At 53.5% G+C, this 284,883-nt stretch overlaps 3 protein-coding genes and 1 non-coding gene across 10 annotated transcripts; all 4 read right to left on the bottom strand.

Moving 5' to 3' along the window:
- Positions 1 to 78,400: 78,400 nt before the first annotated feature.
- On the bottom strand, positions 78,401 to 124,855 carry SDC3 (syndecan 3). The gene is made up of 5 exons (XM_077189799.1): positions 124,612 to 124,855; positions 89,447 to 89,564; positions 88,242 to 88,897; positions 86,464 to 86,734; positions 78,401 to 85,141 (listed from the first exon to the last, which is right to left on the bottom strand). The coding sequence occupies exons 1-5, from the start codon at positions 124,699 to 124,701 to the stop codon at positions 84,975 to 84,977; spliced, it is 1,302 nt and encodes a 433-aa protein (XP_077045914.1). The 5' UTR covers positions 124,702 to 124,855; the 3' UTR covers positions 78,401 to 84,974.
- Positions 124,856 to 130,120: 5,265 nt separating this feature from the next.
- PUM1 (pumilio RNA binding family member 1) lies at positions 130,121 to 225,640 on the bottom strand. 7 transcript variants are annotated; one of them, XM_054648096.2, is made up of 22 exons: positions 225,494 to 225,640; positions 220,644 to 221,017; positions 204,433 to 204,501; positions 194,284 to 194,392; positions 191,422 to 191,600; positions 188,852 to 189,018; positions 183,812 to 184,082; positions 176,830 to 176,923; positions 175,681 to 175,785; positions 168,600 to 168,751; positions 164,973 to 165,111; positions 163,463 to 163,606; positions 161,131 to 161,427; positions 154,364 to 154,600; positions 147,819 to 148,086; positions 145,168 to 145,297; positions 144,162 to 144,296; positions 142,702 to 142,839; positions 140,859 to 140,984; positions 139,709 to 139,830; positions 136,978 to 137,170; positions 130,121 to 131,972 (listed from the first exon to the last, which is right to left on the bottom strand). In XM_054648096.2, the coding sequence occupies exons 2-22, from the start codon at positions 221,004 to 221,006 to the stop codon at positions 131,841 to 131,843; spliced, it is 3,570 nt and encodes a 1,189-aa protein (XP_054504071.1). In that variant the 5' UTR covers positions 221,007 to 221,017; positions 225,494 to 225,640; the 3' UTR covers positions 130,121 to 131,840. The 7 variants fall into 7 exon arrangements, with proteins under 7 accessions (XP_054504071.1, XP_054504073.1, XP_054504072.1 ...); XM_054648098.2 differs by having other exon boundaries at positions 144,168 to 144,296; XM_054648097.2 differs by having other exon boundaries at positions 175,681 to 175,782.
- Positions 170,673 to 170,757, bottom strand: LOC129130207 (small nucleolar RNA SNORD103/SNORD85). Its single transcript, XR_008535523.2, has one exon. It is a non-coding gene; the product is annotated as a small nucleolar RNA SNORD103/SNORD85 (small nucleolar RNA).
- A 14,536-nt stretch (positions 225,641 to 240,176) lies between the features above and the next one.
- Positions 240,177 to 280,082, bottom strand: NKAIN1 (sodium/potassium transporting ATPase interacting 1). The gene is made up of 7 exons (XM_054648353.2): positions 279,615 to 280,082; positions 252,484 to 252,621; positions 251,898 to 251,978; positions 249,397 to 249,594; positions 248,463 to 248,523; positions 245,527 to 245,608; positions 240,177 to 241,867 (listed from the first exon to the last, which is right to left on the bottom strand). Exons 1-7 carry the CDS (start codon positions 279,666 to 279,668, stop codon positions 241,858 to 241,860), a joined length of 624 nt encoding a protein of 207 aa, XP_054504328.1. The 5' UTR covers positions 279,669 to 280,082; the 3' UTR covers positions 240,177 to 241,857.
- Positions 280,083 to 284,883: the final 4,801 nt, after the last annotated feature.

The following is a 284,883-nucleotide window of genomic DNA, read 5'->3' as shown; positions in this document are numbered from 1 at the left end:
AGGCTTTGGTCCTCTCAAATGCACCCCACAAACCCTTTTTAAGGACATTATTAATGGAATTATTTTATAGGGATTAAAAAATTTATCCTTAATGACAGATTTCTATTCTATGGAGCCAAGGAGATCTCTTGTTCTGTTTAATCTTGTAATGTCCTAAAATTACTAGATTTGTGATTTGGATTTTTTTAAATTATTGGGATTTGTCCATGGAATAAAAGAAGTTTTAGTTCTTCTGTCAAGTCTGTAATTCTGTGATTCTGTAATTCTGGGATTGTGTTATTCCATGATTCTGTAATTCTCTGATTCTACAATTCTCTAATTTTATGATTCTATAGTCTATGATTCTGTAATTCTATAATTTCATGATTCTCTGATTCTATAATTCCATGATTCTGTAATTCTGTGATTCTATAATTCCATTATTCTCTAATTCTATAGTTCCACAATTCTATTATTCTATAATTCTATGGTTCCATAATTTTGATTCTTTAATTTTATGATTCTATTATTCTATTTTTTTTTTCTCTAATTTCCTGGTTCCCTAATTCTCTTATTCTCTGAGCAGGGCCATCATCCATCAAACCACATTTTTAGGCTATCCAAGATTATCCCAAATTTCTCCAGTCTGGAAGTGCCTGGGAAGAACTGGAGGTGATCAGGACCAAACCCATCCCTGGTGCCACCTGAGAGCCCTGGGCAGGGGGACCCAGGCAGGGAAAACCCCCCAGGAAATGGGAATTCCTGGTTTGTGTCCCACAGATCCCATCCAGGGCTGCAATTCCATCGCCCCATTGATGTCCCGGCCATCAAAGGGACATTCGGGAGGAGGTGGCAGCGGGAGGGGGTGACAGTGGCAGAGCCATGGCAACGAGGAGCGTCACCCTGGCAACGCTCCCGGCTGGCCCAGGGACGGGGGAAGGGGGAAAGGCGTTTGTGGAGGGACCTGCGATCCCGGCCCCTTCCAGAGCCCCATCCCCATTGTGATCCCGATCCTCATCCCGGCCCCATCCCCATCACGATCCCGGCCCCTTCCAGAGCCCCATCCCCATTGTGATCCCAATCCTCATCCCGGCCCCATCCCCATCGCGATCCCGATCCTCATCCCGGCCCCATCCCCACCACGATCCCGATCCTCATCCCGGCCCCATCCCCATCACGATCCCGATCCTCATCCCAGCCCCATCCCCACCGCAATCCTAATCCTCATCCCGGCCCCATCCCCATCGTGATCCCGATCCTCATCCCGGCCCCATCCCCATCGCGATCCCGATCCTCATTCCAGCCCCATCCCCATCGCGATCCCGATCCTCATCCCGGCCCCATCCCCATCCCCATCCTGGCCCCTTCCCCATCCCCATCCTGGTTCCCATCCCAGAACCTTCCCAATCCCAGCCCCTTCCCCATCCTGGCCCCTTCCTGATCCCCATCCCATTCCTGATCCCCATCCCAGCCCCTTCCGAATCCCAATCCCCATCCCAATCCCCATCCCGATCCCCATCCTGATCCCTGTCCTGATCCCCATCCCCATCCCAGCTGCTTCCCCATCCCGGCTCCTTCCCGATCCCCATCCCAGCCCCTTCCCCATCCCGACCCCCATCCTAGCCCCTTCCCCATCCCAGCCCCATCCCAATCCCAGTTCCTTCCCCATCTCCATCCCCATCCCCATCCCCATCCCCATCCCCATCCTGGCTCCTTCCCGATCCCCATCTCCATCCCCATTCTCATCCTGGGCTCTTCCCCATCTCGATCCCAGCCCCTTCCCCATTCCAGCCCCTTTCCCATCCTGGTTTCTTCCCCATCCCAGCCCCATCCCGATCCTGATCCCAGCCCCTTACCGATCCCCATCCTGTTCCCCATCCTGATCCCCATCCCAGCCCCTTCCCGATCCCAGTTCCCCCCAGGGCTGGGAAGGGCAGCCGAGGGCCGTGGGTGGCACTGGGAGGTCCCCACTCCCCAGTAAAGGAATTTTCGTGTCCAGCCCATTTGGGAGCCACTCCCAGCTGAGAACCGGAATGGGAAAAGTGGGGCTGGGAAAGGATCAGAGGGAACAGCCGAGGTGCAAAGGAAATGTGGGAATTTCAGTGGGATGGGAGTCAGAGGGGGTGGGAGATGTTCCTGGGATGCATCAGAATCCCACCAGTGCCAGAGGGGCCGGCCTGGAAACCCCTGAGAGACCCCAGAGCCGGCTGGGCTGGGAGGGAATTTATGGATCATCCCATTCCAAGCTGGCCTTGGACACTTCCAGGGATTCAGGGGCAGCCACAGCTGCTCTGGATAACCCAGGCCAGGATTTGTGTTTTAATTCTTCACATTTCATAAGTCTTTTCCATTGTTTGGGTTTATTTGCTGCCTTTTTTTTCTCCTTTTATTCCCTTCTATTGGGAATATTCTGGGTTTCTCCTCAATGAGAATGTGCCCTCACAGCTCTGCTGTTTGATGATCCCAAATTCTATAATTTCATGATTCTCTGATTCTATAATTCCATTCTACATTCACATTCTACATTCCTGCAGGGAATGGATGTGGAAATGGGGGTGATGCAGAAAAGGCCCAAGTTTGGGTCCCTGGATATTCCCTGTGCCAGTGGCTGGATCCAGCAGGAAAGAAACCGAGCAGAATTTCAGTAGGGAAAAAACCAAGAATTTGAAGAATTCAAGAATTAAAAGAATTTCAATAATTAAAAGAATTAAAAGAATTAAACCAATTAAAATTAAAGATTTTTAAAAGAAAAATTAAAAATCTTAAAATAAAATTAAAATTAAAATTAAAATTAAAATTAAAATTAAAATTAAAATTAAAATTAAAATTAAAATTATTCCAAGCCCCTTTTCCATGGATTAGGGCGCAAGCACCCAGGGAGCTCCGGGCCCTTTCCCCCCAGACCTCTGAGGTTCCCGGCCCGGAATGTCCATCCCGAATCCACCATGTGCAGCCACAAGAGGGAGATCCAGGCTCTGGAAAGCACCCGGGAGGCTGCCGAGGTTTGGCCGGGAGCGGGAAGCGGGGCTGAGCATCCTCCCCGTCCCGGGACAACCGGGAGCATCCCAAGGATCCCGCGCAGCCCCCGGAGAGGCCGGAGATGGATTCGACATTCCCGGTGCGGGGCAGAGTTCGGGCCAGCCTGGGAGTGAAATCCCAGCTCAGGGGCTCCTTTGGCTGCTTTTGTTTCACTGAGATTTTGGTGTGCTCGAGGTTAATTTGGCACCAAATGGACAGAGGGCAATAATTAATAAATGGAATTTGAATGGCAGGAAAAGGAAGAAGGAAAAAGGGAAAAAAAGGAAAATGGAAAAGGGGAAAAGGAAAAGGAGGGAAGTTCTGGAAAGAGGAAAGGAAAGGAAAGGAAAGGAAAGGAAAGGAAAGGAAAGGAAAGGAAAGGAAAGGAAAGGAAAGGAAAGGAAAGGAAAGGAAAGGAAAGGAAAGGAAAGGAAAGGAAAGGAAAGGAAAGGAAAGGAAAGGAAAGGAAAGGAAAGGAAAGGAAAAAGAAAATATTCCCTTTTTCCTGCCACAATGGAAACAGAAGCAGCCTGGGTCCAACTGACTGCTCTCTCCATTACATGCAATAATTACTTAATTATCTCAGATAAAAATATCCAATTGTCCAGGGGCCTTAATGAGCCTTGGCAAGGCTGCAGGGCCCTGTGTTTGCTGGGAATTGTGAGGGATTCCAGCCTGGAGCCACTCCTGGCAAGGCCAAATCCCCTCATGGAGCAGCTCTGGTGTCACCGATCCCGGGAATGGCAGTGACACAATCAGTGGGAGTCAAGTGGTGACAGCACGAGCTCATTAAATCGATGGGCAATTAACGACACAATTATTAGAGTGATTGGAAGAGATTCCTCGGGTCCCATCCCTCCCGACTCCAGCAAATCCAGGTTTTCCACTTCCTTTGATTTTGCTCTTCCTTGCATTTTGGCCTAAGGCTGCTCCTCTGGGATTTCTACAGCGGGATTTATTTGGGATGGGTCCCTGCCCCAAAAGTCCGCTCTCAAACGCGTTTTTCCTCCTTTTCGGGGGAATGTTCCTGCCTGGAGGGTGAGGCGGTGTCCGCAGCCCCTCACCAGCAGAGGGGGAAGGAGGCGCCTGCAGGAGCGATCCCAGCCTGGAAACGCCGAGACCTTGGAAGCTCAGCCCAAAACGGCTCCCGGAGCTTTCCTTGGAGCCCCGGGGGCAGCGGGAGAGAGGGATCGGGGGATGAGGAGCCCAGGGGGGGACGCGGGTGCTGCAGGGGTGTGGGACAGGCTGGGACACGGGGCAGAGCTCCCCAAGGTCCCTGTGCTGTCACCGGTGGGAGAGCCCAAGATCCAGCCCAGAGAGCTCAGGAATTCTCAGTTCCTTGGATTTCATGGCCTGGCACATCCCAGCCTGGAGCAAAGGAGGCTCAGGGGGCCCTTGTGGCTCTGCACAGCTCCTGCCAGGAGGGCACAGCCGGGAACAGGGACAGGAGCAGAGGGAACAGCCTCAGGCTGGGCCAGGGCAGGCTCAGGGTGGGCACTGCAGGAATTTCCCCATGCAAAGGGGGCTCAGGCCTTGGCAGGGGCTGCCCAGGGAAGTTTGCAGTGCCCAGCCCTGGGGGTGTCCCAGGAATGCCTGGAGGTGGCACTCAGAGCTCTGGGCTGGGGACAAGGTGGGGATCAGCTGGGACTCGATGGCCTTGCAGCTCTTTTCCCACCTCAGCTCTGGCATCCTGAGCACCAGAATCCCAAAGGCTTTTCCCACAAGGGAATATCCATCCACTGCAAGCCCCAGCAGCAGAGGTGGCCCTACCCCAGCCCCTTCTGGCAGGGAACATTTCCTGTTCCCCCACAGCTCCAAACCCCTCACACCAACAACAGAAAAGGAGCCCTGAAAGTCCTTAAAATCCCATTTTTCCATATTGGGGGAGAATTTCTGCATGGAAAGGGGGCTCAGGCCTTGGCAGGGGCTGCCCAGGGAGGTTTGCAGTGCCCATCCCTGGAGGTGTCCCAGGAATTCCTGGAGGTGGCACTCAGAGCTCTGGGCTGGGGACAAAGTGGCATTGAGCACATCTTGGATTTGATGCTCTGGGAGCTCTTTTCCAACCTCAATAATTTGATGATTCCATGATTTCTACCTGGGTTTTCCATTAATGAAGTTCCCTAAGAACTCTCTGAACTCTGGGATCATCTTCCAGCCCATGGAGAAATTGGCACCATGGAGATGTTCAGCCTGTCCTGAGGGTGGGAAGGAGCTCAGGTGGGGCAGGAGGCACATCCATGCCAAGCATGGGACATTTCCCATCTCAAGGATGGGATTTTCCCCATCCCAAGGAGAAGATTTTTCCTGCTGTATCAACACCCACCTTGGGTCAGACGTTTAATTTCCACTGAAGCTGGAGCTGAACGTTCCTCTCCTCAGATAAAGAACGATTCCCCAAAAGATTCAGAGCAATTTTCATACCCAGCTGCTCTAAACATCCAAACACAGTGAGATTTCCTGGTTTGTTGTTGTTCTAGGGTTTTTTTAAATGGAGAAAAAGAAGTGATTTCTGCCTCAATGGACTGGATTTCCTCAGTGGTAAAATTCCCCCTCCTTTCCCCAGTCACCTTTTGATGGAGAATCGCTCTGCAATAAATAAATATTCCCTATCAGCTTTCCTTGCTGATAATTGAATATCCATCAGGTGATCTGCCCCTCCAGCCCTCCTTGGGAACACTGGAGGCTCAAACTGAAGGATTATTGTCACCTCTGGTGGGTGTTCAGCCACAGCCAGAGGAGAATTGTTGCTTTATCTGCAGAGATTATCGGAGCCATGCAGATAATGCTCAGAGCAAGGGACAGATTCACCCCGGCCCTGCAATCAAGGTCCTCCCAGGCTCTGGAATACACACAAGGAGCTGGATAATGGATTTTTCCTCCTCCTCCCACCGCAGCTCTGTCCGTGGCAGCCTCGGGAATTGCAGCCGAGCTCTGCTTGTCCCCTGCTGGGTTTATTTTTGTTGGGGCTGCTGCAATTTTCCAAATTGGGCACCTGTTGCTCAGACAGCTCAGAAAGGATGGGAAGCTGGGCCTGGGCTGGCTGGGGGGGATAATTTTCCTTCCCTTCATTGAAATTCACCCCCTCTGCCTTTCTGCTTTCAAAATATTCAGGAGGTGGAAGGGGAAATTGCTCCTGAGGCATCGGCTGCTGCTCAGGGGTTCCTGCAGTAGGGAACTCCCTCTCCTGGCTCTGGGAGTGCCACACATCCCAAAAAGGTTAAAATTCAACGGATGCAGAGCCTGGAAAAGCACCGGGCACTGCTGTGGATTCACCTGGCAGAGCAGAGCTCCAACAATCTCCTGTCAGCTCTGCCTTGCTGAACCAAAAAAAAAAAAATCTGTTAAAATTGACGTTTAATTCAATTGTGCCCAAACTGGAGCTTTGTGCTGTCACCTCCCCGGTGGAGGAGGAAATGTCACAGCCCTGGCCCTTCCCACGGGGTGGGAACAACAGCAGTGCAAAAATCAGAGCATTTTGGAGCAAGACTTTCCTGAAAATCCTGGCAGATCCAGGCTGGATCAGTGCTGGCCATCCTGGAGGGTTCCTTACCTGGCCAGGTGTGGCCAGGGCAGAGCAAGGAGGGATCTCAGTGAGCCTCAAATAAATTTACCTGGACTGAGGATCAAAAAGTTTTCACCTGTCCTGGGTCAGAAATTCAGCTCCTGGGTGTCCATAAATCCATGGAGCACCCACTACGCCCATGGCTGGCATCACTTTGGAGGGTTTAAGTAATAAATCTGGGGAAAAAAAGAGCAAAACTCCACCTGAGTGAGGAAATCAGGCTGCTGAGCCCTGCTGGGATGACTCAGACACCTGAGCAATTGCAACAGGGAAATGCTGAGCCCAGGGAGATCCCCAGCCATGGAAAATGAAATTAAATCCCTGAGGGCTCCCCAAACATCAATCCCAGCAGGATTTCTGCATCACACCCAGCCCAAACAGCCACAAATCTGTTGTGAACAGGACCCAGCCATGCAGAGGGGAAAATCAAGTGGAGGGGAATTGGTAAAAAAAGGGTAAAAATCAGAATGAGAACAGAGAGAGAGGGACAATGTCACAAAAATATCCTGACGTTTTTAGGAGGATGATTGCAACTCTTCTGCTACTTCTGGGAGTGGCCTCCTCGCTCACAAGGGTTTGGTCACCTCTCAAAGGTGTCACTGTCACACCCCGGGATGCCCAGCAGGGCCCAAATTGCTGCTGTTAATTGGGAGGATTTGATGATGCTCACTGGGAGCTCAGGGATGGTCACAGGGTCCTCAGCAGGAACAGCCTCGAGTAGTGCTTTTGTCCCAGGCTGAAGAACGTGGGGGAAAAGTGGGATAAAAGAACCTCAAACTGGGCAAAAGCTGCAGCTTCAACTTGGCAGAAAGGGATTTTTAAGGGAATTGATGATTTCATGGAATCCCAGACTGGTTTGAGTTGGAATGGACCTTAAACCCCATCCCACCCCTGCCATGGCAGGGCCACCTCCCACTGTGCCAGGGGCTGCCAGCCCCAATGTCCAGCCTGGCCTTGGGCACTGCCAGGGCTCCAGGGGCAGCCACAGCTGCTCTGGCAATTCCAGCCCAGCCCCTGCCCACCCTGCCAGGGAACAATTCCCAATTGCCAAGATCCCATCCAGCCCTGCCCTCTGCCACTGGCAGCCATTCCCTGCCTCCTGGCCCTCCATCCTTGGCCCCAGTCCTTCTGCACCCATCCCACAGCCCTGTCCATCCTTTCCACGAGGCAGCAGCAGGATGGGAGGAAGGAAGCAGAGACATCCCAGGATTCACCCACATTCCCAAAACTTCTGCAGCACAGGCAGAGCTAAACCCCAAATCCCAACAGGTTTCTTCAATACCGTCCAATATTTTTATTCTTCCTCTGAATTCTGCCCTTCACTCCAAGCAGTCCAGGAGGGCATTGAGGATCCATTGGCACATTCCCAGTGTCCCTCCTGCATCCATGGGGACAAGCCCAGCCCTGTGGGGGTTCCCATTGCAACAGATGAGCAATGCCATGGCTGACTCTCACAATTAAAGGCAAATATCCTGGATCTCTGTCAGGAGCAGTTTTATAGATTTATAGTTGTGTTTTACCCCCCTGTGCTGTTCTCAGGGGTGCCCTGGGTTTGGGACATTTGGGAGGGTCACTCGTTACCATGGCAACAGCTGCCCCCACTCCAGGTGTCAGGCAGGGATCTCCACCCTGGGCAGGGAAGGAGGAGTCCATGGACAGAACTTTGGGGGGCAAAGGGTTAAAAGGTGAAACCTCCATGGTGTGGGTGAGCACATGGTGGGAACATCCTCTGCTCCTGGTGCTGTGATGTTTTCTCTATTCAGCCTTCAGTTGTATTTTTGATAAGGCTTTAATAAACCTTTCCAATTATTTTAGAAGTGAGGATCATTTCTCACCGTGGGGACTGGCTCACAGTCACCAAACAGGAGATGCCCAGGGCACAGGGCACAGAGAGCTGGAAGTTTCCTGCAGGTTCTCACAGCATGAGAACCTCCTGCAGTGCACCAGGCAGGGCTTTTGAGCCCAGAATTTTAGCTCAGACACCTTCCCCTGGCCCAGACTGCCTGGTCCCTTCCCTGCTCACAATCTCCTCCTTGTGCTTTATCAGGCCTGGCTTTGCCTGGTCTCCTCCACACCCCGTCCCTCCGAGCTCTTGGGGCTTTGCCTGTGCTGGCCTGGCTGGGGAGAAGCTCCAGGCCCCAGGTGTGGATCTGGCATGCAGCATGGACAGAACTTTGGGGGGCCAAAGGGTTAAAAGGTGAAACCTCCATGGTGGGAACATCCTCTGCTCCTGGTGCTGTGATGTTTTCTCTATTCAGCCTTCTGTTGTATTTCTGATAAGGTTTTAATAAACCTATTAAATTCTTGGAAGTGAGCATGGTTTTTCTCACACCACCAGCACGGGGATAAATCCAGCAGGATGTGAATTCCTGCTGCCTCCTGCCCTGCCCTGCCCAGGCAGAATCCACAGGAGCACTGGGGTTATCAGGGAAGTCTGGGATGGATGGAGAGGTCCTGGAGCTGATAAGGGAGAGCAGGAAGATGCATATTCATGGCAGCCTGCTGGGAAGGCCATTTGGAGGAATAAAATCCATTTGGGAGTGAGGAGAGCAGCTGGCTGACAGCACAGGATCCTGTCAGGAATGGCTGGGGAGGGGTCGGAGCCACAGCTCTACCTGAACTCTGGGATTGGGATTGGGACTGGGATTGGGATTGGGATTGGGATTGGGATTGGGATTGGGATTGAGATTGGGATTGAAGGGCTGGGGATTTGGATTGAGATTGGGATTGAAGGGCAGTGGTGTAGGAGCCACAGCTCTCCCTGAGCTCTGGGATTGGGATCAGGATCAGGATTGAGATTGAGATTGGGATTGGGATTGAAGGGCTGGGGATTTGGATTGGGATTTGGATTGGAGGGCAGCAGTGTAGGAGCCACAGCTCTCCCTGAGCTCTGGGATTGGGGATTGGGATCAAGATTGAAGGGCTGGGGAGGTGTCAGAGCCACAGCTCTCCCTGAGCCCTGGATTGGGATTGAGATTAGGATCAGGATTGGGATTGGAATTGAAGGGCTGGGAATTTGGATTGGGATTGAAGGCCAGTGGTGTCAGAGCCACAGCTCTCCCTGAGCTCTGGGATTGGGGTTGGGATCAGGACTGGGATTCGGTGGCTGAGGAGGTGTTGGGACCCAGAGTGGAACATCTCCCCTCTGTGCTACTCCAGCTCTTCAGGGATGTTTAATAATTATAGATCATAATTATGGGAGTGTTATAATTACGGAACTGTTGGAATTTCAGTTTTTCCAGGCTCTACCCCCCATGTCCCATCCCCTCCATGGACAGCAGCCCCTGCCCCGCTCCCAGCATTGCCATGGGATGGGTTTGTGCCACTTCTAAGGGCTCTGGAAGCATTTGGCACCTCCGGAGACGCAGGTGCTGATACTGAGAGATAAAGAGAGATAAAGAGCCATGGTGGGATTGGTGTTGGGGTGGGAGCAGCGTTCCCGGCAGGCAGGGATGGAATTCCAGCCCCTCCTCCAGGTTCAAAGGAGCTTTTGTGCTCTGAGAAGAGGCTCCATGTGCTGCCCATGGAGGTGGAACATCTGCAGAGGCTCCTGCAGCTCCGTGCTGCCAAAGCCCTGGATCTGAACCGTGTTGGGAGCTCTGTTATCATTATTTATCCATCTGCTGGAGAAGCAGAGCTGATCTCGTGGAAATGGCTTTAAAATGTGGTTTATTTCTGAGGAGGCCATAAATAAACCCCATTATGGGAGGTGCAGGAAGAGGGCTGAGATAAGCCTGGCACAGAGCTGGGTTTTCTGGGGAGTTTTGCAGAGATCAATTCCACTCCAATTTCCCTAAAAAAACCCAGAAATTGTGGCCTGGGGGGAGATTTGGCTCTGGGCCTGCAACTTTTCATATCCAAGGACTCCAGAGGCTCCTCAGCATGGAACAGCTGGAATTGTGAGGCTGCAGATGTGCTCCTGGCAGCGCTGGGGGCACTGGGTGTGCTCAGGGACCTGTGGGGTTCAGGAGAGGGTGGCAGCTCCCAGAGTGTCACCAGGACATCCTGAATCCCTGTAAACCCAGGGCACTGGGATATTCCTCATGGGTTTGCTGGTTGGTGGCTCCCAAAAAGTGCAAAATGCCTGGAGATTCGGTGGGATGAGGGCTCAGAGCACGGATCCCTCCATGTGGGGGATTTCTCTGCCTCCCTGGAGGTCTGGAGAAGCTGGGATGGGGAAAGACCTTTGAGGGATGAGGGCTGGGAATTTCCAAGGAGAGGAGAGGCTTTGCTGAGCTGGGCCCAGTGCACTAAGCCCTGCATGGCCACAGGGGAGGGGTGGGAATGAGCTGAGGACATGGAAAATTCCCCCAGGATTTTCCTGGAGGAAAGGCAGGAGCAGAGTGGGGCTTCCAGAGGCTGCAGGAGATTCCTGCTCCCAGCTGGGATTGATGGGGAGCAGGGAGGAGGAATTTCTTCAGGAATTTCTTCTTGGGTCAGACAGGGCTTGGATTTCCAACCCATCCCTATTCCCAAGCAAAGCATTGGATATGCATATGGATATGGATATGGATCCCCATCTCAAATCACCTCTTCATTCCCACTCTCTCCCATAGGTGCTCAGCACTGATATTTTCACTAAATCCCTCTTCTCAGATTTTTTTAATATCTATGTAATGATTATATATAATACACATTACATTATGCATATTAAATATTATATTATAGTTACAAACATATAAATATTAATAAATATATTCAGATATAAAATTATTATCTATAATATATAATGTATTTTATATATTAGATGTTTTTATATTGCATATTATATATATATATATATATATAAAGATTCATGATATTCCCATAATCCCAAAATCCTACTGCTGAGGAAAGGGGTGTAAATCCAGAGGAGGCAGAGCTTGGGAACAGGTAACAATTCCCCAGATTGCCAGTGGGAGCTGTGCTGGAATTGGTGCCCACAGCCTCATCCCAGGTGGGGGCTGTGCTATTTTTGGCCTGATTTTATTCCTTTGGATTCTAACCCAGTTCCCAGCTGTGGATAACAGCCCCGATCCCAATGGCCCCGGGCTCCGCTGCTTCCAGCAGCAAATGGAAGGGGATGAAGAAGAACGAGGCGTGAGGAGCCGGGATTTGTTTTAATGGGATTCTATAAATAGCTCAGCTGGCTGCAAACATCAGTGATTATTCCCAAAAAAACCCTCAGCTCCCCCTTCCCTGGGGTTATCCGTGGCTGGATCCTGCTGGCATTCCTGGGGACACCAATGGACAATGGGCTGGACATGAGCCAGCAGTGTGCCCTGGTGGCCAAGAAGGCCAAAGGCTCCTGGATCAGGAATGGTGTGGGCAGCAGGAGCAGGGAGCTCATTCTGCCCTGCACTGGGCACTGCTGAGGGCAAACCCTGAGTGCTGTGTCCAGAGCTGGGCCCTCAGTTTGGGAAGGACCTTGGGACACTGAGCACATCCAGAGGAAGCAATGAGGCTGGAGAGGGGCTGGGAACACAAACCCTGTGAGTGAGGAACCCCTGAGGGAGCTGGGGGTGCTCAGCCTGCAGAAAAGGAGACTCAGGGGTGCCCTCATTGCTCTCTGCAGCTCCTGAAAGGTGCCTGTGCTCAGCTGGGGCTGGGCTCTTTCTCCAGAACTGACAGAACCAGAGCACACAGCCTGGAGCTGCACCAAGGGAAATACAGGGTGGATATCAGGAAAAGGATTTTACAGAAAGGTGATAAAGTTCTGGAATGTTCTGCCTGGGGAGGTGGTGGAGTCCCCATCCCTGGGGGTGTTTAACAAAGCCTGGATGTGGCACTGGGTGCCAGGGTTGAGTTGAGGGGTTGGGGCTGGGTTGGACTCGATGAGCTTGAAGGTCTCTTCCAACCCAGTGATTCTGGGAATTCTGTGTGATTGCTGGTGGCTACTCCTGTGCTGTTTGAGGATTTGGGTGACAAATTGTGTGAGAACACTTTGGGACACGGAGGAATTCAGGGCTTTGGGTGGTTCCCTGAGGCTTTGGTGGTTCAGGGGCTTTGGTGGTTTCCCAAGGATTCCTGGGCTTTTCTATTTAGATCCATAATTCCATCTTTCCTGGGCTTTTCCATTTAGCTTCAGAATTCCATCTTTGGGATAAGGTTGTGCTGTTTCTAGAGCAGGTCAGAGCATCATTCCCATTTTTCCAGGCTGGTTCTCCCAGCAGGAAGGTAGGATGGGATTGGATTGGTTGCTGGATTTGGGATGAGCCCCTCTGGAAGGCAGGAGTGGCTCTCACCTGGAGATAAATCCCAGGAAACCCTGCCCTGACCCGGTGACTCCCACCAGGAACTCATTAGGATTTAATTAACTCTGATGAGGAAAATCTTCATTCCTTGCTGAAAGTCCCAGAGCAGGAGATCCAATATTCCCGATGTTGCCTCTGGAATGTGTTTTTCTTCTCCTTGACATTTCTCTCCCTGCTCCTGGAGTATTAAATGACTGATTAAACTCCCTTTGAAATGATTAATAACATCCCGACCCCAATTCCATCCCAGGATTGGAATGATGGGATCAGCGCCAATGTTCTCCCCTCTTCCTTTCTTCTCCTTCAAAGCGAGAGGCCAAAAATAAAGAATAAAGGGGGGAAAAAAGAAAAAAGAGAAAGAGAAAAGCAGGATACTTTTGGATTTAAACTCCATGGAAGTTGCTGTGTTCAGGACTGAAATCTCCTCTCCTGCTCTCAACCGTGGAAATGCTCCTGACATCCCAACTCCAGCGGATTTAGGCTGGAAGTTTTCACTCCCCTGGAATGTTAATGGCTCTGGGGCACAGCATTCTCTTGGGATCCATAAATCCTGGCTGGAATTAGGAAGTTCTGGGTGGATTTCAGGGTTTCCTTGTCCTGGAGCAGCCCAGGGAGTAGGATGGGAATGATGGGACAACTTTGGGAATGGTGCTGCTCCCTGTGCCCAGGGAAGGGGAATCATCTCCCCGTTCCCTCCACAGGCTGAGCCTTGGTGTTTCCTGCAAAGAGAAAAAAGTCTGTAAAAAACCTGCAGGATTTCTGTTTTTAATGGGATTTTTCTTGGGGTTTTTTGGTTGGTTTGAGGATTTTTTGTTGTTTTTGTTTTTTGGTGTGGGATTTCTGGGGTTTTTGTTGTGGTTTGTTTGGTTTCTTTGTTTGGGTCATTTCTGTTGAAGGAGGGATGGAGACACAAACTGGACACCCTGGAGATTGAAATACTGGGCAGAACTTCGATCTTATAATAGAAATAAAAAATAATAAACATCTAATCCTAAACACAAAATACCATCTCAAATTACTTCAATCCCAACCTTAACAAAAAAAAAATAAAAAAAAACACAAAAAAACAAAACCAAAAAACTAAAAATCTAACCAACCAACCACCCAAACAAAAAACAAAAACAAACCAAAAAAAAAACCAAAAAAAAAAACCAAAAAAACCAAAAAGAAACACCCACCAGAAAAAGACCCCAAAGACCGCAAAACCGACATGGAGTCAGCTCTGCAGGGGTAAGAGGATATTTCCAAGGAGGCTCAGATGGATTCCCAGCAAAGCTGCAGGGGTGAGAGGATGTTCCCAGGGAAGCAGGAGCTGCAGTGGAGGAAGGTGAGTCCTGACCATGCTCTGACCTTTCTCCAGACCTCTCCAGAGTTATCCCAGAGTTCCTGTGGAGTCTCCCACTGAGTCAAGGAGTTAAGTTAGAAATGTCATTAGCAAAGATTAGAGCTTAACAAGGAAACTAATTGATACCAGGTGGAGAGAACTGAGACGAGGTTGGGAGTGATAGGTGATACATTCTCCTAGGGTGAGGTTGTGATGCTGTATCCCCATTCCTGTGCTCTGTTCATGCTGGATATCATGTTCTGTGCCTTTCAGACTGGCTCTGCAGAGTGAATGTTTTGTTTTGGTTTTGCTCTCAGCCTCTCCCCCGCGGCTGGCGGGACACACAGACAGGGCAGTGCATGGTGCTGCTTTTGCTTTTTGCTTTGCTTTTCCCTTTGCTCTTGCTTCTGCTTTGCTCCTGCTTTGCTCTTGCTTTTTGCTCCTGCTCATTAGTTAGTTTAGCTGAGCAGTCCAAATTTTCCCTGGACTGTTTCTCCTTTCCCTTTTTTGGACCAACTGGAACCTGCTCCGGGCTGGGACCTGGGGAACACCGAGAGTTTGCACCTTGTGGCTGCAGCAGCTGCCCCAGCACAGGAGGGACTGAGAACAGAGCGAGCACCCCCAGGAGAGACTTTCTGAATTTGTCATCTTTGTCAGAGCGGTGACAGAGTGGTGTCACCTGGTATTGTTCATTTTGTGTGCTGGGGGGTGCTTTGCCTGTTAAATAAATATTGTATTTGTGGGGTGCCCAGATGAAGGAAGGAATGATGAATCTGACTTCATGTTCTCAGAAGGCTAATTTATTATTTTATGATACTATATTATATTAAAGAATACTATGCTAAACCATACTAAAGAATACAGAAAGGAAACTTACAGAAGGCTAAAAAGATAATAATGAAAACTCGTGACTCTGTCCTGAGCCTCGACACAGCTTGGCCCCAACTGGCCAATGAGTCAAAACAATTCACATGAAACCAACGAAACAATCACCTGTGGGTAAACAATCTCCAAACGCATTCCAAAGCAGCAAAACACAGGAGCAGCAAATCCGGTACTTTTTGTTTTCCTTTTCTCTGAGGCTTCTCAGCTTCCCAGGAGCAAAATCCTGGGGGAAGGGATTTTTCCAGAAAATATGACTGTGACAAATAAACAGGTTTTTCCACTTCTCTCTGAGGAAATTCTTCCTGAACCAGCTGGGGGGAGGGGCCGTGTGGGTTTGCCTTCTGGAGGGGCCCCTTTTGGAGGTTTTCTCCCAAATTTGCCCTAAACCAGGACATACATTGTAAGGGTGCAGGAGCCATAAAGACCACTGGGTTCTGAGAATGAGAGGAGGTTTGGGCTGTGACCAGCAGGCCAAGGAGCCCTGCCAGGTTGACATGGGTGAAGAGTTCACCATGAGGAAGAGTCTTACTTCCTCCCCAGAAGCCCACTGACCCAATTAATGTCACTGTTGAGTCAGGAATGGGAACAAAGACTCCGAGACTTCAGAAGGCAAGAAGAGAGTGTTTAACAGAAAATTGTGCATCTTTTATAACAAGACTTGCTGAGCTAAGACCTGATTGGTCTGAAAGAAAACACCCTTCACACCATTGGTGAACTAAGAATAACCCATTCTGAAAAACAACTTCTATAAACAACAGGCACAGAAAGAGAGATAATAATTGTTTTAATTCTTTTCTCCAAGTTTCCCAGGCTTGGCCTGTGAGAAATTGCTTCTGTTCTTTCTTCAACTGAACTGAGAATATCCAGAGATTAAAGAGGACAATTGCCAGCCAATGGACATTCAGCTAATTATAATAAGAGGTGAGAGCTAATGTTTATGTAAGAGGTGTTGTAGAGACCATCTTGGAAGCCATCTGAACATGTAAAACCTTTTTGGATAAATGTTGTGGTGTGAAGCAATATCCTGTTTCACCTTTCCCAGTCCCTCAGGTGTGCCAACCTCTCCCTTCCCCTCCCCCTTGTCCCCTTGCTAGGTGCTGTCCGTCAATCTTAACATTCCAGCAAGGCCCTCGTCTGCTTGGCGAAGTTCAAAAGATGCTTCTCAGCCCTGGGGTCATTGGCCAGTCTGGGTTTCATTGTCCCCTGAGACTCCCCCCCTGCCACCTGGTTGGTGGCACACCTACCCCTTCCCCTCCCCCTTTCCCCGGGCTTAAAAAGACACGGGACCACGCGGTCCTGGATTCTGTTGGAGCTGCTACAAGATTCAGAGATCTGTGATCCTGGAATGAAACTGGATTAACCCTCCGGCAGAATCTGTCTCCTTTTCCTCTTCACCTCACCTAAAGCCTTTCCATTAGAGGTAAAAACTGAATTCCTGCTTGCCTGGACTTGTTCCAAGTGCCAGCTGCAGCATCCAGCCAGCCAGGGGTGTCTCTGAGGTGAAACACCACAGCTGCCGCCTCTGGTCAAGCAGCAAGGGCCAGAAGAGCCCAGGCACGTTCCACCCGGTAATACTGGGATCATATTCCAATAGATAAATAGCAGGAGTTGGTGATTTTTTTACATGTCTTTGGGAGGTCACTCTCCATGTGCCCAGTGCTGTACATTTATTACAGCACTCTTTTCAACTTTAAGTAGTTAATTGAAGAGTCATCTGTCCGTGCTTCACCACGTCCCTGGCCTTTGGAAGGAGCATCCCGAGTTCCTGTGGCTCTGGGGGCTGAGCTGCTCTTCCTCCTGGAATCCTTCAACAACGCTCTGCCCTTCCAGAGGATTTTCTTTTCCTTGGAAAACTGGGAGCAAACCCTTCAGTCAGGCCCTGCCTTTCCACAGGATTTGCTTTTTTCCTTGGAAAACTGAGCACAAACCCTTCAATGGGGCTCTACATTTCCCCAGGATTTGGTTTCTTTGGAAAACTGGGAGCAAACCTTTCAATCAGGCTCTGCCTTTCCATAGGATCTGGTTTCTTTGGAAAATCATGAGCAAATCCTTCAATGGGGCTCTGCCCTTCTACAGGATTTGGGGTTTTCCTTTGAAAACTGGGAGCAAACCTTTAAATGAGGCTGTGGCCTTCCACAGGTTTTGATTTCTTTGGAAAATCAGGAACAAACCCTTCAATGGGACTCTGAGTTTCCATAGGATTTGGGTTTTTTCCTTGGTAAACTGGGACCAAACCTTTAAATGAGGCTGTGACCTCCCACAGGATTTGGGTTTTTCCATGTAAAACTGGGAGCAAAGGTTTGTGAAGGTGGGGATGCATTTCCAGCCCCTCTGGTCACGTGGAGGAACTTTTCCCTTCCCTCTTCCCCATCCCATGGATGCCCCTGCAAAGCCAAGGATGGATTAATGGCAGCAATAATTCACCCTGAAGCCTCAGGGGGAGCCCTGAGTTGATGTTTTAACTCCTCTTTCCAACAGAAAACCCTCTGGAGATCACTCTCAGTGAGTTCCTGGGAATTAGGGTGGCTCTGCCCTTCCAAGGGATCCATTCCCTATTGGAAAATATGGAGTTGCTTCATTTTTTTATTCCAATAAAAACTTTCCTTGCTGATTTCAGTGACATTTTCCAGAGAAGCTGAAAACTCTGAGTTCTCATTAAAAAAGAAAAACCAAAAAACTGCAGGAAACTTTTTTTTTTAGAATTCCTTCAATATAAACTTCTGTAGGATTGGGGAATAAAAAGTTGAATATTCAGGTGTATATTCCCCAAATTTAAATATATAAATATGGAGAGCTCCACATTTTCCCAGGATTTTTAACATTAAAAATGACATTTTCTATCTGAGCCAGGCCCGACAGTGACAGCTCTGAGGAAATTTAATCTCATCCCAGCTCCAGCTCTGCGCAGCGCTTTCCTGGCAGATTTTCCATCCCCTGTTCCCAAAACCTTTGGAAACTGAGTTTTTCCAATCAATCAGCAGCTGTGCCACTGGTACTGTGTGAAAGGCTCTGATAATTCCTCTCTGGATATTCCTGGGTGCAGGAAAATCCCAAATTTCTTGTGCTGTCCCCAGAGCTGATGGGCAGTGCCTCATTCCTTTGTGTTCATCCTTGGATCCATCCCCCACTGTCTCCCTGCTTTCCCAGTAAATTCCTTCATGGAAAATCCACCCTTTAACAGGGAATAGCAAAGCCACAGGAACTCCTGGTGCTGGTTTTAACCCCCCACCCCAGTAAAGCCAGGCCTGGCAGCAGTGACAAATTGGCTCATTAGGGGATGTTAATTCCCTGTCATTTATTTTCAGGAGTGATGGAAATTCAGGATTCCCTTTACCCTGGGGCTGGTGGAGACCCCGCTCCCAGGGCAGGGAGAGGTCACCAGGCCCCAGGAGGATGGAACTCAGCCTCAGGAAAAGGAGGAATGAGGAGAAAATTAATTACTGCACTCAGGAGCCTCTGGAAGAGCAGCAATTCCAGCTCCCTCTGCCAGGGGAGCTCAGCATTCCATCGTTCCCAGCAGGAATTCCTGTCTGTGGGGCCATTCCTGGAGCATCCACCCTCATCTCAAACTCTCTGGGTGGAAAACCAGCCTCAGTTTCCTCCAGGGAAGCTGCTCCAGGTGATTTTTTTTCTTTGGCACAGAACTGTTTTCTCCTGGATTCATCTGGGAGTCCTCCCAGGAATCCTCCAGAGCCTTTTCCTCTCTGGTTTAGGCCCTTGACATCCAAGGAGCAGCCCCAGACTCCTCCAGGGAAGGTGCCTGGGATGATTTTGCTCTTTCCATGGAACCTGCATCTCCCATGATTTATGTGAGACCCTCCTGGAGTCTTTTCCCATCTCCTGGAAGGAGCTGAGATCCCAAATTGCAGCCTGGGACTCCTCCAGGGGAGGGATTTGCCAGCTCACAATAGAAACAGCACAGGGCAAGGGAGGGCTCCAGGCTCTGCACCCCCAGGAATTGTTTTCCATTCAGGCTGGGATTTGGGATGGCACCCAGAGCACCAGGCTGGAAATCAGAGCTGGGATCTGTTCCTGAGCTCAGGCTGGCATTTCCTCCATCCAGCAGCACCTGGAATGTCCCTGACCCTCGGGATGAAGGAAATATTTGGGCCTTGTCCCCTGCCTGTGCTGGCTGTGCACTTCTCCCAGCTCACACAGCACATTTCCCACTCCATAAATTTGTGGAGTAAATAAATTATTCATGAAGGGAATTATTTTTTTTTCCCCTTAAATCCATTAGAAACGCTGTGATTCTATTTGAATCCTTGATGAGCTGGGTACGGCTCAAAACACTTTTAGTGGTTCCTGGATTCCCAAATCAGCCTGGAGAGGCTGCTCAGGGCCACTGGGAAAGGGATGGAACCACAGGGAATGTTCCTGGGGCATTCCTGTCCCACTGGGCTGAGAGAAAGGGTTTTAATCTGATATTTTCACACCTGGATTTATAAATCCAGGCCTGGAGATCCCAAATGAGTGGGGCTGGTCCTGAGCTGCTCAGCAAATCCCATTTTTTAGGGGTCGGGAAAGGGAATTTTTGTTTCCATGTTGGAAATCCCATTGTGGCAGCCCAGTAGTGATGGGTTTGGGATTGAATCCCAGGGCTCCTGGGATCACAGGATGGTCTGGCCCTTCCTCCTCCCCCCAGCAGAAAGGGGATCCCATCCCCAAGGAGAAGGGCACATACCAGGGAAGATTTCAGGATTTGGGAAGATGCTCCCTGGAGCTTTCCTGTGTTTCCAGGAATGGCTGTGCCTGGAAATCCCTGCCCACTTCCCTGTGAGCTCAAGGATGAGCTTTGGGCTTCCTCTGCCATCTCCCAGGCTGGGAACTGGGACTGAAGCCCAGCCCAGCCCAGCCCAGCTGCCCTGCGGGATGGGCGGCACCTCCCGACCCATTCCAGGCGCTGCTTTTCCACCCAGCACCTCGTGCTGGGAAACGCTGATTTTATGGAATAGGAGCCAGCTGCTTTTTCCAGCAGAGAAAAGGAACAAGGACCCCGTGCTGGGGACAGGGAACACCTGGAGAAAGCGCTGGGGACAGGGAACACCTGGAGAAAGCGCTGGCTTGGCCTCTCTGAGCCGGCCTTTGCTCAGGTGTCCCCAGAGCTGCAGCAGCTGAGCAGGGACCTGTGCCAGGCCCCCCTAACCTTAAACCTCCCATCCCTTAACCCTTAAATCATCCCCCTGGACTGCAGCCCCTCCTCTCCATGTGGGAATGAGGCCCATGGGAAGATCCCGATGAAATAAAGGAGGAAGGGAAGGAATGGCAAATGTAAACTCGGACTGCTTGGATCTCTTAATGAAAAATAAATCATTTATTTGATTTAACAGTGAACAAAGCTGGAGGCACTGGAGGTGTTGCCTCCTCCTGATCCAACCTGGAGCTCCTGCAGCACCAAACTCAGGCTGGATTCTCCTTGGGGAGGGATTCTGTGACCTCAGCACATTTCTCCTTCTCCTGGAAAGAGCCTGGGATGCCCTTGGATGTGATTTCCATATTTGATGAAGGGGTTGATTGCAGCCCCAGGGAATGGGGCCAAACAGCCTGAAATAACCTCAGATGTGGAAAAATTGGATCCAAATGCTGGATTTGGAATTATCCCTTTGGTGCCCCTGCAACCCCAACCCTAGAGTCCAAGAGAGAGGGGCACACTGTCATTATCCAGAAGTCTCCAAGAAAAAAGACTCATCCAAAGGGATTTTCACCCAGGAAAGAAGAAAAATTATTATTTTACCTTTTTATTCCCCTCCCAAAACATTCTCTTAACATTTGCTGTCCTAAACTAAATCCCATTCTATTTAAGACTGAGACTTCAGGTTTTAGGCTGGACCTGGCCAGGAACAAAATAAAATTTCCACTCTGCCACAGCAACATTTTTAGGAAGTTTATTTTCCTTGGGGAATTTTTACATCTGGACTGTTTGGGTTTGGATTTGAGCTGAAAAAGGAGCTTAAAATGTCAGATTTACCAATGGAAGATAAAATCTGTGACTCAGCCAGTGCCAATAAATGATTCTGATCCCAGGCTGGGGGGGGAAGCGGTGAAGATCAAACCCAGAGCAGGACAGGACAGGATAGGACAGATCTTCTCTTCCCTTGGGACCAATTTTAGGTTTTGGAGATTTTCAAGTAGAAAACCAGAAGGATTTTAGGTAATTTGTACAATTAAACCCCAAAAGATCAAAACCAAAACCCCACTTTGTGCTGGGCATTGAACAGAAGTGCTGCAGGATGAACTTTGGGCATGGCTGGGATGGGAAAGACCAGGACTGGGATGGAAAAGTTAAAAGGATTGGGATGGAAAAGCCTCCAAGGTTGGGATGGAAAAGCCATCGTGGCTGGGATGTCACCAGGGCTGGGATGGAAATGTTAACATGGTTGGGATGGAAAAGTCACCAGAACTGGGATGGAAATGCCACCAGGGTTGGGATGGAAGAGGCCACCAGGGTTGGGATGGAAAAGACCACCAGGGTTGAGATGTCACCAGGTCTGGGATGGAAAAGCCAACACGGCTGGAATGCCACCAGGACTGGGATAGAAAAGCCATCAGGGCTGGAATGTCACCAGGTCTGGGATGGAAAAGTTAAAAGGGTTGGGATGGAAGAGGCCACCAGGGTTGGGATGGAAAAGACCACCAGGGTTGAGATGTCACCAGGTCTGGGATGGAAAAGCCAACATGGCTGGAATGTCACCAGGTCTGGGATAGAAAAGCCATCAGGGCTGGAATGTCACCATGGCTGGGATGGAAAAGTCACAAGGGTTTGGATGTTATCAGCTCTGAGATGGAAAAGCCACCATGGCTGGAATGTCACCAGGGTCAAACCCGTCCACATTTCCCCCAAAGATCTCCAAGTCCTTTATAAATTCCATTACCCTCAATTATCCCCTTGCCTCAGTTATCTCTGGGTTTGATGTGAGGAGCAGGAGCTCAGCTGACAGAAGAATCCTGTCCTGAATTCCAGCCTGTCCTTGGGAAGGAGGCTCGGGACAATCGCTGCTCCCCGCCGGAGGAGCATGGGGAAGAGGCCAAGGGGGCACAGCTGCTGCTGAATTTCAATTCCTAATTCTCCCTCATTAAAAAGAAAGAGGAAAATTAATCTTTATGGGCTCCTCTGTCCCAGAGGGGATCTCTGTGCCCTGTTCCCACTGGTATCAGCCGCAAATATTCCATGATCCACAGTTGTGTCCTTCAAAACTGGACACTGAGCTTGGAAAGCTGATTTCCACAGCAGGAAAATGGAATGGAGATGAAAAAAGACTGAAGGGGACCCTTGGGCTGTGGGACCGCCCAGTCCCACGCAGACAGGCAGCCCTTGGAGGGGATTTATCCCAAATATCTCATGGAAGCCTGGATTTCCAGCCCCTGTCAAGCCCAGGACAAAGAGACAAGTGCCACCTCTGTGGGGGGACAGGATGAGCCTGTTCCCTAATTTTTCAGCTGTTGGAGATTCAGCCCCAGCAGGGAGGCTGCAGGACTGGGATACAGGACTGGGGTTCACTGCTTTGAGGGTTTGAGGACCCCTCACAGGGATCCCGCAGCTCTCTCAGGGTTTGTCCTTTCTCCCAGCACTGCAGCTCTGCTCCCACAACAGCTCATGCACTGTGGGACTCCTCCTCTGCCAGGAATGCAGCATTGGCAGCTGGAATTCTGCTCCCAAGGCCTGTGTCCGAGGTTGCAGGATGTGACTGGGGCTGTGTTCTGTCCCAGATATCTGAACCCTGTATCCCATCTTTCCCCTCTTTCCCATGTCCTGCTTTAACTGGGAATGAACATCAAGTGTGTCTGGCACAGCTGGAGCTCCATTATCCTCTGGTGCCTTATTCCCAAAATCCAGAACCTCAGAAGTGGCTGGAATCTGCTCTGGAAAACACAGAGCAGAGCCTGCCCCTGGTGCCATCTCCACCTCCCCAAAATTCCCTAAATCCCAGCATTAATGGTGCTGCTCACAGAATGGGACTTTTTGGATGAAACCTTTTGCAGTGTCCTCAGTTGCAAGGTGTGGCTGGGGCTGTGTGTCCTGTCCCCATGTGTCAGAGCTGGGCAGTTCTCTGCTGTTCTTGGGGCAGTTTTCTTGATCTCTGCCCCAGCCAATCCTCCCTGCAGGAGATCTCTGCTGTCCATGGCCACTGAGTGTCCCTGCAGGGCTGATCCAATTCCAGCATCCCATGGGGAGATGCTGCATTGCCCAGGGCAGGAGCCAAGCATTCCTACCTGGATCCAATGGGAGCCTGGCACAGCCCAGCAGCCTTTGCCCAGGGCATTGCCAGAGGAGCAGCTTCTGCTGCCCTGCATGGCCAGAGGGAGCCCAGGCCCATCTGCAGCAGCCCTGGAGCTGCAGAGGAAAACTCCCCCCTTGTGCAGGATCCCTGCTCCAGCAGAGCCACAGCTGGCACTGCAGGAGGGCTGAGCCCCCATGGGATGGGGCTGTGCCACCCCCTGACCCACAGCGGGCCAGGGCTGCTCTCACTCTGCCAGGGTTGGTTTGTATTACTGCATTTGTATTTTATTTTTATTTTTTTCCCAGTACAGAACTGTTATTCCTGCTCCCATATCTTTGCCTGAGAGCTTTTTAATTTCAAATTTATAATAACTCAGAGGGAGGGTGTTCACATTTTCCATTTCAGGGGAGGCTCCTGCCTTGCTCAGCACACACCTGGCTGTTCAAACCAGGACAGCCTGGCAGAGCTTTCCCTGCTCAGGAGCTGAGCTCTCTGCTGGCTGCACCCCAGCCCTGCTCCTGCTCCAGCCCAAGGGGGTCTCAGCTCTCCCCAGATTTTCTGGATCTTCCCTGGTCCAAGAAAACTCTCACCCCCTCACACCTGGCCCCCTCCTCCCCATCCCTGTAGGAATTACCCTGCAGAAAATCACCTTGCTCTTTTTTTTTTTTTTTTTTTTGGCATCACTTTTTGGCCTGGCCCCTGGATTTTCTTTGCTCTTCTGTTGTTTTCTGTCACCTTCCACCTTCTCGGGGAGCTAAAAATAACCCATTTCTTCCTCATTAGCAGCCAGCAGCTCTGCCTGCATTGTTCTTGGAGATCTCCCTGTGTTTCTGGGCTGCTTCCATAAACTTCTGTGTCGGAGTTGAGCACTGCTCGTTCTCGGCCCTAATTGGGAGGCAGCGAGAAGCCACAGCTCTGCCAAAAGGTTTTATTAAGGAATAAAAGCAGCCAGCCAGGCATCCACAGAGCCAATAAAACACCCTGGTGTCCCCAGGCCAGCAGCACATGGAGTCTCACCTCAGCTGTGTTTGATCTGGGAAAGAAATCAACCCTGACCTGCCGCAGGCCATGAAATTAATGGGGCACGAGGTGCCCCGTGCAGATTTGCCCTCTCTGCAAGGCAGGAGCTGAGGGAAAAACATCAAAATTGGCACTTAAACCACCAGAAGAGCAGTGGGACACAGCCCAGGATGAGACACAGCCCACAGAGCAGCCCTGGCACCGGCACAGCCTGTTCAGCACAGCCACCAGTGCCAGGGCTGGGGCACTGCCAGCTTGGATGTCCCCTCTGTCTGGGCTGGGGCACTCACAGTTTGATATCCCCTGTGTCCAGGGCTGGACCACTGCCATTTCTGCTGTCCCCTCTGTCTGGGGTGGGACACTCACAGTTTGATGTCCCCTGTGTCTGGGCTGGGGCACTGCCATCTCTGCTGTCCCCTCTGTCTGGGGTGGGACACTCACAGTTTGATGTCCCCTGTGTCCAGGGCTGGAGCACGGCCACCTTTGATGTCCCCTCTGCCTGGGGCTAGGGCACTGCCACCTTTGATGTCCCCTCTGCCTGGGGTGGGACACTCACAGTTTGATGTCCCTTCTGGCTCAGGGCTGGGGCACTGCCACCTTTGATGTCCCCTCTGCCTGGGGTGGGACACTCACAGTTTGATGTCCCTTCTGGCTCAGGACTGGAGCACTGCCATCTCTGATGTCCCCTCTGCCTGGGGTGGGACACTCACAGTTTGATGTCCCTTCTGGCTCAGGACTGGAGCACTGCCACCTTTGATGCCCCCTCTATTCCAGGGCTGGGGTAACTGGGCCCTGCTGGCAGCAGGACAGCCCCAGGTCACAGCCACAGAGCTCCAGGGGCACTGGGACACTGCTCTGAGGCACAGGGGGGGATTTTGGGGTGTTGAGGCCTCCATGATCCCTGGGGGTCCCTCCCAGCCCAGGATCTTCTGTGATTCCCTGATTTTAAAAGGGTTTGAGCCCATGTGGCTCCTGCAGTGGAGCTGAGATGGGAGTTTGGAGTCCGTGTGGTGGAAAATGCCCCGGTCAGGACCTTCCTGGGTGTTCCCAGATCCAGGCTAATCCCAGCTCAGCTCCCAGGGGTTGGGCACCAGCCCTGCCCGGTGCCAGAACCAGAGGCAGAACCCAAACCTACCTGCAGTGGCTGAGCCTCACTCACTGGGGAGGTTGTTGATTATCTCCAGCCTTATGTGCACCCTAAATCACAGTTTTTGCTAATTCCTGCCTCTGCTGGATTCTCCAGGTATTTTTCTGCTGGATAAAAGCAGCTCCCAGTGTCTGCTCTGTTCCCTGCTGGTAATTACAGAGCACAAGGAGCTGCTGCTGCACCTTTCCCTCCACAAACCCCACAATTTTCCTGGGAAATTTGTTCTGCCAGGGCTCTTTTCCTTTTCCCAGCTCCCAGACTCTCCTGGCAGCTCATCCCTGCCTCATCGAGCAGCTTTTCCATGCTCTGAGTGCCACGGGGGGACAGTGGCAGCTCCAAAGCCCAAGGCAGTGATGGTTCCCACCTTGGGATGCTCCTTTTTCCTCCTCTGATGTGCCCATGGCTTCGCTGACCTGGAGCAGGGAACAGACAAAAAACAAATATCCCAGCTTGAAGGGTTTGGCCAGGTTCTGGCTTTGTTGTTCTCTGTCTTGGTTTGAACAGCCAGGTGTCTGCTGAGGAAGGCAGGAGCCTCCCCTGAAATGGAAAATGTAAAACCTCTCCTTCCAAATTATTATAATTTTGAAATTAAAAAGCTCTCAGGCAAAGATATGGGAATAGGAATAACAATTCTGTACTAGGAAATTAAAAATGCAAATGCAAGAGTACAAACCAAGCCTGTCAGAGTGAGAGCAGCCCTGGCACGCTGTGGGTCAGGGGGTGGCACAGCCCCATCCCATGGGGGCTCAGCCCTCCTGCAGTGCCAGCTGTGCTTCTGCTGGAGCAGGGATCCTGCACAAGGGGGGAGTTTTCCTCTGCAGCTCCAGGGCTGCTGCAGATGGGCCTGGGCTCCCTCTGGCCATGCAGGGCAGCAGAAGCTGCTCCTCTGGCAATGCCCTGGGCAAAGGCTGCTGGGCTGTGCCAGGCTCACATTGGATCCAGGTAGGAATGCTTGGCTCCTGCCCTGGGCAATGCAGCATCTCCCCATGGGATGCTGGAATTGGATCAGCCCTGCAGGGACACTCAGTGGCCATGGACAGCAGAGATCTCCTGCAGGGAGGATTGGCTGGGGCAGAGATCAAGAAAACTGCCCCAAGAACAGCAGAGAACTGCCCAGCTCTGACACGGGGACAGGACACACAGCCCCAGACACATCCTGTAACCCAGGATATTTTCCTTGTTGAAATAAAATGGAGATGAAATCCAGCTGGGATGAGCAGTAGCCACGTGCAGCTCTGCCAGCCATCTCCAGGACCATCTCCTCATCCCTGCAAGGAAAATAACCAGAAATGGGGATTTCTCCTGTGGCACCTCCTCCAGAGCAGGATTTAGGGGATGTGAATGATTCCAGCAGGATTTAGGGGATGTGAATGATGCCAGCAGCAGTCAGGTTCAAGGCAGACCAAGGGTGGCAGCTCTTCCTTCCCCATGGAGCTCCTGGCTGTGGGAATTCCTGCAGGGAAGTGGGAAATGCATGGAAGGAAACCCCTCAAGGGGAAAGAACTGCACGGAAACCCCATGGAGCTGCAAACCCCAAAGTTTGTTTGTCCTGTTCTCCCCCACCTCACGGTCCCCTTGTCCTGTCTGGGACACGGGATTGGGAGGTGCTGAAGAAGCCACCCACCCTCTCCTGCTCCACCTTCCCTTCCAGCCCAGATCCAGCTCCTTCCCTGGTTCCTCTGGGGCTCCTCGGGGTGGGGGGATAAACCTAAATGTCCCTTTGAGGGGTGTCAGATGAGCCAGGACTTCTCCAATCCATGTGAGATTTGCTGTGTCTGGAAGTGCAGCCAGCTCTGGTGACATTTGATCCCAGCTGGGTGACACCTCCCTGTCCCTGAGGGTGGCAGGGCACCCGCACACCCTGCTCCCAGCTCCAGGGTTCTGTCACTGCCTGGGGTGGAATTTAATTGTTCCAACACCGGCGGTTCCCAGGGAGCTGATGGGAGCTGCCAGCTGAGGAATGATCTGGGATATCGGTCTGGGCATCTCTGTGGGTGACAACGAGCAGCGGCAGCGCTGCCAGCTCGGCTGTGTCCCGCTGTCACAAACCACTCCTCACAGGCTCATCTGAGCACTGACACCTCCTGAGGCTTTCATCTCCTCTTTTCCTCAGGATTTCCGAGCTCTTTGCCTGCCTCGTTCCCCCGGGGAAATGCGGCAGCTCGGTCTGAGCCGTGCAGGGACGGACAGAGCGGGTGCCACCCCCAGATGTGTCCTGCCTGCTGGGGACATTGCCATGGCCCTCCGAGCGACTGCAGTGGGAGAAACCTTCAATCTCCTGTGAACATTTTACAAGTTTAGTAAAGGACAATAGTGTTTAAAATGGGACCAGACTCCCGGTGCTAAAGTGATTTCAGCATTTATTATAATAAAAGAAAGGCCCAAAGCAGGGCCTGGGCCGAGCAGGAGCGTTCCCGTCAGGGATGGAGCAGCGCCGGCGCTGGGGCTGCTCAGCAGCGATGGCCCCAATGCTCCAGGGCAGCAGCACAGCTTCCCTGGGTCAGATGCCCCTTTTTATCCTGTTCTTTGTCCCTTTAGATTGGTTTCTGTTGGGATCCTCCATTTGCATGATGGTTTTAGGCCTGGATTGGCTCATTACAGTTCTGTCCAGGCTGGCTCATGCTGCACTTTACTGAGGTGTGTTATGGTACATGTAGAACCGGATTTCCTATAACTGCCCTTTTAACCCCTTTTACCATAACCAAACTAACAGTACATGTTGAAAACAGGACCAGACTCCCGGTGCTAAAGTGCTTTCAGCATTTATTATAATAAAAGAAGGGCCCAAAGCAAGGGCCCGGGCTGAGCAGGAGCATTCCCGTCGAGGATGGAGCAGCGCCGGCACTGGGGCTGCTCAGCAGCGATGGCCCCGATGCTCCAGGGCAGCAGCACAGCTTCCCTGGCTCAGATGCCCCTTTTTATCCTGTTCTTTGTCCCTCTGGATTGGTTTCTGTTTGGATCTTTCAATTGCATGAGGCTTTAGGCCTTGGTTGGCCAATTACAGTTCTGTCCGTTTCGGTGGGGGGCAGGTGCACTTTACTGAGGTGTAATTTCTCATAACTGCCCTTATAACCCTTTTTACAATGTAACAACCAAACTAACAGTACATGTTAAAAACAAGAGCAGACTCCTGACACTAAAGTGATTTCAGCATTTATTATAATAAAAGAAAGGCCCAAAGCAGGGCCCAGGCCCAGCAGGAGCGTTCCCGTCGAGGATGGAGCAGCGCCGGCGCTGGGGCTGCTCAGCAGCGATGGCCCCGATGTTCCAGGGCAGCAGCACAGCTTCCCTGGGTCAGATGCCCCTTTTTATCCTGTATAGAATTTGTAGGCAATCCCCACAAGGGGAAGAGAGAATGATGCATCTTACTCCATCTTATCAGAAGGCTAAATAATTACTTTATTATACTATATTATTCTATACTATATTACACTATATTACATTACATCTAAACTGAATCTGCTGAGCACTCAACCCTGCACACAATGCACAACACAGCATCCCGTGACTGCCATCTGACAGTCCTGCTACACACACACACACACCTGGCCCTGACAGGCCAAGGGAACAAAACACCATCACTCTGGGTAAGCAATTTCCATATTGCATTCTACTTTTGCACAAACACAGGCACAGCAAATGAGATAAGAATATTCTTGGGAAGAATTGTGCCTTGCTTATCTCTGTGAAGAGAATGTGGCAACAATCCTGGATTTTTGTCCCTTTGGATTGGTTTCTGTTTGGATCCTTCATTTGCATGAAGGTTTAAGGCCTGGATTGGCCATTCCAGTTCTGTCCAGGCTGGCTCTGGTGCACTTTACTGAGGTGTGTGATGGTACCTTGAGTACCAGATTTCTTATAACTGCCCTTTTAACCCCTTTTACAATATGATGACCAAACTAACAGTACATGCCTAACGATCTATCAACTATTTTACAACAGCTTCTTACCTATTTTTAACAATAGGAGACAAGGACCATAGAGCAAAGATTTACATGTGCATCTTGGCACTCAGCCAGGAGCCCCCCTGCTATTTTGGAAACCCTTTATTTACCATTTCTATTGCATCAGCCTGTTCCATATTCATAAACAATTATGCATAGTAAACTTTTCCCCAAATTAGTTTACACGTTCCAAGAATTGTTTAGCCTGGCTCCTCCTCGGTTCCACCTTTTTAGAGCATGCAAGTTCCTTGGGTGTGGTTTTAGTCCTTTTTTATCCCCTCCAGTTTTTGGGCCTTGGTTCTCCCTGCCTTCAGCCGGTGAGTGCTGATGGTTGGCAGCTCTGTCCAGGTGTGCTCATCCTGTGTGCATTGGGTGTGATCCCATCCCAGCAGGCATTTTAACACAGCACACTGATATCAGCTATTGCTCTGAGCTTAATGAACAACAGAAACAAAATCTGTATCTTTAGAACAAAGTTATTTAACACCACACAGATAAAATCCATTTTAACATTTGCAAAAAGCCAATATTATAATGTGTATTGGTAACAGCAATGACCGCAGAGTCACCCTGTCCCCGCCTGCAGCCCCGGCGCGGTGGGAAGGGCTGAGGGAAAGGGAATCCATCGGAAATCCGTGGGAATCCCGGGAATATCAGGACCGGGACGTGTCCTTCCTTCCCGCAGTCACGGAAATAAGCGAGCAGGAAGCTGACGTTAATGAGCAGCTAATTCCCTCAGCATAATTACAATCTTTATGCCTCATTTGCATGATTTTGCATAAGTGAAGATAATCAGCTGCCGGAAAGGCGAGGGGAGGGCTGGGGGAGGAATGGTGCCAGGGACAGCTTGGGGACAGCCACCAGGAAAAGGTCCCTTCCCTTCTCCCTGATCCTAAATCCCCTGTGCCTGTCTGCTCCTAAATCCTCTGTACCTGTGTGATCCCAAACCCTCTGTACCTGTGTGATCCCAAACCCTCTGTATCTGATCCTAAATCCCCTGTACCTGTGTGATCCCAAACCCTCTGTATCTGATCCCAAACCCTCTGTACCTGTGTGATCCCAAACCCTCTGTATCCATCTGATCCTAAACCCCCTGAACCTGTCTGATCCTAAACCCTCTCAATCCATCTGATCCTAAAGCCCTGCACCTGTGTGATCCCAAACCCTCTGTATCTGATCCTAAACCCCCTGTACCTGTGTCACCCTAAGCCCTCTGTACCTGTGTGATCCCAAACCTTCTGTACCTGATCCCAAACCCCCTATGCCTGTGTGATCCCAAACCCCCTGAACCTGTAGGGTCTCCAGGCAGTTCCCAGCACTCACTCAGGGTTCCCTAGAAAATGCAAATTCCATTTCAAAACCCAACTCCTCGAGGAAGGAAACTTTGGAGAAGACAACGCCCGCTTGCTGCCAACCCCAATCCTGGATCTGCTCCTGAAGGATTTTTAATTAATGAAATTAAAGATGGGCAAAGTTTTGAGCTCATTCCTGGCTCAAGCTGAAATCCCAGGGATTTCTCTGGAGCTGAAATCCCAAGGATTTCTCCTTGGCTCTGCTCCTTCCATCCTGGAAGGGATGAGGAGGGTGAAGTTTCTCCAGGAAGTTTTATGGACAGTGATTGTCAGGCTGCCTTAAACCAGATAAATTGTTTATTCCTGCAGAAATCAGTCAAATTGGGATAAATTTCTGGCATTCCAAGTGAGTTTGCAGGGTTTGGGTTCTCCTGAGAGTCCTCCACGTTTCCCAGGAGCCAAGGAAGGACAGGGCTGGAATGTGTTGCTATTCCAGCCTCCACTGGTGCCATTTTTACAATTTTTATTTGAGTTTTTCTATTTTCCCCCCTCCTTTCAGGCCTCTTTTCCCAGCCAGCTGCTGGGAGCTGCTCTTGCCCTGGATCCAGGCCTCCCCCTCGGGGTTCATGGGGTGTGGGGTGATCCGTGGGGCTCTCTGTGGGTAACCTGCAAAGCTCAGAGTTTCCTCAGACCCCTCTTCCATCTAATCCCATGTTTCCTTTCCAGCCCAGGTGTTGTCACTCAGCCACACCACTGAGCCCTACCAGAACCCCGGATTTTGGGGTTGGACCAAGTTTTTGTTGTGGTTTTACATGGGAGATATTTAAGGAAGTAAAGTTTCCTCAGAGCCCCTTTTCCTCTAATCCCATATTTCCTTTAAATATGGAACCCCAAGGATTCCATAAATAACAGTTCCATAAATAACAGTTTTACAGAGGCTTTTTCCCTGCCTGAGGCTGGATTTCAAAGCCCTGCTGGCAGGAGGGGCCCCAGGGCCAGGTCTGAGCCCAGGGAGGGTTTTTGGGGCTGGGGGGGGACAGAGCTCCTCTGGTTTAGGTGCCAAACCCTGGTTTGTCCCTGGTTTGTCCTGGTTTGTCCCTGGTTTGTCCCTGGTCTGTCCTGGTTTGTCCCTGGTCTGTCCCTGGTTTGTCCCTGGTTTGTCCTGGTTTGTCCTGGTTTGTCCCTGGTTTGTCCCTGGTCTGTCCTGGTTTGTCCTGGTTTGTCCTGGTTTGTCCCTGGTTTGTCCCTGGTTCGTCCTGGTTTGTCCCTGGTTTGTCCCTGGTCTGTCCTGGTTTGTCCCTGGTCTGTCCTGGTTTGTCCTGGTTTGTCCCTGGTTTGTCCCTGGTTTGTCCTGGTCTGTCCTGGTTTGTCCTGGTCTGTCCTGGTTTGTCCCTGGTTTGTCCCTGGTTCATCCTGGTCTGTCCTGGTTTGTCCCTGGTTTGTCCCTGGTTTGTCCCTGGTTTGTCCTGGTTTGTCCCTGGTCTGTCCTGGTTTGTCCCTGGTCTGTCCCTGGTTTGTCCTGGTTTGTCCCTGGTTTGTCCTGGTTTGTCCTGGTTTGTCCCTGGTTTGTCCCTGGTCTGTCCTGGTTTGTCCCTGGTCTGTCCCTGGTTTGTCCTGGTTTGTCTCTGGTTTGTCCTGGTTTGTCCTGGTCTGTCCTGGTTTGTCCCTGGTTTGTCCCTGGTCTGTCCTGGTTTGTCCTGGTTTGTCCTGGTTTGTCCCTGGTTTGTCCCTGGTCTGTCCCTGGTTTGTCCTGGTTTGTCCCTGGTTTGTCCCTGCTCTGTCCTGGTTTGTCCCTGGTTTGTCCCTGGTCTGTCCCTGGTCTGTCCCTGGTTTGTCCTGGTTTGTCCCTGGTTTGTCCCTGGTTTGTCCTGGTCTGTCCCTGGTTTGTCCTGGTTTGTCCCTGGTCTGTCCCTGGTTTGTCCCTGGTTTGTCCCTGGTTTGTCCCTGGTTTGTCCCTGGTCTGTCCCTGGTTTGTCCTGGTTTGTCCCTGGTTTGTCCCTGGTTCATCCTGGTTTGTCCTGGTTTGTCCTGGTTTGTCCCTGGTCTGTCCTGGTTTGTCCCTGGTCTGTCCCTGGTTTGTCCCTGGTTTGTCCTGGTTTGTCCCTGGTTTGTCCCTGGTTTGTCCCTGGTTTGTCCCTGGTCTGTCCCTGGTTTGTCCTGGTTTGTCCCTGGTCTGTCCTGGTTTGTCCCTGGTCTGTCCCTGGTTTGTCCTGGTTTGTCCCTGGTTTGTCCTGGTTTGTCCTGGTTTGTCCTGGTCTGTCCTGGTTTGTCCCTGGTTTGTCCTGGTTTGTCCTGGTTTGTCCCTGGTTTGTCCCTGGTTTGTCCTGGTTTGTCCCTGGTTTGTCCCTGGTCTGTCCTGGTTTGTCTCTGGTTTGTCCCTGGTTCATCCTGGTCTGTCCCTGGTTTGTCCCTGGTTTGTCCCTGGTTTGTCCTGGTTTGTCCCTGGTTTGTCCCTGGTTTGTCCCTGGTTTGTCCCTGGTTTGTCCCTGGTTTGTCCTGGTTTGTCCCTGGTTTGTCCCTGGTTTGTCCTGGTTTGTCCTGGTTTGTCCCTGGTCTGTCCTGGTTTGTCCCTGGTCTGTCCCTGGTTTGTCCCTGGTTTGTCCTGGTTTGTCCCTGGTCTGTCCTGGTTTGTCCCTGGTCTGTCCATGGTTTGTCCTGGTTTGTCCCTGGTCTGTCCAGGTTTGTCCCTGGTCTGTCCCTGGTTTGTCCTGGTTTGTCCCTGGTTTGTCCTGGTCTGTCCTGGTTTGTCCTGGTCTGTCCTGGTTTGTCCCTGGTTTGTCCTGGTTTGTCCTGGTTTGTCCCTGGTTTGTCCCTGGTTTGTCCCTGGTTTGTCCCTGGTCTGTCCTGGTTTGTCCCTGGTCTGTCCTGGTTTGTCCCTGGTTTGTCCCTGGTTTGTCCTGGTTTGTCCCTGGTTTGTCCCTGGTTTGTCCCTGGTCTGTCCTGGTTTGTCCCTGGTTTGTCCCTGGTTTGTCCCTGGTTCGTCCTGGTTTGTCCCTGGTCTGTCCTGGTTTGTCCTGGTTTGTCCTGGTTTGTCCCTGGTTTGTCCCTGGTTTGTCCTGGTTTGTCCCTGGTTCGTCCTGGTTTGTCCCTGGTCTGTCCTGGTTTGTCCCTGGTTTGTCCCTGGTTTGTCCCTGGTTCGTCCTGGTTTGTCCCTGGTTTGTCCCTGGTTTGTCCCTGGTCTGTCCTGGTTTGTCCCTGGTTTGTCCCGGGTTTGTCCCTGCTCTGTCCTGGTTTGTCCTGGTCTGTCCTGGTTTGTCCCGGGTTTGTCCTGGTTTGTCCCTGGTTTGTCCCTGGTTTGTCCCTGGTCTGTCCTGGTTTGTCCCTGGTTTGTCCTGGTCTGTCCCTGGTCTGTCCCTGGTTTGTCCCTGGTTTGTCCCTGGTCTGTCCTGGTTTGTCCCTGGTTTGTCCTGGTTTGTCCCTGGTTTGTCCCTGGTTTGTCCCTGCTCTGTCCTGGTTTGTCCCTGGTCTGTCCTGGTTTGTCCCTGGTTTGTCCTGGTTTGTCCTGGTTGTCCTTGATCCTGCTCAGACCCCACAGAGCAGCTCAGGAGGGGATTTGGTTTTGGTGTAACAAAGCTGAGCTTTGTCAAAGCCAGCAGAGCAGGGACAATTCCCACCCCTCCACGTGTGACATTTGTCCATCCCTGCTCCTCACCTCTGGCACCTCAATTCCCTCCTCAGGGAAAGGCTCGGAATCCCTGGACAGGATTCCAGCCCATTCCCAGCCCCTCATCCCTGATTCCCAAAAGGAGAGGAGAATCCAGGGCTCAGCAGCTGGATCCTCTCCCTGCAGGCACTTAAAATCCACCTGGGGGTGGCACTTGGGGACATTCAGGGGTGGCCTTGGCAGTGCTGGGAATGGTTGGATCCACGATCTCAGAGGCTTTTCCAACACTGAATTCTCTGATTTGCTCAAGGACTAAATCCCAGCAGGAGCTGGGTCCCTGCCACCCCTGGGAACCTCTGGGGAGGACACAGGATTTTCCAATCCTTCTCCAGGGTCCCCTGGGGGCCTGCAGGCTGCTGTAGGATGAGCAGCACTCACACTGATCCTGGTGCTCTCCCATCCCAGCTCCAGGCACATCCCATGGATTTGGAGCTCCTGAGGCCATAGGGGCAAGGAAGGGAGGGTGGAGATCCAGGGAAAGCTGCAGAGTCTTTCCAGGTGGGATTCCCCGGCATCTGCCACGGCTTCTGCCCGCTGTGGGGGCAGCACAGCCCAGGCCCTGCTGGTGCTCCCAGCCCAGGGCAGGGGAACCCAGGAACCCCCTCCAAGGGCACCCCTGAGGTGCAGATCAGACTTAAATCCCAAAATCCCAATTCCAGGTTTCTTCCCCAGCTCACAGACTCTCCTGGAATTCCTGAGCACAGCCCTCAATCTGTCCCTGAGTTTCCTCAGAGCCCCTTTTCCATCCAATCCATATTTCCTTTAAATATGAAACCCTGAGGATTCCATAAATGTTACAGAGGGTCCTGATCCCAGAGCAGCCTGGAGTCTCCCTCGTTCCCCAGCCCCTCCCATCTCCAGCCCCAAACACGAGCAGCAGCAGGAACCCCTCATGAGCAGCCAGTTCAAGCTGAATTTCCCTGAATTTCCCTGCGCTCACCAAGGTGTGATTGTGGAGCTGAACCAGGCCCAGCAGCCTGGCCAGGACCCAAATCCAACAGGACACACAGACAAGGCTCCTTTTTATTTGTTTTATCCCATCCCCCTTCCCCATTTTGGCCTTGTTAAAATCAGGGTTTGCCTCTTCCCCCCGGATCATTCCTGAATCCAAACCTCAGATAAAACCAGGGAATGTCACTGCCCAGGGCCAGGATAGGGCCCCCTCCCTCACTCCCATGGGGCTGCTCCATCATTGGGGCCGTGTTCTGTCCATCCCTGCAAGATTAAAGAGTCCCTTAGACCTCAGTGTTTTCCCCTGGAGTGGTTTTTAGGTGGAATAATCAAGTTATCCCTTGATCTTCCTGGGATGAGCTAAAAGCAGGGAGCACAGGAGGCAGCTCTGCTGCTCCTGACAGCCTTGGATGGGCTCCCACTGCCCCCTTGGATGTTTAGCCACCTTTGCAAAATGCCAGCACCAAATTCAAGGACTTTCTGCCAGCCCCTGACCCAGGCAAAGTCAGTTCCTAACTGCGCACCCCATAATTCCCATCTAATATTGGATATTTAATATCCAGCCCCATTTTCCATGGGGCTCCTGCTCACCTCTCCCATCCCAGACTCACTCCCCTCTTGTGCTCCCACAAATAATTTTGCATTTCCCAGGCCTGGTCCTCATTTGTTTTCTCCTCAAGAAGTGACCTTGAGTTTATTTTGATTCCAATTCCACCTCGTTTGAATTAATCTGAATTATTTAGGGCATCAGCTTGCTCTGACTGCAGCATCTTCCCCGTTGTTGATTGCTCTGCCAATCCTGGTGTTATCAGCAGTGATTTTCCTGCAGATCATTGCTGAAAATGTTGGATAATTTGGCCTGGAAAAGGCCTTGGCACAATCCCCAGGTGCCATCCCCGCTGAGTGATGCCCCCCCAGTTCTTTGAGAGATCAGCTCACCCCCCTAGCTCATTTCGCAGGATTTTGGCATAAAATTCACCATAAATCCATCAGAATGTTGAGCAACAGGATACCCAGGGCTCAGCAGGAATCAATTCCTCTCGTTACCAGACCTAATTCCAGGAAAACAAAGGAAAAGGAGGGAGAGCAGAAATTATTGATGGGTTTTAATCCCAACCTCGGTGTCCTCCTGTGGGTCCTTCACCAGCCACTGCTGAGGGAGCAGAGCAGAGGGGAGAGAGCAGCAAAATCTGAGTTATTGACACCTCTCCCCTGGGCTCTGTCACAGCTCTGGAACTGCCTTAGGCTGAAAATTTACCTGGCTGTGTGTCCTGTCCCCATGTGTCAGAGCTGGGGCAGTTCTCTGCTGTTCTTGGGGCAGTTTTCTTGATCTCTGCCCCAGCCAATCCTCCCTGCAGGAGATCTCTGCTGTCCATGGCCACTGAGTGTCCCTGCAGGGCTGATCCAATTCCAGCATCCCATGGGGAGATGCTGCATTGCCCAGGGCAGGAGCCAAGCATTCCTACCTGGATCCAATGTGAGCCTGGCACAGCCCAGCAGCCTTTGCCCAGGGCATTGCCAGAGGAGCAGCTTCTGCTGCCCTGCATGGCCAGAGGGAGCCCAGGCCCATCTGCAGCAGCCCTGGAGCTGCAGAGGAAAACTCCCCCCTTGTGCAGGATCCCTGCTCCAGCAGAAGCACAGCTGGCACTGCAGGAGGGCTGAGCCCCCATGGGATGGGGCTGTGCCACCCCCTGACCCACAGCGTGCCAGGGCTGCTCTCACTCTGCCAGGGCTGGTTTGTATTACTGCATTTGGATTTTTAATTTTCCCTGTTACAGAACTGTTATTCCTGCTCCCATATCTTTGCCTGAGAGCCCCTTAATTTCAGAATTACAATAATTCAGAGGGAGGGGGTTTGCATTTTCCGTTTCAGGGGATACTCCTGCCTTCCTCAGCAGACATCTCTTTTCAAACCAAGACAGGAACTCATTCCCTGTCCTGCAGCTCTTCCAGGAACCCACGAGGATGAAAAATCAGCACGGCTGGGCCAGAGCTCAGCAGAGCCAAAGCCTGGAGGGCTCCTGGGTGAAAATCAGCTTGAAAACTTTCCTCACTCAGAAGAGTTCCTGCAAGGAGCTGGGGATGGCTGAAATTACTGAATTCCAAGGGAAAAAAAAAATGAAAGGGAGACTTGAAGTGGGCTGGAAATGGCGCTGCAGCCCCAGCCAGGGGAGAACAAAGAGCCCTTTCAGGCCATTTGCAGAGTTGGCCTCTTTGTGTCCCTGTGTTTCCAGTAGGATGCCCTGGAGATTAAAGGCAAGGATGGCCTCCCTGGGAGGCAGGAATGGGATGCAATTGTCCCAAAAAGAAGAGTTGTGGCAGCAGGAAAAGCAGGGATGAGGGAACACCACCCACAAAAAAGCTGGGGATGTTTTATGGGGCCTGGCTTGCAAAAGAGCAGCGTGGGGGGTGACTGCTCAAAACCAGCAGGATTTCTGAGGGAAAAAAGGGAAAATCCATGGGGAGAACTCCACTGGCAGGATCCCCCCTCTGCCAGGGGCTGTGAGATGAGCACAGGATGGTTTCCTGCCACGAACAATTCCTAAATCCAGCAGGAAAAGTGCATGATTCCCAAAGCCTGGGGGTGGCCATGGCCACACTCCTGGGGAGGTTTTCTGATAGATCCAAAGTGGAAATCAGCAGGAGAAGTTGGAATTATTCCCCTTCCTGACACCTTTCACTTCTGGGGAAGGGTGAGGGGCTCCCAGCTCCCAGTTCCAGGCTCTTTATCTCTGCTCCAGCTCCAGGGCCAGGATACAGGAGGAGGAGAGCTCTGAGAGCTCCTCACCGAAACTTTTCTCCTTCCAAAACCATTCTGAGATTTATTTCAAGTACAAGGGAATGCAAGGATAGGAGAAGAGGTTTGGATTAGATGGGATCTTGGGAATTGGGAATTGTTCCCTGGCAGGGTGGGCAGGGGCTGGGCTGGAATTGCCAGAGCAGCTGGGGCTGCCCCTGGAGCCCTGGCAGTGCCCAAGGCCAGGCTGGACATTGGGGCTGGCAGCCCCTGGCACAGTGGGAGGTGGCCCTGGGCTGCAATGAGCTGGCATTGAAGATCCCTTCCCACCCAAACCACTCTGGCATTCCCATTCCTCAATCCAGGATGGAAACCAGCACCAAAACCCATTGCAGCAAATGGAGAAAGGCAAGGAAAGAATGATTTCCTGCATGGTTCCAGGTGCCCCCAGTGCCATTTGCCACAGGGGTTTGTAGCCTGGCAAGGCCTGGTTGGAGAGGTTTGGGCTCTGCCAGGGTGCCCAGAGCAGCTGTGGCTGCCCCTGGAGCCCTGGCAGTGCCCCAGGCCAGGCTGGACATTGGGGCTGGCAGCACCTGGCACAGTGGGAGGTGGCCCTGCCATGGCAGGGGTGGCAATGGGTGGGATTTAAGGTCCATTCCCACCCAAACCATTCCAGGATTCTGTTTATTCCATGGAAATAATACCTTTGAAGCCAAACACATCTCTTTTCAAAGGCACAAATTTTCATTGTTCTCCAAATTGTTTTCCATCTCCAGTTTAATGGAGTAAATGGGCTGCAAGGAACGGGCTCCTCTGGAGCTCCAATATGATTTATTGGGAAGGGCTTTTTGACAGCTGGGCTGCAGGAGCATCGTGGAGCTGCCAGAAGCATTAAAATGGAGGTGGAAAAAAAGGTGGATGAACTGAGGGGGTTAAGCAGGATCTGGAGAGGGAAAAGCAGGAATAAAACAGGAAAAAGCCTGGGCTGGAGGGATCTGGGAATGGTTCCAGCAGGACAGGCTGTGTATGGAGCTGGGCTCTGTCCCCACTGATGCTCTAGGACTGGGGTTTTACCTAAAGGGGCTCCAGGAGAGCTGGAGAGGGATTTGGGATAGGGAATGGCTCCCACTGCCAGAGGGCAGGGCTGGATGGGGTATTGGGAAGCTCCCAGCTTCTCTGGGAACCTGTGCCAGTGTTTTACACCCAAATCATAAAAAATCTTCCTTGCACCCAATTCAAACCAAACCAAACCTCCTTTGGTTTCAAGCCATCCCCCTTCCTGTACCACCACAGGTTCTCCTTGATCCTGGAAGAACAGGACAGAGCCCTGGGATCCTGGGAATGAGGATGATTTTCTCCCATGTTCTCTGCAGCTCCAGATCCTCATTAAGCTCCATTTTCTTGGCTAATTGAGTTCCAGCTTAACGGACAGGACGCTTCTGGACTCCAAGTGCTGCATCCCAACACATTAATGTTTTCTGCTTGGATAAATAACTGCTCCAAATGTGTTCCCATTCTCCTGCAGGAATGGCAGGAGGGCCAGGAGAGCATTCCAACCTCCTTTAATTCAATAAACAAACAGATAATGAGATTTTCTGGAAGACATCCCACAGAATGGAGCAGAGATTCCACTCTGTGCCTAAACTCCAAAAAATACCCAGAAAAAGGAGCTTTTTAGGAGTCCTGGGATGGTGGAGCAGGACCCCAGCAGGAGCTCCTTTGGGATGATGAAACAGGGTCCTCATGGATGATGGAACAGGGACCCCTGGGATGATGAAGCAGGATCCCCATGGATGGTGGAGCAGGAACCTCTGGGACAGAGCAGGAACCTCTGGAATCATGGAGCAGGGACCCCTGGAATGATGGAGCAGGATCCTCATGGATGATGGAACAGGAACCCCTTTGGGATGATGGAGCAGGATCCCCATGGATGATGGAACAGGATCCCCATGGGTGATGGAACAGGACCTCTGGAATGATGGAGCAGGATCCCCATGGATGATGGAACAGGATCCCCATGGGTGATGGAACAGGACCTCTGGAATGATGGAGCAGGATCCCCATGGATGATGGAGCAGGACCTCTGGAATGATGGAACAGGAACCTCTGGAATGATGGAGCAGGGACCCCTGGAATGCTGGAGCAGGATCCCCATGGGTGATGGAACAGGACCTCTGGAATGATGGAACAGGAACCTCTGGAATGATGGAGCAGGGACCCCTGGAATGCTGGAGCAGGATCCCCATGGGTGATGGAACAGGAACCTCTGGAACGATGGAACAAGAACCTCTGCTACGATGGAGCAGGATCCCCATGGGTGATGGAGCAGGATCCCCATGGATGATGGAACAGGATCCCCATGGATGATGGAGCAGGATCCCCATGGATGATGGAACAGGATCCCCATGGATGATGGAACAGGATCCTCATGGATGATGGAACAGGATCCCCATGGATGATGGAGCAGGATCCCCATGGATGATGGAACAGGATCCCCATGGATGATGGAACAGGATCCCCATGGGTGATGGAGCAGGATCCCCATGGATGATGGAACAGGATCCCCATGGATGACGGAGCAGGATCTCCATGGATGATGGAGCAGGACCCAGCTTTAAGGTCCCTTCCAACCCAAACCATTCCAGGATTCTCTGACTCTGAACTTCCATCCCCAGCAGGTGGGGGATGTATTGAAGCAGCAGTGGCGCCTCCCTGGTCGAGCCCTCGAGGTCTTTCCCCAGCACCTTTTGGGATTGGTTTGGAACTCTTAGAAATTTCCAGCCCTGCACCGCCCCAGGCCAAAGAGTTCCAGCAGAAAAGCACCAGGAACAGTCTCCTGTTGTTTGTTTGAACTTTGTTCTTGTGCAGGGAATGGCCTGGGAACAACAGCCCCTTGTTCAGCTCCCAGCCCCAGCCCCTTTCAGTGCCCACTCTGCAGAAAAAAGGGTCACAAAGTCCCCTGCCAACATCCCAACGTCCCCTTCCCGGGGCAAACCCCACCCAGGACAAGGAATTATTGCCAAGGAGAGGGAGAGGAGGTGGAATCCCAACGTCCCAGCCCTGCAGCTCTCCCAGAGCCCCCACAGCTGACGAGATTTCCTTTTGCCCTGAGCTCCCAGCTTCTCTCCAGCCGGGTTGGTCCCCTCAGGGATGGAAGAGCAGGAGAAGGTCAAGTGCAGGGTGGTGGTGCCCAAGCCCATCCCTGGCTGCTCCAGGCAGCTCAAAGGCTCTTAAAGCTTTAACAAAGTTCAGGAATTCCTCTGCCAAGCTTCTACCCCAAAAATTCCCCACCCAGAAGCATAAAAGGGTTAATTAGACATCCATGGCCCTGAGGAAACAGATAGGGGGGAGTTTGGAACGCACTGGAGCAAGGGGCTTTGTCCAAAGAGGATTTTTCCAGCCCCAACAGTCACTCAGAAAAAAAATCCGTGTCCTGCCAGGAAATGTTCCAAATGAGCAGAGAACTGGAGATTTGTGGGATCACTGCCCCAAGTGCTGCTCCCCACAGGGATGAACCAGGCTGGAAAACCACAGAGGATTTTTGCTGTGGCCCAGCACAAATTTGGGCTGAAAATGTGGAGGCAGAATTGTTCCCGTGGCTGTCCCTGCATGTGAGCCCAGCCTGCAGGAAAAGCCAACCCTGCAACACATCCAGGATTACTCTGGGATATTGGGAGCACATCCCCTTCCCCTTCCCAACCTCTCCTTCCTCATATCCCCTTCCCAATCTCTCCTCCTTCCTCACATCCCTTTCTGCTTCCCAACATCCCTTTCCCCACATCCCATTTCTCTTCCTCACATCCCATTCCCCTCATCCCATTCCATATTTCCTCTTCCCCTTCCCCACCTCCCATTTCCCACATCCTCTTCCCTTGTCTTGGTTTGGAAAGCCAGGTGCCTGCTAAGGAAGGCAGGAGCCTCCCCTGAAATGGAAAATGCAAACCCCCTCCCTCTGAATTCCTATAAATTTTAAATTAAGGGGCTCTCAGGCAAAAATATGGGAGCAGGAAATAACAGTTCTTTATTAGGGAAAAAAATAAAAGGATAAAATAAAGAATGCAGTGAACTAAAGCAACAGTGGCAGAGTCAGAACCCAGCCTGACACCCTGTGGGTCAGGCTGGTGGCAGCAGAACCATTGGAATTGTGGCTCAGCCCTCCTGCAGTGCCAGGGCTGGTTCTGCTGGAGCAGGGATCCTGGAGAAAGGTGCAGTCTCTGCCTCTGCAGATCCAGGGCAAGAGGCAGCTGCTGTTCCTCTGGGCAATGCAGTGCAGAAGCCGTGCTGGTGTTCCAGAATCTCCAGATTCTATCCGGGTAGGAATGTTTGGCTCCTCCCTCTGGGCTCCCATCTGCCAATGGGATGCTGTAGTTCTTATCAGCCATGCAGGGACATTCCATAGCTGTTAGCAGCAGGTGTGTCCCTGGAGGGAGAAGTGGGTGTGGAAGAGATAAGGAAAAGTGCCCATGAACAGGAGACAGCTGCCATGCAGATGGTGAATAGATACAGTAGGATACATCTTTGCCTTGCAATCTGGGACATCCCTACATCCCTTTCCCCACATCCCCTCCCACACTTCCAGGACCTGCCTGTGCCTCTCTCCCACCAGGAAGGAGAGGCCAATGTGGGTTTTTGGGCCGGAACCAGAGGATGGCAGTTGCAATGGAGAGAGCCAGGGAGACTGATTCAGTGATCAGAATCTGATTTTATTATGGGATACAAACACTTAGGTACTATTTTAGGGAGACTGGTAATGTGTACTGCAGTGATTAGGTTAAAATCACACACACAAACTTATGCATATAACAACATCCCTTGCTTGCAGAGTTTAATGGGATTTGCTTTTTCTGGTAAACCTGTTTGATTGAATCTTCTTGCAATCCAGGTCTAATTTTCAAAGTTCCATTTGCTTTTGCCAAGGCATCCTGTTATCAAATCTCTTCTGTCAGCCAGGTCCAAAGTCCATCATCTCTCTTTTGTCCCCCAACATTCCAACAGATGTCTGGAAATAGACCCTAAAATCTGTCATCAACGGGCACCTGGAAGAGAATTTAGCCTGGCAGGAGAGCTGCTGGATTTATTCATCCCAAAGCTGCCTCCAGACAAGGAAAGGTTCATTTTGCTGCCTCTTCCTGACCAGATTCCCAAATTCCTCACTGTGCCCTCTGCCCCCATCCCAGGCCATGCAGAATCCATGGATTTGAGCATCCAAAATTCCTCTCAGGGTGATCTGAAGCTCTCCCGGTGTTTCTTGGACTGGAGAAACCCTTGGAGATCCCAGAGATCTCAGTGAAGCCCCATTAAACAGAGCAAACTCCCCTCTCCTGCTTTTCCTGGCTGGTCTGGCTGAGCCAGAGGTTGGACAAAGGCTGGCAGGGGTTGTTTTGCTCCCTGAGGGAATGGCACAGTGGGAAATTGCCTTTGGGCAGGATTGCCCTGTGTTTATGGGGTGAAAGCAGAGCTGTTCCTGCAAGGACACCTGGGCTGTCCCTGCAAACCCAAGGTGCTGAGCTGGGATTGTATCTGAGCATGGCAGGGAGCAACATCCTGCACTTAAACCGAGAATTCCAGGTGCTTTCCCCAAATCTGTTCCCAAAACAACCTCAAAACCAGCCTCTGTGTAAATATTTCCATATGTAAGGATTTTTTTCTTTCATGTCAAGATCTCTTTTGGCTGCCCTGGATCCCTGGCAGTGCCCAAGGCCAGGCTGGGCCTTGGGGCTGGGAGCAGCTGGCACAGTGGGAGGTGCCCCTGCCATGGCAGAGGGGAATGGGATGAGATTTAAGGTTTCTCCCAACCCAAACCATTCCCTGTGGGCACAGGCCCAGGATCAAAGGTGTCCAAGAGCCCCAGGGAAGTGCAGCTCCAAGGAATGGAATATTTCAGCTCCAAGCCAGCCAGGTTTGTAACCAGAGCTGGTCAAGGAAAGAGCTGAGGGTTGCCTAAACCAAATCCTAAAGATCTGGGCTCTTTAAGGTCAGGCTCAGCAGCCTCAGCCACACAAGGGCTGCTCATCCCAACATCTGCAGTGAGCCCCGGGTTCCCCAGAGGTTCATCCCCACCTCCCACCCCAAAACCACCCACAGAGGAAGCCCTTCCCTCTGAGTCCTGTGTGGATGCCCAGCGTTCCCTAAATCCCAGCTGGGTCCTGCCTCACAACCCCACAGCCTAGCTGCTCAAAATAATCCCAGGGAGATCCAAACCTCCACAGAAATAGGATTTAAAGGATGAGCATCCCTTTGGGGACAGCTCGAGCCAGTGGCCAGGGTGAGGGACAGGGACTCAGCTCAGGAGGGCAGGGCCACAAAGAGGAGACAGATCCAGATGGACTGGAGTGTTTGACAATTAGGATGAAGATATTTGGGAATAAATTCCCTCCCAGGAGGATTAGGATGAAGATATTTGGGAATTAATTCTCCCCTGCGAGGAGTAGGATGAAGATATTTGGGAATAAATTATCCCTGTGAGGAGTAGGATGAAGATATTTGGGATAAATTCCCCCCTGTGAGGATTAGAATTAATATGTTTGTGATAAATTCCCTCCCTTGAGGATTAGGATGAAGATATTTGGGATGAATTCCTCCCCGTCAGGATTAGGATGAAGATACTTGGAATAAATTCCTTCCTGTGAGCATTAGATGAAGTTATTTGGGAATAAATTCCCCTGTGTGAGGATAAAGATGAAGATATTTGGGATAAATTCCCCCTGTCAGGATTAGGATGAAGATATTTGGGACTCATCATTTTCGGGCAGCCTGGAGCCCTTCAGAGACTGAAATTCCAGAAATTCCAGCAGCTCCTCACGGCAGCTCCTGGCAGATTTTGGGGTGAAACAGGTGGTTTCAAACATGTAATAACAGATTTTGCTGCCAACAGGTGAATTTTCCCAGGCCTGGGAATGCAGGGAGCGATGCTCCGGCTGCACGTGGGAGATGAAGCGAGCTGGGAAACCAGGCAGGTTGTTAGGCATTAATTAGCATTAATTACCCCTCCAGTAGCAATCAGCCCAAGGGCCACCCCTGCTTTTCTCTGCCTCTAATTCCATAATTGGAGGGGAGGGAAGAGGGAAGGGAAAAATGGGAGCTGAAGGAGAAATGGCTCTGCTGATCTGCCGAGTGCTAATTGCGGGTTTGTTTGGGATAAATTCCCCCCAGTAAGGATTAGAATGACGATGTTTGGGAATAAATTCCCTCCCTTGAGGATTAGAATGAAGATGTTTGGGAATAAATTCCCCCCAGTAAGGATTAGAATGAAGATGTTTGGGGTAAATTCCCCCTGTGAGGATTAGAATGAAGATATTTGGGAATAAATTCCCCCCAGTAAGCATTAGGATGAAGATGTTTAGGACAAATTCCCTCCCACGACAATTAGGATGAAGATACTTGGAATAAATTCCCTCCTGTGAGGATTAGGATGAAGATATTTGGGAATAAATTCCCCCCAGTAAGCATTAGGATGAAGATGTTTAGGATTAATTCCCTCCCTTGAGGATTAGAATGATGATGTTTGGGGTAAATTCTACCTGTGAGTATTAGGATGAAGATATCTGGGATAAATTCTCCATGTGAGGATTAGGATGAAGTTATTTGGGATGAATTCCCCCTGTGAGCATGGGCAGGGGCTGGGCTGGAATTGCCAGAGCAGCTGTGGCTGCCCCTGGAGCCCTGGCAGTGCCCAAGGCCAGGCTGGACATTGGGGCTGGCAGCACCTGGCACAGTGGGAGGTGGCACTGGATGGGATTTAATGTCTTTCCCAACCCAAACCATTCCCTGTGGGCACAGGCCCAGGATCTGAGTGGAAAGGGCAGGACAAGGAGCCAGGAGAGAGAAGGAAAAACAGGACAAACTCTTCATGGGGAGGTTTGGGTTCCCAGCCCCTCTGAGGCTCCTTCTCTACCCCATCCCTCCCCTCTCCTCCAACTGTTCCTGAGGGGGACAAAACCAGGAAAACGGGAAGTCAGGGAAGGGCAGCAGCCAGGATTTTCTCTGCAACTTGTTGCAGTTTGGACACACACCCTAAATTCCCTGAATCCCCTGAATCCATTTAAATATTTACAATCTGTCCTTTCTCCCTTCTCCTGCCTCATTTTCTCTCCTGGAATGCCCCTGCTGCCATCCAAGCAGCCTAAAAGAGAATTGGGAATTCAGAGTTTTCCCTGAGCCATCCCAGCAGCCCAAAGGGAATGGGGAATTAGGATTTTCCCTGAACCATCCCAGCAGGGATCGAAATGTTGGTGGAGCAGTTAAGCAGGAAGGGAAAGGAAGATTTTCAGCTGAGGGGTGGGGCTGGGGTTTCCTTCCAGACGAGAGAGAGCAGGACAGGACCCTTTGGAGCATTTCTCCATCCCTGTCCCTTCTCCCTGCCACATTCCCTGCCAGTGTGGATGCTCCAGATGTGCCTGGGAACAAATGAGAGCAGAATGAGGCTGGAGAGGGCAAATATCCCCTGGATTTACCCCAAAAAATGCCCCCAGGGGGGGCATTCCCAGAGCAGGGATCTGCCCCAAACACCCCTTAGAAAGCAGCATGGGAGGAGCTGGAGGAGTTGGGGTCCCACATCACCTTGTCCTGGGAATCCCAGATTTTCCTTCCCTCCCTGCTGAAGGAATCCCTTCCCCACAGGGCCCAGAGCCCAAACCTGGCCGGGTGCTCCTCCCAAAACTCATCCAGGAGGATCTGGGAGGAATTCCCATCACCAGGATAACTGGAAAAGGGATCTCTACCCTTTCACAGTGATCCCATGGATCCTCTCAGATCCACCTTGGCTTGTGACAGTCCCCTCACCTCAGATGGGGGAACTGAGGCACAAAGAATCAGGGCCATTAAGGCTGGAAAATCCCTCAGAAATTGCCACACCTACATTTTCTTGAATCCTAAACACAGGGAATCAGCCACAGCCTCTCCAGCCTGTCCTTCCTGGAGAGCAATTCCAAGGGGGAAAATGGACAATCCATTAAGTACTAAAATAAAATGTAAAAATTATTAAAATAAATTTTAAAATCATTAAAATAAGCTGAACACCCCCTCCCCAAATTTACAACCACGGCAGAGCTGCCCCAGATGTTTTCTGAGCACGGGTGACCTTTTCCATGGAGACAGAGATGTTTATTCAGCCCAAACATGATGTGCCCGAGCCCAGGGGTCTTGGAAGGCCTTCTCCAATTTTCCTGGATTTATGGAGAGCCCAGGAAGAGCTCGGGGCTCTCAGCCCAGCCTCCCTTCCCTTCCAGAGGGAATTCCTGGTGCTGGATCTGCAGCAGCGCCAGGAGCCCTGCCCAGGGTCTGGAGCAGCAGAGCTCGCTCAGCTGAAAGGTCAGGGGATGGAAATGGAACCACGGCCTGGAAAAAGGAGAATTCCCAGGACTGAGCTGTGCTTTACTCTGGGGAAATCCTTCCAACAGCCCCATCCAGGGCAGGGGCTGCAGGGGTGTTCACAGCCCAGTCCTTCCATGACCTCCTGATTGTCACCTGCCCTTGGATCTGGTGGCTCAGGAAGGGCTGGGATGTGGGAAATGAATCTGTAGAAAATGATTTTCGGAATTTTGGAAAGAAAATGAATTGTAGAAAATGGATTTTCTACAAATTAATTTCCCACACTGGGGGATTTCCATATCTCCATCCATCCATCCATCCATCATCCATCATCCATCCATCCATCCATCCATCCATCCATCCATCCATCCATGCATCATCCATCCATCCATCCATCCATCATCCATCATCCATGCATCCATCCATCCATCCATCCATCCATCATCCATCCATCCATCATCCATCCATCCATCCATCCATCCATCCATCCATCCATCATCCATCCATCCATCCATCCATCCATCATCCATCCATCATCCATCCATCATCCATCCATCATCCATCATCCATCCATCCATCCATCCATCCATCATCCATGCATCCATCCATCCATCCATCCATCCATCCATCCATCCATCATCCATCCACCCATCCATCATCCATCCATCCATCCATCCATCCATCATCCATGCATCCATCCATCCATCCATCCATCCATCCATCCATCATCCATCCATCCATCCATCATCCATCCATCCATCATCCATCCATCATCCATCCATCCATCATCCATCCATCCATCCCCATCCATCCATCCATCCATCCATCATCCATCCCTCCATCCATCCATCATCCATCCATCCATCATCCATCATCCATCCATCCATCATCCATCCATCATCCATCCATCATCCATCCATCATCCATCCATCCATCCATCCATCCATCCATCCATCCATCCATCATCCATCCATCCATCCATCCATCATCCATCATCCATCATCCATCATCCATCCATCCATCCATCATCCATCCCTCCATCCATCCATCCATCCATCATCCATCCATCCATCATCCATCATCCATCCATCCATCATCCATCCATCATCCATTCATCCATCCATCCATCCATCCATCCATCCATCATCCATCCATCCATCCATCCATCCATCCATCCATCCATCCATCATCCATCCATCACCCATCATCCATCCATCCATCCATCCATCCATCCATCCATCCATCCATCATCCATCCATCCATCCATCCATCCATCCATCCATCCATCCATCCATCCCTGTGGATCCCTTCCATCTCAGGATATTCCATGATTTTACAACTGGATTTTTAATCCATTTCCCACCTCCTATCCACGATCCCAATGGCTCTGCTGACCCAACTTTTGGTGTGCTCTGTGCAGGGAAGGAGTTGGACTCGATGATCCCTGTGGATCCTGTCCATCTCAGAATATTCCATGATTTTACAACTGGAATTTTGAGCCATTCCCCACCTCCCATCTCCTCTGCCATGCTCCCATCCATGATCCTGATGGCTCTGCTGCTTGGCTGACCCAGACTTTAGGGTGTTCTGTGCAAGGAAGGAGTTGGAATCAATGATCCCTGTGGATCCCTCCCACAGAATTCCCAGAATCACTGGGTTGGAAGAACCTTCAAGACCACTGAGTCCAACCCAGCCCCAACCCCTCAACTCAACCCTGGCACCCAGTGCCACATCCAGGCTTTGTTAAACACCCCCAGGGATGGGGACTCCACCACCTCCCCGGGCAGAACATTCCAGAACTTTATCACCTTTCTGTAAAATCCTTTTCCTGATATCCACCCTGCATTTCCCTTGGGGCAGCTCGAGGCTGTGTGCTCTGGTTCTGTCAGTGCCTGGAGAAAGAGCCCAGCCCCAGCTGAGCACAGGCACCTTTCAGGAGCTGCAGAGAGCGATGGGGGCACCCCTGAGTCTCCTTTTCTCCAGGCTGAGCACCCCCAGCTCCCTCAGGGGTTCCTCACTCACAGGGTTTGTGTTCCCAGCCCCTCTCCAGCCTTGTTGCCTCCTCTGGATGTGCTCAGTGTCCCAAGGTCCTTCCCAAACTGAGGGCCCAGCTCTGGACACAGTATCCCACCTTGGAATATTCCATGATTTTACAACTGGATTTTTAAGCCATTTCCCACCTCCCATCTCCTCTGCTACGCTCCCATCCACAACCCTGATGGATCCAACTGGGAGCCAATTAGGCCATCAGGGAAAAGCACACCTGGATTTTGTGGGAATAAAAAGCAGGAGAGCTGGGATCGAGCTCCTCCAGGAAATTCAACAAATGGAGCTTTGTGAAGATGTCTCCTCGTTCTTTTTTTCCCTTCCACTTCCTTTTTTTTCCTCTCTCTTTTGGCTTCTTGCCATGCAAAGAAAATAAAAATCTGGGGCAAGGGGTGATGAGGAAACTGAATTTGTGATGAGGAAACTGAATTTAGGTCAATGAGGGGGAAAAAAACCCACCAGGCAAATGAAAAAGGAATGGATTTCCTTGGGATTTGAAGCGTTCCTTTAAACTCCTGGAAAATGAAATGGAGAAAAGCCCTGATGGGAAAGGTCACGGTGCAGCTGAAAGTGAACAGCGGGGTTTTCCTGCCTGAGTTTAACGGGGAGGGGAGGATGGTTCAGGGCTGAATCCATGATTTTCACAGCTCCAGGAAGGGCAGAACGGCCATCCCAGTGCGTTCCAGTACACCCCATAACATCCCAGTACACCCCAGTGCATCCCAGTACATCCCAGTGCTTCCCACTGCATCTCAGTGCATCCCAGTTCATCCCAGTACACCCCAATGCATCCCAGAACATCCCAATACATCCCAGTGTATCCTAGTGCATGCCAGTACATCCCAATACATCCCAGTACTTCCCAGTGTATCCCAGTACATCCCAGTACATCCAGGTGCATCCCAGCATATCCCAGCACATCCCAATATATCCCAGTACATCCCAGTGCTTCCCAGTGCATCCTAATACCTCCCAGTGTATCCCAGTGCATCCCAGTGCTTCCCACTGCATCTCAGTGCATCCCAGGCCATCCCAGTGCATGCCAATACATCCCAATACATCCCAGTACATCCCAGTGTATCCCAATATATCCCAGTGCATCCCAGTACATCCCAATACACACCAATGCATCCCAGCACATTCCAGTTAATTCCAGTGCATCCCAGAACATCCCAATACATCCCAGTGTATCCCACTGCATGCCAGTACATCCCAATACATCCCAGTACCTCCCAGTGTATCCCAGTACATCCCAGTACATCCAGGTGCATCCCAGCATATCCCAGCACATCCCAGTGCATCACAGTACATCTCAGTGCATCTCAGTACATCCCAATACATTCCAGTACATCCCAGTGCATCCCAGTGCATCCCAGTACATCCCAGTACATTCCATAACATACCAATACATCCCAGTGCTTCCCAGTGCATCCTAATACCTCCCAGTATATCCCAGTGCATCCCAGTGCTTCCCACTGCATCTCAGTGCATCCCAGGCCATCCCAGTGCATGCCAATACATCCCAATACATCCCAGTACATCCCAGTGTATCCCAATATATCCCAGTGCATCCCAGTACATCCCAATACACACCAATGCATCCCAGCACATTCCAGTTAATTCCAGTGCATCCCAGAACATCCCAATACATCCCAGTGTATCCCACTGCATGCCAGTACATCCCAATACATCCCAGTACCTCCCAGTGTATCCCAGTACATCCCAGTACATCCAGGTGCATCCCAGCATATCCCAGCACATCCCAGTGCATCACAGTACATCTCAGTGCATCCCAGTACATCCCAGAACATCCCAATGCATCCCAGTGTATCCCAGTGCATCCCAGAACATCCCAATACATCCCAGTGCATGCCAGTATATCCCAGTGCACCCCAGTACATCCCATTACATCCCAGTGCATCCCAGAACATTCCAGTACATCCCAGTGCATCCCAGTACATCCCAGTGTATGGCAGTGTATCCCAGTACATCCCTGGAGTGCAGGAGTGGGGCAGGAGCCCTCTGTGCTGCTGGGGAGGAGGATTTTCCATGTGCTCCATCCATCCAGGAGGATCCAGGAGAGGAAGAGCTGGTTCTCCTGGGCCTCCAGGGTGTCCCCCAGAGCAGCAGGAATGTCCCTAAACATGTCCCAGCTGGTTTCCAAAACATCTGGGGGGTGCTGGAACAACCTCAGAGCTTCAGGCGGGAAAGCAGAGGGAAGGTTATGGAATGAGAGCCAAACAAATCCCAAAATGTGTCTGGAAAGAGGAAAAGCAGACACAGGGACAGCACAGCCAGAGCCAGGGCAGGGCAGGGAGGGGAGGAAGAGTCACAGAGGGAATCCTGGAAGATTTTCCATTCAAGGGCTCGGGGAGGGAGGCAATTCTTGCGTCTGCCTCATCTCCTGCCGCGATTAATTCAGGAATGGCAAATTCCCACTCTGGTTCATCAGCCACCGCTCTTCCTTTCACGGCTGCTTTCCCTCAGCTCATCCATATTGAAATCCCTGGATCCGGAGCTCCGGGAGAGCTCCCTCCTGAAAAAGCCACGCTCGGCAGAGCCCAGCGCTGCCACGGCGACAAAGGACAATCGTCTGACACTGGGACAAAAATCCATGGCTGGCTTCACATCCAGGCAGCCAGAATTCCCCACTTTCCTACGGTGTTTTGAACAGTTTTCCAATAAGATGTTGAGGGATAACGTTGGATATTTGAATGCCAAAATCACTGATGGACCAATTCACGCTCCAGCGAGTATTGGAGCATCACATCCTGCTCAGACAGGCATGGAACGGGATTTGTGCAATTCCCAGGAGCTGAGGGAGGTCCTGGTGCCTGGCACAGAGCGGCTCCTTCCTCTGGAGCCGCCAGACTCCGCGGATTCCCCCAAAAAAAACCCCGGCAAACAAACAAAGGCACGCGTGGGGAGCGCGGCCCGGGCCCGGCGGTGCCGAATGCCGGGAATCCGGCCGGGATGTCGGCAGGTGGTGCTCTCCACCTGGGAGCCGCGCTTGGGAAGCTGCTGATGCCTCAGGTTCAGCTTTTCTGTTTTTCAGATTCTGTTCTGCTTTGGTGTGTGGGTCTGGGTTCACATTATGGGATGCTGAGCTCTGTGCACAGAGCAGGGAGACAAAACAATTCCTGCTCCAGCTGGGCACCAAGGACAAATGATCCAAATCTCAGCCCAGGAGCACAAACAGCGTGGGCTGGAGAGAGAAAAACAAGCAGGGTGGGACTGCAGGGGCTAAAGCTGGAATGGGACAATGAACTCCAATGTGCAAATGGAGCAGAACTGATCCCAGGGAGAGACCCCGTGCCCGGCCGTGCATTTTGGGACCATTTTGGTTCATCTTGGGTGCAGCCCTGGCTGGGCTCTGGTGCTGCCCAAGGTGGATCCATGGAGGAGATCCTTTCCATAAATCCCTGCTTTATTCTTTAGCTCAGTCTGGGCTCTGCTGTAGCTCAGCCTTCCCAAGGCATCACTGCCAGATGGAATTCAGGACTGCCCCAGGCTCAGGGTCTGTCTGAGCTCGGCTGCTCCATCCCTGCTGCCACTTCCCAGCCTGGATGGGAATCCCAGAATGGCTGAGGTGGGAAAAACCTTCCAAGATCATCAAGTCCCAGCTCAGAGCCCAGAGCACTGAGTGCCACATCCAGGAATTCCTTGGATACCTCCAGGGATGGGCACTGCACACCTCCCTGGGCAGCCCCTGCCAATCCCTGACCACCCTGTCCATGGATAAATTTTCCCCCAATATGCAAAAATGGGATTTTAAGGACTTTCATTCTGTTGTTGGTGTGAGGGGTTTGGAGCTGTGGGGGAACAGGAAATGTTCCCTGCCAGAAGGGGCTGGGGTAGGGCCACCTCTGCTGCTGGGGCTTGCATTGGATGGATATTCCCTTGTGGGAAATGCCTTTGGGATTCTGGTGCTCAGGATGCCAGAGCTGAGGTGGGAAAAGAGCTGCAAGGCCATCGAGTCCCAGCTGATCCCCACCTTGTCCCCAGCCCAGAGCTCTGAGTGCCACCTCCAGGCATTCCTGGGACACCCCCAGGGCTGGGCACTGCAAACCTCCCTGGGCAGCCCCTGCCAAGGCCTGAGCCCCCTTTGCATGGGGAAATTCCTGCAGTGCCCACCCTGAGCCTGCCCTGGCCCAGCCTGAAGCCATCTCTTTTATCCTGTCGCTGGGTTTCTGGGAGAAGCCGACCCCAAATCCCATCTCGAGCTGGTGGGGTGGATCCAGAGCTGTTCTGGAAGCAGGAGAATGAGCAGGATGTGGGTTCAGGTTCTTCCCTGTCCTCCCAGCCAGTCCCATCTGCTCCCCATCATCCCTCAGCTCCATCCTGGAGGCATTGACACTCTCTAGATCCCAAAAATGTGAGATCCTCAAGGGATGCAGCTCCATGAGGAGTGGGATGCTCCCAGATGGGCATTAGGAGCACCCAGGGGATGGGAAAAACCAAAACTCCACTCCCAGACTAACTGATCTGTAGCTCGTGGAGAGCAAACAGGGAGCCTGGGGTGGCCAAAGCTGAGACATTTCCATGGAAATATCCCGAAAATTCTCTCTCCAAGCATGCAGGAGTCAGTGCTGGTGTCCTCAGCTGGTTTAAGTGGCTCCACTACAGCCCCAAACTGAATTTGGGGTTTCTGAGACGAATCCTCAGCCAGGGCAGCTGGGAGCCTTCCCAACCCTGGTGTTCCTGGCACACGTTCCCACCCTCCTGGCCAGCTGCCATCTCTCCTTCCCAGGCCTTTCCAGCCTTTCCCAGGGACATTTCTGCTGTCACAGCCTGGGAGAGCAGAGGATCCCACATCAGCCCCAAAACGCTCCTGGAGCCGGGCTGGGGCCATGAGGAGCAGGGCAGGAGGGTTTGGGGGAAGAGCTGATACTGCCAATATTGATAGGATATTGCTGATATTGCCAATATTGATAGGTATTGCTGATACTGCCAATATTGATACGTATTGTTGATACTGCCAATATTGATGGGATATTGCTGATATTGCCAATATTGATGGGATATTGCTGATACTGCCAATATTGATGGGTATTGCTGATATTGCCAATATTGATAGGTATTGCTGATACTGCCAATATTGATGGGATATTGCTGATACTGCCAGTATTGATGGGATATTGCTGATATTGCCAATATTGATAGGATATTGCTGATACTGCCAGTATTGATAGGATATTGCTGATACTGCCAGTATTGATAGGATATTGCTGATATTGCCAATATTGATAGGTATTGCTGATATTGCCAGTATTGATGGGATATTGCTGATATTGCCAATATTGATGGGATATTGCTGATACTGCCAATATTGATGGGATATTGCTGATATTGCCAATATTGATGGGATATTGCTGATACTGTCAGTATTGATAGGATATTGCCAATATTGCCAATATTCATAGGATATTGCTGATATTGCCAATATTCATAGGTATTGCCGATATTCCAATATTGATAATTCTTTAGGAAAGCCTTTACCACAAAGGCAGGGGGTGAGGGGATGAGGCTGGCAGGGACAGGGACAGGGACAGGGACAGGGAAAGGGACAGGGATGAGGCTGAAAGGGACAAGGACATGGCTGGAAGGGACAGGGACAGGGCTGGCAGGGACAGGGACAGGGCTGGCAGGGACAGGGACACGGCTGAGGCTGGCAGGCTCCTGGCCCATCCCACCTCTGGAATATTCCCAGCTCCTGATGAATTTTTCACCAGGCCTGAAATATTCATGGCTGGAGTTGACCTTTTTTGTTGCTGATCCATCACCATGGCTGCCTGGGATCTGGGATCCTTCCAGGGATGTTTCCTGAGCTTTGGGAAAGGCACAGATGCCACCAAAGCCACTCCCAGCACAACAAGGACAGCCCTGGAGGTTGGTGTCCCCCATCATCTGTGGGAGCTCATTGCAGGATTTGGGAAGTGCTGCCATTGCTCTGGGTCACAGCTCTCAGAGCTCTCCCTCTGCCCAAACCGTTTTGGATTCTTTTCAGTTCCAAGGATTTCAGCATTCCCAGGCTCTGGCAGGTGTGGAACAGGACATGCAGAGGGTGGAGAGGCCCTGGAAGAGATTCCCAGAGCAGCTGTGGCTGCCCCTGGAGCCCTGGCAGTGCCCTGGAGCCAGTGCTGGACATTGGGGCTGGCAGCACCTGGCACAGTGGGAGGTGGCCCTGCCATGGCAGGGGTGGGGTGGGATGGGATTTAAGGTCCATCCTCACCCAAAGCATTCCATGGTTCTGTGATCATGGATCTGTAGTCAAGGATCCAGAGAGGGAAGCAGAATCCCCCATCCCACAGAGGATGGCAGAGAGGAGTCCCAGCAGGGGAAGAGGTGGTGCAGATACCTCCAGTCAAGTCCCAGCATGATTTTTCAGGAATATTTGTCCCAAAATCAGCCAATGGCCTGGCCAGGGAATTTTTTGTGTCCAAGGTCAGTGCTGGGAATTGTCACCCTGAAACACCCAGGGAAGAGGGAATTTTAACACCAAGCACTGAGGACCTGCTGGGGTATCAGGAGAAATGGCCCCTTCATCCCAAAAACCCCAGGGATGAGGTTAAAGGGCTTTGATTCCTGGGAATGGCCCCTTCCATTCTGTGCTGTGCCCTACTGCAAGTAGATAAAACCTGCCCCAAGCTACCCTTTTAGGCCAGGCTTAAGTGTCCAGACAGGGAGGATGCTCTGATCCCCACTTCTGGTGTCCTCAAATTTCCATCAGAGGGGTTTTGGGAAGAATGGAATCCCTGCTCTCCTGACTGAGGAACATTCCCAGTGCACAGGGATCGGGAGCTGGGCAGGGTTCAGTGCCAAAATCAAAAGTTCAAAGCCAAAATCAGGGATGGGAGAGGAGCAGAGGCTCCCCTGGGGCCTGGAAAGTTTTGGAAGCAAAGCCGGTGCTGCCCCAGCTCCAGGAGGGGAAGGGGCCTCTCACCTCAGGACTGAGGTTTCCACCCAGGACTGGTCCTGGAGGAGCTCAGCTCAGCCCAGCTCTGCCCTCCCAGAGCTGCTCTGGGCTCTCCCACATCTGCTGTGCCTGGCAGAGCCACCATTCCCCTCATTCCGAGCCACCCCACACATCCCGAGCTCCCACCCAGCCCAGAGCTCAGCGAGACCCGACCCCAGCGGGTCTCCTTCCTCACACGGGCACCGTGTTTGCTCTTTGCTGGTTGCAGCACTGTTTGTTTGCTGTTTGCAGCACTGTTTGCTCTTTGCTGTTTGCAGCACTGTTTGTTTGCTGTTTGCAGCACTGTTTGCAGCACTGTTTGCAGCACTGTTTGCTGTTTGCAGCACTGTTTGCTGTTTGCAGCACTGTTTGCAGCACTGTTTGCTGGCTCTCAGCTTCCTTTCCCTGCCTCCGTCGAGGTTGGGATTGAAGGTACTCGAGACAATGTTTCACATTCAAACTCAGGTGTTTATTGTTTCTTATCTGTGTTACAGTCCCACAGCAGTGAGTTCTGCAGTTCCTCCCTAACACGGCACAAAATGCCCAACAATCCTTCACTAGGAGGCCTTTTGAGGCTAAACTGTCCAATTAAGAAACGACACCTAAATTATTTTCACTTTTAACCCAATAACCAACCACCCGTGCACCACAATGTGGACTTCTTATGGAATTACACAAAACCACCCAAACCCATGGAGGAGAAGGAGGAGAAGAAGTAGAAGGAGAAGGTAAAGAAGGAGAAGACTATGGTGAAGAAGCAGGAGGAGAAGAAGATGAAGAAGATGAAGAAGACAAAGAAAATGAAGAAGAAGAAGAAGACGAAGAAGAAGAAGAAGAAGAAGAAGAAGAAGAAGAAGAAGAAGAAGAAGAAGAAGAAGAAGAAGAAGAAGAAGAAGAAGAAGAAGAAGAAAAAGAAGAAGAAGAAGAAGAAGCCTCCACCCCAAAACCTCCATCTTGTTTTATATCTATTACTACATTCTAAAACCCCAAACTCTGAGTTTCCCCCCTGTGATCTCACACACTTCTATTCAAACTCCACACCCACAATCCCAGTTCTGTCATTCCATTCTGGAAGCTTCTCCATGGCCTCAGGTCAGTGCAGTGTTCTCTGGGGGTCAGTGCCTGGCAGCACAGAAAGTCTGGAATTCTCAGCACCCAGAACTCCAACCCCAGGGCAGCTGCAATTCCCAAAAGCCGCCACAGTCACCTGGCAGGAGCTGCTCCTTGGAGCAGGATGGCCGGGCCATGGCTCCCAGCGGGACAATCCTCGGCTGCTCTGCCACAATTCCAGCACTCCCTGAGCTGACTCAGAGCTCATTCCCAAAATCCCAAAAGCTCCTTTCCACTTCCCCCTTCTGATCATTTCCCCCCTTTTCTCTTTTCCAGCCCATTTCTTCTCCTCCCATTTTTTTGCCTGTCCCTTCCCCTCCTTGGCCCTTACTCCCTCGGGAAGGAGCTGAGGATGGAAATCCCAGTTTTCCTACAGGGAAATCCCTGTTGTTTTCCCAAAGGGAAATCCCACTTTTCCTAAAGGGAAATGCCTGTTGTTTTCCCAAAGGGAAATCCTTGATTTCCTAAAGGGAAATGCCTGTGTTTTCCCAAAGGAAAACCCTTGTTATCCCAAAATGAAATCCCTGTTTTCCTAAAGTGAAATCCCCGGTTTCCCAAAAGGAAATCCCTGTTTTCCTAAAGGGGAATCCCTATTTTCCCAAGTGAAATCCCTGTTTTCTGAAAGGGAAATCCCTGGGTTTTTTTCCAAAGGGAAATCACAGTTTTCCAAAAGGGAAATCCCTAGTTTCCCAAAAGGAAATCCCTTTTTTCCCAAAAGGAAATCCATAGTTTCTCAAAGGGAAATCCCTGTTTTCCTTAAGGGGAATCCCTGGTTTCCCAAAGGGAAATCCCTGTTTTCTGAAAGGGGAATCCCAGTTTTTTGAACGGGAAATCCCTGTTCTCCCTTTGCTCCGGGGCTGTTTTACCGCCACTCCTGTGCCTGGAATTCTGGGGAAATGGGAAGTTCCATCTCCCTGGCACGACCATCCATCACTCCTGTGACTCCTCTGGGCCAGCAGAAGGTGCTCCATGGGCAGAACGAGGCAGGGAATGAATAATCCAACAGAAAACGTGGAATTCTGCCCACCCCCAGCGCTGAAGGAGGCAGGGAGGGAGAATCAGCCAGCATTCCTGGGAAATCTCTGCTGAATCCTGGAAAAGTTCTGGCCAATCCAACCAGCAGGAAGCCCAGAGGGCTTCAAAAATACACAAAAATAAAACAAGGAATATTCCTTGGGGTTCTCTTCATTCATAAAGTACTGCACACAAACCATCAAATGACAATACCATAATAATATTTAGATAGCAAAATAAAAATTATAGTTTACAAGTATATTAAATATTAATTTTATTATCATAGTAAAATCGTTAATAATACTTAATATTTGTAATAATTATTAAATTAATATTATGATTATTAGTATTACTAATTATAGTAACTAACAATAATATCCTAATCTATTTCAAAACCTCACCGGTAAATATTGTTCTAATTATTTTATTAATAATTATTATTGCTAAATATAATAATTATTAAAGAAATATTATAATAATAGCGATTTCTATCTTGGGAGCTGCACTTTGGGATCTGAATTTTGAGATTTGCATTTTGGGATCTGCACTTTGGGCCTCAGGAACTGTGTGAAGGTGATGGATGCATTCCCTAAAACTCATATCCCTGAGGTATTGAGGGGTTTGAGGAGGCTCTGAAATCCTTCAGAGATGGAAAAGTTCCCTTAAATTCAAATCCCTGAGGGCTGAGGAGGTTCTGGAGCCCTTCATAGGCAGAAATATTCCTTAAATTCTCACCCCTCAGGTATTGAAGGGTTGAGGTGACTCTGGAACCCTCAAGAGATGGAAATATTCCCTAAAATTCACATCCCTGAGGTAACGGAAGGGCTGACGTGGCTCTGGAATCTGTTAGAGGTGGAAATATTCCCTTAAATTCCCACCTAAGGGGTTTGGGGTGGGTCTGGAACCCTCCAGAGGCGCTTCCCCGTCCCAAAACACAGCTCAGAAATCTCTTGGAGGATCCAGCTCCTCCTTCAGCCAGAGGGGCTGGGATAAACCCGGCTTTGTTGGGCCGAGGGGAGGGATGAGCCCTACCCAGAGCTGCTGCTGGAATTTAGATCATCCAGAAATTAAAAGGGACAGAAAATGACCCCTGATCCCCGTTTAACAACACCTGAACCAACCCAGAGACCCCCGGAACCATCCCACGGCAACCAGGGCCGGGAATCGGTGCCAGTCAAGAAGATGAATTCCAAGGAAACAACTTCTCCTGGATTTCTTTGCCTGCTCTGAAGGAGAGTGTGTGAAAGGCAGAGCACAATCAGTCTGGATTAGCGAGACACGAGTGATTAAACCCGGCCCAAGAACAAAGGCGGCTGATGAGGAGTGAGATTGGATTTAGGTCACACTCGAAGGCCGGGAATAAACCCCACCCTCAGCCCAATTAGGCGGGTCCTGATTGAGGAAGGGAAAGGGAAAAAACATCTTGGGATGAGTTTGGGAGGATTTCCAGGCAAGCTTTAACCATTCCTTGCCCAAAACTCCACAAAGGCTTTTCCAGGGGTTGGAATGAGGGATGTGGGATGAGCAGAGTGGATCAAAAGTGGTTTTTCCCGTTAAAACCTGGAGCAGGTGAGGCTGTGGTTGTATCCTGCCAGAATATTCTTCAGAGGTGGAAATATTCCCTTAAATTCTATTCCTGAGGAACTGGGGGTGTTGAGGTGGCTCTGGAGCCCAACAGAGGTGGAAATATTCCCTAAAATTCCCAGCCTTGAGGTATTGGAAGGGTTTGAGGTTTTATTCCAATGCAGCCCAGCTCCCCTTTGGAAAGCTCATCCTAAACCCCAAGGTGGGGCTTTCCCTCGGAATTCTGGGCAGCCTGGCTGGGTCTGGGAAGAGTCAGGACCCCGGTTTTCTCCAGAAAACAGATGGATTTTTCCAGGTTTGGATATTCCAGAGAGCCCCAAAAGTGCTTCCCTCTCCAAAGGACATCAGGCAGGAAGGATGGGAGTCAGGAAATCCTGGAGCTGCTCTGAGCACCAGAGCCTGAGGGATTCTCCCTGGCCATGTATTTCCTTTCATCTTTCCCATAAATCTGTCTCCAATGCCCTTTTCTGTTCCTTTCCTCTCCGCAGGCTCCAATCCCTCAAATTCCAGCGCCAAATGACCACGGAACATCCTGTGCCATCCCTGGCTCAGCTGCCCAGGAAAAGGATCCCAGTCCTGGCACATTTTGGGTTGGGTGACATTTGGGAACTGTTGGGAGTGGAAAACCTCCAGTTCTTCCCATAAATCTCCCAGAATTAACCCAAAGCTGATAGGGAGGGAAGGGAGGGAAGGGAGGGAAGGGAGGGAAGGGAGGGAAGGGAGGGAAGGGAGGGAAGGGAGGGAAGGGAGGGAAGGGAGGGAAGGGAGGGAAGGGAGGGAAGGGAGGGAGGGAAGGAAGGAAGGAAGGAAGGAAGGAAGGAAGGAAGGAAGGAAGGAAGGAAGGAAGGAAGGAAGGAAGGAAGGAAGGAAGGAAGGAAGGAAGGAAGGAAGGAAGGAAGGAAGGAAGGAAGGAAGGAAGGAAGGAAGGAAGGAAGGAAGGAAGGAAGGAAGGAAGGAAGGAAGGAAGGAAGGAAGGAAGGAAGGAAGGAAGGAAGGAAGGAAGGAAGGAAGGAAGGAAGGAAGGAAGGAAGGAAGGACGGACCTGGTTCTGGGATAACATTCCCATCCAGATCTCCTTCCTGAGCTTGCTCTGAGGTCAGAGGGTTTTTTTTTTTTTTGCTTTTTTCTCCCTGGCTATGACTTGGCAGCTCCCAAAATTGAATTTGAAACATCCTGAAAGTAACTGAGAAAATGTCAGTGAGAGAAAACTGAAAATCCAACTTCTCATCCTTGCTCTGAGGAAATCCTGGGGATGAACTGCAGAAATATCAGGGTGAGGATGGAAAATCCTCAATCTCACTGAGGGAAAACTGCAGGGATGGTTTGGGGCTGTCCTCTGGTAAAAATAGAGCAGGAAATCAACATCCTAAATAAAAGATGAGAGCAGGCAGGGAACAGCCAGGTGAGCTGGGGGAGGAGCTTATCCCAGGGGTCATTCCAGCACAATTCCTTTCTCACTGAGGGACATCTGAAACCTGGGATTGTCCACGTCCATGCTGTGCCAGCCCTCAGGACACACTGAGGAAAGGAAATCATCCCCAGAGCTCCCACCAGGATGAATTCACACCAAAGAGGACACGGGAAAGCAGCAGGAGGTGTTTGAGCTCCGGGGCAGTGACAAACCAGTGCTGACAGCCCGGCTGGCGCTGCCGTCACGCTCCTGAGCACACATCCCACGGGATTTCCCTCTGGATAGAGCCTGCTACCGGCTTTGCAGGAGGTTTGGATCTGAGAGGGATCAGGGCAGCTCCCAGTGCCTGGAGGAGGCTGCTCTGAGGGAAGATCATCCTCATCTTCCTCACCCCTGGAACACTCTGGACCTGCACCAAGCACTTTCTCAATCCTGAATTACAGCCCAGTGAATTCCAGAGGGGAATTCCAGCTTTCAGAGCCAGAAGATTTGGGACAGGTGTGTGACTGGCTTGGAGGAGCTTCATGGAAACCTTCCCTTCACGGGAATCTTCCCTCTATGGAAACCTTCCCTTCATGGAAACCTTCCCTTCATGGAAACCTTCCCTTCACGGGAATCTTCCCTCTATGGAAACCTTCCCTTCATGGAAACCTTCCCTTCATGGAAATCTCCCCTTCATGGAAACCTTCCCTTCATGGAAACCTTCCCTTCATGGAAACCTCCCCTTCATGGAAACCTTCCCTTCATGGAAACCTTCCCTTCATGGAAATCTTCCCTTCAAGGAAACCTTCCCTTCATGGAAATCTTCCCTTCAGGGAAATCTTCTCTTCACAGGAATCTTCCCTCTATGGAAAGGTTATCTTCATGGAAACCTTCCCTTCATGGAAACCTTCCCTTCAGGGTAATCTCCCCTTCATGGAAACCTTCCCTTCATGGAAACCTCCCCTTCATGGAAACCTTCCCTTCATGGAAACCTCCCCTTCATGGAAACCTTCCCTTCATGGAAACCTTCCCTTCATGGAAACTTTCCCTTCATGGAAATCTTCCCTTCATGGAAACCTTTCCTTCATGGAAACCTTCCCTTCATGGAAACCTTCCCTTCATGGAAACCTTCACTTCACGGGAATCTTCCCTCTATGGAAAGGTTCTCTTCATGGAAACCTTTCCTTCATGGAAACCTTCCCTTCACAGGAATCCTCCTTCTATGGAAATCTTCCCTTCATGGAACTCTTCCTTACATGGATATCTTTCTTTCACAGAATTCTTCTCTTCACAGGAATCTTTCTTTCATGGAAATCTTCAATTCATGGAAATCTTCCTTGTATGGAAATATTCCCTTCACAGAGTTCTCTTCACAGGGATCTTCCTTTCATGGAACTCTTCCCTTCCCAGGGATCTTCCCCTCACAGAATCCCTCCCCACCAAGGAGCCTGAGCTGATCATTCAGTGCTGAACATCCCTGGGCAGCCCTTTCAGTGCTTACAGGTTCACTGTGGGATGAACTGGCCACATTCCCCTGGTCCCTTCCCACCTCCCCTGAAATCCCACTGGGAAAAAGCCTGGAGGGTGCTGGGCAGCACAGGGGAATGACTGGAATAAAAGGGAGGCAGGAGGCAGGCACTGGAGCTGGGGTGTTTGGGGATGGAGGAGCACAGGCAAACCCCCAGGGGCTGCTGCAGCAGCGGTTGTAGGGAAAATGAGACACACATGGGAATTTGTTCAGGGAGAAATCCTTCCCTGGGAGGGCTGGAGCCCCTCTGGAGCCAGGCTGGGAGAGCTGGGGGTGCTGCCCTGGAGAGGAGAAGGCTCCAGGGAGAGCTCAGAGCCCTTGCAGGGCCTGCAGGGGCTCCAGGAGAGCTGCAGAGGGACTGGGGCCAAGGATGGAGGGCCAGGAGGCAGGGAATGGCTGCCAGTGGCAGAGGGCAGGGCTGGATGGGATCTTGGCAATTGGGAATTGTTCCCTGGCAGGGTGGGCAGGGGCTGGGCTGGAATTGCCAGAGCAGCTGTGGCTGCCCCTGGAGCCCTGGCAGTGCCCAAGGCCAGGCTGGACATTGGGGCTGGCAGCACCTGGCACAGTGGGAGGTGTCTCTACCCATGGAATGGAATGGGATTTAAGGTCCTTTCCAACCCAAACCATTCCAAGATTTAAAGTAAGTGGTGAGTACAACACAAGCATTTCACGATTTCCAAAATTCATCTACTCTTTTCTGAGGGAATCAGCAATCAGATGGAAGAGGCAGTTCCTTCCTTCAGAATTCCACATCACAGACAGGAGCTCCTGGCTCCACACAATTCCCACCCCAGGGACCTGTTTAGGAGCTGGGGATGCTGCTGGGAGCTGCCAGAGAGCTCAGCCCTGGCTGGGCTGCAGGGACACTCCCAGGGGAATTCCTGCCTGGATCAGCCCCGCTCTGCTCCCTGGCACAGAGCAGGGCCCGGAGTGTGCCCGAGCTGGGGACACTGGGGTGGCACAGGGTGAGCCCCAGCAGGGGTGGGAGTGTTCCAGGTCATGGAGTCAGGGATGGTTTGGGTGGGAAGGGACCTTAAAGCCCACCCAGTGCCACCCCTGCCATGGCAGGGCCACCTCCCACTGTGCCAGGTGCTGCCAGCCCCAATGTCCAGCCTGGCCTTGGGATCCCTGCGACACTTCCAGGGATCCAGAGGCAGCCACAGCTGCCCTTGGAATTCCAGCCCAGCCCCTCCCCACCCTCCCAGGGAACAATTCCTTCCCAATATCCCATCTAGATCCTATCTATACCTCCTCTCTCTTAGTTTGGATCCATTTCCCTTCTCCTGTCACTCTCCTGAAGACCCTTCAGAGCAGCCAGAATTCCAGAGGTCACAGCCACGCTGACCCCACAGCTCAGCCAATCGTGCCACCAGCAGTGAGAGCATTTTATTGGGAACCCCAAACCTCTATTGGGAACCCAAACCTTTATTGGGAACCCAAACCTTTATTGGGAACTCCAGACCTTTGTCAGGAACTCCAAACCTTTATCGGGAACCCCAAACCTTTATTGGGAACCCCAAACCTTTATTGGGAACTCCAAAACTTTGTTGGGAACCAAAAGAGTTTTCCCCATGGGAAAATATCAGGATTGTGCAAAGATGAACTGGGCCAGCTTTTAAATGGATTTCTTTTCAGAGCAGAGAGAAATAAATGTTGTTATTGATGGTTCTGCCCCAAAACAGGACACAAAATTCCTGATGTGCTTAAAGCAGGAGGGGAAATGTTGGGATGAGGAGGAATATCCTGTCAGGTGGTATTTGGGACAAGGTTTGGAATATTTGGTGAATCCCTGAGGGAGAAGGATTTTTTTTACTTGCACCTTCCAGCAGCACCCACTGGGAGGAAAAACAGGAGCAGCCCCCAGGTCCCACCTCTGGAAAATGCTTTGGATTCAGGAGGTCCTTCCACAGGGACAAATATCTCAATGTTATAACAGCCAAGGAACGCTGAGGAGCTACGGCAGTGAAAATAAAATAAAATAAAATAAAATAAAATAAAATAAAATAAAATAAAATAAAATAAAATAAAATAAAATAAAATAAAATAAAATAAAATAAAATAAAACCAGGGAAAAAAAAAGGCAAATAAAATAAACCAGGGGCAAATAAAATAAACTAGGGGCAAAAAGAAAAAATCTTACCAGAAGGAAAAGTACAGAGAAAAATGCTTTGAACTCCTCTGGATGGATAAATCCTTCCATGGGGAGAAATATCCCCATGTAACACAAGCCAAGGAATGCTGAGGAGCTGGGGCAGAGTGGGAAACAAATAAATTCATCCAGGGGCAAAAAAAGAAAAATCTGCCCCAACAGGAAAAGCACAGAGAAAAATGCTTTGCTGCCTGCAAATCCAAGCAGCCTCTGGGAGAAAGCAGCTGAATTTATCTTTATTTTGGAGATAAAGACAAGGCTAAAATTCCTGTTGAACATGATCCAAAAAGGCAGATAATGCCCAGATTGCATCTCCAAAGTTTTATAGCCTTAAGCTGGAGGAGAAAGAGAAGGGGGAGCTCCTGGGGAGGGAGATTTGGGTTCCAGGGAGGAAGATTTGGGTTCAAGAGATGCAGATTTGGGTTCCAGGGAGGCAGATTTGGGTTCAAGAGATGCAGATTTGGGTTCCAGGGAGGCAGGTTTGGGTTCAAGAGATGCAGATTTGGGTTCAAGAGATGCAGATTTGGGTTCAAGTGAGGCAGATTTGGGTTCTGGGAGGGGATATTATTTGGGGTCCATGGAGGGATATTTGTGTTCCAGAGAAGCAGATTTAAGTTCAAGGAGATTTGGGTTCCAGAAATGGAAATTTGGGTTCTGGGAAGGAAGATTTGGGTTCCAGGGAGGGAGATTTGGGTGCAAGAGATGCAGATTTGGGTTCAAGGGAGGCAGATTTGGGTTCTGGGAGGGGATATTTGGGATCCATGGAGGGATATTTGTGTTCCAGGGAAGCAGATTTAGGTTCAAGGGAGGAGATTTGGGTTCCAGAAATGGGGATTTGGGTTCTGGGAAGGGAGATTTGGGTTCCAGGGAGGGAGATTTGGGTGCAAGGAAGGGAGGTTTAGGTTCCAGGGAGGGAGATTTGGGTTCAAGGGATGGAGATCTGGGTTCAATGGAGGCAGATTTGGGTTCTGAGGAGGCAGATTTGGGTTCCAGGGCAGCCCAGAGCCGCATGGAGCCGACTCCAATCTCGGGGATTTTTAATGTGCAGATTGACCAGGGCTCAGTGAGGAGTTTAAGGAATCAGCTTCTGGGAAAAGAAAGTCTGGAGTAATTGAAACTGGCTGCAAGCAAAGGCAGCAGAAGGTCAGGGGTTGAACGTGGGCAAAAAGAGATGGGGAGGGGCTGGAAAGGGGCTGGGTTTGTGCAGGGCCAGAGGATTTCCTGATGATATTTCCTGGTTTTATTCCCTGTTTGTATTCCCTATTTTATTCCTTATTTGGTGTTTATTCCCTGTTTTTATTGCCTGCATTTCAACCTGCTGCCTCCCCCTGAACCACAGCGGGTGTGTGGGGGATGCTCAGCCCACTCCAATCTGAGATTGCTGGGTTTTCCCCTCCTCCCAAGATCCATGAGATGCTCTGGGCTGTGAGAGGGGAGGGATCCTGTCCCACACAGGCAGCGAGGTGGTGGATGATTCACAGAGATGGATTCTGATGGATTCTCCTGGAAGAAAATCCAAATCTCAGCTTCATCCCCTCTGCCCGGCCCAGAGGAGCAGTTAAGGGAACACTTAACCTGCACTGATCTGGGGGATTCCACACTCAGCCCCATTTAAACACCTTTTTAAATGCTGTTTAATGGTGTTGGCTTTGGTGTTTCTCAGAGCCTGGCATGACAGAAACCATTTGGGAAAATTATTTTGGGGGGTTTCCTCCTGCTTTTTGTGGAGCTGGAGTGTGAGGTTGCCCAGCACGATGCTCTCTGGTGACCTGCTGGTGACAGAGGAGGGAACAGAAGCAGTTAGGAGTGAGATTGAATCACCCAGAACTGAGCAGCCAGGAGTGATCCCAGCTCCAGGCCCAGCTGTGCATCCAAGCCCACATCTGGAAGAGCTCTGCACCTCTTCTGAGGAACCAGAAGTGGCCATGGGACACCTTGGCCACAGAAAGGCAGATTTAATCCAGACTTGACATTAAACCAGCCTCAGCTCAGCCTGTGCAGAAGCCAAATAACAACCCAGTGATTGGGATCATCCTTCGAGCTCAGAGCAGCACCAGGTTCCCAGTGCAAGGACATTCAGAGGTGCCAAATCCTTCAGCTCAGCGTCCTCAGACCCTCCCCAGGCCAAACCTGGAGCTGTTTCACCTCCCAGAGCTCCCCGTTAATTCCCAGCAGCTCTGGGATCCTCCAGGTTTGGTTTTACAAACTGAACCCATCTCAGGCTGAAAATTTACCTGGGGGTGTGTGTGTGTTCTACCTCCATCTGTCAGAGCTGGGCAGTTCTCTGCTGTTCTTGGGGCAGTTTTCTTGATCTCTGCCCCAGCCAATCCTCCCTGCAGGAGATCTCTGCTGTCCATGGCCACTGAGTGTCCCTGCAGGGCTGATCCAATTCCAGCATCCCATGGGGAGATGCTGCATTGCCCAGGGCAGGAGCCAAGCATTCCTACCTGGATCCAATGGGAGCCTGGCACAGCCCAGCAGCCTTTGCCCAGGGCATTGCCAGAGGAGCAGCTTCTGCTGCCCTGCATGGCCAGAGGGAGCCCAGGCCCATCTGCAGCAGCCCTGGAGCTGCAGAGGAAAACTCCCCCCTTGTGCAGGATCCCTGCTCCAGCAGAAGCACAGCTGGCACTGCAGGAGGGCTGAGCCCCCATGGGATGGGGCTGTGCCACCCCCTGACCCACAGCGTGCCAGGGCTGCTCTCACTCTGCCAGGCTTGGTTTGTATTACTGCATTTCGATTTTATTTTTATTTTCTTCCCCAATAAAGAACTGTTATTCCTGCTCCCACATCTTTGCCTGAGAGCTTTTTAATTTCAAAATTATAATAATTCAGAGGGAGGGGGTTTGCATTTTCCATTTCAGGGGAGGCTCCTGCCTTGCTCAGCAGACACCTGGCTGTTCAAACCAGGACAGAACCCCAGAAGGTAAGGGCTGACCCCTTGGAATTTTGACCTCACCAAAGCTGAGCCGCTTTCCCTGAGCTCTTACCACAGCTTTTAACCCAGGATACATCAATCCAAGGAGAAAACCCTTGGAAAAATGAGAGCTGATGGAAACAGAGGGTTCACCAGGCAGATTTGGGTGTTACAAAGAGGGGCAGCACCTCCACCCACCCCATAAAATCCCCGTTTCTATGGATTTCTTTGTGCTCAGCCACTGGCACTTGGGAGCCACCTCTGAGCGTTAAAATCCCAATTTGTTCCAGGCCCAGCAGCCACGGGAATGCCTCATCCTCTTCTGCAACACCCCAGGATGCTCTGAGAATGAGCCAGGAGCTGTTCCCAATTCCAGGAGCGCCAGTTCCCAGCTGAGCCCTCCAGGAGCAGTGCTGGGAGCTGCTGGAATCACATCCCAGGATCTGCACGGGGAAGGATGACTGGGAAGCTGGGATGTTTCCTGTGGATGTGAGAGGCTGCTCAGAGAGAGAGAGAAAGTGAGATAAGTTTTCCCAGAATCGGCCTGGGAAGCTTTAGGGAACTGGAGATAAACAGTGCTAGACAATTATTTAAAACAACCTGCAGGTGGAGTTTTCCTAATATCTGCTTTGCTGTTTTTCTCATAAGGTTGTTTAAAAAGGGGTGTCTTGGTAATCAGCTAATCATGTGAGATGTATTGATTAAATGACCAATCAGGTCCTGTAGCAAACCTGTAGCAAACTAAGATATAAAAGAAGAGAGGATGAGATAAACGAGGCTTTTGCCACTTTGCCTTCTGATCTGACTCTGTGCCACCTCTGTCTCAATGGTGACAGTTTTTCATCCCCTGGGTGCTGCTGAAGCCGTCAGGTGGCATCTCCAGGCTCTGGCTGGCAGAGGGTTGGCAAACCAAGTTCACTCCCTTTTCCAGGATCTCTCTTTGGTTTTCAGAGGTGTGACCCTAAACTTAAACCAAGCAGTTGATTGATTCATTCCTTGAGAAGGGCTTGTGTCTACATATTTTAATATTCTTTAATGAAGTTAATGTTATAAATAGGTCATGAAATAAAACATATGGAAAAGCAAATTCCATCTATTGATTTTTGTCTTATTTCTTATCCTTGTCCTTTAAAAATTGAAATCATATTTTGTAAATTCACTGAGTGTTGTAAAACTCAAAAGAGAAGGCACTATGTATTTACAGAATCAATATCTTAACATTTCCCATGTCTTTGTTTGATAGAAATGATCACACTAACAGAGGTGTGTCTTGGTTTGAACAGCCAGGTGTCTGCTGAGGAGGGCAGGAGCCTCCCCTGAAATGCAAAATGCAAACCCCCTCCCTCTGAATTATTGTAAATTTGAAATTAAGGGGCTCTCAGGCAAAGATATGGGAGCAGGAATAACAGTTCTGTAACAGGGAAAATTAAAAATCCAAATGCAAGAGTACAAACCAGCCCTGGCAGAGTGAGAGCAGCCCTGGCACGCTGTGGGTCAGGGGGTGGCACAGCCCCATCCCATGGGGGCTCAGCCCTCCTGCAGTGCCAGCTGTGCTTCTGCTGGAGCAGGGATCCTGCACAAGGGGGGAGTTTTCCTCTGCAGCTCCAGGGCTGCTGCAGATGGGCCTGGGCTCCCTCTGGCCATGCAGGGCAGCAGAAGCTGCTCCTCTGGCAATGCCCTGGGCAAAGGCTGCTGGGCTGTGCCAGGCTCACATTGGATCCAGGTAGGAATGCTTGGCTCCTGCCCTGGGCAATGCAGCATCTCCCCATGGGATGCTGGAATTGGATCAGCCCTGCAGGGACACTCAGTGGCCATGGACAGCAGAGATCTCCTGCAGGGAGGATTGGCTGGGGCAGAGATCAAGAAAACTGCCCCAAGAACAGCAGAGAACTGCCCAGCTCTGACACATGGGGACAGGACACACACACACACACACACACACACACCCCCCCAGGTAAATCTCTCAGCCTAAAACAATGTAGAAATGTCCCCATCAGCACTGGGCTGCCTCAGTCTGTTCATTTGTGCAGCCACTGGAGGAGTCTGGCTCAGGCCTCGGGTGGTTTGCAGAACTCCAGTGGGTCCCACTTGCTGCTTCCCAAGTCAATGATGCTTTGAAGAACCAAATTCACCTCCAGCAAAGCTTTAGCCTTTCTGTGGCTCTGCTCCAACTCGTGTTGGCTTGCAAGGATTTGATAAAACTGTTACAGTGGCATGTCATGGTCTGGTAACAGCTGAGATGTGGGGGTTACAAATTAATTTAGGTGAGGAATTAATTGAGTTTGCGTTGAATGGGGGCTCTCAGTGCTGTCCCTGCCACCATCCCACTGCCCGGGCTGGATGAGTCCCTTCCTGCCCCATCGCCGAGGCTCAGCTCCAGCTGGGAGCGCCGGCATCAAAGGCAGAGCAGCGCCGGCTGCACTTGAAAGGCGAAATCGCTGGGAAAACCCCAACCCCCCTTGCCGGGAGCAGCCCCGACCCCATCCAGCCGCAGCTCTGGCACTTCAGACGGAGCCACGCCGCCCTTGGCTGCTGCCCTTCCATGCGGGGCCCTCCCGAGGCTCTCCCGGCCCCACAGAGCTCCCTTTGTGCCGGGAATGCAATGGGAGCAGCCCGGAGCCGGCGGGAGCCTCTCCGGGATCCCTTAAACCCCCGGGGCTCAGCCCCGCTCCCAGGGGGCTCCATGGGCGGGGAGGTGCCAGAGGAGCTGGGAATGTCGGGTTTGGGATCCCCGTCCCCCGCACGTTTTGCCCCGCAGCATTTCCCTGCTGCTGCTTTCCCGGCCCTCTCCCGGACACCCCAAACTCCTGGGAAAACCCCATTTCCTGCGCTTCCCTGATCCATCTGCATTCCAGAGGGAGCTGTGAGCCTCAGCCCCTGCACCCTTGGCCTGCCCAGTGCCCGAAGCTCCCTGGTGTGGGATCCTCATGGGGTGGTTTGGGTTGGAAGGACCCTAAAGCCCCATTGCCTCCCACTATCCCAGGCTGCTCCAAGCCCCATCCCAGCTGCCTTGGACAATTCCAGAGGCATCCACAGCTTCTCTGGGCACCCCGTGCCAGGGCCTCAGCACCTGCTGTGCCCCTGATCCTTTTTATATCATCCCACATCATTAGCTGCATGGATAAGGAATGTGGTAGGGTTGGATTTGGGGTTGATTCCCTGTTTTTCCCTTGTTTTGCAGAGAAGTCAGGATGAGGCACGGCTGCATCTCCTCACCATCCTCCCTCACAAGCTGCTGGCAGAGTCCCTGCCGTGAGTTACATCCACATGGGGGGGTTTGGGATGGGAAATTCCACCTGGGATGTGGCTCCAAGATGTGTGGATCAGGAAGTGACTGAGGAATGGCCCCTTTGGGATCACAGGAACAGACTCCAAAGCTAATCCCTCTCCAAGGCTTGACATGAAAAGCGGCACTTTGGGGGCCTGGTGTTCAAAGCTGGTTTTTCCCCAGGATCCTGGCCAGGAATGAGAGGAATTCCATGTGGGTGGCAGGGATGTGGTGGGAATGGGAGCCAAATGTCTGGGAAGAGGCATCTCCCTCTGAGCATCCTTATTCCAAAGGGTTCCAGAGTCACTTGGTACTGGGGGATGAATCCAGGCAGAACCAGGAGCCACCCCTGCCTTCCCAGTGGGATAAACCCAGGATTTACCCTGGAGCCAGGAGTGCTTTGTGCCCTCCAGTGAGATAAATCCAGGTTTTACCCAAAGGCCAGGAGCCATCCCTGACAGCTCAAAGGGATAAATCCAGGATTTACCCCACAGCCAGCAGCCATCCCTGCCTTTCCTGTGGGATAAATCCAGGCTTTTCCCAGGAGCCATCCCTGCCATCCCGATGGGATAAATCCAGGCTTTACCCTGCAGCCAGGAGCCATCCCCACCATCCCAATGGGATAAATCCAGGATTTACCCGGCAGCCAGGAGCCATCCCTGCCATTCCTGTGGGATAAATCCAGGCTTTTCCCAGGAGCCATCCCTCCCATTCCTGTGGGATAAATCCAGGATTTGCCCTGCAGCCAGGAGCCATCCCTGCCATCCCAGTGGGATAAATCCAGGATTTACCCCACAGCCAGGAGCCATCCCTCCCTTTCCTGTGGGATAAATCCAGGCTCCCCAGCAGATCCAGGAGCTGCTATCCCAGTGGCACTCCTAGAGCTGTTCCTGCAGGTCATTTCTGAAGAGAAATCAGGATCAGGCAGGGATCACTGGGTCCTTCTTCTTTTCCAAGCATCTCTTGTTTGGGAAAAACAGGGAAGATTTGATTCCATAGCAGCACCCCGAGCATCCCCTGCCAAAGGCAGGAAATCCCAGCCACGTGGAAAAGGCTCAAAAGCTTTTTGTTTTGTTGCTGGTGGGAGTCTTGTTCCCCCCAAGAGAAAAAAAAATCAAGGAAGAGCCTCCTTTTATTTTCCAGAACTGCCCCAGATGTTGTGGTTTGGGAATTATTTATTTTTTTTCTTGTGGAAGTGCCTGGTTTGTGTCATGGTTGTTGGAACCTGCTCAGCTCACCCGGAGTGAGGCTCCAAAAATGTTCAAAGGGATCTGGAGAGCAGAGGGGGAAGGGAAGGGAAGGGAAGGGAAGGGAAGGGAAGGGAAGGGAAGGGAAGGGAAGGGAAGGGAAGGGAAGGGAAGGGAAGGGAAGGGAAGGGAAGGGAAGGGAAGGGAAGGGAAGGGAAGGGAAGGGAAGGGAAGGGAAGGGAAGGGAAGGGAAGGGAAGGGAAGGGAAGGGAAGGGAAGGGAAGGGAAGGGAAGGGAAGGGGCACCTTCTATTGTCCCAGGTTGCTCCTGTTTATTCACCTGGAGAGGAGAAGGCTCCAGGAGAGCTCAGAGCCCTTGCAGGGCCTGCAGGGGCTCCAGGGAGAGCTGCAGAGGGACTGGGGCCAAGGATGGAGGGCCAGGAGGCAGGGAATGGCTGCCAGTGGCAGAGGGCAGGGCTGGATGGGATCTTGGGAATTGGGAATTGTTCCCTGGCAGGGTGGGCAGGGGCTGGGCTGGAATTGCCAGAGCAGCTGGGGCTGCCCCTGGAGCCCTGGCAGTGCCCAAGGCCAGGCTGGACATTGGGGCTGGCAGCACCTGGCACAGTGGGAGGTGGCCCTGCTGTGGCAGGGGTGGCACTGGAGGGGATTTCAGGTCCCTTCCAACCCAAACCATTCTGGGATTTCATGCCACAGGGGAAGTGGCAGCAGCATGGAGAAGGATTTAAGGATTTGAATAAGGTTTTTTTCAGAGCAGACATGAAAGGTGAGATGGGAAGATTGTGATCCAAAATCCTTTTGGGTGGAGCAGGAGAACAAGGAACACACTCTGGACATCCCACAGCAATCAGGCCTTGGTGCTCCCTGCCCAAAGCACCCTCCAGGTTCTCCTATGGAGATGTGGAGACATCAGAACATCAGGTTTGGGACATCCCTCCCCAGGGCACCACTTCTGAGGTGACATCCACCCTTGTGCCAGGGAACAGGGACAGGAGCAGAGGGAAGGGCCTCAGGCTGGGCCAGGGCAGGCTCAGGGTGGATTTTGGGCTGTCCAGGCAGGGCAGGAGGGATCCCCATCCCTGGAGGGATTTAACAGCCCTGGGGATGTGGCACTTGGGGACAGGAGCAGCGCTGGCTTTGGCAGGGTTACTGCTTGGACTCCCTGACCTTTTCCAAGCTGAAGGATTCTCTGATTCCAAAACACACAGCAAAGAAATCTCTGAAAACCAGCTTGTTTTGAGCTTTTTCACAGATTTTGGCTGCTCTTGCCTTGCTTTGGATTCCAAGGGCTGGGCCAGAGCCCCGGGCATTCCCTGGGGGACAGTAAAGTGGATTCAGGCTGGAAGCTGAGCCCCACTGGGCACAGGACCGGGGGTTCCCAGCAGGAATTGACTCCAGACCACCCCTGCCAAGAGGAAACCTCGGCTCAAGCTCGGGAGCAGCAGAAGGAATCGTTCCCATCCCCATCTGCACCCCCAGCTGATGTCAGGAGGGAAAATATTGGATTAGGGGGATTGGAGAGAAATCCCTGTCTGGGCCTCAGTTTCCCAAAGAAACAGCTCAGCCCAAAAGCCTAAAGCTCACAAAACCTCCTGGTTTCAGCAGGATTTTAGGATTTTGCAAATAAAAAATTCCCTCTCTGCCCAAATTTCTTCTGTTCCCCTCTTCCAGCTGCTCCCTGGGGCCTCCGCAGGTCCCTCCTGTGACCCAGGTGTGGCGATTTGTCACCGATTTGTCACCGATTTGTCACCGCCCCGGCTGCTGGGAGCCCTGTCATTATCCAATTACCTGAAATCGCTTTGAGCCGCGGCCAAACCAAGGGAAAATGCAAATCAAGGTGTTAATTCCCGGCGTCTAAAAATAGCCAGCAAAGCCGGGAATGTTTGCAGGAGACACAGGTGAGGGAATAAAGGGGGAAAAAGCACATTTCAAACAGGTTTGGTAATTCAAATCCGAGCTGATTGCCTCTGGGATTGCTGCAGGATGCTCCAGACAGGGCAGGGGGGAGGACCCTGATTCCTTCTCCTGCTGCCCCTCAAATTCCCTGTCCTGGTGGGGGATCCTGCCCGTTCCCAGGGCATTCTGTGGGAATCCATGGGGGTTTTCAAAGGGATCAAATCCCTGATTTGTCGATTTGAGTTTCAAGGCTGCAACACTCGTGGCAAACATCCCTCCTGCCCTATGTGAGGAACATCCCAGGGACTGTTTAATGTCGTGATGGGCAGCTGGAGGAGACATTTCCACACGGAGGCCTCATCTGACACCCCAAAAGGAGCTCCTGCCCTGTTTAAAGGTTCTGGGAGGGGATGGGATCCAGCTGGATCCAGAGGGGTCTGACAGGTGGTCAAGCACTTCCAAACTTCTCCAGGGGTGTTGTTTAAAGGGAATGCTGAGGATTTCTGGGGTGGGATGCAAGGATCACCCAGCAGCTCCTCCTGCCAGGTGAGTTTGGATCAGACCTGGAGAGATTCCCAGGCTGTGAGAGAAGGGGAGTGTCCCCCACCTCTGTCATGAGGCTTTCCCAAAAATTCCAGGAATCACAGAATCCTAGAATGGTTTAGGCTGGAAGGGACCTAAAACCCCACCCAGTGCCACCCCTGCCATGGCAGGGCCACCTCCCACTGTGCCAGGTGCTGCCAGCCCCAATGCCCAGCCTGGCCTTGGGCACTGCCAGGGCTCCAGGGGCAGCCACAGCTGCTCTGGGCACCCTGGCAGAGCCCAAACCTCTCCAACCAGGCCTTGCCAGGCTACAAACCCCTGTGGCAAATGGCACTGGGGGCACCTGGAACCATGCAGGAAATCATTCTTTCCTTGCCTTTCTCCATTTGCTGCAATGGTTTTTGGTGCTGGTTTCCATCCTGGATTGAGGAATGGGAATGCCAGAGTGGTTTGGGTGGGAAGGGATCTTCAATGCCAGCTCATTGCAGCCCAGGGCCACCTCCCACTGTGCCAGGTGCTGCCAGCCCCAATGTCCAGCCTGGCCTTGGGCACTGCCAGGGCTCCAGGGGCAGCCCCAGCTGCTCTGGCAATTCCAGCCCAGCCCCTGCCCACCCTCACAGCCAGAATCCCTTCCCAGTATCCAACCCTGCTCCAGTTTAAAGCTCCCTGTGACTCAGTGGGCCCAATCCAGGGAGAAATCCCATGGCAGTGCCAGGAACCCCCATTCACGGTGGGAGCAGCTCAAGTTTCCCTCTGGAATTCATTGCCAGGGAGGAAATGGGTTGGGAGCTTTATCAGGAGCAGCTGTTCCCATTCCCCATTCCCAGGGATTCAGTGGGATGGGAGAGGGTTACAAAAAATGAGGGAGGCAGGATCTGCTCGGAAGGTTTGGATTTGATCTAAGTGGGAATTCTGCGATGGGTTTTGTCTTTATTAGAATTATAATTATCATTGTTTTGTTCCAGGCAGCAACTCAGGCTCCCCATTATTTTTAATTGGCTTCTTTCCTCATTAGATGGAACACAGATTCGTCAGCGGGCACAATTCCTCATGGAATGCAAATCCAGGCACCAAATGTCCGGGCTCCAGCAGTCCTGGATAAACACTGAGAATTTCTATAGTGGGAAATATTCCCTTAGGGAATTCTCTGACCTGGGGATGTGGGACACGGGCGAGGTGTCCTGTCCCCGCACAGGGATGGATTCAGCCTCGGGGAAAACAATTGGAGGACAGGAAATAGGTGGGAATAGGAGGGACACAATTCCCAAAGGTGCATTCCCGATTGTCCTGGAGCAGGTAAAACCAGGGAATGTTGGCTCAGCTGCTGGAATTACCACGGGGGCTCAGGAAATGCTGGAATTCCTGGAGAACGAATTCTGCTCTTTGCTTCCAATCCTGAACAATGGCCCGAAAGTCCTCGGAGTGCCCAGATATCCATCGCTCCCCCGGGCAGGACAAGGAGCTGCATCCGCCCATTCCCGCTGGGATTTCAGCGCTCTTTGTCCTCAAGGGCTTCCTGTCCTTGGAAAGCAGGGGAAAGGGGCCAGGAGCTAAAAAAAGGTGGGAAGAAACACGTGGAGGAGGCTCGGGGAGGAGGATTTGTGGAGCCGCGGAGGGTGGGGAAGAGGTGGGAATGAGGATGGGGAGGGGTTGTTTATGTCCAGGAACGCAGAGGGTTCTGAAATGGGATTTGGATTTTCCAGGGAGGCAGGAGGGGACTCAGCGTGTCCATGGAGTGAGGCAGGAGCTTCTGGAATGAGGCCTGGGAGCAGCAGGTTGGCACATGGGATAAATCCCCTTCATTTGGGGTATCCAGAAAAGCTCAGGGAGGATTTGGGTCCCACTGAGGACCCTGCACAGCTCAGGGCTGGCACCTGAGGACCTTCCCGGCTGTGTGTCCCCAAGGTGGTCACCTGGCTGCTCCCTAAAATCCCTGTCAGCCACCACAGGCTCGGTGCCTTTGGGCCGTTCATTTTCCAGGTGAAATCCCAATCCTGGTGTTATTTTTGTGTGCTTTGCTCACATCACAGAGATTTATAGAGGCTGATTCACAGGGTGCAAAAAAAATCCCAAATAAACCACATTTGGGGTTGTCCTGGTAAATCCTGGGGTCTGCAACGGCACCGCAGGAATGGAAAATTCCTGTAAGAGCTGTTGGGGTGGAAAATAAATAAAAAATGGGGATTGGGATATAATCAGGGGCTGTTTCCAGCCTTCAGCCTGAATTCCAACACCTCAGGCAGGCAGTTGTTCATTTCTGCTCTGCCAAAGGCGGGAGCAGAGCACAGTGGGGTCATTATTGGGGCTGGGAGCTGGGATTAGGGCCCTTCCCACCGGGAATGTGGAGCTGCTGCTGCAGGCAGGGATTGCTGATGGAACTGCCCAGCTCTGGGAAATGGGCTGAAAAGGGAGGGATTTGGGGCCCTGGTGCTGTGGCCATCCAGGAGGGTTCCTGAGCTGCTCCCAGGAGCTTTGTCCCTGCTGGGGGCTGAGGGCTGGGATATCCTGCTCCTGAACCCCTTAGGGGGTGAAGCATTGGAGCAGAGGTGGCTGAGGGGAGCAGGGTGATAAAAACCCATTCCCCAAGCCCAAAGAGAAGGATGTTCCCTGGATTTCAGGCCAGCAGGACATCACTGGGCTGGGGGAATATTTCTGAGAGCCTCCTGGGCTTTGGCATTGGGGCTGGGGATGGCTCCAAGGGTGGTGTGGGGACACCCAAACCCTGCCTGCTGCTGCAGGGATGGATCCAGGGAGGTCTGGCCTGGCAGGAGCTGCATAAAGACATCCAGGGTGTCCTTAGGGAGGCCAAGAACAGCCCAAGAGGATTTCTGGGGTGGGATGCAAGGATCACCCAGCAGCTCCTCCTGACCAGGTGAGTTTGGAACCATGGGATGGTTTAGGCTGGAAGGAACCTGAAATCCCACCCAGTGCCACCTGTGCCATGTCAGGGCCACCTCCCACTGTGCCAGGTGCTGCCAGCCCCAATGTCCAGCCTGGCCTTGGGCACTGCCAGGGCTCCAGGGGCAGCCCCAGCTGCTCTGGCAATTCCAGCCCAGCCCCTGCCCACCCTGCCAGGGAACAATTCCCAATTGCCAAGATCCCATCCAGCCCTGCCCTCTGCCACTGGCAGCCATTCCCTGCCTCCTGGCCCTCCATCCTTGGCCCCAGTCCCTCTGCAGCTCTCCTGGAGCCCCTTCAGGCCCTGCCAGGGCTCTGAGCTCTCCCTGAGCCTTCTCCTCTCCAGGGGAGCATTTCCAGGCTGCACTGGGATGGTCCAGGCTGTGCTGGGATCACCAAGGGCTCTGGTGGGAGTACCCAGGGCTGTGCTGGGATGGCCCTGAGCTGTACTGGGATCATCCCTGGCTGTGCTGGAATGTTCCAGGCTCCTCAAGCATCGCTGCAGTTGCCATGGAAACCATTCATTAACCCCACCCTGGTGGGCCCAGGACCAGGCAGAACCTTCTCCCTCCACTCCCGGAGCAGCACCAAGAATGCAGGCCAGGCCCTGGGCAGACAATGTTTAAATGACTTTATTTTTTATCTTTTCCTCATTTTATAAATGGGCACAGCACAGAAATAATTAAAAAAAATAGACAGTACCATTACAGTGCTAGATCCATTGGCAAAGATTATTTTTAGAGTCTTTTTTTTTTTTTGACATTATTTTTAAAGTTTTGGCCATTGAGTAAGAACAAAAACAATTAACAAACATTTTCTTTTCCTTTCCTTTTCGAAACAGACACTATGAAGCCATTTCAGTACTAAACTCTAGGAGAGTTATGTACATACAAAAAAAAGTTCTGTTTAAGATATGTCTCCTATTAAAAATATTTACATGCATTTTTTTTCCCTCCCGGATTCATTGAAAGCTCCAACATTTGTAGTGTTCCAGATCTTTGTTTTGTTCTCCTATGGGGATTGGAAATCAGCTCCAAAAAAAAATGAAGTTGGAATTACTTCAATCTTCTGGAAAGGGAGATTTTTTTTTTAATTTTATTTTTGGGATGTTTATCAATGGAATTTTTTTTTCATTTTTTACAATTATTTTATTTTTAATTTATACAAGAAGGTTCGATGTTTATTTACAGAAGGAGCAGTGGGTGATGGTTTATCCTGGAGATGTGGTGGTGAGAGACAAGGGGGAGAATTTAAAAAGTTTTTCTATCAAACTGCAATGGATTCCTGTTTTTCGGGAGTCTGGTTTGATTGTCAGCTGGGCTGGGGTGGCTTTGGCCAGGGGAGACCCTGAACGGGGGAAATTCCTGCAGGAAAAACCCCTGGAGCCCTGGAGGTCTTGGGAGAAGCACTGGAGTGTGGGGTGTGAAAAAATCGGGGGTTTTTTTACCCAAAAAATCAAAATAATGTGGGAAATAAACAGAGAAATAAAAAGTTGGGATCTGCAGACCCTCTGGGGCTCCTCTAAGGGAAGGGGGAGCTGCTGGCACAAGGACTGGGGAGGCTCCGGAGCTCGCGGGGCTTTGGATCCACCCCGGGATCCCAGCCCGGATCTGCTCCAGCCCTGCAGGGATAAAAGGCTCCTGATCCCACCTGGGAGATCCCAACCCACCGAGACCAGGACTGGGATTGGGACTGGGACTGGGATTGGGTTTGGGTCTGGGATTGGGTTTGGGATTGGGTCTGGGACTGGGAGTGGGACTGGGATCAAGATTGGGACTGGGATCGGGTCTGGGATTGGGACTGGGATGGGACTGGGAGTGGGACTGGGATCGGGGGGATGTGAAGGGCAGGGAGGGGAGGGAGGAGCAGCAGGAATTGGAGCGGTGGAATCCTGCATCCCTTGGGACAGGGAATGATGGGGAATCCCACATCCTTTAGGACAAGGGTTGAGGCTGAATCCCACATTCCTTGGGACAGGAAATTCCATATCCCTAGGGCAGGGAATCCTGCATCCCTTGGGACAGGGAATGGTGGGAATCCCACATTGTTTAGGACAGGGAATCCTGCATCCCTTGGGAGTGGGGCCAAGTCTGAATCCTACATCCCTTGGGACAGGGAAAGAGGGGGAATCCCAAATCCTTTAGGATAGGGGTCGAAGCTGAATCCCACATTCCTTGGGAGAGAAAATCCCACATCCCTTGGGAGCAGGGCCAAGGCTGAGTCCCGAATTCCTTGGGACAGGAAATCCCGCATCCCTTTGGCAGGGACTCCTGCATCCCTTGGGACAGGGAATGAGGCTGAATCCCACATTCCTTGGGACAGGGGCCAAGGGCTGCAGAGCCCAGCATGTGGTGCTGGAGGACAAATTCTCCTCCTTTTCCTCTTTTCCTTCTCCTTTTCCTCTTTTTTCCTCCTTCTTTTGCCCCTCAGGAGCAGAGCCCCCCGTGCCCATCTATACATCTCTACATATACATTAATTACATACACACATTATATACACACACAGACACCCCCAGCCCTGCTCCTGGCACCCCAGGGAGCTCATTCCCACCAAACATTTCTGCATTGAAAGCTCAGAGTTACTTCAGAGCCTGGCAGAAAACCTTGGAGCACGGAAAAGATCATGACAAGGGTGGTTATGGGAGGAAAAGGGAATTAAAAAATCCATTCCAGTTCTTGGCTGGTGGGTTTGTTCCTGTGGAAGGAACTGAGCTGGGGATTCACAGCACAGAGAGCTCGGAATGCTGGAGCTGGGGCAAAGGAACTCCCAGACAGGGATTGTTGGGGAATGGGGGAGGGAGAGGGGGAATTTGAGGCAGCCCAACCCATCCTGGCAGTCACCCAGCCCGAACCATCCCTGTCCCATCCCTTCCCTGCAGCTGGATCCCCCCAGCACAGCTCATGCTGGAAATGTCCAAAATCAGAGAGGTTTTTGGAGCTAAGGGACAGCTCCATCCCAGCAGGCACCTGGTGCTTTTCATGGAAAGATCCAAGATCAGAGAGATTTTTGGAGTAAAGGGACAAATCCCACCCTGCAAAACCCACCCAGGGCCAGGTCCTGCTGCTGCTGGGCCCCTTCCATGTCCTGCCCTTCCCAAACTCCCCATTCCAGCCCTGGGTTGGGCTCTCTGCTCTTCCCTTCCCTTTGGATGTGGCCTAGGAGTTCCTGGCTGTTCTGCTGGATACTCTCCACCATTCTCCTGCTGCAATTCCAGCAGGGAGAGCCCCAAGGCTGGCACAGCTGGCAGAGCAGCCCACACCACCCTGCAATTCCAGAAACTCCTAAAATTATCCAGCTGGAACAGCCAAGGTTCTCCCTGCGGCTCCAGCACATCACACACACACAGAAACAGGCAGAAAAGAAATGGAAAAGCCATGGAAAAATCCCTCAGGGAGCACAGCTGGAAGGACCAGCACATCTGGGCACTGCTCCAGCTGCTCCTGGCTGGGATCAGTGTGAGGGATGGGAATTTGGGCAGGGGGAGGGTGCCAGACTCAGCTTTGGGAAGGGAAGATGCTGCAGACGTTTCCACTCGAGTTCATTTTCCCAAAAATCGGCTCTGGGGATGGCTCCTCCTGTGTGGAGCCTCCTCTCCTCTCCCCCATCTCTGTTCCCACCAGGAATCCCTGGAAAGCCCTGGAGCAGGAGTGGCTGCAGGAGGGCACCAGCCCTCGGGGTTTTATCCCTCCCTGTGGCTCTGCTCATGGAGAAATGGCTTTATCCAGGATTTTTGGGGGAGATGGACTTCCCCAAAAATTCCTGCCCATATTCAGCTCCATCCCAACTCCTTGGAGGGAGGACAGGCTCACATTCTCCAGAACAAGGCTTTTTTGTTCCCTTCAGACATCGACTCCAACAGCCCCCATGGAGCTGAGGTGACACCAGAGGCTGCGACATTGCACAAGCACAAAAAGTTGGCTCTGAAACAAAAACCTCTCCTGGAGCTCACATCCCTCTCCTGGTGGAGAACAAAAGTGTGGAAGCAGGAGATAATGAATTGTTTCATCACCTCTGATTAGCAGTTTAGTTGCTTTCACCTTTTTTTGTTGTGTTTATCTCATATTTTAATTACTGCAGAAGCCCTGCCCAGGCTCCTCTCACCCTCCCTCCTCCAGCTTCCCTCACTCCCGAAGCTGTGATGGATTTAAGTGCCAGGATTACAACCTAACACCAGCTGAGAGGGACGAGGTTAAGCTTGAGTGAGTAAAAAAATTGTATTATGGAACTTCAGACTATTAAATAGGAGGAAAAAATGGAATGAAGAAGATTAAGGAGGCATCTCTGAAAAGCAGCATTAAAAAGATTAAGCTGGGAGGGATTTTTATTTTTTTTAAGCAAGCTCCAAAGATTAAATCCAGGTTTTCCCAAAAGATGGGGATTTTGGGTGACCTTGGTGACCTTGACTTGTGCCACTCCCCTTTGTGTGATCCCAACAGGGCCAAAATCCTCCAAATCATCAAATCCAGGAGTCCAAACTCCCCTTGGAGCAGCACAAAGTGGCTCTGGGTTGGCACCAGGCTCCTTCTGAGTGTGTTCCCTCCTTTGGAGCATCCTCATCCTTCATCCTTATCCTCATCCTCATCCTCCCTGTGGGATGGACACGGAAATGGTCACTCCCAGCACCACCACCCCAAACGTCCAACAGGGCCTTCTCCAAGCTCCAAGAACCCAAACCACGAGGATTTCGAGGCTGACAGCTCAAAAATGAGAATTTAGAGCTGACCCACGTGTGGGGCTCTGTTCCCTATCCTGAAGTAAAGCCAGGTTGTCATTTTGGGTTGTATCCCAGGGAAAAGCAGCCCAAAGCTCCCAACTTCCCAACTCCAAATCCCACCCAAGCATCCCAGTGCACTGAGAGATTCCAGGGATTTCATTTCCTTCCACACCTGTGTTACTGTGGGTGTACAGGAGTGGAGATATGTATTTATATATATTCAGAATATTCTTCTGGCCTCAAATCCCTTCCACAATGAAGCTCTTCTGTCCTGTAACCCCCACCAGGGCCATGAAACCCTAAATCCCCCAACCCTCTCAGGGGCCAAAGTGTCCCTGACTCTGTTAATTCACAAAGCAATGATTTTTCCCCCCAGATTTTCCCATTTAAATTGTTCCAAGAGCAAATCAAAAGTCTCCATGGGACCCCATCGAGATCATGACCATTGTGACAACAAAACCCCACAAACAGGGCTCCAGCTAATTAAGAGCCACCTCATTGAACCACCTTAATTGAAATATCTTAATTAATTAATCTGCACCCTGGGCAGCCTTGGAGGGGACACCTGGGGGGCACCAGGGTTGGGTTCTCTCCAGCCCTGTGGGTTGTGCTGGGATTTAAACACCAGTGAAGGGAAACCATCAATCCTGGGGAATCAAAAAACAAAAGAAAACCATCAATCCTGGGTGTTTCCATGGATTTGGGGATCTTTCCAATGATCCAACCAGCCAGCCCTGGGGCTGAGCCGTGGTTCTGCCTCCCCTTCCTCACCTCAGTGGGACCCTGAGGGGACAGGGATGGTCCCTGCTTGGATTTCCTCTCTTAGGCTGCATCCCATGCTCTGCAGGGCTCTGTTACCCCCTCTGGAAGAGCCAGGCACAGGATTCAGCATCTCCAGTCCCAGCTCCTCCCAAAGGACTGTCCAGCAAAGCCGAGCTTTAGTGGTCACAGTGAAAACCCAGCCCAAGCCAAGTCCTTTCCTGGCCAAACCCCTCAGCCAGATGTGGATCCAAGAGATTCCAGGGGTGGTTGGATGGCAGCAGCCTGGGATGCCCCAGTGCAGCTCCACAAGCTCTCCAGAATGTTGATCCAAGGGATAATTCCCAGGGTTTGTATTTATTTCCTTTTCTCCCCACTCCAGGAGCAAATCCCAGGTATTCCAGCCCCTTGTGCTTTTCCCAAGGTTCCAGGAGCATTGGAGAGTCACGTTCTCTCTTCCAGCAGAAGGAGATTCCTGCAGAGCGACCAACCCCATTCCAAAGGAAAACCAAAAAATAAAGACGAGACAGAAGGAAGGAAATCTCCTTCCTTTATGGACGGAAAAAAAAGGGCAATAAATCCAAAGCAAACCCCCTGCACCCCAGGGCTGGCAGGAGGTGTCTGAATCCCAGAGTTCGTGGTGGTGGTGGTGGGAAAAGTCCAGTTGAGCTCCAGGCACTGTGGGCAGCCCATCCCGTGCTCTCCAGGGCATTCCCGGGCACGGCTGCCCTGGCATCGGCTCCTTGGCATCGGCTCCATGTCCCGTCCCTCCCGCCAGCAGAAAGGCCAGCGGTGCTCGGTGTCACCCAGGCGGTGCTCGCTGTGACCGCGGCGCACTCAGCGTCACCTCAGGGTGCTCGGTGTCACCTCAGGGTGCTCGGTGTCACCTCAGGGTGCTCGTTGTGACCACAGCGCTTCTCAGTGTGACCGTGGCGCTGCTCAGTGTGACCATGGCACTGCTCAGTGTGACCTCAGTGCTGCTCAGTGTCACCACGGTGCTGCTTGGTGTCACTGCAGGGTGCTCAGTGTGGCCACAGCACTGCTCGGTGTGACCATGGCACTGCTCAGTGTCACCTCAGCACTGCTTGGTGTGACCTTGGTGGAGCTCAGTGTCACCTCGGTGCTGCTTGGTGTGACCTTGGCGGAGTTTGGTGTGACCGCAGCACTGCTTGGTGTCACCTCGGTGCCACTCGGTGTGACGGCAGCACTGCTTGATGTGACATGGGCACTGCTCAACGTGACCTGGGCACACTCCATGTGACTGCTCGGTGTCACCTTGGGGTGCTTGGTGTCACCTTGGCACTACTTGGTGTGACCCGGGCACACTCCGTGTGACGGCAGCAGTGCTCGGTGTCACCTCAGAGGTGCTCGGTGTCACCTTGGGGTGCTCGGCGTGACCGTGGTGCTGCTCAGCGTGACCACAGCAATGCCCGGTGTCACCTCAGTGGTGCTCGGTGTCACCTCAGCGGTGCTCGGTGTCACCTTGGCAGTGCTCGGTGTGACCGCGGTGCTGTTCCGGGCACCCCGTGCCCCCCATGCCAAGGATGCGTTTCCTCCTTCAGCCGCTGTGGGTTTTGCTTTTAAAAATTCACAGTCTGATCCCAAAAAAAGAGAGAGAGGAGGGAGGGGAGAGAGAGACTGGATGGAGGAGAGGAGGGGGAGGGTTTGGAGCAGGGAGGGAGGGAGGAAGCGTGAGGCACTCCGGGCTCTCCGTCTACGCGTAGAACTCCTCCTGCTTGTCGGGCTTCTGGTAGGTGACGTTGGCCTGCTTGGGCTCCTCCAGGGTGTAGCTGCCCTCGTCCTTCTTCTTCATGCGGTAGATGAGCAGCATCACCAGGAAGGCGGCGAAAAGGGCGCCCACCACGCCACCCACGATCACCGCTGCAACAACGCACAGGGACACAGCTGTCAGTGCCACCCACGGCTGTCAGTGCCACCCACGGCCATCAGTGCCACCCATGGCAATCAGTGCCACCCGCAGCTGTCAGTGCCACCCATGACTGTCAGTGCCACCCATGGCAATCAGTGCCACCCACGGCTGTCAGTGCCACCCACGGCCATCAGTGCCACCCACGGCCGTCAGTGCCACCCACAGCTGTCAGTGCCACCCACAGCTGTCAGTGCCACCCACGGCCATCAGTGCCACCCATGACTGTCAGTGCCACCCATGGCAATCAGTGCCACCCACAGCTGTCAGTGCCACCCACAGCTGTCAGTGCCACCCATGACTGTCAGTGCCACCCACAGCTGTCAGTGCCACCCGCGGCCATCAGTGCCACCCATGACTGTCAGTGCCACCCATGGCAATCAGTGCCACCCACAGCTGTCAGTGCCACCCATGACTGTCAGTGCCACCCACGGCTGTCAGTGCCACCCCAGCTGTCAGTGCCACCTGCGGCTGTCAGTGCCACCCATGACTGTCAGTGCCACCCATGGCAATCAGTGCCACCCACAGCTGTCAGTGCCACCCACAGCCGTCAGTGCCACCCATGGCTGTCAGTGCCACCCGCGGCCATCAGTGCCACCCGCGGCCATCAGTGCCACCCGTGGCCATCAGTGCCACCCATGGCAATCAGTGCCACCCACAGCTGTCAGTGCCACCCATGGCTGTCAGTGCCACCCGCGGCCATCAGTGCCACCCATGACTGTCAGTGCCACCCACAGCTGTCAGTGCTACCCATGGCAATCAGTGCCACCCACGGCCATCAGTGCCACCCATGGCTGTCAGTCCCACCCGCGGCCATCAGTGCCACCCATGGCAATCAGTGCCACCCGCAGCTGTCAGTGCCACCCCAGCTGTCAGTGCCACCTGCGGCTGTCAGTGCCACCCATGGCCATCAGTACCACCCACGGCCATCAGTGCCACCCCAGCTGTCAGTGCCACCCACAGCTGTCAGTACCACCCACGGCCATCAGTGCCAGCCATAGATGTTAGTGCCACCCATGGCTGTCAGTGCCACCCACAGCCGTCAGTGCCACCCATGGCAATCAGTGCCACCCACGGCTGTCAGTGCAACCCCCCCATCCATCAGTGCCACCCCTGTGCCCATCAGTGCCACCACTGCCTCTCAGGGTCATCTCCAGCCATCAGTGACCCCTCCCGGCTATAAATGCCACCCCTGGTCGTCACTGCCATCCACGGCCATCAGTGCCACCCCTCTGGTCCTCAGTGTCACCTCCAAACCCCCAGTCCCGTATCTCACCTATCAACACCTCTTTCCTCTCCAGGATGTTTTTCTGGGGCAGCTGAGCAGCCGAGTTGCCCGAGTCTATCGTGTTGTCCATCAGCCCCGTCTCCACTTTCCTGCCAGGCCCTGGCCCTGCTGGTGGTGTCACCACAGCCACCACCTCGTTCCCAAGGTCGGGACGAGTCGTCTCCTCCTCCTCCCGGATCTCGAAGTCCCCGCTGGGGCCGCTGCTGGCCGGCGCCTCTGGCTCCTTGTCGGGGGCTGCTGTCACCTCCCCTGGCTCCATCTGGGAGAAAGGACAAGAGTCCCAAGGGTGTCCAGCAGGAGGACGTCATCAGACCAAGGACAGGGTGGGGGACATGGGGATGACATTGGGGTGTCCCTTCCCTGTGTCACTGAATCTGTACTGCAGTGACAACACAACCCCATGACTTGGTCACCAAATGGCTGAGGCCACCATGGCTGAGCTGCGCCATTCTCTGTCCCCATCCCAGGACCTGTCCCCTGTAGTTTCTGCTAAAAAAACCCCATTCCAGACCCTGTACCCTTACAGGGAAGGATTTCTCCCCAGTATCCCATCCCAGACCCTGTGCTGGGCTCTGTCCCCAGAGCACAGGTTGGATGTCACTGCTGGAAGGTGACTCACTCCCAACAGGAGGTGACACAACCTCCATGCCACACCAGCACGGCAAGAGGAAGGATTGGATGCTGCTGGATGAGCTCCAGGGGTCCCTTCCCCCTTCCTTTCCCCCCCTCCTGCTGCACAGGGTGGGAGCAGGAGGATGGGCCCCTGTCACCCAGGCCACAGGGCTGTCACCCAGCCCAGCTCCCTGCTGTCCCTGCCCGATTCCCTTGGCAAGGAGGATGTCCCGGCCTCAGGGGTTGCCTGGGAATGTGATTGATCCATGCCACCCCCTCCATCCCACCCCTGATCCATTCACTGCCTCCTGCACATCCCCTCGGGACCAAATCCCCGGACCTTCCCACATCGGCATCCACCAAACTGGGGCATCCCCGAGCCAAACCTCCCCCGGACCCCTCCCTGCTGGGGCAAACGGCTCCGTCCCGCCTGCCTCGGGCACAGAGCAGGATCCGGGACGAGCCAGGGTTCGGGACGACCCGGGAGTTGTCTGGGGCGGGGGTGGGAGCCCTCTCCATGTCCCGCTGCCCCGGGGCCAGCGCACGGCTCAGCGCTTCCCACAAGCGAGCGGCCGCGTTTGTGACAGGGATTAATTGAAGGTCAGCGAGAGCCCCGAGCGCTCCGAGCACGCATTTGCAGGCGGAAAAGAGAGAGTAGTTTAGACAAATCACTCCACCTTTCAGTCAAAGCGGCTGCAAAGGGCCCCTGAGGGGCTCTGAATGCGAGATGGAGCTGAAATTCCTGCTCAGGACACCCGATGGGCTGGAAATGCACCATCAAGCGGTAATTGAGGAGAGTTTGGGACTCCCGGCGAGGGGCGGGAGCTGGGACATGACACCAAAGCCCGAGGACAGTCGCCGTGTCCCCGTGGGATGTGGCACCGCTGCCCTCCTGCCTGGGTAAGCCGCTCTGCAGAGGGCAGAGCGGGGTCACCGGGGTGGGTGGCACATCCCGGGTGCCCCAGGAGCCTGAACCCCTGCCCGGGCTGAGCTCCCCCTTCACCCTCTTCAGCTCTGGAAGAGCCCAGCCTGCCTCCACCTCCCTCAGAGCAAGTGCCAAGGATGGACGGACTCCAAAGGCCTCCCGTGGCCACCACTTGGCTTCCAGGGAGCCCAGGAGCCCCGAGCAGGTGAGAAGGGCTCTGGCCTCCTACCTGGGGGGCCTCTGTGGGCAGCAGCGTGGTGGCCGTGGGTGGCAAAGCCGTGCTTTTCTCGGGGAGCTCTGCAGTCCTCGAGGTGCTGGGCTTTGGCAGGGCCCTGGGCTTGGCCGTGCTGGTGGGGACAAGGCGCGACGTGGCCACCTCTGTCGGCGTGCTGGTTTCGGGGACGGGCGTGGTGGGGGTCTCCAGGGTGGTGGCCCGGGTGGTGGCCGCCTTGGTGGCCAAGGGGGGCAGGAACCTCCGGATGGTGGTGGGCTTGGCTGTGGCCACGGTGGTGCTGCTTGTGGTGGTGGTGGCCTCCGTGGTGGTGGTGGTGGTGGTGGTGGTGGCCGTGGTGGTGGTGGTGGTGGCCATGGTGGTGGTGGTGGTGGTGGCCGTGGCGGTTGGGAGCTCGCTGGCCGTGGTGCTGCTGCTGGTGGTGGTGGTGGCTTTCCAGCTGGGCACCACCGGTGCTTCTGTGGTCCTGGGGATGAGGAAGGCGCTGGTGGCCTGCCCGGGGGTGGTGTCCTGGGGGGTGGGGGACGGCTCCAGGGGCGTTGCCACGGGCTGGGCAGCGGTGACGGGCAGCACGGCCGCCGTGGTGGGCAGGGTCACCAGCGTGTCCGTGGTCAGGCTCATGGCCGTGTCCAGCCCCGGCTCCGGCTCGAAATCTGAAACGGGGACAAGAGGGAGGAGTGAAGCTGCTGCTGCTGCATTTCCCTGGCATCACCCCCAAAATCTGAGAGCACGGATGGTTCCAGGCTCGGCAGAAACCAAGGGCTGTGCCCGTGTGGTGGCCAAAGCCCTTTTTGGGGTCTGTGGAAGGGCCAGTCCTGCCCAGTAGGGCCAGAGGCTGAACTGGGACATGGAGGCACTGGAGCCCAACTTTCGGGACAGCTCCTATTGCTTTTGTCTCAGAGGACAACTCCAGTGAGGGATAAAGGACAATTCCCTCCCTCACAACCCCTCTCGAGCCTTCCAACCTCACAGTCAGCCAGACACCCTTCTCCAGAGCCCCCCAACCCCACAGCTGGCCAAAGTCCTCCCCAGGAACTCCCCAACTCCACAGCCGGCCAAGGACCTTCTCAGGAACTCCTCATTCCCACAGCCAGTTCCTTCCTGGGAACTCCCCAACCATCCAGGGACCAAGATGGCCAAGAACCCTTCCCAGGAACCCCAGGAACCCCCCAGCCATCCAGGGAGCATTCCCAGTTACTCACAGCCCGAGCCAGAGCCGGAGTAGATGTCGTCCAGCTCATCCTCTCCAAAGGGGTCATCGTCCCCGGAGCCCTCCAGGTCCACGGGCCGCTCGTAGTTCTCATTGCGCCAGCGCTGAGCCTGTGGCCAGAGGGACACGTGAGTGGCTCCAGCCCCACCCAGGTGACACCCCAGCCACCCGCCATGGGAGGGGGCATGGGACAAGCCAGAACAAGGCAGCAGCAGCACAAACAGCCTCCAGCTGAACCACCCAGAATTGCAGCGTTTTCCCCCAAAACAACTCAGAGTGAGCTCACACTGACTCCAGCATTTCCCATGGACAAAAAGGCCTTTTTTTGGGGAAAACCCAGCAATTCATTTTGGAAGCTGTAAGAAAAATGCTTGGCTTGGTTCTCCAGCTGGCTGCTGTTCAGGCTCGATGATTTCCCTGTGAGTCCTGGCTCCGGTGTGACAGCAACACCTCATCAGCTGCCACAGCTTGGGAAGCCTCCAGAGGAAACAACACCAGACTTCAAATATTCCCCTGCCTCCCAGAGCTGCGAAAACACGGGGAGCCCTCGCTAGCAGCGCTCTTAAACATCTTGTTTTGCAGATCAAAGTGTCTCCTGTCGGCGTTGCACGGAAACGCTTTGACACCTCATTACAAGGCAAACAAGGCGGCTTTGATCTGCGAGATCGCATCGGATGTTTCAAGATGTAACGAGCCAGGTTCGAGCTTCAGTTTCAAATCAAGGCCTTGAAGGGTCCCTGTCTCTCTCGGAGCAATTTACCTCCCGAAAACAGCTCGAGGTTTCTTTGTTTTCACTGTAGCTTGGAGCTTGAACAGTCACACAGAGAAATTTGGGACCTGACTCGCGTTTTGTCCCCAAACATCCCTTCTCCCACCAGGAGGGAGAATCCAGCAGCTCAGGAAGGGCAGACGGAGTTGAGCTTTTAAGGGTCTGAGCTGTGTCTGGCTGGATCTGTTCCAGCTCTCCCCAGCAGCCACTGGATGTATCCTGCCGGTCCCCAGCACCCCATGTGCTTCCCAAACCTCTGGGAATATTCAGCCTTTGCCCCCCAGCAGTGCCATCCTGGATTCCAACACCCCCTCACCAGCAGCTCACTGGAATTTGTGATCCAGCAGAACAAATCCTCAGGGATTTGGGAATTGCACAGCCCAAAAATATGAGACAGGTCACCAGAACTAATGGGAAAGCATGGAAAAATGCCAATGATTGAGGGTGCAAGAAGAAACATTGGGAATCCCTCTCATTTGCCTTTTGATGTTTTTACCCCAGAAGGATCAAGGCTGCCCAAGAAATGAGGAGAGCCTGGCGCTCCTCAGCTCATCCCCATTCCCGAGGGGGGGATTTTCCCTGCATGACCCTCAAAGCCTCTCCCTGATGGGAGCCACATGGCCCTGCTCCCTTTGTTCCTCCTGAAATTGGAACCAGATGAGGCTGTTCCAGACTCTTGGCTCTGGGCTTGGAGCAGGAAATGGAAACGAAAATCCCAGTTTGGCTCAGCAACTCCCATCTGTCCAACAGCCATCTGTGCATCCATGCATCCACCTATCCCTCCATCCATCCATCCATCCATCCATCCATCCATCCATCCATCATCCATCCATCCATCCATGCATCCACCTATCCCTCCATCCATCCATCCATCCATCCATCCATTCCCCATCCCTCCATCCATCCATCCATCCATCCATCCATCCATCCATCCATCCATCCATCATCCATCCATCCATCCATGCATCCACCTATCCCTCCATCCATCCATCCATCCATCCATCCATTCCCCATCCATCCATCCATCCATCCATCCATCCATCCATCCATCCATCCATCATCCATCCATCCATCCATCATCCATCCATCATCCATCCATCATCCATCCATCATCCATCCATCCATCCATCCATCCATCATCCATCCATCCATCCATCCATCCATCATCCATCCATCTATCCATCCATCCATCCATCCATCATCCATCCATCCATCCATCCATCCTCCATCCATCCATCATCCATCCATCCATCATCTATCCATCCATCATCCATCCATCCATCCATCATCCATCCATCCATCCATCCATCCATCCATCCATCATCCATCCATCCATCCATCATCCATCCATCCATCCATCCATCCATCCATCCATCCATCCATCCATCATCCATCCATCATCCATCCATCCATCCATCCATCCATCATCCATCCATCCATCCATCCATCCCCCATCCATCCATCCATCCATCATCCATCCATCATCCATCCATCATCCATCCATCCATCATCCATCCATCCATCATCCATCCATCATCCATCCATCCATCCATCATCCATCCATCCATCCATCCATCCCCCATCCATCCATCCATCCATCCATCCATCCATCCATCCATCCATCCATCCCCCATCCATCCATCCATCCATCCATCCATCCATCCATCCATCCATCCATCCATCCACCCACCTTACACTAAACCTGAACAAGCCCCAGCCAGGACCAGCACAAACCCCACAGCAGCCCCACAGGCAGGACCAGACCTGGGTGGACCCCACCAGCAGCACAGCCCCAGCCAAGCTCCACAAAGGCCTAAAGACTTGGGAACAATCTCCAGGTGTTCCTGGTGCACAGGGACATTTGGGACACTGGGATGTTGCTCCTGAAGAAGCCCCCTCCCCAGTCCATTCCCAAGGTGCTGACGTAACCCACTCCCAGCTGCAACCCCGACAGTTTGAGGTCAGGCTCATGCCATAAATCTTGGGAGCAGTCGGGGTTTATTTGGATTTAGTGCTGCTGGGATCGTTAGTGTTCTGTGTGCCCTGGGCTGTGCCTGGCTCCCCCTTCCCGGGAATGAGGGGCTGCTCCCCTTGGGAATGAGGGCCTGCTCCCCCCAGGAGTGAGGGGCTGCTCCCCTTGGGAATGAGGGGCTGCCCCTGGGGCTGCTCCCCTGGGAATGAGGGGCTGCTCCTGGGGCTGCTCTCCTGGGAATGAGGGGCTGCTCCCCTTGGGAATAAGGGCCTGCTCACCCCAGGAGTGAGGGGCTGCTCCCCTTGGGAATGAGGGGCTGCCCCTGGGGCTGCTTCCCCCCAGGAATAAGGGGCTGCTCCTCTGGGGACGAGGGGCTGCTCCTCCTGGTAACAAGAGGCTGCTCCCCTGTCTGACTGGGATGGAGGGAAGGGAAGGCAGAGTTTGCCAGCCCAGGAAACCACAAATCACTCAGGACAGCAGCTCCCACCTCCCGACCTGGGGCTGCCTCCGCATCCATCACAGCCCCCATTCCCAGTCCATCACAGGCCCTATTCCTAATCCATCCCAGCCCCCATTCCCAATCTATCCCAGCCCCCATTCCTAATCCATCTCAGCCCCCATTCCCAATATATCCCAGCCCCCATTCCCAATCCATCTCAGCCCCCATTCCCAATCCATCCCAGCTCCCATTCCCAATCCATCCCAGCCCCCATTCCCAATCCATCTCAGCTGCCTGGATTTGTCCCAAAAGAGAAACTTCCTCCAGACTTTATCCCTGCCCCAGTGTGCTTCCATGGGGTCAGACCACGGCTGGAGGGACCCTTGGATGTGCCAGATCCATCCTGCAGCCCCTGATCCCCCAGGATGGTGGCAGGGACTGTCCCCACCCTGTGGCAGGGAGGGATGAAGCTGCTGCTCCAGAGGGAAAACCTTTTCCAGGGCACAGATCCCATGCCAGCCGAGGGCTGGGGGTGCCACACCAGCCATGTCCCCATCTCTATCAGTCCCCTGCCATGGCTGGGACAAGGGACAGGCTCACAGCATTCCAGGTGCCCCCAGCAGCCTTCTCCAGGTGCTCAATCCAAAGCCGGGCCAGGCAGAGATTTCCTTGGGGCAGGGAGGAAATCCCAGTGTGCTGCTGGCCCTGGCTGTGCTCCCCCTGTCACCCCCTGCCCTGGTGGCACCAGGATGCCATTTATTAGCCAGCTCCAGCCAAGGGCAGCAGCTCCATCCCTGCAATCCCAACTGCCCAGCTGACAGCTCTTGGCAGGGGTTCCTTCCCCAGCTCAGCGCTGCCTCATTAGGGAAATTAAACCCGGGATCGGATCATCGGCAGAGCTGCTGGAGGCGGTGGGATGAGGCTGCCCTGGGGGGATGCATCACTTCTGGACAAGGAATGGGAAAGTTTCTGTGCGCCCAGGGAGGAGCTGGCTGTGCCCGCCCAGGACTGTCCTGCAGCCAGGGAACTGCTCCTGTCACATCCCTGTGTCCCATGAGCCGTCACTGGGGGCCAGGACCCGGCTCTGGCATCGCCCAGACCCCAAACAACGGCCCCGTTCCCGCTCCCCCAGGGTCCCCAAAGGTCACAGCTCTGCTGCTATAAAAACAAGCCCTGATGAAGAGCAGACTCCGGGGCAGGGCCAGAAAGTCACGTTTCACTGAAAGCTCCCTCATTGTGCTCTGAATGACCCCAAATACGCGCCAGACACAAAGGGCTCGGATCTCAGCACTAACATGGGCACTACATCGAGCCAGGATAAGAAACACATCCCCCACCCCACCCCAGAGGATCCTTTTCCACCTGAAAAGGGGGATGGGCAGGTGATGATTCCCACCCTGACACTCCCTGCCCCCTTCCATGCTTGGCCGGGCTGGCAGGGAGCGGCAGCCAAGGGACAAGGGACAGGCTCACAGCATTCCCCAGCAGCACAAACCCCACCCAAACCCCACACAGAGCCTTGGGAAGCCAGGGAGGGCTGGGAGCCCTTGGCCTGGCAGCATCTGAGCTGAGCAGGGGGGCAGGGAGGCTGCAGCCCCTCTCCATTGTCTGTGCCACCAGCCCACATGGACAGTGTCACCTCTCCCTCTCCTCTCCTCTCCCCTTGGCAGCCTGGTGACACCATTTTACAGGTGAGAAATGTAAATCTGGGCTAAAGGGTCTCACTCAGCCCCTCCAGGGGCAGATCTCCAGAGGATTTGGGGGCTTAAAAAATGCAGAGCACAGAAGGGACCCTCCTGTCACCTTCAGGGTACCAAGATGGTCCTGCAGAACCCTCTGCAGCTCTGACACATCCTGGAGGACAGTGAGCGCCTGGTTTGGAGTTTCTTAAATTCCTTGTACATCCCTTCTTCCCCAGGCAGGGAGGGTCAGGGAATTTTATCATTTAGGGCATTTTCCACTCCATGGAAGGGCTTTTGCAGAAACAGAGGATTTGGGGGCTTAAAAGAGGTGGAAACCAAGGCACAGAAGGGACCCTCCTGTCCCCTCCATGTGTGGCACAAGGATGTTCCTACAGACACCTCTTCATCTATGAACACATCCCAGGGGACAGGGAGCACCTGGTTTGGAGCTTCCTAAATTCCCTGTACATCCCTCCTTCCCTGGGCAGGCTGTTTTATTATTTAGGGCTCTTCCACTGCATGGGATTTAAACTCCCTAAACCTGCCCCAAAACAGATCCCAAAGCAGCTGCCATGGTAAAAGCTCTCAGAGCCGAGTGTTTGGCCTCGGGGGGAGGGAAACCTGGGCAATCAATCCATCTCCAAGCACCGGGAGAGGCCGGGAACCTCCCTGGGATGCTCTCGGGCCCTGCTGTGCCAGTCGCCATCGCCACGGCAACGGTCGCCATGGCAACGCCTCCTCCATGGCGACGCATCCCGCCGGAGCCATGGGTGGTGTCCAGCAGCCCGACCCAGGGATGGAGGCTCCTTCCCGCGTGGGGCATGAAATGGGGTCATGGGCTGGGGTAAGGGGGGAGCAGGGGCAGAGGAGGCACCTCCAGCTCCTGGGGGAGCTCTCCCGACGGGGAGAATCCTGATTTAATTCCGTGGATTCTGGGGAAGGTGGGAGCAGCAGCCCCAGCTCCCGCAGCCCTGACTGGGAGGGATCTGCTGCAGGTGGGAGGTGGCAGGGACACCCCAGCCCGGGGGTGTTCCCAGCCCTCCCGGCTGCAGGCAGAACCTCAGGAGTTCCTTCCTTGAGGGAATCAGAAAGGAAATCAGGATCTGGCTCTGGAATGTTCCTGAGGAGCTGGGAGCCAGGTTCGGGTTGTGCCTGGAGCTCTGGCTGAGGGGACAAGTCCAGGTGGCCAAGTCCTTTCCTGGCCAGGTTCCCTGGCAGCATCCACAAGCAGCTCCAGAGTGGTGAATCCCAGGAAAACATGGAATTTCAAGGAGCCCAGTCCAGGTCCAGCCTGGGCATCCTGAGGAGCCCACCCATCCCACAGCCCCTGGGACCACAAGTGCTTGGAGATGAGGAGGTTCTGCTGTGAGAAGAGCTGGAAGGGAGAGCTGGGGATGGAGGGGATTTTATCCCATGATAGGAATCCCTGTGTCCATCCAGCAGCCTCTGGAATATCTGGGATGTGTGTTGGGGCCAAGGCAGGAAGAGGGGAGCAGCCAGGGCCACATCCCAAAGGGGAAAGAGGGAAAGGAAGATGGAATAAGGGTGAAAGCACCTGGAGAACAGGACAGGGCTGTGCAGGTGACACGAGGATCCATTTCCCATCCCATGAGGATCCATTTCCCATCCCACAGATCCCCATCCCTTGGTGCCATGTCCAGGTCCTCATCTCTGTATCCCATTCCTGCCCATCCCACTTCCAAAATGAACAGCAAAACCAAAACCCCAAAATCTCTGTGCTTGTTTGGATTCCAGCCCCAGAGAAGCTCTGGGAATCCCCAGTCCATAGAAGTCTAAGAATCCCAGATCCAGAGACAGCTCTGGGAAGCCCAAACCTGGAGAAGCTCTGAGAATCCCAAATCCAGAGTAGCTCTGGGAATCTCAAATCTGGAGAAGCTCTGGGAAGCCCAAATATAAAAGAGCCCCAGGAATCCCAAATCCAGAGTAGCTCTGGGAAGCCCAAACCTGGAGAAGCTTTGGGAATCCCAAATCCAGAGAAGATCTGGGAATCCCAAATCCAGAGGAGCTCTGGGAAGCCCAAATCCAGAGAAGATCTGGGAAGCCCAAATATAAAAGAGCCCTGGGAATCCCAAATCCAGAGGAGCTCTGGGAAGCCCAAATCCCATTCCAGCAGCTCTGAGTGCCATGGGGGCACTGGGACAGGACAAGGTGGAAGGAGATTGGTCCTGCCAGGATGGAGCCAATGGATCAGCAGCATCCCAGGCTGTTCTTCCCAAGGAAATGACAGATCTGAGGACTTTGGAAAGCTTGGAATGGCACAGCCAGGGCAGGAATCAGTCAGGAGCAGGAAGATTCTTTCTCCAGGAAAATGCTTCTACACTGAGAATATATCAGGGGGCAAATGTTGATTCTTTGAATATTTTCTAGGGGATATTTTCAATTAATCACCCCTCAAAAGTCCTTTTCTGGTGTTTTATACTGAAAACCTCAATAACTCATCCCAGCAAGCGATTTAGGGATACTATAAACAGCTGGAATAATACGAGCTCCACAAAAAGCTGGAATGAAAACATCGTTCCTGAAGTTTAAAAAACTCCACGATTCTTTTCCCACTCCAAAACATGGCTGAATTTCCACTCCCTGATCCAAGGCTGGGAGCTAAAAATAAACCTGTTGGAAAGCTGCTCTGGGCAGGAACCTGGGAAAAGACCACCATGGGATTGGGGACCACCACGGGACTGGGGACCACCATGGGATTGGGGACCACCATGGGATTGGGGACCACCACGGGATTGGGGACCACCACAGGATTGGGGACCACCATGGGATTGGGGACCACCACGGGATTGGGGACCACCACGGGATTGGGGACCACCAGAGCTGCTTGGGATGGAGATCCCCAAGGCAGAGCCCAGGAGGATGGGCTGGAATTTGGGATGCAGGATGTTGGAAAAGCGGTGTGGGTGCCCATCCCAGTGGAGATTCCACTCCCAAGATGTGACATGAGCTCAGCCAGCACCAGCCCCTTGTTTTGTGTCCCTTCATTGTTCCTCAGATTAATTAAAACCCCAATTAAGAGCTCCCCAAAGCCCAGCGCATTTGGATTTAATTGGCCACTCATTTTCTACAAGGAAAATAATCATTAATGTTGATGGAGGAGCTGCAATTATCCCGGATTTGTATGGATTCTCCACTGCCAATGAAAGGAGCCAGGCACATCCCAAAAATGGACATGGATGCTCCCGAGTTTCATCATCCCTCAGGGAAAACCAGCTCCACCCATTCCTGCCCAGCTCCATCCATTCCTGCCCCTGTTCCATCCATTCCTGCCCCTGTTCCATCCATTCCTGCCCTATATTCCTGCCCCTCCTCCATCCCTGCTCCTGTTCCATCCATTCCTGCTCCAGCTCCATCCATTCCATTCCCTGTTCCATCCATTCCTGCCCCTGTTCCATACATTCCTGCCTCTTCTCCATCCTTTCCAGCCCCTGTTCCATCCATTCTGGCCCCTGTTCCATCCATTCCTGCTCAGTTCCATTCCATTCCTGCCCCTGTTCCATTCCATTCCATTCCATTCCATTCCATTCCATTCCATTCCATCCCACCCCATTCCATTCCATTCCATTCCATTCCATTCCATTCCATTCCATTCCATTCCATTCCTGCCTCTGCTCCATCCATCCCTGCCCCTGTTCCATCCATTCCTGCCCCTGTTCCATTCCATTCCATTCCATTCCATTCCATTCCATTCCATTCCATTCCATCCCACCCCATTCCATTCCATTCCATTCCATTCCATTCCATTCCATTCCTGCCCCTGTTCCGTTCCATTCCATTCCATTCCATTCCTGCCTCTGCTCCATCCATCCCTGCCCCTGTTCCATCCATTCCTGCCCCTGTTCCATTCCATTCCATTCCATTCCATTCCATTCCATTCCATTCCATCCCACCCCATTCCATTCCATTCCATTCCATTCCATTCCATTCCATTCCATTCCATTCCTGCCCCTGTTCCGTTCCATTCCATTCCATTCCATTCCTGCCTCTGCTCCATCCATCCCTGCCCCTGTTCCATCCATTCCTGCCCCTGTTCCATTCCATTCCATTCCATTCCATTCCATTCCATTCCATTCCATTCCATTCCATTCCTGCCCCCCATTCCTGCCCCTGCTCCATCCATCCCTGCCCCTGTTCCCTCCATCCCTGCCCCTGTTCCCTCCATTCCTTCCTCCCCAGCTCTCCCAGCCTCCATCCCAGCTGGAATTCCCCTCCTCCTCATTAGGGAATTGTTTTAATTTGCTCTGCTCCATAATCCTATTGCAGCTTAACGTGCACAACTGTCCTGGGCTTTTCTCACCTCCACCAAGGCTCATTCCAGAGCTCCCTCAGCTTCCCAAAGAGTTCCAAAATAGGAATTTCTTTATGTCTGTCCATTTATTTCCTTCTTGGAGTGCTTGGCACAGGGATGGGCACTGCCTGTTAAACCCTGATGCTTCGGGGTGGTTCTGGTTCCATTTAGGGATTCCCTCATTCCCTGTTTGCCTTCCAGCTCCTCCAGGAGCCGAGGGGATCCACTCCTGTGCTCCCTACCCAAGGAGAGGGAGTTTGGCCGAGAAAAATGGGTTTTCATGGGTTTTTTAATTGAACTTTTTGAAATTCAGAGCACTGAGGGAGAGCACACGCGCCCAGGGGGAAAGAAGAAATCACTGCATGCCTCAGTTTACCTGCCTGCAAACAGCTGCAAATGATCCAGGAACAGGGAGTGGCTCCTGTCCCATTCCAGGGGTGCTGGGGACACTTTTTAATAGGGACATCCATGTCCCATCCACGTTTCCCTGCTTTCCCTTCCCCCAGATACTCCTGGGATTGGATATGCACCTGCTTCCTTTTTGTGATTTTTTTTAATTATTTTCCCTTTATTTTTAATGTTCATTTTTCATTTTCCATTCCAGGAAAACAAAAAATTATCAATTTTCAGTTTTAGACTCCAGAACCTCTTGGTACTTCCCATCAAGGAGACAGAGAAAAAAAAGTTCATTCCCAGCCCTCCTGAGTGGGAAGAAAACCTCAGAAATTTGCACCTGAAAGCCTCAAAACCAGAAACCAAAAAACCCCAAAATTCCAGAGCTTTTCAGCAACACCTGACGAACTCCATGGGAAGATTTGCACACTCAGAAAAAGAAAAAAATAAATATTTTCCCATAAAAAGGAACCTGAGAAGGATGAGCTGTGGGGAAGCACTTGCTGGGGAGCAGCCTCCTGTCTCCTAATTAATCCCAAAATTATCCCTGAGAGGATTTTGGTGACCTGAATAAATTATTCCCAGTTTCAGGACATTTTCATTCACTGCCCCCTGCCCATTGCCCAGCACAGGAAGGTGAAAAATCAACATTTTGATATTTTTCTGCATCCCCAAGGCACAGCTGATGCCCGGGGGTGGATCCCTGGAATTCCAGGCTCCCAAATCCAGCAGCACGAGCCCTGCTGGGATCCGGGAGGGGTTTGGTGACAGCTGCAGCTCCCGGGAGCACCCAAATCTCCCAGCAGATGGTTGGGCTGATTACAGAGCCAGGGTCACTCCAGGGCGCCCCGGCACTTCCGAGGGACAGGAAATATTCCCTCTCCCAGCCTCGCATCAGGAACCGTCATTTTTCCCCTTTTCCACCACGTTTTGCCCATTTTCTGTCACTTTTTGTTCATTTTCCACCATTTTTGCCCCTTTCCACCATTTTTGCCCCTTTCCACCATTTTTCCTATTTCCCACCACTTTTTGTCGTTTCTCACCTCTTTTTGCCCATTTTCCACTGCTTTTTCACCTTTCCACCATTTTTGCCCCTTTCCACCATTTTTGCCCCTTTCAACCAGTTTTGCCCCCTTTCCACCATATGTTACCATTTTCCAGCATTTTTGACCCTTTCCACCCTTTTTGCCCCTTTCCACCGTTTTTCCTATTTCCCACCACTTTTTGTCGTTTCTCACCTCTTTTTGCTCATTTTCCACCGCTTTTTCACCTTTCCACCATTTTTGCCCCTTTCAACCATTTTTGCCCCTTTCCACTATTTTTGCCCCTTTCCACCGTTTTTGCCCCTTTCCCACCACTTTTTGCCATTTCCCACCTCTTTTTGCCCATTTTCCACAGCTTTTTCACCTTTCCACCATTTTTGCCCCTTTCAACCAGTTTTGCCCCCTTTCCACCATATTTTACCATTTTCCACCATTTTTGCCCCTTTTCTGTCACTTTTTGCCCCTTTCCACCACTTTTTTCCTCATTTCCACCACTTTTTGCCTCTTTCCTGCCATTTTTGCCCGTTTCCACCATTTTTGCCCCTTTCCACCATTTTTCCTATTTCCCACCACTTTTTGCCCATTTTTCCCCACTTTCACCCATTTTTCACCACTTTTTCACCTTTCCACCTCTTTTTGCCCCTTTCCACCATTTTTTCCTATTTTCCACCACTTTTTGCCCATTTTTCGCTATTTTCACCCCTTTTCCACCACTTTTTTTCCCTTTCCCACCATTTTTGCCCCTTTCCACCATTTTTGCCCCTTTCCACCGTTTTTCCTATTTCCCACCACTTTTTGCCGTTTCCCACCTCTTTTTGCCCATTTTCCACAGCTTTTTCACCTTTCCACCATTTTTGCCCCTTTCAACCAGTTTTGCCCCCTTTCCACCATGTTACCATTTTCCACCATTTTTGCCCCTTTTCTGTCACTTTTTGCCCCTTTCCACCACTTTTTGCTTCATTTCCACCACTTTTTGCCCCTTTCCTGCCATTTTTGCCCCTTTCCACCATTTTTTCCTATTTTCCCCCACTTTTTTCCCATTTTTCACTATTTTCACCCCTTTTCCACCATTTTTGCCCATTTTCCACCATTTTTGCCAACAGGATCCCATTTTTTCCCTCCAACAGCCAAGGAAACACCAACACCCAGGAGCTCCATGGAAAAATCCTCTCCAGGCTCAGTTTTCCCTTCCAACCCCAGCAGCAGGAAAAATGGGGAGGGAAACATTGGGAAGGAGCTTCTTTTTGCCCATTTCAACCAATGTTTGCCCCTTTTCCACCATTTTTTCCCATTTTCCACCATTTTTTCCCATTTTTCATCACTTTTTCACCTTTGCTCCAATGTCTGCCCCTTTTCCACCATTTTTCATCCTTTCTGTCACTTTTTACCTCTTATTTCCACCACTATTTTCCTCCCATTTCCACCAATTTTTTCTTCATTTCCCACCACTTTTTGCCCTTTCCCCACCATTTTTCCCATTTTCCATCACTTTTTGCTTCTTTCCCACAACTTTTTGCCAACAGGATCCCATTTTTTCCCTCCAACAGCCGAGGAAACACCAACACCCAGGAGTTCCTTGGAAAAATCCTTTCCAGGCTCAGTTTTCCCTTCCAACCCCAGCAGCAGGAAAAAGGGGAAGGAAAACATTGGGAAGGAGCTTCTTTTTGCCCATTTCAACCAATGTTTCTCCATTTTAAACATTTTTCCCTTTTCCCGCCACTTTTTGCCCCTTTTCCACTATTTTTGCCCCTTTCCGTCACTTTTTGCCCATCTTCCACCACTTTTTGCCCCTTTCCCATTTTTTTTGCCCCTTTCCACCACTCTCCACTTTCCACCATTTTTGTCGATTTCCACCCCTTTTTTCCCATTTCCCACTACTTTTTGCCCCTTTTCCACCATTTTCCTCCCATTTCCACCATTTTTGCTCCTTTTCCATCACCATTTTCCTCCCATTTCCACCATTTTTGCTCCTTTTCCATCACCATTTTCCTCCCATTTCCACCATTTTTGCTCCATCACCATTTTCCTCCCATTTCCTCAATTTTTTCCCATTTTCCACCATTTTTGCCGACAGAATTCTGTTTTGTCCGTCCAACAGCCGATGAAGTACCCACACCCAGGAGTTCCATGGAAAAATCCTCTTTCCAGGCTCAGTTTTCCCTTCCCACCCCACAGCAGGAAAAGGGGAGGAAATCTCAGCTCGGGGCTGGTTTGGACAGTGCTGCCCTTGTTCTCCCCTGAGCGGGGGAAACCCAACCCCGCTCCCTCCCTCCTCGCAATTCCCGCTTTCTCCACGTCCCAGCAGCACAAAATTCCTCAAATCCACATTTCCAGCTGCAAAATCCACCCTGCAAAGATGCTCAGGAGCTGGCTGGTGTTTTGCACTCCCCCCAGAGCTCAAGTTAAGGGAAAAAATGGAATTTTCTCTTTCTGCTCAGTGCTCAAAGAGCCCTAAACTCAGATTTGTCTGCCCTGAGCTGGAATTGTTCAGCTGGAAATGGAATCAACCCTCCTTTAGTGGCCTCACGTCGCCTTCAGCACAAAAACTGGGGGTAAATGCAAATGGAAATGAAATTTAAAAACAAATCAAAACAAAGAAATAAATAAACAAACAAACAAAAAGAAAAACAAAACAAAAAGCCAAACAAAACAAAAAACACCTTCCACAAAACAAAAAAAAAAAACAAAAACACAAAAAAACCTAAACAATTTTAAAAATCCTCAAAAACCCTACAAAAAACCTAAAAGAAAACCACCAAAATAAGCCAAAAAGCAAAATCAAGAAAAAATTAACTCAAGAATTAAAAAAAAATCACAAAACACACACACACAAAAAAAAACCAACAAAAATCCACTAAAAAACCCTAGAAAAAAGAACATCCACATTTTCATTCATATTTTTCCATCCTTTTCCTTTTTTTGGTCTTAAATTTAATTCAGGGGAAGTGAGGCTCTCTTGCCCATTTTCCACCACTTCCCCCCTCCTTTTCCACCAATTTTTGTCCCTTTCCACCACTTTTTTCCCCTTTTCTACCACTTTTTCCCCCTTTCCACCTTTTTCCATTTTCCATCATTTTGTGCCCCTTTTCCACCACTTTTTTTCATTTTTTCCACCACTTTTTGCCTCCTTTCCACAACTTTCCCCCCCTTTTCTACCACTTTTCCCCCCTTTTCCACCATTTTTGCCACCAGGAGCCTGTTTTTTCTGTTATTTTTGTCATTCCCGAGGGATCCCTCTCAGGTTTCCAGCTGAAGGGAAAAGTCTGGAATCAGCTGAGCCCTGACCTGAGCCTGGCCCAGCTCCGGTTTCCAATCCCAGCCCTGCTGGGCTCAGTTTACCCAGAAAATAAAAGAGCTGAAGCTCCCAACCCCAGAAAAGGGGGAAGAACAAACCCACACCACAATCCCGCTGTTCCTGATGGGGAATGGGGGATTTGGGGGATTTTGGGAAGCGTTTCCAGGTTTTCTGTGGGATGGTGGCGGTGCTGGAAGGATTTGATCAAATATTTATGGAGCTCTCAGAGTTTGCTGCTGCAAGAGGTTTAAAATAACCAAACAACCAAAAAACAACCCACAAAAACAAAACAAAAAAACCCAAATAAACAAAACAAATAAAACAACAAAAAACAAATAAAAACAAACAAAACCCAAACCAAACCTGTGGGAAATGAATTTGTTAAAAATTCTCAAAGGCTGACAGAAGGCTCTCATGCATCTCTATGCAAGCATTGAGATAAGAAATGGTGACTTGAAAATGCCATGGAATAAGGTATTCAGGTAAAAAATAAAACCAAAAACATTTAAAATAAAATAAAATAAAATTTTAAAAATAAAATAAATATTTTCAAAGCACTTCTCAATTACTTCATATCTAAATCAAAAAACCCCATAATCCAATAGCAACCAAAACAAAGCAAAAAACCAACCTCACCAAAAACCACCAAAAAACCACCAAAACCAAAATAAAACCACAAAAAATACTCCCCACAAAATCAAAACATAAAAAAAACCTACAAAAAACACAAAAAATAAATCCCAAAAAGTTAGTTCTTATTCCACCACTGCTATGTTTGTCCAGTTTATCCCCCAAAACCCCACACAAAAAAATAAACCACAAACACCACACAAATTGAAACCCACCAAAAAAAAATCCCACAAAAAAATAACCCACAAACAAAAAAAAAATCCTACAAGAAAACCCCTGAAGCTCTCACAGGGCAGTGGAGCTGGAGGAGCTGCTCCCACCCCTCCTTCCCAAGGGTAATTCCATGGATGTTGGTTTCCTCAGCTTTTCCAAATTCCCTCACATTTTAACAATTCTTCACTAACCCATTTCCCACAATGGATCCGGGGGGGCAGTGGTGTTCCCACACCTGGCAGAGAGGGGAAGAGCGGGAAACGCCTTCAGGTGTCAGCCCAAAGCTCTGGGGATCATCCCAGGATCCATCCGGGATCCATCCCAGGATCCTCCTCAGGATCCATCCCAGGATCCATCCCTGTTCCCAGGATCCATCCCAGGATCCATCTGGGATCCATCCCAGGATCCATCCCAGGATCCATCCCAGGATCCATGCCAGGATCCATGCCAGGATCCATCCCAAGATCCTCCCCAGGATCCATCCCTGTTCCCAGGATCCATCCCAGGATCCATCCACGATCCAACTCAGGATCCATCCCAGGATCCTCCTCAGGATCCATCTGGGATCCATCCCTGTTCCCAGGATCCATCTCAGGATCTCTCCCAGGATCCATCCCAAGATCCCCCCCAGGATCCATCCCAGGATCCATCCCTGTTCCCAGGATCTCTCCCAGGATCCATCGGAGGATCCATCCCAGGATCCATCGGAGGATCCACCCCAAGATCAATCCCAGGATCCATCCCTGTTCCCAGGATCCATCCCAGGATCCATCTGGGATCCATCTGGGATCCATCCCAGGATCCATCCTCAATCCAACTCAGGATCCATCCCAGGATCCATCTGGGATCCATCCTCAATCCAACTCAGGATCCATCCCAAGATCCCCCCCAGGATCCATCCCAGGATCCATCCCTGTTCCCAGGATCCATCCCAGGATCTCTCCCAGGATCCATCTCAAGATCCATCCCAGGATCCATCTGAGGATCCACCCCAAGATCAATCCCAGGATCCACCCCAGGATCCATCCCTGTTCCCAGGATCCATCTCAGGATCCCTCCCATGATCTATCCCAGGATCCATCTTGGGATCCATCCCAGGTTCCACCCCAGGATCCATCTCGGGATCCATCCCAGGATCCATCGGAGGATCCACCCCAAGATCAATCCCAGGATCAACCCCAGGATCCATCCCCATTCCCAGGATCCATCTCAGGATCCCTCCCATGATCTATCCCAGGATCCATCCCAGGCTCCACCCCAGGATCCATCTCAGGATCCATCTCGGGATCCATCCCAGGTTCCACCCCAGGATCCATCTCGGGATCCATCTCGGGATCCATCTCGGGATCCCTCCCCGTTCCCAGGACCCCAAAAGTGGCTGGGCAGTGTTTTCCTGGAGCCTGGAATGAGCTGGGAGCAGACCCAGCTGTCCTGGCCTCCACCTCACACAGCCTCTCCTGGAAGGGGGCGAAAAGCCCAAATTTGGGGTGTCTGGGGGTGTCGGGGCCGTGACTGAGGCAGCAGCTCTGCCAAGCACCACACACGAGGCTCCCAGGAAAACAAATCCAAAATAAAAAAGCAGAAAAAACCACCAGAGAAAGGGGGAAAAAGCTTTCAGCTCACCAGTTGGTTTTCTTTTCTTTTTTTTTTTGTGTGTTTTCAGATGTAAAATTGATTAAAATAAACCCAGAGATCTGACTGAGCTGTTTCTATTTAGGACCTGAATAAGGACTGGTGAGCCCAAAAGCTGATCTGCTTTGGAGCTTTTTTTCCCCAACCGTATCAGTTGCTCTAATAAAAGATCCAGCCTCTCCCTGGCAGCCTCCTCAAATCCTCCGGCTGCCACAATTCCACACGGAAAAACCTCCAGCAGCACGGATTTCTGCTCAGCAGAGCAGCAGCCAGCTCACCCAGCTGCTGCTTCATTTAAAAATCAAAATCAGGAAAAAGGGAGAATTGAGGTTCAAAATCTGCCTCTTTCTCCTGGGTTCTTTGCAGGGCTGGTGGTGGTTTCACCTAAAATATTCCCATAAATTGTGGGAGCCGACCCAGTGCCAGGAATGATGCTGGAAAAGCTGTGGGATGTGGGTTGTGGGCAAAGGGAAGAGCCCAGCCTGGGCTGGAGGGGCTGCTGGGCTGGGCTGGGCTCACCTGGGCCCGAGGGAACAGTGGGGTGGGCAGGGAAGATGAGCTGAGCTGAGCTGAGCTGAGCTGAGCAGCGCTTTTGGGACGGGAATTCATGGAATCACAGAATACCCTGAGCTGGGAGGAGCCCCCAAGGATCAAACAGCCCAGACACCCCAAAATCCCATCCCTGGAGCGGGGTCCCAACGCTCCTGGAGCTCCGGGAATGTCCCCACACCCTTGGGGACCCTGCTCTGCCTGGAATGGCCATCAAACCCCAAACCACAGCCCAGCCCTCCCGGAGCACCCAGCCCCAAATTCCAGGCTGAAAACCCGGACTGGGACAGGCTCAGAAAACCTCAGGGCTCTGCTTTGATGGATTTTTAGGGTGTAATTTCAGCCTCTGGAGAGGCTGAAATGATGAAAATTCCCCATGGGACAGGCACAGAAAACCTCAGGGCTCTGCTTTGGTGGATTTTTAGGGTGTAATAAAACATGGAGAGGCTGAAATGCTGGAATTCCCTGTGGGATGGGCACAGGAGATCCTCTGGAGGGGGTGATCAATTCCTGTCTGAGCAATGGGACAGAAATTCCTGCTTTTCCCAGGAATCTCTAACCCTCAGTGCCACCCCTTTGTCACCCAAGGGGAAACTGAGTCACGAGGCCAATCCTGGCAGGGCTGTGCCTCCTCTTCAGCAGGAATCACCTCTGGAGTGAGCGGGGATCCCCTCTGCTCTTCCCTACAAACACCAGCACCCCAAAAACATCCCTGCTGCACCCAGAGCCCGAGCTCACCCCAGCCCTGTCCTGCCTCCCCTCCTGCCCACAGCTCTGTGCATAATTCCCCATTTTTAGCAGCTCCTATCACGGGCTCTGGGACTGGTGGCACTCCCGGATTTCAGGGGGTTCATAGATCCCAGGATGGGGAGGTACAGGGATCCCGGGCTGGACAATGCCCAGGGCACAGGGCTGCCCCTTTCTGGGGTGGAGGGGGTGCCATGCCCTGTGCCAACCTCACAGTACCCAAAATAAATAAAGTGCTTTTTTTGTGCCCTACACTCACCTACAATTACCCCAAATGAAGGGTTTTACACTGGGCTGCGCTCAAAATGTGGATTTGGCCTCCCAGCCCAACCCTGGAGTGGGAATGCTGGGAAAGGGCTGATGGTTCTGCTCTCCCTGGCCCCAAAACCCCACCAGGACCCGGCTGTGGAACAGGGAACAGCCCCAGTGCCCCCATATCCCACTCGGAGTGCTGCTCCCTGTCTGCACAACATCCATGGGGCAGTGTCCTGAAACCCTACAGGAAAACCCTACAGAAAAACCCTACAGGAAAACCTCCAGGAAAACCCTCCAGGAAAACCCTCCAGGAAAACCCTCCAGGAGAATCCTCCAGGAAAACCCTACAGGGAAACCCTACAGGGAAACCTCCAGGAAAACCTTCCAGGAGAATCCTCCAGGAAAACCCTCCAGGAAAATCCCACAGGAAAACCCTACAGTGGAATCCTACAGGAAAATCCTACAGGAAAACCCTCCAGGAAAACTCTACAGGGAAATCCTCCAGGAAAACCCTACAGGTAAATCCTCCAGGAAAACCCTACAGGGAAATCCTCCAGGAAAACTCTACAGGAAAAACCTACAGGAAAACCTTCCAGGAGAATCCTCCAGGAAAAACTCCCAGGAAAACCCTCCAGGAAATTCCTCTCCCGGGATGCCAGGAGTGAGGTGGGGCAGGGACCTCAAGGCTTTACCCAGGGAGAGCAGAAATGCCCCGACCCCCCTGACGTGCACAGAGCTCCCCCCACCCCAGAACACCCCCAGTGCCACCATTGGCAGCCCCGAGAAACCGGGAATGTCCTGAGAGGGCAAAGGCCACGCTGCCCCCAGGGTGACACCGCTGCCACCCGGGACACCCAGCCTCTAATGGCCACCCCATGGCTCAGTGCCCACCCCAGGTGCCAGCAGCTCCCTCTGTCCATCCCATAACCCCTGTCCCTCTGTCCCTCCTGTCCCTCCTGTCCTTCTATCCTTCCTGTCCCCCTGTTCCTCTGTCTCCCTGTTCCTCCCGTCCCTCTGTCCCTCCTGTCCCTCTGTCCCTCCTGTCCCTCTGTCCCTCCTGTCCCTCTGTCCCCTCGGTTTATCTCCCTAATCCGATTGCGGCGCCGGCCCTGCCCGCTCTGACCCTCCGGTGAGCGACGCCCCAGGTGAGGCCGGAGCCGCTCCGGGGATTACCGGGAATTACGGCCCCGCTCAGACGGCGACAGCGGCCACACGGAGCCACCAGAGCCGCGGTGACACCAGCGACAGTGTCCAGCCAGGGGAACCTTCCCGGGGATCCAACCGAGCCAGGGCCAGGAGCCCTGTTCCCATGGGAATGGCTGCCAGTGGCAGAGGGCAGGGCTGGATGGGATCTTGGCAATTGGGAATTGTTCCCTGGCAGGGTGGGCAGGGGCTGGGCTGGAATTGCCAGAGCAGCTGGGGCTGCCCCTGGAGCCCTGGCAGTGCCCAAGGCCAGGCTGGACATTGGGGCTGGCAGCACCTGGCACAGTGGGAGGTGGCCCTGCCATGGCACAGGTGGCACTGGATGAGGTTTAAATCTCCCTTCCAACCCAAACCATTCCATGAATCCATCATTGCACCATGAATCCATCGTTGCACAGCTCCACAAAAGCACGAGGTTTTTGTCCCCCAAGCCTCGGCCCTGATGTCTCATTCCTGCCGCTCCCAGCTCCCGCCCTGAGCCGATCCCGGTTGCTCCTGCCCGCTCCGATAAGAGCCCCTGAACAATGAAAAGGCGAGGAAAAGAGCAATTCCCGTTTTTTACAGCAGCCCCGGCCCTCCCAGCCCCCTGGTTCACGGCAGGAACTCGATCCCACAGATCTCCCAGCGCCTCTCCCAGGGAAAACCCTTCCCTAAAAGGCTCTGGGATGTTTGAGGAGCCCCATCCCGGCTCCCTCGGCGCTGGGGAAGGGATCAGGGCGCTCGGGCTCACATTCCCGGCTCGATTTCCAGTGGAAGGGGCAGGACAATGGCGCATTGTGCGCCGGGGAGAGGAAAATGATCTCATGGTGTTAGTGGAAGGAAAGGTTTCAGCTGGAAACGCCTCCGGGCCCGGGGAAACAGCCCCGGTGGAGCCGGCACCGGGAACGCTCCAAAGCCGCTGTTCCCGGAGCGTCCCCGTGGGGAACAGCCGGGACTCGGCCCGGGAGGAGCACCAGGGGCGGTCTGGGGACACGGGGACACTGGGACAGAGCCCGGGGACCCAACCCTGAGCCGGCCCCAAAACCTCCTCTCTTTTCCCTTGGTGACTCCGGAGGCACAAATGCCCTGCTCGGGGGCCACCGCGGTGTCACCTCCTCCCTGCGGGTACAAAGCCACCCCTTCCTTGGGGACACCAGCCCGGGGGGAGCTGTCCCACTGCTGGATGCACCGGGACCCCTTTTCCCTAAGGAGACTGAGGGAAAACCGGGATCTGTCCCAAAGGAGCCCCGTGGGAGCTGGGGGTGGCTTTGGGGAGCCAGGGCGCTGTCGCTGTGCCAGGGGATGCTCCCCTGACACCGCAGGAGAGGCAGCTGCGCGAGTAAAAAGCCTCTTAACGACCACAGAACGCAATCGTGGGGCATTTCCCGTTTTATTTGGCTCCTTAAGCGCCACTTCATTTGCTGGGATCGGCTTAATTGTGGTCATTAAGGGGGTGAGGGAAAGGCTGAGCTCCCCAGGGATGGGCTAGAGGAGGGTTCCAGGGGCAGATTTCCTGGAGGGAACATCCTCCAGCCCTACAAGTCATTCTCCTTGCCCCAAATCCTCCCTGACGGCTCCTGTCCCTCGCAGCCGCTGCCTCAGTTTCCCCAGCCCCTCCCTGTGCTGCAGTTTGGGGGCACCCGGGACTGTCCCCAGCTCCGAGGTCCAGGAGCAAAAGGAGTGGCACGATTTAGGGGAATTTCCAGCATGGAAAGGGGGCCTGGAGCAGGCAGAGAGGCCGTGCCCTGTCCCTGCAGGGAGGGTGGGCAGCAGGCCCACAGAGCTGGGGGTGCCCTCTGCTTTAGCAGCTTTTGGGGTGCTTTGTGCAGACCCCACCAGTCCCACATGTGGGAATATCCTTCCTGAACTGCTCAGGGTGCACCAGCCTGGAAATCCCCACCGGCTCCCCCCAGAAGGGGGAGTTCCCCCAAAGGCATCATCCTGACCCCAAATCCACCAGGAAAAGCTTTGCACATGAGGCTGGAAAAGGGTTTTTCTCTCGTTTTGAGGGGTGCAGGGAGCATCCAGGTCACACATCAACGGGATTCTGGAATCACTGGTGTTGGAAAACCCCCGATGTTGGAAAATCCCCTCAGACCCTGGTGTTGAACCATTAACCCAGCACGGGGCTGTCACCGCTCACCCCTGCCCCGAGTGTCACATTCTTCAAATATTTCCAGGGATGGGGACTCCACCACTCCCTGGGCAGCTGTGCCAGGACCTGACAAACTTTTCCACGAGGAAATTTTCCATGGTGCCCACCCTGAGCCTGCCCTGGCCCAGCCTGAGGCCGTTCCCTCTGCTCCTGTCCCTGTTCCCTGGAGCACAGCCCGGCCCCCCCGGCTGTGCCCTCCTGGCAGGAGCTGTGCAGAGCCACAAGGGCCCCCTGAGCCTCCTTTGCTCCAGGCTCAGCCCCTGCCCAGCTCCCTCAGCCCCTCCTGGGGCTCCAGACCCTTCCCAGCTCCCACAAACACATTAAAGCCCATTAACGTGGGGGTGATGTGTTCAGGCAAAGGACAGAGCTGCCCCTGCCCCAAAGCCAACCCTCACCTGGCTGCCCCTAAAACGGTGCCAGTCCCATTACTGGAGACCCTCTGGGACCTGTTCTGGTGCTGAGCCACAGCTCATCAACCCTAAGAATGATTAATCAGGAATATTCCAGACTCTCACAGCAGATTTGGATGAGCACCGGCTCCCCCTCCCCACAGGCAGGACTCAAAACCAGGGAAAAGCCCAAGCAGCCTTTTCCCTGTGCTCCTGGCGTTTCATTAGGATCATCCCACCCAGGGAGGTGCTTTTTGCCCCAGCAGCGGGACCCGGTGTTTGCCAGCTCCTGGGTGTCCAACAGGAAGGAGTTCCTGCCCACCTTCCTCGCGGTTGTCATGGAAATGCAAAGCGAGGTTGATTAAGATGCTGCCAAATCCAGGATTTCCAGCTGGAGCCCAGCCTGGAGGGGATGGGAGCAACCCAGGGCTGGGTTTGGGGGGAAGCCTTGGAGGGAGCCCCAGCCCTGCCTGGGATGGACTGAGGAGCCTGGAAAAGCGCAGCTGCAAAAGGGTTTTTCCATGAGGAATTAACCCCCCCCAAGCGCTGAGTGGGATGCACAGGATGGAATCACCCACCCCAGGAGAGGGGCAAAGGTGTCACGGGCAGGAATCCCCGGGGAGCAGCCCCGCAGCTCCATCCCCCGAGCATCTGCGGGGCCGGGAGCGGGGCCGTGCCCGGGGGGGCCGGAGCGGGGACACGGCCGAGCCCGTCAGGAGCGGCCAGAAATAGCCCCGATTTCCATATGTAGGACGGGGCGGCCCTGCCAGCACAGCCACCACGACCTACTTTCCTCCCGCCCGGCGGGGCCCTGCGCTCCCCGCGGCTGCGGCGGCTCCGCGGGGCCGCCCCGGGGACTCATCCACAGCCCCGGAGGGGGATGCGCGGCTGCGGCCCTGGAGCATCCCTGGGGACTCATCCCCAACCCCGGCGGGGGATGCGCGGCTGCGGCCCCGGACCCGGAGCATCCCTGGGGGTTCATCCTCATCCCGTGGGGGATGCGCGGCTGCGGCCCCAGACCCACAGCTCAGAGCATCCCTGGGGATTCATCCTCATCCCGCAGGGGATGCGCGGCTGCGGCCCCGGCCCCGGAGCATCCCTGGGGATTCATCCTCATCCCGCAGCTCCCGCTGCCCATCAGAGCCCTCAGCTCCTCCACAAAGAGCCCCACACTCCACAGGCACGCACTCCACGCTGTATTTTTAATTTTCTAAACCTTTTTGCAACGCTGAACGGAGAGCCGGGAGCTTTTCAGGTGCCTCTGGGATGCTCCTGCCTTTCCGATGGGTTTCCGTGCGAACATGGCTTTTTCCATTCAGGGAAAAAAAAAAAGAAAAAGAGAAAATCCAGCCCTAATCCAGCACTGCTGGGAGTCTTCCACCTGCGGGGCTGCACTAGGGACGGCACTGGGAAGTCCCCGAGGGGACAAGTGCAGATATTTATTCCCCAACCTGTTGTTTCCCTCGGATATCCGGGCAGGAAGGAGGTTCCTGCCCTTTCCACAGCAGCAGGGATTTTCACAGCCCCAGCCTGCTGTGGAAATGTCCCTTCCTGACACATTTGCTGTCACCTGTCCCAAGCTGCTGAACACTCCCAGCCTTGCTGGGGAATCTAAATTTATTGTTGGAGAGGGAAAACCAAACCCAGCCCTGGCAGCTCTGGGATCCAGCCTGGGAATGGGTGAGGAACAAACAAATTGTGAGGGGGTTTCGCTGCACCTGAGGCCTCTTTTCCCAGAGCAGCTCAGGTGGGCTGAGAGCACCACAGGAGGTGACAGAAGGGAGGGACAGAAGGGAGGGACAGAAATGTCCTGCCCTGCCACGGAGGGGAAGAGGGAGGAGAAACTGGGGGGGTCCTGCTGGGGGGGTCAGGGCAGTGCCCAACACAGCAACGGGTGAGGAACAGGGCCCAGAATGCCAATGGTGGGAATGTCAGATGGACCAGGACCCTGCCATGGGAGTGGGCACCAGGATCCTGCCAGGGGAATGGGCACCAGGATCCCCACATGGGAATGGGCACCAGGATCCCCACATGGGAATGGGCACCAGAATCCCCACATGGGAATGTCAGATGGAGCAGGATCCTTCCAGAGCAATGGGCACCAGGACCCTGCCATGGGAATGGGCACTCGGATCCTGCCATGGGAATGGGCACCCGGATCCTGGTGTGGATTGGGCACCAGGATCCTGGCACAGGCCAGGGGAATGGGCACCAGCATCTCCACATGGGAATGTCAGATGGACCAGGATCCTGCCAGGGGAATGGGCACCAGGAATGCCCATTCTCCACATGGGAATGGGTCCCAAAATCCCCTCAGAGGGACAGGCACCAGCATTTCCATACAAGAGCAGGTCCCAGGATCCCCACATGGGAATGGCTCCCAACATCCCAGGCCAACATCCCCCAGCCAGGCCTGGCCCAGCCTCACCAGCTCCACCCCCACAGCCCAGCAGAGCAGGAGGAAAATGAGAGCAGGGAGAGCTCCATGCCAAGGGAATGAGAGCCCAGGGCACTGGGGCTCCCTGGCAGCCTCCAGCAGGAGAAGCTGCTCCTGAAGAGCAGGGGAGATTGTCCCCTGCTGTCACCATCCCCCACCACACACCAGGTTTTCCTCAAATTCTCCACTCCAAGAGCTGCAGGATCCACCTTGTGCTTGGAAAACACCTCCAGCTCTGATACCAGCAGGAAAATCTTAAAGATGGGACCATGGAAGCTCTCAGAGCCCAGGGGCTGAAGGAAGCACCCAGAGTTCTGATTTCACACAGGGAAGATTTTCCTGTGGGTTCCATGGCTGGGGTGACCCCACTGGGAAGGAGCATTGATCCCTGTTATAGATACACATTATAATATTGGCTTTTTGCAAATGTTAAAATGAATTTATATGTGTGGTGTTAAAATAACTTTGCTATAAAGACAGAGATTTTGTTTCTGTTGTTCATTAAGCTCAGTGCAGTAGCTGATATCAGTGTGCTGTGTTAAAATGCCTGCTGGGATGGGATCACACCCAATGCACACAGGATGAGCACACCTGGACAGAGCTGCCAACCATCAGCACTCACTGGCTGAAGGCAGGGAGGGCCAGGGCCCAGAACTGCAGGGGATGAGAATGGACTGAAACCACAGCCAAGGAATTCACAGGCTCTAAAAAGGCAGATCCGAGGAGGGGCCCTGTAAAATAATTCCTGGAAAATGTAAACCAGTTTATGGATATGCATAGGGGTCTATGAATATGCAAAGGCTGATGTCACTAAAAGGTATTGAATGGGTACCCCTGAAGATTACAGTGTGCTCTTGGCTCAGTGCCACAATGCACCCGGCCCTAACAACCTTTGCTCTGTGGTCCTTGTCTCCTCTTGTTCTTTATTAAACTTTGCAAATTTTCACAGGAGAGTGAATGTGTTTTTCAGCTTCCCAAATCAAACAAAGCCAATTCCTGAGCCCAAAACACCAACTGACCTCTCATTTTCAAATCCAACCAGGTCCACCCTCATTCCCACCAGCTCAGTTCTTCTCTTCCTTGGCAAACCCATCCCTACACATCAGCAGCACCAGGAAAATGGGTCCCTGTGGCCACCACCCCCCAGCACCCTTCAGCTGCTTCTCCCAGCCCTGCTCTTCCTCCCTGGATTTCCCCACCAGCTCTGAGCTGTGCCAGACAAGCCCCAGTTCCCAAAACCTTGGGGCAGGCAGAGCCCAGATCCACACCCAGTCCTGGACCCTGAACCTCCTCCTCACTCCAGAGCTCGCTCTGCTCCTCATTCAGCTTCTAACCTTTGCCAGAGAGAAAAAAAAAACAATGAAAAATCCCCAAAGCCCTGATTTTTATGCGGGGAAGTGCAAAGCTTGAGCAGACGAGGGTGACCTTCCTGCCCTGCTGCCCTCTGGAGAAGCAGCGGATTTTTCCTCTGGAAGATCCTGGGTCACAAAAAGCAGCAGCAAAATTCCCCTGCTCCTCGGGGTTTGGCTGTTTTCCTTCACCTCCCACCCCACCCTCACCCTGGGTGAGGGGCAGGACGGGATAAACCCCACTGAGGCTCCGGGAAGTTCTGATTTGGCGTTTCCCTAATTAGGAGCCAGCAGAGGCGGGCAGGAAGCACCAACCCCGCTCCAAAACCTCGAAAAGAGAAGGAACCCAATTAACTTCTCACTGCCCTCTCAGCTGAGGTCAGAGCTGAGCCTGGGACGTGTTTGGAGAGCCACGAGGTCAGGTCTGGGGGGGTTCAGGGCTTGTGCCATCGCCCAGCTGGGCTTGGGGAGCCCAGCCCGGAGCTGTGACCCCGGGTGAGGACGGCAAAACGCTGGGGAAACACTCGAGCTGTGCATGTGGAGTTTGGCTTCTCTTTTTTCTGGGTTTTTTTTCCCTCTCCTCTAATTGCTGCTGCTATTTTAACAGAGCCAGGCATTTCCTTGACGATTCACAAGGCCTATAAATGTTTGATGTCCCTTTCCCTCCACGTTCAGGCAGCAACTTTTGCTGGGGATTGGGGGAAGAAAGGCCCGGATTGGAGCAGCGGGATGGGACAGCGGCTGCAGGGGGAGGATCCAGCCCCGGATCCACATGGAAAGGCTCCATCACACCCCTGTGCTCCTGTCCTCTCCTCCCCCCAGTTCCTAGAAGGAGATCCCACTGCCCAGCCTCCGTGCAATATGGCTTTGTGCTGCAGGAGCCTAAATATAGAGCCTAAACCCTCCGGGGGCTTTGCTGCGCTCCGAGGTATTTATAGCTGCAGGCAAACTCCGGCTGGAGCGTTGGGAGCAGCTGGAATTGCGCTGAGCAGGGATCCAGCCCTGCCTGCAGCGGGGATTTGGGGTTTTGGGGCGCCAGCCCCGATCCCGCTGCTCCCTGACCGATGCAGGAACGTGTGGGAATCCCACCTGTGCCGGGGCTGGGGGCAGATTTGGGGTTTTAAGGCTGAACCCAGAGCAAAGAGGATGAGGCTGAGAGGCTCAGGGCCAGGCCCAGCTGCTGCTCTGCGGCTCCTCACAAAAATCCAGGCACCAAAAGAATTGCTCCAGATCCAGTTGCTCCAAAAGAATTTTCTGGGAATGGGGAATTCACCCTTGGAGCATCCAAAGCCGAGCAGGAGGGATGAAATGGTCCCTTCCTGCCAGCCCTCAGTGTCCAGCCCAGCTCCTCTCCCATCCCTGCTCCTCACACCCTGACCTGACCCAGCCCACTCGGCTGCAGGGAGGGGATGGGATGGGATGGGGAGGCCCAGGGGCAGCAGCCACTTCTCAGTGCAGGGATGGGAACGAGCTGGGAGCCAACTCTGCATCCCAATCCCACTGCCCTTCCTGCCCTGGAACCCCTGGCAGCATCAGCAGCTGCCTGGCTGGGCCTTGGGAATGTTTTCATCCAGGAGTTCTAGCACTGGGATCACAGAGTCAGCCTTGGCTGGAGCTGGCAGGAGCACTCAGGAATGCTGAAGTGGGATCAGAAGGAAAATCAGCAGGAAAATCCCTCAGTCAGGTTCCTGGGACTCCCCTGGGATGGTCCCAGGCAGACCCTCAGCCTCACCCCAGGCCAGTGGGACCAGCAGCCAAAAAGCTCCTTGGGAAAAAAATCCCCAAACCCTCACAGAAATAAAGGATTTTAACCAAATCTTGGTAAAAACGTGCACAGAAGAGCCCACAGGAACACTCCTCCCAGATCCCTTCCCAGCACAACTCCCAGGTGCTCCAGGGCTGGAAGCAGCCCCCAAAGGTCCCAGTTCAGCCCCAAACTCCTGTGGGGGCTGGGAGAGAGGGCCTGGAGCTGCTGCTCCCTGCAGCCCCATCCACGCCCAGGAGTCCCCAGGAGTTCCCATCTCCTCTTGGGGCAGGGGATCCCTATGGACACAGGGACATCCCTGTGAGGGACAATGTCCCTCCCTGCCCACCCAGCTGTGCCACACTCCCTCTCTCCTTCCTCCTCCTCCTCCTGGCTGCTGAAGAGCTCTTGCCATGGAAAAGAAAAGGATTCAGGATGCTCCAAATCCAGGATCTGCTCCCATCCCGGCACCCCAGCCACAGATCCCACCAGCATCTTCCCACTGCACCCCTGGGCATTGCCCTGGTGGCTTTGGGGACATCTGGGGGACACCTGGGGACACCCTGCCAGGGCCTGGCCATGCAGAGGGCCCAGCCCTCCAAGGTGGAGGAGGACTAATTAATCCCAATTATTATAAATAATTCTAAATAACTAATCCCAATTAAAGGCAGGAGAGCAAAGGGGGAGAACTGGCTGGGCCACCCCAATTGCAAACACCCCAAAATCCAGGGGGTCCTGCCCAGCCCTGAGCCCCCAGTGCTGCAGGAAATGTCCCAGGGCCATGGGGAATCCATTCCCACAGGGGTATCCTGGGATCCAGAGCCAGAGGGTGATCCCAGGATCCAGAGCCATCCCCTGACCCCAGCATCCAGGGGAGCCCATCCCTGCTCCCACCTGCACCAGTTCATTACTGGTAAGTGAGGAAAACGGCTCCTCCAGGGAGCCAAAGCCGAGGAATTCGGTGGCTCTGGGATTTTAGACCCTGGGTGTCCCAGTGGGATGGGGTTCCCAAACCCCAGAGGAGGCTGGGGGGGGTGAAGAGGCCCCTTGGCCAATAAACCCTGCCCAGGATCCCGGTTCATCCCAGTTCTGTGCCCTCAAGCCCTGATGGACCCCCAATATCCCCATCAGTGCTCTCCCTAATTAACACCAGGGTAATTAACACCTGTCAGCACAGAGGGCACTGCCCTGCTGCCCCTGGGGGATAATTAGAGCTTAATTAGCGCTCATCAGAGCCCCCACACGCAGCCCGGGCTGGGGACACCAAACTGGGCAGGAAATGGGAACGATGGAATCCTGGATTATTTCTGGAGGAGGAGAAGGAGTTGACAAAGGCAGCGGTGGCACCAAAGCCCAAAATCACCCCAAAATCACAGGGACCTCACTACAAAAGAGACCCTCACCCTCTGAGCTGCCCCCAGGGGTCCCAGCTGTCTCAAATCCCCCATTCCATCCCCCAGTCCCTGGCAGCTCTGGGATTTCCTGCAGGGCTGGATCCGGGGCTTTGGAGCAATCCAGGCCACCCCAGGTGCTGTCCCAGCTCCAGGAGATCCCCACACCTCCCTCACCTGGCGCTGGAGCCTGAGGGAGAGGGGAAAGAAGAACCTGGATGATGCCATTCCCCCCAAAAAAATCCAAAATGCAGGAAAAAATTATTATTTTATCCCATTTTTCCCATACATTATCCCATTTTTTTCTGCTTGGTTTTTATTTGGTACATGGAGAAGCTCTGCAGGGGCACAAGGGCCATTCCCAGCACCTGAAAAATTGTGAGGGGCCTAAATTTGCCTTAAAAAAGCTGGGAATGGTGGATTAACACCAAGTGTAGGGAAGCAAAGCTCCCTGTGTGCTCCCAGACCTGCTGTCTCTGCAGGGACACAAACAGCAATTTTCTGTTCCCTTCCAGCTTAACTTGCAGAAATGAGAAATAAATAAGATTTTTTTTTTCTCTTTTAAATGCCCGCTTTGGCCCCAAACTCCCACTCCCCTGCCCCAAAACACAGCCCTGCCTTGGATTTTTGACATTTGCTGCCTGAGTTTCCCTCCCAACCCCCCCAAACCCTCAGCCAGGCCCCCCCTTCCCTCAGCAGCTCCTGAACCAGCTCCATTCCCCTCCTCCTCCTCCTCCTCCAGAAAACATCATTTTTTTGGCAAACAAAGTGTTTTGCCAACAAGTTGTGCTCCGTGCTGCCTGGGAGATGAGGCTTTTCCCAGCTTTTCCCAGTTTTCCCTGGCTCCAGCCTCCTCCTCCCCACTCCAGGTGCCCCTTTGGGGCTGCAGCCAGGGGGGATTTGCACCCAGGCTCCCCCACATTGAGGTTTCCCCCTTTTTTTCCTAAAATAATCCCAATTTCTCCCCCAGCCGGGGCAGAAGCAGCAGCCCTGAGGTTGCTGCTGTTATTTTTATCTCAAAAGAAAGAGTTTGAGCTGTGGCCAAGCTGTGCTGAGAGAGGAGGGAGAGGCTTTTGTGTGGCCACAGAGATGAAAACACAGCCGGGCTCGTGGGCAGGGCAGAGGGAACGTCCCAGTCCATCCCAGTCCATCCCAGCACGTCCCAGTCCATCCCAGTCCATCCCAGCACGTCCCAGTCCATCCCAGCACGTCCTGGAGGGAGCTGGGAGCTGCTCTGGGATGCTGAGGTGGAAAAGGAGGTTTGGGTCCCCCCATATCGGTGCTGCCCCCTCAGCAGAACCACACTCGGGTTCAATGCTGGCTCAACCAGCCCTGAATTAACTTTTTTTGAGTCAATTTTAATAAAAATCCTTGAAAGAACCGGCTCTAAAAATGCTTTCACCTTCCCACAGTCACATCCCGTTCCTTCCTGACCACAGAAGGCCCCAGAACAGAGTTTGGGGGGCAGGTGCTGCCCCAGGAGCCTCCTCAGCCTGGATCCGGCCACGTCCCTCCCTCCCGGCTGGAATTCCCGTCCTGGAGCTGCTCACGGAGAGCTCTGCACGAGGAGCTCGCCTTAAATGTCAAATTAATTAATGGGGAGAGAGGGAGGAGTGGCCACGCAAAGCTCCGGCTCCAGCTCCGCTCCGGGGGAGGGACCGGGGCAGGGAGGGAAACTGGGAACGGCACAGGACGGGGAAAACTGGGAATGGTTCAAAAGATGGGTGGGAAACTGGGAATGGCTCAAAATATGGGTGCGAAACTGGGAATGGCTCAAAACACGAGCTGGGAATGGCACAAAACTCAGGTAGAAAACTGGGAATGGCACAGAACAGGGGGGAATCTGGGAATGGCACAAAACACGGGTGGGAAACTGGGAATGGCACAAAACTCAGGTGGAAAACTGGGAACAGCATAAAACACAGGTGGGAAACTGGGAATGGTTCAAAACACATGCTGGGAATGGCACAAAACTCAGGTGGAAATCTGGGATTGGCTCAAAACACAGGTGGAAAAGCTGGGAATGATACAAAATATGTGTGGGAAATTTGGAATGGCACAAACCATGGATGGGAAAGCTTGGAATTGGCACAAAACACGGGGGAGAAGTTGGGAATGGAACAAAACAAGAGGGGAAATTGGGAATGGCACAAAACAAGAGGGGAAATTGGGAATGGCACAAAACGTATGGGAAAGTGGGGAATGGTACAAAATATGGGTGGGAAAGATGGGAATCACACAAAATTTAGGTGGGAAACTGGGATTGGTTCAAAACACAGGTGGAAAAGCTGGAAATGACACAAAATATGGGTGAGAAATTGGGAATGGCACAAACCCTGGGTGGGAAAGCTGGGAATAGCACAAAACAAATGGGAGAGGTTGGGAATGGCACAAAACTGGGGTGGAAAAGCTGGGAATGGCTCAAACCATGAGTGGAAATATGGGAATGGCACAAAACAGTTGGAAAAGCTGGGAATGGCACAAACCACGGATGGGCAGCTGGGAATGGCACAAAACAAGAGGGAGAAGCTGGGAATGGCACAAAGCAAGAGGGAGAAGCCGGGAATGGCACAGAGCACCGGGAGGGCTCCGCTCCTCCCTCCACAGCCGGGCGGTGGCTCCGGAGCCCGGCAGGGACCAGCGGGGACCAGGTGACACCGGGCAGGGCCACGGCCCCTTCCTGAGGAGGAACCCTTCTCCAGCAGCTCCCGAGCCAAGGGAGCCTCGGGCTGGCTGGGGAGGATGAGGAGGGGAGGGAGGATGCAGGGCTCAGCCACATTTGCAGGGCTCCAATCCCCGCTCTGCATCTCCCAAGCACCGAGAGTGCCGGGACTGAGCCTCCAGGAGCAGAGCAGCGGCAAAACCCACCCAGACCGGGCGGGAGGCGAGGCTGGCACCGGCCCCAGCTCCGGGAGAGCCGGGAGGGGCCGGGACACGGGCACAGAACGCAGCGGAGCCGGGTTCGAGGCTCCGAGGGCTCGGGAAGGGAGCGGTGCCCTGTTGGCAGAGCCCCGCCGGGCCCGGCAGGGTTTGGTACCCGGCTCACGTTGCCGGGACCGGCATTCCCCAGCCCCCGCTGCCGTCTCCCGGGGCTGCCGCACATCTCCCGAGGGAAAGGAGCCCTGGGGACAGCCGGGGACGCCACTGCCACTGCTCCCAGGCAGGGGCAGGAGGTGACAGCGGCCAGAGGACCCTGCACCCCTTGGGGACCCATTCCTTCATTTACTGATAAATTTTTTTCCTCAGTTTCTCCATGAAAGAGGAAGGAGCTGGGGCTGAGCACGGCTGGACTGGGAGAGCTGGGCTGACCCTACAAACGGGGCTGGGCTGGACCTTGTGCGACTCCAGCTCACACCAGGGAGATCCAACCCACCCCTGGGGGCCGGGCTGAGCCCTGCAAAGCCGTGACACCAAACCCCAGAGCACCCCCAAAGCTCGGCAGACCCTTCCCCATGGCCCCGAGGCCAGGCTGGAAACCAGAGAGCTGCCGAGGCCAAAACACGGAAATCATCACGGGAATGAGGGTGTTGTGTGACCCCCAGCCCTGGTGGGACCCGGAGCTGTGGGGAGCTGAACCCCCCAGATCCCTGCAGGGCAGGGGGTGCTTCACCCCAAACCCCTGCAGGGCCTCTCTGGGGCTGTGTCCCTCATTATCCCTCGGGATCGAGCCAGGGCAGGGTCCGGGGCTGTGGCAGGGAGCAAGGGAAGCCCTTCCACAGTGAAACAACCCCAGAGTAAATCCAGAGCATCCCCGATCTCCTGCATGGGGAGCCAGGACCTGGCCGGCCCCAGAGCCACCCCTGCAATGCTCCAGGGACCTGGGAAAGGTTGGGGCCAATCAACGCTCTCGGTAATTAAGGTGATGAGCTGATCCCTAAGCTGGGCTCCGACAGCAGCCAGAGCCACAACAAAGCATCCTGAGCCTCACCGTGGGGACCTCAGAGCAGGGGGCACTCAGGGCTGGCTGCACCCACCCCCTGCATGGAGAGGAGCCTCTCCTGGGGATCTGGGCTGTCCCACAGGGGCTGAGCCCACCCCTGTCCCAGGAATGGCCGATGCAGGAGCCTGGGTGTCCCTTGTCCCCTCTCTCTGTGGTCCATATCCAGCTCCAAAGGGATGAGGCAGGACCAGGGAGGAGCCTTGGGAAATCTCAGCCAAACCCAAACCTGTCCACAGCACTGTTGGGAATACCCCTCTGGCAGGGACAGGAGCAGCCCCTGTGCCCCAGCTCTCCCACGCTGGCACGTAAAGGGTTACAGGGACTGATCCCAAGGGGATCCATCCCAGCTTCCCCAAAGGCCGGGCCGGGAGGGGTCACGGACTGCAGCTGATCAAAGGGAGGCATCGCGTCCCGGGGAGGTGACACAGCCGTGCCCTGTCCCTGCCCCTGTCCCCGTGGGACGGGCACAGGGACCCGGCCCCGTGAGCTCAAGGGAGCGGTGCCTGCGGGGCTGGGCTCGCTCATCGCGGCTCCTCCGAGCAGCCAGGCCCGCTCCGAGTGCTGCTCCAGGGAAAGGTTCCCTGGCAGGGCCCAGGATCCGGCACTGGGGGAACAGGAATCCCCAAATCCGTCCCCATCCCACCGTCAGGGACGTGCCCGAGCTGTGCCAAGCCCCCGCTTCCCTCCCGGTGGCCCAGGGGAGGAGCTGAGTCTGTCCAAGGAGAACGAAGGACTGAAGAGGGAAGAGAGGGAGAGAGGAGAGGCCTCGATCCCATCCAGGTGGAGGCAGCATCTCCTCCACCCTCGGGAGCATCCCTCATCCCATCACCGCCAGCCCGGCACTGAACAGCCCCACAGCCTCCCCTAAACGGACAAATCCCCCGGGAACGCCAACAGCCTCACCCAGTAACCAGCAACTCCCCAAAAGCAGAAGGGGAAATGCTCGTATAGGGGGGATGAACACCCTCAGAGCCGCCCCCACAGCCCCGGGGTGCCGGGACACCGGCACAGCCTCACTCACCGCCAGCACCGCGGGCACCGGGCACGGGGGGAGCTCCCGGAGGAGCAGAGCCTTCCCCGGATCCATGGCAGAGGGAATTTCGGGCTGGATTAAGCGCCCTTGGATCCGTGCAAATTCGCCAGAGGCGTTGGAGGAGCGTCTCACGTCCCCTCAGAGACGCCGAAGTTGTGTCTGTGCTCCAGAGGGGCAGCGCTGCTGCTGGGCGAGCCGGGAGAACGGCCCTGGTGCAGAAATGGGGGAGCCAGCCCGGAGCACCCCCAAACCAGAGCCCCGGGAGGAGGGGGATGAGCTCCGGGCGATTCAATGCAGCAGCCAGGCCCTGGGGCTTCTCCTCTTCAAGAGAGGAGGATGACGAGGAGGAGCAGCCTTCCTCCCCACCACCCTATCCCGTTGCTCCCGGGCTGGGAGGAAAAAGCATCCTCGGGCTCCTTCCCGGAAAGCAGCGCCCCAATCCCCCAAACTCCAACACCGGGCTCGGGGCAGGGAGCAGGCGGGGCAGGGAGGTTCCCGTGGATCCCTCGGATCCATGGATCCCGGGGGGAGCAGCGGCTTTGGAAGTGCCACGAGCATCCCCGGCCCCTTCTCCTCCGGCCACCCGGAGGGGGAAGAGCGGGCGCTGCCTGCGCAGCCCGGGCTGCGTCTGCCGCCCCCCGCCCCACCGAGGCTGGGGATGCCCGAGGGGAGGGGGAGGCGGAGGGGAAGGACGGGGGGGACAAGTTCCCGCTGCCCCCGAGCAGCAGCAGCAGCAGCAGGGGGGTTCCTCCCTCTCCGCCCCTCAGGGTGGTTTTTAAGGCGTGTTTCGCTACGACCTTCAAACGGCAGCAGCCCGCAGCCCCCTCCCCACGGCCGCCACCCTGCCCGGCACCGCCCGGGGGTCGCAGGGGAGGGGACAGCCCCGGGGGCAGCGCCTGCTGGGCTCGGGGGGGCTCTGAGGGCACCGAGGGGCGGCCACGGGGCAGGGGGCGGGGAGCGGGGCCCCTCGGGAGCTGGGGGACCCCACAAGCCGGGTCCCGGTCCCCGGGGCTGCCGCCCCCCCGCCCGCTGCCGCTGCCAGGCCCCGCACGGTGCCGGTGCCCCCCCGGTACCGCTGCCGGCCCCACGCCCCCCGCCCGCTGCCGATCCACGCACGGTACCGAGGCCGGTTCCGGAGCGGTGTCGCTGCCCGGGGCCGGCCCGTGCACGGTACCGGTGCCACCGCGCACACCCCCGTTCCCCGCGATACCGATCTACGCGCGATGCCGGGGCCGGTCCCACCCCCCTGCCCACGGCAGCTCATCCGCGGGGCCGGTGCCGCCCGCTGCCGGTCCCCACTGCCGGTGCCGCTGCCGGTCCCCGCTGACCCCTCCCGGTGCCGGTGCCGGTCCCCGCTGACCCCTCCCGGTGCCGGTCCCCGCTGACCCCTCCCGGTGCCGGTCCCCGCTGCCCCTCCCGGTGCCGGTCCCCGCTGACCCCTCCCGGTGCCGGTCTCCGCTGCCCCCCGCCCTGCACCGGTCCCCGCCGCTCCCCTGGCGGTGCCGGTGCCGATCCCTCCCCGCAGCCCCCGCTCGGTGCCGGTCCCCGCCGCCCCCCTGGCGGTGCCGGTGTCCCCCGGCCGTGCCCCCGCCGGTGCCCCCGCACTCACCAGCGCGGCGCGGGCGCTGAGCAGCAGCAGCAGCAGCAGCGGGAGGCTCCGCAGCCCCCGGGGCGCCGGCGGCGGCACCTCCCCGGGCATCTTCCTGCCGCAAGGACGCTGCCGGCGGCGGCGGGAGGCGGCGGGAGGCGGCGGCGGGGGCGGGGAAGGGCCTTTGTTGCCGCCGCCCGCGGGAGGCGGGCGGTGGGTGCGGGCGCTGGGTGCGGGGCCGCCGCCGCCGCCGCGCCGCCCTCCCGGCCCCGCCGCCGCCCCGCCCCGGCCCCGCACGGCCCCGCACGGCTCGGCCCGGGGACAGCGGGAGGGGACGGGGGAGGAGCCTGGGGGGGACCGAGGGGGGCTGGGGTGGATTGAGGGGTCCTGGGGTGGATGGGGGGAGCTTGAGGGGACTTGGGACAGATGGGGGAGACCTGGGGTAGATTGGAGGGGACCTGGACACATGGGAGGGGTCTGGGGCAGACTGGGGGACCCTGGGGTAGATGAGGGGACCTCGGGGGACAGATGGAGGGGGGGTCTGGGAAAATTGGGAGAACCCTGAGGTGGATGGGGAGGAGTGAGGGGGACGTGTGGGGGCAGGTTGGGGAGCCAGGGATAGATGGGGGCGACGTGGGGTGGATGAGGGAGACAACGGGGACATCTGAGAGGGGTCTGGGGCAGACTGGGGGACCTTGGGAGGGCAGAACTGGGGGGCGTGAGGGGGGATTGGGGTATATTAGGTGGCTGTGGGTTAAATGGGGGGAGCCTGATGGGAAGGAGGCACCTGGGGCAGACTGGAGGGTGAGCAGGAACAGATGGGGAGGGATCAGGGGCGGGTGGAAGGGGCTGGGGCAGATGGGGTGCACTGGGATGGGTGAAGGAGTACACCGGGGCAAACTGGGGGCAGCCTGGGGTCTGGGGGGGATCTGGGGCACATCAGGGAGATCCAGGGGGAGGTGGGAGGGTCTGGGGGCACCCAGGATTAGATATGGGGAGCCCAAGGTGGTGTTTGGGATACCTAGGGGGTACTCAGGGATAGATGGGAGGGGAAACCCTCGGGCATTCCGGGAATCGCTCCCGGGCCGACAGCTGAACCGGCCTCAGTTTCCCCACTCAGAACCCGGGAGGGAGGTGGGATCAGAGGGCGGGACCATGACGGTGACACCCCCACACCTGCCGGGTGACCCGGGAATGGCTCCACTCTGAATTTGGGTGTTTGGTCACCCCTGGGGGTGGTGAGGCTGCGGGTGGGATGGGATGGGATGGGAATGAGCCATTTCCACACGTGAATTCCTCCTTTCCTGTCAGGGGCCTAAAAAAAGACAGGGACTCTCCTAAATCCTCTCATTTACCCCCAGAATACAGCCCGGGAGGGGCTCGGGGTAGGGCAGGGAGGTTACTGGAACAAAGGAGGGAAAATCAACAAAATTCAGCCAAAAATGGAGCTGAACCCCCTCGGGCTGAGAGAGCAGGGACTCGGCTCCCCAGAAATGCCCCCGAGGATCCTCCCACTGCCCCTGGACTGGAAACTCAGGGAACACCCGGGGGGGAGTGGGAAACATCGAGGGGGCTCTGGGGGCCCCCACCTGAGAGACTCCATTGGGTTTTAATTGTCCTATAATTAGCAGAATCCAAATTAATTGTTTTTAAAGTACATTTATAGAATGAGTGAGAAGTGGGAAGGGAGGGGCAAAACCCAGGGAAAGGTGGGGAGGGGCTGAGGGTGAAAAGGGGTCCCAGGGGCATCCCAGGGACACCGGGGGGGTCCCAGAGTGGGGGATCCCCGGGACAGTGGGGTGGTCCCGGAGCAGGGGGCGCCCAGAGAGGGGGTCCGGGGGTGTCCCTGGGGCCATGGGGGGTCCGGGGACAGGAGGTGGCTTTGGGGTGGGGGAGTCCCGCGGACACCGGGGGAGGCTCGGGGACACCGGAGACACCGAGCCAGGGGTGTCACAAGGCAGGGGGGACCCGGGGACACAGGTGGGTGCCATGCAGGGCGGATTGTGGAGCAGGGGCCACCGGTGCTGGAGGGTCCCAGGGATGGGGGTCCCAGTGCCAGAGATGTCCCCAGACAGGGCTGTTGACCCAACACAGAGGGTCCCGGTGCCGGGGTGTCCCCAGGCAGGGAGGTGTCCCCAGGCAGGGTCCCCGGGCAGGGCTGCTGTCCCCACACAGGGTCCTGGTGCCGGGATTTCCTCACGCAGGGCGGTGTCCCCAGGCAGGGCCGCTGTCCCCACTCGGGGTCCCGGTGCCGGGGTGTCCCCACACGGGCTCCGCTGTCCCCACACAGGCCCCGCCCGGCCCGGGCCCGTTGCTGGGCCTGCACCGCCCCGCCGTGGCCGCCGCCACCCCTGCAGGGACCGGGCCAGGGCCGCAGGGTCCCCGCGGGTCCCCAGCGAGGGGTGGCACCCCAGGGGTGGCCCCTGAAGGGTGGCGGGGCTTTGTGGGACCCCACAGGAGGAGCTGGGGGCGGGCGGGGGGCGCTGCCAGCGGGGCCTTGTCCCCCCGCGGCCGCGGTGACAGCGGCAGCGCCGGTCCCCTCGTGTCCCCTCGGGTCTGGGCATAGCGATGGGACAGGGGGTGGCACAGGGATCCCGGCTGACGGGACAGGTCCCGGCTGAGGGGACAGGTGCCTTCAGATCCCTTCTCCAGCCGCAATCACCAGCCGTGCTCAGGAGGGACCGAGGCAGGGCCTGCACGGAGCGTCCGTGTCTTTCCTGGGCCGTGTCCCCTGTGTCCCTCAGCACGGAGCCCCCGTGTCCTTCCCGGGCCGTGTCCCCTCTGTCACCCGGCAGGGCCAGCACGGAGCCCCCGTGTCCTTCCCGGGCCGTGTCCCCTGTGTCCCTCAGCACGGAGCCCCCGTGTCCTTCCCGGGCCGTGTCCCCTCTGTCACCCGGCAGGGCCAGCAGCTCTGATCCCGCTCCCCAACTCGTCGGGGTGGGAACGGTGCCAGGGCTGGCCCTGGACCCGCAGGACTCTGGGGAACAAACACAGAGCCTGGGCACGCTCCCTTCCTCTGCAGCCAGAATGGAACACTCAGTGCTGAATTAAACATTAAAAAATAGATTTATCTCCCTCATTTTCACCGTGTTTGTCCCCAGACCTGCAGCTGACTGAGCTCCACAGGCACCACCAGGTAAATGAGGTGGTGAAGAGCTCAAGAGACACCCAAAGAGCTCTAAAACCCCAAAGTTCAAGTGTCCGTGCTCCTGCCAGCCATGCTGGGACACAGGGTGGGCAGAAACGCTGGGCAGAAATGGAGTCAAACCTCAAATCTGCTGAATTTAACACCAATGGTGTGGGAAAAGGTCAGTCCCAGTATGGGGTCCCAGATCAGTCCTGGTGTGGGAACAGATCAATCCCAGGATCCCAGATCAGCCCTGGTGTGAGTCCCAGACCAATCCTGGTGTAGGGATCCCAGATCAATCCCAGAGTGGGAACAGATCAATCCCAGTGTGAGTCCCAGATCAATCCTGGTAAAGGATCATCGATCCCAGTACAGCATCCCAGATCAATCCCAGAGTGGGGTCCCAGGGGTGCTGGCCCTGCTGAGGGATGGGAATGGGATGTGGGAAGAGTCCAGGCTTCAAACCCACCCTTTCCACGTGCTAAGCCAAAATAAGTAATTTCCTGTAAAATGGGCATTTTCTTGCCCTCTATCACTTGGCCACTGACCCTGCCTCCGCAAGTTCCCAGATTCATCAGCATTCTCCAAATGTCCCTCTGGAAAAGGGATTTTAAATGCAGCAAAGGGCAACAAAGGGATAGGGAAGGTCCTGGATGCTGCAAATGGGGGAAGCTGGTGGGAAGGAGAGGCTGATTTTGGGGTTCTGTTCACACAGGGAAAGAAATGGGGAGCTGGAGCTTCTTAAATAAGGAATTGAGGGAATAAGGGAGACCAGGACATCATGGGGGCAGCCGGGGATGAGCGGGGGTAGAACCATCAGATCCATGGAGCAGCCTGGAGAAGCACCCAGGAAAGAATTCCTGCCCAAGATCCCATCCAGCCCTGCCCTCTGCCACTGGCAGCCATTCCCTGCCTCCTGGCCCTCCATCCTTGGCCCCAGTCCCTCTGCAACTCTCCTGGAGCCCCTTCAGGCCCTGCAAGGGCTCTGAGCTCTCCCTGGAGCCTTCTCCTCTCCAGGGCAGCACCCCCAGCTCTCCCAGCCTGGCTCCAGAGGGGCTCCAGCCCTGCAGCAGCTCCGTGGGCTCCTCTGGGCTCTCTCCAGCAGCTCCAAATCCTTGATTTTGGGGGCTCCAGGGCTGGGGCAGCTCTGCAGGTGGGGTCTCAGGAGAATCCCCCATCCCTGTGCTCATGGAGCCTGTTTAGGACAGGCCCCCAGTCCTGCACTTTAAAATCATCTCTGGGTGTTTCCCCCCCAAAAAAACACCAGCTCAGCTCCCTCCTTCAGCACGTCAGACTCACAAAGACAGAAATGAAGCCATGAAAAAAATGCCCTTCCCCTGCCCTCCATCCCAGCCCTCCAGCACAGCTCCAGCCCCTCCGTGTCCTGGTGCCACATTGAAGCTCCAAACTCAAATTCAACATTCCATGAACAGCACAGCTCTGAGCCTTCCCTGTGTCCTGCCCTTGTATTGGTGCTCCAATTCTGTGAACAGCAGAGCCCCAGCTCTTCCCTGTGTCCTGGTCCCACAGTGAAGCTCCAAACTCAAATCCAACATTCCATGACCAGCACAGCTCCAAAGCCTTCCCTGTGTCCTGCTCCTACCCTTGCAGTGAAGCTCCCAACTCCAACTAAACATTCCATGAAAAGCAGAGTTTCAACTCTTCCCTGTGCCCCTGGATTGAGGCTCCAATTCCATGAAAAGCACAGCTCCAGCCCTTCCCTGTGTCCTGCTCCCACATGGAAGCTCCAAACTCCAACATTCCATGAAAAGCACTCCTCCAAGCCTTCCCTGTGTCCTGGCCCTGCAGCAAACCTCCAAAGTCCAAAACAGCACTCCATGAAAAGCACAGCTCCAGCTCTTCCCTGTGTCCTGGCCCTGGATTGCAGCTCCAATTCCATCAACAGCACAGCCCCAGCTCTTCCCTGTGTCCTGGCCCTGGACTGAGGCTCCAATTCCATGAAAAGCACAGCCCCAGCTCTTCCCTGTGTCCTGGCCCTGGTTTGCAGCTCCAATTCCATGAAAAGCACAGCTCCAGCTCTTCCCTGTGTCCTGGCCCTGGACTGAGGCTCCAATTCCATCAACAGCACAGCCCCAGCTCTTCCCTGTGTCCTGGCCCTGGATTGCAGCTCCAATTCCATCAACAGCACAGCCCCAGCTCTTCCCTGTGTCCTGGCCCTGGACTGAGGCTCCAATTCCATGAAAAGCACAGCCCCAGCTCTTCCCTGTGTCCTGGCCCTGGACTGAGACTCCAATTCCATCAACAGCACAGCCCCAGCTCTTCCCTGTGTCCTGCTCCTGCTCCAAATTCCAACTCAACATTCCATGAGAAGCTCCAGCTCTTCCCCTCGTCCCCTGGATTGAGGCTTCAAACTCCAACAAACAATTCCATGAAACCCCGAACCAGATTCCAAAGTTCTGTATTTTTCAAAATAAAGATCACACGTTGTTTAGAGACAATCTACACAAGAGTTACAAAAAATAGTCGCCCAGGCAGAAGCATACACAGGTTTGTTAATTATACACATATGGTTACAAGTGTGCTTGCAAAAAAGTTCATTGGAAATATACACAAGGCTCTGTAAATGTACACCGTGTAGTGTTACAATTCTATATTCAAACGAGGAAAATTGACAGTATGTTACATTCACTTACAAGTAGACAAAATGCAAAATACAGTTCATCTTCTGTACAAAAAAGGGGGAGGTGATTCACACTTTACAAGGTGAAAAGGGGCTCTGATTGTAAGGAAAACTAGGAGGGGGCTGTACTTTTGCACTTTTTGTTTCTTACTGTCACAAAAGAAGCAAAACATTACTTTGTAAGATTCAAAAAAACACTATTTGGAACTGAATCAGGTCTGTAGAACATTTAGAAAGGATCTCTACCGTCCAACTAGGTGACAAATAAAACCAAGCAGTTTATTTTTCTTCCTTTTTTGTTTTTAAACATTAACTAGGCTGTATAAAGAGAACATTTCCTTCAAAAGAAAAAATTTACTTCTGGTTGAAATTACAATTTACAATATACAACACTATATGCTACGACCATAAAAGGTGTGAATATACACTGAAATGCACAGGTTTTGCTAAATTCTTTTTTTTTTCCTGTTTTCTTACCAAAAAACGGGTTTTATGTCGATTCAAACTTCTCCACATTTACATTACAGAGGTTTACAAATGTACAATTGTACAGTCAGAAGTATGTTCCACTACTAGGGTACATTATAGATACAGATCAGACATCAAAACAAGAAAATACTACAAATTTTTATATATGTAAAGTCTACACCAAGTATACACTATATATTTATAGAAGCAAGACCAAAGCCGAGTTGGATTTTTTTGTTTTTCCTCATGCTAAATAATCAAATTGTGTCTCTCCAGGTGAACAGAGGAGTGGGCATAAAAAACCCCCCAAATCCTCCACTTTTAGATCATCTCTAGGTGTTTTCTCAAAACGCCAGCTAAGCTCCCTCCTTCAGCATGTCAGTCACAAATAAAATAGAAATAAAGCCATTAAAAAGTCCCAAAACCGGAATTTTGGTGTCTTTGTTTAAAACCAAACTTTAGCAAGTTGAATTTTTCTCTGTTTAGTATTTCTACCAGTGGTGTCACTGAACTAAAATTCCAACTTCTTGCTGATTTTTGGGCTAAAAGGAGGAAAAAAAAAACCCCAAAAAAAGGTATTTGCAAAAAAGGATGAATTAAAAACAGGGTTTTTTTTCCTGTTTTGTTTGTTGTCTTCGAACCAACCACCCTGAAAGTCTCCACATTTGGAATATAGATACAACAGTGAACAAAAATGTGGCCTTCCATGTACATCTGAGACCTATGTACAAGAATTCTATACACCAGTAAAACAGCAGGGCAATTAGTTAATTAAAAAAAATAATTAGTACATGTTATGCATAATAAAATTAAAGAAATTTACAAAGGCTTCTCTTTTTTTTTTTTTTTGTGGTTTTTTTTTCTGCTTTTCTTTGCTTGTTTTTTTTTTTTCTTTTTTTCCTGTGGGTTTTGTTTGTGTTTTTTTAGCAACCGTGGCGGGTGGTGTGGGTGGGTTCTGGGGTGGATTCCTGGTGGATTCCTGGGATCCTGGAGTGCCTCTGGAGCAGCCCCTGCTCAGATGATGCCATTGGGGGGGCCGCAGATGGGCCCCAAATCCACCCCATTTTTCATGTAGTATTTCTCCAGCTTGGCCAGGATGTGCTTGCCGTAGGTGTATTTGCGCAGCGTGGCGATGTGGGGCCGGATCTGAGGAAAAGCAACAAAAAAATGGGATTTAAGACAGAAATAATGCCATGAAAAAGGCCCCTTGCCCTGCTCTCCATCCCAGCTCCAGCCCTTCCCAGTGTCCTGCTCCCGCACGGAAGCTCCAAATTCCAATTCAACATTCCATGAACAGCACAGCCCCAGCTCTTCTCTGTGTCCTGCTCCTGGACTGCAGCTCCAATTCCATGAACAGCTCTGCTCCAAGCCTTCCCTGTGTCCTGGTCCCAACACTGAAGCTCCAAACTCCAACTAAATGTCCCATGAAAAGCAGAACCCCAGCTCTTCCCCATGTCCTGGTCCCACAGTGGAGCTCCAAATTCCAATTCAACATTCCATGAACAGCAGAGCTCCAACCCCTTCCCTGTGTCCTGCTCCTGGATTGCAGCTCCAATTCCATGAAAAGCACAAAAGCACAGCTCCAACCCTTCCTTGTGTCCTGCTCCCACACAGAAGCTCCAAATTCCAATTTAAAATTCCATGAACAGCTCTCCTCCAAGCCTTCCCTGTGTCCTGGTCCCACAGTGAAGCTCCAAACTCCAACTGAACATTCCATGAACAGCAGAGCCCCAGCTCTTCCCCATGCCCTGCCCCTGGACTGCAGCTCCAATTCCATGAAAAATACAGCCCCAGCTCTTCCCTGTGTCCTGCTCCTGCCCTTGGAGTGAAGCTCCAAACTCCAACTGAACATTCCATGAACAGCAGAGCCCCAGCCCCTCCCCATGTTCTGCTCCCCTCAGGATTTAGGAACCTGAGTGGGGTCACACCCATCCCCAGGGTCAAACCAACTCCCCCAGACCCCAAAAGTCTTGGCTGGCACTGATGCCTCAGGTTTAGATTTTCTATTTTTCAGATTCTGTTCTGCTTTGGTGTGTGGGTCTGGGCTTCACATTATGGGATGCTGAGCTCTGTGCACAGAGCAGGGAGACAAAACAATTCCTGCTCCAGCTGGGCACCAAGGACAAATGATCCAAATCTCAGCCCAAGAGCACAAACACCATGGGCTGGAGAGAGAAAAACAAGCAGGGTGGGACTGCAGGGGCTAAAGCTGGAATGGGACAATGAACTGCAAGGTGCAAATGGAGCAGAACTGATCCAAGGGAGAGACCCTGTGCCCGGCCGTGCATTTTGGGGCCATTTTGGTTCATCCTGGGTGCAGCCCTGGCTGGGCTCTGGTGCTGCCCAAGGTGGATCCATGCATCCATTATCCTTTTAATTTATCCTTTTAAGAAATCCCTGCTTTATTCTTTAGCTCTGTCCAGCCTCTGCTCTAGGGCAGCCTTCCCAAGGCATCAGCATCACACAGTTCTGGAATCCAGGCAGTGTTCCCCAATTCCCAGTGGGATTCTGCACAAGGCAAGCACTGGGGCTTTGGATTAAATGGATTCCCACTGCCTGGGAAGGGTCAGATGGGATATTGGGAAGGAATTCCTGGCTGTGAGGGTGGGGAGGGGCTGGGCTGGAATTGCCAGAGCAGCTGGGGCTGCCCCTGGAGCCCTGGCAGTGCCCAAGGCCAGGCTGGAGCAGCCTGGGACAGTGGGAGGGGTCCCTGCCATGGCAGGGGTGGCAAGGGGTGGGATTTAAGGGTTCTCTAACTCAAACCATTCCAGGATTCCATGATTTCCCCATTTTCTCCTCTCCAAGTGGATGTGCAGCATTCCCTGCTCCAAGGCTGTCCACACCCACCACTGCCCCTAACAGGGACCTCATCTCCAACTGCTCCTGGCTCAGCAGCTCAGCCTCCAGTCCCTCACATTCCTGTTGCACTCCAGGGACCCCATTCCCAAAGCACAAATCCAACCTGGCCCCCATTCCCAGCAGGAATGACTCCTGCGCCCAGCAGGAGCAGAGAAGCTCCAATTCCAACCATTCCTTCTCTATCCACCTTCATCTCTTTCACTTTCTCCCTTTACTGACACAACTGTTAAAATCACTTTTCAATTTCATTTTTAAAAATAAAATCTTAAATAAAATCTCATTTTTAGCCCCATGCCAAGCTGCTGTTTTCCACAACCAGCAGCCATTCCCACAGCCCCTGGCTCCATTTTTCCAGGCTTTCCTGAAGCCTGGGATCACAGCTGAAATCACATTCACTCAGGCCCACTTAGCTGTCAACCCTGAGCTATTTTTGACAGCCCCACTGATAATCTAATTTGCATTTTATCCAAGGGCTTTGCTCCATGGGAAAAAGAAAGTAAGAAATGTTAGGAGCAATAATTTGTATTTTTTTTAATACACAATTCTCTGTTATGGATTAACAAATCCAGGGCCCTTCTGCTGCCACAGATAAATTGGGTGTATCCCTTGCCAGATATCCTTATTTAATTATCTTTAGCATTTCTTGTGCACTAAAACAGATTTGGGGTTAAAAGAATGACTCTGAGTGGCTCCTAAACCTAAGATTTAACCTCCCTTAGGATTATTCCAGCTGTTTGTGTTGATTCTGTGCATATGGAGGTCAAAGCAGCTCCCTCACACAAATTCCCACTGCTTTCCCAGAAAAATCAGTCTGGTTTAGTCAAGGATGCTTAAATATAATTTAAAAAAAAAAGCTTCATTAGCATTTGAATGACTGACATTATTCAAGATAAATATATCTCAGCTTTTCCATGCCTGGGTCAGTCAGGATTTCATTTCTCTGGCTGTACCTGGGCTTTTTCATCAAGTAACCCCAACAAATGTCACTGAGGAAAATTAAAATCCCCTCGGCCCCACCCCCATCTAAAGCCTGTTATTCTCCATCCACTGCCATTCTGCAGCCCTGCAAATGTGACCTTTAAAAGCAGGAAAATGAAGATATTCCCTGTTCCAGGGCTCCCTGCCCCTGGAGCAGCAGGCACAGGGGATGGCAGCAAGGCAGATTTCATTGCAAATGGCTTCATTCTGGATAAATCTGAGCTCCTGGGATGGCTGTGCACTCACACACTGCAGGGCAATGCTAAACCATGGGAGTTTGGGGTTTCAGGAGGATTCTTCTCCATGGAAAGGGTGCTCAGGCATTGGAACTGCCCAGGGAGGTTTGGAGTCCCCAGCCCTGGGGGTGTCCAAGGAATTACTGGAGGTGGCACTCAGGGCTCTGCTGGGGACAAGCTGGGGACAGGGCACAGGCTGCCCTCAGTGGCCTTGGGGGGCTTTTCCAGCCTCAGGGATCCCAGGATTCTGGGAAGTGTCACACCAAAATCCATTTAGAAGTGAGAAACAGGATTTGATGAATTGCTGTGGGCTCTGAGGTGGCACCAGCACGGTGGCACCAGGCAAGGCCAGTGGCCTTGGAGGTACATGGAGGGACAGGTGGGGCTGGCAGCCACGGGCACAGGGACACATCCAGCAGGGACACAGGGACAGGCACAGGGACACAGCCACAGCAGACAGGCACAGGGACAGATCCAGCAGGGACACAGCCACAGGGACACAATGGGACACAGCCTGAGGGACAAAGGGACACAGGCAGGGGGACACAGCCCACAGGGACAGAGCAAGAGAGACAGAGCCCAAGGGGCACAACCCACAGGGACACAGAGGGACACAGCCCAGGGGACACAGAGGGACACAAGCATCAGGGACAGAGGAGCACAGGCAGGAGCACACAGAGAGGGACACAAGCAGCAGGGGCACGGCCCACAGGGACAGAGAGGGACAGCTTGCAGGGACACAGCCCTAGGGACACAGGCAGGGGGACACACTGGGACACAGGTAAAGGAGCACAGGCCACAGGGACACCACAGAGCCAGAGGGACACCACAGCCCCAGGGACACAGAGGGACAGAGATGGAGGACACAGCCCCAGGGACACAGAGGGACAGAGATGGGGACACAGCCCCAGGGACACAGCCCCAGGCCCGGGTGGCTCCCAGTGTCACTCTGATGTCCCCAGCCTGGGAGCCACAGGCCCTGGCAGGAGCGCGGCGCCTGCTCGGTGCAGAACTGGGTCACTGGGACACGGGCACTGCTGCCAGCTGCAGCTCCAGCCCAGGGCAGCTCTGTACTCCTCCAGAAAGCTGGAGAGGGATTTGTGACATGGGAATGGAGTGACAGCACACAGGGAATGGCTGCACTCGGACACAGGGCAGGGACAGATGGGACACTAAGATGGAATTGTTCTGGGACCCCATCATCAGCAGCACCTGGAGATGCTGGACAGAGTCCAGGAGTTTCTGGAGCTGCTGCAGGGCTGGAGCCCCTCTGGAGCCAGGCTGGGAGAGCTGGGGGTGCTGCCCTGGAGAGGAGAAGGCTCCAGGGAGAGCTCAGAGCCCTTGCAGGGCCTGAAGGGGCTCCAGGAGAGCTGCAGAGGGACTGGGGCCAAGGATGGAGGGACAGGAGGCAGGGAATGGCTGCCAGTGGCAGAGGGCAGGGCTGGATGGGATCTTGGCAATTGGGAATTGTTCCCTGGCAGGGTGGGCAGGGGCTGGGCTGGAATTGCCAGAGCAGCTGGGGCTGCCCCTGGAGCCCTGGCAGTGCCCAAGGCCAGGCTGGACATTGGGGCTGGCAGCCCCTGGCACAGTGGGAGGTGGCCCTGGGCTGCAATGAGCTGGCATTGAAGATCCCTTCCCACCCAAACCACTCTGGCATTCCCATTCCTCAATCCAGGATGGAAACCAGCACCAAAAACCATTGCAGCAAATGGAGAAAGGCAAGGAAAGAATGATTTCCTGCATGGTTCCAGGTGCCCCCAGTGCCATTTGCCACAGGGGGTTTGGAGCCTGGCAAGGCCTGGTTCGAGAGGTTTGGGCTCTGCCAGGGTGCCCAGAGCAGCTGTGGCTGCCCCTGGAGCCCTGGCAGTGCCCAAGGCCAGGCTGGGCATTGGGGCTGGCAGCACCTGGCACAGTGGAAGTGTCCCTGGGGTGGAACAAGATGAGTTTTGAGGTCCCTTCCAGCCCAAACCCTTCCATAATTTCCACCTCCCAGTCACTGAAACACTTCAACCCCTCTGCCTTCCCTTCCCTCAGGGCCCAGCAGTGCCAGGCTGTCCCTCCCCAGCCCCAGTGCCCACCTTGTGCATGACAATCTTCCTCTGGGCCGGCTCTGCCACGTCGATCATCTTCTGCACCACGTAGTTGGCGTACTGATCCTTCATCATGGTGTATAAGGCACTGTGGGGGCCGTCGTTCATGGTGCACACCTCGTCGATGAGCATGGCCCGCTCCGTGCGCGACGCGTGCGTCACACACTTCTCCACCACATTGCTGAGGGGACACGGCAGCGTCAGCGCGGCGGGAACGGGAAATGGGAAATGGGGATGGGAACGGGGATGGGAAATGGGAATGGGAGTGGGGATGGGAAATGGGGATGGGAATGGGGAATGGGGAATGGAGATGGGAATGGGGAATGGGGAATGGGGATAGGGATGGGGAATGGGGATGGGAATGGGGATGGGAATGGGGATGGGAATGGGGATGGAAAATGGGGATGGGAATGGGGAATGGGGATAGGGATGGGGAATGGGGATGGGGATGGGGATGGGGATGGGGATGGGAATGGGGATGGGAATGGGGATGGAAAATGGGGATGGGAATGGGGGATGGGGATGGGAACAGGAATGGGAAATGGGGATGGGAATGAGGAATGGGGAATGGGGATGGGGATGGGGAATGGGGAATGGGAATGGGGATGGGGAATGAGGATGGAAAATGGGGATGGGAATGGGGAGTGGGGATGGGGATGGGAACAGGAATGGGGAATGGGGATGGGAATGGGGATGGGGATGGGGAATGGGGATGGAAAATGGGGATGGGAATGGGGAGTGGGGATGGGGATGGGAATGGGAATGAGAAATGGGGATGGGGATGGGGATGAGGATGGGGAATGGGAAATGGGAATGAGGATGGGAAATGGGGTATGGGAATGGGGATGGGGAATGGGAATGGCGATGGGGATGGGGAACGGTGATGAGGAATGGGAACGGGGGAACGGGAATGGGGAATCGGGAATGGGGATGGGAGTGGAGATGGGAGTGGGAATGGGAGTGGAGAATGGGGAATGTGATGGGAATGAGGATCAGGATGGGGAATGGGGATGGGGAATGGGGATGGGGAATGGGAAATGGGAATGGGGAACGGGACTGGGAATAGGAATGGGAACAGGGATGGGAATGGGGATAGGGAATGAGGATGGGGAATGGGAACGGGGGGATGGGGATGGGATGGGAATGGGAACAGGAATAGGAATGGGAAATGGGAACGAAAATGGGAATGGGAACTGGGAACAGGAATGGGAACTGGGAAAGGGAACAGGGAGTGGGAACTAGGAATGGGGCAGGGAACTCGGCAGGGAAGTGGGAATGGAGCACAGAAGTGGGAATGGAGTAGGGAAGTGGGAATGGGAACAGGAACTGGGAATGGGAACAGGAACTGGGAACGGGAGCAGGGAACTGGGAATGGAGCAGGGAACTGGGAACAGAGCAGGGAACTGAGCACAGGATGTCTCCTCAAACCTTTTCACCCAGCCCAAAGAGGATCTCATGTGCTGCTACAAGGGCAGGGGATTTGTGCTGGCAGAGCTCAGCAATGTCAAACAAGATTTGGGATCTCAGTGGGAATTTGGGATCTGGATCAGCTCATATTTCACCTCAATTTGTGCTTTGGGATCTGAGTGGGAATTTGGGAACTGGACCAGTTCAGGCCAGTGTCCAGTGATGCTCTATGAGGTCAGTGTCCACTCTCACTAGAGAAGCCAAGTTGTTGTTTTGATTTTCTCCCCACTGGAACGTGGTGGGAATGGACATCCAAGGTTAGAACAACACAGAAATGCTGGTTCAGGAATGAAAAATCTCAGCCAAGCAGAGGATTTCCAGAATTCCTGAATATATTAATGAGCAGCCTGAGCTCTCTGGAGAGGCAGAAGTAGGGTACATGAAAGGGGACCACGAGCTGTGCTGGGCTCATCCCACACCCCTGCCTGACTCACAGCACCACCCAGAGGGTCTGCTCAGCTCAGGGGACCCTCCACTAATTAATGGAGCTGGAAAGAAGTTTGGGAAAAAAGAACCAGGCAAAGCAGGGAGGAAGAACCTGAAATAACAACGTGAAGACCACGCTCTCCTAATTCTCATTAATGTTCCACTTCCCTTGTGTCCATGGGTACTCTCATCAGAGGAAGGGGGAATTTTGAGCCTTTGAAGAGCTCAGCCTTCATGTTCTGAGGGCTGGAAGCTCATCCAGCAGGGATTCACACACGTGGGAAGCAGTGCTTTGTCCTGACATCACCAATACCTGGATCCTGCCTCACCCACGTGTGGCTCTGGAGCATCTGGGAATGCTGCAGCTCCCCTTGGAGGGGTCCCTCCCTGGGTGTGACTCCAAAGGGACACAGCAAAAAGCTGGGAATGACTCAGTGAGTGGAAATTCCTCTGGGAAAAGCGGGATGGATTGTGCTGCACTGATTTCCCAAATCTCCCCATGGCTGGACACAGCATCCCAGGGCAGTGAATGTTCTTAAAATCCAAGGGGTAGTGACAACTTAAACCCCATGAAAATAAATCAGATAAACCAAAACACACAAGAATTCCTGGTGAAATTCAGGAGCTTGGTTTACAGCTACCCTTCCACATCTCCATCCTCCTCCATGACAGACTGGCTGACACACCTCAGTTTATAACTATTATAAATAACATTTTTTATGAAGCAAAAGTCACTTTCACCTCCCCTACACCCACCCCTACATCTTCTGCAGCCCCTCCATGTGTCCATGCTGCCAGAGGGAGAATTTAAGGAAGGAATTACTACCTGGCAAATTTATGTTGACTCAACACAAGCACGTTGCCTCTGATTTCTGCTACAATCTTGCTCTTGTCCTCGGGCCGGCCGTGCTCCAGGACATGCTGGATAACGTAATTCCCATACTGATCCTGGGTGGGAGGCAGCAGAGATGGGCACAACAGGTGGGTAAGGGACCAGAAGCATTCCCAGAAAACTGATTCCCAAAGTGCATTCCGGGTTAGAAGTTCAACTAAAGATTAATTATAATATTTACTGTACAAATCAGATCAATACTTTTTCTGCAAAATGTGCATTCTAGGGTGGTACCAGGTGGTAAAATGATGCATTTTTGTAGAAATTTTCTTAATTTACAGTATTCAAAATGATGTCCTTGCACAGGCAATGTCCATATTCTGCTTATTCCCAGGTTTTTTCCCCTCTCCAGGTTCAAACCTACCAAATCCCATGTCCTGGAGGGGTGTGCCACGGGTCTGGCTATGGGACACTGCTCTGAATTTGGGAATTTTCAGACCACAGGATATTTATTTTCCAGTTCAGGGTACCACAGGCATGGCCTGATGTCCATGCCCAGCCTCTTCCCTCTTCCCAGTGCTGAGTACACAGGACTTGGGCCCTGGACCAGCTCATATTTCACCAGTTTGTGCCTTGGGATGTGAGCGGCAACTTGGGAACTGGATCAGAACTGGGTTTGCTGCTTTCTCCACAGGCCCCAAGAGCAGAATCCATGTAAAACCCTGGCACACCATATTCTCCCAGGGACTGCAAGGAGGAGGGAAGGCAGCCAGGAGGGGGTGAGCACAGAACCAACTCTTTTTAAGAATTCCAGTGACTTTGAATTCTTAAAGCCAGGAGGGATGCCAGGAGCTGATTCACTCCTTTTCCTTGGAGTGATCAGCTCCTGGCACCCCTCCTGCACTGGAGCTCCTGGAAGAGCTCCTGGCTCTTCCCTGCACTGGAGAGAAGCCCCAGGACGTGGAGCCTCCTCAGGCAGGGAGGTGCCAACACCCCTGGCCCCCCCTGGCCCTGCGCCCGTGGCCAAAGCAGGCGGTGCTGATGGAATTCCTGCCTGCTGTGCTCACTCCCATCCCTTCTCCAGGTGGGAATCTCCCTGCAGGAGCTGTCCCAGCACTCAGCAGTGACCTGGGGACCCACTGACCTGCACCAGCTGCTCCGTGTGCTGGTGGAGCTCCTCCAGGATGGGCAGGGTCTGCTCGGGCAGACAGTGCTCCAGGATCCGCTGGATCACCCGGCAGCCGTAGGGGTGCGTGGACAGAGCAAACACCTGGGGACAAGGGACAGGCAGCAGTGTGCCATTAGTCCTTGGGAATCCCAGAAACCTGCCAGGATTCCTGCAGGGAATGCCAGCTCCAGGCAGCACCAGCTGGGAAACACCCACCGGGATCCCAGGCACATCCCATCCCTACCTGGGGAAGGCTCAGCTTCCCCAACTATGAAAAGCAAATGGTAAAACCTCTTGATTCATAAAAAAACCAAACCTGGAACAACCAAGCATTGCTGGAAGGTTGGTTATTCTTTCCAAATAATTCCAGCACATTGTTTGCCAGCACAAATTTTAAGCTATTTAAGAAATGCTATGAACCAGAAAAGTTAAAAATGCCCAGCAAAGGATTTTCCTCAACTGTTTGGATTTGTTTAAAAGCCTTAACAGTGCTTAGGAGAAGTGACAACAAAGAATCTTTCTCATTTCTAATGGATTAGCAGATCTGTGGGTGAGAACATGACACATTCTGTTATTGCTGCTCCGTTTTCTGTCTGAAGCACAAAGTCCCATTTGGTTGCTTTGATTTAACAACAGCAGCAAATCCAAGCACTGAAGTTTAAATCAACAGCCACACATTTTTAATAACTGGTGAGTAAACCCTGCAGGGAAACAGGGCTTGGAGTGCAATTAACTGCAGGAAAATCATCTGGAGGTGCTAAGTTTAATCTGCTGTGTGAAGGTTCAGATAAAACTGTGACAACTGGTCAAGGAAATGTCAGCGCCATCAGCTGAGCTCACAGAGCTGTTTCTGCTTTCCCAAACTCCCAGTGGAAAATCCAAGCCTAAATTCTAATCAGGAGCAAATTTCCAGGCACAATGCTGCTTGTTTTGACCCAGCCAACCAAATCCCCACTTTCCCCAGCTCCCAGCTCCTGGTTCCTGCTGTAGCAGCCCCTGGCTGTCCTCACATCCCTGGGGCAAGTCCTCAAAACTTCAAAGTGCCCCTGCAAAGCCAATTAAATTGAGGCTGGGAACACCCCAAAAGCAGCACTTTTGTACTGGGATCTGAGGCAGGCAGAGTACAGCCAGCCACAACTGATACCCAATGATCAATTCAGGAGAGGACAGCAATAAAAAAGCAAAAAGGAAGAGAGTGTCAAGGACAATTGTCCATTTCTAGGTGAAACTCCTGCTTCTTCCTTGCTCTGAGGCCCCTGGGAATCAGCATTCAGCCTTCCTCTAAGTCACCTGCACAGAGAGGGAGCAGAATGACACTTTGCTCTCCTGTGCATCCCCCATTTTCCTCTCTGCTCCCTTCAAAGAGAAACAAATCTGAAATGCACAAAGTTCACCAATTCTTTGGGTTATCAGGGTCACCTGCCACTAAAAGGGGATCAGCTCTGGGCTCAGAACTTGCTGGGGTTTTACACAGGTGAGGTGGTAATTAAGGAATTAATGGAGTTCAGACATGGCTAAGGTACCTCAGCAGCACAAAACTCTGCTCACCACCTTCACTGGAAGATGGATTAGGGAGAGCCTTGTTTTCCCTCATCACTCAAAAACACTCAATATTCCAGGAGAACAGACTTGTGCAAGGAGGTTTTACTCTGACAGCTCTGCCCAGAAATGGTAACACAGATGTGACCAAGGGGTTTCTGGGCTCTCACTGGCTGAATCAACCCTGCAAGCAACAGCTGCTGAAACTGAGAATTCCCAGGAGGTCCCAGCCACTCTGAGGCTGTTCCAAGCTGGCAGCAGGAGCTGGGCAGGGCCTCACCTGTCCCTTGAAGGCATCAATGATGAACTGCAGGGACTGGGGCTGCACACACTCGATGCACTTCTGCACCACGTGGTTCCCGTTCTGGTCCTTGACGCACTTGAGCACGTGCCCGTCCAGCTCCCGAACCATCTCGTTCTACAGAGGACACAGCACAAACAGAAAGCACCACCAGCATCCCCAGCTCAGAGGGCACAGCTGGCACTGCTGGCCAGGGCAGGAATGGCACAGGAGTGAGGGGTGCTCCCATGGCCAGGAGGTGAGGCTTGGCTGGACACAGAAACCAGCAGGGTTCTCCCCTGCCCTGACCCCCTGTTAGCAGCCTGGCCTGCTGGGAGGGGCCCTGGAACAGAGCCTGGAGCTCCCTTCCAACCCAGCCCATCCATGGATGGGACTCTGGGAAGATGAAGCCCTCCTTCCTGATGAGCATCCTCCTGCAAGCATCCAAATTAAAGAAATCCTGACTGAGCCAGAGTTTTCCTGTGCAGCCTCCATTTTCCTCTCTGCTCCCCTCAAGAGAAGGAAATCTTAAAATGCACAAAGTTCACAAACTCTGGGTTATCAGGGTTACCTGTCACTAAAACAGGGTCAGCTCTGGGCTCAGAACTTGCTGGGATTTTACACAGGTGATAATTAAAGAATTGATGAAGTTTAGACATGACTTTGTATCCCATGTGCAGGGTGGAAGCTTCACTCACAAACAGAAATGACACTTTGGGGCATTTTAATGCTTTGACAAGATCTGGGTGAATTCAGTTTTGTAACTGAACCAAACCCAGGAATTTGGGGAGCACTGAGTACTGAAAAATGCCACTCTGGAGGAGACAGAAAATCCTTGGAGCAGCAGTGCTGGAGCCTGGGCACAGCCCTGCTGACACACTTGGCTCAGGCTCAGCCTAAAGAGAAGGACCACCCCTAAATCCTCTTTCATATTTTTAATTTCATAACCTACATTGAGATTCCTGTTACAACAATTCCCAACCCTTTCTGCCCAGCGTATTTTTCATCTCAATTCATTGTTCCTAAAGCCCTTGAGGAAGTGCTTTATTAATGAGCTCTGAGTGGGGCTATCAGCCACATCTCTCCAAAGCCAGGACGAGGAGCTCCTCATCCATCTCCCTGCAGGAGCGCAGGATGCTGACCCACATAGCAAGAACTCAGTGAATATTAAAGGCAAAACTCTTCCTTCAAGGGATTTAAAAATCTCTTTTAAAAATTCACCCTCATTTTCAGTTTTCCCTACGCACATGATCTGCTTCCAGGGAATTAACAGAGAAGCAGCCCCATGGCCAGGGAAGGGGAACAAGGAGGTGACAATGACAACAAGGACGGTGGCACGGACTCGTCACACACAAGGAACACCACAAACATGCCAGGAACCAAACCAAGGGAACAGCAGGCACAAGAGGGACAGCTCAGGAACATCAAACATCAAGAAGAAAGTTAAAATTGAAACTTACAATTACCTGCTGGTCTGGGGGGATGAACTCCAGGGCCTTCTGGATCACCCTGCAGCCGTACATCTGCAGGGCCAGGGACAGCACGTGCCCACGGATGCGCTCTGCCAGCGCCAGCTTCTGCTCCAGGCTGCCAAACTGGGACAGGAGCAACAGTCACTGCCAGGACAAACCCCTGCCCTGGCCACTGGCACTGCCCTCCCACCCTGGAGGCAGGAGCTGCCCACTGAGAAGGATCAAAGATCAATCCCACGGGAAAGGGGGGAACTGGCACGGCCAGACGTGTTCTGTGCCTGCCTGCACACCCCAAAGGGGCTGGGGCCACCAGGGTGACCACCCAACCCTGGACAGGTCACAGCCCCAGGGCTGCCAGAACTCCAGAAGTGCTGGGACAATGTCTCAGGCATGCCCAGTGGCATTGTTGGGGTGTGTGGGCAGGGCCAGGAGTTGGATTTGATCCTTGTGGTGCCTTCCAGCTCAGGAGGTTCTGTGATTCTGACTCTCAAGTACTGGGCAGAAGCACCAGAACACCTGGTGAAGGACCAGAGCAGTGTCCAGGGAGAGGGGTGGAAGGACACAACACCTTTCCAGCGGCTGCTCTTACTGGAGAAGTTTCTCCCTTGTTCCCAAGTCCAGGAGCAGTGACAGCTCAGGGCAGCACCCTGGACAAGCTGTGCTGGATCTGCACTCACAGAATGCCAGGGAGGTTTGGGCTGGAAGGGACCTTAAGGCTCAGCTCATTCCAACCCCCATCCACCTTCCACTGGAAATTTGCATCTCCTGAACGCTGCTCTTTATTGGGACACATTTTGCTTCTCAAAGTGTCACTTTTCAGATTAATCTGAGTCCCACCCCTCAGTCACCCCAGCAGTGAAGATCCAACAGCTTGTGGGGAGGAGATGGTGTCAGTGATGAAGGGGTTTAGCCTCAAGGCAGGGTTTGCCAGGCTCATCCAACACCTCAGCACAGCAGGAACCCCAGGAAGAGCTGCAGGGGAGAGCAGACTCACCTCAAAGAACTTCTGAATGACATAATTCCCAAACACATCCACCATGAGCTGATAGGCTGCCTGCAGGATCTCGTTGAACACCAGCTGACGCTCTGCTGGGGTGGCACGCTCCAGTTTCAGCTGAATAAATCTGAAAAGGAGGCCTTGGAGTGATGCCACGGGCACATCTGTTCATTCAACCCCTTCCCAAAGGCTCACCCGTGTGTTCCAGAAAGGACCATGAAAAATCCCATTACACCGTGAAGATTAAGCACTGTCATTAACCTAAGCTTCCTATCACAAGTTAAATATTCAAATTTAAGACATTTTAGTCATCAACAACTTGCAAAGCTCTTGCAAACACAGGTATTTTATCCAGCCATCTGACAGCTCGGGGTGGTCACAGCCATGAGGTCCATGACCACATGTTGGAATCTTCACTCCAGGCAAAGCAGATCTCAATGGAGTAATGGAGGATGGCCTCGTGTCCAGCTGGCTTTTAAAATGGATTTAGCTGTGCCAGCAGGACAAGTGAGCAAACCACAAAGCAAGGAAGCTCCTTCTCACAGAATCACTGGGTTGGAAGAGACCTTCAAGCTCATCGAGTCCAACCCAGCCCCAACCCCTCAACTCAACCCTGGCACCCAGTGCCACATCCAGGCTTTGTTAAACACCCCCAGGGATGGGGACTCCACCACCTCCCCGGGCAGAACATTCCAGAACTTTATCACCTTTCTGTGAAAAACCTTTTCCTGATATCCAACCTGAATTTCCCTTGGTGCAGCTCGAGGCTGTGTGCTCTGGCTCTGTCAGTTCTGGAGAAAGAGCCCAGCCCCAGCTGAGCACAGGCACCTTTCAGGAGCTGCAGAGAGCGATGAGGGCACCCCTGAGTCTCTTTTTCTCCAGGCTAAATTCAGGGAGGAATTCCTGCTACCAGCACCTGTCTCCAACCCTGGACAACACCCCCAGGCATGCACAGGCTGGGATCCTTGGGGTGTCTGGGCAGGGCCAGGAATTGGACAGGATTTTGAGGTGGGATTTCTAAGAAGAATTTCAAGGTGGGATTTCTAGGCAGGATTTCCTCACTGGAAGAGTGTTCAGGCATTGGAACCGCCCAGGGAAGTTTGGAGTCCCCATCCCTGGAGATGCCAATGTCCCTGAACTGGACAATCCTTGGGGATTCTGAGCCTGACACTGGCTTGGCTGTTCCTGCTTGTTCCCTGGTGTGCCTCAGCTTGGGGAAGTGAGACAAAACACAACTGCAAAACTCAACTGTGAAACTCAACTGTGAAATGCAACCAACAAAACACAACCACAAAACACAACTGCAAAATGGAACCAACAAAACACAACTGCAAAATGGAACCAACAAAACACAGCCGGCAAAATGGAACCAACAAAATAAGAACTGCAAAATGGAACGAACGAAACAACAAGCACAAAATACAACCAACAAAACATAACTGCAAAACGGAACAAAAAAAAACACAACCGCAAAACAACAACCGCAAAACAACAACCGTGAAATGGAACCAACAAAACACAACTGCAAAACTCAAGTGTGAAACACAACCAAGAAAACACAACCACAAAACACAACCGCAAAACAACAACCATGAAATGGAACCAACAAAGCAACAGCCAGAAAACACAACCGCAAAACACAACTGCAAAATGGAACCAACGAAACACAACTGCAAAACTCAACCAGAAAAATGGAACCAACAGAACGGCAAGCACAAAACACAACTGTGAAATGGAACCAATGAAACACAACCATGAAACACAACCATGAAACACAGCCACGAAACACAACCAACAAGACACAACCATGAAACACAACCACGAAACACAACCAACAAAACACAACCATGAAACACAACCACGAAACACAACCATGAAACATAAGCATGAAACACAGCCACGAAACACAACCATGAAACACAACCAAGAAACACAACCACGAAACACAACCATGAAACACAACCACAAAACACAACCACGAAACACAGCCACAAAACACAACCATGAAACACAGCCACAAAACACAACCATGAAACACAGCCACAAAACACAACCATGAAACACAACCACGAAACACAACCATGAAACATAAGCATGAAACACAGCCACGAAACACAACCATGAAACACAACCAAGAAACACAACCACGAAACACAACCATGAAACACAACCACAAAACACAACCATGAAACACAACCACAAAACACAACCACGAAACACAGCCACAAAACACAACCATGAAACACAGCCACAAAACACAACCATGAAACACAACCATGAAACACAACCAACAATACACAACCATGAAACACAACCACGAAACACAACCATGAAACACAACCATGAAACACAACCAACAGAACACAACCATGAAATACAACCATGAAACACAACCATGAAACACAACCACGAAACACAACCACGAAACACAACCATGAAACACAACCACGAAACACAACCATGAAACACAACCAACAATACACAACCATGAAACACAACCATGAAACACAGCCACAAAACACAACCAACAGAACACAACCATGAAATACAACCATGAAACACAACCACAAAACACAACCATGAAGCACAGCCACAAAACCCAAGGGATGCTCCCCAAGGCGCGGCCGTGGCCAGGCTGCCCAGCCCACCTGGATCCGTGCTGGTCCTGGGAGAACTCCATGATGTGGCCGGCGATCTCGCGCAGCTGCAGGTTGGGGTAGCGGTTGTTGCGGAAGTCCTCGAGCAGGCGGCTGCGGCCCGAGGGCATCACGTCGGACATGCCGTAGCGCAGGCGCGAGGACGGGAACAGCGTGCTGCTGGGGCTGAACAGGCTGGAGGCGCTGCTCGCACTGCGGTACTTGGCCTCCGCCCCCGGCGCCGCCGAGATGTAACGGCCACTGCCGTTCGTCAGCCCCCCTGCAAGAACAGGCAATGGGATCAGGGAATGGGGCAGGGAATGGGGCAGGGAACGGGGCAGGGATGGGATCAGGGAATGGGATCAGGGAATGGGGCAGGGATGGGATCAGGGAATGGGGCAGGGAACGGGGCAGGGAACGGGGCAGGGATGGGATCAGGGAATGGATGGGATCAGGGAATGGGGCAGGGATGGGATCAGGGAATGGGGCAGGGATGGGATCAGGGAATGGGGCAGGGAATGGGGCAGGGAATGGGATCAGGGAATGGATGGGATCAGGGAACAGATGAGATCAGGGAATGGGACAGGGAATGGGGCAGGGATGGGATCAGGGAATGGATGGGATCAGGAATGGGATTAGGAATGGATGGGATAAGGGAATGGGGCAGGGATGGGATAAGGGAATGGATGGGATAAGGGAACAGGGCAGGGATGGGATCAGGGAACGGGGCAGGGATGGGATAAGGCCATGGATGGGTATAGGGGCACATATGGGATAAGGGAACAGGGCAGGGATGAGATCAGGAAATGGGGCAGGGATGGGATAAGGGATTGGATGCGATAAGGGAATGGATGGGATAAGGGAACAGGGCAGGGATGAGATAAGGAAATGGATGGGATAAGGGCATGGATGGGATAAGGGAATGGGGCAGGGATGGGATAAGGAACAGGGCATGGGTGGGATGAGGGAACAGGGCAAAGACGGGATGAGGGAATGGGGCAGGGATGGGATAAGGGGACAGGGCATGGATGGGGATAAAGGAACAGGACGTGGATGGTGATAAAGGAAGAAAGAGACAAGACACAGATGGGGACAAGGGAACAGGGCATGGATGGGGATAAAGGAATAGGACATGGATGGGCCTCATGGGGACACAGGGATGTGACACTGGATCCCTGAGTTCTGTTCCAATATGGGGGTAGGTCTGACATTCAGCTAAGCAGGATTTCGAGGTGGGATTTATAAGAAGAATTTCTAGGTGGGATTTCTAGGCAGGATTTCCTCACTGGAACTGCTCAGGGAGGTTTGGAATCCCCATCCCTGGAGATGCCAAAGGAATGAGCATGTGGCACTCAGTGCCCTGGTGGAGACTGGTCACAGGTTGGACCTGAAGACCCTGGAAGGCTTCTCCAACCTTGATGATCCTGTTTTATGATGTTCAGGCCTTGGAACTGCCCAAGGAGGTTTGGGTTCTCCATCCCTGGAGGTGTCCAAGGAATTCCTGGGCATGGCACTCAGCTGGGCTGAGCTGATCAGTCACAGGTGGGACCCAATGACCCCAAAGGGCTTTTCCAACCTCCATGATCCCATTTTGTGATTCCTGACTGAGCTGCCCACCAAGGAATTGAGATGGGGATGTGTCCAAGCATCTGTGGCACTGCTGGGTTAGGCTGGGAACAGCTACACACTCCAGCAAAGAACTCTGATGATCCCTTCTAACCAGGATATTCTGTGATTCTGACTCTATCCAGTGACATCACATCTCTGACTGTGGCTTTCTGACAGAGTGAAACAATTTCTGTTCCTCCTCCTGCATCCACAATGTCTGAACCAGAGCAGTGGCAATCCCAACACTCCCAAATTTCAGCTTTTTTGCTGTTTCCACTGCCTTTGCCTCCACCCTCAGGTTTTTCCCACCTGTCCTGCTGCCCTGGCAAGGACTGAGTTAAAAGAAGTGTGCTGAGGGATAGATATAAAAGTATAAAAAATGTGGATATAAAAGCACAAATCTATCACTATTAAACACAGGTAAATACGAATAAATTAATTCCAAGAAAGGTTTTAAATCCCTGTGCTTTCACAAATGGCTGAAATATCTGCAGCCACACTAAGAGATGCTGTGTGACCCCAAAACAGGAATATGGGGACAGGTGATGTCCTCTTCATCCCACAAAGAGAAGCTTTGATAGGAACAAACTTAAACCTTCCAGTGCTGTTTCCCTGCAATATTCAGGATGTGGCTCAGCACGGTGGCAGAGGATTTGGTTTCTGCCTTTCCTGCAGGGCTTGGGATCCCTCTGCTGGCGCAGGAGGAGCCTGCACGGATTTTCCTGGGTGGAACAAAGTCCAGGGAACAGGTCCTGATCACACAGGGACCTGCAGGGCCCAGGTGAGGCAGGGGGAATCCCAGGGAAATGAGCTGCAGGAATCTGTGCCACAGGGGAGAGCTCCAAGGAAACCTTGGCAGGGCTGGCTGCAGAGAGGCTGCTCCTGGCAGCTGGGCTGGAATTAAAATATTCCATAAAAACAGAGCTGAGGGAGCTGCACTCGTCAGCCATCAACACCTGGAGGAAGCACCCATGCAGGAAACTGGATGAGAACTCTGTATCTGATAACAGCCCAATTAATTATTAATGATGACCTCTGTGGCTCACTTCCAGCTCAGGGTATTTTGTGATTCTACATCTCTGAGCTGGGCAAGTTTCTCTGGAGCTGGTGCCAGAACTCTCCTTGCCCAAGGAAGGGGAAGGAAGACTTTTTTTCCTCCTGTTTTTTTCCCCAAGGAAAAGGAGAGCTGAGAGCTCCTTGTGCTGCCTTGCAATGGAGTGTCCAGCACCTCCTGCACCCCGACTCCCACACTGAGCAACAACTCCCAAATGCCACCAGGTGATATCCCTGATATTCCTGATATTCCTGATATTCCTGATATTCCAGTCTCCTGCAAGGAGCAGCATTGCCACAGGATGAGTAAAGCACTTCCCAGGTGAGGAAACCCGGGTGGGACAAGCTGAGCAATGGGGCACCAATGCTTCCCACACATCTGGAATTCTCACAATTCCCACTTTTTATTTCAACACCTGGAGCAAAGTTAGGAGTTGGGACTGAAGTGGAAATGGTTCCTGATGGGAAAGGGGAGGGTTTGGCACTTGGGTTGTTATCTCTGGGCTAAGAGCACAATCAGTACAGAAAATCTGTCAGAGGCTTTCTGAGAAAGCCCCAATCACGTGGGGATGGAGAGTGACTCCACTTTCCCCCCTGGCTGTCTCTCCTGATGGCAATGCTGACTGCAGGCTTCCCCAGGATGCTCAACATCACCCTGGGAACACAGAGATCCTGTGGGGAACAAGCTTCCTAAATCACAATTCTGAACCTCACCAAAGGCTTGAAACCTCAGGGTGCCTCCAGCTCCTCTGTGCCAGGACTTAGTCAGATCCCAGACTTCAGTGAGACTTTACCAAAAACTACAAAGAAACTGCTCCTTCTTCCTCTGGAGCCAGGCTGGGAGAGCTGGGGGTGCTGCCCTGGAGAGGAGAAGGCTCCAGGGAGAGCTCAGAGCCCTTGCAGGGCCTGCAGGGGCTCCAGGAGAGCTGCAGAGGGACTGGGGCCAAGGATGGAGGGCCAGGAGGCAGGGAATGGCTGCCAGTGGCAGAGGGCAGGGCTGGATGGGATCTTGGGAATTGGGAATTGTTCCCTGGCAGGGTGGGCAGGGGCTGGGCTGGAATTGCCAGAGCAGCTGGGGCTGCCCCTGGAGCCCTGGCAGTGCCCAAGGCCAGGCTGGACATTGGGGCTGGCAGCACCTGGCACAGTGGGAGGTGGCCCTGCAGTGGCAGGGGTGGCACTGGAGGGGATTTCAGGTCTCTCCCATCCCAAACCATTCCCTGATTTCTCTGTTGTCCCACAGGCAGGGATCCAGGATTTCAGGGCTCCAGGGGCAGCCCCAGCTGCTCTGGCAATTCCAGCCCAGCCCCTGCCCACCCTGCCAGGGAACAATTCCCAATTCCCAAGATCCCATCCAGCCCTGCCCTCTGCCACTGGCAGCCATTCCCTGCCTCCTGGCCCTCCATCCTTGGCCCCAGTCCCTCTGCAGCTCTCCTGGAGCCCCTTCAGGCCCTGAAGGGGCTCTGAGCTCTCCCTGGAGCCTTCTCCTCTCCATCAGAACTGATTTTATAACAAAGGAAGTCAGACCTCACCTTCCCAATACCCTCCACCACCAATGAAAGAGAAACTTGAAAAAATAAAATGACTTTTCATGGATTTCAAGGTGAAATCCCCCAAAATCAGAGCTATCCCAGGTGACACCTGACCTACAGCATCACCCAGCATGGAACCAGCCATGGAGGGGACAAGGTCACAAGGACAGGAATGTTTTGGGAAGATGGGAAGCCCCACACTGATCCTCTGGAGCACAACCCATTTCTGGGGGTGCTAATTCCAATTTCTTTCCAGAGTTTGTTCCCAGACAGATCCACCTTCCTCTGATCCAGTGGAATTCTTAGGATTCTTTGATTCCAAAGAATTTTTTGGATTTTTTTTTTTTTTTTTGCAAGGGCACCCAGCTTTCTCCCAGGTTTGGAATCCGCTTCCTCCTCAGCACTAATTTATTGTGGCCATTTAACTGTCAGCCAAGGCCTCCACAGCTGCATAAATAAAGGCAAAATCCTTCCAGTTCTATTAAAGCTCTGAACAAGGCACGATGGTAAATCTAAACTTGATCTCCAAGAATCATATTTATGACTATTCCAGCTAACCTAGAGCCAGCACTGGATTTATCACACATGCATGGAACACACATCATAAATACACAGTCTGCTGAGAGGGGAGAACTGCTCTGAGAAGCAGAAGTTTCGTTAAACCCAGCAGATTCATGACACAACCAAAACCAAGTGAAATTTTGGAGGAAATATTAAATTATCTGCTACAGGTGCAACAAATAATCTCTTTGATTTGTTTATGAGGGAATGAACACTGTAGGAGGTTCAGATGGGCACTGCTTTATTATTTAATATTTGCTTTCTTTATTTTTAAGATTTATTTTATTGTGGGTCAGGCAGAAGCTCTTTGAGAAGCTTCAGCTGCACAAAGTCATGGATCTTCCCACAATGATTCCTCCTGTGCTTTTGATAAGGCCACACTGATGGGAAATTTTCCAAGGTAAACTCACCAAATCCTCAGCTCAAAGCTGAGCACTGCTCCAGGGAATATTGGTTAAAAGGAGGAATTGTATTCCAAGCTCATTATTCCCAATTTAATGGGTATTTTAAAACATCCCCTTTAAAACCATTTAAATTGAAGATCAACTCTCCTTACCTACTTTATTCCACAAACCATTGCTGCTGTTACCAAGACCAGTGCAAGAAAATCCTCTTTTATAAACACTTGGGAATATTACCCCTAATTTTGAGCTGAGGGAATGTCTCAGGTTGGAAATGGGGCTGTGTGTCCTGTCCCCATGTGTCAGAGCTGGGCAGTTCTCTGCTGTTCTTGGGGCAGTTTTCTTGATCTCTGCCCCAGCCAATCCTCCCTGCAGGAGATCTCTGCTGTCCATGGCCACTGAGTGTCCCTGCAGGGCTGATCCAATTCCAGCATCCCATGGGGAGATGCTGCATTGCCCAGGGCAGGAGCCAAGCATTCCTACCTGGATCCAATGGGAGCCTGGCACAGCCCAGCAGCCTTTGCCCAGGGCATTGCCAGAGGAGCAGCTTCTGCTGCCCTGCATGGCCAGAGGGAGCCCAGGCCCATCTGCAGCAGCCCTGGAGCTGCAGAGGAAAACTCCCCCCTTGTGCAGGATCCCTGCTCCAGCAGAAGCACAGCTGGCACTGCAGGAGGGCTGAGCCCCCATGGGATGGGGCTGTGCCACCCCCTGACCCACAGCGTGCCAGGGCTGCTCTCACTCTGCCAGGCTTGGTTTACACTCTTGCATTTGGATTTTTAATTTCCTAATAAAGAACTGTTATTCCTGCTCCCATATCTTTGCCTGAGAGCTTTTTAATTTCAAAATTATAGTAATTCAGAGGGAGGGGGTTTGCATTTTCCATTTTGGGGGAGGCTCCTGCCTTCCTCAGCAGACACCTGGCTGTTCAATCCAAGACAGGAACTCATTCCATGTCCTGCAGCTCTTCCAGGAACCCAAGAGGATGAAAAATCAGCACGGCTGGGCCAGAGCTCAGCAGAGCCAAAGCCTGGAGGGCTCCTGGGGGAAAATGAGCTTTTATTTTATTTTTATTTTTTCCCTAATAAAGGACTGTTATTGCTATTCCCATATCTTTGCCTGAGAAGCCCTTAATTTCAAAACTGTAGTAATGCAGACAGAGGGGGTTTGCATTTTCCATTTCAGGGAAGGTTCCTGCCTTCCTCAGCAGACACCTGGCGGCTCAAACCAAGACAGGAAATGAGGAGCAAAGATGGAAACCTGTTCCCAGCTGAGCCCTGCAGGACACACACTCCAAGAGGGTTGGACCTGAACTAAAGATTGTTCTCCCCCTAAATGATTGTGAGCCCACAGAATTCCTGCCTGGGGGAAGCAGGGGTGCTGCAGGAGAGCAGAGCAGGGCCCTTACCCAGGTTGAGGCTGGAGGAGGATCCGTGTGAGGACAAGGAGGGAGGAGGAGTCTGCGAGTGCCCGGGGCCCTGGCTGGGCAGGGGCATCCCCACGGGCCCGGGGGAGGAGGAGAAGCCCAGGCCGTTGTAGAAGCTGTGCCCGATGGGGGTGAGGCTGCTCGAGGTCCTCTTGTAGAGCTCACTGCTGCCCGTCAGCGAGTCCCGGCGCGAGCCGCTGCCCGTGGTGGAGTTCGCCACTGCAGGAACGGGAAACGGAAACTGGGTAAGACGGGGACAGGGGGGAAATGGGGGAAATGGGGAAAGGGGGAAAATGGGGGAAATGGGGAAACTGGGTAAAATGGGGACACGGGGGAAATGGGGAAATGGGGAAACTGGGTAAAACGGGGACACGGGGGAAATGGGGAAAATGGGGGAAATGGGGGAATGGGGAAATGGGGAAATGGGAAAAATGGGTAAAACGGGAACACTGGGGAAATGGGGAAATGGGGGAAATGGGGGAATGGGGAAATGGGGAAATGGGGAAATGGGGAAACTGGGTAAAATGGGGACACTGGGGAAATGGGGGAAATGGGGAAATGGGGGAAATGCGAAAATGGGGAAACTGGGGACACGGGGGAAATGGGAGAAATGGGGAAAACAGGGGAAATGGGGAAACTGGGTAAAATGGGAACACTGGGGAAATGGGGGGAATGGGGAAAGGGGGAACACTGGGGAAATGGGAACACTGGGGAAATGGGGAACACTGGGGAAATGGGAACACTGGGGAAATGGGGAAATGGGGAAAATGGGGGAAATGGAGAAACTGGGTAAAATGGGGACACTGGGGAAATGGGGGGAATGGGGAAATGGGGAAACTGGGTAAAATGGGAACACTGGGGAAATGGGGGAAATGGGGGAAATGGGGAAATGGGGAAAACAGGGGAAATGGGAAAATGGGGAAAACGGGAAATGGGAAAATTGGGGAAAATGGGGAAAGGGGGAAATGGGAAAATGGGGAAAATGGGAACATTGGGGAAATGGGGGAAATTGGGGGAAACAGGGGAAATGGGGGAAATTTGAATAATGGGGGAAACAGGGGAAATGGGAAAATGGGGAAAACAGGGGAAATGGAAAATGGGGAAAGGGGGAAATGGGAAAATGGGGTAATGGGAAAAATGGGGAAATGGCAAAAATGGGGAAAGGGGAAAATGGGAAAATGGGGAAAATGGGAACATTGGGGAAATGGGGGAAATTGGAAAAATGCGGGAAACAGGGGAAATGGGAAAATGGGGAAAACAGGGGAAATGGGGAAAGGGGGAAATGGGAAAATGGGGGAAACAGGGGAAATGGGGAAAGGGGGAAATGGGAAAATGGGGGAAACAGGGGAAACAGTGGAAATGGGGAAAATGGGGAAATGGGGAAAATGGGGAAAGGGGGAAATGGGAAAATGGGGAAAACAGGGGAAATGGGAAAATGGGGAAAATGGGGAAAACAGGGGAAATGGGGAAAATGGGAAAAATGGGGAAAACAGGGGAAAATGGGGAAATGGGATAAATGAGAAAAATGGGGAAAAGGTGGAAAACAGGAAAAATTGGGAAAATGGGAAATATGGGGAAAATGGGAAATATGGGGAAAATGGGAAAATTGGGCAAATGGGGGAAATGGGGAAACAGGGAAAAATGCAGAAAATGGGGAAAGTGTGTAAAATGGGGAAAATGGGAAAACAGGGGAAATGGGGGAAATGGGAGAAATGGGGGAAACAGGGGAAACAGGGGAAAATGGGGAAAATGCAGAAAATGGGGGAAAATGTGGAAAATGCAGGAAATGGGGGAAATGGGGAAAATGAGAGATGCCACCAGCCCCAACACTGGAGAGCCACAGCTCCACTGCACTGGGCTGGTGCTTGGCAGAATGATCAAATATAGTCATTAAAAGCAGTCAGAGTCAATAAAACCAGTTAAAATCATTAAAACCACACTGTTAATGAGAAAACAGCCAAACAAATTATCTGGGATCTTGTCTTTGCCTTCAGTGCCTTGGAGGATTTCCTGTGACAGAGCATAGGGAGAAACAGCTCCAAAAATCCCTGAGCAGAACGGTCAAAGGATAAAAATCTCCCTGAAGGAAGGGACCATGCTTTGGGGACACACTGAGACCTCTGGGGACACACTGAGACCTCTGGGGACACACTGAGACCTTTGGGGACACACGGAGACCTTTGGGGACACACCGAGACCTCTGGGGACACACGGAGACCTTTGGGGACAAATTGAGATCTTTGGGGACAAACTGAGCATTGGGGATACTCTGAGCACTTTGAGGACATGCTGAACACTTGGGGACACGCTGAGACCTTTGGGGACATGCCAAGACCTTTGTAGACACGCTGAGCACTTTGAGGACACACTGAGCACTTGGGGACACGCTGAGACCTTTGGGGACACGCTGAGCTCTTTGGGGACATGCTGAGCACTTTGGGGACACATTGAGCACTTGGGGACATGCTGAACACTTTGCGGACACGCTGAGCACTTTGGGGACATGCTGAGACCTTTGGGGACATGCTGAGCACTTTGGGGACATGCTGAGCACCTGGGGACACTATGAGACCTTTGGGGACAGGCCGAGCTCTTTGAGGACACGCTGAGCTCTTTGAGGACACACTGAGCTCTTTGGGGACACGCTGAGACCTTTGGGGACACGCTGAGCTCTTTGGGGACACACTGAGACCTTTGGGGACACACTGAGCTCTTTGTGGACATGCCGAGCTCTTTGGGGACACGCCGAGACCTTTGGGGACACACCGAGCTCTTTGGGGACACACCGAGCACTTTGGGGACATACCAAGCTCTTTGGGGACACACTGAGCTCTTTGGGGACACGCTGAGCACTTTGGGGACACATTGAGCACTTTGGGGACACGCTGAGCTCTTTGGGGACACGCTGAGCACTTTGGGGATACGCTGAGCTCTTTGGGGACACACTGAGCACTTTGGGGACACACTGAGCACTTTGGGGACACACCGAGCTCTTTGGGGACACGCTGAGACCTTTGGGGACACGCTGAGCTCTTTGGGGACACGCTGAGACCTTTGTGGACACGCTGAGCTCTTTGCTCTGCCCTTCAGGAGAAGGCCTGAGCTCCCCAGGGTCCCTGTCCCACACTCCCGGGACAGGGCAGATCTGAACTCCCCCTGCTGTTTGCTCAGAGCTGAGCCCCGGCCCCAGGAGGTTTCCCCGTGCTGGCTCAGGAGCCAGCCCAGCCTGCTGCACACTCCCTGCAATCCCTGTGCTCACCTGCAGCACAGGAGGAATCAGCTCCTGTCTGCCCCCAGCTTCATGGAGCTGGAAATCAGAATTCAATTTCACTCCTAACCCCCATGGTTTTTAAGAGCTGTCTCGATAGGCAAATACAAACTCTTTAAATGCACTGTCAAGTTGCAGGGGGAAAAATCAATTCTGCATTAAAATCTTGTTTAATAAACAGTGAAATTGTTAACTGCAATGAACTGATCATTTTGGTGAGTGCACACGGGCTCCAGAAGCAGCAGGATCAGAGTTTTATTCATTGATTGAGGGAAAACAAACTTTGTGACTCTTGGCACTGAGCAAACCACTCATGGAATTCAATTAGTTAAATAAAGTGAGGTGAGAGAAGCAAATGCTTTGTTTACCTGGAACCAAGATGGTTCCAATCTCAAGGCTGGGTTAAAGAGAAATATTTAGAATAACTTTTATTGCAAACTGCTCCTCTGTGAGGTAACAGCCCCTCCCTGAGCCTGCTCTGATGGAGCCAGGTTGGAACCTGCCCCTCACTCTGATGAGAGCAGCAAAGTTCAGGACATAATAACTGCCCTGAGACTGAGCAGTAATTAAAACAATTGTTCCACTTCAAAAAAACCCCACAAACCTAAGGGGAAAAAACCCTAAAAAACCACAGACATCTCTGGATGGGTTTGATTCTGACACGAACCTTGGTCTCCAGCTGCCCAACACCATCAAAGCATGGATGGGAGATGCCTACAACCACAGAGTGATTCTTTTGGTGTGTGAGGGAACAATTCCCAGGATGAAGCACAGAAACCACCTCAGATCAGCTTTTTTAAAGGCATGGGGAGTTCCTCAGCCTTTATTCTGAGGTGAGAGGGGTTGACACACTCTGGAACCAGTTTCTGTCAGCCAGTACTCCACATGCAGGGAAAAACACTTCCAAGTTAATTACTGCTACTGCAAATTATCACCTACTAAAAGCATTTTTGCCAAGAACTGCTGCAGATTTTAAAGCCTGAAGTGGTCCCTAAAGGAAAATTCCCAGTTAGGCCGGGATGGATGAGGAGGGCTCAGCTCAGAGCACAAACTCCTGAAATCAGGGGTTCTCCTTGTGCTCCTTTCCCCGGCTGTGGGAATCCTTAAAATCAGAGGGGTTTGGGAAAGCTGCAAAAGGCAGGCTCAGAGACAGCAGAGCTGTGATTGGAGCTGAGCAGTTGTCATAAGACTGGTCAGCAGAAAAGTTATATGAGAAGCAGAACATAATGACAACTAGAACAATGGTCTGTGTATTAACACTTGTCTCGAATAACTCCCTAAGCTACAGAAAAGTTTATCCAGTGAGATATTAGGAAGTTCTAAGCCTAATAATGGAGCTCTGTGCATTGTGTTTGAAGGCTCACAAGCAGGTATTGTATTTGAAATAAGCAAGCATTGCTTTAACCAAAGGTACCTGTGCCTACAGTGGTTGGATGGAACTACTGACAATGTGCTTCTGCTTTGTGTGATTGGTCAAAATTTATCTTTAGTCAGATCTGTCCAGCCACCATGTCAGGATCAGCCCCTGAAAATTGCCTCATATTTTCCCCCAACCTTTCCAACCACTCTGTTGGGGTTTCCTCCCTCTTTTGCTGCCCATCCAAAGCCTTACAGGCATTTTGATTACGTGGAGCTGCCTCCTTGACACCTCATATAATCAGTGTTCTGCATTCCTCCACGTCTTGCCTCCTCCTGTGCTGTTGTGGTCCCAGCTGGGGGGGCACTGTGGGCATTTTCAGATCCCCACAGGGTCCTTGCCCATGCTCCCTCTCCCACATCCATGTCCCAACTTTTAAAGTGAGCTGTAACATTGAGTTCTGTGGGGTGTGAGCTGCTGGCACCTTCCCACTGCCATAACCATGTCATAAGGCTGATGATAGGATTTCAACAGCTCAAGAGGCTGTTCCCCAAGGGTCCTGTCCTGTTGGTGATTCCCACAATTCCCCCTTGGTTCAATGCAAAAGAAACTTCTGTAACTGTGTTGTTTATTAACCACCTTGTGTTTCACAGCTTTACTAGAATGTATCTGCTTATTACTTGCTTAAAGCATCTTTTTGCTCACATTAAGCATTGCCATATTACAACACAGCAATTTTAATGCTGTGAAAGTCCAGTCAGTTCAAAGGGAGTAAGTCATGTCTGATAGCAATTACAAGTCATTCTTCAAAAATGTCTCACCAGTTCCAAAGTCTTAATTCAAAACCTTCCTCCATGGCTATATCTTCATCCACTATCTCTGTAAGATTTTGAGAACTCTCTGTGAATCCACTTCCCACCTCTCTCTCTTGCATAATAAAAATTTCCTTGATAGCTTTGTCCATCATTTGTCTCACACACCGAAGCATGCAAGGTATCACTACCAGTACCACCACTAAAACATCCAACACACATAAATCTATTTATAAAGTTCCCTTAGATACAGTGCCAAGCTCCATTCTTGGAACAAATCATCCAACCTCCAGCCTCTGAGGAACCACAGGTGTTGCAGTGTGATTCCAGGGTTTACCTCAGAACCCCGGGTCCCTCCCCTGAGGATTCCCTCCCAGCTGTGTCAGTCCCCTCTCCTCTCCCCTCCCAGCACTGTCTGGCACTCCTGGCATTCCAGAAGGGCCTCGAGTGATTGGCAGATTCAAAGGATGCCCTCTACCCCTGGGGGGCATTGGGCCATCCAGGTGTCCTTTGTCCCTTTGTCCCTCCCCTCCTGTCCCTGCTTGGTGCCTCCCTGCCCCTTCCCTGCCCCTCTCCCCGGGGTTAAAGGAGCAGCAGCCACGGGCTCAGGGAGTTCTGTGGGAGCTGGTGCTGCATTCAGAGGCCTGAGGGCCAGAATAAAGCTCTGGATCCAAACCCTCCCTCAGAACCGACTCCTTTCCTTCACCATCCCCTTAAAGCTTCTCTGCCAGAGAGAAACCCCAGGAGCAGCCCCTGTTATGGGGGGAAGCTCCATCCCAGCACCACCAGAGCTCCTGCAGGCCTGGACTTGTCTGCAGTGCCAGCTGCAGCACCCAGGCAGGCAAAAGTGTCTGTGGGGTGAAACACCACACACCCAGGCAGCCAAAAGTGTCTGTGGGGAGAAACACCACACACCCAGGCAGCCAAAAGTGTCTGTGGGGAGAAACACCACACACCCAGCCAGCCAAAAGTGTCTGTGGGGTGAAACACCACACACCCAGGCAGGCAAAAGTGTCTGTGGGGTGAAACACCACACACCCAGGCAGCCAAAAGTGTCTGTGGGTGAAACACCACACACCCAGCAGCCAAAAGTGTCTGTGGGTGAAACACCACACACCCAGGCAGCCAAAAGTGTCTGTGGGTGAAACACCACAGTGCTGCTGTTTGGTTCAGCAGCAAGAGCCAGACAAGCCAAGGCACGTCCCGTCCCCAATACTGGTGACACCAACACAGAGGTGTGCACAGCAGCCCTGTCCCATTGCTGCTCTGTCCCAGCCCTGGCTGGCAGTGCTGGCACAGCCACACTCCTCACCTGCGGTGCCGAAGCCGCCCAGGGCCGAGCCCAGCGTGGCTCCCAGGGAGCTGCTGCTGCCGAAGCCCAGCGAGGTGTTGGCGGGCTGGGCCGAGCCCTGCGAGAACAGCGAGCTGCTCTGGGAGTTGCTGCTCAGGGAGTTGCTGCCGTAGAAGGAGCTGGAGGCCAGGTTGTTGGTGGGCTGCTGCTGGGGCTGGGGCTGCGGCTGCTGCGTGCCCAGGGGCCGGAAGGGGCCGTTGGTGGTCCCTGCCAGGCCCCCGGCTGCTCCGTTGGCCGACGCCGCGGCCGCCGCCACGGCTGTGGGACACAATCATGGGAGAAAAATGGAAAAGTCACTGAGAAATCCATTTTCATCACAGTTCTGTGTCTCAGACATCTTTTATGGAAAATCTTTTCCTTAGGATTTTTCCTCCTGAGAAGCTCAGAGGCCTCAGGAACAAAATGTAACCAATGGCTATCTGCTGCTGTGGAATGCAACAGGGGCATCTGGGATTGGGCTCATGGGGTTGTTTCTAATTAATGGCCAATCACAGTCAGCTGGCTTGGACAGAGAGCCCGAGCCACAAACCTTTGTTATCATTCTTTGTTATTCTATTCTTAGCCAGCCTTCTGATGAAATCCTTTCTTCTATTCTTTTACTATAGTTTTAATATAATATATATCATAAAATAATAAATCAGCCTTCTGAAACATGGAGTCAGATTCTAGTCTCTTCCCTCAACCTGAGACCCCTGTGAGCACCACCACAGTTCTGGAAGTTAAAACTTAGCAGATCTCTTTGAATTGCTACAATTTTTTTCTTTCAGGACCAAACTCTGCATAAATCTCTGTTTATTGTATCTGAGCTGCCCACAGCCCCCAGACTCCAGCCATGCCCAGCTGTTCTTGCTGCTCTTGTGCTGTTGGAGCTGCACAGATCAAAACCAGGAATGGCTGTTTCTCCAAAGACCCAAGAGTCCCATCAGTACAGCCTCACACTTGCAAGGGCCAGTTAAGAAACCAGAGTTTTGAAATAATTGAAATGATCCTTCAGCACATGAAACATGAACCTCAGTGCCAAGAACATCGAACCCGAGGACTTTTGGTTTTCAGCCAGTTCCAAAGTTAAAGAAAAAGCAAAATAAACAAGAGCTATGACAAAACAATTAAAAGGCCCATTTCATAATCTGAGCCCAGTGCTGGCAGGGGCTGCTCACACCAACAGATTGAAAAATCCTTTTAAAAGCCTTGAACTCCCAAGGAACCCAAATAAATGACAAAGCAACTCATGGCAAAGGCCATTTTAGGTATGGTGCTGTCATAAAGCACAAATCCTGGGATGGCTTGGGTTGAAAAGGACCTCAAAACTCATCCTGTTCCAGCCCAGGGCCACCTCCCACTGTGCCAGGTGCTGCCAGCCCCAATGTCCAGCCTGGCCTTGGGCACTGCCAGGGCTCCAGGGGCAGCCACAGCTGCTCTGGCAATTCCAGCCCAGCCCCTGCCCACCCTGCCAGGGAACAATTCCCAATTCCCAAGATCCCATCCAGCCCTGCCCTCTGCCACTGGCAGCCATTCCCTGCCTCCTGGCCCTCCATCCTTGGCCCCAGTCCCTCTGCAGCTCTCCTGGAGCCCCTGCAGGCCCTGCAAGGGCTCTGAGCTCTCCCTGGAGACACTGGGAATTCTGAAGGCTCCTGCAGGTGTGAAATCTGGTGCCAGGGGACAAATTTAAGTACCTGCCATGAAACTCATGGCATGATTTCATGATACCATGAAAATCATTCAGGTTCCTGCTGCTGCCCCTCTCCGTGGCTGCTCCGGAGGCTCAGCCCAAGTTGAGCACAGAGGATGTTTCTCAACAACAATCCCTGATGGATCTCAGTGAGGGCAAGTTTGTCATCACTGCCAGCGGAGCACGGAGGGGTGGGGACACTGGGGACACAGCAGGCACTGGGAGGGACCTGATGTCACCTCCCTGAACCACTGGGGGGGCAGAACTCACCTGTCTGAACCACTGGGGGGACAGGACTCACCTGCCTGAGCAGGGGGAGACAGGACTCACCTGTCTGACCTAGGGAGGGGCAGGACTCACCTGCCTGAGCAGAGGGGGACAGGACTCACCTGCCTGAGCAGGGGGGGACAGGACTCTCCTGCCTGACCCAGGGGGGACAGAACTCATCTGCCTGACCCAGGGGGAGGACAGAACTCTCCTGCCTGACCCAGGGAGGGACAGGACTCACCTGCCTGAGCAGGGGGGACAGGACTCACCTGCCTGACCCAGGGAGGGACAGGACTCACCTGCCTGAGCAGGGGGGACAGGACTCACCTGCCTGACCCAGGGGGGGACAGGACTCACCTGCCTGGGCTGCAGAGGAGCTGATGATGACAGGGGCAGGGGCCACCAGGCGCACGGGAGCCCCCAGGCCGTTCCTGGCCCCGGCATTGACCACGAGGGCTCCTGTTTGGTCATAATAAGCAGCAGGAGCCAGCACTGGGTAACCTGCAAAGGCAAGCACAGGTGACAGGACAGGTGACAAACACATCAGCCATGTCCAGGTGAGTGCAGTGCAAGAGGGTTTTTAAAGGAAAAGCTGAATGGGAAAAAAAAAAAAAAGAAGCAAGAACAGCCCTGCTTTCCCCAAAAATGTCCACGATGTTGCACTAAGAATTTCAGGTAGAAAAGAGTTTTTGCCCAGTGCTAATTCAGCTTAAAAGGGGTTTCATTTCTGCTCCACCATATGTACAACATGTGCTGGGATTGCTCAGAGCTGGGGCTGCCTGGGTGCACCCACAGGGAACTTCCACTTCTGTATTTTGGAAGGTTGGTACCATAAAATATTCTCTAATGCATGTAAATAAACTCTCATAAATGCTGGTGATACACACAGCAGCAGACTGACAGAATACAGTGATTTAGGGACCTCATTAGGGAATTTCCATTAAATGAAAACAATACAATTAAATGCAGTGACTCTCTAAGGTGGGAGGTCACTAAGAGAATGTTCCCTGGGAATATTTGCTTTGCAAATACAGGTACAAACATATATCTATAATTGTATATATGTGTGCATTTGCTTTGCAAATACAGCCCAAATAACAGAGATTAAAGGAAATCTGCAGACTGCTGGAAATCTGCACAGTTCACTTTGTAACTTAATACTGCAACATTCTTCTTATAAATAAAATTAAAAAAAACGAATCAACAATGACGTGACAGTGCCAGCAAGGAGACCTGAAACCCAAAGAATCCTTTTTTCCTTACATTTGTCCAGCAAGATATATCTGCACATTATTCTAATGAGCTCAGGTTTGTGCTTTGCCATCACAATAATATCCTGAATAACTGAATTTCAGCAGCACTTTACCCCAAAGCCTCAGGGATCAGAGTCAGAATTCCTACAGCAGCTCCTCCAATGAAGAGCTAGAAATGAGAACTAAACCCTGCTCCCTCTTTTATCCCTTTTCTTTCCCTGTTTTTAAGCCTCTTGGAAGAGCAATCATGGAAGGAAGCCCCTGTTTAGTCAAGCACCTGGCAGGGATGGAGAGCTGAGATGAATGAACGGGACTAAGAAACCTCTGAGGTTTAAAATACAGATCCCATAAGCTTGAAAGGTCCACAGAAAAATGTGGAGGTGATTTTCCACAGGAGCAATCAATTCCTGGAGTACAGTGCAGGTACAGGGAGATAACACTGCTGTCCCCTGTGCCACAAGGTCACCCGTGAGCCCTCAGTGCTGCCAGCTGGGGACACACCCAACCCCAGAATGAACCCCCAGCCCAACACAAGCAGGCAGTGCTGGTGCCAGGCCAAGGCAGCCCTGGCAGATGCCATTTCCCAGGCTCTCCTGGCCTGGCAGTGCTGGTACCTGGCATTCCTGCTGCCAGCCCCTGGCCGAAGGCGAGCGCGGAGTTGACGGCGGCGGCGGCCACCAGAGGATCCGTCTGCTGGCCCTGCTGGTTCTGGTTGGGAGTCAGGGGACGCTGGCTGGCTCCTCCACGGAGCACCTGCAGAGGACACAACAGCCACTGGCTTATTCTGGGTCCAGGACAGAGCCACTGTCACCAGGCAGGAACAGGAGCAGCACCAGGGGGGAAACTTCTCTCCTTTGCTTTAATTCACTTTTCTTCACGTTCGAAAAGCACCTGGAGGGGCTGGAGCAAGTCAAGGGAAGGGAACAGAGCTGGGAAGGGTCTGGAGCCCCAGGAGAGGCTGAGAGAGCTGGGAAGGGGCTGAGCCTGGAGCAAAGGAGGTTCAGGGGGCCCTTGTGGCTCTGCACAGCTCCTGCCAGGAGGGCACAGCCAGGAACAGGGACAGGAGCAGAGGGAACGGCCTCAGGCTGGGCCAGGGCAGGCTCAGGGTGGGCACCAGGGAAAATTCCTTCACTGAAGGGTGTTCAGGCTTTGGCTGCCCAGGGAGTGGTGGAGTCCCCATCCCTGAAGCGTGCAAAACACAGAGTGGTGCCTGCAACAGGGGTAAGTGCTGGGTTAGTGCTTGGACTCAATGATCTTTAGAGAGCTTCTCCAACCTTTCTAATTCCCTGATCCCACCTTCAACACCCATCCTGTGCCAGAAGTGTGTACCAGCCACCTGCCCACCCCAGCTAACGTTTGGTCCCTGTCACAGCCCCATTAAAAGCCCTCTGAGCAGAAACCTTACACAGCCCAGTTCAGGAGCTGGGGGCGGGTGACAGGAGGTGACCTGGGTGTCTCCAAGCCACCAGCCCCTGCAGAGGGCACAGACCTGGTGACACAAGACTTAAACCACAGGAAACCATGACCAGAGACCCACAGTGGGGTTTGCAGGGACGAGCTGCTGCTCACAATGGCAGAGTGGCCACCCTGCAATGCCCTGGGTCAGGCCTGGCTTGGCAGAGCCTCGCTCCGAGCTGGTGCAGGAACCTGCAAGCTCAGCTTATGAAAGGAGCCAGCCCCGTGTCCCCAGCACATCCTGCTGCAGAGGTGACATTGTGGGTGTCACCTGCTGGAGTTATTAACAGGAAACACTCACTGTGCACAGAGAGGCTGGGGAGGATGCCCAGGCTCAGTGACTGGGAGGTGCCCCCGAGCCTGCCAGAGCCTGCACAGGAAGCTACTGGAATGTTGGGGGACAAGAGAGATGATGGACTCTGGACCTGGCTGACAGAAGAGATTTGATAACAGGATGCCTTGGCAAAAGCAAATGGAACTTTGAAAATTAGACCTGGATTGCAAGAAGATTCAATCAGATGGATTTACCAGAAAAAGAAAATCCCAGTAAACTCTGCAAGCAAGGGATGTTGTTATATGCATAAGTTTGTGTGTGTGATTTTAACCTAATCACTGCAGTACACATTACCAGTCTCCCTAGAATAGTACCAAAGTGTTTGTATCCCATAATAAAATCAGATTCTGATCTCTGAATCAGTCTCCCTGGCTCTCTCCATCACTGACAGGAACCCTCCAGCCCAGGGAATCTCTGGGAGCCAAGAATTCCAGGGGGTGCAGACTGCAGCACTGGAATGCTGGTGGGTTTATTAACACACTATTAAGATGTCACAAGGGTGACAAATCAAGTGTCCACACTCAGTGCTCCAGGTTCCCAAAGCCTCTGCCTCAGCACTTTTAATGCAAACAATCCCTGCTGCATCCCCTCAGAGCAAGGTTTGCATTCCAAATCCCGCTCCTGACCCCACTCATGCCGGCTCCACGGCCATAAAAGTAATGAAACATCCCATAAAGGCCACTGGCACTGAGATATTTTATTTTAATAGCCTCTCAGCTCATGCCTGCTGCATCTGTAAAGGCCTTAGAACACCTCCTGACACTGGGTTTGGTTTTCAAAGGGTTTTCAGCTTCTGAGCTGAAAAATTCAGCTGCCAGTTGCTCTTTATTCTGCCATAACCAAGGATGAGACAGGAGAGCTGCTGAGGGGACTGAAGGCTAGCTCTGGCTCCTGGTGATTCCCCCTCACACACCAACAGCACCAGGGGTTTGCTGCTGCACAGCTCAGGCCCTTCCCAGCCTGACCCACTGGTGCTCCCCAAAGCTCTGACAATAATTCACCACCAGCCATGTTCATGTGCCTCTCTCCACGGGCATGATGGATAAATCAAATTACAAATGTACAGGTGGCTCCTGTTCCTTTGTCTTCAGGACAGGCCAAAGGGTTTTCTGTTCATTTAAAACTACCCAGAGCTGAGGTCACGATCAGTCATGGAGAACATGAGGGTTTTGAATGGCTGCAGCTGTGTCAGGGGAGGCTGGGGTTGGGTTTTCCACAGAATCACCTGGGTTGGAGAAGACCTTTGAGATCACAGAGTCCAACCTGTGAGCTGACACCACCCTGTCACCCAGACCATGGCACTGAGTGATGCCAAAGTGACACCCAGGCTCTCCTAAAACACCTCCAGGCACGGGGACTCTGCTCCAGTGGGCAACCCCTTACACTGTCCCAACACCCCTCCTGGGAAGGAATTCTCCCTGATGCTGTTCCCCAGAGGGAATGGGCAAGGGAATGGGAATAGGAATGGGCACAGGAATGGGCATGGGAGTGGGAATGGGAACGGGTACAGGAATGGGCATGGGAATGGGAATAGGAATGGGCACAGGAATGGGCATGGGAGTGGGAATGGGAATGGAAAGGGGCACAGGAACGGAAATGGGAATGGGGGCATGGGAATAGGTATGGGAATGAAAATGCAAATGGGAATGGGAATGGGCATGGAAATGAGCATGGGAATGGGCACAGGAATGGGAATGGGAGTGGGCATGGGAATGGGCATGGGAATGGAAAGAGGCACAGGAATGGGCAAGGGCATGGGCATGAGAATGGGGGCATGGGAATGGGCATGGACACGGGAATGGAATGGGCATGGGAATGGAATGGGCAGGGGAATGGAATGGGCAGGGGAATGGGCATGGACACGGGAATGGAATGGGCATGGGAATGGAATGGGCAGGGGAATGGGCATGGACGTGGGCATGGAATGGACATGGGCATGGACATGGGAATGGAATGGGCAGGGGAATGGGCATGGGAATGGGCATGGGAATGGGCATGGATGTGGACATGGAATGGACATGAACATTGGAATGAGAATGGAATGGGCATGGGCATGGACATGGGCATGGAATGGGCAGGGGAATGGGCATGGGAATGGGCATGGGAATGGGAGTGGGTGTGTGGGAATGGGCATGGACATGGGAATGGAATGGGCATGGGCAATGGGAATGGGAGTGGGTGTGTGGGAATGGGCATGGACATGGGAATGGAATGGGCATGGACATGGGAATGGAATGGGCATAGACGTGGGCATGGGCAATGGGAATGGGAGTGGGTGTGTGGGAATGGGCACAGACAGCCCAGAGGCTGCAGAGCCTGGACAGCGCTCCCAGGGATGCCCAGGCTGGGATTGCCGGGGGCCTGTGCAGGGCCAGGGGCTGCAGTCCCCGATCCCTGGGGGTCATTCCCCAGCCAGAGCCAGGTGTCCCTGGGCAGGAGGTGCCAGCCTTACCTGCTGCTGGCCCTGCTGCGTTTGCTGCGTGCTCTGCTGGCTGGCTGAGTTGGTGGCGGCGGCGGCGGCGGCCGCCTGCTGCTGGAAGAGGCTGGCAGGATAAACTCCCCAGGGAGTGACTCCATAGTACTGGTGAGGCACCACAGCTGGACCTGGAACACAGCAGGACAAGGTGAGCTCCTGGGGGGGCAAGGGGCACCCCAAAATCACTGCTCATCGTGGCTGGTTTGATGGGATCTGCGTGAAACCCTCTGCAAACACAGAGGGATTTGGCATTTGGGGCACACATTTTATAAAGTTTCAAGTCAGACCTGGAATTTCATCACTGCACCAGGTCACACTCTGCCAGCAGTGATTCCATGTTTTTTATTGGTGTGCCCTGGTTTTACAGAGAAGGAACAAAAATCTCCAATCCCAACAGAGGAACTTTGTTTGAAGCACAGAGATAACTTCTCATCCCAGCTGACATTCACAGCTCACTGCCATCCACCTTCAGCTCCTCAACAAATTACCAAACCCTCTTCACAGCTGGAGTGCATCAACCCTCAAGTATTAAAATGCTTTTTCTGGCCCTGCTTTGCATTTGCAAATCTCCCCTCGAAGAGGCTGCACCGTCCTGTCCCTGCCCACACTCCCTCCTCAAACTTCACATCCCCTCCTCAAACCTAAGAGGCTTAAAAATAATAATAACAACCCTGGAGAGCAGCAGAAAAAGCCTCCCTTTTGAAGATTCCTTGTGTTTATCAGGTCTCAGGAGAGCACAGAAATTTGGAGACAGCAGAATGGCAGCCTCTCTCCTTAAATAATCCCAGTTAGAATAATGCTGAGGAAGCTCTCAGTGCTGAAGGGAGGAGCCCTTCCCACCCAATAACATGGACGGGAATCCAATAATTTTTTGTGATATCTTTAGGAAAGGTCAGCAGAAAAGCAGAAGTGTTCCCTTTGATTCCCAAATACATCCCCATTCCAAGGCTCCCTCCCCACAGCAGGAATAGCTCAGGCAGAGCCAGAGTCAGGTGTGACACTGGAATAAACAAATCTTTAGAGAACCTTGGTCATGCCTGGAGTAAAAACAGGATTTTTTCTTCTTAAAGAGAGAATCTCAGCACTTGGGTTCTGCCCAAGTGTGTGATTCCATGGAAAATGAGGGATGACACAAAAAGGGAGGTGAAAGCAGTGTTCAGTGTTAGCCTGGCTGTGACAATGGGGGAAAATCCTGCAAGTCCCTTTTCCTTTTGGTTTTTGTTCCTTTCTTCTTGATTTTTACAGTACCAGGCTCAGCTGAATCCTGCAGGATGTCAAGGAGCTGGATGAGCTCCTGCTCCCACATCCACACTTCAGAACATTCATTCCATGTGTTGTGCCAAATATTAAATTTGTGTTTCAAACGTGTAAGAGTTACTCTCATTACATTATTCTGGTTTTAACTACTGTGCTTTCCCCAAATTGAGGATTGAGGTGCTCAGCTCTGTGCACACCTGGGAGGGGCTGGCTAATTCCAGGCAGCTGCTGAACACCTGGATTTGTATCTCACCCCAAAGCCCATCCTTGCTGGATTTACAGAATCAGAGAGGCTGATCTGCCTCTCCTACTCAGATCTGGAGCAGCAACCACTCATTTCTTACCTTCCACCCTGGAAATTCATGAGCAGTGCCAGCTAAAATGGAAAAAAAAACCTGCAGCAAATGAATCAGTGCCATGAAGGTGGTGCCTGTGGTGCCTCAGCAGGCACAGACAGGTAGGCAGGGAGTGATTTTAACCTGTTTATAATCACTGAGTGCACATCAGACCCCAGCTCCCAGGGTTCTCCTGCACCCAACAGGGCAAGAGCTGCAACTGCTCCCTTTTAATGCAAGTCATTAACCTGCATTTGCCCTCAGTCTGCTGCAATCCCTTCATCTGGGCAAAAATCTGGGCATCTCTCTGGGATATATTAGTCTCAGCTCTAATTATCAACCAAGCACAGCCTAGATGGGCTTTTCTCCTAGGCAGAGGCTGCTGCCAAAGCCTTGGGTGTACAAAAGCAGAGGAGACTTTGAAGTTTGCAGCAGCTGGGTTTGAAAGGGCTGCGAGTCTGGCTCAGCTGCTCCCAGCACAGGAGAGAGGCTCATTATTGAACAGAGTTCTCAGTGAGGGCAAGTGTGGCATCACTGCCAGACCCAGCAGCACCCAGAGCTGCTCCCCCTCCAGGAGCTCCTGCTCTCATCAGAGCTGGCCATTCTGGGAAAAGAAAAATTCCAGCACCTCTGGAGGTGAATATTGAATATTGCCCATGCTGTGTCCCACTGGACAGCCAGAGCTGCTCCTGGCAGGGAACAGCAGCAAATCCAGCTGGGAATGTGCTCAGAACATCACTGGGATGTGTGAGAGCACTCAGGGGTTGTGCTTCCATCTCAGCCTGCCCAGCCCAGCCTCTCCTGCAGGGCAGCCAGGCTGAGCAGCAGTGACAGCAAATCCAGCAGTGACAGCAAATCCAGCTGCCCCTGGAGCTCAGAGAGGCTGCAGGCACAAACCCCAGGGGGCTGTGGGGTGATCCCCTGGAACTCCCAGGGATCTGTGGGGTGATCCCTTTGGAATTCCCAGGGATCTGTGGGGTGATCCCTGTGGAATTCCCACTGATCTGTGGGGTGATCCCCTGGAATTCCCAGGGATCTGTGGGGTGATCCCTTTGGAATTCCCACTGATCTGTGGGGTGATCCCTGTGGAATCCCCAGAGGTTTGAGGGGTGATCCCTGTGGAATGCCCACTGATCTGTGGGGTGATCCCCTGGAACTCCCAGGGATCTGCGGGGTGATCCCTGTGGAATGCCCACTGATCTGTGGGGTGATCCCTGTGAAATCCCCAGTGGTTTGAGGGGTGATCCCTGTGGAATCCCCAGTGGTTTGAGGGGTGATCCCTGTGGAATGCCCACTGATCACTGATCTGTGGGGTGATCCCCTGGAATTCCCAGTGGTTTGAGGGGTGATCCCTGTGCAATCCCCAGTGGTTTGAGGGGTGATCCCTGTGGAATGCCCACTGATCTGTGGGGTGATCCCTGTGGAATGCCCACTGATCTGTGGGGTGATCCCCTGGAATTCCCAGGGATCTGTGGGGTGATCCCTGTGGAATTCCCACTGATCTGTGGGGTGATCCCTGTGGAATTCCCACTGATCTGTGGGGTGATCCCCTGGAATTCCCACTGATCTGTGGGGTGATCCCCTGGAATTCCCACTGATCTGTGGGGTGATCCCCTGGAATTCCCAGGGATCTGTGGGGTGATCCCTGTGGAATGCCCACTGATCTGTGGGGTGATCCCCTGGAATTCCCAGGGATCTGTGGGGTGATCCCTGTGGAATTCCCAGGGATCTGTGGGGTGATCCCTGTGGAATTCCCAGGGATCTGTGGGGTGATCCCCTGGAATTCCCAGCATGGCACCCCCAGGGTGCTGCTCCAGGGAGGGCAGTGAGCAGCTGAGCTCAGAGGGGCTGCCCCAGCCCTGCCCAGGCTGGCTCTGTGAGGTACCCAGCACAAACCCAGCTGCAGGGGCTCCCAAATCCCAGTCCTGGCAGGGTGTGCCCACACCCACACCTGCTCCAGCTCAGCACCAAGGCCTGATCCTTCCAGCCAGGCTGAACCCTGCTGTGGGAGCCTCTGCTCTTGCTGTGACCAGGTCACCCCACATTCACCACCTCCCCACAAAGAACAGGAACACTTTTCTACCTTGAACACCTCACCTCTGAGGGAATCATTTCCTACCCCCAAGTCTGAAAACCTCAGCCGTGGGAGCCTGTGCTTTTCCTGTATCCAGGTTATCCCAGCATTCATCCACCTCCCCACAAAGAACAGGAACACTTTTGTACCTGCAACACTCCACCCCAGAGGGAATAATTTCCAAACTGGCCTAAAAAAGGCAAGTTTTCAGTTTTCTGAGTGACATCTTTCTCAAATGATGGAAGGCAATTCAAAGGCAGCAGTATCTTCCCCACAGTTTAAAATCTAAATGAGGGTTTTTTTAGGAAGTTCTTCCCTCTGCATTCAAATTTGTTCTTTAAAATGCTGCTATTGTTGGGAAGAGAAGAGCACTATCCTAGAGCTGCCAGTCTCACAATCATGACAAACCTGCCATAATGGCAGAACTTTAATTGACAGATTATCTCTGCCATAAAACACACACCAAAGTCTCCTCTCTGCTCTGAGAGGAACTGTGACAATAAACTCCAAATTCATTTCTTCCATCTCAGAAGCTCCTCCAAGTTCCCCCAATTTAACACTCCCAGGCACATCAGTGAGGCTTTTTGGCTTTGTATAAACATTTAAACTGTCTCCTGTTCCTCCAGTGCTGCTCTCAGTCATGACAGGGAAAAAAAGGGTTCTCAAACCTGCTCAGGCCCAGACAGGAAAGATGCTTTCCTGAAATAAACATCAGCATGAAGTTTATCTTGTCATTTCTAGGGTCCAAAGCCTGATGAGAGGGTTAAAATAACTCCTATTTCCCAGTGTTATAACACTATAAATACCCCAGCACATCACACATTGTTTGGTTTCTTTCAAGAGTCATGAATTTAGAATTACTCAAGTAGAGGCCCTGATGCCAAGTTTGGGATGCTTTAGGTATCCCTGGGGTGTCACTTCCAGTTCAAATGTCTAAAACCTGAATTAAGCACAGCCTAGATGGGGTTTTCTCCTGGTCAGAGGCTGCAAAAGCTCAGGAAGCTCAGCTTCAGCAGAGCTGAGAAAAGAAATAAAAACACTGTGGCCAACACTTGATATTTCCTGGAAACGTGGCCCAGTTCCATGTGCTCTTTCTATGAAACCAAGCTGCTGACCTGCTGCTCCTGTGCACTCTGCTGCTACCCAGAAAGGAGCTCTGGAGGCCCTGAGGTGATGCAGAGGCCAAGCAGGAGCCTCTCTGTACAGGAACCGTTCACAGATCTCCTCCTCTGCCTGGAACGGAGCCCTGCAGCTCCTCCTGACTGCACTCCCCTGTGGCACTGGCCAGCAGCAGCTCAGCTCATTCCCTCCCTGCTCCATTCCCCAGCCCAGGAGGGTTCTCAGCAATGTCCTTGTGCCCCTGCCCTTGGCTCTGTCCCACGGAACACGGCGTCATCGTCTGCCAAGGCCTGGTGCTGCCTCCACCCAATCTCCCCATGGCATTGCACAATCCCAGCATGGGACTCCCAGCAGCCCAGGCCAAAGCCCAGATTATAATCCAAACTCTTCACACACATCTGCATGATCTATAATCTATTATAATCCAAACTCTTCCCACACATCTGCATGATCCACTAAAACCTCCATCCAAGCGGGCAGCAGTCGCTGAATTCCCATTTCAGAGCTGACCCCACAATGGCCTCAAAGCTGAAAGGCTCAGCAGGGGTTTGGGAAGAGCTGGAGCAAAGCTGTGTCCCAAACCACAGAGTGTCACATCCACACACAGCCCAGGCCTGTGCCTCTGATCTGGGGCAAGCCACCCAAAACCAGAGGACTGAAGTGAGTTTACAAGCTCTAAGTAGAGCGTGGCAGCAGTGAGAGCCCCACAAACACCCCACTCCAACCAGAGCAGAGCTCATGTGCAGCACAGAACATTCCCTCTGCCTTGGTCAAGGAAAGCCAAGCATGGTTAGAAAATCCTCCTCTAAAAGCACATTCTTCCTTTAAAAATCCTCTCATAAAATCATGTTCTTCCTTTAAAAATCCTCTCCTAAAATCATGTTCCTCCTTTGAAAATCCTGTCCTAAAATCATGTTCTTCCTTTAAAAATCCTGTCCTAAAATCATATTCTTCCTTTAAAAATCCCCTCCCAGAAGCATGTTGTTCCTTTAAAAATCCAAAAATCCTCTTCTAAAATCATGTTCTTCCTCTAAAAACCCTCTCCTAAAATCATGTTCCTCCTTTGAAAATCCTCTTCTAAAATCATGTTCTTCCTTTGAAAATCCTCTCCTAAAATCATGTTCCTCCTTTAAAAATCCTCTCCTAAAATCATGTTCTTCCTCTAAAAATCCTCTCCTAAAATCATGTTCTTCCTTTGAAAATCCTCTCCTAAAATCATGTTCTTCCTTTAAAAATCCAAAAATCCTCTTCTAAAATCATGTTCTTCCTCTAAAAATCCTCTCCTAAAATCATGTTCTTCCTTTAAAAATCCTGTCCTAATCATGTTCTTCCTTTAAAAATCCTGTCCTAAAATCATGTTCTTCCTTTAAAAATCCTGTCCTAAAATCATGTTCTTCCTTTAAAAATCCCCTCCCAGAAGCATGTTGTTCCTTTAAAAATCCAAAAATCCTCTTCTAAAATCATGTTCTTCCTCTAAAAATCCTCTCCTAAAATCATGTTCTTCCTTTAAAAATCCTCTCCTAAAATCATGTTCCTCCTTTGAAAATCCTCTCCTACAAGCACATTCCTGCTTTGTCCCCAGTGCTTGGGCAAGAGCTTTCTGGCACCCCCAGCACCAGTTCCATGCTCACCATGTCCCCCACAGTGCCTGACAAGCTGTGGCACAGAGCTGGCACCTCCAGAACCACCAGCTCTGGCTGTGACAGCTGGGAGGAATTTGGGAACTGATACATGAATGGCTGGAGGAAGATCCTGCAGAAAGAGCAGAGGCTCCATCTTTGCTGCCATCTGGAAAAGGGCACGTTCCCAGTGTGAGCCCCAGCAGAAATGGATGTGTTCACCTCCTGGGAAGTGGAAATTCCCAGCAGAATTTCAGGGAAGAGTTCATTTGCAGAGTGCACCACAAGCTGAACAGAAAGGAGACACAACTTTCCTGGCAGGAAGCACATCCTGCATCTTTCCAGCCTTCCAGAAATGTGTTTTCAGAGGTTCTCCCTGCTGGGTTAGTTTCAGAGGTTTTCCCTGCTACTGTCAGTCACCAAAACACCCCAAAAACAGAGCAATATTTGTGTCTGTTCCCTTCCCATTTGCTCTGGGAGCCTTGAACAAAAATTATCCCACTTCATCTCCAGTTTTAACAACAAACTCTGGTTTTACTCACAGCCACACCATTCTAGCAATTGTCCCAGCCCAGGATGCTGATGTTTGCCTTGCAGAGCCCCAGCTGCAGACAGGGAGGGCTGGGAGTGCAGAGGGAGCTGGGAGCTCTCACCTAACGTGGCAGCTGCCGCCAGCCCGGCCGCGTACGGATCCGTCCCCGGAGGCGCCGCGCTGATGATGTAGGGGTTGGGAACGAAGGCAGCAGGAGCTAAACCTGCTGAAAACATTCCTGTCAGTGCAAACAAACTCAACAGGACTGCAGCCCCACCACAACCCCCCTGTGCTGCCTGGACAGCACCAAAGTCAGGCTGGTTTTGTGGTTTGAAGCTTTTTGAGGGTGGTTTTCTATAGGGAGTGACAACCAGTGAGTGTTGATGGGCAGAGAAGAGATCTGGCATAAAAAAAACCCAATTTCAAGGATTCAGTGCTCCTTAAGAGGCAAAATCCTTTATATCTAACAGCTCAGGTGCTCCTGCAGGGCAGACAGACACTGCTCAGGAGACTGGAGTTGTTGCTACTCTGTATTTCCTACAGTGAGTAAATCAGGACCCAAACCACCCCACCCTGAGCTCCACACCCACCACAGCATCCCAGCATTCCAGCTGGTCAGTCTGGAAAGGGCTCAGAGAGGAAAAACAGTTTAATGATTAGAGAAAGCCCAGGTGGGCGGGAGAGGGGTGTGCAGGGGAGGTGAAGGTGAAGGGGAGGAAGTTAAAAAGCTGAATCATTTCCATCCCTGAACTGCAATGAGCACACAAGGGCACAGCACAGAGCATGGAGAGCCCCAACACATTTATACTGGGGTTTTGGGCAGGAAAAACTACCACAAATTGCTTATTGTGCTAAAAAAAATATTGCATTGTTTTCCTGGGTTTCTACACATGATTAAGTGCTTTATTCCCAATTAATAAATATATATAAATTTTTAAATTTTTTTGAATAATTTTGCTTGATATCAATCGTGTGCTTGCATAAATTACATTTTTAACTCATAGGACCCCTGGCAGCACATCCAGCTGATATTCAATTGTGCATTTCTCCTCACTTCACTGTGCTGTCACCCTGATTTATGCTTCACTCAGAGACTTCCAAAGCCTCTCCTGACTGACAGCACCCTCAGGAGGGTGAGTGTGTCAGTCCTGCCATACAGGGAACTCCTTTAAAAGGCTTCTCAAGTGTGCAAGAGACACCCAGAAGCAAAACTGATCAGGAGGAGGGCTGGGGGACAGGCTGGGGACAGGCTGGGGAGAGGCAGACTCACCTATGTGTGGCTGGTGGGCAGCAGCCAGGGCGTACTGCTGCTGCTGGGCTGCTGTCAGCTGCTGCACTGCCAGTGCATTGGGCCTCTGGAACAGCTGTGGGGAGAGCACAAACAGCCCTTAAAGTGGGTACAAATAGCCCTTAAAGTGGGCACAAACAGCCCTTAAAGTGGGCACAAATAACCCTTAAAGTCGGCACAAACAGCCCTGAAACCAAGCACAAACAGCCCTTAAAGTGGGTACAAATAACCCTTAAACCAGGTACAAACAGCCCTGAAAGTGGGCACAAACAGCCCTGAAACTGGGCACAACCAGCCCTTAAATGGGTACAAATAACCCTTAAAGTGGGCACAAACAGCCCTGAAACCAGGCACAAATAACCCTTAAAGTGGGTACAAATAACCTTTAAAATGGGCACAAACAGCCCTGAAAGTGAGCACAAAAAGCCCTGAAAGTAGGCACAAATAACCCTTAAAGTGGGCACAAACAGCCCTGAAACCAGGCACAAACAGCCCTTAAAGTGGGTACAAATAACCCTTAAAGTGGGCACAAACAGCCCTGAAAGTGGGTACAAACAGCCCTTAAACCAGGTACAAACAGCCCTTAAAGTGGGTACAAATAACCTTTAAAATGGGCACAAACAGCCCTGAAAGTGGGTACAAATAACCCTTAAAGTGGGCACAAACAGCCCTGAAACCAGGCACAAACAGCCCTTAAAGTGAGCACAAATAACCCTTAAAGTGGGCACAAACAGCCCTTAAACCAGGTACAAACAGCCCTTAAAGTGGGCACAAACAACCCTTAAAGTGGGCACAAACAGCCCTGAAAGTAGGCACAAACAACCCTTAAAGTGGGCACAAACAGCCCTTAAACCAGGCACAAATAACCCTTAAAGTGGGCACAAACAGCCCTGAAACCAGGCACAAACAGCCCTGAAAGTGGGCACAAACAGTGTGTTGGGAGTGCCACCAGTGCCACCAGTGTGCACTCCCAGTTTGGCTGAAGTGGGAAATGGGATGGAAAGGGGATGGCCAAGGGATGCAGAGCCAAGTTTGGGACACCCAAAAAGCCTTTAGAGCCAGCAGAGGGGACACAACCCCACACCAAACATTACCTGCTCACTGCTCAAGGTTATTGAGAATTTATTCCTCACTAAATAAAAATAATAGGATTCCCTTGAAGTATTTTTGCTGAGGGTTTGGGGTTTTTTTCCTTTCTTCAGGGCCTTACTAAAAGTTTTCTTTCCCAGCTTCTTTTGCCTCTCCCTGGAGGAAATCCCTGAATTCACCCATCTTCAGCTGTAATTAAAGCATTTAAGGACACATCAGCTGAATATCTCCTGTGAAATTATCCAGCATGTCCATCCCCCCTCACTTCCAGGGATCATTTCTAGGTGGCAATGACTTCACAAAGCACTGTGAGAAATGATTTCTCCCTCCACTCCCTCAGAACAGACTTGGATGCCCAAATGCCTACGATTTTCACACCTATTATCCTGCCCTCCTTTCAGACAAGTGAACTGCTGGCAGACACAGCAATAATTCTGCCCAAATTTTTGGCAGAAACCCACAACCATCAAGAAGAAGCCCAGAAACATCAAGAAAACTCTATTACTTATTTTATTTAGAGGCAAAAATTGGCATTGGTTCTCCTGAGAGCAGGGTGAGCAAAGCTGTGTGAGAAAATCCACCTTTATTTTTGTCTTTTTACAAGTTCAGGTGGAGAAAACACATCTGAGGGATCAGCATTGGGTTTATGAGGTGGAAATGCAGCAGTTAGGGCAGCCAGAATTAACCTGCTGTGTGCCAAACCCTCCCCCTCACAATGGCTTTGTTTGCTCATCCCTCAGGGGTTATCAAAACGTTCCTTGTGGAGGAAAATATCTGATCTACAGTTCCTTTATTGCCTCCTGGGCCATAAAACACCCTGAGCAGGCTGGGTGCATAACACACCTGCTTTTCCTGCCCTTTTTGTTGTTTTAAGGTGTTTTTTGTGGTCACACAAAGCTGGGTGGAAGCTCTGTTCAGGTCACCAGGAGCGTGGGCAAAGCTCCACTGACATCTTGGAACCAAACCCTGTGAGTGAGGAACCCCTGAGGGAGCTGGGGGTGCTCAGCCTGGAGAAAAGGAGACTCAGGGGTGCCCTCATCGCTCTCTGCAGCTCCTGAAAGGTGCCTGTGCTCAGCTGGGGCTGGGCTCTGTCTCCAGAACTGACAGAACCAGAGCACACAGCCTCGAGCTGCACCAAGGGAAATACAGGGTGGATAGCAGGAAAAGGATTTTACAGAAAGGGTGATAAAGTTCTGGAATGTTCTGCCCGGGGAGGTGGTGGAGTCCCCATCCCTGGGGGTGTTTAACAAAGCCTGGATGTGGCACTGGGTGCCAGGGTTGAGTTGAGGGGTTGGGGCTGGGCTGGACTCCATGAGCTTGAAGGTCCCTTCCAACCCAGTGATTCTGGGAATTCTGTGAACATCCCTGAGTGCAAAACACCAGGGAGATCATGGACAACAGGAGCAGCAGAACATGGAACAAGGGGCAGTGGCTCTGTGGGAGCAACATTTCACTGATCAGCAAATATGGGGGAAAAACCCTATAAATCCCCTAAACTGCTTCCTCCTGAAGTGTGGATTTCTCTGCAGCATCCTCAGGGTTGGGGTCTGCTGTATCAGCTCAGCAATTTCAACTTTTTAGCTTTCTTCAGCTGCACAATTTCACCAAACCCCTGAGTTCTCACATGCTTTTCCAGCCTGCTGATGTGGATTCCATCACAGTGAAGCAGAGACGAAATGGCTGCATTATTATTTCCTTGTCTTGAGGGCACAAAAAGCATTTTTCCTTCCTAAAAACACTTCTGCTCACTTTACACATGTGAGGACTTCCACACTTCCCAAATGCAACTCAATGAACCACGTGGGAATCAGAAAAGCTGGGAGAAAGGAATCCACACCCCCTCAGAGCCTCAGCACTTCACCATCAATATTTCACCTGCTGCTCGTGGCTCTTTTTGCTGTCTGCCTGCTCTGGGGGCTTGTCTAGTCCCTGCAAAATTTGACTCCCAGACATAAAAGGTCTGCAAGAAAGCTGGAGAGGGACCTTTTACAGCACAGGACAAGGGGGAATGGCCTTAAACTAAGAGTGCAGGGATTTAGATGGGATCTTGGGATGGAATTGCTCGCTGGGAGGGTGGAGAGGGGCTGGGCTGGAATTGCCAGAGCAGCTGGGGCTGCCCCTGGAGCCCTGGCAGTGCCCAAGGCCAGGCTGGAGCAGCCTGGGACAGTGGGAGGTGTTCCTGCCATGGCAGGGGTTGGAATTGGATGAGTTTTGAAGTCCTTTCCCACCCAAACCATTCCAGGATTCTGTGACCTCTCCCTCTCCCCTTGAATTCACAGCCTTGCTCAGCTCCCTCAGAAGAAACTCAGCCCAGCTGCAGATTTCATCCTGCAGCCTGTCCAAGGAAGCAGAGCCAAGAAAAAGCATCCCAAGTGCAGCCTCTCCTGAGGCAGATAACCAGGGGAGCTCTGGGAATCATCAACTCCCTTTATTTAGGGAGAGCTGCTGAAGCCTTGCTGGGCTGTCTCCATCTGCTGAGAGCACAGCCCCACACTCCAAACCCAGAGTTCAGTGCTCAAAGGTGGCACTGGGAGCAGACAAAGGACAGGAACCTCTGCACTGCAATATTAACCTGAATTGACAAAGATAGCAGGAAAGGGCACCTGGGGTGTTTCAGGCTGCTGGAAAATGCATTTGGAGTGAAAAGCTACAAAGGCCTGACACGGTTCCAGAGGAGTTCAGGGAGATCATCCAACATTTCAGTGAGGCTGTTCCATGTGCAGACAAATGAAGGATGATTTCCAGCAAGTGGAGGAGCTCACTGAGGGAATTCCAAGGGAGCAGAACCCCAGAGTTATGGGATTTCTGAAGATCAGATTTCCCTCAGCAATATCAACACCTGACATCCCTAATCAGATCAGATGTGGGTAAAACCTTCCTCTTCCTCACACTGCCTGCAGCTGGGCTCACCTGTAATCCCCTCCAAGGATGGGACACTTCCCCACAACCCCAAAAGGCACTTTCAGGGAGGAGATCCCTTGTTCAGGACAGATTTCCTGCTGCCAACAGAATGGCAGAAGTCAGATTCCTTTCCTCCAGGCTGAGAGTGGCACTGGGCAGCAAGGACCCCTGGCTCTGGGGATCAGGAATTAGGGGAATGGGCACAACCCCCTGGATTTACATCAACCTGCCCTGGGAGGGCACATCTGGCTGGGGAGTGATCCCTGACCTTTACTACAGCACCTCAGGCTGACTGAAGGCTCCTGTTTGCTTTCACTGCAGGTGGAAGCTGCAGCAAGGCTGAAAACTGAAAATAACAGATTTGTCTGCCAGCCCAGCAGAGCCTGGGTGGGACTGAGGGGCAGCAGCTGTGTCCCCACTGCTCCCCCAAAATCAGGGAGAGATCAGAGGGGATTTGGGCTTCACAGCACAGAAATGGAGCTGGGAAGGGTCTGGAGCCCCAGGAGGGGCTGAGGGAGCTGGGCAGGGTCTGGAGCCCCAGGAGAGGCTGAGGGAGCTGGGCAGGGGCTGAGCCTGGAGCAAAGGAGGCTCAGGGGGCCCTTGTGGCTCTGCACAGCTCCTGCCAGGAGGGCACAGCCGGGAACAGGGACAGGAGCAGAGGGAACGGCCTCAGGCTGGGCCAGGGCAGGCTCAGGGTGGGCACTGCAGGAATTTCCCCATGCAAAGGGGGCTCAGGCCTTGGCAGGGGCTGCCCAGGGAGGTTTGCAGTGCCCAGCCCTGGGGGTGTCCCAGGAATGCCTGGAGGTGGCACTCAGAGCTCTGGGCTGGGGACAAGGTGGGGATGGGGCAGAGCTGGGATTGGATGCTCTGGGAGGGTTCTCCAGGCTCAGTGATTCCATGATTCCCAGACAGTTGGTGACACAGAGGTGACATCAGCTCCACATGGACAGTGCCCATCCACTCGGTATGAAATAAAAAATGCGAACCCAGCCTGAAATCCTCACTTCATCTCCCCCAAAACAGGGACCCTGCCCTGCTCTGCCTCCTTTGGCAGGGTTTATTTCCACCAGTGAGGTGCCAGACGTGCCAAATCTTAATTTTAAAAGGCTGAAGGAAACAAATAAAAACTCCTAAAACTTGTAAATGAGCCTTCACTTAAATAGAAAACCCTGACAAAATGCAAATTCCAGGCTTCCCACCCGTGCTGTTGCAGTCCCATCTCTAATGCTTCTCCAGAAGCAGCTCACTTGTGGAGCCCTCATGCTTTAAAAAAACACCCAACTTTCCTGGTTTAGAAGTAATTCTGGCATCCCAGGCCTTACACCAGAGCAAGACAAAGACTTGGAACTATCTGTTGTTTTTTTTTCTTTTTGAACTCTACAGCAGCTATTTAGTTTAATCATTAAATTTTCCATCATTAACCTCCCAAAGATGCTGTAGAACAGAGCAGCCAATTGAGCTCCTACCCAGATATTTACATTGCTTTTAAGGCTGTGATAACTCAGCACAAACTTGGCAATGCTTTCCCTCACTCCAGAGTGCCAGAGGCTCTTCTGCTAAAAAAAATCAGATATTTCAGGGAAGCCAGGGAGAGTTATATATCCCTGCAATCAGCTCCAACAAAGGATTCCCTTCCACTCTGAGGGATATCAGACTTGCAAAGGGAGAGCAATAAAGTTTCCAATCATTACCCAAACGAGCAGGAACAGGAGCAGAGCAGAGTCGATTGCTGGAGCCAGGCCCAGCATTCAGCAGGAGCCAAGGGAGTCTGGGCTTGTGTGGGAGAAAGGTCAAACAAACCTAAGCCAGGCTCAGATAAAGGTTTGTAGTAGTGGACTCTGCCCTTAGGGTTTAAACCAGGCTCAGGTAGAAGAAAGTTTGAACTTGTAATTGCCTCAGGCTGCTCTGGCTGAGCAAAGCTGAGTGTGGGGCTCACTAAAGCACAATGTGAGGCTCAGCAGGGCTCACACCTGGGCTCAGCCAAGCCCAATGTGGGGCTCAGCAGGGCCCAATGTAGGGACCAGAAGGGCCCAATTTGAGGCTTAATAAAACCCAGCATGGGGCTCAGCAAAGCCCAGTGCAGGGCTCACACCTGGGCTGAGCAGCTGTTGGCTCTCAGTCACTTCCTGAGCTCCAGGGTGGGTGTTTGGGGTTTTTTTTTTAGCAATTTTTGCTACTTTAAAGCTCTTTTTCAATGCCAGCTCCTCAGACAGCCAGGACCACCAGAGAGGGCAGTGCTGTGGGAACTGCTGGGGGAATTCTCATTATTCCAGCTGCCATGGAAGGCTGATCTGCTCAGTTCCCTGGGAGGACACACACAGCACAAAGACAATGACAACATCTCCAACCTTCCTCCATCCCTTCTCCCAGGACAGGATCCTGAGCTCATCCCACCCCACAGCAAGCACAGTGCAGCCACAGGGCTGGATCAGGGATCACGGATTGGGATCAGGGCTCAGAGATCAGGGATTGGGGCTCAGAGATCAGGGATTGGGGCTAAAGGATCAGGAACAGGGATCAGGGCTGAGGATCAGGGCTAAGGGCTAAAGGATGAGGAGTCAGAGATCAGGGGTCAGGGATCATGGCTCAGGCTCATGGCTAAGGGCTCATGGATCAGGATCAGGAATAGGGCTCAGGATCAGGGCTCAGGATCAGAGATCAGGATCAGAGATCAGGGATCATCAGGGATCAGGGATTGGGGCTAAAGGATCAGGATCAGGGATCAGGGATGAGGATCAGGGCTAAGGGCTAAAGGATGAGGGCTCAGAGATCAGGATCAGGGGTCAGAGATCAGGGACCAGGGCTCAGGCTCATGGCTAAGGGCTCAGGGATCAGGATCAAGAATAGGGCTCAGGATCAGGGCTCAGGAATTAGGGCTCACAGATTGGGATCAGGATCAGGGATCAGGACCATGGATCAGAGCTCAGGATGAGGATCAGGGCTCAGGGATCAGTGTCAGGGCTCAGCTCTGTACCTGCTGCTGGGAGTTGTAGTCAAAGAGCCCCACGGTGGCCGCGGCCGAGTCCACGGGGACCTGCGTGCCGGAGTAGTCGAACTGCAGCGGCTCCATGCCCACGTGCTCCATGGCATCCAGGGGCACGCTCTGGGACTCCATGTTGGAGAAATCCTCCACAGGCTTGGCCCCGTTGGTGCTGGCCAGCTGGGCCAGGCCTTCAGAGCCGTTCTGGTTGGGGCCCAGCAGATCCACCTCACTCGCCGAGTTCTGGCAGTTCCCGGGCGTGCGGCTGTGGGGGAAAATGGGTCAGGGAAACAGGGAGGAGACCTCCAGCCCTTCCTAGGGATATTCCTGAAGGGAAACAGGGAGGAGAGCTCCAGCCCTTCCTGGGGGATGCTCCTGCAGGGAAACAGGGCAGGAGAGCTCCAGCCCTTCCTAGGGATATTCCTGTAGGGAAACAGGGCAGGAGAGCTCCAGCCCTTCCTAGGGATATTCCTGCAGGGAAACAGGGAGGAGAGCTCCAGCCCTTCCTAGGGATATTCCTGAAGGGAAACAGGGAGGAGAGCTCCAGCCCTTCCTAGGGATATTCCTGTAGGGAAACAGGGCAGGAGAGCTCCAGCCCCTGCTGGGGGGATATTCCTGCAGGGAAACAGGGCAGGAGAGCTCCAGCCCTTCCTGGGGGATATTCCTGCAGGGAAACAGGGCAGGAGAGCTCCAGCCCTTCCTGGGGGATGCTCCTGCAGGGAAACAGGGAGGAGAGCTCCAGCCCAGAATCCCACCCTGCAGCAAGTGCTGGAGTACAGGAGAGAAAAATAAAGACATGGTCTGAAACAGTTCACCAAGTTAATTCTATAGAGAAACTGATGTATTTAAATAAAATAAAAACTAAAACCAGGAATGCTCCATCACATCCCCAAACCCTCCAGAACTGCCCAGAGTTGCTGGAGTATAGGAGGGAAAAATAAAGTCATGGTCTGAAACAGCTCACCAAATTAATTTCATGAAGAATTGCTGTATTAAAGAAATAAATAAATGCAGGAATGCTCCATCACATCCACAGACCCACCAGAACTGCCCAGAGGTGCTGGAGTTACAGGATGGAAATTAAATAAATGATCTGAAATAGTTCTCCAAATTAATTCTATGGAGAATTGATGTATTAAATAAAATAAAAACTAAAACCAGGTATGCTCCATCACATCCCCAAACCCTCCAGAACTGCCCAGAGGTAGTGGAATGCAGGAGGGAAAAATAAAGAAATGATCTGAAATAGTTCTCCAAATTAATTCTATGGAGAATTGCTGTATTTAAAAAAATAAAAATTAAAACCAGGAATGCTCCATGACACCCCCAGACCTACCAGAACTCCTTGGAAGGGTTGTAGAAGAGAGGAGTAAAAATAGAGATGGTCTGAAATAGTTAATTCTACTGAGAAATTGGTGTATTTCAAAAAATAAAGCCAGGAATGCTCCATCCCAACATCACATCCCTAAACACACCAGAACTGCTTGGAGGTGTTGGAGTAAAGAGGGGAAAAAATAAAAAAGATGATCTGAAATAATTCCCTGAGTGAATTCTACAGAGAAATGGATGTATTTAAAAAAATAAACAAAAATAAAAGCAGGACTGCTCCAGCCCAGCATCACAGCAGCAATACACCCCCAGCCCCAGCAGAACTCCCTGAAGTTACACAAGTGTTGTAGAAGACAAGAAAAAAAAATAAAGAGATGTCCTGAAACGGTTCCCTAAGTTAATTCTACACAGAAGTTGATGTATTTAAAAAATATAAAAGCAGGAATGCTCCAGCCCAGCATCAGAGCCACCAGAAGGGCCTGCAGGTGGTGTAATAAAGAGGGGATAAGGAAAAAACATGGGCTGAAATAGCTCCCTGAGTTAATTCTACAAAGAAATTGAGGGATTTTAAAAACAAACAAAAATAACCCACAAACCCCAGTGCCAGCCTCAAACACCTGTTACAGTAAAAATGTAAAAAGTTCAGTTTCTGTTTTCTCCTCAGGGGAGAGCCAGAGAGAACAAGCCACAATCTCCCCAGATACTCATATTTAATGGAGTATTTGGTGATTTTTAACTGTGTGGAGCTCTGGCACCAAACCTCACTTTACACCACTCCAAGCAGCTGCCATGGGCTCCTGACCACCCAAAATGGGACTGGACTTCATGGCAATGCTTCATATCCATGGAAGAGCCAGGAATGGGCATTTCCCAGCACTTTGTTTGGATTCTATATTTTATTTTACCATTTCTTTGGCTTCTCCAGTTTTCCTACAGGCCATGAGGAACCACAAGAGATCCAGAAATGAGCAAGGAACACAAATGTATCAATGGCATCAAGGGCCACAATTTCAGGTTTTCAGGCCTGCAGAGGTGCAAGGAACAAACCCAAACCCCAGCTGTGGTGGGGACAGGACAGGACAGCAGCAGAGCCAACACTTCCCATGGGGGCTTCCATGGGAATCCCACACAGAGGGATTAAAAATGGGTGTGAAAATCACTGGGATCACACCCAGCCCTGAGCTCTCAGGTGTTCCCACCCTCTCCCCCTGAGGACATTCAGAACATCCTGGGGACTCCACAGGATGGAAAAACCTTCCCAAAGCCATGGAGTGCATGGGCTGATTGCACAGGGATGTGCCACTGACACATCTCATGAACATCTTTTCTAGGGTTTTTCTCCTGAGAAGCCTCAGAAAAGGAATGTAAACAGTAATTATCTGTGGGATGTGGTCTGGAGCTGGTTTACCAACAGGTGCACCTTTGATTGGTCCATGTGAATTGTTTCTACTTGATAATCAATCATGGTGAGCTGTGTCAGACTCTCTGGTCAGTCACAAGATTTTATAATTCCTTCCTTTCCAGCTTTCTGATGTCTCCTTTCTCTTTCTCTAGTACAGTTTTAGTATATCATTTTCTTTTAATATAATACCATAAAATAATAAATCAGCCTTCTGAATCACAGAGTTAAGATTTTCATCTCTTCCCTCATCCTGGGGACCCTCAAACAGCAGCACAGGGATGCCCAGAGCCAGGGGCTGCTCTGCTCCTCACCCCACCAGGGAGGGGCTGGGGCACACAGGGAGGGGACACAGCTGGGACAGCTGATCCCAACTGATCCAAAGGGTTTTATAAAAGAGATTTTATCATTCATTTATCAAATCATCTGCAACAGATAAAGGAAGGAGTTTCTCACACTGAGGGTGGGGAGGGGCTGGGCTGGAATTGCCAGAGCAGCTGGGGCTGCCCCTGGAGCCCTGGCAGTGCCCAAGGCCAGGCTGGACATTGGGGCTGGCAGCACCTGGCACAGTGGGAGGTGGCCCTGGGCTGCAATGAGCTGGCATTGAAGATCCCTTCCCACCCAAACCACTCTGGCATTCCCATTCCTCAATCCAGGATGGAAACCAGCCCCAAAAACCATTGCAGCAAATGGAGAAAGGAAAGGAAAGAATGATTTCCTGCATGGTTCCAGGTGCCCCCAGTGCCATTTGCCACAGGGGTTTGGAGCCTGGCAAGGCCTGGTTGGAGAGGTTTGGGCTCTGCCAGGGTGCCCAGAGCAGCTGTGGCTGCCCCTGGAGCCCTGGCAGTGCCCAAGGCCAGGCTGGGAGCACCTGGCACAGTGGGAGGTGGCCCTGGAGGGGATTTAAGACCCCTTCCAACCCAACCCACTCTGGGATTCTGTGATATCCCAGCCCACCCAGCAGCCAGAGCTGAGGGAACAGGGAAGGGGAGGGTGTTTGAGGGATGTGTTTGGTCTTCACCAGTCCCTGTCACAGAACCCCAGAGTGGGTCAGGCTGGGAGGACCCTATGGGGTCACTGCTCCAGCAGGGCCATCCCAGAGCTCAGGGCACAGCAGAGTGTCCCTGTGGCTCTGGAATGTCCCAGGCAGGAGACTCCAGCCCCTGTCTGGGCTCTGCTCAGGGCTGGCACTGCCCAGGGCAGCAGCTCTGCCTCCTGGGCAGGGGCAGCTCCTGCGCTCAGGCCCTGCCCGTGGCTCTGGGGCCATGGCTGGGCCTGGAGCAGAGCCTGGGGCTGCTCTGAGCCCTGCACACAGGGACAGACAGGGACAGACAGACAGGGACACACAGGGACAGACAGGGACACACAGGGACAGACAGGGACACACAGGGACAGACAGACAGGGACAGACAGACAGGGACAGACAGGGACGCACAGACGGGGACACACAGGGACAGACAGACAGGGACACACAGGGACACACAGGGACACACAGGGACAGACAGACAGGGACACACAGGGACACACAGGGACAGACAGACAGGGATACACAGGAACACACAGGGACACACAGGAACAGACAGACAGGGACACACAGGAACACACAGACGGGGACACACAGGGACACACAGGGACACACAGACAGGGACACACAGGGACAGACAGACAGGGACACACAGGGACAGACAGACAGGGACACACAGACAGGGACACACAGGGACAGACAGGGACACACAGGGACACACAGGGACAGACAGACAGGGACACACAGGGACAGACAGACAGGGACACACAGACAGGGACACACAGGGACAGACAGGGACACACAGGGACACACAGGGACAGACAGACAGGGACACACAGGGACACACAGACAGGGACACACAGACAGGGACACACAGGGACAGACACACAGGGACAGACAGACAGGGACACACAGGGACACACAGACAGGGACACACAGAAAGGGACACACAGGGACACTCGGTGATATCCAGGGCTCAGGGCTCCCCTCAAGGCTGAGCAGCCCCAGCTCCCTCAGCCTCTCCTGGGCAAGGAGATGCTGCAGTGACCCCCACAGGGCCCAGCTTCCCTGGGAATGGGGCCCTGACACCTCCTCTGGGATGTGCCCCATCAATTCCTGCCTTAGCTTCACTTCCAGGCCCAGTTTTTCCTTTCCCCATTTAAATGTCTGAATTTTCACTTTTCCCCTTCCCATTCTCCCCCCGTGGAGCCTGCAGGGCTGAGTTTAGACCCCAGCAGTGATTGTTATTTATTGATGAATTACTGAGCACCCATGCACGCACCTGAAGTCTTTGACGTCGGCGTCGATCCCGTTCTGGACAGGCAAACCATTGGATTTATCCATCACATCCCCCTCCTCCTTCAGATCTCCCAGTTTATCTCCATCAAACGTGCCCTTGCTTTTCTTATCCCCTTTGTCATTCTCATCACTCTCTGCATCCCTTGGCCCCTGGGCAAAAGAGACATTGTTTTCATAAGCTGAGTTTTCAGATCAATTTTCCTGTTACCCCAAGATGGTAACAAATCAAAGACACGTGTCACCATAAAAGAAGTCACTTGTAAACATTAATTCCTACCCAAAAAAATCGTTAAAAATGCAAAATATTCAATAATAATCAAAGAAATAAGGGAATTAGCTCTCACTCTTCCAAGAGCTGCTTCATCTCTTCAGGTTTCTTCATTTAGTAACTCAAGGTTTGCTTTTATAGGCTCTAAAAATCCCATCCCAAAATAATTTTAAGGAGTTCTCTTTCTAGATGGGACTTAAGCACTTCAAAATCAACACCAGCAAATGCTGCAGGGGCATAAAGTGAATTAGTGCCTCTCTGAAGAGCCTGGCTCAGTGTCAGACACAGCTCTTGACTGGACAAGTGTTTGAAAATCACCTCAGTTTTGGAGGCATCAACAGTGAATTCCAAAGCACAGCTCATTCAGAAACACTCAAATAAATCACTGCCTCAATCATTAGCCCCTGTGATCCTGAAGCACATTTCTTTGGGAGAAAAGGGGAAAAAAAAAGAGGGAAAAAAAGGATTTCTGTTCTGTTGAGCATTCCATGAGTGCTGTTACATCTGCAGCGTGTCTGCATTTTATTGCACTTGGGAGGAGAATAAAGGGTGATGATGCCTGGGGCAGTGTTTTGAACAACAAAAGGGAGAGGAAAAACAACATAATTTATGATAAAAACCAGCACAGGGCATATAAACATATTTATCAGAGGCAGCTTTGGTGCTGCCACGGGGACAGACATCCAAAGCCTGCCTTCCACTTGACTGGAGGGAGAAGTGATCTGCACACAGCATTTCTGCCTCTATCCACTGAACCCTTTTCCCATTCTCTCTGATTGGAGGGAGAGATTTTCCCTCATATTTAGAGAAAAAGAAATTGTTCTAAAAGCAAAAATCTTTTGCTGTTGCTTCTGAAAGAAAACAAATTGTGTTTCCTTAATATTCCTTGGAAATGCCACCTGTAAATCCAACCCCAAACAAGAGGGTGCTCAGCAGTGACAGCTGTGTCACCACTGTCACTCTGATTGTGGTGACACCCCTCCCTGGCCCCAGCTGGGATAAACTGGCTCCTTGCTCTGAATGCTCACATCCCAAAAATCCTCCTTGCTCTGCCCCAGGGCTCACATCCCAAAAATCCTCCTTGCTCTGCCCCAGGGCTCTCCCCAAAAATCCTCCTTGCTCTGCCCCAGGGCTCTCCCCAAAAATCCTCCTTGCTCTGCCCCAGGGCTCTCCCCAAAAATCCTCCTTGCTCTGCCCCAGGGCTCTCCCAGCTCCCTGGGCAGCCCCAGTGAGGGCCAGCAACCCCAGCAGGCTGAGGGCAGCTGCAGAGGACAGCAGCCAAAGGAGGCTCTCCCCCATTTCTGGAGCCCTTTCCCCACTCCAGGCTGGGTTTGGTGCCAGCTCTCCCCACATCCATGAACTGGAGGCTGTGCCCCTTCCCCACCCCACAAAAGGGGGGTGCCATTCCCCAGCCTGCCCAGCAACCCCAGCTGGGAAACACATCCAGCCACAAGCAGGAGCTCCAGGGAAGGTGCCTGACACCAATCTATTTGTTAGGGGGGTTTATCCCAAAAAACAGCATGAGGAAAACCTCCAGGACAAGGATGAGCATTATGCCATGACATTAGCACCAGGTAAAGGGTTTGGAGCTGGAATTCCATTTTTGGGATCAGCACCAATGTAGCTGTGATATTTTCTGAAAAACCCTTTTTTTAGGATTTTTCCTCCTGAGAAGCTGAGAGGCCTCAGGAACAAAATGTAACCAATGGTTATCTGCTGCTGTGGAATGCAACAGGTGCATCTGGGATTGGGCTCATGTGGTTGTTTCCAATTAATGGCCAATCACAGCCCAGCTGGCTCGGACTCTCTGTCCAAGACACAAACTTTTGTTATCATTCTTTCTTTTTCTATTCTTAGCCAGCCTTCTGATCAAACCTTTGCTTTTATTATTTTAGTCTAATTTTAATATAATATATACAATAAAATAATAAATCAGCCTTCTGAAACATGGAGTCAGATCCTCGTCTCTTCCCTCATCCTCAGACCCCTGTGGCACCATCACACACCAAGGCAGCCACAGGCCCAGGGCAGGTTGTGGGACCTTTTCCAAGGATTAGCTTGGATGGGCTATTTCTGCTGGGGGGCTTTTCCAAGGATCCAGGGAATGCCAGCACCTTCCCATCTCCCACCCCACACCCCCAAGGCAAAGACTAAACCTGCCCTGTTTGAGAGAAGAGCTGAACTGAGAGCAAAGAGAGAAACCTCTGCCCTAGAAATGATTCACAGCCAAGCAAACCAAGCAGCAAAGGGAGGAAAGAACAGAGATGAGGCAATGAGGCACTTACAAATGCTCCTTTCCTTAGGCAGGAGTCTCCAGGAGATGAGCTCAGCACATACTCCACCATGCTCACCCCCAGCCCTCCGCTCTCAGAGCGTGGGGACAGCACTGAGTTCACTTCACTGTTCACATGGAAGCCCTGCCCAGGTCTTCTCTGCACCATAATTGGCTGGGAAACAGAGTGATCTGGAACAAAACATGGGAAACTCTCACAAGCACATCCAACCATTCAAAGGAGGCAAATTAAATCATTCAATATGTACTCCCCAGGGGCTTATTTGCACTCAGAAGTGCCAACTTTGTGATTCTGCTGATGTCCATTCGTTAAACCAGGATGGCTTTCTCATTTTTTAAATACTACAACATGTAAACCTGCAAGTGAGAGCTAGGTGTAAAATCTGAACTCATAAAATGTCAGAAATGTAAGACGAATTAAAGGTTGCAATTAAAAACCCAAAGGTTTAGTTTTTAGTTTTAGTACAATTCTTGCATTAGCACAGTGAAAACAAGTTTTGGCTTGTCATTTAAAACATGATCCTGCTGCTCCACCATGTCAGGATCAGAGATTTTTTTGGCTGCTCTTTTCTCAAGGAAAGGTTCCTGAGGAGTTCATTTCTCCTTCCTCATCCCCCTGTCCTGCACCACCCCAGCCCTTTGCCATCCCTGAGGCTTTGAGGTCCAAGCAGGGCAGACTGGGGGGCTCCAAATCCTGCTGGGCTCTGCAAAAATCCCTGCCTGGGGAGGGGAGAGACCTCAAAAGGGGAGGGGAAAGGGGGGAAAAAAAGGGGAAAAGGGGGGGGGGGGGGAAGGGGGGAGAAAGGGGGGGGGGGGAGGGGGGGAAAAAGGGAGGAAAAAGGGGGGGAAAGGGGGGAAGGGGGGAAAAGGGGGGGAAAAGGGGGGGGGAAAGGGGGGGAAAGGGAGGAAAAAGGGGGGGAAAGGGGGAAAAGGGGGAAAAAGGGGGGAAAAGGGGAGAAAAGGGGGGAAAAGGGGAAAAAGAGGAAAAAGGGGGGGAAAAGGGGGGGAAAGGGGGGAAAAGGGGGAAAGGGGGGGGAAAGGGGGGGAAAAAAGGGGGAAAAGGAGGGGAAAGGGGAGAAAGGGGGAGAAAAAGGGGGGAAAAGGGGGGGAAGGGGGGGAAAGGGGGGGAAAGGGGGGGGAAGGGGGGGAGAAGGGGGGAAGGGGGGAAAAGGAGGGGAAAGGGGGGAAAAAGGGGGGAAAAAGGGGGGAAAAGGGGGGAAAAGGGGGGGAAAGGGGGGAAGGGGGGAAAAGGGGGGGAAAAGGGGGGGGGAAAAGGGGGGAAAAGGGGAAAAAGAGGAAAAAGGGGGGGAAAAGGGGGGGAAAGGGGGGAAAGGGGGGAAAGGGGGGGGAAAGGGGGGGAAAAAGGGGGAAAAGGAGGGGAAAGGGGAGAAAGGGGGGGAAAAAGGGGGGAAAAGGGGGGGAAGGGGGGGAAAAGGGGGGGAAAGGGGGGGAAGGGGGGGAGAAGGGGGGGAAGGGGGGAAAAGGAGGGGAAAGGGGGGAAAAAGGGGGGAAAAGGGGGGGAAAGGGGGGGGAAAGGGGGGGAAAAGGCAGGGGGGAAGGGGGAAAAAAGGGAAAAAGGGAAAGGAATTCTCTGTTCCTGGCAACAGGCAGGGAGTGAAGAGCTGTGGGATGAATGGGAACCAGCACAGGGAGGGATGAGAAGGGCCTGGGGGAGAAAATCCCAAGCTCAGCTGGTCCCAAAGCCTGGCTCAGCCCCAATCCCCCTCAGCTCCAGCTGGATTAAGGCAGATACAAGGTGCTCCCAAGGGTGGGACAGGCAGCAGCACCCAGAATGCCCCAGTGCCCAGACTGACCCAGGCAGGCACATTGGAGAAGCTCTGTCCCCTTTTCATGGCCATTTTCCAGTGGAAATAATAAAACAAAGTCTTAGTACTAATTTAAAAATGGGTATTTTCATCAGGGAAAACCCCACACAACAGTGAGGTAAATGCCATTTCCTGGGAGCTGCAAATGCCCTTTCCTGGGAGCTGCAAATGCCATTTCCTGGGAGCTGTAAATGCCATTTCCTGGGAGCTGTAAATGTCATTTCCTGGGAGCTGTAAATGCCATTTCCTGGGAGCTGTAAATGCCATTTCCTGGGAGCTGTAAATGCCATTTCCTGGGAGCTGTAAATGTCATTTCCTGGGAGCTGTAAATGTCATTTCCTGGGAGCTGCAAATGCCATTTCCTGGGAGCTGTAAATGCCATTTCCTGGGAGCTGCAGGTTTTGGGAGCTGCACCAGACCCCAGCTGAGTTTCAGGAGCAGATTCATGACACAAAACCCATGGACAGAACAAATCAAAGATCAGCATTTCAAACCCAGCACTTGCAGGTTGTTTATTTTCCTAAATATTCTCCCATCAAGTCCAAAATCAGGGACAGTCTCTGATGCAAGAAGAAAATCTTTGGCAGATTTAACTCAACACTAATTCAAAACATCATTTTGATTTTTTTTAACTGAATGATGGGTTTTGTTTGGTTGATTTAGTATTTTAAAATGAAGGGATTTTTTTTATTCATCTTGTTGTCCAAGACCTTTGTTCAAACTTTCAGCTGATCCATCCCAAGGCAGAAAACACATCAGAAATTCAAATTTTAAGGGTAATTTAAGGTTTTTAAGCAGATAGACATGAATTTACACATATTCACATTAGACAATGTTCTGACATCCATGGATATCCTAATTTTATCACAAAGCAAAGTGAGATTTTCTGTTTATTTTTATTATATAAGCCAGATGGGTTTTTAAATCTTTTCAAAGCTGTGTCATCCAGCCTGGCCATGGACTTTGAGTAAATAAATTGCACATTTCTGTATTCAACCCCAACTAAATTAAGGAAATAATTGAGCTACCTGATGTTCCCCAAGCACTGTCTCTCCACTGATCTCCCAGAAATATCCCTTTTGGTCCATCTTTGCTGGAATCATCAGATTCCCAAAACTTTTTACCCGGCAACAGCTGCTGCAATTAAAAAAAAACAAAAACAAAACAAAACAAAAAACAAATAAACAACAAAAAAAGAACAGAACAAAGCAAAGCATGATTAAAATAAGTATAAAATGCAAACATAAACCCCATAAGCGTCTCCCCTCTATCAGCTATCAACCATTACACAGAACTGAGATCATCAAATATTGACATCTCCCAGGTGAAAGCTGAGGGAACAATTCCATCTCCCCACTCCTGATTGTCCTCCCAGCTCCAGGAGCCCCCCACACATCAGACACTCACAGCCACTCTCCAGCCTCTCTGCACTCACAAGGAAAAGAAAGAGGGGGGAAATATTGTGAGTTTTCCTGAGATCATCTGGGAATAAATTCCTGCCTGCCAATGGGAGCTGCTGCTGGAGGGACAGGAAATCAGGGAGAGAAAAGCCCAGGAACTTCCATTTCTCCTTTGCCAGAGGGACAGGAAAGCTCAGGAATTCCCATTTCTCCTTCTGGAGGGACAGGAAAGCTCAGGAATTCCCATTTCTGCTTCTGGAGGGACAGGAAAGCTCAGGAATTCCCATTTCTCCTTCTGCCAGAGGGACAGGAAAGCTCAGGAATTCCCATTTCTCCTTTGCCAGAGGGACAGGAAAGCTCAGGAATTCCCATTTCTCCTTGTGCTGGAGGGACAGGAAATCAGGGATAGGAAAGCTCAGGAGTCCCCATTTCTCCTCGTGCTGGGGACTCTGGGGCTGCAGGGGTTCTTTGGGAACACTGATGGGAGGGAGGGCAGCACCTGCCATGTGTGGAATGGGACAGAGCCACCCTGAGCTGGGATAGCCCAGGGGTCCTGGCTCTGGAGGGGGACACAGAACAGCTGCTCTGGCAATTCCAGCCCAGCCCCTGCCCACCCTGCCAGGGAACAATTCCCAATTGCCAAGATCCCATCCAGCCCTGCCCTCTGCCACTGGCAGCCATTCCCTGCCTCCTGGCCCTCCATCCCTTGTAAAAATCCCTCTCCTGAATCCTTCCTCCCGTTCTTTAGGGGGTTTGGGAACAGCTTCACCAGGGATCACCTCCACACTGGGAATTCCCAGCCCTGAGGTGACCAGGGGACAATATCCCAGTAAATCCTGTGGATGGGATGGATGGAATTCCCAGCAGCACATTCACAGCAAATTAACCATGAAATGAGCCTTGCCTCAAGCTGGGATAAAACTCAAGGCACTGAAGATGAAAAGAACCTGAATGTGCCTGAAATTACCATGGAACAAACAAGAATCATCAGCTCTGGGGATCTTTCCTCTGGATCAGGAGTGGTGATAAATCCTGATTGCTATCTGTTTCAATACCCTGACTGATAGCAAATTAAATATCCTGATAACCACTTCAGTATCTCGATTTGGTATCAAATTCCATGCCCTGATTGATATCAAATTCAATATCCAGACTGATACCAACTCCTGCTGATAACTCCAGCAGCAGAAGTGCAAATCTAAGACTGAACTGAGGAGTAAATCAGCTGCTGGATGCAGAGGAAGCAGCAAGAACTGATTTCACACCTCTCCCGTGCTGGTTTAAAGCACAATCACAAAGTTGTGCTCTCCCTTTCCTCCCCAGCTCAACAAAGAGCTGTTTGTTTACAAAACCAATCAGTCTGCAGTGATTTCAGACAGGATTTCTCCTCACGCCCTCAGCACGGTGCAGGCTGCTTGAGGATAAAAACAGGGACCTTGCCCCATGCTCCCCTTCCTGCCATCCCAAAATAACCCCAAATGGAAGGGCTGGAGGCTCCCATGAGCAGCCATCAGCCCCAAACACAGATGAACCTGCTCCTCCATCTGCACCAGGAGGGGGGGACAAGCCAAGCCACTGCTCTCCAGTATTTATAAACATCAACACACCTCAGGTGTCTTGCAAATTCTTTTAAGCTTCTGTCATTCCCATATCTCTTCAAATGCAGCTATTTTTATTCCTGCTCTTGCCACAGTGCAGAAATAACAACTCTGCTCATGGCATTGCGAGGAATTTTGAACAGAAAGCAGCACAAACTGATTCAACTGAATTTGAGCTGCAATTAAAACACTTCCCAATACCCCTGACAACACCTCACAGAGCAGGACACAAAATGTTCTGCAGCCACAGCTCCAATCATGGAATCCCAGAATGCTTTGGGTGGGAAGGATCTTAAACCCCACCCAGTGCCACCTGTGCCATGGCAGGGCCACCTCCCACTGTGCCAGGTGCTGCCAGCCCCAATGCCCAGCCTGGCCTTGGGCACTGCCAGGGCTCCAGGGGCAGCCACAGCTGCTCTGGCAATTCCAGCCCAGCCCCTGCCCACCCTGCCAGGGAACAATTCCCAATTGCCAAGATCCCATCCAGCCCTGCCCTCTGCCACTGGCAGCCATTCCCTGCCTCCTGGCCCTCCAGGCCTTGTAGAAATCCCTCTCCTGTATCCCTAAAAAGAAAATCATGGAATTGCTAAGGTTGGAAATTTCTCTGTTCTGCTCATTCTTTCCTGCCTCTGCCCTGTCCTGCAGGGCCCAAACCCCTCTCATCCTTTATTTCTACTTGGGAAGAAATTCCTCCCTGGCAGGCTGGGAGGGGCTGGGCTGGAATTGCCAGAGCAGCTGGGGCTGCCCCTGGAGCCCTGGCAGTGCCCAAGGCCAGGCTGGAGCACCTGGCACAGTGGGAGGTGGCCCTGGGGTGGAACTGGGTGGGCTCTGAGCCCCCTCCCCACCCAGAGCACTCCGGGATTCTCCCACCCCTGCAGCAGCTCCAGCACACCCGGGGCTGCACCAGCATTTCCTGCTGGAGAGGGACCCGCAGCTAATCCAGCCCTGCCCTCTCTGCCCTGCTCTCCTCCTCCCCTTTCCTAAGGAAGAGAAAACCTTTACCAGCACAATCCTGCAGAACTGCACCCCAACACCTTCTGAATTCTGCAGTGGCTCACACCCAAGGCTCACAAAACATCTGAATTCTCACTGTGTCCTGCACACCCCCTGCTCCTGCACAAAGCCCAGCCCTGTCCCCTCCAGTTTCACCTCTCCCCACCAGAAACACCAAGTTTCCAACTGGAAGCTCTGCACCATCAGCAGAAACAAACAGAAGAGAGAAGTTTACCCCACACAGAGATTCCAGAGCTATTTACAGATATCAGGGAAACCCCAAAGCCAATATTAACAGATGCTAACCAGGGGAGGGGGCTTTGTTCTGTCAAGTGCTGCTCCAATCAACACAGAGCATTAGCAAGCAGCAATCGGCTGCAATTATGCAACAGGCTGCTAAGACAATGAATTTTTCCTCAGGGAAAGTTGTCAGTTGCAATGGAAGAAAAAAAAAAGCGTATTTTAAATGACTCTCATGCAGATGTGCAGGTTGGAAATTTCAAAAGAACAAGCAGTGGTTTAAAATCAGAGTGGTTTATTCATTCCCTGGTTTTTATTAAAATTGACCCTATCCAGTATGAAAATAATCCTGCTAAGCCCTCTTACAAAGGACTTACCAGTTAGGCCAATATTCAATTTGGCAGAGCAGGAAGGAGGGGAGGACTTACCCATCATCAACAAAAGCAATTCTTCCAGCAGCCAGGGCACAGAGATCCCACTGAGATGGGATTATGAATTAGACAAATTAAGAAAACTGATCCCCCTTAGACAAAGCAAATATTAAGATAAAAGCAGCCATCTGTGCAGTGCAGAGCTGGGTTTGTCTGCAGCAACAGGCAGGGAAGGCAGAGCGGTGTTGATGGGTGTGTACAGGTCCTGCTTTGTACCACAGATGTTATCAGCCCCTTCCAGCTCGGGCAGGGAGGGGAGCACCTGGCAGCAGTGCCAGCAGTGCCAGCAGTGCCAGCCCTGCACAGGGAGGGGAGCACCTGACAGCGGTGCCAGCCCTGCACAGGGAGGGGAGCACCTGGCAGCAGTGCCAGCAATGCCAGCCCTGCACAGGGAGGGGAGCACCTGGCAGCAGTGCCAGCCCTGCACAGGGAGGGGAGCACCTGGCAGTGGTGCCAGCAGTGCCAGCCCTGCACAGGGAGAGGAGCACCTGGCAGCAGTGCCAGCAGTGCCAGCCCTGCACAGGGAGGGGAGCACCTGGCAGCAGTGCCAGCAGTGCCAGCAGTGCCAGTCCTGCACAGGGAGGGGAGCACCTGGCAGCAGTGCCAGCAGTGCCAGCAGTGCCAGCCCTGCACAGGGAGGGGAGCACCTGGCAGCAGTGCCAGCAGTGCCAGCAGTGCCAGTCCTGCACAGGGAGGGGAGCACCTGGCAGTGGTGCCAGCAGTGCCAGCCCTGCACAGGGAGGGGAGCACCTGGCAGCAGTGCCAGCCCTGCACAGGGAGGGGAGCACCTGGCAGCAGTGCCAGCAGTGCCAGCCCTGCACAGGGAGGGGAGCACCTGGCAGTGGTGCCAGCAGTGCCAGCCCTGCACAGGGAGGGGAGCACCTGCCAGCAGTGCCAGTCCTGCACAGGGAGGGGAGCACCTGCCAGCAGTGCCAGCAGTGCCTGCCCTGCACATCCCTGGCACTGCCCTGCAAGGAACTGGCATTCCCTGCCTGCTCTGGGACTCCCACTGCTCACAGCTCTGGGGAGAGAACAGGAAAGGGAGCACAGGATTGGGAATGTCTGACCATTCCTTGTGCTCCTGCTCAGGTCTGCTCCCAGCCCTGCTCTGAGCTTTCCTGAAGTGCCAGGGGAGCAGCTGTGGCACCATCACCAACCTTGCTCCACTGTTCCCATCTCCAGCCCGACCCCACTGTTCCCATTTCCATCCTGACCCCACTGTTCCCATCTCCATCCCAGTCCCACTGTTCCCATCTCAATCCCAGCCCCACTGTTCCCATCTCCATCCTGGCCCCACTGTTTTCATCTCAATCCCGACCCCACTGTTCTCATCTCCATCCCGGCCCCACTGTTTCCATCTCCATCCCGGCCCCACTGTTCCCATTTCCATCCTGGCTCCACTGTTCCAATTTCCATCCTGACCTCACAGTTCCCATTTCCATCCTGACCCCACAGTTCTCACCTCCATCCCGGCCCCACTGTTCCCATCTCCATCCCAACCCCACTATTCTCATCTCCAACCCGGCCCCACTGTTCCCATTTCCAACCCGGCCCCACTGTTCCCATTTCCATCCCGGCCCCACTGTTCCCATCTCCATCCTGGCCCCACTGTTCCCATTCCCATCCTGGCCACACTGTTCCCATCTCCATCCTGGCCCCACTGTTCCCATTTCCATTCTGACCCCACTGTTCCCATCTCCATCCCGGCCCCACTGTTCCCATTTCCATCCTGGCTCCATTCCCATCTTCAGTGCAGCCAGCACTGGAGAAACTGAAAAACCCAACCCAAACATTACTGCCAATGCCAGGACTCCCCAGCTGCCAATGAATCATCAATTTATGGGGCCAATAAATCATAAATTTATGGGAACACAGCACATCAGTAGCATGGAAAGCAGAGGCACAGGGGTTTAGTTTGGAGTGGTTTTTTCCTTCATTTTTGTTTGATTTGTGGTTGTTTTCTTTAATCCAGGTACAAAAGTGTCCAGGCCCCGTCTCAGCACCACTGGGACTGTGTCCCTCTGCAGGGGCTTCTCCAGAACCTGCCCAGCTGCACCATTTACCATGGACATGGGCCCAGAACCATGGAATATCCTGAGCTGGAATATCCACAGGGATCACTGATCCAGCTCCTGGACCCCAGCAAGCCCAGCCTGGGCATCCCTGGAGCTCTGGCAGCCTCGGGGCCGTGCCCATTCCCTGGGCAGTGCCCAGCACCCTCTGGGGGAAGAGCCTTGCCCTGAGCTCCAGCCTGAGCTGCCCTGGCCCAGCTCCCTGGCTGCTGTCTCCTATCCCTGTCCCTGCCTCTCCAGGTTCTGATGGCCCAGGTTCCCCTACAAGGATCCCCAGGGGCTGCAGGAATTTCACTGCCCACTCTCAGTGATCCCAGCACTGCCCCTGCAAGGGCAGCAGCCCAGCAGTAATTAAACACTTCCAGTGAAATGCAGCATTCTTTCTTACCAGCATTTCTCTTGCAGGGCAGGCTGCAATTCCCTGCTACCAGGTTTGAGTTAAGCACCTCCAGGTTTGAGTTAAGCACCTCCAGTTGCCTCATGGCTCTGTGTCCCCATCCTCCTCCCACCCTCGGGATTAAGTTTCACCAGCACCTCACCCAGCTGCTCCTGACTCCAGACACAGACTTTGCACAACCTACTCCAAATCCAAGGTCCCAAACGCCTGGGAGGGTTGGGGACAAACCCAGCTGCACCTGAGAGCCCCTCTGTGCTGCCCACTGTCCCCAGAGACACTGCACCCATATTTCCTGCTGCAAAGGGATAATGAAACCCAAGGGATTTCAGCGAGGAAAAGCAGACATGCAGCTGCCCATCCTGAGGCTGGGGGACAAAGGGAACTTGCAGGGCTTGTGTTAAGGCAAAGATAAGGGGCAGGGCTGTGGGATCAATGGCCAGATGTGCTGGGCTGAGCCACAGCACCAAAATCCCACATGGAGCTGCCAGACAAAGCTCCAAGGTGAGTTCTTCATCCCAGAGAACAGCCTGGAGCAGCTGCTGGAACAGAGGCACAACATCCCCTGCCCCAGAGCTGCTTTAACATTACTGACCAGTCACTACCAACAGCACAAAGCTTTCACAGTTCAGAGTGGAGAAAAGGGGGCTCTGGGACCATTTTCAATCCCTGCTTGAGAAAATATTGCACTTCCACTCGCTGGAAATTGGGGAATGTGAGGCTGGGAGTCTGAGGATGGAAACAGCCCCAAGAGAGAAGGAAGTTGTGGGTGCTTTTAAATTATTCTTAATGCTCCCAGATAAGGATATCTGTTGATCTCCAAGCATTATCTACATTTTGAGAGCAGGATAGATAAGAGATTTAACTGTTTGACAGTGCTCTTTAACAAACTGCTCTGATGTTTGCACTAACTCCTTCCATCACTGAAATTATGACGGTGCTTAACAAGGAGCAAGGAAACCAGAAGATAAAAGAAATCTAACATTAAATGCAGAAATGGTCTTCCTCACCTTTCTCCACTATCAATTTATATCTGCCTTTCTCCCCAAGTCTCCTCATTCCAGGAGCAGAAGGGGTAGAAACCACGTTCTGGTTTCTAAGGCATCTAAACTGCACAAAACCCAGGTGAGGACCATGGTCCTGAAAGCCAAAACAGATCCTGTGGGATCTCCTGAAATCAGCCTTGGAGAGATACAGAGAAAATTCCATGGGTAAAGAATGGAAACTGTGAGACTGAGGGAGAAAAGCCCCAAGAGACAAGAAACAGTGGTTTAGCTGAAAGAGAAGGGTGAGATGCCACCTTTCCCAGAAAAACCCGCTCATTCCAGCATGTGCAAAAGCCCAGTGACAAAAGGATGCCACTGCCAAAACTTTCTGCATCACAGTTACAAGAAGGGGGAAAAAATGAGTCATCACTGGGAGGCAAAGCTCCAAAACACAAACCCAAACCCTCAGAAATGCCTAAATAAACCAAAAGGTAAGAGAAGTCAGCATTTTTAGGAATTCCTTCAGGCGTTCCAGCTCGGTGACCTTGTGTCCTGACAAGCAGACGAGTGCTGTGCTCACTGTGAACCTGCTCCCAGGCAGCCTGGGCTCTCTCTCTCTCTCTGGGAATGAACCTCCTGCCCAAATGAGGTGTCACAAACTCATCTCTGAGAACATTCCCACCCCCAGCATTCCACAGGCAAGCTGCACATGGAGCACAGCAGCTGCTGTGCAGCAGCTTCAGGCAGGTTTTTAATGTCAGGTTTGCTCCTTTGAAAATCATTTTCACCTCCTCTTAGTCAATAGTCTTGGGGTAGATTCATCCAACCTGGAGAAATGGATTTTCCTCTCAAGTCACATCAAAATCCAACCCTGGATTATGGTTTTCCACAGAAGAAAAAGGAGAGAAGGAAAGGGGGAGAGAAAGAAGGAAAGGGGGAGAGAAAGAAGGAAAGGGGGAAGAGAAAGAAGGCAGGGATGGAAAGCAGGGATGGAGGAAGAAACAGGGGAAGGAAGGAAGGAGGTCTTTGACCTGAGAGAGGGCACCTCCCTATAAATCCCACCACACCACAGTCCTGGTTTGCTCTTTTTCTCCACAACAGCTACTTCAGGGTTCCAGGGGTTTTTATTTTTCACACCTGGCTCATGCACTGGGTAACAGACAGGATGGATTAAACATGGAAATAAACTGGTCTGAGCTTGAGAGGAGCATCAGACTCGCATCAATCTGAGCTGCCACACATGACCATCCTCCTACCAGACATGATTTTCTCCTCTGTCCTTCCACAAGGGACTCACTAAAGGCAGAAGGAACCAGGCAAGGCAAAGAAGTCTTTCCATCCAACTTCCAGGAACCTACAGGAACAAGCTGTTCTTTCAGGTCACTCCAAAACCAGATAAATTCTCTTTTTTCCAAGAAAACCAGTGGGCATTTCCCCCTAAATGTGCCACCTCCTTGCTGCTGTGACAGATCAAATTAACTCTGGCTGGGGGATCTGGGAAGTTCCAGCTGCAGGGCCATTATCTGTGCCCTGCTCTCATTCCTCCTGCAGCCCTGGCTCACCCTGCCCAGTTACTGCAAACCCTAAACACAGCCCTGGCCTTTCTGCAAGAGCCAAAAAAAGGTGGCCAGGACTGGAAACAGAGCAGCAGACAATGCCCCACAGCCCAACGAGGTCTGAGCTCAGTGAATCCCAAAATAAACCTGCTCCAAGGCTTGGGACACCTGTTCCCAGCTGGATTGGGAGCTGTTGTTGTGCAGCCACGCTCTCCTGCTGGATGAGCCAACAGGTGGAAGTTTAACTGTTCCTCCCTCTGAGATGGATTCCAGCCTGGCAGGTTTGGGGCCTGGCAGGTTCAGGGCCTGGCGGGTTCGGGGCCTGGCGGGTTCGGGGCCTGGCAGGTTCGGGGTCAGGCAGGTTTGGGGCCTGGCGGGTTTGGAGTTGGATAAACCACGCACACAGACACACACAGGCACACACAGGCACACACAGACACACACACAGACACACACAGACACACACAGGCACACACAGGCACACACAGGCACACACAGGCACACACACAGACACACCACGCACACAGACACACCCACAGACACACACACAGACACACAGACACACACACAGACACACACACAGACACACCACGCACACAGGCACACACAGGCACACACAGGCACACACAGACACACACAGGCACACACACAGGCACACACACAGGCACACACACAGGCACACACACAGGCACACACACAGGCACACACACAGACACACCACGCACAGACACACACAGACACACACAGGCACACACACAGGCACACACAGACACACACAGACACACACAGGCACACACAGACACACACAGGCACACACACAGGCACACACACAGGCACACACACAGGCACACACACAGGCACACACACAGGCACACCACGCACAGACACACACAGACACACACAGGCACACACACAGACACACAGGCACACACAGGCACACACACAGACACACACAGGCACACACAGGCGCACACAGGCGCACACAGGCGCACACAGGCGCACACAGGCGCACACACAGACACACACAGGCACACACAGGCACACACACAGACACACAAGCACACACAGACACACACAGACACACACAGACACACCACGCACAGACACACACAGGCACACACACACACACACAGGCACACACACAGGCACACACACAGGCACACACACAGGCACACACACAGGCACACACACAGGCACACACACAGGCACACACACAGGCACACACAGGCACACACACACACACACAGGCACACACACAGGCACACACACAGACACACACACAGACACACACACAGACACACACACAGACACACACACAGACACACACAGGCGCACACACAGACACACACAGGCACACACAGGCACACACAGGCACACACACAGACACACCTCACAGGCAGAGCAGAGAACCCTCAGCATCACACTCATCCCAGCAGCCTCAAAAGCTGCTAGTTCATCTCTTGCCCCTCCCAAAACACAGATTTTTTTCTCCAGGCCTCTCACTTACCTCTCCCATAGCCCGTCCCTCCAGAGCCAGCGCTTGGAAATCGTGGTTCAGTTCATCCATGGAACGCACCTATCCACAGAGGAGAGAAAAGGCCATGAGGAAATGCTTTTCTTTGCTGCTATTTTTATTATAATCACAGTTTAGAGCCATTTTTCTGCTCCAGACTGAGAGCCTGTAACAAGGTTATGCAGCTCCAGAGGATGACTTACCTTTAACGCTCCCAGCAGTTACAACATTATATACTTTCATTATTATACACACACATGTATTATTACACACAGATTTATTTCTGTGTGTTAGATTTATACATGCACAGGAAAGGAACAACCAGCAATTACTTTTAAGACACACAAAGCCTTAACACAAGTGTTTCTGCTCATATTTCACAGTGGTTTCAGGTGAGGGACTCAAGGCTTGAGGAGCCAGCAGCATTTCAGGTGGGAATCAAGGAAAATCTCCTGTATAAACCTGGCAAATTTACATTCAGGTTACACTGACACAAAGCAGAAAAACCAACACTTTGATTTGATGAAAACTGAGTCATTTAGAACAGAAAAATAAAGCATAAACTTGAAACTATTGGATAAATAAACTGACAGAAGCACAGAACAGATCCACAAGGATGATCCAAGTCCAGCTCCTGTTCCTGCACAGACCCCCCAACAATCCCACCCTGGGCATCCTGGGCTGGAATATCCACAGGGATCACTGATCCAGCTCCTGAACCCCCAACAATCCCACCCTGGGCTGGAATATCCACAGGGATCACTGATCCAGCTCCTGAACCCCCCAACAATCCCATCCTGGGCTGGAATATCCACAGGGATCACTGATCCAGCTCCTGACCCCCCAACAATCCCATCCTGGGCTGGAATATCCACAGGGATCACTGATCCAGCTCCTGGACCCCCAACAATCCCATCCTGAGCTGGAATATCCACAGGGATCACTGATCCAGCTCCTGAGCCCCCCAACAATCCCACCCTGGGCATCCTGGGCTGGAATATCCACAGGGATCACTGATCCAGCTCCTGAACCCCCCAACAATCCCATCCTGGGCTGGAATATCCACAGGGATCACTGATCCAGCTCAGTGACCCCCCAACAATCCCATCCTGGGCTGGAATATCCACAGGGATCACGGATCCAGCTCCTGGACCCCAGCAAGCCCAGCCTGGGCATCCCTGGAGCTCTGGCAGCCTCGGGGCCGTGCCCATTCCCTGGGCAGCCTGGGCAGTGCCCAGCACCCTCTGGGGGAAGAGCCTTGCCCTGAGCTCCAGCCTGAGCTGCCCTGGCCCAGCCCCAGCCGTGCCCTGGCTGCTGTCCCTGGCCCAGAGCAGGGATCAGTGCCTGCCATGGACTGGAAATGTTGTAACTGCAGAAAAATCCTTCTCCTGCTTCTCATTCTCAAATCTCAGCTGCTGAGCAGAGAGGAGGAAGCAAATTCAAGAAGAAACCCCCAGAGTCCAACTCTGGACTCGAGGCCAAAGCCCAGCAGCTGAGCCACGTGCTGGGCCTGGAGCACTGCCCTCCCCTGCCCCAGTCCAGGGTCCCAGCAGCCACCAACACCCTGCACAGCAGCACAAACTCCCCTCCTACTCTGTGTTTACACACTCCCTGCAGCCCAGAGGGCTGAGGCACCTCTCTGCTCAGCAGGGAGGAGTTTATTAAGCTTTTAAAAAGGAGTTTATAAAGTTTTTAAATGAGCAATGCCCACACTGATCCTTGCAGCATGCTGCAGGTTTACACACAGGTTTAGTCCTGGCTCTGCACAGAGCCCTGCCAGGCTGAGCAAGGAGCTCAGCAATACCTGCTGGGTGAGTTACAGGACAAAAAAATCCCAAAAATTGTTCAGATGCTCACCAGTGACCAGCACTGGAATGTTACACCACCATCACTGACCTTAACCATGACTTCTGATACTGCAGCACCACTTCCAGCAGGACCAAGACCTTGGGATTATGTTTTATTTCTATTCTAAGATAATATTCTGTAGGTCTCATCTATGACAATATTCTGGAGATTTCACCTAAGAGAATATTCTGGAGATCTCATCTAAGAATCAGCCAGAAGAAAGCACCACATTAACCTCTAGAAATCCCCTCCAGTCTAAATTCTTCTATTCTGTGGCCATCACACTTTGCAGAAGATAAGTGGTATATTAGTGAATTATTTATTAGTTATTTACATCATTTGCAAATCCTCAGGGGTCACTCACTCAGAATCCCAGTTTAAAAATCAGGTTTAACATCTCTTGTTACTGTACCTCAGTTATTTTCAGTTCTGCCTCAGCCTTGCCACCTTTTGCAGTGACATTTGTCACATGGGCCACCGACACCAAGGGAAACCCTTCCAAAACTGCAGCCACAGGGGCTTCCCTCCCCTGCCAGCTCCACCCCTGCCCTGCAGCTGCCACAGCTCAGCTCCCTGGTGCCACAGAAACGTCACTGGGACCAAACTCTTCTGTGGAGCACTTCGAGCTGAACTCATGAAAGTGCTGCAACCTCCAGATGTGCCAAACCACAAAAGCTGGCAGAGAGCAAATTATTGTTTCCATCAGACATCTGAGGAATGGAGAAGTTGCACAGAGAGATTCAGAAGGTGATGTGAACTCACAGCTGCTGAAGTGATGTCCCAGCAAACCACAGAAGCCACACAAAGGCTGCTCAGTGTGCCCAGCAGCTTCCCCAAAACAACCAAAGTATCTCCCAGGGCTGGGTGCTGAGCTGGGGGAACCTCAAAACAAAGCTGCTCAAAGATCCAATCACTACATTGCCAGCAAAATCCAAAAGGATATTAAGTGATATTTTTACTTGCTTTGGTCAACATGGAATGGTTTGGGTAGGAAGGGACATTAGAGCCCACTCAGTGCCACCCCTGCCATGGCAGGGACACCTCCCACTGTCCCAGGGTGCTCCAAGCCCTGTCCAGCCTGGCCTTGGGCACTGCCACAGCTGCTCTGGGAATTCTGCCCCAGCCCCTCCCTACCCTGCCAGGGGATAAGTTCTCCCATACATTGAATTTAAACCTATTCTCTGTCACTTTGAAGCCACGTCCCCCTGCCACCCCAGGTTAGTGTCAATAGTCCCTTCTCCATTTTTCTCTGCAGGCACTGGAAAGCCACAGTGAGATCACCCCAAACCTTCTCTTTTCCAGTTCTCAGCCTCTCCTCAGAGCAGAGGTGCTCCAGCCCTGCAGATGACTTGGTGGCTCCCAGACAATGCCACAGAACAAACAGGCTGTCCCCATCCCCTCCCCAGGATCCCTTACCCCAGCCATGATGAAAAGCAGAAAATAAAAATTGCCTCCTCTATCAGCTACCAGATGTGAGGAAACGAAGAAATTATTCATTCACAGATATTTCACATCCCTTATCATCTCTCTTTCAAGAATCTTAACAAATATGGATAAAAGCATTTTCTGATTCAGGTCTTTGTGCCTGATTTTGGCCACTCTGCATTCAAAGTGTCCATAAACAGCAATTCTCCAGCTCTTTCACTCACACACTTTCTTTACCTTCATTGATCATTAGATCTATTTATTTGATTTTCAAAGACTGCACCCAAAGGATCCTTTTCCCATTTCTTAGTGCCTGTAATGTTCAACAGCAACACATTTTCACCTCACTGCACACAAATATCACAGGGCTCCTTCAAGAACAAAGTGTCTGAAACAGCAGAACACAAAGGCAAGGCCATGACTACCAACACCTCTGCATTCCATCAGTCAGGGATTCCTCTGGAATGGCCATCAAACAATAGAGTTGATCTTCCACCTCATCAGGATCTGTTCTTGTTCTGATCCCTGAGCTCTGAGGAGCACAGAGCAGAGCCAGGCTGGTGTAAACACAAGAAACAAGGAGGTCCACAGAGACAGAACTTCTCTGCAGATGAACATTGATGCTGATGAGATTTGATTACCAGAAAATGTGGCTCACCACTGAAGCAGAGATTTGAAAGAAATCCAGAAGACAACGCCAGGATCAATCGGCTGCACGAGGCAGCAATGCCCTGACACCTGAAGCTGATGTGACATCCTGGGAGGGAGAGGTGAGCTCCACACACTTCAGGAATCAGGAATCACACAAGGAGAGGGCAGCTGGAGTCCCAAACCCTTGGGAAGAGATCCAAGCAAACCTGAGTCCCTCTGCTCTCAGCCAGCAGCACCCAGGCTGCTGCAGGCAGGCTGTGCCTCTGGGAGGGGATGCAGGGTGCACATCCCCACAGGAGCTGCTGCCTTCCTGGGGATGAGGGAACTCCTCCCTTCTGCTCACACACCCCATGGAACCCCACTTCACAAAATGAGGGCTCTGGACACGAGCACCACGTTCTGCAGGGAGTTCATTGCACAAGAACATCCCTCCCCTCACCATGAACGTGTGGATGCACCCAGGAGTTATGGAAATCTCATTCAAGAAGGATTTCCACACACTAACACAGAATGTGTGTCACTGTAACACACTCCAGCTCCAGCCACTGCACTGACTCAGAAACCCTTCCCTGCCTGCCCCTGGGAGCACAAATCCCAAAGTGGGATTCACCACCAGCCACGCTGAGAAACTGGAGCAAAACCAGGGGATCACTGCACCTCCTGAGCCTGGGGGGAACTCAGCCCCTGCTCTGCACCAGTTCCACCTCTCTGCTGAAAAACAAGGGGCAAAGACACAGCTGGATTCCCACTGCACACCCAGACACAGCTGGATTCCCAGTGCACACAGATCAGACACAGCTGGATTCCCATTGCACACCCAACAGACACAGCTGGATTCCCATTGCACACCCAGACACAGCTGGATTCCTCACTGCACATCCCTGAGGCACAGCTGGATTCCCACTGCACACCCAACAGGCACAGCTGGATTCCCACTGCACACCCAGACACAGCTGGATTCCCAGTGCACACCCAACAGGCACAGCTGGATTCCCATTGCACACCCAACAGGCACAGCTGGATTCCCAGTGCACACCCAACAGGCACAGCTGGATTCCCACTGCACACCCATCAGACACAGCTGGATTCCCACTGCACACCCAGACACAGCTGGATTCCCAGTGCACACCCAACAGGCACAGCTGGATTCCCATTGCACACCCAACAGGCACAGCTGGATTCCTCACTGCACATCCCTGAGGCACAGCTGGATTCCTCACTGCAGATTCCTCTCTGGCAGACCTCCAGACCTCATTCATTCTCCCAGATCACTGAGGTCTGCAGGACCATGGAGTCCCAGCTGTGCCCAATGCCCACCTTGTCCCCAGCCCAGAGCACTCAGTGCCACAATCTGAGCCCTTCCTTGGGCACCCCCAGGGCTGGGCACTGCAAACCTCCCTGGGCAGCCCCTGCCAAGGCCTGAGCCCCCTTTGCATGGGGAAATTCCTGCAGTGCCCACCCTGAGCCTGCCCTGGCCCAGCCTGAGGCCGTTCCCTCTGCTCCTGGCCCTGTTCCCGGCTGTGCCCTCCTGGCAGGAGCTGTGCAGAGCCACAAGGGCCCCCTGAGCCTCCTTTGCTCCAGGCTGAGCCCCTGCCCAGCTCCCTCAGCCCCTCTTGGGGCTCCAGCCCTTCCCTGGACACTCTGCAGCCCCTCAGGGTCTCTCCTGTCACGAGGTGCCCCAGCAGTGGCAGCACAGGGACAGTCACTGCCCTGCTCCTGCTGGTCACCCTGCTGCTGCTGACACACACCCGGGTGGCAGCGGCCTCTGGCACACCTGGGTCCGTGTTCAGACTGTCACCAGCACCCCCAGGGCCTTTCCCAGCTTTCCAGGCTCTGTCCCAGCCTAGAGCTGCTGGGGGCTGTGGTGACCCAGGGCAGGACCCTGCATTTCACCCTGCTCCCAACCCCCTTGGCCTTGCACAGGTGCTCCAGGGGCCTTGCACAAGTCCAACAGCAGACACCCAATCCTGCTCCAGGAGGACAAAAAGCACAAAATGCTTCCAGCTCTCCTGTACTGCACAGTGCAACAGCCCAAACCCATCTGTCCCATGGTCAATGGCCACTTCACACCTCACACACTGCAGAGGAGCCTCTCTCAGCAGCTCTGAACCAAACACATCCACGGGGATTTTCCAGCCCCTCGAGCAGCTCACTCATGTCAGGCAGCCACCTCACACAGGACAACTGCGCTTTCTTTCCTTTTAAATACGATTAGACAGCCTCAGCATCGCAAAACTCAGTGACAACAACTCAGAAGCAAATGTTTTCCTTGTCCCAAAGCTACCCAGACACCAGCCCCTGTCCATGTCTGGAACATTTCTGAATGGATGGAGCTGCACCAGACAGGCACCAAGCACAATTCCAGCAGGTGGGGATGCTCTGTGTGCTGGGACCTGCTGCTCAGCCCAGCACCCCACAAACCCAGGCAGACACTTTTCCCCATCTCCAAGCCCCTTGAACACACCCCATCACAGATTTAAGTTCTCCAAGTTATCTCGTGTAGAAGAGCAAAGACTGAGATGCTCATCACAGACATCACCAAAGATCCACAGGTCTGGAACAGCCTGGAGAGAGTGGAGGAACAACCCCACACAGGGACAGGGACTGAGCCCCTCCTGCTCCAGCTCTGCACCCCAAACAGGCCCTGGTGTCCCCTGGGGTAAAAAACTGCAACACAGCAAAGGGGTCATAAAGACCTTCCAGGGCTGGAGCCCCTCTGGAGCCAGGCTGGGAGAGCTGGGGGTGCTCCCCTGGAGAGGAGAAGGCTCCAGGGAGAGCTCAGAGCCCTTGCAGGGCCTGAAGGGGCTCCAGGAGAGCTGCAGAGGGACTGGGGCCAAGGATGGAGGGCCAGGAGGCAGGGAATGGCTGCCAGTGGCAGAGGGCAGGGCTGGATGGGATCTTGGCAATTGGGAATTGTTCCCTGGCAGGGTGGGCAGGGGCTGGGCTGGAATTGCCAGAGCAGCTGGGGCTGCCCCTGGAGCCCTGGCAGTGCCCAAGGCCAGGCTGGACATTGGGGCTGGCAGCACCTGGCACAGTGGGAGGTGGCCCTGGGCTGCAATGAGCTGGCATTGAAGATCCCTTCCCACCCAAACCACTCTGGCATTCCCATTCCTCAATCCAGGATGGAAACCAGCACCAGAAACCATTGCAGCAAATGGAGAAAGGCAAGGAAAGAATGATTTCCTGCATGGTTCCAGGTGCCCCCAGTGCCATTTGCCACAGGGGTTTGGAGCCTGGCAAGGCCTGGTTCGAGAGGTTTGGGCTCTGCCAGGGTGCCCAGAGCAGCTGTGGCTGCCCCTGGAGCCCTGGCAGTGCCCAAGGCCAGGCTGGGCATTGGGGCTGGCAGCACCTGGCACAGTGGGAGGTGGCCCTGCCATGGCAGGGGTGGGATGGGATTCAAGGTCCCTTCTGAACCAAAGCCCCTGAGATGCCAGGAAAGCACAGAATGCCAGGATCCCAAAGCTGCAGCAGCCCCAGAGCCCAGGAGCCAGGGCACTGCTGGGGCTGCAAAGTGCAGCTCATTGGAGCCCAGCAAAGGCAGGCCCCGGGGAATGGCACTTGTCAAAAGGGATTCTGCACTCAGGTCAATTAACAGCAGCCAGGGCCCCAAACTGTCCTTCTGATTACTAAACACGAGCTGAAGACCCAACAAATTAGCATGAAAACAACAGGGAATTTACCTTGCAGATTTCCAGGACTGTATTTTTTATTCTAGAATAATCCAAGGGGGGTTTTCATGCCCTGAGAGCGACCAGCAAAGCATGTGAATTGTAATTTTAGGTAAATATTAATGTCAACAGTGTGTGTTAATATTGCACCTTATATTAAGCAAATATGGTTGCTAAAATGACCTTTACATACAAATTCCAAGTGCAGGGCTGTATCACATTTCAGGTATCCCAGGGGATTGTACACCAGTTTTTATATATTAAGGAATCCTCATTTATGTAGAATTTACATTCACCTGGGCAGACAGGCAGCCAAACTATCCAAGGCTAAATTTCACTCTCAACCCCAAAGGATTCTTTTTCTTTCTCCTTATCCAAGAGATGTTTCACAGGAAGCAAAAGGCAAGTGGAATTAAACAAAGAAATAAAACAATCTGGCATACAAGAGGGAAAAAAAAACCCAGAAAACTAATTAGAAATTTCTTTGGAGAAAAAGAATCTAAAAAATATTTGCTAAGAAATATTTGAGCTAAGAAATATTCTAGTGATGATCTAAAGTGTCTCTAAAAGTGCACTGTGAAGCTGGATTTATGATTTTTATTTAAATGTTGAACATTAAACAGAGTAAATACCTGTATTTACTGGGGATGGCAGTGACTGAAGAGGGTTTATATGATCTGTTTCTATTTCACAAAGCAAACCTCTGCCAGCCCCAGCTCTCCAGGTTCCCATTGCCACCCCCTGCTCCTCACCTGGCCCCATTCCCTGCTCCCAGCCCTCCCTCAGCCCAGGATCCACCTTCCCTCCCTCAACTGGAACATTTGTTCCCCCAGTTCCCCTCCTGGCCAGGAACTCCTGAAGCTGGAACATGCAAATGGATCATTTCAATCTTCCTTTGATCTGCACTCAATTACAGGGCCCAGTGCTGCCCTCAGCCCTGCAAACCAACCCCAGGGAATCCCACAGACCCTTCCACAAGGAATTCTGGCCTCAGCTCCTCTCTGCCACCCTGGCACACAAAGGCCTGGCCAGGGATGGGTGCTGGCACCACAAATGGTGGGGAGGACTCTCCTGCTGCTGCCTGAGCTCCTGCAGGGCCTGAGGAGCCTCCCAGGATTTCAGCTCTGCTGGGGGATCTCTCTTGTTCTGCTCCTCCACTGCTGCAGAGAAATGTGGGGAGTTGTGTCATTGTTGTATTTCTCTGCAGAGACAAATGTCCTGATTTCTCAGCCCTAAGATCCCACAATTCCAGACTCATTTGGGCTGGAAAGGACCTTAAAGCCCCTCTCACTCCACCCCTGCCATGGGCAGGAACTCCTCCCACTGTCCCAGGCTGCTCCAGTCTCTTTCCAACCTGCAAGATCCAACAGCATTTGTTTTGTTTGTGAGAAAACAAGATGAGATCCCAAGTTCTCCCTATTTGTACATGCCAGGTGCTTACCCAGAGCACCTTCAGAGTGTGATTATTGCTTGGATATTTATTTTTAACTCCTATGCACTCTGCAAGTGGGAATGTAATATTTCCATCCATTTAGCCTCTATATTTTAAGTCTTGCTCAATTTGCAATTAAAAAAATAAACAACAAAAAACTCCAACCAAACACTTCTTTAGTAAAACATCCTTCAAAAAAAAAAAGGCAACATTACTACAAGAACACCAGAACTGAGACAGGAAGAACAAAAATCATCAAAACCAAGAAACATCCTTAGAATGGAGAGGAGAAAACCAAAACCAAGAAACATCCTTAGAATGGAGAGGAGAAAACCAAAACCAAGAAACATCCTTAGAATGGAAAGGAGAAAACCAAAACCAAGAAACATCCTTAGAATGGAGAGGAGAAAACCAAAAGCTACAGCTGAATACTTTGATTTATATACCCACGATTGTTAAAACTCTTTAAGTGAACTAAAGGTTTACAAATTACAGATGGAAACAAATCCTCCTTCAGCTGGGGGAGGCTGCTTGAGTTTGAACAGCTCACAGAGGAGGTTATTTAAAAAAGATGCCAGATCTGAGTGCAGTCAGACAATTTATAGCATCCAGGAGAGGGGAAATGCATTCCCCAGCTGCCAGCAAGGAAAGTATCACACACTCCTCAACAGGTCTGCACTGACAACCAGAGGCAGGGTTAAAATACCTTGTTCCATCAACTGATTACTGCCCTATTTTTAGCCTTCTCCCATAACAATAGTGGGTAAAGAAAGAATGTGAAGTCACAAGTATTAGACAGGATTAGGTGGTTTAACTACTATTTTTGTAGTAAAGGATTCATGGTTAGAATTGCTACTACCATTAGCACTGGAAGCAAAAAGCCATTGAAATTGCAGATTGGCTAATGCCTTCCCTGGCATGGGGCCAGGCTGATTAATGATTCAGGGGCCAGAAATAACTGCAGCAAAGGCAGCCTTGCAGAGGGGCTCTCCTTCCTTAGCTAATTATGTTTTTCCTCCCATTTTATCCACCCAGGGAAGCGCTTCATTAATGTGGAATTTAGGTTACCCTGCCATGTCTCAGGCACATATTGGGGTGCAGGATTCAAAAATACTGGATTAGGGAAGAAACAACCTTAGTTTTGTCCTGCTGGAGCTGGCAATCCCTTGGGAAAAGCATCTTCTGCACCCCAGGGATGTGCCTGGAGCCATGGGTCTGTGCAAGAGCTTGGGCCATGCTAAGATCTGACCTCGGGGGGCTTCTCCTTTTACCCCCAGCCCCACTCTGACCTTCCCAGGTTTAAATTCAGAGGGGGAAAGATGTGGATGGAGAAGGGATGCAGCAGTGTTTAACTGCACCTCTGTCAGAAGAGATGAGAGTGGCCTCACACCACCCTGACAGGGACTCACTGAGGTTTAGCAACAGTCGAGTTTCACCCCAGAATGAAAGTCTGAACCAGGCAAGAAGCAAAGCCAGATGTTCCCAATAAAAACAACTGCCCTGGAACAGAAGTTATCCCTAACAAAGGCAGGAGTAACAGGAGAGCTGAGAGCAGCTCCTTGCCGGGAGGGAGCAGCATCACATGGCAGCAGCACAAAGGAGTGTTTGTTCAGCCTGACATCAGCACTCAGGGAAAACAGCCTGGAAATCATCCCTGATACACCTAAGAGGGAGGGAGTTCTCTGAGCCAGGCAGGCCAGAGACAATGCCCTGCAACAGCTCTTCATGGAGATTTCTGATCAGCAGCTGGAATTTGTGGCAGTTCACGAGGAACAGGCGACTGGGGATGGATTTGGGGTGGCTGGGGAGGGACTGTGGGGCTCAGATCCACTGTAAAGTTTCACCCATCTGCAAAAATGCTCCCAGGATCACAACCTGCTCTGCAGAAGCACAAGGAGGTCACAGCAACTCAGCAAACCACAAATGAGCTGCTAAGGGGAGAGCAAAGCTGGGGAGAGGGGAGGAGAAAACAAGCAGGACAAGTTCTGTAATAAACCTCTTTTCAAAGCACATTTAAACAAGATACCCACTGAAATACCTGAAGTCTTCTGGAAGCACTGAATTTGCAAATTCAGTAATGTGAAAGTGGTTTTGCTCCTCCTGAGTGAGCACCATGACAAGGAAGCAGAGCAGAACAGCAACACCCACAGAGAAATCCCAACACCAGCACACACTTGGGCAAGCCCAGCTGGACAATCTTATCTGTAGCTGCCCATCAGGAACAGTAAAATCCATGGATTTGGAAGAAGCAGAGTCTCAGAGTATCTTTCTGAATGTTTCAGAGTGTTTTCTGTCCCCAGCATATCACAAGGATTTTCCAACCTGAAATATCCAACTAAGCCAATCTACTCATGCCCCTTCTACCTCAGGAGAAATTTTCAGGGAGCAACACAAAGCAGAAAACCAAATTAAATGTTCCAGTTCCCCTCCCAAGCTACCCCTCCACTATGGAGAAATCTCTGTGAAAGAGATCAGCCAAACCAGACATTTCATTTCAGCAAGGAATTGTGTTTCAAATTACCTGGGTATCAAATTAGCACAGCCCTTTCAGTGTCAGGGAAAGGAAAGCCCTGAGCACTTCACTGGGACACAAGGAAGTTCCCATGAAAACTCAACAGGTTTAATGAAACACAGAGCAGAAACCACCTTCAAGGGCTGAGCCACAGGTGCTGTCACATGGTTTGTGTGACAAGGGACTCACTCCATGCTGACAACCCCAGTACAGACAACACATCCCATTATGTGGAGCACATATCCACAGGCACATCAGAAATCATGGAATGTTTGGTTGGAAGAGACCCCAAATCCCAGCTCATTCCACCCCTGCCATGGGCAGGGACACCTTTCACTGTCCCAGGTTGCTCCAACCTGGCCTTGGACACATCCAGGGATAGGGCAAAATCTCTGTCCTAAGAGTAAAGCATCACTTAGCCAGGATTTCCCTTTGGAAGAACAAACACCAGGGCTGCCTTTGCTTCCAGGACCTTTTTAGAGGCTCTTGCCACGAATTTCAGACAAGCTCTGGCCACAGTGCCTGCCAGCAGCACCCAGCATTGGCAAACGTGCTCAGATCCAGCTGCTCCCAGGACAGGAAGGGGCCTGGCTGGAGGAGCTGTGCCCCACGAGGGCAGAATTACCAGAATTACCTCCTGCCTCCGCTTGAATCCAGCTCCCAGTGAAGAACTCACATGGTCACACTGCCAAAAGGCAAAACTGAGCAGAAAGCCCAGTCCCAGCCCTGTTGTGCTGACTATTCTTCACCAACTCCATGTGAAAAATTCCCCACATTCAACAAGACCATCCCTGCAGAGTTCTATTGTCTCCAATTATTAATTAAACATGCTCTGAGAGAAAGCAAATGCCTAAAATCATTTGCTTCTACCAAGCAACTCCCACACTACCCGAGTGCAATTCCAGTGACTGCAATTCCAGAGGGACACACCACAGAACTCTCCCTTCACTCCAGTTCAGGCACTCACACACACACCAGCCACAGGAGACCCCAGCCAAGAAAACCCAGCCAATTTTCCTAAAAACCTGCTCAGTGTTGATAACTTGTCCCAGCTGAATATCCCGAGTGTCTTTGCACTGCCCCAGGAGCAGCAGAGGCTGTTTGGGTTTGTCAGGAGATCTGTGCAACCTTTCATAACCAAGGCAGACCCAAGCCAGGCCATTCCTCACCTGGAGCCATCCTGTGCCTCCCTACGTGATGTCCTGATCCCTGCCCGTGGTTTGGCAGGATAAACAGCCCACAAACAAACACTAAACACTCTCCTGCAGCCAGGGTAACACTGCCCAACACCAACCAGGCAGCAGACAGCCCAAACCTGCTCACTCCAATATTAAAATTACTGGGGACCCTGAACCTCAGCCTCACCCTACTGCTTTCTGTGGATAAAAAGAGAAAAAACTGCAGGTCAGTGTCTTCCATAGAAGTTTGGTGATTAAGGATCTGGAGCTGCAAACAGCTGAGATTTTGCTCGAGAGACCAAGTTAGGAAATCAAAAGGCTGACCCCAGCATCACTTGAGTGTCTGCAGGGACAAAGAAGACATTATCAGCAGAAGTTTTTGTGTGGATGGTGAAGCTTTGACACCTACATTTGTGAAATGACAGGGGCATCTTTAATTGTTTCATTTTATATAAAAACCTGGCCCCAAACACACCTTCCAGAGAAGGGCAAAATGCAACAGGAAAAAAAAGTTTCTAAGCAAAACACAAACAGACACAGCATTTTCCTGCTGCTCACAAGGAGAGCACACCACCAGGAAGGAGCTTCTGTCCTCCCTTCCTTGGGAGGAACTTTTCCTTGAACCATCCCTGCTAAAGCCACTCTCAGCCCAATTCCCAGAGCTTCCAGGAGAACAGCACAATGAAACCCATGGGAAGTCAGGGGACTGCAGCTCAGGTGTGACTCAGAGCACTCCTGGCTGTTTAATGCCACCATGAAATGTCATCATTTGGTAAAAGCCACTGCAGTGTTATCACCAACAGACATACATCAGTCTACACACGCAACAACAAGAATCTGGGATTCAACAATTAAAATCCTTCTACCTTTAATCACAACCTCCCAAGCTCCAGGCAGACATTAACCTATATTAGCCTATAATTATTTTTTTTCTGACTTCCCATTATCTTTTAGCTACTGAGTTTCCTAACCAGTCTTCAAGGTTGGGCCCTCCCTAAACCATCTCTGAAAGTCTAAAATGAAAAGTACAGCAATAAAAGTGCATCCATAAGAAAGAGAGTCAGGAGACATCCCTAATGATTCCCTACCTCCCTGCATGTCCCAGCACTTCCTGCCACTTCTGTTCTTGCAGGCCAAATTCAATTCTACCCCAGCTAAACCCAAACTGAATTAAATCATTCTGCATGCATAAGATTAGTCCTTGCTCCAAGGAATTTATAATTTAAGCAGCAGATGTGGAGGTGGCCAAGAAGTCAAGAAGAATGGCAGTGCTAGGATTACACATATCCTGCATTCTGCTTCCCAGGAGCAAAACCCTGAGGCAAGCAGAGAACCATGGAAAAAGAGGGATGGAGCAGCAAACTCTGATAAAAGTGCCCATCAATCACTGGAGCACCAATATCAAACAAGACTGAGGAGAACAGGGTTAGTGCCCCACCTCAGAGCTGACCTGGAAGAAATTAGACACAAAGATTGCTTGGAGATGAGCACTGAATGCAAAAACACTGGAACTACAGCTGTAGCCCATTTATCAGAGTGTAAAAGCAGCAGGAAGCAGAGCAGATAAAAACCCCAACGTTAATTCTGGCCTGGTGGGTATTTCCTGAGCCTCAGCTCACAGAGGAAACTGAGAGCATCACACAGAATCATCTGTGAGCTCCATCCTCTGTCCACACAACCTTCTCACCACTGTCCACTCTCACAACAGAAACTGGATTTGAAAAGTTCATTTAAACTAGCATAAGTTAATGAGCTTTCCTTTCATTAAGTGGTTATTTATTAGGATCATTCCATTCCACAAGTTACTGAAGAAAATCAAGCTGAGCAACACTTCTGCTGACAACAGGACAAGCCTCTGGAACAGGCAGGATTCTGTTGTTTGAGTGAAAGTTTAAGTCTTTCCATTATTAAATAAATAAAAGTTCAAATACCAGCAGAGTTTTTAATGACTGCGAGCTTGGAGTGCCCTGTCCCCACCCCCCTTATCTCCAGAGAGTTTTGTTGTCTTTCCTTTCAGGGATTTGCAGTAAAAGGAGGATGAAAGTGTGAGCTGGAGGAAAAGAGGACTGAGAATTTATGACATCATTTTAATTCATGAAGTCATTTTGCCACAAAATGCCCAAACAATAGCAGGCCCTGCCCAGGCATCTCCACCCCAAGACTCCGTGGCTGCTTTGATTTGAAAAACCTACAAGTTTGCAGGAAGAAATTCTTGCTTATGGTTTCCTTCAGAACTTAAAACTTAAAGATCTCTGGCACTGATGTCTCTTGAAGAAAGTTTTACAGTTAGTGACTGAAAACTTGGAAAATAAACAGAAAAATTACATCTGTTTCAATGAAGTTATTTCTTCTGAATTGATACCCAAATACTACATTTCTCCATAAAGGAATAACAACATTTTTCTAGCTCTTTAGCTCATATTGCAGTATTTTATGTGATTTTTCTTCCAGAGCAAATTAACAGGGCACTTGGGTTTATTTCTTTGTTGATGTACACACTGCCTTCGGTGAGGCTGCAAAATTCCCTGCAATGTTTGCTTTTAAATGCTCTGGTTGGCAACACATCCCCTGGGGAGGCACAGCAGAGGAGCCAGGGCTTGGCCGCTTTGATTCCAGAAACTGGAGGCAAGAGATGTTCACAGAGGTTGCAAAAGCTTTGTGTCTGCTGCCCTGGCAATATTTGTGGGGATCATTCTGCTTTAAAATGTGCTTACACTTGGGTTCTGCTGCCTCGGAGAGGAAGCACTCGTGTGTCTTTGATGAGTGAGCTACAGGTCACAGACAGAGTGGAGTGAGTCAGCCACTCATTTAACTGCAGCACGAGTGACAATGCAACTGCTGAAAGGACTTCTAGTAAACAGCACCAGCACACAGCCTGGCCCACCACCCCTCTAGAGACTGAGTGGCCCTAAGAAGGTCCTAAAACCACTGCTTGATGACACTCTTAAAGCTGCTCTTCTCAGTTCAGCCACACTCCTCATCACCACCTTCCTCTGTACATGATAACCATAAAAACCCAACCCCTAAGCAAAGAAACCCAGTCAAACATACCACCAGCAACTTCCACTCCTGTGTTTTCCAATATTGGGAATGGTAAAAGCCCAACCTACATGCATTGGCAGTTTTGTAATACCATTACATAAGAATTATTTAACTACAGCAACAGATTTGAAAAGCAGCAGCAGCAGCAGCAGTCACGGCTATGCTGGTTCACACATCAGAAAAAAAAAATCAATAAAGGGAGTGATGAATTTTGTAAACATGCATTCAACTGTGACAGGGAGTGGATTGGGATTTGGGATTTCAACATCCTCAAGAGCAGAAACCTTTCAACTCAGAGCTACCAGGGCACCGCCACCCTGAAAAGAGAAAACAAACAGCACCACTGTGGCCACTCCACCAGAACCAGCTCCAGCTTTAGAAGAGCACCACGAAAAGCATCTCTGAGAAGGCTGCAGGCTGAGTTGGGAAAGCTGGGAGTGGTTTTCTACCTGATGCTCTGCATGGATGTTGTCCCCGGTGGGCCAGCGGTGTTTGCTGTTGTTGTAGCCGCCGCCGCCGCTGCCTCCTCCCCCGAGCTGCTCCCCGTGCTGCCTCTGGAAGAAATAATCCACCATGGCGTCGTCCTGGGAGCGCCCCGCCACTCCTATGGATCCGGGCACGGGGCTGGAGTGTGTCCCTGCTGCAAGGGCCTGGTTTGCAGCTGGCTGTGGCTGAGCCTGCGAGCCTGTGCCAGATGTCAGTACCACAGGCATGGTGGGGTTGGCTGTGTCTTGAGCGTGCTGCTTCAGGTGGGGGCTGAACGAGTCCTGCCACAGAACTGCTTTTCTCTTCAAAACGCACGCTACGCTCATTCCACCAACACCTGCAGGGGCACATGGGGGAAAGAGAGGGGAAAGAGACATGAAATCCTCCCAGCTGCAGCTTTGAGCATTAAATAACACACCCATCTTGTGACTGGCAGGGGAACATCGCTGTGGCAAAAGTGACTCCTCCAACACTCACTCACTCTGTGAACCCAGCAGCCAGAACAGCACTGAAAATGCACAGAGATCCCACTGAAAATGCACAGAAATCCCACCGAAAACCCACAGAGATCCCACCAGAAATCCACAGATCCCACTGAAAACACACAGAGATCCCACCGAAAACCCACAGGGATCCCACCAGAAACCCACAGATCCCACTGAAAACACACAGAGATCCCACCGAAAACCCACAGGGCTCACGTCAAAAACCCACGGGGATCGCACCAAAAACCCACGGGGATCCCGCCGAAAACCCACGGGGATCCCGCCCGAAAACCCACGGGGATCCCGCCCGAAAACCCACGGGGATCCCAAACAAAAACCCACAGGGATCCCAAACAAAAACCCACAGGGATCCCAAACAAAAACCCACAGGGATCCCAAACAAAAACCCACAGGGATCCCAAACAAAAACCCACAGGGATCCCAAACAAAAACCCACAGGGATCCCAAACAAAAACCCACAGGGATCCCAAACAAAAACCCACAGGGATCCCAAACAAAAACCCACAGGGATCCCAAACAAAAACCCACAGGGATCCCAACGAAAACCCACAGGGATCCCAAACAAAAACCCACAGGGATCCCACTTTCTGCGCAGCACGGGCTTAGCAGGAGGCACAGGATGCCCATGGAGCAGCAGCACAATGGCAATTTCTGCCAGGGACAACACATGACTGGAAAACTGCTGGGGAAAAGCCCCCCAAAAACCCATGGAAGGCAGTGACACCAGAACCTGCTGTGTCCATTTACACCAGGCAAAAGGGGCCTGGTCCCCCATCCATATAACACTCAAGGCCCCCTGTATCCCAAAGGATTCCCTCAGTCATGCAAAGCAGCAAAGCAACAGTTTGGTTTGGTTTTTGTTTGGTTTTTGTTTTTCAATGCAAACTTAAAATCCCAGATTTCTGCTCGTACAGCTCACGGAGCCCAAACACCGCGTGTGCCCTCCCTGCTAACTCAGGAGTGTGCTCAGGAGGCAGTAAAACCCATGGACATGCTTTTTGCAATTCCCTAGAGAAAGAACAGCAAACCTGGGATCTCAGCAGAACTTTCCAGAGCAGCACAGCCAGCACTGCTGGTCCTGCTGTGGATGGCACTGGGGGAAATTTGGACAACTCCAAAAGGCTTTCAGTGCCCAGAGCACTGACCACCCCAGTAAAATACCCCAATAAATTAAATAACTCAAATGTTTTACATGCATCTAAATGATCTGTGAGCAGGACGAAAATCTGCACGTTAAGCTGACAGCAACTCACTAACTTCCTTTTCCCCAAATATTTTGATAACATTCCAGCAGCACAAAACCACAGAAGTTTGTTTGTTATTTTAAGGCAGGACTATCAGAGCAATAAAGACACTACAGGTGTGAACAGCAAAGTGTTTTCCCCCCATTATGTAATGCTCACACAACAAGCCAAATTCATTTTTAAAGGCATGGGATAGTCTGAATTAATCTTCATTTAAAAGATCAACAGTTTATCACCTGAGGTACCTAAATGCAGCCCCACAGAGTTCTGAGGATGAAACTGGGGCGGTGGAGCCCTGAGAAGCTCTGGCAGAGCAGCCCCAGGATGTTCCACTGCTGTACCTTGGTGGCTGCAGAGCTTGGCCCTGCTCCTGCCAGCGCCTCCGAGGGCCTGAAAGGCAGCTCTGTTCCCTCCCTGCTCCTCGTAGTAGCCCTGAACAACACTCTACTACACACAACTTCCAAGAACAATTTACTAACGGTGGGGAGACCAAAATAAAAAATCTGAGTCCTGTCTTTGATCCAACTTTGTCAGGTTTGCCCCACGAGTCGAGCATGGGGTTAATGCTGAGAGGAAAATGACTCTGAAAACTGCAGAGATCAGGTTGTTTTAACTGCACCTCCAACATAATTCGGTGCTGCACACACACAGCCCCCAGGGCCACTCTGCAGGGCTTTTTATACACTCACAACTTAAATACCAGGGACATCCAACAGGACTCACTCCTCCAGCTTTCAAAGAGTCTGGAAATCACCACCTTCCCCACATACTTGAAAAAACACTGAAAATACGATATGACTAAATCTTGACTGATTTTGAGACTACAATTCAGTTTAATGGGATTTTCCTCTTAACTTCCCTTTAGCAAACAATATCAAAATCCATCAGTAACATCACATGAAGCACTCAAGCTCCTCCATGCAAAAAGAACGAAAAATTAAGTAATTAATGGTAAGAAATTCATTTATCATCAAACTGAGGTGGGTATTAGCTGCAGCAATGAAATCTGAGCCGCCCCTTGAAAGGAAGTTACAAGTTATCTCAGGGCAGACTGTAAAAAAAAAACAAACAAAGGAAGACACTATGAATCCCCACCAAAAAATTCCCAGTATCTATAGATTGTGACAAGCCCATTTCCAGTGAGGAACAAGGTACAAAGTTGCACTGCCACAGTCTTTGCTTCTTCAAAAGGCTCCAGCCACTAATTAATTTCTGAGTTAACAAAGGTGTTATAAAAATCAAGAGGGTCCAGAAAATCTCAGTCAATGGATTAAGGAGAGGCTGCTCCCAGGCGCTTCCTCTCTGGGCTGCTCCAAACACGAGCGGAAAACTTGGCAAAGGCGACATTTTGCAAGGGAGCAAAGGGGAAGGGAGCATTGTGGGTAGTTCAAGTTTAGTTCCAAGCCGTGTTTTTATGGGAATGCCGCGATCGAGGCAGCAGCGGGACAGCTGAATCCTGTCATTCAAAGCTCCCGGAGCGCCGGGAACACGGGCAGTCACCTACACAGGCACTGCAAAGCCGCAGCTGCTCGGGGCCTCCAGAGCCTCTCGCATTCCCAAACTCTTCCTGAACACAGAGGATCAACTTTTCCCAGGTGAAACCCCGGCTTTGCAAACAAAGGCTTCCACGCTGCTCCACCGCGCTCGGGGCAGGCGGCTCTGCTCTTCCCTGCGTGAAAACGCGGTGGGGAAACGAGCTGCTTGCTCCGTGTTGTCACCGCAGGCAGAACACTGCAGATTATGGGACGTTCCACAAACAACAAAAAACTTCGGAGGAATCTCCCTGCGAGTTTGAAGTACCGCTGGTGACAACACTGAATAAAGGAGCTTTAATCCACACAGAGCCCGGCTCCACAGCCAGATCCTCCCGGCTCTGGTTCCCTATTACCCTCAAAATCACAGATTATTACAAAATTAACACGATGTAAAACGATCGTTCCAAAAAAGTTCAACCCCAAAGCGGAGGAGTTTGGGTTGGGTGGGTTTTTTTTGGAAAGTTCCACTGGAAATGAAAGCAGAGCCATTGTTTGAGAGCTGTGTGGCCTAGCAGAACTTTTAACGTTATCCCTGTGTTTTCGTGAAAACCTGGGGAGCCGCAGCACTGAATTCCTGACCCATCGGATTCCCAAAACCAGCATTGAAACACAAAAGGACCCACGGTCCCCCTTTCCCCCACCTCCATCCCTCTTAATAAAGGAAATTCCTTACTCATGATCTGCCTAATAAAATCTCTGCTCCGAACAAAGTTATTAAACATTGACCAAAGCAAACAACAACAATAACAACAACAAAAATAATCAGAGCATTTCTCAGGTTGGGCCGAGAGGCTCTTAAAATTCCAACTTTGCAGCTCACAAGGGCCGAGGCTGTCGTTATGTGAGCACGAGATAAAAACAAGGGGGGAGAAAAACCCCACACAAACACAAAACCCCCAGGGTCACCCAGCACATCGGAAAGGATTGTCTGCTTTTTCCCTCCCTCCCTCTGCCAGCCCCGACCCTCTCCCCTTCCAGGGACCCCCAGAGCCGCCGAAACCCCCCCAAAATCGGGGGGAAAGGAACCCAACCACCCCCGGAGCCCTGGGGGCAACAAAGCGGGGCCTCGGCCGGAGCGACAGAGGCTCCCGGGATTGAACGCCCGGGACAAGGGGGAGCCCCCCCCGGGCTCAAACCCGTCCAGGAGCAAGGGCAGACCCTCCCCAGGAGAAGGGGGAGCCCCACAGACCGAGGGGCAGCCCCCGGCGGGCCGGGCCCGGGCCAAGGCGGCTGAGGGCTGGGATGGGCCCGCGCCCCCCCAACAATAACCCCCGTCCCCGTTACCGGAGCGCCCGCGGGGCCGCGCTCGGGGCCCGGGGGTCCCCCCGCGCCCCCTCCCCGCTAACAATGGGCCCAGGCCGCGGCCCCGACAGGGAGCCGGGCGGGAGCGCCGGCGCAGCGCCCCCGCCGCCGCTCGCCTTCGGGGCGGCCTGGGGCCTCTCCTCCCGCTCCCCCCGCCAATATGCGCCCACCGGCGGGTCCGCGGGGGTCCGCGGCGCGGCGGGGCCGGCCCCGGGCCGGTACTCACGGGCGGAGCGCTCGGATGCAGACGGATGCCGGGCCCCCCCCGGCCGCTCGCCGCTGCCTCTCCCCGGCCGCTCACTCCGACAACATGGCGGCGCGGCGGGGCCGCGGCCGCGCTGCACCACGGGAAAGCGAGGCCGCTCCAGCGCCGCCGGGACGGGGCGGGAGGGACCGGGAAGGGACGGGACGGATCGGATCGGGATGGACCGGACCGAACCCGAGCCGGCCGGGACGTGCCCGGGCTGTGCCCCGACCCTGCCACACTGCCCAGGCTGGGGTCAGCCCGCAGCGCCCTCCCAGCGTGGCCCCTGCCCGGCCGGGGTGCGGGCACAGCCCCGCCTTCAGCCCCGCGCTGCCGCTGGCACCGCCACCGGCGCTCGCCGGGCTGGCGGGGATGTGGCTGAGCACCCCCAGCCTGGGCTCCCTGATTTCCCCCCTACTCCGGGCATCCTGAACGCTCTGCACCCCGCAGCCTGGACATCCTGGAGCGCCCGAGTCCCCCCTGGACATCCCACAGCCCCCGACCCCCCCCCAGCCTTGTCACTCCCAGCTTGTGCACAGCGAGCCCCTCCAAGCCGGGACACCCTGAGCCCCCCCGGCTGGGCAACCTGGACACCCCAAGCCTCCCAGCCTGTGCACCCTGAGCACCCCCAAGCCTGGGCACCCCGATTGCTCCCCGTCCGAGCCCCCCCCAGCGTAGGCATCCTGAGCCCCCCAGCCTGAGCACCCCGATCCCCCCCAGCCTTGGCACTCCCAGCTGGTGCACACCGAGCCCCCCAAGCTGGGACACCCTAAGTGCCCCCAGCCCGGTCCCCCCCAGCCCCCAAAAGCGCTGATTCCCCTCCTGCCCCAGAACCGCACCGGGGGCACCGAGCGCCAGCTGCACGGCGGCGCCTCCTCACCCTCCACCAACACAAACACAATTTTGGGGCGCTTCTCCCTTGGTGCCTCCCCACGTCCCCTGCCCACAAAGCCGGGGCTGCGGGGGAACTACAGCCCCCGGCGTGCGGAGCCCGGGCAGGGCAGGGCGGGCGGCGCTGGCCGCTGGGAGCGGTAGTTCTGCCCCGGCTCCTCCATGTTAAAGGGGCAGCCCGTGGGCAGCGCCTTTGTGCCCTCCTGTCCCTCTGCCTCTCCTGCCCCGCCGTGCTTCGCCCCCGGGGCCCTGGGGGGACGCTGAGCGCTTGATGCGCTCATGGAATATTTTCTCCCCGTCTTGGCGGGGCACGCAGGGAACCAGGAGGAAAGAGCCGGCGCTGGGGAGAGCTCGGGACGTGCCCGCACTTGCACGGAGGGAGAAGCGGCAGCTGCTCCCAAGGGCTCCGGCCGGCCGTGGGGCACAGAGCCCGCGGCGCGGGCGGGTCCCGCAGCCGCAGCTTTTGTGGGTTAGGAGGGTGCAAGAAATCACTTCAAGCCCGGGTTCTCGGTCATCAAAACACGTGAAAAGCTGGATCCAGCCGTGCCTTGCATCCATTTTCTGCTCGATGGGCTGCCGGGGTGACTGATGGGTGTTTCCATCACCTCACTGCCTCTTCCAGCGTGCACTCCCTTGTGGGGCAGCAGGGCCTCACCCCGACCCCCAAAACCCTGGGGAAACACGGCTTGAAGGGTTTGGTGTGGGTGCCCCAGGCCGGGCGTGACAGGACAGTCAAGATAAACAGCGAGCAAAGGTTTTCCCTGCCGAGGGTGGGTTTGGAGCCGAGCCTTGTGCAGACACCCAGAGGTGGCTCTGGCCAGCAGCAGCCTGGCTTGTGTGGCCTGGCCAAGCCCTGCTGAGGTAAACTCGGTTCTGTTGGGCTCGGCTCTGCTGGGCTTGGCTCTGCTGTGACACTGGGCATGGACCCAGGCATGGCTGAGAAGTGGACACGGCTCTGCTGGGTCATCCCTGAGGCTCCAGTGTCTTGAGTTCCCTGGAAAGGGGAAGGGGCTGGAGGAGGAGTCCTGTGAGGAGAGGCAGGGGGAGCTGGGCAGGGGCTGAGCCTGGAGCAAAGAAGGCTCAGGGGGGCCCTTGTGGCTCTGCACAGCTCCTGCCAGGAGGGGACAGCCAGGGGGTCGGGCTGTGCTCCCAGGGAACATGGCAGGAAATGGACTCAAGTTGTGCCAATGGAGGTTTGAATCAGGAAAAATTTGGATATCAGGCATTGGCACAGAAAGTGAAACCACAACCCCTGAAAGTGTTCAAAGAATATGCGAATGTGGCATTTGAGGATGTGGTTTAGTGGTGAACATGGCAGTGCTGGGTTAATGGTTGGACTGGATGATCTTAGAGGTGTTTTCCAGCAGCCCAAATATTTCCATGATTCTGTGGGGGCCCATGCAGTGTCCCCAAAATGCCAACTGTGTGGGCAAGGCCAGCCTCTCACTGGGGTAGAAATGTGAATGGTGGAACTGTGTCATCTGGGCACTGGACCAACTCAATCTGCCTGCACACCCTTCTCCTCTGGTTCCACCCATCTCCTGGGCACCCTGGGCTGGTACAAGGCACCAGCGATGGCCCCTGGCTGACAAAGATTCGGGCTGCAAAGCCTGAGAGGTCAGGAGTTCATTCCCACACCATGTCCTCATTGGGGACAGGGGGCTGGGGTGTCCCTGCAGTTCTGCACTTTTTCTGGCCACTTTTGGGGTATTGTACCTGCCAGCTGCCACCCTCAGCTCCCCACCAGGCTGTCCCTGAGCTGTCCTGCTGGCAGGGCCCTGGGGTCCCCAGCAGTGCTGTGCCTCTGCTGTGAGGCAGAGATAAGAGCTCTGCCAGGTGGGCTCAGCACACACCCAGGCTGCTTGCTGACACTGAGAACGTGCTTTCTGTTAATTATACCTGGGATAATTACAGTTATGCTGGTGTAATGAGAGGGGGAGGGAAGGAGTCCTGCTGGGGATGAAATGTGAGTGGTTCAAACCCTCATTTGCCAGTGAATTTTGCCGGATTTAGGGAGAAGTCCTGCGGCTGTGAGGCTGAGGGGAGTTTGGGTCTCATCTCCAGCACTTCCGTCCCTCCCACAGCCCCTCCTGCCTCCCACCACTGCCATCCTCTCTTCTGCCTCAGACCTTGCCCAAGCTCCCAGCTTGTTGCCATCCATGGAAAAGTCTCCCACTGGGAGAACGTGCTGCTCCAAAAGCTTCAGAGCCAGAGTGAGAGGAACAGGCAGTGAAATAACTTCCACCTCCACGGAAAAACCTTCTGGGGGTGGAAATGTCCTTCTGATCTTCCTTGCACCGTTGGCCACCAAGAGCTGCCCCAGCTGCCTGGCCCTGGCTGACCCCATACCAGTGCTGACAGAAGTTATCCTGGGATACATCTTCATCTGCAGAGGGAAAAAGGGACCTCCAGAGGGTGACTGTGTCCTCCCACCTCCGAATGTCTTGCTCCCTCTCTGCCCCACAGAAGGGGCTTCAATCCATGGTGAGCATCACTTTGAACATCAAAATTCCACAATCCCATCAAATGGCCAAATCCAGACCCTCCTTCCCTGCTCTGCCCAGACGCTGTGCCCGGTGGCACGATGCCCAACACCACAGAATCTTCTCTTTGAAGGAGTCTAAGAGCAAACAAACCCAGCTCTGCTGCCGTGATTCATCCTCCTGGGAGCAGAGCTTCCCACAGCTCCACAAGGGAGACACCTGCACAGGACAGGGGGTTCACCTGGGACAAAAAACAGCTTGGGGGGCTCCTAAAAGTGGCTTCAGTGCTGCCCCAGGGAGGCCTGGCTGGCCCCAGCCTTGGGATATCCAATATTTTTATTTCAATGACAATTTGATGCCTGCAATTAAAAGCTAAATTGAAGGAAGGAGGATCTCCCTCTGTGTGGGGCACCAACATTTTCCTGGCCACCAGAAAAAAAAAAATTAAAAATTCACTGACTAACTCAATTTTTCCCAAGCCAAGCCAAAAACTGCTGAGGTCTTTATGCAGAATATTTTCAGAGTGTGCTGGCTTGACCAAAAAACCCTTGCAGAGCCAAGTGCATCATTGATTTGCATCACTGGGGCAGCATTTCGTCAAACCCAGTGCCTTGAGACACAAAACAATGACCAGCCCAGAGCTGGGCAGCTCCAGTGCTGCTCCAGAGCACATCCACTGCTCCAGACATCTGAAATCAGGGCCCTTCCCAGTGCCACCTCCATGGAAAGGCTTCCTGAGCTGGACCTGTTGTCAGCAGCAGCCAGGGAAGGTCCCTGGGCTCTGCAGCAGCTCTGAAACCCCTGCTTTGCACCAACACCTCTCACCCACGGGTTTCTTTCCACGCTCGTGTTGAGACACCCAGAGCAGATGGGTTGGTTTTTCTTCAGGAGTCCCAGCCAAGTGTCTAAAAGTGGCTGCTGAAATGTTGTGGTTATGCGAAGCTGCAGGGAGTTCTGGCTGTGGACCCACCTGGCAGCAGCAGGGTCTGAGAGTTTGGTGTTGGCTGCAGAGCTGCTTTTTCTTGTGAAAATACAGCCCCCAAAATTAAAGCTTTTAAGCAGCTCCCACCCACCAGCTGGGCTTAGGGCTGTGCATGGAGTCCCCAGTCCCTGGTGCAAGGACAAAGCTGCTCTGGGGGATGTCCTGAGGCTGCTCAGATCCCACTGTTTCCTCTCTGTGCTCAGGGAAGCTGCTGGCAAAGCTGCACCACATCCCATGGTGAGGAAAGAGCCATGGCAATGCCTCTGCTGCCCAGGGAAATGGGCTTCCAGCACAGGATGGGCATGGACCACTGCAGAGTCCAGAGGAGGACACCAGGATGGACAGAGGGATGGAGCAGCTCTGCTGGGAGGAAAGGCTGGGAGACCTGGGGTTGTTCAGCCTGGAAGAGAAGCATCTTCCAAATTGTGACCAAATTGTCACCTTCCAGTGCCTGAAGGAGCTACAAGAAAAGTGGAGAGAGATTATTAATGAGGGGCTTGGAGGGACAGGAGGCAGGGAATGGCTGCCAATGGCAGAGGGCAGGGCTGGATGGGATCTTGGGAACTGGGAATTGTTCCCTGGCAGGGTGGGCAGGGGCTGGGCTGGAATTGCCAGAGCAGCTGTGGCTGCCCCTGGAGCCCTGGCAGTGCCCAAGGCCAGGCTGGAGCACCTGGCACAGTGGGAGGTGGCCCTGCCATGGCAAGGGGTTGGATTTAGATGATCTTTGAGGTCCCTTCCAACCCAAACCATTCCATGGTCCTGTGATCCCAGTGATGTCCTCTGCTGTCCCTCCTCCAGTTTGTCACAGCTCACGGAGCCACTGCAGGAGACAGCCAGAGGCTGGCAGTGAGAAATGCCCTGGAGAAGTGGAGATAAACCCAGGATGGATTTATGGGATCCACAATAGTCTAAATCCAGGATAAGAGACACACGGGGCTTCTCACTCTGTGGGGTCAAGAAGGTTTTCCCCAGAGCCCAGGCAGCAAGGAATGTTTTAGTCAGGAAAATGCTTGGTAGACAAAAGATTTTTGGTTTTGGCAGGCACAGGAGGTCAAGGGTCACTGGAAGGGACCCCCAAGTGCCCCTCTGTACCCCCCTGCCACACTGAAAAATGAGGATGGAGTTCAGAAACCTGCAGGAACTGCAGCCACACAAACACCCAACAGAGCTCTAAACCAGGAAAAAGGAAATTCGTGTTTGGTTTAAAAACCACCTGGGTTTTCCCCCCAGTCCTTGGTGCTGAGACGTGTCACAGCCCTGCTCACATCCCCACCCTCCAGCAGCCCTTTGAGGCAGCTGCCAAACCCTGCAGGGATCTGGGCAGAGAGAGCAGGAGCAGGGAGAGAGGCTGAAGGGTTAAAAGGTGAGAGCCTGGGGAGCCAGAGCTGCTCCCTGCAGACTGGGGAGGCTTGGGCTGAGGGGATGGAGCACAGAGCTGGGAGCTGCTGGGATCTGAAAATTCCTGTGCCTCCTCAAAGCAGCTCCAGGCAGGAGAGTTCAGGTGGTGGCAGCTTCACCCCAGAGGGGAGGTGGCAGTGGTGTCCCTGCTGTCCCTGTGCTTGAGATCCAGCTGGGAAGGAGCTGCAGGATCCATGGGCAGCACTTGCAGGGCCTGGAGGAGCCTTGGCCCTGCTCAGGACATGTCACCTGCAGCACCTGTCCCTCCAAACACCCCAGGCAGCCACAGCCAGGGCTGGCCCTGTGTGGGGTCACCCTGATGCCCTCAGGAGCTGAAAGAGAGGCCAGATGGAGTTAAGGGGAATAAAGTGAATATTTATTGCAAAGCCTTCAAAGGCCACACCCTGGCAGTACCAGAACCACAGTCGTGGCTCTGCCCAGATGGCTCCAAGATGGAAGCAAAAGAGAGCTTGGTCACAAATATTCACATTTTTATAAGTTCTGCTCCATTTGCACATTGGAGTTCATTGTCCAATTACAGCCCCAGCCCATGCAGTCCCATCCTTCTTGTTTTTCTCTCTCCAGCCCACGGTGTTTGTGCTCTTGGGCCTGAGATTTGGATCATTTGTCCTTGGTGCCCAGCTGGAGCAGGAATTGTTTTGTCTCCCTGCTCTGTGAACAGAGCTCACCATCCCATAATGTGAAGCCCAGACCCACACACTATAGCACCACAGAACCTGAAAAAAAAAAAAAAAAAGCTAAAATCCGAGGCACCAAGCCCAAATTCCCAGCTGGACCCTTCCCCCACCCACCTGCTCTGTGGGCACCAGGAGGGGTGGCTGGGACACAGGGGCTGTCCCAGGGGAGGGAGGCAGACACTGCCCGGGGGCATTTCCCACCTGCTGCTGCCACCTTGTCCCCAAATGCTGCCGTGGTTGGAGCGACAGCAGCGCCTCAGAGGGGCTGGTGAGGCTCCCCTCCTTGGGGATCATCCCCCACCCCGTTCCTTGTCCCAGATTCTGTCATTAACGCTCTGAACAGGAGGCTGATTAAGGTTTCCAGCTCGTTTGTTATCATTAAGGACATGGAGGCTGGCTTTTCTCAACAGGCAATTACGTGACTCAGCCCTTTGGAAGCCTCCTGCCCTCCTGTCCGCATGACTTCTCACAGCCCCACGGCGTGATTGCATTTCTGGGGAGTGATTTCCCTCTGCCAGCTCCCTGCTCTTCATTTGCATTGCATCAGCCCTTCCTTGGAAAGCTGGAGAAGGGATGCTCTGACTTCCTCCTGCTGCTCTGACAGGATCATGGAATCCTGGGATGGGTTGGGTTGGGTTGGAAGGGACCTCAAAGCCCATCCAGGCCCATGGCAGGGCCACCTCCCACTGTGCCAGGTGCTGCCAGCCCCAATGTCCAGCCTGGCCTTGGGCACTGCCAGGGCTCCAGGGGCAGCCACAGCTGCTCTGGGCACCCTGGCAGAGCCCAAACCTCTCCAACCAGGCCTTGCCAGGCTACAAACCCCTGTGGCAAATGGCACTGGGAGCACCTGGAACCATGCAGGAAATCATTCTTTCCTTGCCTTTCTCCATTTGCTGCAATGGTTTTTGGTGCTGGTTTCCATCCTGGATTGAGGAATGGGAATGCCAGAGTGGTTTGGGTGGGAAGGGATCTTCAATGCCAGCTCATTGCAGCCCAGGGCCACCTCCCACTGTGCCAGGTGCTGCCAGCCCCAATGTCCAGCCTGGCCTTGGGCACTGCCAGGGCTCCAGGGGCAGCCACAGCTGCTCTGGGAACCTGTCCCAGGGAAGAATTTCCTCCTAATATCTAATCTCAATCTCTCTCAGAGAAAACCATTCCCCTTTGTTCTTCTACTCTCTCTCTCTCTCTGCAGAAAGTCACTCTTCCTCTTTATCAACATCTCCAGAGCCAAGCTGGGCTGGAGCACAGCATTGAGACCAGGGGACCCTCCCCCTGCAGCCAGAGCTATTTATTAAAATTTCTGTGTATATTGGACAATATTTACCATTCCTGGAGCAGAGTCACAGAGCAGCAAAGCTCTCACAGGGGTGAGTGGGGACTCACAAGGGTGCTGGCACTGCCCAGGCTCCCCAGGGAATGGGCACAGCCCCAAACCTGCCAGGGCTCCAGGAGCCTTTGGACAGCACTCCAGACATGCCCAGGGTGGGATTGCTGGGGGTCTGGGCAGGGCCAGGGGTTGGACTGGGTGATCCCTGGGGGTCCCTTCAGCTCAGGATATTATGAGACTCTCTAATTTTGCAGTATTGTTCTGGCAGCTGGGTTTTCCTAGTCTCCAACCCCACTCTTTGCTTCCAGCTCCTCAGACCTTATTTAGTGGTGCTTAATTTCTCCAAATTGCTCTCATCCTTGTCACACTGGAGAGGGTGACAAGGAGCTGGTGCTGCTGGGGTGGCCCTGGGGCCCTCCCCAGGGCACAGCTATCTGCTCCCTGTACCTTCCAGACGTTTCCTGTTGTGTTCCCAGCTAAGAGAAATCAACAGCCCCAAAACTGTCACATTTCTAAGGCCACCACCCTGCCAGCTGCACCCTCCTGGGCTCAAATTTAGGAAATAGCAGCGTCACATTTGCCTGTAACCCTAATTCATCCCCCTGAGGCTGTGCACTCCTTAAGTACAGGTTCACAAATGAGGGGTTTTTGCATGACACCCCTGGCCCAGGCAGGGCTGGCTCTGTCCCAGGGCAGAGAGGGACAAGGGGACCCCCCTGTCCACTCCATGTGTCCACTCTATGTGCCCACTCCTGGCCAAGCTGGAAGGAGCTTCAAGGACAGAAGTTTGGTGCTTGAAATGTTTTTGCTTCTCCTCTGTCTGAGCAATTCTGCAGAAATCCAGGAGGGTTTGTTGGGCAGTGCAGGGTGAGGGGTGGAGGTTGAGCCTCTCAGCTCCCAAACCCAACCCCTGCTGCCACCAGGGTCCCCCCAGACCCTTCCCCAGCACCTCCCGTGCTGCCCAGGGTTCCCTGGTGCCTCCTCCCTCTCCCCTGGCCCAGCAGAGCTCCTGCCATCCCTGTGCCATGCACACCTGGGCTTTGGGCACAGCTGAGCCTCCTGCCATCCCTGTGCCATGCACACCTGGGCTGTGCCATCCCTGCCATCCCTGTGCCACACACACCTGGGCTGTGCCATCCCTGCCATCCCTGTGCCACACACACCTGGGCTGTGCCTCCTGCCATCCCTGTGCCACACACACACCTGGGCTGTGCCATCCCTGCCATCCCTGTGCCACTCACACACACCTGGGCTGTGCCATCCCTGCCATCCCTGTGCCACACACACCTGGGCTGTGCCTCCTGCCATCCCTGTGCCACACACACACCTGGGCTGTGCCTCCTGCCATCCCTGTGCCCACACACACACCTGGGCTGTGCTATCCCTGCCATCCCTGTGCCCACACACACACCTGGGCTGTGCCTCCTGCCATCCCTGCTATCCCCGTGCCAGTCACACACACCTGGGCTGTACCATCCCTGCCATCCCTGTGCCATGCACACCTGGGCTTTGGGCACAGCTGTGCCATCCCTGCCATCCCTTTGCCACTCACACACACCTGGGCTCTGCCATCCCTGCCATCCCTGTGCCACACACACCTGGGCTTTGGGCACAGGCTGTGCCATCCCTGCCATCCCTGTGCCATGCACACCTGGGCTTTGGGCACAGGCTGTGCCATCCCTGCCATCCCTGTGCCATGCACACCTGGGCTTTGGGCCCAGCTGTGCCTCCTGCCATCCCTGTGCCATGCACACCTGGGCTGTGCCATCCCTGCCATCCCTGTGCCACACACACACACCTGGGCTGTGCCATCTGTGCCATCCCTGTGCCACTCTCACACACCTGGGCTGTGCCATCCCTGCCATCCCTTTGCCACTCACACACACCTGGGCTGTGCCATCCCTGCTATCCCCGTGCCCACACACACACCTGGGCTGTGCCTCCTGCCATCCCTGTGCCCACACACACCTGGGCTTTGGGCACAGGCTGTGCCATCCCTGCCATCCCTGTGCCCACACACACCTGGGCTTTGGGCCCAGCTGTGCCTCAGGGCAGGTGGAGGCTGCTTCATTCCACCTCTCCTTGCCCCCGGCTCCCACGGCTGTGCCTGGGGCTGCTGCTTCTCCCTCCTGCTGCAGCCCACCCTGGGCACAGCCTGGACACCTCCTGTCACTCCTGGCCCTCCCAGCCCGAAGGAGCTGCCTGGGGAGCAGCTGTAGCTCGATGGTTTCACTGTTTTTTTTTGCAGAAAGGAGAGAGATGCAGCTCCCTGGGGCCAGGAATGATTTATCCCAACCCCATTCTGCCCTGCCCTACATCCCTCAGCTCCCTCATCCCCCCTGGAGCTCCCAGCTCCTCCCAGCTCCTGCTGGAGCTCAGGTACCCCCGGCTCGGGAGCCAAATCGCCTCGGTGTAATCTGGAGGCATCAAATCCCAGATCCGTGCTGAGCAGGGCTGAGCCACCCTCTGGAGCTGCCCTGCCCCTCCTGTGAGGCTGGAGAGGGAGGAGGGCAGGGAGCACCCCCCGAGAGGTGATCCCAGGTGACGCTTTGGGGTGGTGGAGGCACCGTCTGGGGGTTCCACTTGCAGATCATCCTTATAATTTGTAACTTTTACAGTCAGCAGGAGCCAAGCTTTGCTCTCACAGAGGGACAACAGATCACAGGCACCTCAGATCCCAGCTGGGAGGGTTTGTTCAGCCAGTCCCAGGTGGGAATTTGCCGGATTTTCCCTGTTCTTGCAGCCATCCAGGCTGTAACCTGGGATTTACTCCAGCCCACGCTCAGGTCTTGCACTCGTGGTGGCAAAGGGATGTGAATCCTTCTGCCATTCCTGAGGCCCTTCCCTTCCCTTCCCTTCCCTTCCCTTCCCTTCCCTTCCCTTCCCTGTCCTGCCCTGCCCGGGAGGTGCTGCCTCCCCATCCCCTCCACCTGCAAACCCCCCTGGCTGCTGTGGCAGGGGCAGGGCAGAGCCCTCAGGGGTGGATGGGGTCTGCAGGGCGAGTTTGGGAATCCCGGAGAGCCCAGAGCTGTGAGCAAAGCTCCCGGAGGCAGGAACAGCACAGGGAATCCCATGGCCAAGGGCAGGGAATGGTGCAGGAAGACCCTGGAGCTTCTCCTGCCATCCGTGCCAGCTGCCACCTCCCCCTGCTCCCAGCAGTGTCCCCTGCCCTGCCCACGGTGGCTCTGGCACCAAATCCACCCTCACTGCCCGCACCCAGCTCCAGCTGCCTCCGCCCCGTCCTCAGCCCCGCCCTGAGGCTCTGGGGCTAAACCCGGCTCATTCTGAGCTGGATCTCGGGCAGGACCTTGCTGTGCTCCAGCGAGGGCATCCTGGCTGCTCATCCTGGGGACTGATAGGGCCACATATTTACATTTATATTTATATTTATATTTGCTTATATTTTCATAAAATATATAATATATATTTGCTATAGATATAGATAAAGACAGATGATGGGAGCCCTGGAAAGGGCATTTCTCTGGGGATGAAGGGCTGGGGACTTTGGGGACACCCAACCCACATCATGACATGAGTGATGTGGTTTTAGGAGGATGTCCTTGGGGTTGTCACATCTCGACCTAGCTGGGATCCCTGGAGAGCCATCCCTGCTTGCTCAGGGATGTTCACTCCATTCCTGTTTGCTCAGGGATGTCTGTTCCATCCCTCCTTGCTCAGGGATGTTCTCTGTCACCATGATGTTTTCTGAAAAAATCCCTTTGCCAGGGTTTCTTCTCCTAGGAAGTTGAGAAGCCTTGGAGAAAAATGCAAATAATAATTATCTGATTGTTTCTCCTTGTGTTTTGCTGCTTTGGAATACGGTAGGTGATTCTTTCATTGGTTCAATGTGAATTGTGTTTTCTTAATGATCAATCACAGCCAGCTGTGTTGGACTCTGAGGAATCATGGGTTTTTATTATTCATTCTGTCTAACCTTCTGATGTATCCTTTCTCTTTCTTTAGTATAGTTTTAGTATATAATTTCTTTAATATAATATCATAAAATAATAAATCAGTCTTCTCAGAACTTGGAGTCAAATTCTCACCTCTCACCTCGTCATGGGGACCCCTACAACACCACAACAGTTCTCTCCACCCCTCCTCGCTCAGGGATGTTCTCTACACCCCTTTTTGCTCAGGGATGTTCTCTCCACCCCTCCTCGCTCAGGGATATTCTCTCCATCCCTCCTCACTCAGGGATGTTCACTCCATCCCTCCTCACTCAGGGATGTTCACTCCATCCCTTTTTGCTCAGGGATGTTCTCTCCATCCCTTTTTGCTCAGGGATGTTCTCTCCACCTCTCCTCACTCAGGGATGTTCTCTCCACCCCTCCTTGCTCAGGGATGTTTGTTCCACCCCTCCTCGCTCAGGGATGTTCTCTCCATTCCTCCTTGCTCCCGAGCCCAAGCAGGAAGGATCAAACCCCAAACCTGTCCCTTGATGATTTAGCTTGGTGAGAGCACCTCAGAGCTCCGTTCCCCGGGTCCCAGTACACCTTGGAGCTCCCAGCTGGCTCCCCACATCCCCGAGCCCTGAAAAGCGGCTCTGTGCCTTTGTTGGAGGCTCTGAAAGCGCCTTTTTTCCTCCTGAACATCTGGGCCTCGCCGGGCTCCGGCGGCTGCGAGAGGCAAAATTCATCCTTTGTTGCTCCTCCGCTGTTTCTTTGCCGGGCTGGGGATGGAAGAAAATCAGCTCGTGTTTCTGCTGCCCTTGCGGGCACGGCCCGCTCGGGGCTCTGCACGGAGCCCGGGCACTGCTCGGACTCGGTAATGACAGCGCAGCTCCGAGGGGAGGGGACAGCGCTGGGAGGGGACAGGGGCTGTGTGAGGGGACAGCGCTGGGAGGGGACAGGGCCTGTGTGAGGGGACAGGGGCTGTGTGAGGAGACAGGGACTGTGTGAGGGGGACAGGGACTGTGTGAGCGGGACAGGGGCTGTGTGAGGGGACAGGGGCTGTGTGAGGGGACAGGGGCTGTGTGAGGGGACAGGGACTGTGTGAGGGGGACAGGGACTGTGTGAGCGGGACAGGGGCTGTGTGAGGGGACAGGGGCTGTGTGAGGGGGACAGAGACTGTGTGAGGGGACAGGGGCTGTGTGAGGGGGACAGGGACTGTGTGAGGGGGACAGGGCCTGTGTGAGGGGACAGGGACTGTGTGAGGGGGACAGGGACTGTGTGAGCGGGACAGGGGCTGTGTGAGGGGACAGGGACTGTGTGAGGGGACAGGGGCTGTGTGGGGGGGACAGGGGCTGGGAGAGGACAGGGCCTGTGTGAGGGGACGGGGACTGTGTGAAGGGACAGGGGTTTGGGGAGGGGACAGGGGTTTGGGGAGGGGACAGGGGCTGGGATGGGCTGGGGGTTTGGAGAGGGGACAGGGCTGGGGACGGGACAGGGGTGTGAGGAGGGGACAGGGACTTGGAGAGGGAACAAGGACAGTGTGAGGGGACAGGGGCTGGGAGGGGGACAGGGGTTTCGGGAGGGGACAGGGTTTTGGTGAGGAGACAGGGGCTCTGGGAATGGGACAGGGTGTGTAGGGAAGGGGACGGGGACCGTGAGAACGGGACCTGGGCTGTGCAGAGGGACCGGCTGGGGCCAGAGTTCAGAGCGACCCCCCAGACTCCCCCGTGTCTGTGAGGATCAATGCAATGCCCACACTCTCTGGATTTTAAATCTGGGGTGCCCCGATGGTTTTTTGGGGCGCTGCACCCGTGTCCCGGCTCCAGACTCGGCTGGGGACGGGGTGGGGACATCACACGGCACAGGTGACATTTGGGACAGCTTTGGCCCCGTCACAAGAATTCCCCCTGCTGCTCTCAAAACATGATTCCGGCTCTAAAACCAAACCTGCGGTTATAAACTCGGACTTGTGCCCCAAAATTAAAGGTTTTAATGGAAAAACCACTTTAAGGAGTCCATTCCAGCCTCCAGTTTGATGCTCTCCCGCCCTTCCCAGGAGGGCGAAGCTGCAGCTCCGCCACCTCTGGAGGATGTCCCGGTGTGCCCGGCCCGGCTGCGGAGCCTGGTTGGGCCGGGCCGGGCAGGGCTGGGCTGGGCTGGGCCGGGCTGGGCTGGGCTGGGAGGTTGTTGGGGAAGGGGCAGATCCGTGGTGGGGGCAGGGGAAGGGTTCGCCCCTCCCACCCAGCTGGGGAGGAGCGCGGTGGGATGGACTCCCCGGCTGGGGGGCCGTGGGGTGCTGGAGCGCTGTGGCCGTGGAAGGAACCGACCTGCAGAGCTGTCCCAGCCCTGGAGCCTCCGAAATCAAGGACCTGGAGCTGCTGGAGAGAGCCCAGAGGAGCCCACGGAGCTGCTGCAGGGCTGGAGCCCCTCTGGAGCCAGGCTGGGAGAGCTGGGGCTGCTCCCCTGGCGAGGAGAAGGCTCCAGAGAGAGCTCAGAGCCCTTGCAGGGCCTGAAGGGGCTCCAGGAGAGCTGCAGAGGGACTGGGGCCAAGGATGGAGGGACAGGAGGCAGGGAATAGCTGCCAATGGCAGAGGGCAGGGCTGGATGGGATCTTGGGAATTGGGAATTGTTCCCTGGCAGGGTGGGCAGGGGCTGGGCTGGAATTGCCAGAGCAGCTGGGGCTGCCCCTGGAGCCCTGGCAGTGCCCAAGGCCAGGCTGGACATTGGGGCTGGCAGCACCTGGCACAGTGGGAGGTGGCCCTGCTGTGGCAGGGGTGGCAATGGATGGGGTTTAAGCTCTTTTCCCAATCCAAACCATTCCATGATATAAGATGGGGAAATCTCGGGCATTCAGAGCCCTGAGGAGGGAGGTGACAGTGTTAAGGAAGGGAAAAAGAGAAAAGGAATTAAAAAAAAAATTTAAAAACCACCCCCACCTTAATCACCTGAACTGCCTGGGGAAGGGAAATGCCCCGAAGCAGAACAGCACCAGCTGAAACTTTCCTTTGACTTTTATAATTACAGAATAGAAAAGAAATCCTCAATTCACGTTACAAAGACGGGCTCATAGAAAACCAAGCCAACGGAACAGAAACACCCAAGGTCCTGGAGCGCCGTGCCTGGCCCCTGTGGAGCCCAGGGGAGGGAGGGAGGGAGGCTCTTCCCCAGAGCTTTAATGCAGTGAGCTCTTCCTGCTGCTTCCTGCTGGGCTTGGGAAGGGTTGGGAGCAGGGGAGTGTCTGCCTGTCCATCCCATCCCATCCCAGAGCAGGTCAGTGCAGCACCCTTGGTCCTGGAGAGGAAAATAAACCCCAAAGATGCTGCTGGCTCCAGGGCTTGGTGATGGGGATGTGTACTGGGGGATGAGGGGGATCACTGCCTGAAAAAAACACGTTTTTCCATGGAAAAATAGGGGCAAAGGGTGGAAAATTATTGCCTGTAGAGTTCACAGCTTGGCTGGAGCTGGCTCAGCCCATCCCAGCTCCGCGCCCTGGCACTTCCAGGGCTCCCTGTTGGGAAGGGCCAAAAACCATTCCAGGGTGTACAAAACTCCCCTGGCACTGGAGGAGAAACAGCTGGGAGGTGAAATCCACCCAAATTCCCCAGCTCCCTCCCAGGGGGGCAGGGTGGGCCTGGGAGCAGATCCAGGATCCTGGAGGAGCCACATCCCACAGAAAGGAGAGCGAGAAGGTTCAGGGGAGCTGGGACACTCCAGGAAACTCCTTTTTTTTCCTTCCACTTTCTTCCAAGGCTTTTCCTTCCCAGCTGATTTTCCTCCTGCAAAGCAATCCCTGCCCAGCCCATCTCACACCCCCCCAAAATCCTCCCCCAGTGCCGGTGTCCCTGTGCCACTGGAGCTGATGGATGAATTTGGCACCGAGCCCCCCATGGATGAAGGGACCAGGGTGGGACCCCCAGCCCTGGGTGAGGTTTGGGGGGGCCCTGGGGGTCCCAGCCCTGCTGAAGGCACGGTGTCAGCCTTGGGGGGGGCCCAGCTCAGCCAGAGTCTACTCAGGCACTTTAAATTAAATAAAAACCCAAAGAAATGATTGGAAAAAATAATCCCAAAGCAAAACCCAAAACATTCATCAGATCGTTCCAAGGGCTGGGGAGGGGCTGGGCTGCGGCAGCCTCGGGGCTCCCAGCTCAGAGCAAGGCCCCCAAAACGTGGCAGGGAGGGGGTGCAGGGGGGTTCAGGGTCCTGTGTGTCCCCGTGTCCCCAAATCTGGGGTCGAGGCGATGCTGATGGATGGATCCGACTCCTCGGAGCGTCCCAGAGCGAGTCCCGGCACTGCTGCTTCATCCCGGTGGGAGAATTCCTGCCGGGAGCACCAATCCCGTGCTTGGAGCCAGTCTGAGCCAGATCCGGAGTGTCAGGACATTGTCCCGAGCCCGCCTGTCCCCAGGGCGGTGCTGTCCCTGTCCCTGTCCCTGTCCCGAGCCCGCTCCGCTGCTCCAAGGAAAAGCCAGGCTGGGACAAACACATCCAGCGGTGTCCCGTGAGCGCTGCCACCTCCGCGCTGTCCCCGTGTCCCCACGGCGGGCAGGGGGTGCCCAGGGGGTGGCACAGCCCCCGCCATGTCCCGGGCTGCAGCAGGGTGGTGGCCCCGTCGCGCCGGGGGTGGTGGCATCAGGGGGTGGTGGCACCGCGGGGTCCTGGCGCCGCTGGCTCCGGTTATCCCGAGCTGGAAAAGAGGGGACAGGAAGGGATGGGAGAGAGCCCATGGAGTGTCCCCACATGGGGACAAAGAGGGGACAGGAAGGGATGGGAGAGAGCCCATGGAGTGTCCCCACATGGGGACAAAGAGGGGACAGGAAGGGATGGGAGAGAGCCCATGGGGTGTCCCCACATGGGGACAAAGAGGGGACAGGAAGGGATGGGAGAGAGCCCATGGAGTGTCCCCACATGGGGACAAAGAGGGGACAGGAAGGGATGGGAGAGAGCCCATGGAGTGTCCCCACATGGGGACAAAGAGCCGCGGCCAGAAGGGGACAGTGACGCCCTGCTCATGGGGTCACTGCTCTCTTCCACCCCCAAAAATGTCAGAGAGCGGCTGGGGAGTGGGGCTGGTGTCCCCTCACATGGGGACAGCGTGTTCCTGGGGTTCATCCTTCTCTCTTCTTGGTGTGTCTATTATAATTTTATTTTTATTTTATCTTTTTTATTTTATCTTTTTTATTTTTATTAGTTTTGTTTTTATTTTATCATTTTAATTTTTATTATTATTTTATTTTAATTTTATTTTTATTTTGGGCCTTATTTTTTTATTTTTATTATTGTTGTTATAATCAGCATTGCTATCGTTGTTATCATTAATAATTTTATTGTTGTTATTATTAATACTAATAATAATACAGTTGCTACTGCTACTAGTGCTATTATTCTATTGTTGATGCTATTATACTAGTGTTATTATTCTTCTTGTTATCTTTTGCTTAATTTCAGTTATTAAACTGTTGTTACCCCACAAGTTCTCCCTGTTATTGTTGTTGCTATTTTTATTTTTATTGATAATAATACAGCTCCTCCTACAACTATTATAACTACTACTATTTCTATTATTCCTGTTATTATATATTCTTTAATTTCAGTTATTAAACTGTTGTTACCACACAGGTTTTCCCTGTTATTGTTGATATTTTTCTTCTTATTAATAATAATACAGCTCCTCCTACTACTATTATTCCTGTTATTATATTTTTCTTAACTTCAGTCATTAAACTGTTGTTACCCCACAAGTTCTCCCTATTATTGTCGTCGCTTTTTATTTTTATTAATAATAATAATACACTTGCTACTACAACTATTACCACTATTACTACTGCTATTATTCTGGTTATTATATTTTGCTTCATTTCAATTATTAAACCGTTGTTATATCACAGGTTTTCCTTATTGTTGTTATTGTTAACAAAATAATAATAATAATAATAATAATAATAATAATAATAATAATAATAATAATAATAATAATATAAAATAACGATAATGAATAATGAATAATGACATAATATTATTGTTAATTAATAATAATTAATAATAATTAAAATAATTAACGATATAGTAAAATTATTATAATTAATAATAATTATATTGTTATTGTTATTGTTATTATTCCCGGATCTCTTCACGTGTCCGTTAATTCAATCACAGCTAATTAGAAACTGCAGAATGAGCTGTAATTGCTGCAGCCCGGCTGACCCTGGGGACAGGAGTGACCTGCCCCACAGAGCCAGGCCAGCCCTTGTTTGTCCCCTGGCTGGTGGGAGGAGCCCTCCCTGTGTCCCCTCCTTGTCCTCTCCGTGTCCCCTCCTTTGGGCACAGGGGCACCCCTGAGTCCCTGAGCTGCCCCTGCTGCCAGGGGAATGGAGCGGACATGGAAATGACAACTGCATTAATTAATTAATCAGTGGCTCATTAATGAGCTGCTGGGGACAGGGGGGAGCTGGCAGGGCGGTGACAGTGTCCTGGTGTCACCCAACACCCCAGCCTGGGTCCCTGGCAGCTGGGGCAGTGCCAGGGGGACACTGGGAGGGGCAGAGGGCACAGGGAGGGAACAACCCCCTAGGATAGGGACAGGGACCCCCAGGAGCCGAGGTGTCCCCACCTGGTGACACAGCCCCAGCCTTCTGTGCCAGCAGCTTTTGTGTCCCCTGTGTGTCCAAAGCTGCTGTCCCCAGCACTTCAAATCCAATTTTGAGCTGATTTCCCCAAATCCTGCAGCTTTCAGCGCTGACCCCTGTGCTATCAGGGTCTGCTGTGCCCCTGGGGGTGACATGGGGACAGGACAGGCTCCCCTGTGCTCTGGGGGTGACATGGGGACAGGACAGGCTCCCCTGTGCTCTGAGGGTGACATGGGGACAGGACAGGCTCCCCTGTGCTCTGAGGGGTGACATGGGGACAGGACAGGCTCCCCTGTGCTCTGAGGGTGACATGGGGACAGGACAGGCTCCTCTGTGCCCTGGGGGTGACATGGGGACAGGACAGGCTCCCCTGTGCTCTGAGGGGTGACATGGGGACAGGACAGGCTCCCCTGTGCTCTGAGGGGTGACATGGGGACAGGACAGGCTCCCCTGTGCTCTGAGGGGTGACATGGGGACAGGACAGGCTCCCCTGTGCTCTGGGGGTGACATGGGGACAGGACAGGCTCCTCTGTGCCCTGGGGGGGTCAGGGTGGCTCCCCTGTCCCTCTGCCCATGGTGGCTTTGCCCAGTCCCACCCAGGCAGGGATGAAGGGACACAGGGGACGCGTCCCATCCATGGGACAACACTCCTGGGACCCCCAAGGTGAGGGAGGACACCCCAGTAACCCCCAGGATGTGCCAGGAGGTGCCAGTGCCACCATCCATGTCCCCACCTGTGTCCCACCCACACCCGGGGGGCTCCCAGGGAAGGAGCAGCCCCGTGCAGGGGGCACAGCACCCATGGGTGCTCCCCCCGACCCCATCAGTGTCCCCATGTCCCCTCCCAGCCCCTCTCTGCCTCCCCAATGGCATCGCCTGCCCTTCAATTTGCATCCAAGGCTTAAAATATAATTAATTTTTGGCAGCGGGCAGAGCCTGCTCGAGGTTAATCCCTTTAGATTTGCGAGCCTTATCTCGCTGGAGTGTTTATCGAGCTCGGCTTAACGGGGAGGGAGAGCGAGGAGGAGTCGGCTGCGCTTATCAGGAGAGGGATTCTGCCCCGGGCACGGCGGGGGAGCTCAGCAAACAAAACCCAGCGAATAAAACCCAGCGAGCAAAACCAGTGAACACAAACCCAGCGAACACAAACCCAGCGAGCAAAACCCAGCGAGCGAAACCCAGCGAACACAAACCCAGTGAACACAAACCCAGCGAGCAAAACCCAGCAAGCAAAACCCAGTGAACACAAACCCAGTGAACACAAACCCAGTGAACACAAACCCAGCGAGCAAAACCCAGCAAGCAAAACCCAGCGAGCAAACCTAAACCCAGTGAACAAAACCCAGCGAGCAAAACCCAGCAAACACAAACCCAGTGAACAAACCCAAACCCAGCAAACAAAACCCAGCGAGCAAAACCCAGCGAGCAAAACCCAGTGAACCCAAACCCAGTGAACACAAACCCAGCGAACAAAACCCAGTGAGCAAAACCCAGCGAACAAAACCCAAACCCAGTGAACAAACCCAAACCCAGCGAGCAAAACCCAGTGAACACAAATCCAGAGAAGAAAACCAAACCCAGCGAACACAAACCGCGAGCGGGATCCTCCCCAGAGCGCCCGACCCTGCCCGGGTGGAGCCTGGGGATCTGCGGGGAGGATGCGCAGCCCCAAGTGTGGGCACACTGAGGGTCCTGCACCCCTGAGCACCCCGGCACTCACGTGTAGAGCGGCTGTAGCTGCAGGTGCGACGTCTTCTGGGGTGCCTGGTACCCGTAGGAGTCAAAGCCGCCGATGAAATCAACTGGAGAGAGCCAGGAGAGCAGCGGGATGAGCCGGGAAGGGCAGCAGGGAGATCCCCGTGGGATGGGAACATCCCGGGCTGCAGCTGCATCCCATCAAAATGTGACACCCCAGGGAAATGCGAGTGCTCAGTGTGAAATTGGGAAACTCTCAGAGCCCTTGCAGGGCCTGAAGGGGCTCCAGGAGAGCTGCAGAGGGACTGGGGCCAAGGATGGAGGGACAGGAGGCAGGGAATGGCTGCCAGTGGCAGAGGGCAGGGCTGGATGGGATCTTGGCAATTGGGAATTGTTCCCTGGCAGGGTGGGCAGGGGCTGGGCTGGAATTGCCAGAGCAGCTGGGGCTGCCCCTGGAGCCCTGGCAGTGCCCAAGGCCAGGCTGGACACTGGGGCTGGCAGCACCTGGCACAGTGGGAGGTGGCCCTGCCATGGCAGGGCTGGCACTGGAGGGCATTTCAGGTCCCTTCCCACCCAAACCATCCCGTGATTCGGTGACCCTGAACCACCTCAGCATCCCAGGGATCCCAGTGCTGCATTCCCAAGGGAATAAATCAGAGCCACAAACTGGATCAGCTCAGAAGGGACCCCTGGGGGTCACCCAGCCCAACCCCTGCTCAGGCAGGGTCCCCTGGGGCACTTGGAATTCTGTCCCTGCAGCTTTGGAGACTCCACGAGCTCTGGGCAGCCTGGAATGGAGCACCCAGGGAGGCACAGGGGCACCCCCGACCAGGGCTTCACCGCAGGGAACAGCAGCCGGGATCGCGGCAGCATCCCGGGAAAACACCGGGGGAAATGGGGGGAAGGAGCCGGAGCAGCTCCCGCGGGGGCAGCGGCTCCGTTCCCGTCCGTTCTCCCCAGCACAGCCCCGCCGCACAGAGAGGGCGCGATTCCCCCCGCTGCCCGCGGGGCTGGCATTTCAGCATTGCGGGACAGTCACGGGGGAATCAGCGCCCCTTTGGGGCTGTCACCTCGGGCCATTGCAGGCTCCATAGAGCAGCTTTCACCGCTGGGGTTTCCAGCCTGGCGGCTTCGAGCCCGGTCCGGGGGGTCAGAGCCCGGCCCCTCGTCCCGAGCGGTGCCGGGGCAGCTCTGGGCGGCTGGGGGTGCCCTGGGGGTTCTGGGGGTGCCCTGGGTGGGTGGGCATGCCCCAACTTCTCGCAGATCACCCCGTGTTTCCCCAGACCTGACCCCTCTCCCTGGCACAGCCAGCACAGGGATGGACTCCAGGTGCAGCCAGGCTGGGAATTCCAACCTTTCCAGGATCCCCAAATCCCACATTGGGGTGGGTTATTCATGAGTGTCCGAGAGCTGAGAGCTCCAGGGCAGAGTCCTCCTCTCCTGGAATATTTCCCTTCCTGACTCAATATTCCCCCAGCTCTCAATTTTGACACCATCCATCCATTTCAAATCTAATAAGATATTCCATTAAAAAGATGCATTTGCATCCCGGGCTGAGGCAGCATTAATATTAAAATTGTGTTGGATGCAGAGTTTGTGGGAGTGCAAACGTGCCAGCGCTGGGTAAACCCTTTGGAAAGGAGCTGTTCCCCCAGGCAGAGGCCAATTCCCCATGGGAATGTTTTATTTCCATGGGAAAGGAGGAAAACCTGGGGGTGCTGCAGCCCCAGGCTGGGCTGGGACCACCTGTGGGCATGGGGGGGGTGCTGAGCCTGGTGCTGAGCCCGGTCTGATCCCAGTGCTGAGCCTGGTGCTGAGCCCAGTCTGATCCCAGTGCTGAGCCTGGTGCTGAGCCCAGTTCTGATCCCAGTCTGATCCCAGTGCTGAGCCTGGTCTGAGCCCAGTGCTGAGCCTGGTCTGAGCCCAGTTCTGATCCCAGTCTGATCCCAGTGCTGAGCCTGGTCTGAGCCCAGTGCTGAGCCTGGTCTGAGCCTGGTGCTGAGCCCAGTCTGATCCCAGTGCTGAGCCTGGTGCTGAGCCTGGTCTAAGCCCAGTCTGATCCCAGTGCTGAGCCTGGTCTGAGCCTGGTGCTGAGCCTGGTCTGATCCCGGTGCTGAGCCTGGTCTGAGCCTGGTCTAAGCCCAGTCTGATTCCAGTCTAAACCTGGTCTGAGCCCAGTGCTGAGCCCAGTCTGATCCTGGTCTGAGCCTGGTGCTGGGCCCAGTCTGAGCCTGGTCTGATCCCGGTTCTGATCCCAGTCTAAACCCGGTCTGAGCCCGGTCTGAGCTTGGTCTGATCCCAGTCTGACCCCAGTGCTGAGCTCAGTCCATGCCTGGTCTGATCCCGGTGCTGAGCCCAGTCTGATCCCAGTCCTGACCCCAGTGCTGAGCCCAGTCTAAGCCCGGTGCTGAGCCCAGTCTAAGCCCAGTGCTGAGCCCAGGGAAGGGGCACATCCGGGTGGCTGTGGCCCAGCCCTGCAGGGATCTGCCAGCTGGTGGGAATTAATTAATGGCAGATGAGCTTTTAATGCACTTGGACAGCCTCAGCCTCGACCACCTGGTTCACGGGGCCAGGGTGCTTCCCGAGGGGAGTTTGCAGGGATTGGGGTGGGAGCAGGAGGAGCAGCACAGATTGGATAAAGTCAGCCTTCACTTTGCCTAAAATGCTGTTTTCCCCCTGGTTTGGGGTGAAATCCTGGCAGTGGGGACACAGCCCGGGGGACACAGTGTCCCCAAGTCGCAGTGGCTGCCAAGGGAGAAGGGAGGTGACAGCAGCCCCATCACAGCCCAGCAGCTCTGCCTCACCAGGGATGGGAAAACAGGGAAAAAACCCAACTAAAGGGATTTCCTCAGCTGTCAGGGACCTGGGCATTGCCTCCCCAGACTTCGCTGGGAGCTGCCATCCCCTCAGGGTGGCACCAGCCGAGGACCTGTGTCCCTGTCCCCCAGCCAAGGCACTCACAGCTGTCCTCCTCCTCCAGGAACACTTTGCTGACGTAGCAGGCGTAGACGAAGCCGAAGAGCTGGGGAGAAACAGGGCAGGGAGAGGCTGGTTATGGGAGCATGGGCAGCACAACGGGCACAGTGCCAGTGGGGGCATGGCTGGGGGCCTGGGGGTGACCTGGGGGCACTGGAAATGAACTGGGGAGACTGGGAGTGACCATCGGGGCCCTGGGAGTGACCATGGGGGCCTTGGGAGTGACCATGGGGGCCCTGGGAGTGGCCTGGGGGTCTTGGGAGTGACCAGGGGGGCCCTGGCAGTGAACTGGGAGCCTTGGGAGTGATTTGGGGAGCACTGGAAGTGACCTGGGGGCACTGGGGGTGAACTGAGGGTCCTGGGAGTGACCTGGGGGGCACTGGGAGTGACTTGGGGGCCCTGGCAGTGAACTGGGAGCCTTGGGAATCCCATCCTGGGGCCATTTGGGGTGCAGCAGGGTTGGGTGGATCCAGCTGCACAAGGAGGGGCTCCAAGGGGGCTGGAGCTGGCACCTCACAGAGGGTGCTGAGCCCCACACAGGGCTGGGAGCCCCTTTGGGAACCCCGATTTCCCTCAAAGCTCCATTTTAGAGAGCTCTGCCTCCAGGCGTGCCCCATCGCCACCTCCCTGTCACAGGGGTGACAGTCACCAGCAAGGGGGGGCCCTCCCTCCCGGCTGGCAGCACATTCCAGCAGCTCATTCCCAAGGAGTGATTCCTCCATCCCTGCAGCATCCAGCCCTCGACCCAACAAGTTTTGGGGTGAGACACCCCCCTGGGTGCTGGCAGGGCTCTGCCTGCTCCTCTCTGGGTGACAGAAACGGTGACGGGGACACCGCGGCCCCTCTGCTCACCCCAGCCCCTCCACCCCGCCGGTCCCATTCGCGGTGTGGGACGGAGGGGGAGCAGGGCCGCCCTTACCGCCAGGAAGATCTGCGTGGCGCTGCTCACCACCTCGATGTACTGGTAGTCCAGCAGGCAGCCGCTGACCGTGATGACGTGGTGATCCTCGGGAGCCAGCGCAGAGTTGAGCACCGGCGTCACCAGGCAGCCAGGGCCGTTCTCCATCCACCACGAGCGGTGCAGGGACGTGTTGAAGGTCATGATGAAATCTCGGTCCTGCAGGAGGAGGAGGAGGAAGAAGGAGAAAGAGGAGGAGGAGGAAGAAGGTGAAGGAAGAAGGAAGAAGGAGAAGGAAGAAGGAAGAAGGAGGAAGAAGAAGAAAGAAGAAAAGGAAGAAGAAGGAAGAAAGAAAAAAAAAGAAGAAAAAGGAAAGAAGAAAGACAAAGAAAGAAGAAGAAAAGAAAGAAGAAGAAGAAGATGAAGAAGAAGAAGAATAAAAGAAATAAGAAAAGGAAGAAGAAAAGAAATAAGAAAATAAGAAGAAAAGAAAGAAGAAAAAAGAAGAAATGAAAGAAGAAAAGAAAGAAGTAGAAGAAGAAAGGAAAGAAGAAAGAAGAAGAAAAGAAAGAACAATAAAGAATAATGAAGAAGAAAAGGAAGAAGGAAGAAAAGGAAGAAGGAAGAAAAGGAAGAAGGAAAGGAAGAAGGAGAAAAGGACAAAGAAAGAAAGAAGAAAAGAAAGAACAAGAATGGTGGATCCAAGGCTCTTTGCAGGAGGGCTGGACAGTAAATGGGTTTTCCCAAGGCAAGGATGCTCCCTGGGGTCAGAGCAGGGCATCTCCCTGAGCCCAGCCCAGGGTTTGGGGCTCCCTCCCGTGCTGGCACCATGGGCATCTGCTCAGGCAGCACCCAGGGGGTGCCCAGTGACAGGGTGGGTGTCACAGAGCGGGACCAGAGTGGCAGGGAGGGTGTTTGTGATTGGCAGCACCCCATCTGCGTGTTCCAGGGATGCAGGGCAGCCCCTGCTGCTTCCCCTGGGCTTTGGGGCTGCCATGCCCTCATCCCACTCCCAGGGAGCCTCGCAGGGTCCCCCTGGAGCACATCCCCTCCTTGTCAGCCCCTCACAAGCTTTGGGGCTCTGCCTGGGTCCTCTCCAGCAGCTGTGGGGTGGCCTTGGGCAGGCAGCAGCTTCCTGCAAGGAGGAGAATCCCCAGCCCCTGGCTGCCCCTTTCCACCCTGTGAAAATCCCCCTGGTACCCCTGGGGAGCCCCCAGCCCATGAGAATCCCCCTGGTACCTCTGGGGAGCCCTCAGCCCATGAGGGTCCCCCTGGTACCCTTGGGGAGCCCCCAGCCCATGAGAATCCCCCTGGTACCTCTGGCTGAACCCTCACCCCATGAGAATCCCCCTGGTACCCTTGGGGAGCCCCCCCAGCCCCTCTGTGCCCCCCCGGCTGTGCTGGGGCCGAGCATCCCCTGCAGGAAATCACCGATCTGGGATGAAAAGATTTTTGCTGCTGGGGGTGGCAAAAACCCCGAAAGGGAGCGAGTGGGTTTGGGTTTGTGGAGCTGGAGGATGCGGCTGAGGCACAGGGAAGGGGGGGAGCTGTGACGGGCACCGGGATTTCCACAAAAACCCGCGGTGGGAGGGAATCCTCCCCCTCTCCCCGTCGTGCTGCACACTCAGCGCTCCGGGAGAGCCTCAAATGACCTGGAGCTGCTCGGGGAAGGTTCCAGCCATGGAACACCCCCAGAGGCTTCTCCTTGCTTGAGGCAGCACGGAGAGAGCAGAGCTGGCTGTCCCCAGCCCCCCGGGATGTCCCCAGAGCCGGGGAGGGACGCGCAGGGACCCCGACCCTGGGTTCAAAGGTTTCCTCGGAGCACCCGGTGCTGCCCCATCATCCCCCGGGAGGTTTTGCTCTTTTTGGTGTAAAAGCAAAATTCAACAGCGCAGGGTGTGGTGGAGGCACAGCCCTGTCACATCCTCACCCCATGGCCCATGGGTGACGTCCCAAAGCTGGGAATGCTGATCCTGTGAGCCCAAGAAATCCCGGGAAAACAGAGAATTTACAGCAGGGGGTTCTCCTCTCACCCTCTGCCCTCCCCATCCCTGCCAGAGACCCTGCCCCGAGCTTTCCTGCCCCTGCTCATCCCGTTCCCAGGGTTCTGCTTCTCCTTTTTCCCCTCAGTGGAGATAAAGGAAATTCGGTTCGGGTTCAGAAACTGCCGCTCTCTGCCCCTCTGAGCTGTCAGTTTGTCCATCCCATCCCATCCCATCCCATCCCATCCCATCCCATCCCATCCCACCCCATCCCATCCCATCCCATCCCATCCCATCCCATCCCATCCCATCCCATCCCATCCCATCCCTGCTCCGGGGAGGCGCCCCCCACATCCACTTTTACCCCTGGGCCCTGGGGGGGCACTTTTGGGGGAGAAGGGAGAGGAGGATGAGGAGGATGAGGAGGATGAGGAGGATGAGGAGGATGAGGAGGATGAGGAGGAGGGCAAGGGCGGGCCAGCAGGCAGGACGGAGGGCAGGAGGATGCAGGGAGGAAGAGGAGGAAGGTGAGGACGTTACCTGTGACAAGCGCCCGACCTCCAGGTAGAAGCAGATGATGAAGGCGTTCCAGCCGACCCACAGCACCAACCACACCGCGTACTGCGGGACGAGAGGGGTCAGGGCACGGGCATCCCCTCCGGCCCCGCCCCGCCCCGCCCATCCAGGGATCCGGGCTGGGATCGTGGAATCCCAAAATCACAGCGCGGTTTGGGCTGGGAGGGACCTTAACGTTCATCAGTTAGGGGAGAACCCCTGGGGGCCCCAGGCATCATCCCAGGCTGAGTTAGTGAGCCCTAATTACAGGGCAGAATTAATGAGCTTGGGAAGGTGCTTGCCTGAGTTGTTCCTGAGGATGTTCCCAGCAGCTGTGCCTCAGTTTCCCCACCCATAAAACTCCAAATACTCATTGGGTTTCCTTTGTGAGGGCTCTAATTCCCACCCCTGCCATGGCAGGGACATCTCCCAAATCCCTCTGTCCCACTCCAAGCCCTGTCCAGCCCGGCCTTGGGCACTGGCAGGGATGGAGCAGCCACAGCTTCGGTGTTCCCAGGGATACAGGAGGGACCTGGGGCTGACACTGCTGCACCCCCAGGGTGGTACCTACCATCATGAGGTATCTGGATCTGTACTGGATGGTCCCAAAAATACCCAAAATCACGGCCATGATGTGCAGGAAGTTGGCCAGGATGGGGGCCCACTGGTATCCCAGGAAATCAAAGATCTGCCTCTCCAGAGCAGCGACCTGCAACAGAGCAGGGAGGGGACAGGGATCAGGGCCGGGCACCCCTGGGTGCTGAGGGCAAGGAAGAGCTGGGAATGGCTGGGAATGGCTGGGAATTCTGTGGATAACAGGTTGGGGTAGGCTGGAATGTCTGTGTGGTGCACTGGCCAGCAGGACTGGGGTTATTGGGTGTTGCAGTGTGATTCCAGGGTTTAGCTCAGAACCCCGGGTCCCTCCCCTGAGGATTCCCTCCCAGCTGTGTCAGTCCCCTCTCCTTTCCCCTCCCAGCACTGTCTGGCACTCCTGGCATTCCAGAAGGGCCTCGAGTGATTGGCAGATTCAAAGGATGCCCTCTACCCCTGGGGGGCATTGGGCCATCCAGGTGTCCTTTGTCCCTTTGTCCCTCCCCTCCTGTCCCTGCTTGGTGCCTCCCTGCCCCTTCCCTGCTCCTCTCCCCGGGGTTAAAGGAGCAGCAGCCACGGGCTCAGGGAGTTCTGTGGGAGCTGGTGCTGCATTCAGAGGCCTGAGGGCCAGAATAAAGCTCTGGATCCAAAGCCTCCATCAGAACCGACTCCTTTCCTTCACCATCCCCTTAAAGCTTCTCTGCCAGAGGGAAACCCCAGGAGCAGCCCCTGTTATGGGGGGAAGCTCCATCCCAGCACCACCAGAGCTCCTGCAGGCCTGGACTTGTCTGCAGTGCCAGCTGCAGCACCCAGGCAGGCAAAAGTGTCTGTGGGGTGAAACACCACACACCCAGCCAGCCAAAAGTGTCTGTGGGTGAAACACCACACACCCAGCCAGCCAAAAGTGTCTGTGGGGTGAAACACCACACACCCAGCCAGGCAAAAGTGTCTGTGGGGTGAAACACCACACACCCAGGCAGGCAAAAGTGTCTGTGGGGTGAAACACCACACACCCAGGCAGCCAAAAGTGTCTGTGGGGTGAAACACCACACACCCAGGCAGCCAAAAGTGTCTGTGGGGTGAAACACCACACACCCAGCAGCCAAAAGTGTCTGTGGGTGAAACACCACACACCCAGGCAGGCAAAAGTGTCTGTGGGGTGAAACACCACAGTGCTGCTGTTTGGGTCAGCAGCAAGAGCCAGACAAGCCAAGGCACGTCCTGTCCCTAGTATTGGTAATATCAATAATTGGGAATATTATTTTACACATATTATATTATATCAATATAATATATTAAAATAATATATTAATATGTTAAGATACAATACATAATAAAATAAATTATAATACATAACATTAAATATAAATATATGATGTGTAATATATAATGCATATTATATTATATTATATTATATTATATTATATTATATTATATTATATTATAATGTCACATCTCCTTGAGTTCCAAAGGGGAGCCCAAGGAGATGTGACCCCACTCTGTGCCTCACTTTCCCATCACTCAGAGCTTGGGCACTGCTGAAAACCCATCCCAAGGATGATTTATGGTGGGAAAATCCTCCAGCTCCTGTGTTTTGATTTCCAGCTCCTGTGTTTTGATTTCCTGCCCATCCTCTGTGTGTCCATGGGGCTCTGATGACCGTTACCATCAGCAATCCACAAACGGGGCTGTGCTGCAGGGGGTAAATCCCCCAGCAGCTGAGGGGATCCAGCCCTGATCCCAGCACTTATTTATGGCTCCATTGCTCCTAATCACAGGATTAGCTCCAAGGAAGGGGTGAGCAAAGGCAAAGTGGGAGTGCTGGAATGTTCAGTGATGGGTTTAATTAAAAAATGGGGGTTTTGGAGGAGGCCATGGTTTTTTAGAGAACTTTTAAGGGAGTTTTAGGGAACTTGAGGATGCTGGCACACCACAAGGTGCAGGGACAGGTCAGCAGCTGCCTGGAAAACCCGAATTTTTTTCCAATTGTTTTACTCAGCCCTGTCCTGTCACTCTTTGAGGTGCCCCAGATTCACCCTGAGAGCTTCAGGGCCCCCTGGCCTCCCTACAGCACCATTCCCCACTTTTCTGCCAGAGAAAGGAGGAGTTTATCCTGAAAACCACAGGGAAAAGGGGTTTGCCTCTCCCCTGCATTCCCCAGCAGCTCCCAAAGGGATCTAGAATGAGGAGAGAGCCCATGGGGGTCCCAGGCATCATCCCTGGCTGAGTTAGTGAGCCCTAATTACAGGGCAGAATTAATGAGCTGGGGAAGGTGCTTGCCTGAGTTTTTCCCCAGGATGTGCATCCACCAGCCGTGCCTCAGTTTCCCCACCCATAACACTCCAAATTCTCATTGGTTTTCCTTTGTGAGGGCTCTAATTCCCACTGATTTCAGCCCAGCTCTACCCTAGGGCTGTGATGTCCCATCTCCTACCCGACCCCTGGAGTAGGATCCGCTGGATCAGAGCCAGCAGGACCCTGATTTCAGCTAAAAGTGATGCAAACCCTTGGAGCAGCAGCCCCTGGGGCTGTGGGGCCAGGACAAGGCTGTTTGCACTCAAACTGAATTCACTTCCCTGCTGGTTCAGCTCTCTGAGGAAGCAGCCTCTGGAAATACTCACAGCCAGGCTGTAAATCTCCTCAACTGAGGAATGGAAATAATGAATGATCCAGGGAGTGCAGTGCTGGGGGTTTATGGGCACCCATCCATCTGGGGGCTGTCAGTGCAGATGGATGGAGCTTTGGGTACCAGGGATGCTCCCAGCTGAGGGATGGGGCTGGGGAGTGTGGCATTCACAGCCTCTGAAAAATCCCCTTGCCCAGGATTCTTCTCCTGGGAAGCTGAGAAGCCTCAGGGAAAAGGAAAACAATTCTTCTCTCATTGGCTTCTCCTGTGCTGTGCTCATGTGGAATGTGTTTGGAGATTGTTTACCCACAGGGGATTGTTCCATTGGATTCTGCTGGGAGTTGTTTTCACTCAATGGCCAATCAGGGCCAAGCTGTGTCAGGACTCTGGAGAGAGTCACAAGTTTCATTGCTATCTTTTGAGCCTTCTCGAAGTATCCTTTCTGTATTCTTTAGTATAGTTTATATACTATACTTTAGTAAAGTATAAGTATATAAACTATATATAAAGTATAAAGTATATAAGTATAGTATAGTATATAAACTATACTAAAGTATAAACTTTAGTATAGTTTATATACTGTACTATACTTATAAAGTATAGCATTCTTTAATATAATACAGTATCATAAAATAATAAATTAGCCTTCTGAGAACATGGAGTCAGATTCTCAATTCCTTCCTTCATTGGGGCACCCCACAAATCCAATAGGGGGGAACCTCTGAGAGCATCCCATGGATCTGGAGTGAAGGGATCACACCCGTGTGGCTCCTTAATTCCAGCCTGGAAAAGGAGGAGCTGGGAGGACCCTGCTTGAAGCAAACCCTTCTCCATCCCAAGGAGGCAGAATTTGGGATAAACACCCCGCTTTCCCCATGGATGAGCTAATTAGGGGCTGCTAATTACACTACAAAGCCCTGCTCCCTGGCTGTGTTATCCCAGCTTTTTCCCTCTGTGGGAAGAGCAGATCTGGGATTTTCCATCCTCGTGGGATGCAGCTTAAGGTTAAGGGACAGAGACTCACAAAGGCAGCGTGGCTGCAGCTCCCCGGCTCTCAGTGCCTGCTGAGGGCATCCCAAGGGCAGCCCCACGTGTTTCACGAGTGGGGAAACTGAGGCACAGCCTCCAGTGGGAGAGTCCAGGTTTGGTGCCCCTACCCAGGGAATTGCAGGGCTGAGCGAGCACCCTCAGCTCTGAGCTGCTCCAGCTCCTGGAGCACCATCCCTGATCCTGGGAGGGTAAAATGTCCCTGGGAGGGACCCTCAGGACCCCCAGCCCTTCGGCGACAGCAGCCCTGGCTCCGGGGCTCAGCATCATCCCAGGAAACTTCCCGGCAGCATCCAACAGAGCCAAAATCGTTCTGTGGGCTCAGAGCATCCTCCCTGCCCCTGGAATGGGAATTCCCGCTGCTCCCAGCCCCATTCACACTCCCTCCCCTCCCAGCCCCAGCGCCGCCGGAGCCGGGATGCAAACGCCGTCCCGCTGCCAATTAAGATAAACCTGCGGCTGATCCATGCAACGAGTTTGAGGGCTTCCTCTTAATTAAACACTCACGAGTTCATCGATCGGCCCCAAAACTTCGCTCGGCAGCAAATTACAGCGATTGGCTGGGGCGGGGGCTGGTCCCGCTCACCCCAGCCTGGAAGGGATTTGTGTGCACCGGGAATGGGAGCGGGAGGGACTGAACTCCATCAGTGGGTGAGGGACGGGCAGTGCCGGGAGGGGACACCCGTGGCGAGGGGACACCCGTGGGGACACCCGTGGGAAGGGGACACCCGTGGGGACACCAGCTCAGCTGGGGCTCAGGGAGGTGGCACCAGGGAGGCAGAGCTGGAGGAAAATGGGATTTTTCCACCGTGCTGGCACCAAATTTAAGAGGGAAGGAGTTCCTCTGTCCCAGAATCACCCGTTGGTTTTGGCGCCCTCACCTTCTTCAGACCCACCCCATCGCTCCAAAGTTTCCCAGTTCTTAATCCCCACGAGGAGGGTGGGAGAGCTGGATCTGGCTCTGGCTGTGCTGGGAGCATTGCAGGGACACCAGGAGCCCCTTCCCCACCCCTTCCCAGGTTTCTTTTCCTGAGAATCCGAGCTTGGAGATCCAACTGCAAGGGGGGGGAGTGCTGGGTGAACACCCCAGACCCAGCACCCTGGGAAAGCAGAAACCTTCCTGCCCAGCAGCTCTTCCTGGAACCAGAGAATCCCAGAATAGTCTGGGTTGGAAAGGACTTTAAATGACCTTAAATCCCATCCCATTCCCATGGCAGTGCCACCTCCCACTGTGCCAGGTGCTGCCAGCCCCAATGTCCAGCCTTGGGCACTGCCAGAGCTCCAGGGGCAGCCACAGCTGCTCTGGGCACCCTGGCAGAGCCCAAACCTCTCCAACCAGGCCTTGCCAGGCTACAAACCCCCTGTGGCAAATGGCACTGGGGGCACCTGGAACCATGCAGGAAATCATTCTTTCCTTTCCTTTCTCCATTTGCTGCAATGGTTTTTGGTGCTGGTTTCCATCCTGGATTGAGGAATGGGAATGCCAGAGTGGTTTGGGTGGGAAGGGATCTTCAATGCCAGCTCATTGCAGCCCAGGGCCACCTCCCACTGTGCCAGGGGCTGCCAGCCCCAATGTCCAGCCTGGCCTTGGGCACTGCCAGGGCTCCAGGGGCAGCCACAGCTGCTCTGGCAATTCCAGCCCAGCCCCTGCCCACCCTGCCAGGGAACAATTCCCAATTGCCAAGATCCCATCCAGCCCTGCCCTCTGCCACTGGCAGCCATTCCCTGCCTCCTGTCCCTCCATCCTTGGCCCCAGTGCCTCTGCAGCTCTCCTGGAGCCCCTGCAGGCCCTGCAAGGGCTCTGAGCTCTCCCTGGATTCTTCTCTCTCTGATCCTGGAGCAGTCAGGACCTGGAGCTGGTGCTGGGCAGGATCCTGGAGCTGCTCTTCAGCCCCACAGCAGCATCTGCCCCTCGGGCTGAGCTCTGAGCTCCTCTCCGGGCCGGGCAGGGCTCCTGGCCCCTGATGGTTCATTATCCCAGCCGGGTCATTTCCTCCCGCACACCATATGCCCGAGGATTTCACTTTTCATTTGGCCGCGTTTGGAGGAGATTTGCCGGTTCTGACTCCTCGTGTGCCGCGGCCGAAGATGCTGCGAGAGCCTCGCTCGCCCCATCCCTGAGCCGCCGCCATCTCTGGGGGTTCTGGGCCCCAAAACCCATCGGGGCTGGGAGAGGAACCCCCAGGGCAGCGTTTGGCAGGACAGCGGGATGCCCGGTCCATAAGGAATGTTCTCCACAGCCCCGGGGCTGATGGAGCATCCCTGGAGCTCCCCCCAGCCCCAGGGACACCCCCAAGGTGCTCCAGGACCCCGCATCCCCATCCCGACCCCTTAACAGGCTCACCCCTCCCCCAGCCCCTTTTTTTGAGGCAGTTTAGGGCATTTTGGCTGTGCCAACCCCTTCCCTTGCCCGCGAGGAGCCGCAGGAGCCGTGGGAAGCGGCTCCACCCCGCAGCCCAGCCCGGGAAGGGGAATCGGCCGCGATTTAAATGAGGAGAGCACGGTTGGTTATTAGGGAGGTGCAAATACCGCTGTGAACCCAGGGACTTCATTTAATGGCTTGGAAACAAGTTCCTGACCTACTTCCATCTGCAAAAGCCTTCATAAAATCACAGATGGAAAGAAATGAAAGGCGCCAATCCCTCTCCAGCATCGGGTGGGGAGGAGCAGGATCCAGCCCCAGCTGGAAAGAGGCCCCGGTGCAGGAGCAAAACCACGACAGGAGCAGAAATTGGGGTGACAGAGGCATAAATGGGGTCCTTCCCCTGCTGGGATGGTCCCTGGTGGGTGCTGCAGGTTTTGGGGCCCCTTTGAATGGCCCAGGTAGGAGCTCCCAACATGTGGCTGGAGCACCCCTGGTGCCCGGGATGTGGCACTGGGGACACTTGGGGTGCCCAGGGTCCCTCAGGGTCCCCCAGCACCCACCGCCCCCCCCCCCCCCCCACGGCTTCCCCTGCTCTCTCCCATTGCATCCCCCCCCTCCTTTCCCAGTTATTTATTTCATTCCCTCGCATCCGGCAGCGTTGCCATGGGAATGCAGCCCCGGCTGGATGCGCCGGTCTGGACGCTGCATCCCGGGATCCCGATGGAATCTGCCCCATGGGATGGGCCCTGGAGGCGTCCCCACCCCTGGGACCCCCCCGGGTGCCACCCCTTGGCTGCCCCCCAAGCCCTGCTCCCACATCCATGCTCCTGGCTCCGGCCATCCCTGAGGGTTCCATCAGGGAGGGCTGGGAAATGCAGCCTTGGGGGGGCTAATGGCCATAAATGTTATTTTTTATTATTATTATTATTATTATTATTATTATTATTATTATTATTATTATTATTAATTTCCCCTAAATGTAGCTGATCAAAACCGGCCCATCCAGTTCTGACTCCACCAAAGGAAAGGGAAACTGAGGCACGGCATAGAGAGAAACCCGACCCCCCACCCAAACCTTCTGAGGTGCTGGGAGCGCTGAAATCCAGGGAATTTGGTGTTCCCCCATGGAGAGGGGATGCTCCATGATCACCTCCCGAAGATTCTCACCCAGGAGGAAGCTCCTCCTCATTTCCACCCCTAAAACAAAGCCCTGAGCCCCATCAGCTCCCAAACTGTGGGGTCTGGGTGCATTCGGCTCCAATATCCCCATAAGAACCCCGGGAATTTTGATAGTTTGGGGTTTTTTTCCCTGAAAACACCACAAATTCCTGATTTCCCCAGGAGCAGGCTGCTCTAACCGATTTACCACTGATAAAATATCTCCTTAACTCTGACACGATATCACATTTATATTTCACTGAGCTTTAGCACAACGCCCCAGCTCCCGTTGGCACCAACCCACAAACGCTGCCGTGAGATCCCTTTCCCCTCCTGCCTCCCAGCCAGGAAACTTTTCCAGGCCGAGGGAAAGCCGAGGCGATCGAAGCAGCTCAATTTCCTGCCCGCCCATCGCAGCGCTGCCCTCCCGCACAGCACAGCGGGCTGGATGTTCCCGCAGGAATTGCTCCATCCATCCCCTCGGGAGCTGCTGCTGTTCCCGCAGGAGGGAGCCGGGATGGTTGGATATTCCAGGGGGGAATTGCTCCATCCATCCCCTCGGGAGCTGCTGCTGCTCCGACAGGAGGGAGCCGGGATGGTTGGATGTTCCCGCAGGAATTGCTCCATCCATCCCCTCGGGAGCTGCTGCTGCTCCCGCAGGAGGGAGCCGGGATGGTTGGATATTCCAGGGGGGAATTGCTCCATCCATCCCCTCGGGAGCTGCTGCTGCTGCTCCTGTAGGAGGGAGCCGGGATGGTTGGATATTCCAGGGGGGAATTGCTCCATCCATCCCCTCGGGAGCTGCTGCTGCTCCTGTAGGAGGGAGCCAGGGTGGTCCCGTTCATCCCGGGCTGGGGCTCAGCATCCCCTCAGTGTCACCTTGCAGCGACCTTGGCAAGCCCAGAGTGCCCTGGTGGGGGCACACGGGATGGTGGCACTTGTGGGAAGGGGTGCCAGGGTGCCAGGAGTGTCCCTGGAGAGGGGAATGCAGTGGGAACAGCCATGGGGGGAAACTGAGGCACAGGGCTGTGATTGCAGCTGGACCCAGTGTTCCAGTGAGGCTGAGCCTGTCCTGCTGTGCCTCAGTTTCCCTGGAAAACAGCCTGATTCCTGCTCAGCATCTGCTCTCCTGGCCAGAGGGAGCAGCTCCATGGAGCAGGGCCTCAGGGAAACTGAGGCACAGAAAGGGCCCAGGGCTCCAGCCCTGGAGAAAGGCTGTGCCTTGGGAACACCAAGCTGGGAGCAGGGCTGGGACTTCTGGGGTGGCCAGAGAGCCTGCTGTCCTCTCAGCCATCCCATCCCATCCCATCCCATCCCATCCCATCCCACTGTATCCCATTGTATCCCATCCATTCCCAATCCCATTCATGCCAATCCCATCCCATTCCATCCATTCTATGCATCCCACATATCCCATTGTATCCCATCAATTCCCAATCCCATTCCACCCATTCTATGCATCCCACATATCCCATCTCATCCCATCCCTTCCCATCATCCCATCCCATCCCACTGTATCCTACTGTATCCCATACCACCCATCCCTTCCCATCCCATCCTATCTCACTCTTCCCATTTTATCCCACTGTATCCCACTGTATCCCATTGTATCCCATCCATTCCCAATCCCATCCCAATGAATTCCATCCATTCTATGCATCCCACATATCCCATCCCATCCCATTGTATCCCACTGTATCCCATTGTATCCCACTGTATCCCACTGTATCCCATTGTATCCCACACCACCCATCCATTCCCAATCCCATTCATGCCAATCCCATCCCATTCCATCCATTCTATGCATTGCACATACCCCATCCCATCCCATCCCATCCCATCCCATCCCATCCCATCCCATCCCATTGTATCCCCCTGTATCCCATACCACCCATCCATTCCCAATCCCATTCATGCCAATCCCATCCCATTCCATCCATTCTATGCATCCCATCCCATCCTATCCCAAATAAATAAATCCCTGTCCCATCCAAGGCAGATTCCTGAGCCCCAGCTCAGCCCTGCAGGAATTTGCCATCCCCAGGGACATCGGCCCCCAAACCCAAACCCCCTAAAGAAAATGGGGATTAATCCAGGACTCAACCAGGCATCCCCTTGGAGAGTCCCAGCAGAAGCCACTGAGAGGTGGAGAATTAATTAAAATGGAGGAAAAATCCCTAAAAACCCCATAAGCAAATGGGGAATAACTCAGGGCTGAAATCTGGGGGGTGTTGGGTTTTAACCTGTGGGATCAGGGAATAAATGTAGGGAAATGTGGGTTTAAACCTGGCTGATCTTGGGCCTGGGTCTGAGCAAACTAGGGCTTAAATCTGGGAGGTTTTGGGCTTAAATTTGGGGAATCATTGGGTGAGATCTGGGGGAGCTGGGGGTTAATTTTGGGATCTAAGATTTAGGACAGCTTGTGCTTTAGTCTGGGTTTAGGTTTGGATTTGGGGATCTTGCTCTTAGATCTGATGGATTTGGGGTTTAAATTTTGGGGGATCTTGTGCTTTAATTTGGGAGATCTTGGGTTTAACTTTCAGGGATTTTTTTTCCTTATATTTGGGGGTTTTGGGGCTTAAATTTGGGGGATTTGGGGCTTAAATATGAAGGATCTTGGGCTCAAATTTGGGAATATTTGGTTTAACTTTGGGGGTTTTTTCCTTATATTGGGGGGATCTTGGGCATAAATATGGGGATCTTGGGCTCAAATTTGGGAATCTTAGGTTTAAAGTTGGGAGATTTTGTCCTTATATTTGGAGAATTTGGGGCTTAAATGTGGAGGATTTGGGGCTTAAATATGGGGATCTTGGGCTCAAATTTGAGAAACGTATTTTTTCCTTAAATTTGCGGGATTTGAGGCTTAAATATGGGGGATCTTGGGCTCACATTTGGGAATCTTGGGTTTAACTTTGGGGCACTGCACAGCCGGAGTCAATAAATTGGGAAACCAGGAGAGATGTGGGGAGCCTGAGTCCCTAAATCACAAATTCCTGGAATGAGACACAGACAAAGGCTGGGACTGGATGTGGGAGGGGAACGGGCAGGGAAAAGCAAAGGAATGGGACAATGTGCTCCAAAAATTTGCCACAGCCGGCAGGATGGGGCAGGATGGGGCAGGATGGGGCAGGATGGGGCAGGATGGATGCCGGAGGAGATGCCCCAGCAGCCCGCGGTGCACACGGATTAAGCCGCAGGCAATTTCCATGCTAATTCTCCGGTTCTGTTCTTTATCCTGACATCTGGGAGAAGCCAGAGGTATTTTCCCCGAATCTCAACCGATGCCTCAAAGACACCATTAATACAATCCGAGAGAGGAGAGGGAAAAAATGAATATATAATATACATATATATATATACCCCAAAAAATCCAATTTACTGACTTATTTAGCGCCACTTTCCGTAATCAATTCTCCCAGGGAAGAGCCCTGATTAAAGCCAAGCGCATCGCTATGGAAACCGGCATTCCCTCCTCCCACGGCCCGCGGGCTGCGGAGGAGAAGCTGGGCTGAGGAAATCTGCCTGGTAACAACCCCGTTAATGAGCTGGGGAGCAAAAATAATCCCTGCGAGCGCTGGCGCCGCCAAAGGAGCAGCCGGCGGCAGCCGGTGGGGAGGCGAAACGGCTCCCAAAATATTGATTTTGGTTTTTCTGGGATTGTTTTGGAGGAGGAGGGGACGCCCCCACATCCTGGAGGGATGAGCGGACATCTGGAGGTGGTTCCTGTGTGCGCCCACCCAGCCCGGCGGGTGTGGGTGTTTCTTCCAGCGTTTATCCAATTTTTTAGCTTTAAAACCCCGGATCAAAGCACGCAGGTCTGAGGGATTCGCCTGCCCGGCGAGGTGGGAGCTGCCGGCGTAAATGGGATTTATGGGATGGCCCCAAATGGATTGATGGGAAACCCAAATGGATTGATGGGGTTTCCCTCTCCTCGGGAGTTCCACAACCCACGGGCACCCGCGGCTCTGGGTGGGGAGCACCACCCCCGCTGCCCGCTCCCATCCTGGGCTGAAATCCTGGGGGGCTTGGGGGCTGGGATTTGGGGATCTTGCTCTTGATCTGGTGGATTTTTGTGCTTAAATTTGGGACAGTTTTGGCTTACATTTGGGGCTTAAATATAGGAGAGTTTGGCCTTAAATATGGGAAACCTATAGTTTAAATTTGGAGGATTTATATTTTAAATATGGGAAATTTGGGGTGTAAATATGGGACAGTTTGGGCTTAAATATGGGGAACATTTGGTTTAAATTTGGGACATTTGTATTTTAAACATGGGGAAATTGGGGCTTAAATTTGGGGGAGTTTGGGCTTAAATATGGGAAATCTTAAATTTGTAGGATTTATATTTTAAATATGGGGAAATTGGGGCTTAAATTTGGGGAAGTTTGGGCTTAAATATGGGAAACCTTTGGTTTAAATTTGGGGGATTTGTATTTTAAAAATGGAGGATCTTGGGCTTAAATATGGGAGCAACCCCCCACCATGGGTGAGAATTTCTTGGAGGATTGGAGATTTATTCTTATTTCTCCATTGAATAATGGGACCTGGAGGGTTTGGGGTCTCCTCCTGGCTGGATGAGCACCCTGTAAGGAGAAGGTGCTGGGACAGAAATTCCCATGGGCTGTAAGGAAATAATGGGGGGTGGGAAAGGTGAGTAGCAGCGAAGGGTCTGGGATGTTTCCTGAGCCCTCAAGGAGCTTTTTGGGGTGCAAAAGTCTGCCCAGGACATCTCAGGTATCCACTGAGGAATTCAATAACAATCCCATCACCATTCTTCCTGAAATCCCCCATCCCCATCCCTGTCACTGCTCCCAGGGGTGAGGGTGGAGCCCCCCTGCCCTGGCAGTGGAACTGTGCTCCAGACAGGATCCCACAGGACCAGGGCATCCCCCCATTCCCACCACCCCTGCACCTGCATCCCAGGGCTCCAAACTACAGGAGCTGGAGAGGCACCCAAAGGGAAGCACTGTCCTAACAAACCCGGAATGTTCGGGGTAACTGCTTCAGTGAAGGACCCACTGGTGCTGATCCTGATGATCCCTTTGCTGTCGATCCTACTGACACCTCTGCTGATGATCCCAATGACCCTTCTGCTGTAGATCCCAATGATGCCTTCACTGTGGATCCCAGGGTCCCTGTGCTGTGGATCCCAGGGTCCCTGTGCTGTGGATCCCAGGGTCCCTGTGCTGTGGATCCCGGGAACCCTTCACTGTAGATCCCAAAATGCCTGTGCCATGAAATCCAGGGTCCCTGTGCCGTGAATCCCACAATCCCTTCACTGTGGATCCCAGGGTCCCTTCACTGTGGATCCCAGGGTCCCTGTGCTGTGGATCCCACAATCCCTTCACTGTGGATCCCAGGGTCCCTGTGCTGTGGATCCCACAATCCCTTCACTGTGGATCCCAGGGTCCCTGTGCTGTGGATCCCACAATCCCTTCACTGTGGATCCCAGGGTCCCCGTGCTGTGGATCCCAGGGTCCCTGTGCTGTGGATCCCACAATCCCTTCACTGTGGATCCCAAAGATCCCTTCACTGTGGGTCCCAGGGTCCCTGTACTGTGGATCCCACAATCCCTGTGCCGTGGATCCCAGGGTCCCTGTGCCATGGATCCCACAATCCCTTCACCATGGATCCCACAATCCCTGTGCCATGAATCCCACAGTCCCTTCACTGTGGATCCCAAAGATCCCTTCACTGTGGATCCCAGGATCCCTTCACTGTGGATCCCAGGGTCCCTGTGCTGTGGATCCCACAATCCCTGTGCTGTGGATCCCAGGGTCCCTGTGCCACGGATCCCAGGGTCCCTGTGCCGTGGCTCCCCCTCTCCCGCTCCCGTTTATCCGGGCAGGATGCGCCGGGCGGTGCCGCGGCCCCCGGCTCCTCATTAACCGTGGCCATCGGCAGCTCGGGAGCTCATTAGAGACTCCTCAAACAGCCGTAAAAATCGCTTTTATTAATTGCTTCACCCCCCTTCCATCACCACCCTGCAGGAGGGGTTTGGGATGGGATTTCCCAGCCCCTTTCTTGGGTGGGGGTCGTGGATGAGCAGCTCCGGGCCTGGATCCATCCCGGGCCTCCCACTCTGCTCCATCCCTCAAGGACAAGATGTGACACCGGGATGTCGTGACAGGTGACATCCCGAGCCCTGCAGGATGTGAGTCCATCCCCCTGGCTTCAGGGCCGGCCCCATCATGGGGATTTTTCCCCAGAACTGTTTTTCCACCGGCACGGCTTTGCCAGCTGGGTGATGGGTCTGTCCCACCCCCTTATCCCCCTCATGGCAGGGATGAGTTTTTCCATATGAAAATATTTAGGGCAACCCCAAGGCCTGGACCCCACTAATGAGGGTGTGTTAATTGCAAGCCCTCACCCCATGTATAATTCAGGGCCTTTGTTAGGGCCGGGTTTGCTTTGTCTGGGAAGTGCCACCCACCCACGGGACCCTGAGCCACACAGCTCCTCCTAGGGGGAGGGGCTGGATTCAAAATAATTGGGGCCTGGGGCTGCTGGGAGGTGGGGGATGGGGTCGTTAGGGAGTTGGGGTCTTTAGTGGGGTCAGCATCCCCCTGATGGAGGAGGGCATGGGGCAGGGGGACATGGGGACAGCCTGGAGCACCATGGAAGGAGCCACAGAGGGACCCCAAAAGGTGGTGGGAGCATCAGTCCAGTGTCCAGGCTGTGGGTGCTGCTGGGCTGGGACTTGCCCCCACATTTTGAGGTGGAAATCCTCATTCTTGCTGTGGGTGCACTCAAAAGTTTGGGGTTGGGGCCTGTGGGTGCCAAAGCTGGGGACAGCACCCACGTCCTGGATGGGTGATGGAGAGGAACTGCACCAATGGGGCATAAACCAGCCCCAAATGGGTGAGGGCATCCCTAAATACAACTCCTGACACCACCAGAGCCCCAGGCAGACACCCTAAAATCACCCCAAATTCCCCAGATACCCTCAGCTCCTGGTGGTGCTGGACCGGGATCAGCCCCAGGATCAGCCCCAGGACCAGCAGCCTGAAATCCAGGAATGATGCAGTCCTGGGAGGGTGGGAAGGGGACAGGGATATCCTCACCCCCAGAGGGACTGGGGGACCTGCACCTCTCCACAGGCCACCACCCCACAACTGCTGAGCTTTGGTGGGAAAAAGATCTTAAAAATAGAAAAAAACTTTTAATAACCCACCCCCTGTGGGTGTTTCCTGGTCACAGCAGCACCAGGCTGTGCTGCTAAATGGAATCCCTGGGGGAGCCAGCAAATCCAAGACACGAGGCAAATTCCCAGGAGGGAACAAAACAGGGAATAAAACACAGCCCTGAAATTCCCATCGCTCCAGACTGTGCCCTGTGTCCCTCCCAGGGGATGGGGGGACATCCCAGGAGCACAGGGTGACCACGGGCAGTGGCAGGGCTGGGAGCTGGAGGGGATTGAGGCACAGCCAGGGTGGGCACAGGGACCCCCAGCCCCAGGGCCTCCCATGCCCAGTGCCACCCCCACAGCATCGTCCCCTGGATGTCCCCACCCAAGCCTGGCAGTGGCACCCACGGCCCCAGCGCTGCCCATCACCCATCCCATCACCAATGGTCACAGGATGCCACCTCCCACCCACAGGTGCCACCTCCAGTGTCACCTCCAGCCCTGGGCTCCCTCAGACCACCCCCAGCTGCTCTGTGACCACCCCAGCGGTCCCCTCATGGCCATGGGGACTCAGTGCCAGCCCTGTGCCACCCATGCCCGTCCCATGGCCCTGGCTGTGGCCATGGGGACTCAGTGCCAGCCCTGTGCCACCCATGCCCGTCCCATGGCCCTGGCTGTGGCCATGGGGACTCAGTGCCAGCCCTGTGCCACCCATGCCCGTCCCATGGCCCTGGCTGTGCCCCCAGCCCTGGTGCCAGGGGCTGCAGACAAGGCCAGGGAGGGATGGACCTGCCCCAGAGGAATTGGCCATCGCAGGTGACGGGCTGGAAGTGGCAGCAGAGGAGGGGACAGCAGGGGACACGAGCTGAGGGGGTCTCACAGGCACAGATGGAGATGCCAGGTGTCCCCAGGGTGGGTGAGAGGGACAGGGCTGGTTCCTGAGCCAAAGCAGGGCAGGGAAAAGCAGAGACAACACGAATCTGAGCCTGCAAAGGTTTGTGCAAAGCTGCCGACCCCGGGCCCGGCTGCTGCACCCATGGGGGGACCTGGGACCTTTCCTGAGGGTGGGGACACAAATCAGGGCGGGGGGACCCAGCTGGAGCCCACAGCCACGGCTGTCACCACTCCTGAGATCCACTGGGGTGGAGAGGAGGGGGACAGAGCCCAGGAGGGTGGGACAAGGACTCCCAGGGTGACACTTGCAGGCAGTGCCTCAGCACCACCATTAACCCGAGCTGGGCCTGCACGGAGTTAGAGCATGGCCAGGGCTTCCCTGGGGCTCCCGGGAGCTCCAGCATTCCAAGAACCCTCCAGTCCCACTCTGAGCATCACCCAGAGCACCCTTCACTCATCCCAAGTTCCATCTGCTCCCGCTCCAAGCACCCTCCATGCTCACCCCAACCACCTCAAGCATCCTCCGCTCCCCAAGCGTTCTCCATTGCCACCCCAAGCACCTCAAGCACCCTGAGCACCCCTGATTCCCACCTGAGCATCCTCCCCATGACCCAGCACCCTCCACTCCCACACTCCCACCCTGAGCTTCCTCCCCTGCCCTGCCCTGGGACATTTCCCACTCGGGGTTTGTACCCGGGAGTCCCTGTGGGGTGGCACCAGTGTGGCACCATTCCAGTGACAGCTCCCTGCAGCCCCAATTCCCAAACTGGGACAGTCACTGAGGCCACCCCGGCCCTTTGCTTTCCCAAATCCCATCCACCGAAGGTTCCTCCTGCCCCAGCACAAGGCCAGGGGAGGCAAATCCACCGGTGCCACATTCCCGGGGTTCCCAGACACACCCCCCTGCTGGGAAAGGGCCTCGCCATCGATCCGGCCGTGGGAAGAGACCACAGTGCCCCAGGGTACTAATTAGCCCTAATCAAGGTAATTAGCCTGCGAGCCGAGCAGCGGGGCAGCCCCGAGCGAGCCTGGCTGTGTCCCCTGCGTGTGACAGCACAGCTGTGACCCGGTGTGGGCAGGGAGGGTGACGAGGGTGACAGGACACAGCCAGCGCCCGTGGCTTTGCAGTGTCATTGTCACCACCAGCCCCTGGGTACCCCAGGACCTCCCCCAGCACCCCCAGGGCACCGGTGCCTCTGCCAGGACAGAGCCAGGAGGTGGCACCAGGGTGAGAGAAATCCCCTCTGAGGGGCTCCCAGCCCAGCTCAGCTCAGGGGTCCCACTGTTCACACCCCAAACCCCCCCGTGCCCTCCTGCATCCCTCCCTCCCTCCCTCCCTGCTGCTCCTGCTTCCAAACCCTGGAGCTGCTGGGATGTGCTGAGCCCCTGCTCCCTGCAGGTGCCAGGGGCTGATCCCTGAGGGTGAGGGGGAACCAGCACCCCAAGGGTGAGCAGGGAACGAACACCCCAAAGAAGGTCCTGTGATGTTGGGGAAGATGAAACAGGAAAGCCTTATAAATATGATTGTCTGGCAAAAGATTTTGAGAATATGGAAACTCTAAGTGAGATTGAAATGAAAGCAAGCTCTGAGATCCCTCAGTTCCTGAACAACTGGGAAGCAATGGCATGGCCAGCTGAAGGTGATCCCCTTTGGATCAAACAATCCCCTCTGCTTGCAGACAGGTCCAAGGCTCAGAGCAGACCCTGCCAGCTTGGCAGAAGGGGCCCAAAGAGGAGTTTTTAGGGTTTAAAATGTAACCCAGTGTGGTAATGGAATGATTCTTCTAGGCTGTATGGAAATGCTGTAGGATTTGTATCTTGTACTAGATTGGTTAGTGAGAATCAGAATATTCAGCACAGAAGAAGATTTATGGTATTGTGGCGGGAACTTCTCTCTCTTACCCTTTTACTCTCTTCCCCTCTCACCCTCTCTCCCCCTCTCCTCTCTCAGGCCTGCTCTGAGCTGTGGCTGGCAGCTCCCAGCAGGGCCCTGCACCCAGGCCCTTTGCAATAAACCCCAAGTTCCCAGCCCTGGCTGCAGAGATCTCTGCTCTCTGTCCATCCTGACCGTGCTACCCCCCAACACTCCTACACTACAGCACCTCTCATCCTCCACACCCATTAAATAATTAAATCATGTAACCTCCATTAAATAATGTGACCCCATGGGGACAGAGGAGTCACATCCTGTCCCACTGCACCACTTGGGCCATTGTTTTTTCCTCCCCAAAATCTCCTTCTACTTCTGATGAGACCCAAAGGAGGGGGAATTTCCCCCAAGCACATGGGAGCTGTTATTAATCTTATTAAAAACCTCTTGGGGTTTAATGTCCTGGTTAAACACAGCCTGGGCTGCTCTCTGCCCGCTTTGCATTTCCACTTTTCCAGTCTGTTACATCCAAATTTTGGAAATTGAAATAAATAGCTGCTTTCAAATGGGGGGAAGGGAAAAATCAGTGCCAAGGGAGCCATTCTGAGCTGCTCCAAGCATCCCCCAGGATTTGGGATGAATGTTCTCTCCCTGCTCAGCTCCCAGTGTTCATCAATTCCAGCCACATTGACTGTGGTGGGGACAGGGACATCCCGGGGCATTCCAGGAGCAGAAGGGGTGGGGACACAGCCTGGAGCACTGGGATGGGGCTGGGAAGGTTCCCACCCCTGGTACTGCTCACCCAGGCTGGCAGAGATGGATACAGAACCCCCTGCACCCCAGAGCAGGCTGTTGAAGCAGGCAGGAGTGAGGGATTTGTGGGGTTTCCATCCCTGCCCCTATCCCAAAGGATGGGAGATCCCCAGGGAACGGCAGCAGCACCCCAAGGGCTCCCGGCCCAGGGGGAGGTGATGCCAGCAGGATCCTGCTCCTGCTGTGGTGTGCAGTGGGACACAGAGCCCTTCCCAGCCCTGGGAATGGGCACAAGGCCAGGAGGGTGTCCTGGTCCCTGTGCCATTCACATTCTCTGAAACAATCCCCTTGCCCAGGGTTTTTCTCCTGGGAAGCTGAGAAGCCTCAGAGAAAAGGAAAACAATTCTTCTCTCATTTGCTTCTCCTGTGCTGTGCTCATATGGAATGTGTTTGGAGATTGTTTACCCACAGGGGATTGTTCCATTGGATTCTGCTGGGAGTTGTTTTCACTCTTTGGCCAATCAGGGCCAAGCTGTGTCAGGACTCTGGAAAGAGTCACGAGTTTCATTATTATCTTTTTAACATTCTGTCTGTATCCTTTCTGTATTCTTTAGTATAGTATAATATAGTTTAGTATTCTTTAATATAATACAGTATAATAAAGTAACAAATCAGCCTTCTGAGAACATGGAGTCAGATTCATCATTCCTGCCTTCATCAGGGCACCCTGCAAATCCAATAGGTTCCCACCCCAGCATCCTCCCAACTGCCCAATCCACCCCTGTGCCAATTTTGTGGGGCCAGGGCTGGGAGCTCAGAGCCAGGTCTGTGTCCCAGAGGGGGCTGTAGGTTTCCCTTTGGGAACTGAATTCCTGCACAGTGAGTTTTGGTCTGGTTGAGCCCCAAACCCTCTTCCAGGGCTTCCCTGGGGTTTCTCTCTGGAGGAACTGAGCAGAGAAGAGCCAAGAGCACCTCTGCAGAAGGAAAAAGTTGTGGGAGCTGATGCCTCAGGTTCAGCTTTTCTATTTTTCAGACTCTGCTTTAGTGTGTGGGTCTGGGCTTCACATTATGGGATGCTGAGCTCTGTGCACAGAGCAGGGAGACAAAACAATTCCTGCTCCAGCTGGGCACCAAGGACAAATGATCCAAATCTCAGCCCAGGAGCACAAACCCCGTGGGCTGGAGAGAGAAAAACAAGGATGGGACTGGATGGGCTAAAGCTGGAATGGGACAATGAACTGCAAGATGCAAATGGAGCAGAACTGATCCCAGGGAGAGACCCCGTGCCCGGCCGTGCATTTTGGGGCCATTTTGGTTCATCCTGGGTGCAGCCCTGGCTGGGCTCTGGTGCTGCCCAAGGTGGATCCATTGAGGAGATCCTTTCCATAAATCCCTGCTTTATTCTTTAACTTCATCTAGTCTCTGTCCTAGAGCAGCCTTCCCAAGGCATCGGATCCATCAAAGCCTTGGGCAGGGAGAGCATTCCATGAATAAACAACAAACACCATGAGGAGTTCATGAGGTGCTCCTGGATCCTCCAGCAGTGAATTCCCAAACAAACCCAACCTCTGCTGGAATAACAACCCAGGGTGCTCAGCACCCCCAATGCTGCCACTGTGTCGGGATATCCCTGTTGTCCCACCAAACATGGCCCAAGCCTGGGGCAAGCGCTGGCCAAAGGCAGTGGTTGATCACCTCCAGGGCTGAAAAACCCCATTTCTCCCCAAAACCCACTCACTTTGCCTCATTTCTCCCGCATTAAGGGCTGTTGGGTCTGGGAATCTCTTCCACCTCCCCATCTTGGTTGGATATTAGGAAAAAGTTTTTCATTGAAAGAGTGATAAAGTTCTGGAATGTTCTGCCCGGGGAGGTGGTGGAGTCCCCATCCCTGGGGGTGTTTAACAAAGCCTGGATGTGGCACTGGGTGCCAGGGTTGAGCTGAGGGGTTGGGGCTGGGTTGGACTCGATCATCTTAGAGGTTTCTCCCAACCCAGTGATTCTGGGAATTCTGGGAATCTTCAAGGGGGGATGGTTTTAAACTAAATGAGGATGGATTCAGGTGGGATCTTGGGAATTGTTCCCTGGCAGGGTGGGGAGGGGCTGGGCTGGAATTGCCAGAGCAGCTGTGGCTGCCCCTGGAGCCCTGGCAGTGCCCAAGGCCAGGCTGGGCATTGGGGCTGGCAGCCCCTGGCACAGTGGGAGGTGTCTCTGCCATGGCAGGGGTGGGATTTAAGGTACCAAACCATTCCCGGGTTCTGTGATCTTCCCTCAGAGCAGCCACAGACCCTGAGCCTCCCCAGAGGCTGTTTGGCCACATCTCCCATCCTGGGGTTGCTCTCCCCAGCCCCTCCCCATGGCTTGGCAATGGATTTTGGGATGGGAACGTCCCTGCCCCATGGGCTGCCCAGGATGCACCTCTGGGGGACTCCCCCATGCCAGGCTCTGCTCACCACCATCCCCTCATCCCACACCTTTTCTCCAGTGATGATTTCATTCCTTCTCTTCTTTCTGCCTAGTGCTGAAATGAGCAGCATTGATTTTTCATAGCGCTAATTTTTTTCCTAACAGAAGCCACCTGGGATTAAATCAAATTCCTTATCAGCATCCAAACCATTGCTGGGGCAGCTCAGCCCCTTCCAGCAGCCAAACCTGGGAGCTCAAGGAGAAACAAGAGCCAGGTTTGGCTGGGCCAGACACATTTCCCAGCTCTCCATGAGCACATCTGCTTTAGGCTTTTCTGCTCACATCAGCCTTTCCTTCCCGGGCTCTGACAGTTCCACTGTCAGGCCGGGCTGGTTTCAGCCTCATCCTCTTTATTTTCTCTACAACCCAGCCCCCTGAGACATTTATTTTCCAGCCCCCCTCACTCCCAGCTCTGTTAAGAACCGCCATGAATGATTTAGGGAGTTCTTCAGGCGGCCTCGTTAATCCTCTTGGGTGCACATTAGCTGGTCCTGCAAATTTAGACGTACGGCACTTTAATCGCGGTTTTAATTGCGAGCTGTGAGGCTCTGCCTTCCCAAACACACGTCAATAAACCTTTACAGCCCTGCCTGGAATGGGGATGTGCCGGAGGATGCTCACCCACACGGAGCTCTGGGCTGGCTGATGCCTCTGCAGGGCCACCCACAGGGCGCTCACCCGGGGAGGTGACGGGCTGGGCTGGGCTTTTCAGCCTTTTAAACCACATTTCCCACCTTGGGGCCGGCTCTGGATCCTCTGGATCCCTGGAGGATCCTCCTCCCTCCATGGCAGCATCCGTGACCCCACAGAGCTGACACAGAGCGGGTGTCAGCACCCCCGTCACCCCACGGAGAGGGGATGCGGGGCAGCGAGGGGGCTCGGGGGACTGAGGGACTCCCCTCGCCATCCCCGCGCTCCTGCCAGCCCCCATTGCCATGGCAACCATGCAAATGGGAAAGCTTTCCATAATCATTAGGGAGCGGAGAGGAGCAGTACAAACAGCGGCGGCAGTAGATTACAAGCCCATTATGAACAGTCGCACCTTCTGAGCGCTGGTAATTACACCTAATTGTGCATTTAATTGTGTAATTGAAAACCTCCAGCCCGAGTTCAGCCCGGGCTCCTTTCCCCCTTTCCGAGGGAGGGGATGCGGCCGGGGCCGCCCCAGCCCCGCGGTGCTCGGGCCATCCCCGGCCGAGCCCCGGAGCCGGGCGAGGACAAAAGACGCCGGCAGAGGTGGGAGGAGGGTGGTTCCCAGCGGCCGTGGCCAAACCAGGGAAATCAGAGCAGGAAGGGAGGATGGAATGGGACAGGAGGGCCACGGAGCCCCCAGGGGTGCACAGGGATGACACCCAGGGATGAAGGATCATCCTCTCCCTCCACCCATCCCTCGTTCAGCCAAACTCCTGATCCTTCCCCAGCCTTGAGTCACCTCCCAGCGGCTCCCGGGGCCGCCGAACCCCGCGGCTCGGGGAGAAGCTGGGATGGACCCGCGGACCCCGCAAGGACCGGGCACGGCAGCGCCGCTCTGGCGTGGCACGGCATGGAACGGCATGGAACGGCATGGCATGGCACGGCACGGCACGGCACTGCATGGCACTGCATGGCATGGCACGGCACGGCATGGCACTGCATGGAACGGCATGGCACTGCATGGCACGGCATGGCACGGCATGGAACGGCATGGAACGGCATGGAACGGCATGGCACTGGATCGCAAGGCATGGCACTGCATGGCACTGCATGGCACTGCATGGAACGGCATGGCACGGCACGGCATGGCACTGCACGGCACGGCACGGCATGGAACGGCATGGAACGGCATGGCACGGCACTGCATGGCACGGCACTGCACGGCACGGCACTGCATGGCATGGCACGGCACTGCACGGCACTGCATGGCACGGCACTGCATGGCACTGCATGGCATGGCACGGCACTGCACGGCACTGCATGGCACGGCACGGCACTGCATGGCACGGCACTGCATGGCACGGCACTGCATGGCATGGCACTGCATGGCACGGCACTGCATGGCATGGCACTGCATGGCACTGCATGGCACGGCATGGCACGGCATGGCACGGCATGGCACGGCATGGCACGGCACTGCATGGCATGGCACGGCATGGCACTGTATGGCACGGCACGGCATGGCATGGCACTGCACCGAGTGTCACCGCACGGCCCCGCACCGCACCCCGCCAGCCTGGCAGGCTCCGGCAGACGGGAGGTGCCAACCCAGCTCTGCTTTTCCAGCCAATTAAAGGAGAAGGAGAGAAACAAAGAAGGAAACGGGAGCCCGGCTGGAAGCGGCTGCCGGCTCTGGCAGGCGGGGGGGGCACGGAGCGTCCCCGTCCCCGTCCGGCTGCGGGGCCGAGCGGCCGCGAGGAGGGGACGGTGGGGTGGGATGGAGAAGGAGCCGGTCCGGGATGGAGAAGGAGCCAGTCTGGGATGGAGAAGGAGCCGGCTCCAGGAAAACCATCCCGCACCAGAGCCTGAGCACGGCCACGGGGCACGGAGCGGGGTGGCCAAGGGACATGGGACAGCAGCTGGACAGAGCCGGCCTGACAGCTGCCAGCAGTGCATGTCCCCGTATCCTGATATCCCCATATCCTGCCATCCTGATGTCCCAATATCCTGATACCCTGGTGTCCTGATGTCCCAATACCCCAATATCCCAGTGTTCCGATATCCCGATATCCCAATATCCTGATATCCCAATCTCCTGATGTCCTGACACACCAAAATCCCAATGTCTCGATATCCCAATATCCCGATATCCCAATATCCCGATGTCCTAATGTCCTAATATCCCAATATCCTGATGTCCCAATATCCTGATACCCTGGTGTCCTGATGTCCCAATACCCCAATATCCCAGTGTTCCGATATCCCGATATCCCAATATCCTGATATCCCAATCTCCTGATGTCCTGACACACCAAAATCCCAATGTCTCGATATCCCAATATCCCGATATCCCAATATCCCGATGTCCTAATGTCCTAATATCCCAATATCCTGATATCTCGATATCCCAATATCCCGATACCCCGATGTCCCAATACCCTGATGTCCCGATATCCCAATATCCCGATATCTCGATGTCCCAATATCCCGATGTCCCAATATCCCAATACCCTGATATCCCAAGATCCCAATATCCCAATATCCCGATGTCCTGATATTCTGATGTCCTGATATCCCGACATCCCGATGTCCCGATGTCCCGTACCATGTCACCAGGGCTGGCCCAGCCCCAGAGCACAGCTGTTCCCACCCCTGCAGGCTGCAGAGGAACAAATTCTGTGGCTCCCACACCCCTGCCCGAGCAGGGCAGCGCCACCCCGGGTCCTGCCCCATCCCACCCCTCGGCATTCCCATTTCCCACAGAGAGGGTGAATCCCACAAACACGGGGCACAGAGAGGGGTTGGTGTCTCCCAGCTGCAGGGAAAACCAGCAAAACCCCGGGCTTTGGGTTTTATCCCACCTCATTATCACAAACATCTGCAGGTGGCCCCTCCCGAGGCAGGGCATAGCCAGTGGGGGTTTGCCAAGAGGATTTTTTCAGGGAAAAACCATGAAAGGAGGCAAAATGTGGCACGTTCTGCCTGTCCCCAGGACTGGGGTCAGCCAGCACTCGCAGCATGGCCTTGCCAGGGGGGAAGGAGCTTGGGGGGTGTTTGAGTGCTCCAAAGCAGCTCCTGTTGTGTCATGGCCCAAAAAGGAGCTTCCCAACCTGGTTCAGGGGTGGGCTGGAGTGGGCAGGGCTCGGCAGGGCCCCTCTGGATCAGGGACCTTGTGCCCAGTGGGTGCCAGCTGCACCTGGGGACATCCAGAGCATCCCTGGGGCCAGGGGGTGAGGGAGCAGGTCATGGATATTGGGAAACCAGCTGGGTGTGAAAGGTGCCCATGAAGGGACAGTGGCACACAGGGAGCCATGGGAAGGTGGCTGTGAGGTGACAGTGGCACACAGGGAGCCAAGGGAAGGTGCCCAAGGGGTGACAGTGGCACACAGGGAGCCATGGGAAGGTGGCTGTGAGGTGACAGTGGCACACAGGGAGCCATGGGAAGGTGCCCAAGGGGTGACAGTGGCACAAAGGGAGCCAAGGGAAGGTGGCTGTGAGGTGACAGTGGCACACAGGAGCCATGGGAAGGTGCCCAAGGGGTGACAGTGGCACACAGTGAGCCATGGGAGGGTGCCCGTGGGGTGACAGTGGCACACAGGGAGCAAAGGGAAGGTGCCCATGAAGGGACAGTGGCACACAGGGAGCCATGGGAAGGTGCCCAAGGGGTGACAGTGGCACACAGGGAGCCATGGGAAGGTGGCTGTGAGGTGACAGTGGAAACACAGGGAGCAAAGGGAAGGTGCCCAAGGGGTGACAGTGGCACACAGGGAGCCATGGGAGGGTCCCTGTGAGGTGACAGTGGCACACAGGGAGCCAAGGGAAGGTGCCCAAGGGGTGACAGTGGCACAAAGGGAGCCATGGGAAGGTGGCTGTGAGGTGACAGTGGCACACAGGGAGCCAAGGGAAGGTGCCCAAGGGGTGACAGTGGCACAAAGGGAGCCATGGGAAGGTGCCCAAGGAGTGACAGTGGCACACGTGGAGCCATGGGAGGGTGGCTGTGAGGTGACAGTGGCACACAGGGAGCCGAGGGAAGGTGCCCAAGGGGTGACAGTGGCACACAGGGAGCCATGGGAAGGTGCCTGGGCTGGGCAGGAAGGAGCAGGTGGCATCACCTCAGGATGTCACCACGCTGCTGTTGAAGGGACAGTGGGGCCCAGGCTGGCCCAGGGGGCTCAGCTGAGCTGTGCCCTCCCTGGGCAGCCTCGCTGGTGGCACGAGCTGCTCCTGCAGCCATGGGGCAGCCCCACACTCCCCAGGGTGACCCCAGCCCCCTGACTGAGCACACTGGGGACACAGCTGTCCCCACCCACAGGACAGAGGGCCCAGGACAGGTGGGGGGACGTGAGCCTGCCATGCCATCCCCATGTCAGGGGTGGAGCAGAGGAGGGGAGCAGGGATGGGGTCGGGGATCATCCCCCCTCCCTGAGGCTCCATCCCAAACCTCAGCTCTGCCTGGTCCAGGTGCTGTGTCACCTCAGGGTGGCCTTGGTCACCACAGGGGATGCCTGGGTGGCACTGCCACCTCCAGTCTCCTGGGGCTGGCTCAGCACAGGGCCATGGGTGGGCACCCAGACCCCTCAGCTTGGGGTGAGGAGCTGAGGGTTGGGGGGATCTCCCCATAGGGGGTGGAAGCTGCTGCCTCCAAACCTAGGAAGGAGCTCTGGAGAGCATCCCAAAGGATGAACTGGTTCAGGATGAGCCTGGAGAGGGAAGGGGAAGGTCCCTGGTAAGGGATTGGAGCCTTTGGGGATGCCAACAGCACCAGGACACACGGGGGGAAGGTGGAGGGGACAGCCTGACCCCAATCAGCAGCACAAAGTTCCTGTGGGTGTGAGCAGGAGCTGCTCTCCCAGCCCAGGAGCTCACACCTATTCAGCCTTCCCCGAAATGAACAGATTAAAACCCCTCTGATTTGGGATATCTCGGGGAGTAATCATCACCAAACCTGCCTGGGAGCCGAGTGGTGAAAAGGAATGTGACCAAGAGCCAGGAAACTCCTGCACACCTGGAAAAGCCCCGCTGGATTTATCCTGGATCAGGTGAGCAAAACGCCAAGCGAGACTGCACAGCCCAAAGCGAGGGGACAGCTGGGGACACCGAGGCCATTCCTGCTGGGAATGGGGGACTCCAGCCTGGGGATGATCCCAGGGCTGAGCACCGGCTTCAAAGCTTCCCCATCCCCCATCCTCCCCTCGTGTACCCCCATCCAAAAGCGGGGACCCCTCCCCACCCGCTGCCTTCTGGAGGATGAAGGATGAGCAAGAGCCGGGAAGAAAGTGCCTGTCAGCAGGATGCCACCATCATCTCCAGAGGGCTCTGAGCCCGTTCCCATCGCCGCGTCCATCCATCCATCCATCCATCCATCACCCCCGTGCCGGGGACACCACGAGCTGACCCCACAGATTTCAGCAGTCCCTCCCTGCCCTCCTCGCCCGGCACGGCCGCGGGTGCGGGTAGGAGGCGGCTGAGTCTCCATTAACGCACCACCCTGCCGGGATAATTAATCGCAACCTCGCCGGCGCTGGTTTGAGCAGAACCCCCCGGATCCCCCCCGCGCTCCCTTCGCCGGCTCCTCGGGCAGAGCCTGATGAAGATTGATTCGCGGGCGGCGGCAAGCGCGGCACGGAATTGTCACGAAATCCCACAAATGAAACCCCACAATCCCGTGAAAATCAAGCCTCTCCTTTCTCCTTGCTGCCACAGCCCGGTGCCCCCCACGGCGGGCAGGTGGGTCCCGCTCAGGAGCAGCAGAGTTTCCAAAGTGCTGCCGGCGGCTCCAAGTTTCCCTCTCGCCCCGACTCAGGGGACCAGCACCCCGAGACGCAGCCGCGGAGTCACCAGAATGGGAAACCGCGGGCGGGAGTGAACTCGGAGGGAAGAGATTGCAGTTGGGAACAAAGCTCACACCTGCTGGAGACGCAACCTCGGGCACTGACAGCGCAGGGAAGGGGTCCCCATCCACCTCCCCGGCCAGCGCCGGCTTGAGGCAGGAGATGAGGGTGGCACTGCCTGCCTTTTAGATCAGCATATTTTCTCTCCTCTGGGTTTTTTCTTTTTGGGTGATGGTGAAGCATCCCCGAGCTGGTCCCAACACAAGGTCACCGCCGAGGCGGCGTGGGGAGCGGTGACAGGCAGCATCTCGCACAAAGCACCCCCGGCATGCCGATGAGCCTTACCAGCTGCAGGCAGCAGAATCCCACCAGCGTGCATCGCCCGTTGCATCTCCCCATGGCTCCCCAGCCGGATCCTCGGGGCTCCCTCACCGTGGCCTCGCTCCGCCGCCGCGCTCCAGCTCCTCAGCAGCCGCCCCTTGGCCACCCGGGCAGCGTCACGGGGGGCTCCAGCACCATGTCCCGCTCTCCAGCCTCGGGCCAGCCCCGCCGGCTCAGCACAGCGGCGGGCTGGGCTCGGCGCGGGGCATCGCCCCCTTCTCCCTCCGCCCCCCGCCCCGCTAGAGCCCGCTCGGGCGGCGCGGGGGCCGCGGGGCCGCGCAGCCCTGGCCGCCCATGCCCGGCCCGGCGCGGAGCCGTGCGCTCCGCTATTGTCTCCCGCACAGCCGCGCTCCGCGCCCCGGGCGGGCGGGCGGGGGGCGCGGGCGGGGCCGGGCGGCGCGGCCGGAACAAGGCGGGACGCGGCAGCCGGCGGGGCGCGGCGGGCGGCGCGGCCGGGCGGGGCGGGGCGCGGGCGGGCACGCCGAGCCGCGCCGAGCCCTTGGCGGCCTCCGGGGGCGCGGGCAGCGCGGCCCCTCCGCCGCACCGCGGCTCCCGCCTGGCCTTATCCTTATCCTTAATCATCAGCGTTTGTCTTTTGAAGCGCAGATTTTTGTTATAATTCTTTTTTCGCCTCCTCCGGAACCAGGTGCGGCTGGGTGAGACCCTGGGGAAGGGCTGCGAGATGCTCCCCCCGTATCCCCCCCCGTATCCCCTCGCATCCCCCCTGCATCCCCCGGCCCTGCGGCCCTTGGGCGGCGCCTGGACCCGCAGCACAGGGACCCCGCCGCCTCCCCTGGGGTGGCCATGCCCGCGCAGCAGCTGGGCTTGCGGGGAGGACAGATGGCCGAGCCCGGCGGGAGCGCCCCGCATCCCCCCGCAGAGCCCCCGCTCCGCAGAGCCCCGCTCGGCACACGCGGCTGGGGCCAGCGGCGAGTGCCGGCCGGGGACAGAGTGCCTGGGCAGGGGGTGGGTGCAGACAGGGCTGACACGGCCCCTCACCGCCACCCACCCGCTCGCCTTTGTTCTGTTTTCACAGCACACCTTCGGGGACATCGCAGAGCGCGAGGAATCACCGGCATGCTGCTTTCCCAGCGCTTTAGAAACCCCTGGCTGTAATGCCGCCTGGCAGAAGCACTTGGAAACAGTTTGTAGCTTTTAATTTCCATGATTTCTTAATCCTCAGCGCCGATGTTCAGAAGGAAGCATCTTCTAAACCCACCCCACACAGCCTTAGGTGTCAGAGCATCCACACGGCATCCGGGGGATGAAGCTGCATTTGTGTGTGTGGTCCAAACCCACCCAAGCTTGCCAGGGCTCATCCCTGTGCTCATCCCACCTCCCACACCTGGAGCTTCTCCTTCATCCTCCACGATGGGGATTTCTCTGCCCCGGGGCTGTTCCGTGCTCCCGGGGGCGTTTGGGGAGGCTGAGGCTGACGGAGGGGGCTTTGCAGGAAACGCTTGGCTTTGTGCATTCACACACACACACGGCAAAGATGCAGTGGGTTCCTCGAGGGCTGCTCTGAACCGGGCTCCTGGGAGCAGGAGCAGCCTCAGACGTGGTTTGTTCCCCCCTGGCCTGGCTGAGTGACCTCCACCAGCCCCGAGTATTCCCACAGCTCCCTGCAGGCCAAGCTGTGGAGCTGGGACACCCCCAGCGTGGGCTGGGCCATCCCTCCCAGCTCTCCTGGCTCTGGGATCCCCAGGTTTCACCTGGGACAGGTCCCATTGCCTTCATCCCGTTCTGTCTCAGGCTCCTGAGGGTTATCCTGGTACAGCCACAGCTCCAGGATTCAGCTTTTGGGCTCCTCTGGGATTTAAACACAGCAGAAATTTGGATCAGAGGGGTTGGGATCATCTCACAGGTCAAAAATGCATCCCACAGCATCTCCTTGGCCACGGGCAGGCAAATCTGCCCAGCTCAGCCCTCCTGCAGCCCTCACAAACCACCAGGGAAAGGCAAAATGCTTTGATGGGAAATCATAAATTCCCATCCAATGGCACCGAGATCCCGCCTGGCTCCCAAGCAGGTGGAGTTTTGCAAAGAATCAATTTTAGATTAAAAAAAGGTCAATAAACCCTGTCATGGAGCTTCCCTGGGAGGAGAGGAGACAACTTCATCCAGGAGAGGGTGGGGAATGAGCCCAGGGCTTTGTGCTTTGCTCAGCTCAGAACCTGCCACCCCACACCCCACCCTGGGGTTTGTGTGCAAGACAAAGCCCCAGTGGCCAAAATTACAGAGAAAATATCAGAGGAAATCCAAAAAGGGTCCTGTAATTAATGGTGGGGGGTGGGAAATGGGAGGGAGCCACCAGGCTCTGTGCTTTGATCCCCAGCTGTGCTCCCACCAAGCCCTGCTGTGCCTCAGTTTCCCCAACACCCCTGGGGGGGTCAGAGCCTCCTCCCAAATCTCCTGTGGGATGGAGAAGGGAGAGGAACAACCCCATCAAGGCTGAGACTCTGCCACCCCACATGCTGTGATGGGGTGACAGGGCTGTCCCCTGTCCCCCATGGCCACCTGGCTCTGGCAGGGGCTGGATCTGACCCAGCTGAGCTCTGCACCCCCAGGGCAGGAGCAGCCAGATGGGATCTCTTCCCCAGGTACACAAAATCCTCTCTTTCCACTAAACCCGAGTGTTTGAAGTCAAAAACCATCTGTATCTTTATGCCAGAGAGAGCTCTCCCTGCCAGGGGTATAAACAGAACACAGAGACATCAGGTTTTTTCACTAAACTGATATTTTTACACCAAAGTCAGGTTTTTGTCTGTATGGGCAGGGCTGGAGCAGCCTGGGGACAGGAACATCTCAGTCCCAGGGCCAGGGATGCTCTGGCTTTGGGTCTGGGGATGGCCCAGCCCTGGGGTAAAGGATGGCCCAGTTTGGGGTCAGGGTTAGCCCTGGGGTAAAGAATGGCCCAGTTTGGGGTCAGGGTTAGCCCTGGGGTAAAGGATGGCCCAGTTTGGGGTCAGGAGTGCTCCAGCCCCAGGGTGAGGGATGCTCCATCCCTGGGGATAGTGACACTCCAGCCATGGGTACCAGGGATGATGTCCCAGGTTTGGGATCAGGGATGTCCCAGGTTTGGGATCAGGGATGTCCCAGTCCTGGGGTCACATTGCTCCAGCCCTGATTCCTGGGATGTTCCAGAGTCAGGTCAGAAATGTTCCATCCCTAGGGTCATGAATGCCCCAGTCCTGGGGTCAGGGATGCTCCAGACCTGGATCCAGGGATGACTCAGAGCCAGGGTCAGGAATTCCCCATGCCTGGGGTCACAGAGGCCATGGCTGTGGGGTCAAGGACCCCCCATCCCTGGGGTCAGTGACACTCCAGCCATGGATAGCAGGGATGTCCCAGTCCTGGGGTCAAAGATGCTCCAGCCCTGAGTTAGGGATGTCCCAGACTCAGGATCAGGAATGCTCCATCCCTGGGGTGGTAGAGGCCCTGGGTAAGGGATGCTCCATCCCTGGGGTGGTAGAGGCCATGGCTGTGGGGTCAAGGATGCTCCAGCCCCGGGCTCAGGAACATCCTGGCCCTGGGCTCAAGGATATTCCATCCCTGGGCTCAAGGCTGCTCCAGCCCTGACTCCAGGGATGTCCCAGGCCCAGGATCAGAGCTGCCCCATCCCTGGGTCCAGCCCAGCTCCAGGCTGGACAGGGCTTGGAGCACCCTGGGATGGTGGGCAGGGGTGAAATGGGATGAGCTTTACATCCCCACAGCCAAACCACTCAGGGATTCCGTGAGGCTGTGACTTCCCAAGCCACCTCCAGGAAGAAACACACACTTATTTAGGCAACCCTTCCCCAGTTTGAGGATAATTAGCCCCCAGCTGCCAGTCACCATCAGCTCTGTGGATCCCAGGTAATGGATCGGGCTCAGGCGGCTGTGGGAGAATTGATGGATGAGTTAAAATGAGTTCCCACCATTCCTTCTCTGTTGTTATCTTATCTCTGTGCTGGGGAGAAGGACAGCACATCACAGGATCCATCATCATCATTTCTCTTTTGTAGCTCGCAAAATTCATAATTAACAAAAAATTTCTCTTCACTTGCTCATGTAATTTAATTAGCTCCCCATTAAACGCAGACTAAACAGCATCTATTCCCCACCAGAGCAAATAATTGTTTTCCATTCTCTCAGAAACCATCGCTGGAACTCTCTGAATTCATTAGGGAGCAGCAGTGGGAAAAGGTGGGGAAAGGGAGGGAAAAGCTGCAGGAAGGACAGGACGGAACGAGAGGGGGTGGGGCAGGGCCGGAGCTGCCTTTGGGATGTCCCGGGATGTCCCCACTGACCCCATGGGGGGTGCTGGATCCATCCCGCTGCACCCCCGGGCTCTGGGTGCTGCCTCCGCCTCCCCCCGGGAGCTCTTGGGGGTGCTGGCATTGCCAAAGGGTCAAGGACCGGGATGGGGACAGGGACAGGGATGGGGACACTCCCCAGGGCCACCTCGGGGCCACCTCCAGCCCCCTGAGGCCGGGGATCAGCCCCCCCTGCCAGCCCAGCTCCGTGGAACTGGGGCTGTTTATCCGCATCCCAGGAAAGATTTAATTTCCAGTGGAAATCTCTCAAGCAAATACCTCCCTCGGAGGAATAAACCTGGTTAAGGAAACAATTTGCTCTGCACTCAGATGAAGCTCGAATGCTTTGCTACTGCCATGGCCCAGGGCTGGCTTGGATCCACTGTGGGATGGGAGCCAGGAGAGCCCTGGGCTGCCCTGGCTGCATCTGGGACCAGGGGGAACAGAGGAGGACTGACCCCAAATCCCCCTGGATGCTGCTGGAAACCAGTGGGGACAGAGGAGGATGAACCCAAATCCCCCTGGATGCTGGTGGGACTAGTAGGGACAGGGGGACTGGCCCCAAATCCCCCTTAATGCTGTTGAGAACCAGTGGAAATGGGGGAAACTGGCCCCAAATCCCTCTGGATGCTGCTGAGAACCAGTGGAAATGGGGGAAACTGGCCCCAAATCCCTCTGGATTCTCTGCTGCCCAGCACAGGGCATTGTCCTGTCCCCAAAGGGTGGTGGCAGTGCTGGCCCTGGCACCTCTGGGGTGGTTGGTGCCAGCCCTCCAAGGTGGGTTCCAGCCCTCCATGGTGGGTTCCAGCCCTCCATGGTGGGTTCCAGCTCTCCAAGGTGGGTTCCATCTCTCCAAGGTGGGTTCCTGCTCTCCATGGTGGGTTCCAGCTCTCCAAGGGGTGCTCCAGCTCTCCATGGTGGGTTCCATCTCTCCAAGG

This window comes from Agelaius phoeniceus, chromosome 22 (assembly GCF_051311805.1).
Source record: "Agelaius phoeniceus isolate bAgePho1 chromosome 22, bAgePho1.hap1, whole genome shotgun sequence".
NCBI classification, from domain to species: domain Eukaryota; kingdom Metazoa; phylum Chordata; class Aves; order Passeriformes; family Icteridae; genus Agelaius; species Agelaius phoeniceus.
This window is presented reverse-complemented; position numbering and strand designations above follow the sequence as displayed.

Coding starts and splice junctions, on each gene's coding strand:
- SDC3 (XM_077189799.1), bottom strand. CDS start 124,701: ATGCCCGGGGAGGTGCCGCCGCCGGCGCCCCGGGGGCTGCGGAGCCTC. Junction 89,565..124,611: donor TCAGCGCCCGCGCCGCGCTG/GTGAGTGCGGGG, acceptor CTCTGGCCACAG/GCTCAGCGCTGGCGCAATGA. Junction 85,142..86,463: donor GAGGAAAGAGGTGTTGATAG/GTGAGATACGGG, acceptor GCGTTGTTGCAG/CGGTGATCGTGGGTGGCGTG.
- NKAIN1 (XM_054648353.2), bottom strand. CDS start 279,668: ATGGGGAGATGCAACGGGCGATGCACGCTGGTGGGATTCTGCTGCCTG. Junction 249,595..251,897: donor AGGTCGGGCGCTTGTCACAG/GTAACGTCCTCA, acceptor CTCCTCCTGCAG/GACCGAGATTTCATCATGAC. Junction 248,524..249,396: donor CCACGCAGATCTTCCTGGCG/GTAAGGGCGGCC, acceptor GTTTCTCCCCAG/CTCTTCGGCTTCGTCTACGC.
- PUM1 (XM_054648096.2), bottom strand. CDS start 221,006: ATGAGCGTAGCGTGCGTTTTGAAGAGAAAAGCAGTTCTGTGGCAGGAC. Junction 189,019..191,421: donor GCCTAAGGAAAGGAGCATTT/GTAAGTGCCTCA, acceptor TCTTTTGCCCAG/GGGCCAAGGGATGCAGAGAG. Junction 139,831..140,858: donor ACACGGAGCAGCTGGTGCAG/GTCAGTGGGTCC, acceptor CCTCCCACCCAG/GATCAGTATGGGAATTACGT.